This window comes from Heloderma suspectum, chromosome 6 (assembly GCF_057233095.1).
Source record: "Heloderma suspectum isolate Gila_16-S chromosome 6, 16-S_ref, whole genome shotgun sequence".
NCBI classification, from domain to species: Eukaryota; Metazoa; Chordata; class Lepidosauria; order Squamata; family Helodermatidae; genus Heloderma; species Heloderma suspectum.
In genome coordinates, this window is record NC_139463.1 from 8,927,697 (window position 1) to 9,216,054 (window position 288,358).

The 288,358-nt window shown below is 44.5% G+C and overlaps 1 protein-coding gene and 1 long non-coding RNA gene across 2 annotated transcripts; both read left to right on the top strand.

Annotated features, from left to right (window-relative positions):
• Positions 1–13,903: 13,903 nt before the first annotated feature.
• ARHGEF12 (Rho guanine nucleotide exchange factor 12) lies at positions 13,904–121,550 on the top strand (the record flags this gene model as incomplete). The annotated part of the gene is made up of 41 exons (XM_084803584.1): positions 13,904–14,589; positions 55,713–55,736; positions 56,705–56,793; positions 59,103–59,159; positions 65,375–65,473; positions 68,020–68,069; positions 68,851–68,908; positions 69,819–69,997; positions 70,541–70,618; positions 72,470–72,589; positions 73,786–73,920; positions 78,280–78,351; positions 81,802–81,894; positions 82,368–82,481; positions 82,826–82,924; positions 83,570–83,612; positions 83,817–83,922; positions 84,875–85,012; positions 85,926–85,958; positions 87,440–87,554; positions 88,417–88,519; positions 88,767–88,973; positions 89,259–89,391; positions 89,694–89,729; positions 90,261–90,415; positions 91,103–91,249; positions 92,629–92,714; positions 93,642–93,767; positions 94,672–94,786; positions 95,625–95,725; positions 95,940–96,017; positions 101,048–101,123; positions 101,466–101,633; positions 103,528–103,615; positions 108,528–108,617; positions 108,881–108,957; positions 109,308–109,538; positions 111,221–111,682; positions 118,401–118,711; positions 120,456–120,528; positions 121,112–121,550. Coding segments are annotated over 41 exons (5,262 nt in total), but the record flags the coding sequence as incomplete, so codon positions are not given.
• A 26,918-nt stretch (positions 121,551–148,468) lies between these two features.
• Positions 148,469–164,958, top strand: LOC146340447 (uncharacterized). The gene is made up of 3 exons (XR_014784040.1): positions 148,469–148,939; positions 160,641–160,827; positions 163,413–164,958. It is a non-coding gene; the product is annotated as an uncharacterized LOC146340447 (long non-coding RNA).
• Positions 164,959–288,358: the final 123,400 nt, after the last annotated feature.

The window sequence follows — 288,358 nt, forward strand, 5'->3', positions numbered from 1 at the left end:
ATGAAGCAGAAATAGACGTTTTTCTGGAATTCTCTTGCTTTCTTCATGATCCAGCAAATGTTGGAGATTTGATCTCTAGTTCCTCTGCCTCTTCGAAACCCAGCTTGTACTTCTGGTAGTTCTTGGTTCACATACTGCTGAAGCCTAGCTTGTAGGATTTGGAGCATCACCTTGCTGGCATGTGAAATGAGCGCAATTGTATGGTAGTTCGAACACTCTTTGGCGTTGCCCTTCTTTGGAATTGGAATGTAAACTGACCTTTTCCAGTCTTGTGGCCACTGTTGAGTGTTCCAAATTTGTTGGCATATTGAGTGCAGCACTTTAACAGCATCATCTTTGAGGATTTTAAATAGCTCAGCTGGAATACTGTCATCTCCGCTAGCTTTGTTGTTACTAATGCTTCCTAAGGCCCACTTGACTTCACTCTCGAGGATGTCCGGCTCAAGTTCAGTGACCGCACTATCATGGCTATCATGGCTATCAGGGACATTCAGATCTTTCCTGTATAGTTCTTCTGTGTATTCTTTGCACCTCTTCTTAATCTCATCTGCTTCTGTGAGGTCCCTGCCTTCTTTGTCCTTTATCATGCCCGTCTTTGCACAAAACGTTCCCTTGATATCTCCAATTTTCTTGAAGAGATCTCTAGTCTTTCCCATTCTATTGTTTTCCTCGATTTCTTTGCATTGTTCATTTAAGAAGGCCTTCTTGTCTCTCCTTGCTATTATCTGGAAATCTGCATTCCGTTGGGTATATCTTCCCCTTTCTCCCTTGCTTTTCACTTCCCTTCTTTCCTCAGCTACTTGTAAAGCCTCATCAGACAGCCACTTTGCTTTCTTGCCTTTCTTTTTCTTGGGGATGGATTTCGTTGCTGCCTCCTGAACAATGTTACGGACCTCCGTCCATAGTTCCTCAGGCACTCTGTCTATCAGGTCTAATCCCTGAAATCTATTCGTCACCTCCACTGTATATTCATAAGGGATATGATTTAGGTCATACCTGAATGGTTTAGTGGTTTTCCCTACATTCTTCAATTTAAGCCAAAATTTTGCAAGAAGGAGCTCATGATCTGAGCCACAGTCAGCTCCAGGTCTTGTTTTTACTGACTGGCTAAAAAGCTCGTCTAGCAAAAATCACTCAAGATGGAGGATGGGGAGGCGAATATCACCTCTGTTGCTCCTCCCGCCCTGCCAGCTTCAGCCCAGCAGGGCATAGGAAACTTAGAAGCCTCCGAGTTTGGGGGCTTCCAAGCGGCGAGGACGCAATCTATAGGATTGTGCCCTAAGTGTTAGAAGTGCGCCCTTCAACAAAATATTGCTGAGTGCAGTGCCTCTATTCAGGATGCCTGCCAGGCAGCAAGCTAAGCCCTTTTCCAAGATACCCTATTCCATCCCCCCTCCTCCCGCATCGTCCCCCCTCCCCCTATCAGCCAGCCAGCCAGCCAGCCAGCATTCCATGGTCACTCCATCCTCACTGGGTTATTTTAAGGCTTTCTCCCCCTATCTTAAGTTTTTCCCTGAAAGTTTCGGGTGTGTTGCACTTCTGCAAACGGTGCGCTTCCGCCAAGTCTGTCAGTACCTCCATCTTGTCCCTGAATGGTGTCATTTGGGCTACATAAGGATTCACACTCTGAGAACAAGTTGGCTCTTGTTATATAGGAAGTCTGTAAGATCTTGCAGATTGAATCCATGGGGCATTAGATGCCGCAGCTCCCTCTTTCTTCTAATGTCCCTGGATTTAAAGATTTCTCTGTTGCGGAGGTGGGGAACTTATGGCTCTCCAAAACTTTGGCCTACAACTCCTGTCATCCCTAACCATTGGCTATGCTGCCTAGAACTGCTGTGGGTGTTGTAGACCAAAACATTTGGAGGGCCACAAGTTGCCCACCCCGGCTCCACAGGAAATATTTCCATGTCAGAGAAGTTGTGGCCAAGAGAATTAAAATGATCTGAACCCGGTTGCTTAAGCTTCTTTCTGAAGACTACTGATGTATGGTTTCTATGGAATCATATATCAAGGCCTGTTCTTTTTTTTGTTTTTTTCCAATGTGCTTAACGTGGCGTCCAGGGTGCTTGTATTCAATAACATACATTATGCTGTTAGACTTGCTAATAATGCTCTGTTTAACAGATAGGCTCAATCGGTTGTTCTGCTTTTAAAAGTAACTATTTCTGCAGGTGATTGACATCCTATTTGGGTCTATTCAGAAGTAAGCCCTATTACGTTCAGAGAGCCACATCCAAGGAAGTGTGTTGCAGCCATAGTGAGTAGATTCACTTACCTGTGCCTAGCAGACTAGTATATTAGGGAGAAGGCTGAGTTAAAACACCTCTTTGACATGCTAGATTTCCAGGGGCAAGGAGTTTGCTCTAAATGGAGGAACTTTCAACTATTTGATCGTACTTTTGCCACCACTTGCAATCTGAAATTGTATATTTCAGCACCAGGGTTGTCACGTCCTCTTTCTAATCCTGTAGTTTGGCTCTTACCCATGAAAGGATCCAATTTTATAAACAGAAAGCAAAGGACACCCCCTCCCCCTTTAAAGGGATGGACAATGTTCAAAGGAGTTCATGCTTTCACTGTTCAAGAAGGACTAACCCACGGTGTCTTGATCAAGTACATTAAATATACTGTGGGACTAGTGTAAAAAATACCATGCTTTGAATTACTGTGTAGTACTGATTTAATGTTCCACCAGCGAGGGTATAGCAGCTTTGCATTATATATAAAAATATAAAAAAGATTTGATGTATGTCAGAATACCATTATGAGTCTGTATCTTATGTGTATCTTTTCTCTAACTCAGTGGCACACTTATGATAGAAGGTCTATGACTGCAGCATGCTGGCTGGGGATGCTGAGAGATGTAGTTGGAAGGCACCAGTTTGGGGAATGCTGGTCATGACTAATAGTCATTGATAGACCGCTTCCATCAATATGTCAGTTCCCCCTCTAAAGCTGCCTGAGCTGGTGGCCATCCCATCCCTTGTAGCAGCAAATTCCATAAATTAGTAATATGTTGCATGAAGAATTCTCTCGCCTGTTCTGAATCTACAGCCAATCAGGTTTGCTGGGTGACATGGGTTCTAATATTATGGGAGAGGGAGAAAAAGTTATCTCTCTCCACTTTCTCTGCACCATGTATCATTTCAAACACTCCTATCATTTCCATAGCCCAACTACAAAACGCCCCACCCCCCCAACTATAAAACCACAAACACTTCAGATTCACTCTGATCATTTTAGTTGCCCTTTTCGGCACCTTTCCCAGTTCTGCAATATCCCTTTTTTTAGATGGCATGTCCAGAATTGTAAACAGTAGTCGAAATCCACCACAGATTTATGTAAGGGTATCAATCAGTTATTCTGGGGCACAGCAATTGTACAATGCTTCATGTGGTTCAGATCTGTAGTGTGTGACTGCTGCACACACCAATGGTGTAATCCTATGCACGTCTATTCAGTCAGAAATAAGTCCTATTGGGTTCCATGGGACTTACACCCAGGTGTATCATCCCAATTTGGCAAGGGCAATCTCTGTTTTGCTCTCCTTAGGAACATGGGAAGCTGCCTTATCCGGAGTCAGGCCCTTGGTCCATCTAACCCAGTATTGTTGACACTGACTGGCAGCAGCTCTCCAGGGTTTCAGGCAGGGTTTTTTCCAGCCCTACCTGAAGAAACCAGAGATTGAACCTGGCACCTTCTGTTTGCAAAGCAGGGGCTCTACCACTAAGCTATAGCACATTCCTGTTGTTCTGGACCAAGTTTCTCCTACACAAATTGGATACACGCACACAGCCAATAATCGTGCCCTGTATACAGCACTCTGGGTTGTGTACTTGGCAGGATGCAGCATATGATTCCCTGTTAGTTTTTAACAAACCTTTTCACAATGATGGTTGCTGATGGTATTTACTTTTTAAAATCTTCTCTTTCAATTAACTTGCACACACATACCCGCACCCCAGTATTAAAGAGTGCTTTGCATGAAGCATTTTCATTATACACAGGCTGATGGACAGGCCTTTCTTTTCTTCTGGCAGTGACACAGACACCATTTAACAAACAGAACCATTTTAAGTTTGGGGAGTCTAGAGAAATACCAGCACTGTCAGCAAGTCTTTTTCTTGGATCCAAAGATGAGAGAACAAAGTCTCATGAAAGCTCTAAACATGCTTATGTAGTTTCTAGCCTCTACACTGCACAGTGAGCGGCGGGAGCATGGAACTGTAAAGACTGCTGCAATTTCCAAGGAACTCCTATATCAGAGGACAAAATATTATTGGGCAGATTACTTTAATTTCTTCAAATCTTGCCACATTGATCTTTTCAGACTTGACCAGAATGGATATTCTCTCCGTATGTGTGTGTGCTTGTGTATGTGAGGGAGAGGGAGTGCAAGGGCAGAAGAGAGTGCTTGACCTGGATTTGGGAAAGACAGGCGTTATCTTGTCTGTGAGTATTCCCACCTGCCTCCTTTTTGGAGTGAGTGAGATTCTTTGTGGAGTGGGGCATAGGTCATTGGAATGAGCACGTAGAGCAGCGGTGCAGAGCCTCAGCCTCACAGGTCAAATCCACCTCCACAGATGACCATGCCTACTTCCCCTAGCCCCTCCCTCTCCCCCTCCAACCATTTGGTGGTTCCCCAGCTTTTGTGTAGCCACCGTAATTTTGGGAGAAGACAATTGTAAAGATGAGTGCAAGGACTGTTTCCTCAGCATTTGGAATGTTTATGAATATTCCATGACATCACAGCCATTTAGCCAACTGGAAGCAGGCAGGTAGACAGAGTCTATTTGTATATGTATAAATTGTGCAGGCTGCCAGTTCAGCCCAGTCCTGTGAATTAAAGGGAAACCCATTCTTGGCAACAATGGCTTAACAATGATAGATTCTTACATGAGAGAATGGAAGAGGTGAGGGCTGCCAATAGATTTTCTGGCAAGATGAAATGAATGGGCTAGCCTTCCTTCCAAACAGTTCTTGCTTCAGCCTATCAAGATGCTTTTCTCCAGAGATCTAGCGAGATGCTGAAAAACTCAATAAAAAGTTTGCAGTCCTTTTATCCTAAGTAGTTACCAATCAATTTATCATTGGGAATTTGGATGCCTGCACTTTCAGCCCAACCATTCTTCTTCCCTATGTCAATAAATCGAGTGCTGTTCCACTTTAAGTGTATGGGAGTCATTTCCATGAGAACTGAAATAATAACGATACACACACACACACGTTCTCTTTGTATCCAAAACGATTGGCTGTTTTAAAGTCTAAACTATTTCCTGAGTTGATTATTTTGGCATACACTTTTATTTTTGAAAGCTTTCTTAATATTTTAATGACTAAAGAAAAAAAACCTAAATACTCCTCTCACACACACAGAGAAAATTACTTCCCACTACTTAAGTTTGTCTTCAGCCTAGGAAGAAAGTGACCCCCAGCTTCTAGGAATTTATAGATTCTGATTTACAGAGCCCCATATATATTTACAGTGAGGAGCTGGAAGGCTGAGTACAGAATGTTTTGTGGTTGCCAGAAAATCAGCCACCAACTATTAAATAATAACAATCTAGTCCTCGTGGTTACAAATTTTATTGTTTAAATTTTATTTTTTATTATGATGATTATTTATTTTTATTTTATTTTTTGGTTAGTGCTGGTGTGGACTAGTGGATAGACAGTTTATATCGTTAAGAACGTAAGAAGGGTTGTGCTGGATTAGACCAAAGTCCTATCTAGTCCAGCATTCTGTTCCCATAGCAGCCAGCCAGATGCCTCCAGTAAACCCCTAAGAAGGACATTAGAACAACAGAACTCTCCTACTCAAGGTCCCAGCAACCAGTGCTGAGAGCTATACTGCCTCTGATACTGGAGATTATACATAACTGTCCTGAATCTCCCAGCTGATTGGTGGGAGAGTCAGGACAGATAAAAGGAAGTCCTTCTTAACAAAGCACCTACTTAAACTATGGAATTCGCTACCACAAGATGTACTGGTGGCCACCAACTTGGGCAACTTTAAAAGGGGATCATTCATGCAGGGTAAGGCTATCCACGGCCATTAATCATGATGGCTATATGCTACCTTCATTATATCAGAGACAGTATGTCTATGAACACCAGTTGCTGGGGAATATGAGTGGTAGGGTGCTATTACACTCCTGTCCTCCTTGGAAGCTTCCCACGGGCAGCTGGTCGGCCACCGTGTGAACATAATGCTGGACTAGATGGGCCTTTGGTTTGATCCAGCAGGATTCTTCTTATGTTCATCATGACTTGTAACCATTGATAGCCTTCTCCTCCATGGATTTGTCTAATCCCCTTTTAAAGCCATCCAAGTTAATAGTCATCACCTCATCCTGTGGTAGCAAATTCCATAGTTTAACTAGGTGCTCTATGAAGCACTTTCTTTTATCTGTTCTGAATCTCCCACCATTCACTTCATGGGATGACCCCGGGTTCTATGAGAGAGCACTACTATGAGAGATAGGGAGAGGTTTTCCTCCCTATCCACTTCCTCCACACCATGCATAATTTTCTACCCCTCTTTCCTGTCCCCTTTTACTTGCCTTTTTTCTAAGCAAAAAAGCCCCGGACATCGTAACCTTTCCTCATAGTGGGCTTACTCCAGACCCTTGATCATTTCAGTTCCCTTTTTCTGCACCTTTTCCAGCTCTACAGTATACTTTTTGAGGCGTAGCAACCAGAACTCTACGCAGTATTGTTCACACCATAGATTTGTATGAAGGCATTCTGATATTGGCAGTATTATTTTTTTTATTCCTTTCCTAATTATTGTGGTTAGCTGCTTTGATGTCTTTTCTTTTGAAAATAAAGCAGAGTAGAACACACATTTGTTTGTTTAATAGCTAGATAACCTTAGAAAGTGGGATTCAAGTCCTGCCTTAATTGTCCTCTAGGGAAGTATGGATTTTGTTAAAACTGTTACGTCTATGTTTCATGGACTGTCAGGCATCTTTCATTCCATCATTGATGGAATTGGATTTTTTAGGGACGTAAGAGAATTTTGTTCCACTTGCACTAATGCACATTACTGCTAATTTGCACTCACACTAATGTGCATTAGTGCAAGTTAGCACTACTATGCATTAGCGCAAGTGTGAATTTGCGCAAATCCCCCCAAATGTACAAAACCAATCTGCAAGTACTTAGAATCTGTGGGACTCGAAAAAAAGCTGGTCTGTTGCAGAATCCTCAGGTCAGATTCATAGAAATCAGAACTCATTTGAATCTGTTATGGATTTCTCTGACATCACCACCAATAAGAACAGCAACAATATAGTTAATATATGTACATAGTGTTGTACATTCTGCCAGAAGGGAATTTCCTCCAAAAGCAAATAGCACCTTCAGAGGAGGGATTTTCTTCAGGACTCCAGCTGGAGAGGAAAGGGTTAAATCCCCCCCACCTCCATTCCTGCTGTGATCCCCATAATTATCAGTCTTCATCCCCCCCTCCCCTCCACCCAGCTGGAGCTATTTGCATTTTTAAAAAATCCCACGTCAGCTACACGCACATTTAACAACACATGTAATTTCGCTCTTAGCCTGTATACCAGCCTTCCTCAATCTGTTGCCCCCTAGCTGTGTTGGATTACACCTCCATTCATGGGAGCTGTAGTCCAATACATCTGGGGGTGGGGGGCACCAGGTTGCCGAAAGGTGCTCAATGCCACCCAAAGAGGAGGCATGCAGGGCTTCTATATATGGGGATCGATCCTAGTCTCATAATGGTTTAACACTGCAGACACTGAACATGGAAATTTTAGTACTGAAACCTTCTAATAGATGGCAGTGTGGTACAGTGGTTAGAGTGTTGGACTGCAACTCTGAGTTCTAGTTCCCACTCGGTCATGAAGCTCACTGGGTGACTTTCGGCCAGTCACTGACTCTCAGCTTCACCTACCTCACAGGGTTGGTGATAAGACAAAAGGGAGAGGAGGAGGACCATATGAGCAGCCTTGGGTGTTTTGCAAGAGGAAAAAAGGTGGGATATAAATGTAATAAATAAATAAAAAATATATATTGTAAAATGTACATGGATTGCAATCCTACACACAGTTACCTGAGAGTGAGCTCCACTGAACTCAGTGGGACCTATGTCTGAGTAGACATGAGTAGGACTGTGGTGTTATTTACTTCCAGTTCTTCTCAGAGGTGGGGAAATCTAATCCAAATGTTCTGCAAAACTATTTCTTTTTTTAAAAATATATTTTATTTATCTTTATAAATGAAATAATACCAAAATTACCAACAACCTGATCAATACTACAATTTCCCAACAATACAATATTCTGATGAGGACACCACAATAACAAAAAGAGAAGGAAAAAGGGAAAAAAAGGAAAAGGGAGGAGGAAAGGAAGTGAAGAAAAAACAAGATTCTTTCCCCTTCCCTCCCCCTCCGCCTCTCCCTCCCCTTTAAAGAATTAAGTTTAAACTCCAATACCCCCCAGCCTCCGATGCCATTCTGTCTTAAAAACTATATCTATAACCTTAGCAATCTTACAATTTAATAAACAACCTTACATTTCAATCACATCATCAATCTTATATCAAAGAAACAGGTCTACAGTTCATTCCCAGTAGCCTATATTAATATTAATAATAATTAGAAGAAATATAGTGTTATATAATAATAAAACTTAAAATAAACCTTCAACAATCAGTAATATATTTTATATATAAATGCATGTGCACAATTACCCTCAAACAATAAATTTAAATACAGCATAGCATATCTATTTTGAAATTAAAAATATAAAGAAAAGCAAGAAAAAAAGAAAGATGAAAGAGAATAAATGAATATATGTATAATTATTTAGCTTCTGACCTAGCCTGGATCACGTAGACTAATCACAAGCAGATAACAAAGCTTGTTTAAAAATTCCAGTTCATGGGGAACAGAATTCTCAAGCATTTTTATGTTCAGCCATGCCGCCGCCATTTCATGATTTAGAAACTTCTTCATCTGACCTTCAGACACAATACAAAGTGTAGCAGGATATTTTAAGTAATATTGTAAGTTCATTTGTTTTGCCATATTTTTTGCTTTGATAAATTGCCTTCTTTTATTCATCACCTCTTTGATGTAGTCTGGAAATAACATAACTTTATCTTGTTTCCAGGAAAGGCTTCCACCCTCTCTTGCCAAACACAGGATATAATTCTTTGTGGAGACTTTTGCAAATTGGCCGTGACCAGTCTGTTTAGCATTTGGCACATGAAATGCCTGCTCAATATCAAGTAAATAATCAGATGGGATAGGGAGTATCTCATGCAAAAGTTTATCCACACTATCTCAAGGGGGGTACTTTTCTCCAGATGTTGCCTTGCCCCCCCTTTTAATTCCAGGGGGGGTGTGTGAAAAGGTTTTTCAACCTTTTAAAAAGCTGTTTGAGAAAGTTCCCACAGGAGTGCCCATGGGATGCTATCAGAGCGACATTGGTTCCAACCGGAAGTCCAAAACTGTTTCTTTTTGCACTCCAGCCCAGGTGTAGCAAAATCAAATTGTAGCCTTATTGTTTTTTAAAAGATTAGTTATGGGTACTTGTAGATCAAGGGCTCCTAGTGGTACCAATGAGAATGCAATTCCATCTTTTTTTCCTTAACAGATTTGCTGCTGTAAGCAAAAAACACAAAAGAAGCAGTGGGAAAACATGGGAGGGTTGTGAGTGGAAGATGACGCCATCTGCAACACTCAGCCACACCCCAAATTCTGTGGCAGGGCAATGGCACTAAAAAAGTCTTGTCTAGAAGCACCCTAGCTGCCAGAAATGGCTACTGATTGGGATTTCCTAGTTGGACCAGGAACATCTTGGAATGGTTGGAAGTTGCCATGCTGGACTGAATATCAGAGATTGCTACTTGTCAGGGTATTGCTCCTGGACGCTATTTGACTCCCAGGTCCAAGAGTAGCAAAAAAAGAAAGAAGAAAATGTAGTATTTCTGACAGACTGACCATCTGAAATGGCTACTTCTCAGGAACTCCTATCTGGACCTGTGACAACACATATATTTGAGGCAGAGTGATTGTCAAGAATGGGTTTTCATCAAGATCCTTCACTTGGATAAGAATCTGTTTTCTTAGTCCAAAAGTACCCCACCCCTGCTCCTAAGTAGCATATTTGGATAGACTAGCCATCTGAAACTGTTTCCTGTCACCCTTCTGGATCACTTTCTTTAGGGTACAGAAGGAGATGTAGCAGGCAGACAGCCAAAAGCAGGGAGACTGCTGAAAATGGCTACTTTTCAGAATCTTTGACCACCACCTAATTTCCTAGCCCCAGAATAACAGAATTAGATGATTAGCATTGCTGTTGCTTTTCCTGAAAGACTTGCCGTCTGAAATTGTTACCTACCAGGATATCCTACTTGGATCATTTATGCTTTCTCAGGGAGGGGTCAGAATGTGATGCGCTGGACTGAGTATCAGAAATGGCTACTTGTCAGGACTCTGTCTTGGCTCATTGTTTGCCTATCTGGTCCAAGGGTCGTATTTTGGAACAGCCTGGCTGTGTCCATACACAGCAGTAAGCCAGGATTTAATAGACGCTGGTGCATGCAGCCTGTTTGCTCCTTCTTGTCTTCTCCTGCTAGCACAGGCGCCTGAACCAGCCTCCCCCAACCTGGTGCCCCCCAGATGTGTGGGAGTACAACTCCCTGGCTGGCATAGCTGGGAATGATGGGAGTTGCACTCCCACACAGTTGGAGGGCACCAGCCTGGGGAATGCTGAACGAAACAAATCAGAAATGGTTTGTTTAGCTTGTTGTCTGAATCTGGGAGGAGCCTGGCTTGTGGCTCCCAAACCATCCAGGATGCGTAAGGCATCCTGGTTTATGATCTTGGCTTGCAAAGGCCTTATTGTGCATGTGCACACATCTGGTCTGGAGATGAGATGTGAGAGAACAGGAGAAAGGCATATCTCCCAGCTTGCACTAACAAAATTGTACAAAGGGATCCCTCAGAAGGCAAAAATTGGGACAAAATGGGGATAGTGGTTTAAGAGGGACAAGGACCAGAAAATAGGGCCTGTCTTTCCCTGACAGCTGGAGTATGTATGATGATGGGGAGAGCAATCCTATGGGGATCGACAGTCGCCTCTGAATTTGGGGGTGACAGCCTATCCAGTGCAGGGTGGGAGGAGCGGTGAGGAACGGATGTGCTCCACGCTCCCGCAGCCCTGCTTTCGCGGCTAGACAGCCGATTTCGGCTGTCTAGCCATGGGACCGCGGAGCGTGGGGGTGGGGAGGTCAGACGACACATAGGAAATGTCATACTGGCACTTCCAACCTCCCCGCCCTGCCCCCAGGAACACCCCGGTTTCCCCACTCCATGCTGTTCTTCTGAGGACGGCTCTGAGAACCAACAAATCCTATGGCCATCTAGCCACTGACTAGCAGCCATAGGATTGTGCCCTAAGGGTACAATCCTATGTATGTTTAGACAGAAAAAAGTTGTACACCTCCTAGGATCCCACAGGCAGCATGGCTGGCTGGGGCATGCTGGGAATTGTAGGGCATTTTTCTGTCTAAACATGCACAGGATCCCTCCCTAAATGTATTACAAAGTGTGTTTCTTCTGGACTGAATGGCAGAGACTGCTATCTATCAGAATCTGTTAGATTTTTTGGCAAGCATGCCACAAGTCCAAAGTCACTCTAGTGCACACGCTGCAAGTACATCTGCAGCTTGTGCCTTGCTGTGGTTTTCCCCTCCAACGACCTAGTGAGGCAGGCAGCAGACATCACAGTGCCAGAGAGCAAGAGAGGAGGAATGGACGTCTGACTTTACCCTAGGGCCAGAGCAATCCTCCTGTGCAGATTTACCCAGAAGCAAGTTGCGCTGTGTTCAGTGGGAGTTTCTCCCAGGTAAGTGTGCATGGGATTGGAGCCCATGGCCCATTTGTAGCCCTGTTTCCTGTACCGGAGTGCCAAGCATCCATATGTACCACATGTGGCATCTGTGAATTAATGTGCCCCAAATTATCTAGTGGGTTCTACGGTCAGACCTTGTGGTAGTGGCTTGTTCCTTTTACTTTAAATTTTATTTTTTTAAACAATCTACCCTGCACCCCGCCTTTCCACCAACAGGCCTTCAATATGGCTTGTGTTTTATTTTTTGAAACAAAAATCAAAACAAATTAAAGCCAACCAGCCTAAAACCATAAAAAGATAAAATGACAGCAACAAACTGCAGTTAAAAATGGAAGAGACTGGTCTGTATGATTTGCTTGGGAAAAGCTCCGACTGAGTGCAACTGGGCTTACTCCCACCTAAGAGTTCTTAGAATTGTAGCCTAAACCTGGTGCCTAAAGGATAACAGCATTGACGAATATGTCAGGGAAGGGTGTTTGACAGTTGCAGTGCAACCACAAAGAAGGCCCTGAAACTGCCAAACCTGGGAGCTCCTGAAGCAAGGCTTCAGATGAGGCTCTCATCAGACAGGCACATTCGTAGGGGTGGGGTACAGATGGTAGATAGATCTCGCAATGGATGGATATAAATGGTGGGGTTCCCCAAGGGTCTGTACTGGACCAGTGCTTTTTATTTTTTATTTATGTATTTATTAATTAAATTTCTTAATTGCTCATCTGGCCAGTCACCCAGCCACTCTGGGTGATGTACAATGGTACAATTTTCTCTCTCTCTGAAAGCATTTGCAGAGAAATAACAAAGAGCATGCCTCTGAGCATATGCAGAGAGTGCTTTTCCTTTAAACAGTGGATACCCAGAAGGAAATTTCATTTGCTGGAATGGGAAAGGGGGAGGAGAGAGAGCTTCCAGTTAGCACCCTTGTCTCCCCTTGTGTATAATTACTGTCCATTTCTATCTCTAAAAGGTAAAGGTGTCCCTAACCAGTCGTGTCCGACTCTAGGGTGCAGTGCTCATCCCCGTTTCTAAGCCGAGGAGCCAGCGGTCCGAAGACGCTTCCGTGGTCATGTGGCCGGCATGACTGAACACCAAGGTGCACGGAACGCCGTTACCTTTCCCGCCGAGGCGGTACCTATTTATCTACTTGCAATTTCTTGCTTTCGAACTGCTAGGTTGGCAGGAGCTGGGACTGAAGGCGGGAGCTCACTCCATCACGCAGCACTCAGGTCTCCAACTGCTGACCTGCCGACCTTCCAGTCTGCAGTTCAGCGTCTTAACCACTACGCCACCGCAGCCCCTTTTCTATCTCCACCCCACACCCCCAAAATCCGAACAAATTTTGGAGGGCAGGAGAGCCATTAAAAGTAGTGGGAGAATGCGCTGCGGTCCTGTTTCTGCAGTTTTAATGTTTCCCTTATTTATTTAGGGCACAATCCCATGCATACTGGCTGGGGAACGCTGGGAGCTGTAGGACTTTTTCCCCCATCTAAACATGCATAGGAGCGCACCCCTCTTTACTTAGGCTGCAATCCTATGCATGTTTAGGCAGAGAAAACTCCTACAACTCCCAGCATTCCCCAGTCAGCATGGGTGCAATCCTACGCGTGTCTGGACAGAAGAAAAAAAAAAGAAAAAAGTCCTACAACTCCCTGAATGAATTCTGGGAGTTGCAGGGCTTTTTTTCTGCCCACACAGGCGCACGATTGCGCCCTTATTCCCTCATAACACGGCCTCAATAACATCCTTGCGCTTGCTTTCGGAGCCCTAACCCGGCGCCACCCCACCCCGACCAGAAACGCCCCCGCTGCCTCCGACGCCCCGTCCTAAAAGGCACTCCTTTCTCTCCTCCCTCCCATTTTCCCTACGGCGGAGGCGGCGCTGCAGACGGCGCTGCGCGTCTCGGCGGAGGGATCCCCCTCCGAGGAGGAGAGGGGGAATGGAGGGTGACGCGAATTCCTGAAGTAAAGAAAAAACACACACAGACACCCGGGGGGGGGGGGGGCGGATGAGGAGGGAGGAGAGGCTCCCCGGGAAAAAAAGTCCCGGAGCCGCCGGAAGTGGCCGAACTCAGCCGAGCCGAGCCGAGCCGAGCCCGGGCCTGCCCGAGGGGAGCCGGCGGGGACCGTTGGCCTGAGGAGAATCTCGCGGTCGAGGGCGCTCGTCGGCGGGCGGGGAGCGGCGGCGCGGCGGCGCGGCGGCAGCAGGAGAAGCGGCCCCGCGGCAGCGCGTCTTCTCCGCCTCACGTGCGGCGGCGGCGGCGGGAAGGAGCCTCGCGGGACGCTCGCCGCCTCGTCCTCGCTCGCGTGCCTGCTGGGCGGCGGCGGCGGCTCGCGGCGCTCCCCTCAGGCGGGCCGGCCGCGGGGGCCCCGGCGGGGGAGGCGGCGCGCTCCCGAGGCGCCGCCCCCGCTCCTGCTCCCGCGGGACGGACGGCCCCCGCCGGCCTCGGCGCTGCCGGGACTCCGTGCGTGCGTGCCGGGGAGGACGACGCCCGCCGGGGCCTAGAGCGAGCGAGAGAAAGAGGGAGAGGGGGGCGCATCCGGGGCTCGGGAGGGCCCCGCGCGGCTGCCAGCTCCTCTCCGTGTTGGCCCCGCGCCGCGAGAACGCGGCCGGGGGAGCGAGCGGCGCGGATCCTGCCCTGGCGGGGCGCTCCGGGGCGTGACGCCGCAGCGGGCCGCCTCGGCCCCGAACCGAGTTGGGGGTTTGTGTTCGTTTTTTCTTCTCCCGAGGGAAAAAGGTGGCGTGTGCTCTGCCCTGCTGTTCTGCTCCTGCCCTGAAAAAAGGCGGTCCTTGCTTCCCTAGAGCGAGTTGGGGAGACTCTTGCCCCCTCCCCCCGCAAAAGCCGGGGGAGCGAAGGCTTTTTGCTTCTCCGCCCCTCCTGAAGGCGCAAGGTGCGTTTTCCCCAGACTGAGAAGCTGCTCAGGAGGGGACCCCCCATCCCACCTTCTTGACAGAGAGAGAGAGAGAGAGTTCTGCTATAGTCTAATAAGGCTGTAGGAAATAGGCCTGCACCCCCTTAAAAAGTGGGGGTGGGTGGGAATCGAGCTCAGGGAGAAAGCAATGCCCCGCGTAAACCCGTCGAAGGTTTTCTGCCACCTTGAATGGGAGGTTGTTCTTACAGCCTAGCAAGTGGTGGGGCCTTGAAAGGCATCCCTCAAGGGTGGGGAGTTGACTCCAAAGAGTTTTGGAGTGGCCTGTCCTGTCATCCCATGGGGTAGTAAGGGTAGGAGGAGGCCAGCAGCCCTCTTCCCCCCCCAGGTCTCTTTTTCTGTGGATGAGAATTGTTACCCTCTTCTTGGTTTGGAGTATCTTAACGACTTGAGAAGACTTCTGGAGCTGTAATAACTGGACCAAGGTTTGGAAATAGCCTGAAGCAGATGTGTCTGTGTCTGACAGTTGCCATCTTGACCAAGCCGCCTCATAAACTGAGATGTGTGTATCTTCAGAATTGAGGCAGCAGCAGGATTGTCAAAGGATTGAATCATGAATCTGAAGACCTTTTTTCTTGGAGGATTTTGGCCAGAAAGGGCTCTTTGTGGGTTTTCCTGAGCGTGCTCTGATATGGATCTTTTAGACGTTCGTGAAGAACGGCATTGCTGACGTTTTTAACTGAATCTGTTTGCACCTCTTTTTGGAGTAAAGCTGGATCCTGAACTTCAGTGTGTGTGTATGGGAAATTGACAGTAACATACTTGAAATAACTAGTATGATGCAGATTGGCTAAAAAGTCGTCTCCTTGCCAAGGGCTCCAATGAGTGGCACACAGCCCACAATCACGGACAGGTCAGTATGAAGAGAGTTTCTGTGCATCCTCCGCCTCAGTTTGACTGCTTGGAATTTGGTTGGATTTAAGTTTTAATCTTGGGATAGTGTGAAAGGTGCAAAGGTTGACAGCTCTGAGTAAATGAGGTTGGAATGTACTTTTGGAATTGGCAAGCCCACGTTTGGTCTGCTGATGATCGAACCATCTGGGTTAGGTTTGGAAAATGCTTTAGCCTAATATGGTTTTCAAGGCCTGGTCCAGATGTGCATTCTGGCATTCTCTTAGGGTGATAGGAGTTCCTGTTGGAAGTATGTCTTAACTTTGGCAAAGGTTTGGGCTTTGTAGAAGACTTCTGCATCTTAGGGTGCAAACATTTGGGGGTAAAGATAATCTGGGATGAAGTTGGAAAGCACGTCTAATAAGACAGCCTATTTCCCAGATGGCACAGTGCTATTCTTCAATCTCAGAATGTCTCAGTTTCTGGCACTCATGGTATTTACAGTATTGTAATGGGTAGGCTTATATTTGGTTTTTAAGAACTGGGTGATGAAGTGACTTGTCTGTGTAGCAGAGGAGAGATCTGTTGTGGTTACATGCTCATATTGTTTTCTCTCCCCTTTTTTGGATCCCATTACACTGCTACCCCACCTTATTTCCTTCCAGCAACTGGTGACTTAGTGATACTAGCTGTCCCAGAACCTAGGAGATGTTCTCTTCTTTTGCAGGGGTGGGCAATCTGTGCCCCTGCAGATGTTGCTGGTCTGCAGCACCCATAGCCCTTGATGACTGGCCATGCTGGCTGGGGCTGATGGGAGTTGGAGACCAAAACATCTGCAGGACCAAAGATTGCGCACTCCTGATCTACAGGGTGGGGTTGTCCTAGTTGGTTGGGACTTGTAATATGTTGGGTTTAGATAACAGACGATGTAGTGTTTTTATTTTTAAAGTCTGCTTCTTTTCCATTTGGTGGTAAATTTAAAAAAAAAAGCTCAGGAGCCATAATACCTTCATATTTTGAAGATTGCATACATCACCATAAAGAGAATGATGGAAGAAAATTGCATTAGGCAGCTACCTTTTCTCTGGCAAATATCTGTTACTCTTTCTAATAGGAATAATGGTAGTTTGCATTTCATCACCCAAGAACTTAGGTGTGACAAGAAATAAAGCAAAGTTTGGTTAATGTATTTGGCCTTGTGATCACTGCAACAGTCCAGAAGACTTTATTTTGCAGATGAGTCATTGAGTCATCAGAAGCATATATCCCAGCTCTCTTGGTTGTTTGAGAGATAATTTTCTGGATTCCAGAGTTGGCTACAAAGCAGGTTAAATGGAGTACTTATTTACCCTTCTAAAATGCTGAGCTTGGTTTTTTAAAGCCTCAGCTTAAATGAGAGGTGGACATACTATCTTTTATTTATTATAATTGGATTTTAAATATTGAGAGTTCTGAATGCATTTGCCAGTCTCTCAGAAAAATAGTATGAAATAATGTTTTGTTTTCTTCTTCTACAGAGCATGTGACTCAAGCTCTGATTTAGTTTTCTACATAATCACTTTTTTGGGGTGGAGATTCTAACATTGAAGTGTATATGTTTGTTTCAGTAGCTCAGTGGAAGAACTGCTAGGCCATTTGTTTATTTCATGTTATAAAATTAGATTCAGATAGATTCAGATAGCTACCTAATTTTTTTTTTAAAGGCAACAGGATAGCAGTGATAGTAGAGTTGGCTGGTTGCTGAAACAGGGTATACTCTCAGCAGTCGTATTAACAACTAGTCTTCTTGATTATTTTTATTCTTCTAACGGAATGTTCTAAAATTTCTCATAATCATGGCGAAACCTTGCTTTCTGTCTATAGCCCAGGGGTGGTAAGAACAGTGAATAGTATGATGGGAAGTGTATCCTTTCCATGACACTGAGCTTGACCTCTGCTCTAGAGTAATGTTTTCTGTAATGGTGGTAGCGCAGGGGTAGGCATTTTGGCCCATGGGCACATTTGGCAATTTGATAAATTGTTGTGGGCACCACCACAAAATGGCTGCCAAGGGAGACAGCTAGTCACAAATTATTAGTTAACTATTTCAAATGACTGTGTACAAGGTGGAGGCCTGGTGGACATCAAGAAAGGAGTAGGGAGGAACATTGGTGCTTGTGGACACCATATTGCCTACCCTATACTAGGGTAATTGTTTCTATGCCCCCTCCTTCCTAAGCTTTGACTCTGTGAACATAGCACTATAAGTCAGCCTTCCCCAACCTGATGCCTTCCAGATGTGTTGGACTACAACTCCCATAATCTCCAGCCAGCATGGCCATTGGTGGCAGTTTATTTTTATTTCAGAAAATTTCTATACCACTTTTCATTTAAAAACAACAGCAACCCAAAATTGTTCACAAGATAAGAACATGATAAAATATTGTAAAACCAATAACTAAAACAATAAAACAATAAAATATCTCATTAAAATAATCAGAGGTATCTGGCAATGCAAATGGTCAGGGAAAAGGTGTCTTAAGTTGTTGGCAGAAACACTCCACACTAAGAACCCACTGGATCTCAATGCGGAGATCTTTAAATCAGTGGGGGAAATGTAATGCAACACATCTGGAGGGCATCAAGCTTCTATACCTGGTGGTGTTTTCCTAGCAGTTTCCTTTATCCAAGAACCAAGCAGATATATAATAACTTTATGAATGTCCTAGGCTTAATTTGTTTCGGTAGGAGGTGAGTAAAGGATTTTCTTCTTGGTTGGAAAAAACCCTTATGTTCTGTCCTTCCTATACGTCAGTTTCAAGCATGGTGCTTTGCAGTATTATTGATTTGCAAAGTATACAAGTCTGGCTGGCTTCAATATGTCACTGACTTTGATAGTTCTTCTAGCATGGACTGATTTCTTACCAGTGTTCTATGATGTTCTAAATAGTGATGTGCAGTATTCACTACGTGATAGAGGTGTACAAAATTATGCATGATGTGGAGAAAGTGAATAAGGAGAGAGCCCCCCCCCCTCAGAATACTAGAATGGAATGGGGTCATCCCATGAAGCAGATTGGTGGGAGATTCAAGACAGATAGAATGAAGTACCTCTTAACACACAGTGCAGAGTTAAACTATGGAATTTGCTATGACAAGATGTAGTGATTGCCACCAATTTGGATGACATTAAAATGGGATTAGACGAATTCATGGAGGATGAGGCTATCAATTGGCTACTAGTCATGATGGCTATATCTGTCTCCAGTATTGGAGACATTATGTCTCTGTTTTCTAGCTTCTGGGGAACATGAGTGGGATGGTGCTATTGCACTCATGTCGTACTTGTGGGTTTCCTGCAGGCAGTTTAGCCACTGTGTGAACAGAATGCTGGACAAGATGGACCCTGGTCTGATCCAGCATGGCTCTTTTTATTTTCTTAAATAGTGATGAACTTTAGGTCCCTCTGCAATTTCTTTGTGTAGTGCAAGTTTCTTCATTCTATATTGAAACAAGCTGGACATGACTTTGTCGTCTGCTTTATTTAAATACAGAGGTTTTCCTTAAAGGACAAGTTGCAAATTCAAGTGGCTACTCTTTGGCAAGAACTGAAATTCTTCTGCTTGTTGCTTTTCTGAATGACCTTATTTGTAGTAGTGATTTTGTATTAAAATAACCACCCTCCCTATAAACCAGTCTTTTCCAACCTAGAGCCCTCCAGATGTGTTGGATTACAACTTCCATAAACCCCAGCCAGCATGGTCAATCACCATGCTGGAGGGGGTAATGGGTGTTGTAGTCCAACACATCTGGAGGGCACTAGGTTTGGGAAGGCTTCTGTACTCTTAAGATCCTCCATTGACCTTGTTCAGTGGTCAGACTGGGGACAAGGGGCAGAGCTTTTTCAGAAGTAGTGTGTTCTTTTTGGAACTCTATCCCTAGAACTAGCTTTATCATTACCTTCTGGAAAGTGGTTAAGACCTCTTCTTTCAGCAACATCCTGGAGGATAAAGTACATGTTACTAAGTCAACCTGTGAATTACAATCCACACTTTTTTTTAATTCTATAGCTTCAGCTATTCTATTGTGATTAACTGTGTTCTTGTTGATGATTATACATGTTGAGGGGTTGTTTTTTTTGATATGTGACAGGATGTAAATTAAAAAAAAAACGGTTCTTAAGCTACCTGACAGTAGGGGGCTAAGTTAAAAATAGGGAGTCCCCTTTCATTCTGTAATTAAGACATTTGTAGTTAGGGTTTGAACTGCTCAGAGTGCTTTTCAGAATTGGATTGCATCAACTTCTAATTGAGGATGGATATAAGCAGAATATTATCTCTGTTTTGTTTATCTTTCTAGTATGTTCCTCTACTATCATTAATGTGAAGTGAGCTTAACTGCCCCTTTATGTCTTTAGGGAGGCTATTCTACAGTTTATATTTTTCATTGTCTTTTAGGAGACAATCCTATGCATGTTTAGATAGAAAAAAGTCCTACAACTACCAGCATTCGTCAGCCAGTATGGCTGGCTAGGGAATGCTGGGAGTTGTAGGACTTTTTTTCTGTCTAAACATGCATAGGATTGCATTCTTAATCATATTGCCCTTTGAGCCATACTAAATACATTTCCTCTACCCTATTTCTCAAGGGTATGAGATTTGTCTCTCTATTAGCTTCTCTGTAATCTGTACTTACTCATCTTACTCCTTTTTAACCTTTCCCCTTCTTTCTTAGCTTTGAAAAGTTGTCTTACACTGCAGTCCTTTGTGCACTTACCTTGAAGTAACTCCCATTAAATTCACTGGGGCTTACTTCTAAGTAGTCATGTCTAGAATTGCACTGTTAATGACTTCTGCGTACATACTTGACTTCTGCTGAGTTGACAGGATGACTTAACATCTAGATTTTCATGACCATGGTCTTGGCAACTAAATAACTGATAGAGAAAAGAGTACTTCTGAAAGCAGGAAAGCTGGCTTTGGATATCCCCTGTCTTGCCATTTGTGGCAGGCAACATTTGGAAGAGCTGAGCAAGGTAAAGGTTGAGCCAGGGAAGTCAGAAATATTTAAAATGATCATGGATCTGGTATATTGTGTTGCAGTAGCCTAGAAACATCTGAAAGTGCCCACTTCTTTATTGCGATCTAGGTAGTTGTACTTTTCATGCAATTTTGCTAGTCATTGTGCATATTTTTGTGGCTTTGTAAAAATACTTTAAAGAATAATGCAGAGAATCCTGGAGCAAGTTAGTGTGTACCTTTTTAGGAATTGATATATCCAGTTTCAGCATTTTCTGTCAAATTAATTTGTCGTATCAAATAAATTCTTATAGTGCCCCGAACTTGCTACCATGACCATGAAATAGGGGTACAGGAGGATTTATGCAATTACTTCCAAGGAACATCTTCATTTCTGCTTTCCCCCATCACTAGATGCTACATAGACTGAAGTTGTACTGCTATACACAGTCACCTGTGAGTAAATCCCATTGAACTCAATGAGGCTTACTTCTGAGTAGACATATATGAGATTGCATTGTAATTGGCTTAGATGCACTTCCTTGATCTTTTGAGTCTGTGCCCACATAGCAATTGTGACATCTCAGTTGGTGGAAAGTACAGATGCTGCTGAAAGGTGCAGTATAAATCAAATCAGTTCTAAATAAATAAATGCACCCATTTTATTTAAGATGCTTATATTCCATTTTTTAGGTGAACCTCACAAAGTGGTTTACTTAAAATATTACAACAATAAGTTTCAATAACAAATATATAACAAAACAGCAAAGACAAACTACAAGGAAAAAAACCCTTTTGAAAGATAAATCTGTCCTCCCTTAAGGGCAAGATGATGCTTACATAGCCATGTGTAGCAGTTGGGAGAGGCCACTTCAGCTGGAATACTGGGAACTACATAATGGGCAGCTTACTTGTCTGCTGTGTCTTCTCTTTCTCTTCCCCTCAAGGCAAGATGGTTAAGTAGCCCTGTGGTGGCAACTGGGGCCACCTTAGCTAGTGTGCAATGATAATTCAGGTTGTGCTAGTACCACCTGGTTCTTTTCTGAGAAGAAGGAACAAGCTATGTCTTCTTTTTTAAAAGCTTTCCCCAAACTGGTGCTCTCCAGATGGTTTGAATTACAACTCCCTGACCATTGCTCATGCTGGCTGGGGCTGGTGGGAATTGAAGTTCAAAACATCTGGAGGGCACCAGGTTGGAGAAGGTTGTTCTAGAACAGTATTACGTTGCTCCTTAAGCATCCCAGCCTAATGTGTGAAGCATTCCGCTGGGTGTTTAATCCACTGGCAGGGAGAGGTTTCAGGCCTGGCATTTCAAGTGGCAAGCTTGTATCCCTTCCCAGGCAAAGCTTCTGTTCTGCCATTGCATAAGACATTATCAAAAATGAGCCCCTCTTTAATGTGGGGCTTGCTTTCCTGCAACACAGCCTAGAAGTGAAGCAATCAGAACTCTATCTGTGATACGTACAAACTGCACCAGCTGGTACGAGCATATTCTTAGTCTGTGCTTGTAGTAAAACTAGACCTTTTGGTCATTGCTGTTGGTTAGAATTAGACAGTTATCTCCAGGCTTTCATTCTATTCCTAGCAGATACTGAAGCTTGATTTTCTGGTTTTGAAGAAAGCTGTGGGTGCTGAGGTAATTACTTGGGTGGAGGCAGGATACTGCCAGCCAAATGTGTGTAATCTTTTCGTTGCACTGAACTTATTATAACAAATTAGTAATGCTTACAGAGAGAACTGACTGGTTCAGGACAGTAATGGATACTAAGATTTTCTATTCTATCCAGAACATCATATTTGGATAGAGCCAAAGCCAGGAAGAAACTGATTAGGGAGCCCTCATATTTCAGATTGGCTAACAGTCTGAAGAGGGGGAGGTGAGAACTTGACTATAGCTGCCAAACACTGAAGGGACATTTTTTTCCCTACCATCCCCTGTATGTGAGAGCTGCTTTATGATTTTTCAGAGTTTTGTTAAAACCTGTGGTGTTCTGGGCAGGATTCTGTTTAAGTGTTCCTATTGCCCAGAATTCCTCCATAGTCTGTACCAGTTAACTAACAACTTTGTGTAAATAGAGAAAGAAGTTGAAGCTTGACTAGGGTTGTGTTGATGCTGACAGTTTACTCTGGTTTTGATGTCGAAAATAGAACCAGAAGAGTTTTCAGCAGTGGTCATTCCTGTGTTTAAAATTCAGTTTAACTACTTTGGGAAATACCTCAGTAGCTGTGGGAGCCCTGGCTGTCCAGCACCATTATTAGTGGTGCTGGCATCTTCCTAAAGCAGGGGCAGGCAGAGTTGAGGCTTACACGATCTACTTTGTTTTTTTACTAGAATGCTGAGATCCATTCAGTGGATTAGAATTAAAGAATTCTAAGCACAAGAATTTGAGTGCCAGAAATGAATGGAGCTCACAGTTGTTCCACACACAAATCCACTCCTGATTACCCAAGCTTTCTTCATTTCAGCAGTATAATTTGGTGGGGTGGGTGGAGGGAATAATTCTGTTGCTGCTATTGTTAAATTATTGGGAGTCAGAAATCCTTGCTGATCTGGAAATCACTCGGAGATCTACCAGTAGATCCAGATCTACTTTCTGCCCACTCCTGTCCTAAATTATTGGTTGTGGTATACCACAATGAAAGTTTGGGCACTTTTTCTTCCCCTATGGTTCTATTGTTGTTGTTGTTCAGTCGTTCAGTCATGTCCGACTCTTCGTGACCCCATGGACCATAGCACGCCAGGCCTTCCTGTCCTGCGCTCTCTCCCGGAGCGTGCTCAAGTTCATATTCATTGCATCCGTGATGCTATCTAGCCATCTCATCCTCTGCCGTCCCCTTCTCCTTTTGCCTTCAGTCTTTCCCAGCATCAGGGTCTTTTCCAGGGAGTTTTCTCTTCGCATTAGGTGGCCAAAATATTGGAGCTTCAGCTTCATTATCTGTCCTTCCAATGAGCACTCAGGGTTGATTTCCTTTAGGATGGACTGATTTGACCTCCTTGCAGTCCAGGGGACTCGTAAGAGTCTTCTCCAGCACCACAGTTCGAAAGCATCAATTCTTCGACGCTCAGCCTTCCTTATAGTCCAGCTCTCACAGCCATACATTACTACTGGGAAAACCATAGCTTTGATTAGACGGACCTTTGTCGGCAAGGTGATGTCTCTGCTTCTTACTATGCTGTCTAGGTTGGCCATAGCTTTCCTCCCCAGGAGCAAGCGTCTTTTAATTTCATGGCTACAGTCACCGTCTGCGGTGATCTGGGAGCCCAAGAAAGTAAAATCTGTCACTGCTTCCATTTCTTCCCCTTCTATATGCCAGGAAGTGATAGGGCCAGATGACATGATCTTAGTTTTTTTAATGTTGAGTTTCAAACCAGCTTTTGCACTCTCCACTTTCACCCTCAACAAGAGGCTCTTGAGATCCTCTTCGCTTTCTGCCATTAGGGTGGTATCGTCTGCATATCGGAGGTTGTTGATAATTCTCCCAGCAATCTTAATTCCGACCTGTGATTCATCCAACCCGGCATTTCTCATGATGTACTCTGCATATAAGTTAAATAAGCAGGGTGACAATATGCAGCCTTGTCGTACTCCTTTCCCAATTTTGAACCAATCGGTTGTTCCATGTCTGGTTCTTACTGTTGCTTCTTGACCCTCGTACAGGTTTCTCAGGAGACAGGTAAGGTGGTCTGGTACTCCCATCACTTTCAGAATTTGCCAGAGTTTGTTGTGATCCACACAATCAAAGGCTTTAGCATAGTCAATGAAGCAGAAATAGACATTTTTCTGGAATTCTCTTGCTTTCTCCATGATGCAGCGAATGTTGGCGATTTGATCTCTAGTTCCTCTGCCTCTTCTAAACCCAGCTTGTACTTCTGGTAGTTCTCGGTTCGCATACTGCTGAAGCCTAGCTTGTAGGATTTTGAGCATCACCTTGCTGGCATGTGAAATGAGCGCAATGGTGCGGTAGTTTGAACACTCTTTGGCATTGCCCTTCTTTGGAATTGGAATGTAAACTGACCTTTTCCAGTCTTGTGGCCACTGTTGAGTGTTCCAGATTTGTTGGCATACTGAATGCAGCACTTTAAGAGCATCATCTTTGAGGATTTTAAATAGCTCGGCTGGAATATTGTCATCTCCGCTAGCTTTGTTGTTACTAATGCTTCCTAAGGCCCACTTGACTTCACTCTCGAGGATGTCCGGCTCAAGTTCAGTGACCGCACTATCATGGCTATCAGGGACATTCAGATCTTTCCTGTATAGTTCTTCTGTATATTCTTGCCACCTCTTCTTAATCTCATCTGCTTCTGTTAGGTCCCTGCCTTCTTTGTCCTTTATCATGCCCGTCTTTGCACAAAACGTTCCCTTGATATCTCCAATTTTCTTGAAGAGATCTCTAGTCTTTCCCATTCTGTTGTTTTCCTCGATTTCTTTGCATTGTTCATTTAAGAAGGCCTTCTTGTCTCTCCTTGCTATTCTCTGGAACTCTGCATTCAGTTGGGTATATCTTCCCCTTTCTCCCTTGCTTTTCGCTTCCCTTCTTTCGTGAGCTACTTGTAAAGCCTCATCAGACAGCCACTTGGCTTTCTTGCATTTCTTTTTCTTTGGGATGGATTGAGTTGCTGCCTCCTGAACAATGTTACGGACCTCCGTCCATAGTTCCTCAGGCACTCTGTCTATCAGGTCTAATCCCTGAAATCTATTCCTCACCTCCACTGTATATTCATCAGGGATATGATTTAGGTCATACCTGAACGGTTTAGTGGTTTTCCCGACGTTCTTCAATTTAAGCCAAAATTTTGCAAGAAGCAGCTCATGATCTGAGCCACAGTCAGCTCCAGGTCTTGTTTTGAATGACTGTATGGAGCTTCTCCATCTTTGGCTGCAAAGGACATAATCAATCTGATTTCGATATTGACCATCTGGTGACGTCCATGTGTAGAGTCGCCTCTTGTGCTGTTGGAAAAGAGTGTTTGCTATGATCAGCGTGTTCTCTTGGCAAAACTCTATTAGCTTTTGTCCTGCTTCATTTTGTACACCAAGGCCATGCCTGCCTGTTATCCTGGTGATTTCTTGACTTCCTACTTTAGCATTCCAATCCCCTATGATGAAGAGGACATCTTTTTTTGGTGTTAGTTCTAGAAGGTGTTGTAGGTCTTCATAGAACCGATCAACCTCAGCTTCTTCAGCCTCAGTGGTTGGGGCATAGACTTGAATTACTGTGATGTTGAATGGTTTGCCTTGGATTCGTACTGAGATCATTCTATCATTTTTAAGATTGTACCCCAGTACTGCTTTTCCCACCCTTTTGTTGACTATGAGTGCTACTCCATTTCTTCTAAGGGATTCTTGCTCACAATAGTAGATATGATGGTCACCTGAATTAAATTCACCCATGCCTGTCCATTTTAGTTCGCTGATTCCCAAGATGTCGATGTTCAATCTTGCCATCTCATGTTTGACCACCTCCAGCTTACCTTGATTCATTGATCTGACATTCCAGGTTCCATGTCCATCTGACATTCCAGGTTCTATATCACCAGGATAATGCAGTTTATCCTATTCATTGCAAAGAGCATATTTTACCAGTACTACAAGGATTCCACTGGTTACCAGTTTCTGGTGTAACTTCAACGTGCTGGTTTTAACCTTGAAAAAGCCTTGTACATTCATTCATTCATTACATTTGTATACCATCCAATAGTCAAAGCTCTTTGGGTGGTTCACAACAATGAAAACCCTAAAATACAATATGATAAAACATAACACTCTTAGCATACACAGAATTAAAAAGTCTGAAACAGCTAAAAACAATTAATAATAAATACCAGGACTCGACAAAACAATGAACATTAAAAAAGCCCCATCATATGCCGTCAGTTGCCTAGGAATAGAGGAAAGTCTTAACCTGGTGCTGAAAAGATGACAATATTGGCGCCAGGTGGACCTCACTGTGGAGAGCATTCCACAGTCAAGGGGCCAATACCAGAAAAAACCCCACTCTTGTTGCCATCCTCCAAATCTCCATCAAAGGAGGCACTCAGAGGAGGGCCTCATATGTTGATCATAGCATACAAGTAGGGTCATACTGGGAGAGGCGCTCCATTGGGTATTGTGGTCCCGAGCCATGTAAGGCTTTATAGGTCAAAACCAGCACCTTGAATTGGGCTTGGAAATGTACAGAAAGCCAGTGCAAATGGTCCAGAATCTGTGTTACATGCTCAGACCTTCTGGTCCTCACTATCAATCTGGCTGCTGCGTTATGCACAAACTGCAGCTTATGAGCCAGAGGCAGCCCCGTGTAGAAGCCTGGCTATCCCTGGTCAGATAGGGACTTAGTTGGCCGACCAGCCAAAGTTGGTAGAAGGCATTCTATCTGAACTACAAAGTGACAGTGACTCCACGAGAACCCACAAGCTATGAACTTGCTCCTTCACAGGGAGGGCAGCTCATCCAGAACAGGATGAACTCCATCCGGTCAGAAGAACCACCCACTAACAGCATCTCAGTCTTGTCTGAATTGAATTTCAGTTTATTAGCCCTCATCCAGTCCATTGGTGCAGCCAGATACCAATTTAGCACATCCAGAGCCTCACCTGATGAAGATGAAAAGGAGAAATAGAACTGTGTGTCATCATTATACTGATGGCAATGCACTCCAAAACTCCAGAAGTCCCCACTCAATGGTTTCATGTAGATATTAAATAGCATATTATACAGCTTGCATCTGGGATACTTGAGGGATACAGTGGCTTCTGCCAATGTGGGTGTTAAAATGAGACTTTCCTCCAGGTGCCACTGCCATTAGTAGTGATACTGGTCACTACTGGAGATAGGATTTTTGGTCTTAATGGCCTTAAGATTATTAAACTCCCTCCCATTAGAAATGTGGGAACTGCCTGATGTATTTATTTATTTCATTTCATTTCTATACTGCCCAATAGCTGAAGGATGAAATAAAGATGAAATAAACAATATTTTTAAAATTTATTTTATTTATTAACAGAAAACCTCTTTGCTCTCACTAAAAAAAATTATTATTAATATTTTTAGTGAGAGCAGTGTGATTGAATATGCTTCGTTATTTTTAAAAATCTTGGTTTAACACTTTGTGATACAGTGATTTGAAGGTCTGATTTTAAGTCCACTTTATTTCAATACTTGATTATAATGGCTGTCATAGCTGAAAAAGACACCTCACAAAGATATGTAGATCGAAATGGGAGAAGTGCATCATTGGCTGCACTTACTGAATCATGATACTCATTTTTCAATCTCATCCACCGAATATTCAGAGGTTTTTGTTGAGATTCAGCTAGTAAACTTCTATCTTCCCTGATGTCAATCAGTTCTTGCAAAGTAATTGGAAGGTATTGTATTTTTATGTTTTTAACGAATGGGTTTAAAACCCACTGAAGCTCCTCATTTGGAAGATTTTTAAACAGGTTCGAAAAATCTATTTCCGAGTTTTTTAAGTGTGCAGATATGAGAGTTTTTATAGGTGACACACTTACGTAGTTTTCAGCAACAAAATCACATAATGATGGAAGCATTTCCAAACATCCATTTTCAAAATGCTCTCTCCACAGCACACGTTTCTTTTGAAAAGCAATTACTTTCTCACTCATTGTTAAAACGTTACCTTTACCTTGAAGGGACAGATTAAGTGTGTTTATTTTTTCAAAAATATCTGCTAGGTAGTATACTACTGACAGCCACTTATCATAGAAAAGGGTGGCAAATTTGGAACAAATTTGCTGTCCTTCGACAGGATGGTAGCTGCTCCAGTGCCACAGCCAAGCAAGCGACTACGCCTTCCTCTTCCATGCCTGGCAGAGACTGGCGCAGTTGCTCTCCATGGCCATGGCAGAGGCAGGATAGGACTGGAGCAGAGAGAGAAATGTCATGGAGCTTCCCCCTTGGCTCCCATACCGTCCTGCTGCCTCTGCTGCTGCCATCATTGACAATGGCAGCTTGTCAGGACAGCAGGAGGCTGCTCAATTATCAGGCAGCATGTGCACCCCAATGGATTGACTTGTGCACCCCCTGGGGTATGCGCACCCCACTTTGGAGACCAGTGCCTTATACTTTGGTCTGTAGTGGTAGACCTGGGAGCCCCAGGTTCAAATCCATCCATGAAGCTCACTTGGTCCAGTCACTCTCTCAGCTTAATCTTCCTCGCAGGGTTGTTGTGATGGAATCTTCCTCACAAGGTTGTTGGGATATGTCATCCTGAGTTTCTTGAAGGAATGATGGGATAAACATATCATAGATATTATATTATGAAGTGTTTTGAGGATTCTGATCAAAATGTGGGTTATACATTTCTAAAATGTTTATATAAAGCAGATGGTAACCGCATCTCAACTGGGAGATGATATGCATTCAACAGGGATCTGTTTTACACAGTTTATATTATTTTAAAAACCCTTATCAGTAGATCACTTTAAGTACTGAAGAGGTTGCTTTGAATTTTGCATTCTTTTAAAGAGTATTTTTGTGAGCTCTGATAGGAAGGAAAAATGGTATATAAATTAAAAGGACACATTCCCTCTTTTTGTTTTGTGAGGAGCAGCCTGTGTGCATGCAGAAAGATAAGCAATTGTATATTTGCTGTTCATGTTTTGAAATGAGATCTGATTAAGAAAGTGAAGGAGGGGAGGTGCAAAGTTAAAAACAAAGCTTCAAAACGTGAGAACCATTAAGATATAGCTTAATGTTATAAGGGAAGGAATGAAATGAAAAGGAAGGCACCATGTTTAAAATTCACAAACGGGAACAAGCAGTGTTTGCTTAGTGTATATTATGAACACAAAGGTATAACAAAAGAAGACAGGAAAAGGACGTTGACTGTCTGATCTTTAGACTAGGATTTTTTTGTTTTGCTTTTTGCATCCCCAGGGAACATCTGGCAGGATCCTGGCACCATGAAAATCACTCTCAGGAGTTTGTCTCATCACACTTGAGCTTTACTCTCAAGATACATAAACCTGCCCTTAAGTACTTGCTGCCATTTTCACAACTCCAGGCTATAATTCTTAACTTATGAGTTCAATTTTAGTGTTTCTTCTTATTCACTGTATAGCCTACCTTATCCCAACAGCTCTACAGAAAAATTGGACCATCTTGCCATCCCACTTCCTGGCCAGCAAAAACGTGCCTTGAATTTGTTTGAATTAGAAAGATATGCAGCTTCCTTTTCTTGGCAGACGGTTGCATACTCTCATCCTAGTGCTTGATTTGACTTTTGTCTTCTGTAACTTTGTGTTCTGACGAGCAACAAAAACTTCTGCAGTTGGCTTAAAACAGCAAATAAGCATAGGAGTGCTAGTTGTGGAAGCTATTCAATGTCCTGTCTCTACAGCCCACTCAAGGTCATATCTCTTTTCTGTGTAATCTAATTTCCTGGGTCGTCATGTTTGTCAGGTGCTCTTCAGTGTTCGGCTATTGGTGGCTGAAGTAGTGCTGTCAGCGTTAGAAACATATTGTCCTCTTTAGGATTGTAACAGGATGTGCTGACTTGAGAGATGCACTTTAAGCCTCTAAACTTGTTTGAACAGCTCAGCAAAATTATGGCTTCTCTGTTATGATCTCATTGGGGGATGTGGCATGAAGTGCAAGGTGTGAATTAACCAGAAGGCCTCTTGGTGTGGATAAAGAAGTGGCATGTACAAACTGCCAAAGGGAGAACTACCTAGTTGTCTGCTTGTACCCACATGAATGAGGAGTGGCTTTGCAAGGGCAGTGCACTTAAAATAGTTTAATTTGCTCCTTAGCAAAACATGTGCTATAAAGAAATCTGACTTATTTAAGCAATTTTCCTTGCAGCCATGTGCCCTGGTCTGGCCAAATAGTTCTTGTTTGTGTAGGAAGCTAATCTCCATCTTGCTCTGTTCAGAGTCCTGGTTTGTCATGTCACATGGTAGAGTATTTGGATGGCTTCCAATGTTGAAAAATTAAAGCTGATGGCAGTCTGTGAGCAGTTTAGGCATGTTTTTGTGGAATTTAGAATGAGCCAATATTCTAGAAGGTGCCTGGAGGAAGTGCTCTTGGAATCTAGAGGGATAGAGAAGGGTCATTTGACCTTGACAAGAGCACCAGATGTATTTCAGGAAGAGGGGGGAGTTGTGTTTAGAAGACTGTATGTGAATTGGGAGAAATTCCTTGATTGCAAGTTAATCCGTGTGCCAGCTGTCAAAAGTAAAGCAAGCAGTAGTTCTTAGGAATGTATATATTCCTTTATACTCTGGTTGTTGCCCCCAGGGTCAGTTTTATGCTCCCTGCCATTGAGAAATAGCATGCCAGAAAGAAGCAGTCAGCCCATCCTTCTCCATGGTATACTGACATGCAGGGTAACGACTCTGGCCCTCCATTCACTGTAACTATTATGCACATTTTATTGCATATTCAGGTCTGCATGAAGAGAATGGGTATAATCTGCTTGAGTATTTCTTCTTTGCTCTTGGTCCAGCTATGCTGTGGTTTGAAGGTGGGTTACTGAAGCTACCAAAAACTTGGAAAGGAGTTGTTAGATGTTAAAAATCCATCTGCTTACAAGCATTGGTGAACAAAATAGACAAGTTTACAGAGATTTTAAATAGTCAAGAAATAAGGGTGGCTTGAGTTGAAGGGTTGTCTGAGTATTCTAACAACAGAACAGAGGATTAAGAATAGGATAGTAGATTTAGGGTGCAATCCTATGCATGTTTAGACAGAAAAGGCCTACAACTCTCAGCATTCCCCAGCTGGCTGGGGAATGCTGGGAGTTGTAGGCCTTTTCTCTGTCTAAACATGCATAGGATTACACCCTTAGTGTAATATAGAAGAAATAGTATAGTATAGTATAGTATAGTATAGTATAGAAGAAACAGTGGGGTGGAAAAGAGACACATGGTCACCTTCATATTGGAAAGTGATGTGTAACATTTTGAGCCATTGGGTTAGTGGCATAAAACCAAAAATAATAGATTCATGCAATGAGGCATAAAGAAAAAGTGAAGGAAACTCATTTGCCTGAAGTCCTGGAAGTAAATATGAATTCCAGGATCAAGCACAATGGAAACATCTCAGATCTCATTGCAAGTAGCTATAAATCTCAAATTGATGACCTGCTCCTGCAGTCAGTTGAAAAAGTCAAGATGATAGGTTGTGGTTTGCTTGTGCAGTCTTTGTGGTTTCAAAAGCAGAAGTGGCTCTTGTGGGTGATGGTCCAATCACGGTCGGCACCACATGTGCTGTTGCTTCTGTTTCCAGTTCTATTGGCTTGTTGAGGAAGGCATTATCTGGGGCTGGCTTATATAGACTTGTAAAGATACATTTTTCAGCCCACCTTGAATTGATGCACTAAACTATCCAGAGCTTCATCACTGAAGTTGTTGAAACTTCTTCTAGAGGCAGACATGCACGCTCTACCACTAAACCAGAGTCCTGAATTGCCATTACAGTGATTTAGGGCACAATCCTATGGGGATGGCTGTAAGCCTCTAAACTTGGAGGCTTATGGTTATTCATTACAGAGTGGGAGGAGCTGCGGAGGCGATCTTTGCGTCTGTGCTCCTTTTGCTCTTCATGTCAGCCTGATGGGCTTTTTTGCCTGTTTAGCTGAGGCGGCAGGGAGGAGGAGGGAAGGAGGCTGAGGAGGCCAGAGGATTCCTGATAAGATGGCCTCCCCCAGGCCCCTCCCTGCCCATGGGAATGCCCCCTTTACCTTCATGCCGAGGTTGCCTTTGTGACCTCAGAGAGGCAGCAGGTGCAGTTTTCTCCACACCAGCTGGGAGGGGGTGGGGAGCTTGGACTCCTGGGTCTGAAGTTGGAACGCTGACTCTGACCTCGGATCCAGGAATCTGATTGCTCTCCCGAGTAGGAATATAGAAAGTTGTTTTGGGAACATGCACGGGAGGGTGCTGTTGTACTCATTTCCCACTTGCAGCTTTCCCATGGGCAGCTGGTTGGCCAATTTGTGAACAGAATGCTGGAGGAGATGAACCCTTGCTCTGATAGAGCATGGTGCTTGTGTTCCTATGTTCTCACATTGACATGGGGAAAATGTTTCACTGTTTCCTCATTTTAAAAGCAAAAAAGGGTAAGTTAATGATACCATGGGGATATAATCTATATATCTTTGCTATATGCTGTAGAGGTAAAAATACTCCCCAAAACTAATATGTTGAATGGAAATAGTGTTCAAAATAACCTATAGGTATGAACATTGATTTTAGAAACAGATTATAATAACCCTCTACCCCCCCCCTCCACACACACATATCCACACAGACATGAGGTGTAAGCCTTATCTGCAGCAAGGAAATTCTGTCTGAAGTGACTATTTTATGTTGGGTGGAGCTACTGCAGAAGCTACCACATCCCTTGCAAGTCCCCCCACCCCCCATCCCCAGCTCTTATTCTCAGGGATCAAATGGATCTTAATTGTATCAAGATTTCTTTTTAAGTTACTCCCAGGAAATTTTGCAGAGGAGTAACAGCTTGAGTCCAGCTTTGGAAATAAGTTCACAGAAGTTACTAGCCCATGACTATCTTTCTCTTCTTTACTAGCCTGCTGTCATTACCTATGTTAGCTGTATGTGACACATCCGCTGGAAAGAATAAAAAAAAATCTCTTCCAGGTTTTAGATGTAGATAATAAGTTCCAAGTACTTACCCTTTATCTTCTACTCTTGGTTTTTTCAGTTAAGGAAATATTTGTACTTGTTTTTCCTATAGAGTCTTTTACCTTACCTAAAATTTTGCATGCTCTTTGGAAAAATCAGGAAACTATATTTTCACGTTTGGGGGCGGGAAATTAGCAAATGACAGAGGAGCTCCCAGCTGTGATGACTTGGAGTTCAGCCATGGAGTGTGAAAAGCTTTTGGAGTTGTCTGAAATCTTTTCTTACAGGCTGACGTCCTTTAACATTTGTGTGTTTTTCCTGATGTTTGAGGGCAGGTGTTTAGCAAATGTGAAGAACTTATGTTCCTAAAAGGTCCTGTTGGGAGTGACCCTTCTGTCTTTCAGAAGTGTTCCTCTGCTATTGGTAAAGTAGCAGATAATTAAGCTTGGTTGAAAAATATCTGCAACAAGCTGTGAGTCACAGGCAGTTTGCTGTTCTCATCTGGAAGACAGCCAGTTGACAAGAATCCCATTTCTGTCATCAGTGGTTCCATAGCTGCTGGAAGCTCTTCATTGGGAGTGTTTATTTACTCCACTGACAAGAACATCAGGGTGCCTGAGAAGCACTTCTAAAAATTTTCCCTCTACCTATCACTTGTTTGCATTTCAAGGGAATGGTTCTTTCAGATCTACACAGTGTTTCCTGGGACGTTTAAACAGTGCTTAGTCTTCGGACCAGCTGCCAAGCAAATTGCACTGGAAGTCTGCAGAATTCACAACAATGCAAAAAAAAAAAAAAAGGTTTTGCCTTTCTCTTCTCCCAGAGTAGACCAGGCATCTTTTGTAAAATCCCTTCATCAGCATATTCATTTTAATATTGATGTTTTCCTCCAATATACTGAACGGTAGCTGTGGGCTTCTTATTTAAATTGGACTCTGATCAGCATAGTTTCGTCCAGCTGTTGCAAATACGTGAGGAGGATAAACAGAGCAAAGAACCTATCTGTTAATGAGGTAAAATACAGTTGACCCTGGGAAATGTGAATTGGGCGGTGAAGAGAGCTACCGTGGGTCTCTGGTAGAAGTTGTCAGAGCAGGACTACCCTTTTCAGGAATCTTTGTTGGTAGAGGTCTCTGCTTTCAGACTACTATAAAGAGCCTTTAAGAGGAATAATAATAATAATTAGCTATTCTCAATTAGCTATTCTCAGGGGCTGGTAGTGTGTCTGCATCTATCCATACACTAGATGGTGTGTATGTGGAAACGCATCTCCATGTTAGGGGGTATTCTTGTAATTGTTAGATTGTAGCAAAAAGTGGAGGTGGTGGCAATGTGCAGCTGATCTGTGGGTATGAGTTATCTCATACTTTTTAAAGAGAATTGTGCTACTGTAACATTCTCCTTACTGTTTTGCTTTCTGGCACATTGAATATATGCAGGATGCAAGACAGACCAAAACATCCCTTGTTTCACATTTCATGGATGGGGAGAAGGTTTCAAAAGTATATGTACAGTTATGTATGGTACAACTAAATTGTCATCTTAGTAATCTTACTTCCCTCGTTTTGAGGCAATTAATTTTGGTAAGAATATTTTAAAGTCCAAGTCTTTGCTCAAATTCAGGAGGCTGCCCCATCAGTTCTTATCTCCAAAATATTCAACCTGATCTAGATTCACTGAAGCTGAAAACTTCCTGATGTGAAGTTCAGTGGAAATCCATTAAAGATTAACAGTGTTCCCAAGTGTATGTGGTGTTGGTTGCATTCACATTTTAAAAGAGTTTTGGATTTTGCCTGTTAATACCTGTAGAAAATGGACCATGGACCATGTTTTGTCTTCAGAGCTGATATCAAAGCTGTTGTGATTCAAGAAGATCACTATGTGTACATTTTATTTATGTAAGTGTGGGTGTGTTATACGACATCACTATGTGTGATCTGTATATGTACAAGATGAAGGCAGTGCAGGTAATGGTGACAGTGAGGAGAGAATGGGGTTCCTGATTTATTCAGGCACCGTTGTGGTCCAGATCAGCAGCATACTCACCGATGATCTGGGCATCAGTAGAGATGGGTGACTTCCTCGACTCATGTTGGCTTGGCTTGGAAAATAAGCTAACCTAGTTCCAGCACAACTGGACATAGCTCTGCTTATTTTTCAAAGCTGGTTTGACCTTGGATGTTCCCACCCCCTTCCCTTTAAAGAAGATTTATTTTGCTAGAGCGGTGCTCTGGCAGTGGGAAAAGGAAAAGAATGAGATCTGATTTCTCCCTTCCTCCTTTTTCCATTGCACTGGTAGCGTGGCAGGAAGGCAGCATCAGTGCCCTTGTGAAATGCATTGCAATGCTAATAGCCTTTAGGAAAGGGCCACCAGCATTTGCCTTCCTATTGCGCTCTCACCACACTGGAGAAGGGAGGAGGAGGAGGCAGAGATCAGATCTCCCTAATCCCGCAGCTTGAGGGCTGCTGCTGCTCTAGCCAGATAAGTGTTCTTTTAAGTTATGTGTGTGAGTATGTGTAAAAGAGAGCTAGGTGGGGAAACTGAAAATTATTCTATGGCTCAGATTAAAGTCTGTGTCATAGGAAAAGTCAGAGGCTTCATAATGTTCACCTCTCTTTTTGATGTATTATGAGCCCCTGTAGCTTATCTGGACCCAAATCCAGCAGATTAACATTGATTATGTCCTAGAAAAGTTGTGTTCATAACTTAGCTTTTTCATAGTATTTAAAATACCAACCAGTGAAAACCAGATAATGTTGAAATTGGCCCATAATGAGTGTTAGTGGTGGGACTGGTAGTATTTGAGAATTATTCACTCACTGAGGTAAGATTGCAAGCTTCCTTACTTAAGTGTTCCATTATTGTTGCTTCTTCCTAGCTGTTTATCTAAAATCTTTATGGGTATTTGTGAATCTGGACTCTGGCTGCCACTGTTACCCAAAGTTATTTTTCTCAGCTCACTTTTTTATTGCAAAACAAATTAATAAACGTAGGTTGCAAATGTTCCTTTCAGATAGTACTGATTCAGAGCCTGTGTTTCTACTGCAGTAATCTGATTATTTGTTCTGTTTGAGAAATCTCTGAGGGGTGAAGAAACTTTCATTCACAAATAAAACTGATTGCTGACGTGGATCAACAGTGTGGTGTTCTTTTAAAAAATAATTTTGCAAATTTTATACCCATGGTCCCATCTTGTAAAGTAGAAGTTCAGATGTTGATCTGCAGTGTGTAGTTCACATTTCTTAGTTTATCACAATACTTAGCTGTTGTATTCAAAGGAACTCCAAAGATTAACTTGATTAATTATCAAATAGTAACCAGCTGACTTGTGTTTGCTCAGTAGCAAAGAATTGCTGAAGGTCCGATACCTAATAAATAATGGAAATGAGCACCTGCACAGTCTAATGGATATACAGTCAGACTCCTGGGTTTAAGAGTTCTAGTTGAAATCCTAGTTCTGCTATGGACGCGAATGTTGTAGGGTCATGACTTGCTTCAATCTGTTCCCTGTATATAAAATGGAATCAGTAGTAGCTTTCCTGACACGGAGCTGTTAACTTATTTCTCCCCCATGCTTTGACCACCTGCGTAGCATTGTTTTGAACAGTAGAGGCCTGTTAGTGTCACACATAACTTTGGGAAAGGAGATCAGCAGGACTACTTATTGATTGGCTTGGAGGTAGTCTGGAACTATCGGTGTAGAAAAAAGTCAATAGCTTTTATCAATGACAAAAGACAAGATTAATTTGGGGTGGGTGGGAATGAGAAATTCTATTGTGCTTCTCATACACTGGACTTAAAATCTGGGTGCTGGTCTTTATTTCTGCAACATTGAGGAGAATGAGTATCTGAAGCTGCTTTAGGGAATGGACCTTTGTGGTTTCAGAAGCTGGGAAAATGAAAAAAGGTACTATTGCTTTTGATTTTGTATCTGTCCTGCTTCCTGATATTGGGTGTGTTTAAATCTAGAATTAAATTTTCAGATGTATGCATTTTAAATCCACTTGGAAGTAATTGGTCCATACAGCAGTGCCCTGGAGTGTGCTGGTCTGTTACGGAAGACAGCATAGAATAGCTTGTGAGACTCGTTCTAAAATATATTTTGCCAGTCACAGTGCAGGAAAAGTTTTCCTGATTGATACAAAAGTATTAGTACTGAATGAATTTATACTTTTCAAGTAGTTTATTCTAGGAAGGTGCTACAGATGTTTTAAGTGCTACCATTTGTATTTACCTTGCTTTCTATTTTTCCAAATATTTCAATTGGTGGTTATTAAAAAGGAGAAATGGAGATCCTAGCATGTATTATTTATTTATTAATTAAATTTATATTCCGCCTTTTTTCCTCCTTAAGGAGCTCAAGGCAGTTTACATAATCCTCCTCCATTTTATCCTCACAACAACAACAACCCTGTGAGGTGGGTTGGGCTGAGAGTCTGTGACTAGCCCAAAGTCACCCAGTGAGCTTCCATGGCTGAGTAGGGATGAGACTAGTCCAGCACTCTAGCCACTACACCACACTGGCATGTAGCTGTTGGTTTAGGGTTCCTGGCTTGTGAAACTTGAAGTGAACTATGAAAATACTTCAAATTTCCTGGAGTGTTTCTTTGCAAATAGTCCAGGACTGGATTAAGTGAGGCACACGCAATGCTGATATGTTTTCAGTTTTCAGCTCAGCAGCCTGTCTTGTAAGAGGCTTGGTAGGAAGACTTGATACTTGGCTAGATGAAAAGTTGGCATTATTGGTACATTTTATTTATTTTGCTTATATCCTGTTTTTCCTTTGAGTTCAGGATAATTTATATAGGGCTTCCAGACAGGGTCCCTAAGTTACTGATCAGTCCCAAACCTGCTTAGCTCCAGGAAAGTTGCTGCATCCTGTTCCTTTCCTCAGTGCTGTTCAGCCTTGATCTTTTTTTTTTTAATTGTTGTATTTTTATACCCACTTATACCAACAGTCTTGTTGGTTGGCCAAAATGTTGTAGATTTTAAGTGGTGCTTACAGGTAGGGCTTTGAGTTGCCTCAAAGAATCCTCCTGTTTTTTTGAGCTGCCTTCCCCCCCTCCCCTTTATATTTGCAGCTTCTCTGTTATGCAATGTTTAAACACAGCTGTTAGTATCAACATAATGGCATGTATATTGCCAGATGGTTTAGTAAATTAAAAAGTAATCTCTAGCATTGTATAGCAGAGTGGATTGATTTTAAATCAAGGCAATTTAAATTGATGATTTAAATCAGAAAGGGGGAGAAAAGGCTTATTTAAATCAAGTTTTCCATTGATGCATCATTATATATTTTCTAAACCAGAGGTGGACAACTCTCAGCTCCAGACAGCCTGGCCAGAGGTCAGGGAAGACAGGAGTTGAACATTGAACCCATGAGTGTGGTAGTAAACAAAGAAAGTTTTACTATCAGGGCTTTGAAAAAGTATGTAGACTTCAGCATTATCAAGTAGCAGTTGAAGAAACTCATTTTCAGAGAAGGAGCTCAAAAATATTCCTGTAATGCGAGGAAGGGTTGGCAATAAATGTGGTTTTTTATCACAGTTAATTAATAAATTAATTATTTCAACAATTATTTAATTATTTAAATAAATTTAAATTATTAAGAAATTAATTATTATGAATTATAATTAATTATTTATTAATAATACTTAATTATTTTTGTATTATAGAGAAGATGCATCCCTATGCATACTTAATTGAGAATGCCCTGTATTTGAATTCAGTGTGACTTGCTTCTGAGTAAAGGATCAGGCTGCAAATGTAATCATTAACAGTAGAGAAATTCAAAGCAAGCTGCACACGTATTCGTATATTACCAGAACCTGCAACCAATGGTACCTCCATCTTTACTGGGAGATTGGAGTTTAATCCAGATGCCTTCCAGTGTCACCTTGTGGAAATGACCTGACAGGAAGGAGTGAATCTACTGTTAACACTGTGCCACGCAGCCCCATTTGATCCAGGTGATCCAGGAAAATACAGTGGTTAACAGCATTGATTCTCCCAGATCTCTTGATGGCATTCAACAGGGTTGCATTCTCTCTTTTATCTCCCAGTTGAGGTATAACAACCAAGGTAGTTTCGGTATCGTATCTGTCCAGAAGCCAAATTAGAATGATTCTAAGTAATTAGTTTCGTCCAAGAATACTAGCATAACTCAAGTTCATTTCTCTCATCAGTGTTGGAAAATCAATAATTTCTGATTATGGATTTTTCAGTTTTGGAGGTGTAGGTCTGGAAGGCTTGCATGAATTTTTTTAAAAGCTTCTGTTTCACAAGCTCATTTATTTTGTGTGTGTCTACCTTTAAACATCTAGAATTTTATTTCACAATTTATTTTTTTATTACATTTCTATACTGCCCCATAGCTGAAGCTCTCTGGGCAGTTTACAGAAGTTGGAGGAATCTGAGGTAATTGAAAAACAAGAGGAACTGGAGGAAGCATTGTACAAATGCTTTCCCACCAATGTAGCAGGAGCAATATGTTGGGCAGATGCCTAGCTTGGTCAAAATACCTCAAGATACTCTGCATTCTGCAGCATTTTAAATGGCATTTCCAATATCAAATCTAAGAGTTCTGTCTAAAAATATATTTATCTGAATTATTTCTAGGCTGCCTTTAAGGGTGGTACCTTTAGCTGCTAGCTTGGTAATCCAGACAGTTATAGTGGCAATGCTATCATCACTCATATTACTGTTTTTTAAATCTTGGCTGTGCAGGTTTTGCAGAGTATCATTGACTACAACAATATTATTTTAAAACACTACTTGGAAAAAAACAACATTTCACTCATTCTGAAAGTGACAGGTCCCCCCTCCAATTTTCTCTGGAAAAATGGAGAAATGTGGGAGGTGGAATCACCCCCCACCCTCCCGTTTTATTGATACTCTTAACACACAGGAAGTGGCTGACATGGACATCTGCTACATGTTTTTCCTTCTAGCTATGCTTTTCCACCTTAGTCTGTTGATGTTGAGTACTGAATGTTGATGTTTAAACTCTTACTCTTAAACTTTTATTCTGGAGTTACCACCGACCTCTTGTCTTGGCCTGATGTATCTCAGGCTGCTCATATAGTAGCAGAAAAGAAACCAGAGGCTGTTAGTATGACCCAGCACAGTACTTCGTCACTAACCTTCAGCTTCCATCAATGATGAGGCTTATGTTCCTTGGGGACTTCTCCATATCCGTTGTGTAGAGCTCTGGGAAGTTGCTCATTTCCCATGCCTGGCTCCTTATTTGGGGTAAAGGTCTGTGAATTCCACATAAATATTTATCACATCTTGTTCTAACCAGCAGGAGAGCTGCTTTTGTTGTCATTTCAAGAAGCTCTGATTTACTTGGTTTGTTCTTACAGGGGATCATGCCTTTAGTAAGTTAAGACAGGAAAGAGTTTCATTATCTGCAAAGGGAGTGTGAAGAAAAGCAAAGGCGAAACTGGAAATGAAAAGACTTCAGAACAGAGACAGCAGAGGGACAGGCAGGATACTGGGAATATATTGAATCTGTTGACAATCTTTATACACTATTTCCTGAGATTTGAGGTATTCCAGGAAAGCTGTCTTACTTTAAAGCAGCCTTCTCAAAGCTGGTGTCCTCAAGTGGTTCTGGACTTCAGCTCCCAGAATTCCTGACCATTCACTATGTTGGTGGCAGATGGTGGGAGTTGAAGTCCAAAACATCTGGAGGGCAGCAGATTGCAGAAGCCTGCTTCAAGGTAATTTATTTTGCATAGAGTTGCCATTTCCAAAGAGCTGAAGCCACTTACACATTTCTTTTGATCTGAGAATCTGTACATAATCTGTTTCAACAGTTTGACATTCTCTTGCTAAAATGCAAATATATATTGAATAAAAATAACTCCCCTCTGAGTCATAGAAATCAAGGTAATCTGTCTTTGTCATGCATACTTCCCCCACTGCCCAGAATCACCTCTTAATAGGCCCATATTCCCTTCTCCCTTACTTAGAGTGGTGAGAAAAAGTTTGTGCACCCCATAGGATTGTCACATATTTCAAACCTAAAATGTTATTAGTTCTTACTCTAACCCCATAATCCTACATAAAGAACATTAGATAACCTGATCAAGCAAATGAGCTGCTATTGGTGCCGCCACCACCATCATTGCACAAAATGGCAGCTTGTCAGGGCAGCAGGAGGGCTGCTCAATTATCAGGCGGCTCGCGCACTGCAGTGGTTTGCTTACGGACTGCTATGGTGCGTGCACCCCATTTTGGAGACCACTGCTATAGATGGCATGATACTTTATCCTGTAAAATTTAAAAAGAGTGTAAAGAAACATTGTGCCCTCTTTCTCATATCTGCTGTTGAACATGTCTGCATTCCACCAACTTCTCTTGTCCCTAACCCTGGTAATGTTGGTCACAGAAAGAAACATCACAGAAAGAAGTGATGTTCACTTGAGCAGTGTTCAGTGAAAACTATCCAAGCTGTGTCACTGACAGTAGATTATTTCAGGGGAAAGTCTCTAGAGTGTTCCTCACCCCCTTCTTGTATTTTTGTTTCTGCTGCATTCAGCTGTATGGATGCTTGTTAACAGAGCTCCAGCCATCATGTTGCCTGGGGCATGTTTAGAGCCTTGGGAAGATTTACATTAATCAAACACAAACAGACAGTGTAGCGTGAAGAAATTTCTCTCCCGCCAGCACTGCTCACAATCCTAATTAGGTTTATTGGGGCAGAAAAAGAAAACAGCCCCTCCACCACTGCCCTCCTTCCCCAGGGCTGAATCAGTTGTGTTGCCGGAAGAGCAGTGAGCTGTCTCCTCTCTCTACTGACCTCCACTATCCTCTCTTGTGGGAGGAAAGGGACAGGATTCCTGAATCTTGTTGCTAATGTGGGTTATAGTTGCTGGGTATAAGTCTGTGGACGTCTTGCAGGATCAGAGCTTCCATGGGGAAATGAAGTGTGCAAATAGAAGGATTCTGGACTAGTAAGCAAGCAGGACTAGATGAGAGGGGTTCATGAGAAGGCTCTGTGGTTGGAAAGCAGGAAAGCAGCCTGGTTGAACATGACATAGACCTGAAGCAGTGGCCAGATGTAGCATAGGCATTGAAGAGAAGGAATTGGGCAGTGAAGAGCAGTGCTGGAGTGGGAAGCAAGGTAAGAGATTCAGCCAAGCAGGGGAGCCATAAGCAGGCTGATTGGGAAGTCTTGTAAAACAGAATAAAGTTATTGATTGGTGAAGAATTGCACATCCTGGTGGATTAAGGCTATAATCCTATACCCACTTATCTGGGAGTAGTCCCCGTTGAACTCCATGAATACGTAGATACATATAGGATTGTGCTCTTAAATATGATAAGCAGCTGCTGGATTCAAGGATGCAGATTCAAGGTATTTCTCTTTCCTCCATTTCTATACTTAAAGGTGTGTTGGAAGCTAAGAGTTTGAGGGGAAAATATGTAATACCTGATTCCTTGTTGGTGTTACTACTTTTGCACAGTTATAAAGTCATACCTTGGTGACCTTAACAATATGTACCTTTATTACCTTGGGAGGTAGACGAATGGCAGATTTGAAGACATGATAACAATTACATAGCCAGTTATAAAACATGGATACCATTACCTCTAGGAAGAGAGAGATTAGAATATCAAAGCCTATCATGAGATGTGAACATGACAAAATAGACTGCTCTGACTCATTTCATGTTTTTGGTGTCAATGTATTCCATGCTCACCCCTCCCTGCTTTGTGAAAAGGCTTAATTCAGTTTTTAATTCAGTTGGTCTTCAAGACACTTGAATGCTCAGACTTAAACTCTCCTTACTAGTTCTGGTAGGAGTACTTTCCAGAGGGATTATACTGATGCTGTATTCTGCCTCTCCATTAGCAGCGCAGTGTTGACTTCACTGTGATAATGGCTGGGAGGGAGGTATGAAGAAACTCCACCTCTTTGCCTATTTCCCAAGTGATCCGACTAAATGTCTTTTCAGGAATATTAGAAGAACGGTTTTAAGGAGCCACCAAAGCCAGATGGGGGATTTGGCCTTGATTGGAAATACCCTTTGCTGGCTAATTTTGCCAACCCCTTTCAATCCAGGTAATCTCTGGAAGTCTTTTGTTTCCTTGTTCTAATGTATTATGTCGTTGGAGGGATAGAGAATAGCTTCTCTGGGTGCAGAATAATAAAAGATGAAATAATCTTCTTTGATGGCAAACAATGGACAAGGGGATGTTATATGCAGCTGTGTTGGAATTGTGCATTTGCTCTTTTGTGGTCTAGCTCCTACTTTCTGAAAGCATATTTTGAAAAATATGTGCTCAGCCTTGGTTTGAGAACAAAGGTTTTGACAGCCAGAAAAGATGTCTTACACAGAGGAGGCAGGCAGGCAGCAACACTGTCCTGCTTCATCCTGTGCTGGATGCAAACCTTAATCCTGCTTCAAAGAAGCAGCTTGGACAGCTTTTGTGATTTACCTGTAGGTGAGACTGGCTAATATTCCTTCAGTAGTTATTGTTCAGTTCTTTCTAGATCATCACTGTAATGACTCTGTATATACAGTCTCTCTCTCTCTCTCTCTCTCTCATATACACACAGCATTATAAGAAGAAGAAAATGTGCTTAGCAACAAGACAAATTAATATGATGGATGGAGGAGCTAGGCTGTTGTGGTTTTTTTTTTACTCTCTGTAGTTTATTTAAATTTTACACATGTTTTTAAAGCAGACCAATGGGGCCATTTGACTTCTGGCAAGATCATTGTGTTGTATTACTGTTGCCCTTTTAAAAGAATGGGATGAGGAGTTTGGCAGTTTGTATTGTGAGTAACATTGCTGGTTCAGAATATACACAACTAATTGGAAGACTGAGCTGTTGTATTATCAGCATTATTATGACACGTGTGGAGAAACTGCTGTGAAGCTTTGTGACAGGACTGTGTCTGTATCCATTTGCAATCATGTCTGTTAATATATGGATGTTGGATTAGATGTGATGGGCGGGGGATTCTGTGAAACAATTTCCTTGAGGGGAAATGGCTACAAATGAAGTAGTATTTTTCATAGGAAGACAGTGTTCAAGCTACTCCTGTTTTAGGGTGCAGCTGTGTAAAATGTATTGTGCTTGACTAGACAAGGCATTCAGATCCTTCACCTTTCTCTGAACTTGGTGAAAGCTGGCAACAGGATTAGACCTTTTAGTTTTCAGATCTGGTGTTGTCGATAGTAGTTGAGCAAAAATCTCTAGAAGCAAAAGCTTTGGATTGTCTGCATATCTGTATTCTGGCACCAGTGATCTCTGAATGAATATATATATTAAAATATATTTAATCCTTTGGTTGCTGATAAATCTCTTTAAGAAATTTAAAGAATTTCTTTAGGTTGTATGAAGATGAACCAGGACAGGTGGGGAAGGGTTGTAGCTCAGTGGTAGAGCACATGCTTTTAGGGTAGAAGGTCGGAGGTTCAGTTCCCATCTCTAGTTAGGGCTGGGTAAGACTGAAACTCTGGAGAGCTACTGCCAGCCAATGTAGAAAGTGCTGAGCTCAGTGGACCAATGGTCTGACTTGCTATAAGATAGATTCTTATGTTCCTAGATATCATACAAATGAAGCACTGTGTTCTTGTTCATGCTGTACTTCCAAGATCTTGCAATGTCATTACTGAAATAGGTGTGTCTATATTTCCTCCCTCGCCCCGTTTTAGGGCGCAAACCTATCTTGATAGTTGGCAGCATCCGAAGTCGGAGGCTGCCGAGTATCCAATGAGGAGCACCCAAAGAATGGAGGTGATCCTTGCCTCTGTGCTCCAGCCACCCTGCATTTTCCCTAGATGGGTGATTTTGCCCATCTGGGCGCAGCTTTGGGGAGAGGGAGGGAACGAGGCCGGGACATGCATTGTTGTTGTTTATTCAGTCAGTCGCTTCCGACTCCCCGTGACTTCATGGACCAGCCCACGCCAGAGCTTCCTGTCGGCCGTCGCCACCCCCAGCTCCCCCAAGTTCGAGTCCGTCACCTCCAGAATATCATCCATCCATCTTGCCCTTGGTCGGCCCCTCTTCCTTTTGCCTTCCACTTTCCCTAGCATCAGCATCTTCTACAGGGTATCCTGTCTTCTCATTATGTGGCCAAAGTACACATAGGAACACGCATAGGAAGCTGCATAAGGCAGCTTCTCCAGTCCCCTCTCCTCCCTGCCCCCAGGTCCGCCCTTTGTTCTGTATTTTATTATTGTTAGCTACCTTGAATGCCAGTTTGGGCAGACTCACGAGATATAGATTAAATTAATAAATGAGATTCTCAAACAATTTTTATATAGTTTGTTTAGCTCTCCACTATGATAATATGTGATAAAATACAATATATTGACAGCAAAACAGAAGAAGAGGGTGTATATTCCAATAAACCTAATTTACTCACATATAGTTTATCTCCCCGAGAGTTCGCCAGATTCTCATTTTTCTCCTTCAGGTGTTTTAATAGCTACAGCAAATTAGCTGTTCTGATTTAATGAAAAGGAGCTAAACTTTTAAATTACCCACCTTTGATAATACAGATAATAGACTAGTCAGAATTATTTTCCTAGGGATCATAGATGCTACAATAGAGCATGTAGTAGAAAATAACTTCCTTATACTTTTGAGCCACATATGCATACTCATTGGTTTTTCAGGTAGTTTGGAACACTGGCCAGCTAAATACTGGGTAGGCTGGTTTGCATGTAATAGTGACAGATCGTGAGTTAATTGACCCATGATTTGCTGAGTCACATGCCACATTCTCTTTAAATATGCATCCTATGACTGGCCCAGTCGTAGGTTGCGCCATGATGTGCGAACTGGACATTGGGTTGTTTGTGGATTAAAACACCCAAAGTTAACCTAACCTCATCACAGGTTAACTTGGGGTTGTTTTACCCATGAACAGCCCAAAGTGTCTGGGTTTGCACATCATGGAGCAACCTATGATCGGGCTGATCGGAGGTTGCATATTTAAAGACATAGTGGCACTCATGCAGCACACGACCTGGCAAATTGTGGGTTAATTAACCCATTATTTGCTGCCATTACGTGCGAACCAGGTCTTAGTTTGGTACCTCATTAATGTAAAGGTTCTGCCTGCAGAGTCTGACCGGAATGTTCTCCAACTTATGAGACTCTTCTATAAAATGATATTATGGGGAAAAGGCTGACAACTATACACATCCTTTGATTTTAGTAGAGTCTCATAATTTGTTCTCCACTAATCCTGGTCCTCATTTTAATTCACACACTTTAGGTCATGGGGGTCTAATCTGTACTGCCATATTAGGTTTGTACATTTTGCTGACCAGTTTACATCCAAAAATATGCTTGATCCATGAAGCATTCGGGGGGTGGGGTGGATCTAGTATCCTCCATATACGAGAGCATTATCCAATATGTGATTATTATTCCTAATATTATGGAAGCTTCATCTGCTCTTAAATGTGTAGCAGGAGACCTGGGGAATAGAGAAAATGGTGATTCCAGGAATTTATTCTGAGGAACCTCTGTTTCAGACACATTTGTAGAGTCCCAAGTTTCTAAACCATATTATATCTTAGATGTAAATGTAAGAGGTTTTACACCCAGAGGTTTTGAGTACCAGGGAAGTCAAATTCTTCCTTTCCCTCAGATAAAACCCAGAAAGGTCTTTGAGTTTCTTGTAGCTTTCAGATTCTGCTATGTTAATTAATGGCTGTAGGAAGAACCTTTTTCTCAGAAGACTACTCAGAAATACTTAAAGTTTTGAATTTCCCTTATTGTCAATCTATCTTTGACAAACATTTTTGTCAGGATTGTTTGAAAACTATTTTAATGTTTGGTTGTGTTATTCTTGACTCATGATCCGTCTTGTGTAGGTTGCCATAAAACTTAAATAAATAGCAAAGGCTGATCTAGGTAAGAGAGGATCCTATCAACCATGTCTTAAAAAACTGAGAACCTGGACTTTAACAGAAACATATTTTGTTCCCTGCAGCTCTTATATTAATATTTTTAAACATGAAGAAGAAAGATGGCAATATGATCTGGCCACTTTGGTACATGATCTGATAACCTTCCAGCTACTTTAGTACACACTACATGTGGCTGCCCAAAAGTGATACAGAAACTGCAATTGGTCTAGAATTCAGCCTCCAGGCTAATTAATTAAGGCCTCCAGGCTAATTAATTAAGGACCTTGGCCCTTCTAAGTAGGCTTTAAAGACCTAACATGCCTATTTGATTTTATTGAATGCTGTATGTAGGGATGTACGGATTGTATAACGTCTGTTCTGTCTGTGATTGCGGGTTGTCAGGCACCTTTCATTCTGTCATCCGCCTATTGACAGAATTGGATTGTTTTTGTTTCCGAATTTGTGCAGTTGCACATGCAAAAATGCACAAATTCTTCCCCAGAGTGCATTTTCAGGCTTTATCCTGGGGGGGTGGGATGTGCTTTTTGGGCTGTTTTTTTAAAAAATTTTGCTTATTTTAGATACTTGCCCTTCTCATTCCTATTCAGACCTCCTTGGCCAAATCTATATAGAGAATTTGGATTATAATGGAAAGTTTTCTGTTGAGATTTTTACTCCAAAGCATATCTCAGTTTATACAATGAAAATCAGTAGACCAGACTTACAAATGGTGCAAATAGACATTTTGGGAACTTCTGGGCCTACATGTCAGAACAAATCTTTGTTCAGTAGTGCTATGCTGCTTGCTTTTTTTTAAAACCCTGCTTTTTCTTTTACAATATCATATTGTTCTGCCCAAGTGTGTAGCTTATTTGAAAGAAAGCACACATACAGATTTGATGCCATAATTTCAAATTAGTTTATATGGCAGTAGTTGCTGGGCTTGTTTATGGCCTCATTTCTTTTGGATAGGTATGATTCCCTTTGGGATTCTACTGTCATATTATAGGTAGAAATACCTTGCCTGAATTGATGTCCACCAGTGGTATATTACATTTGAACACTTGTCCTCTCTGGAAACTGTATTGCATCTCAAACTTGAAATCAGTCTCTTTATTTCTACAGGTGTCACTTCAGGCCAAGACTCCTACAGAAATAGGGTTCAAGGTCTCATTTTAATGAGAAAATATGAATGCAAGGCAGTATGTGAACAGTGCTCCATTCCCATTAATTACATACCTGCCTAAAGTAAGATTCCCATTTTACTGTGGGAACATGCACATTCCATTTCATTATTTCTTTCTTGGCATTAAGGACTACCAATTATGAATGTTTTGTGGCATCTTTGGCCACTATAGTCATGTCAAGATCCAGTCTTATTTGTTTTTTGAATGTTACTATTTTGTATATCCTTTTACGAACTGAACAGAACCGTGTGTAGGTTTTGTATAGATGCCCTCACTTTCATAGCAACCTGTGGTTTACTGACCATTGGCTTAACTTTCTGATGAACTAGGAGAGGGTTAGGCTCTGAACCTATATGTTTTCATACTGGCTTAATATTTTGCCTTTTTAAAAAATATATTGCCATCTGACAATATCTTTAACAAGGGAGCCATTAACTTTCCCTCTATTGATTCTTGAAGCTGGAGGTTCCTTTTAATATGCTTGATTCCATTTGTGGTATATTCTTGTTTTCAAACAGACTCTAGGGGCATATGTAATTCAGGGTATTATCAATCAGCAGTTGATGATCACGTTCCATTTATGATTGTAAAGCTAGTAGAGTTGCACAAAAAGTATGCACAGCAAGTTGTAATCTATTACGTTTCAGCCTCTAATGGAGATGAAAGTGTACTGTCCTAAGGAATTTCAGTCCTAGGACAGTGAGAATGCTGACATGGAAAGAGATGCAGGGAAGACGGGAACAGTGGTTCCCTGGCCAAAAACAATTGGGTTGAAAGGATTATATTGGGTCATGCACTTCATTCTGCAGTGGTAATTTTCAGTATTTCACAGAACAGCTTGGACAGGCATTGGCAACAAAATGGATCATAATGGATTTGTCACAGTCAACAAGAGAAATTCACTGAAAACCTGGGGGATGGGGTGGAATGGACAAGGAGTCCTGACTCTCAGGTTTGTGATCATTTTCTCTACCCTAAACAACGCTTCCTCTAGCAGGGGTGGGGAACCTTTTTTGGACTGAGAGCTGGATTGCCACCTGGGAAACCTCCTGGAGGCCTCATGCCAGCAGTGGGCATGGCCACCCCATTCTTTCTTACATACACACCATGTGCGTGCGCTCTCTCTCTCACGCACACACACGCACGCACACAGGCATATACCCTATTCACCCACACCATATACCCTATTCACACACACCATATACCCCTATGTACCCTTCCCAGCCCCATTCCTCAACTGATCGATGCAGATCAACTGAGGAGGGAAGTAGTTCTCAGCCCCGTCTCTTCAGCTGATCCATGCAGAACATCTGGGCGGGGGGGGCATTTTCATCCTCACCATGGCACACCGAGTGTGGGAGATTTAAACTGCCCTGTCCACAGTGCCATGAGGGGGATAAAGACCAGGATCCATGTCAATCAGCTAAAGAGTGGAGGTGGTCCTGATCTTCATCCCCATCTTGACACTTTGGGTGGGGAGTTTTAAAACTTCTCATCTGTCACACTGCAGTGGGAATAATGTTTATGCTGGGGGAAGTGGCATGGGAGGTAGCATGGCCTGCCAGAGTGATATGGGCTGGATTGGGGAGCTTCACTAGCTACATTAGGTCCACAGGTTCTGCTCTAGAGAATCACCTGAGGCTTTCTAAGACATTTTCTGTTACATTCAATATCTAATGCGCCCAACCTCTGCTATCTGCTTTGAGGTGGTCATTGTTACAACGATCACTGGTAGAAATCAAGAGCATTGAGGGCATGCAAAAATACTAGCTTCATAACTAACATTGCCTGCTTAGTGGCACCTGCTTAGTGGCTATATATATACCTTACCAAGGGACAGTAATTTCATTTTCTTTTTAGTGCGTTTTTCTCCCCTTTGAATACCCAGTAGCTGTACTAGATCTCATAGAGTTGCACCAGTGCTGCTCCCCACTCGTGCTACTGAGCATATGTGAAAAGAGGTACTCAGACCTCAAAACAGAATCTTGCCGACACAAGAGAAGTAAGTGCAGAACATTGCATGAAACTCACATACAACATGGTGAGTTGTAGAATGGGGTGGGCAGAAGGTAGAATAGGATCTGCTAGTAGTTTCTGGGTGTTTTGAAATAGATCTGCAAAGATTTCTGACTCCAGTTTTTTAACAGTGGCAACAACAAAATGACACCACCCCCACCCCCAAAAATAATATTCTTGAACTGAAGAAAACTGTGTGTGCGTGTGTGTGTAATTTGGAATGCATTTTTTGTGTGAAAGTACTGTGAGCTCAGTTCAATTCTGGTACACAAAACAAAATTCTGGGTTCAGAATTCTTTAATTCAAACTTTCTATGTCTTTTACACTTGGCTTTGGGTGAACAATCTCAGGGTTGTAAAAAACAAAGTAGATCCCACAAACCTATAGTTTGCCCACCCTGTTGTAGAGGATGGAGATTACACCAAGTTTGAAGGATCCTGCTTCTTTCTCATTCCCTTCAGAAATCATTAGGGTTAGGGAAGAACACTCTTTTTGCTTTCAGTTTTCCCCTCCCTCCTTTCCATACAGATATGTTTCATATTTTCCTGAATTTTCTGTTCCTGTTTCTATAAAACTTCTGTTCCTGTTCTTGCTCAGCATTAACTGCAGCAACCCTAAAAAGCTTATTTGTTCAGGAAATTCTTGCTAGTTGCTAGGAATTGGAAACAGTTTTCCAGCCCTGTCATGGACAGCTACCCCCCCCCCCTTATCCTTGTCAATTGAGAAATTAGTAAGGATCCAACTTGGTTTGCCTTGAACATCTTCCATTGGCTGGCAGGCCTTTCATAGGCACACTGCTAGTTAAGAGACTTTAAATCAGTGGCATAAATAACCATGCATTAACCAGTGAAGCTTAGGAGTTGTACATATTTACTGGTTTCTTCTGGTCGCTTCCAGTACAAAGCAGCTTCATATCTTCATATCATCATATTCAGGTGCAGATTTTTTTAAAAAGGTCATTTATGGGGGATTTGCCTTTCCAGTTTATGTAGAGAACAATCTGTGGTGTTATTCAACATTGCTGTGTTACATGGGGTTCTCTCCTGACATCCTTCAGGATCACCCTCCATTGCTTATGGGCTGCTTCACAAGGATTTATTGTAGGCATGACAGTGATAAGTAGCATAGGAAGTTGCCTTAGACCAAGACAGACCATTGATCCATCTTGATCAGTATTCTCTGCATTGATTAGTAGTGGCTCTCCAGGTTTTCAGACAGGAATCTTTCCCAGCCCTACCTGGAGATACTGGGGATTCAACCTGGGACCTCCTGTATGAAAAGCAGATCACTGAGCTATGGACCATGGCTATTAAGGCGCACATCTCTATCATTTAAAAACAAAGATTCTATCCTTGTTTCTTACTGTCTGGCCTGGACATAATCCATTCTAGGTATTTTTATTGGATAGGCATACTTGAACTTCAACAAGTTTTTTCTATACGCTTTGTTTGAGCTTTTACTTGAAAGTAATAGAGAATAATAATCACATCCTCTTTGATTTTCTCCACATCATAAACACTGAGGCAATCTTGCATGACCGGTTGTTTTGTTGTAAACTATCATTTAATCTGGTCTCTGGACCCAGGTTTTTAGAACTTCTGCACTGTTTGTCAGTGGAATTTGCATTTAGTCTTGTTCTGATGGGAACATTTTATCTGAAGAACTTGGCTTGATTGCTTCAGGTTCAAGTTTTCAGATTTGAAACTTTAAAACAGTAATAGATTTTTAAAAATCCAACAATGTTATTTAATAATTTAGGACATTTCATATTAATTCATGCTTGATAGATAACAGACAACGGCTGTAGCTTGTGTAGCAAAAACTCTAGAAACCTTAAAAATGGGAAACCTTGGTACCATCATGATGACAAGGCAGCAATGCACAAGTTATAGGGATACTTAGCCAGAGTATTCAGATATAATTATAAACTAGTTCTTTTCCACAGGTCCAATGGGACTAAACTGGTTTATAGATTTACTTGTAGAATAAACGTACATTTATTTGTAGAATAAAACATACATTGTAGAATAAACATACATTTCCACTAGACAGCATTTTCGTGGAAATTGTTTTAGCTATTTTAAATTTTGTATGTTTAAATTATGTTGTAAGTCACCTTGAGTCTTCCCCCCCCCTTTTTTTTTTTTTTGGTTTTGTTTTGTTTTGGGAAAGGCATGTAAGAAATCTAAGAAAAAAGAATAATAATATTTGGTGCTGGAAATGTTTGGCTGTAAAACATCCTTTTCCCTAAGCAGGCAGAATTTCTGCAGCAACTAAAACCTCTCACAAGGTTCTGGCTCCAGCTACAGAGCAGCACAAAGGCCACATTGAGAGTAGCTGCTGGGGAAGCCCTCCTTCCTCACTGGCCCTGTAAATGCAGTTCTTTCTCTGTGAAAAGCCCTGACATCAGCTCTTGGAAAAATCTGAGGACTTGTGTCATGGAACAGTGCTGAGGAACTTGCTTGGGGTGGGGCTGAATGGCTGGCCTGTGGTTGAAACTTCAGTAGCAAGGCTTTTTACACTTCCACCCCCTCTATCTTCAGCCTTCCTCTAACCCGGCTGCCAAGACAGATATTAATCTATGTGCTTGAAGACTGTTTTTGAACAAGAGCAGCACTGTACATAGTTACTAGCAGTGTATTTATGATAAATATAAATGTAAATAAAAAGCATCTTTGCTGTTATTGAATACTGAGGAGCTTTGGAATCTTTTGAGAATGATTTGGAGTTTGGGGTGGGTTGATGTAGTCATGTGTAGACTTTGAACACAGCATCCAAAGCTGCACCATAGTGGCTATGGCTTTGGTTTTCCCTAAAGAGGCACATAGAGAATTGCTTGTATGATATGTCAGGCCGATCATGAGTAGACACAGCCACCACAGTTGCTTTCAGCCTCTACCAATATTACATGACTGGATTGGATTTGCAGTCAGAGTCACTGCATTTCCCTTCTGTACCTTTTCTTCTCACTTCTTGTCTGTTTGATTTCATCCTCTCATCTCAGATCAGCTGCAGAGAATATCAGTAACAATAATCTTCCGCTATGATTTCCAGATTTGGTGGCAATGCTGGTGTTCAACCCCACACCCTCTAATAATTCAAGGGCAAATTCATTGTACTAGTTAGTGGCTTGTATTTCATGTTCAAAGGGGCTTCCATGCAGGAGATTATCCACAACTTGGGATTCAGTTTTGCTTGATTTTTATATCAGTCTTGACTGTCTCTGCTACTTTAGTTCAGTGATATAGTTATGGCAAACAATGGCTATTCATGGTTTTCACTAAACATGGGGAAAATGTATTAACTGGTTGGGTGTCTGTCTGTTGCCATATTATTTAGTTGTTTATTTTCAAAACTAAGCAGCACTGGCTAATGAGCTCTTAGCAGCTCAAACTCAAATGAATAGTATGTATGCAGAAATTCTTAATATACTTACTAACTTAATACTCAGACATGCCTACTGTTGAATTTGATAATTCTTTGAAATCTGGAATAGGATGTTAAAACTTACTTAAGGTTCTGGTTTCCTTAAAGCATAAAGCTTGAATGTTATCGCTTTGAAGCTAGAGACTAGATCTATTTGTAGAACTGCTAGAAATTTAAAACAAATAATGGCATGCATGATTTTCTCATGAGTCACCTGTCAGCTGTGTCTGCTGTCCTGTTCTTCCACTTAAAATGATTTTGTTGCTTTGTGTACATGAAATTGCTGATTAACTCTAGTAAATGCACATCAGTTGGCCACTCTCCCTAGGCTGACATGTAACCATCAATTTATTAACAAAACAAAACACACAATTGTCATTATTTGAATAGTAGTGGAATCTCTTTAGAAGATATTCTTAGTTAAATACAGAATCATGCTGTAGTGAGAGCAAGATGGATGAAATTGTGCATGTTGTACTAGGTATAGTGTACAAGCAAGTACCCAAATTAAGGTTCAGGATACCTCATGTTTTTGTATGGATGGTATGTTGTTGTTTTTAAATAAAAGAATGTATTCAGCAAACTAGCAAGTGCTCCGAATGTTATCTTAAGTGGTATGAGAAGATGATCAGGATCTTAACAGAAGTTTAAGATCCCGATCTTAATGGATCATCAGGGCAAGGGAGATGATCAGGATATTAACTAAGGCAAGAGATGCATCCAGCTTGATTATATTCTTTTTGCCTTTCTGAGCGCTAAGTAACAGTTTGTTTCATCCCTCCAGCGTAACATATTCTTAGAATCTTATTTTCAGTGTATGGGCTCAATGTGTTGTAATACTGTATTGCAACCTAACAATGTATAGAAATGAGTGGTTTCCCTGTGAACATGACCTACTGCCTGCCCTGCTTCCATTACCCTTCTCCCCCCCCCCCGCCACTTGCCTTGTGGGGGTGGGGTGGAGGGAGGGAGAGAGACTGGGAAAGCTGGCTTGCAGCCCAGGAGCTTCCGGGAATCTATCCCAGAATCCCTTTGGAACATTTCTCCCCTAGACGCATGCGGCATTGTTTGGAAACTGGCATTCTCATGTAAGAAAGACAGGGGCTAAGGGGGGTAAGCTTGCAGTTTATGCTCCCAGAGCGGTATTTCTGAGTGTTTACCTCTGCAGGCTTCAGAACAAATTTGGTCTCATTTCTGGCAGATGCTCTACTGCAGCATCAAAGACTTACTATAAATGCTGGTGCTTGTTAAAGAAATCTTACCAGTTTTAAAACTGAGTTGCTTGACTGTGCAATAATGTTCTGCAGCTTGTAAATGACTTTAGGTAGATGTGTATAAAATGAAGTGAGTCGCTCAGCTGATTCTGTGTGCAACAAATGCTTAAACACCTTTCTGATTGCTGTTTTAAATAGCTAAAGTCATAGTATGTCTTTTATTAAACTCAAATATGCTAAACTTTGGGATATATTAAGTAGTCACTATAGTTTGTGGGTGGAGAAAAGCTCCAAAGGAGTGATTGAGCTATGCTGTTACTTTATCTTTCTGATTAAAGTCTCTGTATGTGTAATGCTAATACACTATAGGGGTGCTTATGATTGTACTGCAGTGAATACAGTATCTGGAGGAAGTTACTTGTTCTCAGATACAATAAGAAATGAAATGTTCCTACAACAGAAGCACTACCTGGAGCAAAGGTTTATGGATGATGTGCAAGAAATTGGAGACATGTGTGTACTCAGGACACACAAAACAGATAATGGGGTAAAAGTCTTCAGTGCTCTTTTAGTTATTTTGGGAGAACTCAAACACTTATTCGACACCTGCAAAAAAAGACAGTGCAAAAATGAATTATGAGTAACACATTGTGAATTTAAATGACATGTTACTTTTGAGTTAGCAATCAACAATTTATGTTACACTAATTTTTTTTATTTTTACTTTTCAGGTTTCCCCTAAAAAAACCTACAAGGTAAGTTCTTGCAGATTTCACTACCTATATATGATTATAACCAAAATAACATTGGTTCTGCCCCTCCCCCCCACACAGACAAATGGGATCTTGAATACAGCTAGCTGTTCTGGTCTGTACCTAGAATTCCAGTGACCAGGATGGCTTATCTGTGAGAGGAGGGAGCTGAACCATGTGTGCCTGGCCTTTGTATGGGCACATTGGTTCCTCACAGAAATAATCTGGAGACCCCAGCACGTGATAGTGTAAAGCTAGAGTTGAGACAAAGTGTCATCCAACAGAAAATTCAGAAGCAAAAGTGGGGGCTTGTAGGGTGTGAACCTCACCCCTTGAGAACCCCCCCCCACTAATATATCTTCTGTAGGTGTTTGCACCCATGACGATTATAGCCATATTGTTCTATGGTGGTGGAAGATAGAAAAGAGTAGTTCAGTTATGCAGACAGCACTTTCCCAGCCTCCTGTTGGTAGATGAGAAAACTTAGACAACTGGGCAACTCTTTTCTGTCTTCTGACACTGTAGAACAAATGGCTGAGATTGACATGGCTGTGAACAGTTCCAGAAGACAAAAATGTGAAGGTAAATGAAGGATGGCGGGGGAGAGGTTGTTCTCATTGCAATTGTTGATTTCTTGTGCTCTTCCAAAGCATCAACATAATGGGGGTTGCAACTTCAAAGCCTGCTAAAAAGGTTGCAAAGTTAATAAAATAGTTTCAGCAAATAGTTTATGCAAAGCCATAGTTGTTTTTTTTTTTTTTTAGAAACATGGATAATATTCACTGCAGATACAGAGAGCTCTTAGGCACACAGAATAGCAGTGAAAATTTACCCCTTTATTGGATATATCAGTGAGGACTTGTTCAGATTTCATAGTCCTGCAGAATTATTTGGTATTCATAATTTTTTAGGCCCTTATGTCTTGTTGGTATTGTGATTATTCAATCTATGGTTCTTTTTGTTTGGCTTAGGCATGGCAGCATTCTGAGCAGAGAGTCTCCAGCAGACAAGAAGCAGAAAGTTGAGCGTTGCATCAGTGCCCACGACTTTGACCCTACAGGTAGAATGCTTATAGCCGCCCACAGCAAACAGTGTATAGCATTTTTTTAATTTGCTAACCCTTTTCACTGATGTTACATTCAAAAGCTGTTTCTGGCTTTCTTTTTCATATTGATTGTATAATATTTTTACATACCTCTTTTTCACAAGTGGAGTTGCACAGTGTTCTTCACAGTTGTGCCCTTCTATTGTGTATATCTGGACTTGTGTAGTTAGTGTTTTTGTTCTTTGTTTTAAGCCTGCTTAGAAAGATAAGGTAGGCTTAAAACATTTACTGGATGTTTTTACTGAATTTGTATTTAATGAAATGGGTAGAGCACATATCTCCTGGTGGAAGGGGCGACTTGAAGCCATAGGTCCAAGTTTACATGTGCTGCATGTTTGAATCGCCCAGCATTCTGTTTTGATTTGATGATAATCTCCTGTGGCTGCATTTTTGATTGGAGCAGTGGCACTGTGGGATGGGCCTCCCCCAGCACTGATGTTCCACTCAGAGTTGGAGTCTCCTATGGCTGCTTTTTGGAAACATTGAGAGATCCGATCAGGTATCTTTTGTATCTAAAGGAAATAATTATCTAAAGGAAGTGTGGTCTTCTGTTATGCTGGCATACCTGACAACTGCAAGGTGCATGGGGATTATGCTGGCATGTGTGCATATTTCCACTATGCTAAGGAACAGATAAATGACTAGCAGTCAGCACAGGTGGCACAGTGCAAATGAGGAGCTGCTGAGGGATTTGTTGTGCAAAATCCTGCACAAAGTTGTATCAACCTTTCTCTTTTTTTCCTGTAATTTGTGCTGTAGCTATTTTTTGCTACAAGATTGTTCAAACACCACTGTTTGGGAAGCCCTTTGGGGTGGGCCTTCTCTTCCATTTCCTTCTTAGTATCTACTGCTGACAGTAGCAGGATACTTGGTTAGATTAAAGTGTTGTTTTTACCTAAGCATAGCCTTGTCTGTGGAGCATATGTTAAACCGTACATGGCTTTGTGAGCTGAAGAACGTCCTTTTCAGTCTTCTGAGTGAAATTGCACTCAAGCATTTTGTATTTTTTTAAACTTTAACTGGACACAGATCTTCACTTTCTTTCTTTTTCCCTATACTTGTAGACCATCTGTGTTGCATTCAGAGTCTAACGCTGTCTTGGAAATTAGTCTGCATGTGAAGGTTCTACCCACCCCAACCTACTAACCCAGTGACTGCTGTGTGCTCCTAACTGTGTGACTGGCTTGCGGGTGAGCCTCTTGGCCCCATGTAGTGTGTTGCTTTTTGTTTGTGCTGCTGTTTAGTCTATTATTCTCCAAGATCATGCAACAGGTGAGAGCTGACTATGAAGGCTGCAGAATGTGATATGCAGAGTTGCATAATTATGGAGGAGGGCCAAATTACTGTGATTGGACTAGATGGTTATACCACCCCTTTTGTTAATACTTGCTAGGTGAAACCCTTGGGGTAGCTTATTGGGCTTGAAGTTTAGAGACTCAGCCATGATCTGTGCTGTGTAATGTTTCATTTCCCCATCTATAAAATGGAAAGAATACTTGCCTCATAGTTTGGTTATGAGGGGTGAATGAAAAGTGTTTACCTGCCTTCACCCTTAGAAGTGGGATGGGCTGGTTACATAAAAGTGGACAGTAGTTCCTTACTGTGCCAAATAAATACATTTTTAAAGGTGCAGATCTATTAAGTGGGAGCAGTTAGAGCAATTAATAAGTAGTCATATTATCATTTGTGGAAGCCCAGCATGTTAATGTGTAACTACAGTATTCTGAGTGTTCAGGATCCTTTGACCTTTGTATCTTACATAATGATGGCAGTCTGTTCAGGACAGTCATGAAACATCATGTGATCTTTAGCTTCTCTGGGGATAATTGGGTAGCAGGGCTGGAAAACAAATCTTTCCCCAACAACTAGGTTCAAGACTTGCTGCCATTCCCCACTGTGGCTGGGAGCTCATTTCATAGAGCAGTGTCAGTCTACATGGTGCTTTACAGAGTAGGGTCTGCATGTTGATCATACATAGAACATCTTCTCCAGTTCACTATTTGGTGTAGAAAAGAGGGGACTTGATTATGGTATCTTTTTCTTCCTTACTAGAACCTTACAGTGTGGTGCTACCTGCATAGTTCAAACCTCTGGTATTCACATTCTGATTTCAAATGTTATCACCTCTGTATTTGCTCATACCTTGTTTGTGTTTTGCACGAATTAACCCAATTATACAAATCATTCTGTTTTTTATGAATTTTTTCCATGTTGGTCTCCATATTTCCTATATCTTTTTCTCCTTTTCTCCTGCTTTCGTGCAGATAGCTCCTCCAGGAAGACAAAGTATAGCTCAGAGGAGAGTAGATCGGAGACATATGGTAAGCTGAAGCAGCTGCTGCAGCCTTGTGCCTTTCTTCAGTGTGCTCTGTGAAGTTGTTCTGTGTGCCCAAGGCCTCTGCCCTTTACCTGCCACACATGGATTACTCTGCAGCAGGGGAAAGGACTGAGCTTTTAATGTGGCTTAAATGTGCAAGCTTGCTGATGGGTACTAACCAACGTGTAGCAAATATTGGAGGTCTTCTGTATTGTCTCCCATCCTCTAATAAGAAACCTTTCTTTGGGCTGGAATGTTTTGAGGAATCAGCAACAGCTAATACCTAGATCAGTGGATATGGATCCTACAGATTTTAGTACTGATGCAGATGTGTTGGAAGTGACACAGTAATTTCACTTTCTCACTCCTTGGCATCACTTGCTGAATTTTCCATAGGGATCTGTCCTTACTGTATGTAAGATGAAAAACTAATAGCATAGAACTGTGTAGCACAGTATTGGGTGGCTTTGTAGTTGTAAATATTAAACCAATGAATTTCATAAGGGCATGCTCTGTGCTTACATCTGGTAAGATAGCTTCCCGGAATTTCTGGCCTGCAGCTATTTGTTTTGTGAAACCTATGGTTGGTAAACCTAAAGTTGTAATGCTTTCCCTGGATTTTTTCCAAAACCATAAATCATTCTTTTTCAAGAAAGACAGAATGTGCTATAGGACAGATACCTATTTTGTTTTGGCTCCATAAGCTTCTTAAGCTTGTTAGGCTAGGTTTGCACAGAACTTTCTAATGATAGTCTAACCTTGGACCAATTATAGTCACTTGCTATACTGGGCGAGTTCGCACGTCATGCTAAGCCACCCTGAAAATAAGCTACCACGGGTTGGTCGTTCACTGAACAACCCGTGTTACTACCGACAGACTATCAGGTGTGCAGGCTTCTTTCCCCCTTCAGTCCTCCCGCCCACTCCCAGCATGTATCCCAGCTGCCTTTGCGGCACAACCCCTCTCAGAACCTCGTATTCCCAACAGCTCCCCCCCTCCCCCGATTGCTACATATCTATCAAATCTACAAGTTGCAGAGTGCAAAATCTCAGAGCCTTGTATTCCCTATGGAGGGAAAACCCCTGCCCCCTCTAATTGCTATCCCTTTTCTGAGCAATTTTAATGGTGGCAATACTTTTTCAGTTCTTCAAATTTGTGCAAATGGGATCAGCATTTTTATTATTTTTCAAACCTTAAAATTTGTGCCAGTGGGATTGGTATTTTTTTTCTTCAGTCATTTGCAAGTGCACATATTCGCACAACCACAGTTTACATTCTTGCGTTGTATCAGTATGACAGTAGCTAGTACATTACCTAAGCAGATTGATATGCCCTCTACGCATCTAGAAATGCCACTTGCCAAATTTCCCCTCATAACATGTTGAAATGCCAGCTGTCAAATTCCTCCTCAACTTCGGCACTTCCCTTGACAGCAAACTCTGAAAGCAGCAGTTGAACAAGATGGGAGCTTTTGCTGTGGGTGTAATTACTGCAGGAGTATGTGGAGCTTATTTCTGCTTTGCCAATTCAACAATCAATGAAGCATGTGAATAAAATAGGAAAATATGCCTTGCTGCAGCCTTGTGAATGTGCACAGTTGTGCAAGACTGAAGCGGGGGGGGGGGGAATCAAACTCATTTGTGTAATTTTTAAGGACTGAAAAAAATAATTTTAAAAAGGGCTGCCAACGTGAAAGGCACATTGTCAAGTGTCAACACAGTATCAGAGAAGGGGCAAACACTGACAACAGAGGAAGAGAGTAGACGGTGGCGACAGCACTAGAAAGATTGCAAGTAGTGGCTGGCAGGATTTTTTGCTGCTCTTGCCATATTAAACAACCCACTCTGAAGTTGTTCCCGAGGTTTGGATGTCAGGACAAGCCACACTAAACAACCCTACTACAAGCCATGGGTTCTCAGGGTGGCTTGTTTGTGAGAAATAACTCAAGACAGAAAAGCCGGGCTGGGTTTAGATGTCACGCAAAGCCACCCTGCAGCCACCGACGGTGACAACCCATTGTGGCTTAGCATGATGTGCAAACCAGGTCACTGAGTTACTTTTTTTTAAGCACCTGAATTCTTTTCAAAACTAGATCACCCTAGCTTTATTCTTGCACTTCCTACGTTTCAGTGCATTTTGGAAGAAATCTCATGCATTCCCTAGTAAAGCACAGGATGAAAGGGAAGAGGGTCTGACCTTGTTATGAATTCTGTACTGGCTTGAGAACTAATAGCTCTCTGTCACAGAATCATCCTCACTGTAGGGTGCAATGGACACTTAACTGGTACTGAATCTTCCAAATCTTGATAGAATGCTCTTATTACCTATTAAGAACAAGGCATGTGCAAGGTTTCCAGGGTTAGGAACATTTTCAAGATGAAAAGTTCCTAAAGAGAGTTAAGTAGCAACTAGAGTTATGGCTGCAGAAACCCCCTAAAGGGTAGCATACCTATCTCTCTGAGGAAATGAACGCTCTCTCTTTGGAACAGAGGAACTGATTTTATTGGACTGGAATCCCATTTAAGGAAAGGATCCCCCCCGCCCGGCAATTATTTGCATATCCTTCTGCTATATACAGAAAGAAGGTCACATATTTAGCATTTAAAAAAAAAATGCAGTGCTAGTTGTCTTGAATATTGCTCTAAGTGCTAGTGGTAGAAACTCTTCCCTAGTCTGCTGCTGGGAAATCCCAATGCCATAAAGTTTCCTGTGAAGTAACTAATCTGTCTTGATTACAGGAAAAGTGTTGTGTGCCTGTTGGAATTTATCTATAGTTTGTTTCCTCTGCCTGTACTGTGCCCTGGCTTTTCATGTATGTGTAATGAAACATGACTTCCTAACGCCAGCCTTTTTGCTTCCTCTCAGACTTCCTGCTGAAGCTCTGTCTACAGTTAGGATTGAGCTATGAGGGTTCCATTCCTCCTTCCTTTCCACTGGTCTTTTGCTTTGCTGGCTCTCTCGCCCCTCCCCCTTATCTGACTGGTGCTGAAATCTGCATGGAAAAGTTTGCAATATTTGCTTTGGATGGGACAAGCTATTTAAGAGCCTGCAAGTAGATAATGCTGTGCTTTATATTGCTGATGACTGCAGTCTTTTTGCTTGCTTTTGGACTTTAGGGAGGAAATACCTTGAAGTGGCAAAAGCGATTAGAGGTGTGGCAGTTGCCTTTTTGAGGAGAGTGCCGTTGAAATTCCTGTTTTGCATGAGAAACAAGTAGAAAGTCCTTGGTTGCTTATGAAAGCAGATGGAAAGTAGGCAGGGAATGCCGTTTTACGATCCTGGAAATTACAAGATCAGTTTTCCATTCTTTCTTCATAGATACTGCCTGCCTCCTTCTCAGGTGTATGTTTATCCAATAAAGATGAAACATTTTCTTTTATGTTGTGAAGGAAGAGCTCTAACACACAATGCAATCCCTTTATTTTGAGTCTGCATCTTTTGGAGACTATTACCATGGTCTATTTCTAAAGACCTTTTTCATTTCAGGTATTTAAATGGTTCTACGAAGGAATACTGAAATCAGGTTCCTTACAAAAATTGTAGTTAATTTGACAGGAAGGCTTAGTGACCTCAGGTTAGTGGCAAATAATTTTGGGATTGAGGCTGACTTCATTGAACCCCATCCTTCACCCCCATCACTTTCTTTATTAAGCTCCATGGCATTTTTGCTAATTTTTGCATCCTATTAGATTCTTTGAAGACAAAATATGAGGTTTCTAGTCCTATGATACATTTCTTTGCCTAACTTTAAAAATTCCAATTCTTTCCTTAGTCCAAGTGCAGGCTAAGAGGGGCAGTATATTTTGTGCTGGCCCTTTTCACCTGCTTTAGGCCTTCCTACATCCTTACTGTATGTAGTAAGTACAACAAGGGGGAAAAAGCACTATTGGAAACTCCCAGTTGGTTTGCTTCCATAACAATAATATGACTTGACAGCTTTAACAGCAGCACTGAATGCACAATGCCTATGAACTGGAGACTTGAATGATATCTTGTGTTTTTTTTTCACTTTATGTACATCTTCTGAAGTGCTCTGAAATGCTATCTGTGAATTTTGTACTAGGTGCCTTAAGCAAAGAAGTACTCTGTAGAAAAATATCTGATCAATGACAATTCTGGGAGAGGAATTAGAACAAGCATTCACAGGAAATCAAGCTGTCTAATCTCTTTTATGAGAATATTGCAAATTGAAATCAGGAAGGGTTTTGCTAGGAAGATTAGCTAAAGTCTTACCCATGAACCCCAACAGTCTGTCAGGGAAGTTTAAAATAAACTGGGTTTTTAAAAAATAGTGCTTGTCCCCTTCCTTTCGTTCTAGCCGTCAGCATTGTATTTTGTAGCAAGGCTTAGAGATGTTTACTCACGTGAAAGCATTGGACGTGAGGAAATGAGAGCAGGGTTGTTGTTATTTTTTGTCATAAATGAGGGATGCCACTCTCCTTCAGTTCTGTCTTGGGCAGCTTTTGATCTAATTTTAACCACCACAGTTAAAATTGGATCAGAACTCATGGGAGCACTTCACAAATGTGCAGCAAGGAATCTATATAGTTTGCTTCTTGGGGCAATGACAGTACTCTAATGTGTGAAGCAAGTCTTGTACATATTTCATCAAATTGCTGCATGACACTGGAAAAAAACCTATATTGCTTGAGTTCTACAGGGAATGTATGAGCTATTGCTAATGTGATATGTCCAGAACGCTGCAGCACTGATGAGATGTTGCTGCTGCATTGGGTTGAGCTTTGTTTTTGCTCACAGCATGAATTAATTAGAAGTTGTTTCACCTATCACAGGTGCTGTTCTATAAATAGCTGGCTGAATTGATAGAAATGCAGCCAGTGAAGTTTAAATGGATGCCTTTATTGTGCTTTATTGTTACATGATTCGTGCTTCAAGCTAGTTGGCCAATTATCTGAAACAACCCAGTTCTTTCATGTTAAAAGAAATGTTCCTCCCAGTAAATAGCTGGACCAATTGTGAGTCTTGGTTATATGGCAGCTTCTTAATGTACACCAACACTTAAAAGAAAAGCAACAAATATCAAAGGGATAATACACTTTGTGACAATGATATTTCAAAGAGACCAGGAAGGAAAAATAAAGTGTTTTATACAAAGCAAAGTCCTGACATTACTTGTTATTGGTAGGTGCAGTCCCCTTCTGAGTGAAGCCTGTGATATAACTCATTGATTTTGAAAGAGATGGATTGCATCCACTGTGACTAAAGTTTTACAGTAAACTACAGATATATGTCCAGAAAGATTAAATATGTGTGCCTACAGAATGCATGTGTGTAAAAGGTAGTATTTAATACAGCCTTGCGTTTAACATTTTGCCTGGTCTTAGGTGACTAGAAATTTCTTGAAGTTGAGTGAATGGACTGGTGGAGGAGAGATGGATCACTCTGGCTCACCTCTGCCAGCCATTTGGTAGAAGGCAGTTTTTAAACTAGCCTGCTGAGGGGCTAGTAGCTTGTATTTCCATGCTGGCCACAGAGGAGGGGAAGTCTATTCCCCTGCAACCGGCATGGAAACACAGTGTAGTTTAAAATATGCAGGTTAGTAGCTTTTGTGGTCTTATTTACAAGGTTAATTTGATAGATTGATGTACTGTAATACTTTGCCAAATTATTCCTGTTTGGAAAAGGTACCTTTTTGGTGTGTGGTTTGTTCAGCCAGTCAGAATATGTAGAGAATGTGATCACCTTCCATTCCTCAACCATTCTGCTAGCTTATTCCTGGTCATTTCCCTGATAGTGAGAAGCTGTCCTTGAAACATACAAACCTGAGGATGGTAGGTCTGTGCACAGAGTGGAGAGGGATGTTTTATGATAAATCTCTATGTTCTATATCAAAAACAGTAGTTCTGTAGTAAATGTAGGTGCTATGTAGACATCTGTGCAGAATGATTTAATACCTCTATTCTTTCAAGGTTCTGTTAGATTAAAATGTGGCTGATGTACCACAACAATCTGCCTCCCTTTGCTATATCTCTGTGTCATATGACCAGTGTTGTAAGCATGACCAACCTGCTATAGTAATTTCCTTTCTTCTGGCCTGTTCCCCTGTTGTTAGTTCTCTTCTCTCCCCATTTCCACCCTCTGCTTCAGTTTGCACAGAGATTCCATTCTGTAGGCTGTGATTATCTTTTACCAAGATGAGGTTCTGGTCTGCTACCTATACCTGTGTCCCTTTGCCTTTTCCCCCTTTTGCTGTGCAGGTCTTGTTCAACGTTGTGTTATTATCCAGCGGGATGAAAATGGATTTGGGTTGACAGTCAGTGGAGACAATCCAGTCTTTGTGCAGTCCGTCAAAGAAGGTAAATAGGCTTGTTCAGGGCCATTTCATGTGTCTCAGTTTTAGCAGGCACATGTTTAGCGGGCATATTTAGTGTGTATTGTAAAGTGTGAGGCATAAATATGTTTGTTTTATATGTATTGTAATCTAAAAATATGCTGCAGAGAGTTGCCATTAGTCTTCACTCTTAGAAGCATATTTCTGCAGCGTATGTCTGGTGAAATGAACACAATCATTTTATTGTATGTTATAGCTGTACAAGTGGGCCACACAATCTGATGTGTACTTCCTAAAGTTAAAATGTGTAAAATGACACTAAGGGCCAGTTCATATTACACTTTTTGTGCTCGAGGTACAGTATCCAAGTACAAATTAATATGTCGGATAGGAAGCGTGTAATATTGACTTTAAAATGGGAAGCATAAAAAAGCATGTGCTGTACATTTATCATGCAGTTTTGTATTTGGGCATCATATTCAAGTATATAAATCTCTTATGAAGTGGCCCCAACTATGCTAGCAAAGAAAGAAGATTGGATAGAGGGAGAATTGTGCAATTCCAAATATTGAATTGATAGAAGTGATTCATTATCTGTGCTATGGAGGAAGTTTGTTATTTTTATAATACTTTGCAGGTTTAGTTGCAATGTCAAATCACATTAATTTCCTAGAATCTTATAGTCTACACTGTAGACTCTGCAGAGTCTTGAAATGGTAGTTTGCAGAGATCTCACTTCTGCAAGGCAGAAGGAAGAATCTTGATGTATCTGCCTAGCAACCTCCCACATTACACATTTACAGTGCAATCCTATATGTAACTATTCAAAAGTAAGTCTCATTGTTTTAAGTGGAGCTTAATTTCAGGGAAGTGGTTACAGGATTGCAGCCTTAGTGTGCTAGCCCCAAACTAGAAACATGGTAAGTAGACACAAGCCACGTTTGGATGTCACGGTAACCCATGGTGGGTTATCTACTCACAGTAGAGTCCTCAGAGTATGACTGTGAGTCATAACTCACAGGAGCTTATTTTTTAAAAAGTCCACAAGGCCTTGCCACACAACCAGGCCAATAAGCTACTGTGAGTAGCTTATTAAGCTACTGCATGTAATTTGACTTGCCCCCACCTGTGTCCTGCTTCAGTCCTCCTCCCTGAGCAGCGGTGCTATTTCACCTCTAAAGTGCTGGATGTTTCCTGGATCTGAACAAAACTTCATACACCGCCTTCCCTGGTCAGGAGGCACCGAATCCACCATCAAAACCTGGCGTGATTGCTCACCAAGCATCAACAGAGTGCAGTTTGCTCACCAGAGTGCAGCAAAAAAGGGGGATGTGGTTATAAAACCTGGGGGGATTGCAGGATCAGGACTGAATTCCACACATAGCCTCTCCTAGACTGGAGGCACCCGATCCACTCTCAAAACCCTGCGCAATTACCTCAGGGGAGTGAAAATCCCAGGTGCAGCACAAAGGGGGAGATGCTTATAACACCATCGGGGTTTTCAAGATCGGCACCAAACCTTCTAGCCAGCCTCCCCTACTCAGGATTTTCACTGCTTGATGAGTGATTGCACTGGATTTTGATGGTGGATCAGGTGCCTCCTCACTGGGGGAGGCTGTGTATGAAGTTTTGTCTGGATCTCGCAACCCCCCAAGGTTTCTAGCCACTTTGGATTTCTGCTGCTGTCAGAGTGCTGGGTTTTGATGATGCATTTGGGTGCCTCCTGAGTAGGGGAGGCTGGCTATGAGGTTTGGTCCCAATCCTGCAAATCTCCAAGCCATTAAATCTGCCCATTTTTGGTGCACCTGGGATTTTCGCTGCTGTTAGTGTCAGCGTGCTGGGTTTTGATGATGTTCTGGGTGCCTCCTGAGAAAGGGAGGCTGGGTATGAGGTTTGGTCCCAATCCTGTTCATCTCCCCCCCCCCCCCCACTGGCTTGGTCACTTTAACATGCTCCTAAGTGCTAAGCCAGTGAAGAGCAGACCGGCAGTGGTTTTGACTGCTCTTCCCACTCAGCTTTGTAGCTGGCCAAAATAACCCATGGTGACTGCCAGATGACACAGTAACCCATGTTGGCTTAAATAACCCACTCTGCAGACCATGGGTTATCAGAGTTGGTTATTTTGGCCAAATAAGCCACCGTGGGTTAAAAAAAAAACCTCCCACCAGATGACACAATAACCCACAATGGGTTAATTAAGCCATCATGGCTTAATTAACCTATTGTGGGTTAGTGTGACATCCAAACCCAGTCAAAGAGTGTCCTTTTGTCTTTTTATGGAATCCAGCAATGTTGACTTTGTGGTCCATGCTGGTCTTGCAGTTTCTTGTCTGTGATGTAGATGGACTGGGAGAAGTGAGAGACTGGCATGGTCTGCAGTAGCTTGTGCATGTGAGTCCAGAGTCCACATGTGCTGTGTGGATACCTCACGACAATGGTATATTGCACACACTCTTTATAGAATGTGGCTCTTGCATAACCTGAAAAGAAAGGTGATTTTGCTTGGGCACCAGAGGAGAAAAATGCTGGAAACAATGTACTGAATTCTAAATGGCTGGTTCTTCCCTTTAGATGGAGCAGCCATGCGGGCTGGGGTTCAAACTGGTGACCGAATCATTAAGGTAGGAACACTTGGTGTTGGAAAAGTAAATCACTGTTGGAGAGAGACAGGAATGCTTCAGTGGTCCCCATCACTACATCAGTGTTTTGCCCAAACCTGCCTCACAGGAACATTTGAGGCACTATGTATTTTCCTATATTTAGAATTGGCAGTATGCAAGAGGTGTCTGTTGCCAGATGCTTGCTTTTTTTTTTTCATGGAAAGCACTCTAGTTTCATAACCTTGCTTTGTAAGCTGATGTAAATTACACAAGGTTTCAATTTTACATCCGCTAAAAGGCCTTTAAATATAGTGCGCGTGTGTGCGCAAGCAAGTGTGCATGTAGGAAGGCAGAGCTGTGGCATATCTGTACAGTCGAATTCATTTCGCTTTCTCAAATAGTCTTTAGAGCCACCACCATGCAATTTGGTTGTAAAATAACACATGACTGCAAAGGTTTTCACTGTAGTTATACTGAGTGTTTGATCCCTGTGAAGAAAATCTATTGCAGGTTTGGTTAGATCAGGGTAGACAACCTGATGCCCTCCAGATGTTTTGGACTACAACTCCTATAATTCTTGACCATTTGACATGCTGGTTGCAGCTGATGGGAATTGTAGTTCAAAACATCTGGAGGGCACCAAGTTGCCTACCCTGTAAATCTTTCAGAGCATTCTTGTCTAACATGATAATGGAACAGATTTCTTGTTAAAGGCATGGAGGAAGCGAAATCAGCTTAAGCTTCTTGGCATAGGAGACTTTTAAAGTCGAAAACCAAAATTGACAGAGTTATCTTTTCGTAGGTGAATGGGACTCTTGTAACACATTCAAACCATTTGGAGGTGGTGAAGCTGATAAAGTGTGAGTAAACTCTGTGAGAACTGTGTTTATTCTCCATAGAGTCCTTGAAATAAGTGTGGGATGACTGATGGAGGTCAAACTGTCCTGATGCAGCCAGGAGGCAGTTAGTCACTGGATTTTAGCCATGGTATTGATCTATTACCAGTCGGAAGTCCTTGGGGTGCATTTCTGGAATGTGACATGATTTTGAACACCCTCAGGATCTGGGGGAAAGTTAAGCCTGTTCTGACTGATGTGCAACTTCCACTGCTCATTTGTTAACAAAAGTAGGAGAAAAAGTTGCTTATCTGCCAGCCCTTCACACTTGATTCTTCCTGTTGTCTTCATTATTCAGTCCATGATAAGGCTCTGTTTAATGCCCTTACTACCTGTCCTGATGCGCTTACATTATAGCTGAAGATTTTTTGAAAAGGAACAGTTTGGCCCAGGACAACCTTGTGCGTACATTGCTCCTGTGGACATTGTTTAGCATTCCAGTGCAACAATTAGATATGAGTTGGGTGCCTGATACATTTGAAATAGTGCTGCCTTTGATGCCCAACCAGTGTGCAAAATGACAGGTATTTTTGTAGTTTGAAATCATCATTGAGGAGGTACAGGCACTTAGGTCTATTCCTGAGATATCATAAGCTTTTTGCCGATTCCTTCAAACGGAAAAGTACTGCTGCTGCCTCCTCCTCTTCTATTGCAAATATATGGAATGCAATATCCAAAATACTTGACAGGCATCACATTTCAGAAATCTTTTGCTGATAGTTAATAACAAAAGGGTGGTTGTTTTTTGCTTCCTTACCATGCTTTCTCTTAGTTAGTAACCCTGACAATTTTACATTGTGAGGAGCTGGTTTTCTGACCAATCCTGTCTATTCATATAACCAACAATGTGTGTGATTTTGTCCTTTTGCTGCAGCGGGTTCCTATGTAGCGCTTACTGTACAAGGGCGCCCACCTGGGTCGCCCCAGATTCCACTGGCTGATTCTGAGGTGGATCCAGCAGCATTTGGGCATATGTCCCCCATCATGACATCTCCTCATTCACCTGGAGCATCTGGAACCACAGAGAGAATTACCAGCCCTGTGCTGATGGGGGTAAGATTTAAAGGGCTTTGGGGAAAAATGGGTTAGATTGTATGATAGGAAAATGCTCTTTATCCTGGTTTATAGGTGATCAGGTCATACATCCTGAAATGTTTCACTCAGTGGTACTCTGTAATGGTACACAGTTCTCCTAGGTGAATCTCTACAGAACTCAGACATTATATTTATATGAAAGTATGAGGAGCCAGCTGGGCTGGGATGACACTGTGGGAGCACTGCAGTTGTGAGCTGATCTGCTGCTCCTTTGAATAGCATTGTATCCAGCCCATTGTATATCAGCCATAAATTTGATTTCCTGTTAAAATGCAGGGAGATAGCATCACATGGAAATGACAGTTCAATAAACAGATGACTTCTAATAAATAAAATTGTCAGTGTATGTGTTGTTGCAAATACAAAACTGTTTGGGTATGGATAACGTAGAATGCTTTTTAACACACTTTGACCGATTTAGAAGACACTGTAGAGAAATCTGTTGAAGAACAACCAAACTTTCCTTATTAAGTAAAAGTCGGCCATCCCTTTTCTTATCAGGAGGAAAATAATATTGTTCACAGCCAGAAAGTGGAGATTTTGAGGAAGATGCTGCAGAAAGAGCAGGAGCGGTTGCAGGTACTGAAGGGGAATTTTCTGGAAGAAGAAAATCGGAAAGGAGCTGCTACCTCCCAGAGTTGCCATTTACCCTGGCTTAACACTCCTGTGTCCCAGGCCTTGCTCATCACTAGGGCTTCTGTGTAACGTGGAGAGTTGGATATGTCAGATATCTCTGTACAAGGAAAACACTGCTAAGAATTGTCAGAGTGGCTATATATTGGAAAGCTCCACATTTGCATTAAATGTTTCTCAAGCTGCCATTTCCCTGTTATCTTAGAGGAACAGTCACTAAACATCTGGAAATGAATGACTGCAGTTTGCTTTTACTTACTTACTTACTTACTTACTTAAAATCTTACTTAAAAGCTTTCTTGGCTGCCCTTCAGGGCAGAAGCTCTCCAATAAAATACATAAAAACTGTTAAAATCTTAAAAGTGATAAAAACAATAAAAGCAACAACAAAGTTGACAGCAGTACCAGCAACAATAGCAGTCATATCATGAGAAGGCCAAGGTAAAATAATATGTTTTCAAGGCCTTCTTAAAAGTCTGCAGTGACAGAGCATGGTGGGCCTCTGATAGCAGCTTTTTCCAAAGATGTGGGGCCACTGCAGAGAAGGCCCTCTCACGTGTGATCACCCACCTGACTGCTCTCACGGGTGAGCAAATGAGAAGGGCCTCTCTTTCTGATCTTAAAGTGCGGGCAGGCTGATATGGGTGAAGGTTGTCCTTCAGGTAACTTGGTCCCAAACCATTTAAGGCTTTAAAGGTCAAAACCAGCACTGTGAATTAGGTTCGGAAACGCACTGGTAACCAGTGCAGCTGATGCAGTATAGGCATTATGTGATCGATTCGGCTCGCCCGCACCAATACTCAGGCAGCCGCATTCTGCACAAGCTTGAGTTTCTGAACTGTCTTCAAAGGCAGCCCCACGTATAGCACTTTACAGTAGTCCAGCCTGGATGTGACTACTGCGTGGATTACTGAGGCAGGGTTTGTCCTCTCCAGGTAGGGCTGCAGTTGGCGTACCAGCCTAAGCTGGTAAAAAGCACTCCTGGACATTGCAGCCACCTGGGCTTCCCCAGTTAGGTTAGAGTCTAGGAGGACTCCCAGACTGCGCACTTGGTCTTTCAGGGGTAGTGCAACCTCATCTAAGAACAGTTGTACACCTCCATCCTTTTGAGGATTAGTTTCAAGTTCATTTACTTTCAGATGTGGGAGGCGTATCACCTCCTTAGCCTAGCCACTGCATGAACTTGGCTCATTTTTGCATCAACGTTTATTCCCAATAAACACATTTTTTGTATATAACAGAACACTTTACCAATTTAATCCATTTATTTTCACAAGGCCCAGGGCATTCCAAAGACTTTCAGACCTTTTTGCCTGCCAAGTATATGCCCAGTGCTCTCCACTGCACTGGCTGCCAGTGTAATAGTGGTTTTAATGGTAATAAAGGAAAGGAAAGGTTCCTCCTGTGCAAGCACTTGGTCATTACTGACCCCTAGAGGGACGCTGCTTACGCTGGCGTTTTCATGGCAGACTGTAGCGGGGTGGTTTGCCATTGCCTTCCCCCGTCGTGACTACCTTTCCCCCAGCAAGCTGGGTACTCATTTTACCGACCTCGGAAGGATGGAAGGCTGAGTCGACCTGAGCTGGCTACTTGGGACCCAGCTTCCGCTGGGATCGAACTCAGGTCGTGGGGAGAGTTTCGGTTGCAATACTGCCACCTACCACTCTGTGCCACACGAGGCTCCTAATGGTAATATAAACACTGGCTTAATATATGGGGTTGTGTGAAGTTTAGTCCAGAAATGTAGCTAAGGGACCATCATTGTGATTGAGTCTCTAAATATTTAAATCCTCTCAGTCCTTGCAAGAAGATTACAGTCGTGCTCCTTCTCCCCGACTGCTCAAAGAGATCCAGGAAGCCAAGAAGCACATCCCTCAGCTGCAGGAACAGCTGTCCAAAGCAACAGGCTCCACGCAGGTAATGGGAATGTTTGCAGTCCTGATCAGAAATTAGCAAACAAGCACACAACTATAAATGGGTCAGATAATACTAGTATAATGTTGTAACAATATGAAAACACACAATGAACGTAGTGGGTATTAGTGATCTATTTAAAATAGGATTGTTGTTGGAACAATATAATTATACGTATGAAAACAATGTTAATACAATTGTACATATATTGTTTTTGTACATGTACATATTATGATAACTGACAACTAATGTGAATATAAAAATAATAATGTGTGTGTGTATGTGCATATGTGTGCATATATATATGACTATAGATCTTAATATCTTAATAATTTTACAGTTATTATTTATCTGAAGAAGCAACTCATATGCGAAACAGGATTAAACCGGATTCCTGTAAAGACTTTTTGGCTGGACTTTAAGATCCTTTGAACAAGCTATAATTAAAATGTGTATACCTGTAATACAGATGCTTCTGCTATCTTCCAATATATGTACAGTTGTATTCACATTGTTTTCATACGTATAATTATATTGTTCCAACAACAATCCTATTTTAAATAGATCACTAATACCCACTACGTTCATTGTGTGTTTTCATATTGTTACAACATTATACTAGTATTACCTGACCCATTTACAGTTGTGTGCTTGTTCGCTAATTTCTTACCGGATTTTTACAACTGTGGCCCTTTTTTTGTACTTACCATATTTTTGTGTGCAGTCCTGATCAGACTATTCTAGTTGGGAATGTTGTGTGGGAGCAAGCTGTTGCCAGCTGTGTCTGTGCCAGTTTGCACAAGCCCACACAGCCCTCCAAATGCAGTAAATTAAAGGATGCAGAAGTAACAGCTTGGTCTCATTTCTAATAGAGCCCACAGAAGCTGATGATTGATGGTGGGGGGGAGCATTATATAGAAAAATGAAAGCCTTGTAATGAGATATTGCTGAGTCACTTTTCATTAAGAGAGTCAGTTAAGGGGATACACATAGCTTATACGCAGATGCCTTGGCTCTGACCCTTTTGTGCAGGCTGTTTTGTATTCCTTAAATTAGAGAATGAGATAATTTTTGCAAATAGTTATCTCAGTAGGGACCTGTAGAATTGTATGTAGCATGATACAACTCAATATTGTTATTGTTAAAGCACTACAATATGGGATGCTTGCTGTTTCTTACCCAGCTTTGTCTGTTTTCAGGACGGAGTTTTGTCTTCTAAATCTGTGATGGAGTCTTTGCAGATAAATGAGGTAGAAGCTGAGAGGGGAGAAGGGCTGAACAAAGGAGACTACAGTTTTGGTGACAGCTCGCAGACAAATAGTGACACAGCTGAGGTGAGCACTTCACTTGAAGCAACACGTCAGTGGATCCGTGAGGTTTGTCTAGGCCAGTGTCCTGTCTCTGGAGAGTGAAGCTTCCTATCTGTAGTTCCTGACAAAATGAGGAGACATACAGATAAAGTAATCTCCCCCACTATCTTCACCTGGTTTGACACAATTGTGGAGGTTGTGGCATCCTCTGTCACTTGACACCTTCCTTAAATGCTGCTGCTTTTTACGTATTTTTATCCCATTTCTGTCCTACCTTTTATCCGAAGAGCTCCAGGTGGCCGCACGCTCAAAGCAAATCCTATGAAATGGGTTAGATTGATTTCACCAAGGCTAACCAGTGAGCTTCCTGGATAATCAGGAATTTGAACCCACCTGTCCCCAGTCTAACCAGCTCAGGGCTTGTCCCTGTCTTCCATGAGTTTTTCTACTCCAATTTCAGTCACTGAGGTTATTGCTGCTAGATGTATTCTTCCCATTGTTCTGCCCACCTTTAAATGCCTCTGGTGTTTGTCTGCATACTATGTTTAGCCAGGAGGTTTGAGGATTCAACACAGTGCTGTGAAGTAGTTTGATTCATGGATCTTCATTGGCAGTCTGGGAAAGGAGTGCCATGTTTTTCAAACCTGGGTTTTCTGGCACACACCCAATTGCTGGGCAGAGAAAAGCAATCCTGGCCTCTCCTAAAGAACTGAGGGGAATAACTGAACCTTTCAAAACATGTTAGAATCTATTTTGTGGCTAGAATGACTCAAACCTGTAGGGGCAATATGCCATGAAAGGGAGTGGGTAGGAACCTGGTTGCTGCCACTGACATCCCTTTCCAGCAGTAAAGAGCATTGTTTCTTAATTGAAATGTTTAGGTAGATACTAAGAGGGCCCTCTCAGTCTAGGATCTAGGACTCAGGGCAACGAATCCCTCATAGTCATTTGTGTGCCAGCCCTAGGGTAGCCTATCTCCTGGTGAAGCATGAAAACTAGGGCCCAAGGATGTTGTCCCTGTACTGGTGACTTGATCTTTTGTGCCACTTCCCTCTGCATCATATTTGTATTTCTAACCTTTTTTTATCTGTTGCACCATTGGGCAACTTGCTGTTTTTAAAATATTTTGGCATCAGTTTATAAATGTTACTACACAGATGTAAATTAGTAGCAGTCCATGCTTCCAGCTTTAAATTCCTAACAGAACTCGACCCTTGTTGTTCATGGCATATCACATCGAGTGAGGAAGGGTTATCTGGCTGGATCCAGGAGGTTGTAAATTCCGCCCTGAGAGAGAGAGTGATGCCGGCCTCTTTAAAAGAATCAGTAATCAGGCCACTCCTGAAAAAGCCTAACCTGGACCCGGAAGATGTTGACAACTATAGGCCAGTGGCTGATATTCCCTTCCTGGGCAAGGTATTTGAGTGAGTGGTTGCAGGACAACTCCAGGCACTCTTGAGTGAAACAGATTATCTAGACCCATTTCAGTCGGGCTTCAGGCCTGGTTTTGGAATGGAAACTGCCTTGGTTGCCCTGTGGGATGACCTTTGTCGGGAGAGGGACAAGAGGAGTACAACCCTGTTGATTCTTTGGACCTCTCAGTGGCTTTTGATACCATCAGGTAAGGTATCCATCTGGATAGGTTGTCTGGGTTGGTAGTTGAAGGCTCTGTGCTGTAGTGGTTCTGCTCATACTTGGATGGCCAATTCCAGAAGGTGGCGCTGGGAGATTATTGCTGTGTCCCTTGCAGCTATGCTGTGGGGTTCCATAGGACTCTGTTTTGTCCCCTATGCTGTTCAACATCTACATGAAACTGCTGGGGAAGGTTATCCGGAGGTGTGGGCTGAGGTGCCATCAATATGCAGATGACACTCAGGTCTACCTCTCTTTTTCATCAAATCCAGGTGAGACAGTGGCTGACTTGAATCAGTGCCTGGGCACAGTAATAGATTGGATGGGTGCTACTAAACTGAGACTCAGTCCAGACCAAGACAGAGGTACTGTTAGTAGGGGGTTGGTCTGCCCAGCTAGGTGATGTTCAACCTGTTCTGGAGGGGATTGCACTTCCCCTAAAGGTTCAGGTTCATAGTCTGGGGATGCTCTTGGATTCAGAACTGTCACTTGAGGCGCAGGTGGACTTGGTGGCATGGAGAACCTTTTATCAGCTTAGGCTGATATACCAACTATGCCCTTATCTGGACAGAGATAGCCTAGCTACAGTTATCCATGCTGTGATAACCACTCCTCTGGATTACTGCAATGCATTATACATGGGGCTGCCTTTGAAAACGGTCTGGAAACTTCAGCTGGTCCAAAACAGGTCAGTGAGATTTTTAATGGGGGCTGACCAACGAGATCACATTATGCCAGTACTTTTCCAGCTGCCAGTCCATGTCCAGTCCATGTTTTATGCTGAACAGGAAAATATTATTTCTGGTAGATTCTGATTGTAAGTCTTTACCCAGTGTGACAGGGCAAAATCCCAGTTATTCTGTGAGACTGATGCATGCCACTCATCTTTTTTCATTTTAAGGAAAAGTTAGGCTGCACATATACTATGTGCAGAATCAAACAGGGCACTCCCCCCCTCCCCCACTGATTCTGTTACAACCCAATAATTCTGGAAGGAGGCAGGTCAGCAGAGCTTGCATAAAGGAGCTTTACCGACCTGCCTCCTTCGAGAAATGAGTGTTTCCACTCGTTTCAGGGCTTCCCCTAGGAAGCCCCAAACCTCCCTTGCATAAATGGTAGGTCCCGCTTGCGCAATGGAAATGGCAGGACCCACCGCTTGCAGAAGGGAATCAGTGGCAAGGAAAGGAATTGCTGGAGGTTTATGTACCCCATTGGATTCTGCCCTATGTTCTGTTTGATTCTCTTTATCTAAAGGAACTGAACATTTTAGTAGGAAGCATTATTTATATTAGTCATGCAGTGTTCATAAGCAGGAAGCAATGAGGGAAAAGTCTGAAACTCGAGAACTTTGAACAGGGTTGTGGGGGCACATTCCCCTTTGAAATATTAATGTTGTTTAGTGGATTTTCGGTAGCATTCATATAGGAGCGTTTTCTGCAGCCTCAATTGAGGGCCAAAACTCAGCTTAAAAAATTACTTATGAGACCATTTGGAATTTTCCAGAAATGGAGGATTCTCTTTACTTTGAGAAAATAGTTGAACAAATAGTTACCAAAACTTTGAAGTGTGGGTGCACACCATTTCAGTGAATATAAGTTAGAAAGAAGATTGAGGATTTTCTAAAAAATAGAAAATAAAAAATTCCAGATGTTTAAAACATGCACACGCGCACACACAAAATTTTACTTCCTTCCTTTGGAGGAAAGGGGGGTTGTGTGGTTGGGTTCACACAACACGCTAACCTACATTCAGTGGTTGAGTATAGGTTGTTTTGAACTGTGGGTTGTTTGTTGAACTCAGGGTTAGCATGTTGTCTGAACCCAGGACATTTCTTGTAGGGCGGCTTGTTAACCGTGCAGTGTGGCTTGTTAACCACCCTGAATAACCCAAAAAGAAATCATGGGTTCCCAAGGTGGCTTGTTCGAGAAAAGTAAGCCACACTGCATGGTTAACAAGCCACCCTGCACAAAATGTCCTGGGTTCAGACAATACGCTAACTCACTGTTGAACAAACAACCCACGGTTCAGAACAACCCACATTCAACCACTGAGTGTGGGTTAGTGTGTTGTGTGAACCCAGCCTGTGTGTATGTGTGTCATGCACATACACAGAAAGAGACATAAGATTTCTTCTAGGCCTCTCATGGTTAAGATGGTGCAAATATTATATAAACATATGTGGTAAAAATAGTGGTTCATGGGAACACTTGGCTGCTTTTTTGCACCTTATTGTTTGATTCTAATATGCATTTTGGGCTCCAATCCTATACATACTGACCAGGGAGTAAGTCCTATTGAACTCAATGGGCTTACTTCTGAGTATACTTGCTTAGGATTGTCTTAAGTGAGTTCTCTGTGAAAACAAGTTGATAAAAGGAGGGACCAGCTAGAAGTCTTGAAGACCCTTTAAAAAAAATTAAGACTAGGATGATCTTGTTTCCCTTCCATATCTTAAGGCCAAGTAATTTTGAGGTAACAATATGGTAACATAGAAGGTACTCTTCCAATCTTAAATGTTTTCGTTTAGCTTTTTAAACAGGTTCTACTATCATACACAGGACAGGAAATGATTGCTTGATAACCCATATCTGTGCTGCTGGTACCTAGGATTTTTGGAACATTTTTTTTAGCCCAGATACACACTTTACAAGTTTGTGGTTGCTGGATTCACATGATTGTCTTTTTCTTGTTGGTTCCTGTGTTTTGACTTGGTAAGCACCGAGCAAAAATTCTTGTTTTTCTTCTTCTCAGAGTCCCCGGAGTGGCCTGAAGGAGCGGATCTATCTGGATGAGAGCCCAGAGAAGAGTGAGACTCAAGATACGGTGAGTATACCATAAAGATCTTCTACGCTCATCTTATTGTCAAAAGCCTCTTTTCTTTTCATATGTTGTTCTTTAGGTGCCAATTGGATTTTTAGCTTGTGGATGGCATTTTAATCTTTAATTAGCTGTATGTTAATAGAAATTAAGGCTATTTGGACACTGAGAAATTCAGGTTAAGAAATTCAGATCTAGTTTTTGTGTGTGTTTTGTTTGGACACTTCCAAATATTCCATTCAGGGCTTTTTATTTAGCAGAGCAACTTTCCCATTGCAGTCTATTGAAAATTGTCCCTCAGCACAAGCTCAAGGGTAGAGGCCAACAGGTTAGTGATAGAGCTCATACAGACATTCCTAGGTTCAATACCTAACTTTCCCAGTTAAAAGAGTTTTGGGCAGTAAGGCTGGAAAGACCTCTGTCACCCTAGGGAGCTACTCCCAGTCTGTTGATAGTACTGGACTAGATGGACAAATGGTATGGTTTAGCCATGTGTATGTGCACTGAGCAGTAGTTATGCGTATGTGTGCCTGTTCTGTGTACCTAGGTGGAGGTACTGTATAACTTAATGTGCAAGGATTGCAATATATGGGTCTGAGAGTTTTCCATTTTGCCCTGGAGTGCCCTTGAACTCGAGAGGCAAATTCTTCAGCTGTGCTTGGGCCAGTTCTGCCTTTACATTAAGGAGGAGAATTCATAATTTTCCTCTGAGGAAAGAACACTGGCACAAACAACTCATTGGAGACTTCAAAGTTTAGCTAAATATTAAGTTAATGGCATATTGCTGCATCAAGGAACTAGGGGTGTGCTTCAGATTAAGCCAAATCCCAAATCCAGAACTGAAACAGGCTGATTCAGACAGATTTGAGAGATATCTGAATTGAAACAGAACTCCTGCAAAGCAGACCAACTCTGAATGTGAACACTTTGGAAACACTGCTTTGGATTTGGAGGATACAGATACATACTGCGTGTCTCCAAAAACTGATGCATTTCTCCCCAAGCCCCATATAAGGAAAACACCAGGGAGGAGAGATAGGAGGAGGTGTATGTTTGTGACTGGCAGCTTAGCTTCTAATAACAGTGAACTGTTTTACCAGAGCTCTCCAATCCCATTGGGTGACAGCTTGGAAAATACTGCAAGTCCTCCTGCCTCTGTCACTCAGTGCTCCACATTCATCATCCACCCTGTGCTAGTGCACTTTCTGTGACTTTGGTGCCAGTTGAGCAGAAAACAAAGTCTTAAAACTGTTTTTCATTCATCATAGCTCCCTAGGCCCCGTACGCATCCTTCTGAAATCTTGCGGGTTTCTAGGGGCACGTCTATGACACATGCCATTCTCATACAAATTGCCACATGCAAAAAACCAATGGAAGGTGGTAAGGGGAAATGAATTATTCCCCCTCCCCTGCTTTTGAACGCTTCCCTTCCCCCCAAAATGCTGCATGTGTCCTATAGAAATTTGCATGTTTCTTAGCTGGGGCTACCTCTATGCTGTAGATCATTTTCATAATAATTGCCCACAAAAACATAAAGGGAAAAGCCCATCCTTTTTTGGAAAGCCCCAAACTGTAATGGTTGTGCTTGTACAAAACTCCCTGCACTTACTCATCTGAAACTTGACAGGCTTGATCCTCCCAGAAGGGGCAATTATCCCTGCAAATGTCATCCAGTTTTGCCAAGACGTATAAAAGTTATCAGCAGTTCCCATTAAAAAAAATCAAAATATAAAGGTGCATAGCACAAAACCTCTGCATCTGTTCGTTGGAAATTAGCAGGTGTAATTTCCTCTTAAGGGCTACTCTGCCTGCAAATTTAATCCAGTTCTAACAAGTAGGATATAGCTGTTCGTCAATTTCCTGTGATAGCCAGTGGGAGGCATGAAGATTTGAATTTTCTAGTCAAATTGGGAAGCCTCCAAATTGTGGTTCAGAATTTGGTCAGTACCTGAATCTTATGGTCAGTACACACCCTTACAAGGAATGTAACATACAGTACTATGTCTGTCTGTCTGTCTGTCTATCGCAACATATATAAAGCAGTCCGTCTAAAGGTTTCATTGAATAGGCCTTCTAGCTCAGTGATGTTCATTCTCTGAAATTCCATACAGGATCTAGTTTTTGGCTAGAATTTAGATACCTGAACACTTGCTTTTGCTAAAGAAAAGAACCAAGCTTGGCTTCCGCATAACTGTGGATTTAAAGTGTGCTGGGTGTGTATGTATGCCAGTGTTCAATGATTGGTACTTCTTTGTTGCACATACCAGTTCCTTCCTTATCCTCTTTCTTACTTATTAAGAAGATGTATATCCTTACAACCGCAGTACTCAAAGCAGCTCACAACATTTATAAGATACCATGGATTCACACATAAAACAAAACCAGTTGGCTCTACTCAGGGGCTCGCTCACATTTGATGTTGTTTCCCACAGGGCAGTTGGTCTGAGGCTGACCTGTAGGCAGGGCAGGCTGGGGTGGGGGAACAGGCAAGCTGGAACAAAAGCAGGTGCCTGGTATTGTCTTTGCCTGCCTTGCCTCCCTGTCACATTCTTCTCCCCATACATCCCACTGTAGTTCTTTACAGAAGTCGAGTACCAGCTTCCACAATGCACCAAATATTCTGTTTCAGGATAAAATTGTGCAAATTGAGCAGCTGAATAACAAAAGCTGTATATACTTCCCATAACTGACCTATATAATTCTGATGGCAGAATTTTAATGTTATTTGGTACAAAACTCTTGTTTTTAACTTGTTGCGGAATAATTCTGTGTAACATTGGATAAACCATGCAAGTTAAAGAACAAACGTACCAAATAATGCTGTCTAAAATTCTTGTTTTTATTCTGTTTTTATTCTTTTAAATACTTACTTTTTATTAATGGCCTTTGTTTTAAGTGCAGTCAACAAAAGAGTAAATGACATGGTCTAAGTCCAAGGTACTGTCGGGAGCGCCTTCTCCCCTACGTCCCAGTCTGCCACTAAGGTCCTCTGAGGGCTCTCTGCTGTGGCTGCCTAATGTGATATTGGCAGCCACATGCAAGAGGACCTTTTCCTTTGCTGCCCCTCAATTGTGGAATGACCTGCTGGTTGACATGCGCCTGCTGACCTTTTTGAAGGTTTTAAAGCAAGAATTAAAGACTGTTATTCCGGCAGGCCTTCCGTTTTTAGAACTCTTGTTCCATTTGCTGACTCTTGTATACTGTTTTTAAGCTGTGTTGTTTTATTGTTGGATTTTTTTTGTTAAGTTATTTTTAGTTCAAAGTTGTTTTTAGTTGTATGTTGTTTGTATATATTGTCCGTATGCTTTTATGTAAATTACTTTTAAACTTTGTAAATTGTATTTTAATGTTTTAACTTTTGTAAACCGCCCAGAGAGCTTTGGCTATGGGGCAGTATAGAAATGTAAGAAATAAATAAATAATTGCTTAAATTTTTTCTTCTCCCAACAATCCCAGGACTCCCAATCCAGTATTGGAAGTCCCTCCTCTCGTGTGGCACCTCCGATCATAGGAGCCGAAGATGATGACTTTGATGGTGAACAGGAGCAGGTAAAGTTTTACATGTTCTCTACTGACTATACTTGCTGACTATAATAGAGAAGTTGTATTGTGAGGGGCAGAGTTCCCCTTGGGAAAATTCTGTTTAAACTTGTTAGAGGATTCACTGTTAACTGTTAACTAGCAGTAATGGGTTTTTCTCCCTATAGGGTCTGTACTGAGAGCTATTTTTTTCTACACTAATTTGTAACCTAGCTGAAGTTATTGGCCTTACTGAATTTTGTAGCTTATTTCACTTCTAGTGATACAGCAGTATTTCAGCCCAGCTCTTCAAAGGCATTTTGGCTGTCTGGGGATTTGTAGTGGGGTGACATTTATGTGGAACTGAGTTACAAGTACAGACTGGCATGAAAAGCACAAGCAGCAAGCTTGTGTTGAGCTTTTCCTGAATGGACAGAATGGGAGATGGAAGAAGCACACATCTCAAAGTGCTGGTTCTGATAACATTTCTTCTGTCTGTACAGATCAACGGGCAGTGCAGCAGCTGTTTCCAGAATATAGAGCTGCTGAAATCCCGTCCAGCTCACTTGGCTGTCTTTCTGCATCATGTTGTGTCTCAGTTTGACCCAGCTTCATTGGTAAGGTGTCAGTTTACATGTAGCTCTGTGTTGTGTATCTAATGTATTCTAAGCCCTGTACTGCATAGAGCCAAGTGGAGGAAATGCATTAGTATCCTTTAAGTCTAGGAGGGAAACGCCTTTATTTTGTTTTGAGATTATAGATTCTGTCTAGAAACTTAGCCAAGTAAATTAATGCACAAAGCAAAAAGCAATTTAAGTTAGCACTCACCTCATCTCATGATCTTTCTCTTAACTACGTCTTTCTAAAGAAATTTTATCCCCTAGAACATCAGGAAGAAACATTCTTAGGTAGAATTACGTGTTCTCCTTTAACTTTCTTACTTGTGTTTATTTCCATGTAGCTTTGCTATCTTTTCGCGGACCTGTACAAACAAACAAACTCCAAAGAGACTCGTCGTGTCTTCACAGAATTCAATCAGTTCTTCTTGGATCGAGCTGCAGTGAGTTCCAAAGCATACATACCGTTTCTCTTCCTGTATAAATATAAGTAATTGCCACTAATTTGTCTTACCAGCCTTAGCTTGATAGTCTCAGAGAGCAAGTTTAGGGTATTAGAGTGTCGTAAATGCTCTGTAACCCAGTGGGTCTGATCCAGGATCTGCCTTCTTGCAAGAGGAACGGCTCCACTTCTGGAAGGTTCCTCCACCCGATTTTTGGGCAACCCCTTCCTCCCACACTACAGCTCACTCCAATCAGCAGGGTCTCCTCTTTGGTATTTTCAGGGGACTAGAGAGGCTTTTGTGGGAGGGGGTGGGGAAGTCCACTTCGGCCAGCACATTAATCCAATGTAAATCTGGGTCCAACCCCGTGTTTGCATTTGGGTAGAGTAGATCTAATGTCTCATATTTCCAAGTAATTAATTTTTAGATGTGATTCTGAAGCATAATGGCCTTGATCCAGAGAACTGAGTACAGCAAATAGTTGTATACTTGGTACTGTGCATGTGTGCGTACACATGTATGCGCCTTGCACTCACATACACCCTGACGTGATGTGCAGGTTGGAGGACATCGCTAAGAAGATGAAATAAATGCCTAGACTGAGTAGAGGCAAGAAAAAAAATACTCTGTGTTTTATTGTTGCAGAATCTGAAAGTCCCAATTCCAGATGAAATTTCTGTAGATATAGGTAAGATTATTTAAAATTTGGCATAGAGATACTGAAGGGGTTCGGGGTCCCCACTTAGACCCCTTGATATTGGAGAGTTTAATTTGGGAGACAGAAGTTACATTGGTGTTTGTGTGATCTGGACCTGCTATGGGCTGCTAAATCCTTCAGTCATTGGGTAGGGGGATATCTATGCTACAGACTGATTTCTCCCTTTACCTGCAGAAAAGAGAAGGCTAGATTTAATTCCAGAAGAACTGCAACGCCACTATATTCAAGCTATGCAAGATAAAATGTTTCCAGAAGTCCAGAGGCACCTTGAAGATTTTAGGTATACATTGTTTAGCTGTTCATCATGTGGCTTTCTGCTTACTTTAAATAGTAACTCTGGTGTGTTTTTTTTGTGGCGGTCTATTGTGGTGCCAACTTGGTACTTCTGTTGCATAGGCCATAGCAGTGGAACCTCTAGAGAGTTCTGGCATCGGTTGGATGGTTTGGCTTCTCATCTTTAACAGCAGCAGAAGCACAATCAGAAGGCATGTAGCCTCAGCCTTTTCTGTTCAGCTGTCTTCAGCTGCCCTGTCCAGCAGACATCCATATAGAGACCATCCTTACTGAGAAGAGAAAATGTTGTCCTTAGTTATTAATGAATTTTAACCAAGTTTTATTTTATTTATTTTTTAATTAAAATTTAAAATTTATTTTGAATGTTGTTCAGAATTCAAGGCTTCTTTTTGCTTAGATAAATTTATTATAAAGTTGGAATGTATACCCTTGTAGTCTTTTAAGAGTCCAATTACTCACTTCTATGCCTTTGAAAGAATGGTAGACATGACTATTTGATGATTGAGCCTTATAGCCTGGTATTTATTGCTGTACATATCTGTCAGGGAAATAGGCTGATGATGGCATGGACATTCAGTAATTATTACTAGTTTCTCTTTTACCCAGGAGTTCCTCTACTTTTTCTGAACATAGACTGTTTACAATGTATTGAATTCTATTTGCTGAACTCTTTAAGGCTCAAAAGGCTTGTGTGGTGGTGCTTGCAGTGATGTAATTATGCATTTTATCTCTGTGATGTGTGTGTTAGGTTTGCCTTCTGCAGCACTGTGTGATGGAAGCAGCTTGCCCAGGGCTACCCCTTGATAGTAGAATAGCTGGATATGTTGCCCTGTGGGCACATGTTGACTCCTCTCAGTGATGGGATGGATTGCTTCATCGCTTCTCCTCCCTCTCCACAATAGTCTTCTTCATGGTGCCTTTCCCTTCTGTCTGTTCAGACAGAAACGCAGCATGGGGCTGACCCTGGCAGAAGGAGAGTTGACAAGGCTGGATGCGGAACGTTTTCGTGACCGGACCACACTGGAGAAGGAGAGAGCATGCGCAGAACAGATCATTACCAAAATTGAAGAAGTGCTGTAAGTTTGTGCGCCATGGATATAGTTTTTCTTTTCTCTGCTGTAAGGAGGGAAGGTAACTTGATGATGAAGTGCATCACATTGTCACCAGATTTAGTAGGAATAAGCGTCTCTGGGCCACACACAGTCCAAAATTTCATTGAATTGCAGCCACCATTAGCCCATCTTAGTTTTAAGGATGAGGATGGGTTTCAACAATATTTAATCCCTTCTGAAGGCAGATTCCTGGAGAAGAAAGCTATCAATGGCTACTAGTCCTGATGGTTACGTGCTACCCTCTGTATTAGAGGCAGTATGCCTATGTGCCCCAGTTGCTGGGGAACTGGGGTGGAAGGGTGCTGTTGCATTCATGTCCTGCCTGTGGTTTCCTGGTTGATAGCTGCTGGGCCACCATGTGAACAGAATGCTGGACTAGATAGACCCTTGGTCTGATCCAGCATGGCTCTTCCTGTGTTCTTATTGCCACAAGTTACAGCCATGGGATGTTGGTGTGGCAGGAGGGAGCAAGCAGGGCAAGAGGTCTGGCAAATATGTGGTGGATAGACCTATTGGTAACCACTCGCCATATTAGCTGGGGATAGGACCTTAGGTTCAAAGCTTCTGATGACCAGGTACTGGCTCTTCCTTTGTCATGGCCTGCTCATCAGCTTCTTTGGGGCACCTTGTTGGTCAGTGTAAGGGACAGAATATAGGGGCTAGATGCACCTCAGACCTAATGTTTGTTATCTCTAGTTATAGCCAATATTCCAAGCATTTAAAAACAAAACAACACCTCAGAAAACTTTTTAAAATGCCAGTCCATAACAATTTGACCTGATGGGCAATCCAGCATTTGTCAGATATTAACTAAGGGGAATAAGAAAACATGTTGACATAACTGCTACTAATTCACTTCTGCCACTTTCCTTTGCAGGATGACATCTCAGCCCATAGAAGAGGAGAAGAGGTAATCAAACAGGTTTTTTGTAGTGCCCCTGTCACAGTCCTGCTAAATCTTGACGTGATATATGTAGGAATGTACGAAAGTCACTTACCTTTTCGAAGGGGACATTCGCGGTGGGGGGGAGGCACTCCGTCCCTTTCCCCTGAAATTCTGTCTGTCCGGCTCCACTCCACGGAGATTCTGCGGAGCCGCCGGCCGGGGCCACCTGCAGCCGGACATCAGGCCGCTGGGCAGCCTGCAGGGACACAAATGGCGGTGGCTGTAGCCGCCGCCATTTGCGTCCCTATATTTTGCTGTGATAGACTATGTAAATATTTACGTAGCCTATCATAGAAAAAAAACAAACAAAAAACAGCGAACGCAAATGGCAGCGGCTATGGCGGCCGCCATTTGCGTTCCCTTTTTTTTTTTTGCCGTTTTAGCAAAATAGATATTTTAAAATACGTAAATATTTACATAGGCTATTGCGGCAAAAAAAAAAAAGGGAACGCAAATGGCGGCCGCTGTAGCCGCTGCCATTTGCGTTGCCTTAGTTTTGCCGTGATAGGCTACGTAAATACTTACGTAGCCTATCACGGCTTCCGCAGGGACGCAAATGGCCACAGACGCGATGCGAATGGACGCGCAGACGTGGCCGCCATTCGCAAATCAGTGCGGATGACAGCAGGTAGGTGCTCCGTTCCGGGCCCATTTCGTGGGGTGGGAGGGCGGGAGGGCTTCGTTCTGCCACGGATTTCGGGGGGCCAAATGCACTGGCATTCGGCCTCACCGAGATCCGTGGCGGAATTCTCTGACATCCCTAGATGTCTGTGGGTGCTGAGCTGGTAGAGAGAGCCCTCTGCTGGCTGTGTGGGCAAATTTCATGTATCATTTCTACATATTAGTCTCACTTGTACCATCTAGTCCAGTACTGTTAACTCTGACTGAGATTGTCTCTGTAGAATGCTGGGCAGGGCATGCTTTCCCACACCTTTCTATATTATATCCCCTTTTTAAGAGAGATGCCAGGGATTGAATTTCCGACTTTCTGCATGCAAATTATGTTCTTTATCACTGAGCTATGATTCCTCCCCTTCTGTAAATTGGGAGGAGGAGGTGTTGTTGTTGTTATTTTTGCTAGAATTCAGTGAAGTTACAGTTTAAATAGAATTTAAACAGATTTTTATTTTAATTTTGAGTTCACATTATTGCATGAAATGTCTTTCCTTTTCCAGTTTCATCAGCATTTGATGATGATGAATGATGATGATGTGTTGGTTATCTCTATAGGAGGAGGAGTAGAAATACTAGAAATAAGGAAGGGCATAATCTTTGTTTAGAATACTAAGACCTTATCTCTTATGGTTCATAGCAATATAAATTGCTGCCCCAGTGCCAGAGAAGTACTTGAGTAAAGAGAGAAATAATCATTTGCCATTACTTCATTGAAGTAACTTGATGCGGCTTTAAATATATCTTATCTTTCTATTTGGCCTCACCTATAGTTCAACCATACAATATGTTGTTCTCACCTACATGAAACACCTTGGTGTGAGAGCCAGAGAGCCCCGGAGTCTAGATCAGAAGCGGGGACGAATTGGATTCCTGCCAAAGATAAAGGTAATGGTGGCACATCTTTGGTTACAACACCCTTCCAGGTGGTTTAAGATTGGCAAGCAGAAAAATTAACACAAGGTAAAAGTTGACCTTAACATAAGCATGATCTTAATTGAGGCTAAATGTCTCTGCCATCTCTTTGGATATATCTCAGTAGAAGCCACTTGCATTTCTCGATGGGCGGCATAGGACTTAGCTGAGAGTGTACAAACTATCTCTGGACTGTGCACGGGCCTTTCTGTATTTAATGGAAAACAAGTTGTGTGGCTGACTGGAATGATTGTAGGACAGCTCAGGGGGTGTAGCCCACAAATAGTAATGCCAGTTAGCTACATTGGTGAGGTGATTCCTGCAAGCCTAAGCATCTGTACTGCATGAGTTAGAAGTACTGAAAACAACACATCTTGTCCCCTAAAAGAAAACTGTAAAATCACTCCTTTAGAAGTCGCACCGTCCTCTTTCCTCAGGGACTACGTCAAAGCAATGGAAAGTAACAGCTTTTGGAGCCAGTTAAAGGCATCAGTATAGTGCTCTGTTGGAGGTCCTGTTGATTTCAATGTGGCTTGCTCAGGAGGATTTCAGTGGACTGTGCCCTCAGATTGATTAATGGAAAAGGGTGTCCCGTTTAGATTTTCTTCCTCAGGCACTGAATGTTGTGAGTTGGCCATGCCTCTACTTGTGTTGATCTCCTCTTTTCTTTCATACTTAAAATGTTAGTAAACAATTGAGAACTAACAGAAGGACACTGCAAGATTATTTGCCTAAGTCTGTGGTTGTGAACAATTAATGAAAGTTTCTTTTTAAAGGGGTGCATGTGGGAGGACTGCCTTAACACTTACTCTCCTTGGCTCCTTTTCAACTATAGCAAAGTATAAAGAAAGAGAAGGAAGGGGATGAAAAGAAGAGGAGAGTTTTCCCTAATATCCTGGGACCCCCAAGGAGGCCAAGCCGCCATGACAGCTATGCAAGTATGTCAGATAGAGAAATATATATTCCTCTTCCACCAGCCTGACCATGTTATCCCAAGGCTGAACGGTGTTAGACTGTAGTAGATTATTTTGGAAATCGTGCTTAAAATGAATTTTCTTGCTAACTGTAGTGGCATTCAAAGATAGGTGGGCGTTCTGCCCGGACTTTTCAGGTACTGGGAAAGGTTTGCTATTTGGGTGAGAACAATTTCAGCACACATCTGATGGCTCCATGTCTCTCCAGTAGGCAAAGCCATGGAATTACAAAAGCAGCGCCATCCGAAGCTCTTGCCCACGCCTTCCTCTGTCAGTCCAGAGCCACCAGAATCTGTCAAGATGCGCCAGAGCGGGTCCAGTGATGGCACGGATACAGCCTACCCATCTGCTAACCTCATGTCTCCTCTAGCTGCTGGAAACTTCCCTTCCCAAGAAGGGAGCAAGGACAGTGAACCAGGTGAAAAGATAGTGGTCATCAAAAACTACGCTGTAGGTACAATGTGCTTGCTATGCATTTCTCAGCTTCAAGACAAAACGTTAAACCACCACCAAAGTTTCTCGATGTGTGGGCCACATTCCCTTTGAAATCGTTGCAGGTCCCTGACCCCTGAAGGCCTAGTTACCTCTTGCTGAAGAGAAAGTGCTGAGGGGAAATGAGGTGGGAATGTTGTTTCTGATTTTCACAGTTTGAGACCTGCTGCTCTAACTACCAACACCACCACCCTTTTTTTTTTTTTTTTAGGGCCAAAGCAAGTTGGAGAAACTCTTTCTTTTGGTGACTCTGTGGATGGTACACCTCGTACATCTAACACCATCTTTGATTTCCCATCTCCTCCCCTGGACCATTTGCAGGAAGAGGAAGGAGAGTTTGACAGGCAAGTCTTAGTCTCAAAGTGGGCATCACCAACCTTTGTTGTGGGAAAATTTGTCCTGGGAGAACTTACCTTTTTGGAAACTTAGAAAGATAATGGTCTTCTAAATGCCTTGGCTGTCTTCTAGCTTTCTCTGTGTTATGAGGTGCTGTTAGAGTATAAAAACAATGCTGCTCCATTCATAGGAGACATGCATCTTAAATCATGGCCTAGAACATTTTGTACTGGACAGTAGCAATAAGATTTGTGACTGACTGGCTCACTCCATCAATCAGTATTTCATAACAATTTTATTTCCCTTCTAGATTAGCAGAATCAGGAACACCAAAACCTTTCCGCAGGTGAGTACAAGTATCAACGTGTTTAAAGTAGATTTTGGTAGGCTGAGTGCACTGAAATAACTCTGCTCATAGCTTAAATGTCTCTATGCCCTCTGGATAGGAAGGGCTACAAAGTCAAAGCCATTAATATAAACCTCTGTTGTGATACCCAAATACAGTGCAGAGCAGGTGCATCTTGGTCCCAATACCATCAATCCTACTTTAAAATTGGTGGATTTTTATACCTTGATGCTATCATTGAGGAGAGAGGTTTCCATCTCTTTCTGTTGACCTACCCTTTACCATAGATAAGTCACATCCCTCTTCACCCAAAATGTAAAAGGAGGACTACTAAGGACTTGCTGAAAATCACTGCTGAGCTTTGGTCAGTAACCTTATCTGTAGGCTATCTAACAAATTCCATTTCTAACTCTAAGACAGGCTCTGTGTATAATGTCTCTGGGGCATTTTACTGCTTGCTTGCTTGCTTTTCTTATTCTTTTCCATCCTGCAAAGTTTCTTCCTAAATTACTGAACCTTCCCTTCTCCTAGGATTGACAGCATGGGTGCTGGGGATAACCAGAGTGAAGATGAGCTCTTTGATTTTGACATGGAGACAGACCCACCCAACTGGCAGCAGCTTGTGAGCCGCGAGGTGCTGCTTGGCCTGAAGCCCTCTGAGATTAAACGCCAGGAAGTGATTAATGGTACATAAGTGGGGGGCATACCTCATTTGTGTTTGACAATGACCAAAGTTGCTTTATATTGGTTGGAAACGTGTCAGCCTTCAGGACTTCAGTATCAGTAGGAATTGTGTGTTTACGCAAACTTCAGGTTTTGAAATCCTTGTACACAGGTGTTGATGGAAACTTGGAGGCTGGCCTGGATCACCTGTCAGGTCAGGATCAAACTCGGGGGGGGGGGGCAGGGAGGCCTAAAGGGCAGCCTGAAGTCTTTCCATACTGATGAAAGGGAGCGTAAGTTTCCCAGAAAGTCGTGATCTGAACATTACTGTAGCGCTCTTAAGAATACTTGTTCATCCCAAGGCATGCAGATCTATAATCCATTTTGTCTAGAAGGAGTTAATACACTCCTTGGGATCAAGAACACTTTCTTTCTTTGCTTACTCAGTCACTTGTGGGGTGTGAGGTAGCAGTTTATAAATTATCATTGAAGACAGGCAGAGCATAAGTGGAGATTTTTCACAGTCATAAGCTGCTGACCCTACAAGCTGATTATCTATTCCCTGAAATTGTTTAAGTTTTTCTCACTGACTTCGTGACAAATTGTATCCTCCAGATTTTAAACTGTTTGCTTTCCTCCCATTCTGTGTGTAGTTTTTTTTTCTGTGTGAAGGCCATTACTCCCATTTTGTTTCTCATCCATATTTTCAGAGTTATTTTATACTGAGCGTGCTCATGTCCGTACACTGAAGGTTCTAGATCAGGTCTTCTATCAGCGTGTATCCCGTGAAGCAATCTTGCCACACACTGACTTGCGGAAAATATTTTCGAATCTGGAGGATATCCTTCAGCTCCATGGTGAGTAAGAGCGTCTGACTCCATTTTCATTCTGCTGAAAGAGCAATGGCAAAATGCACAGGCTTCTTGTGTGGCTGTGCAAAAGGGAGAGTATCCTTGAGACAACAGACACTTGTGTGTCACTCTTCAAGCAGAGTGAGCTAGCAGAACAATACTTGGATATGTGCTTACCACAAATTCTGTTCTCTGGTTTCACCTTACCACTTTGCTCATATACCGTAAGGAGCGCCTCCAGCAACACCAGACAGGCCGCTTAACAAGATCAGCCTCGGATGGCCTTCTCTCTGTCCCATCAGCCAGGACAGCTAGACTGGTGGGGACGAAGGAGAGGGCCTTTTCTGTGGTGGCCCCCACTCTGTGGAACTCCCTCCCTAGAGAACTCCGCCATGCCCCCTCTTTAATGAGCTTCCGCCGTGCATTAAAAATGTGGTTGTTCAGGCAGGCATTGGGCTAGGGTATTTTAGAAAACGTTTTTATTGTAGAATTTTATTGTTTTAAACTGTTTCATTATATGCTGTACATCGTCCAGAGTGGCTGGGTGACCAGCCAGATGGGCGATTAATAAATTTAATAATAAATAAATAAAATAAATACCATCTCTAGTTTCCTCCAGCTTGCATAAGTGTAGGCAGCAATAGGTGCAGCACTGATTTTTAATCCTACACAGAATTACCCCAAGATTGCTAAAGATTAAAACAATAAAGAGAATGAGGGGCTCGTCTGCATCTAAACTCTGAAAGGTAGGCGTTCAATGTATTTAGAATTTTGGTTCCCAAACTAAAATGATGCTTTCTTGGAGAATATCCTCTAAGGGGCAGTATCCACACATACCCTTTTCTTTCTTGGTCTGCAGTAAAACAAGTAAAAAATTAATTTCTTCTTTTGGAATAAAGTTCATCAGAAGCAGTTTTGTGAAATGCTGATTTCCTATAAACCACTTGTCATGTTTTATTCTGAAACTGATTCTTCAGAATGTGTAGAATGGTTTTGTGTGTGAGTGCATGTTTTTAGCAAGGAGGGCTGATGTCTGGTAAGAAGGGGCAGTGGAAAAGCATTAGTATGGGATTGTGACTGGGGGAAGAAATGCTATCTAGATATCCGGAACTTTTTGCAAGTTTCAGTCTAGTCCAAAAGCTCCATGGGGTCCCTGCTGCACACATGGCTCTCTGGCATGAGCAAGGACTTTCCATTGAAGAGGCAGCTCAGGGCAAACAATCAGGCTGAACTCTGGGCCAGCTGGCTCTTGTTGGTGTTAATATGGAAGCTCTTGCACCCTAGAGCTCTCAAGTACAGTAGGGTGTCACTGGATTGGGGTGATTGCCTCAGTAGTTCCAAACCTGCTGATAATTTTCTCCCTCTTCTTTTTCTTTGCTGCTTAGCTGGAATGAATGAGCAGATGAAAGCAGTGAGGAAAAGGAACGAGACATCCGTTATTGATCAAATTGGAGAGGACTTGTTAACTTGGGTAAACTGAATTTTGTTTGATTTTTATTTTTCCTCCTGAAAAGTAAAATGTTTAGAGAAACAAAAGATTGGCAGTGATTTGTCTCGTCTGGGAACCTATTATCTGAAATTCTTCATTTCTGAAAGAATGACATTGAACTGGGGGAGTGAGAATTGTGGAAGATGAAGGGAGCTCAGCATGGTGTACGTGTTTCACTTTCCTTACAGCATATTTATCTAGCTGAGTGCTTTTTTTATTCAATTAACAATAAATGTCATTTAGCTTAAAGGTGACCTGCAAAAGAAGGGAGGACTTGTTTTTCTCTCTAAAAGTTGTCAGTGAAGTTAAGAGAGAACAAAACTTGGATGTAATGGGAAATGAGCCATCTTGGAAATGTTCAGGCTGTGACTTCTCTGCTTAATTTTGTGGATTAATCCCCTTTTATTTCAAGAAGATGCAAGACCTTATTTGGATATTAAAACCAATTTCAGACTCCATTCCTCAAATAAGAATTTTATAATAGGAAGTGTTTTTAGGTGTGCATGCACTAGTAATGGCATTCAGCATGCTACACTTCCGTTAAGCCTTCCATGATTCCACTCAAAACTGAGTTGTTCCCATTTCTAGTAAGCATACATTTGCTTTGTACATTACCATTTATCAAGAATCTTGGGAGTTCTTCATGGGTTATTGAGAACTAAAGGCACAATCTGAACCCCTGCTTCTAAATTTTGATGTAGGAAGATGGAAAAAAGTAACAAGTGGCACTAAGGGCTAGAGGATGCTCTTCTTTTGACATACTGGTCAGCCCTATTTTGGATACATCTTTGCCCTGAGCAATCCCTTTGCTGTCAGAATAATAGTACATTCAAATGCTTATGTCAGCATATCGCCTTCCTTGTTTTGTGTTTATTTTTTACATTTGGTTCCCCTGGATTCTTGTCTCAGTTCAGCGGACCAGGGGAGGAGAAATTGAAACAAGCCACTGCCACCTTCTGTAGCAACCAGCCCTTTGCTCTGGAGGTGATCAAGTCTCGGCAAAAGAAGGACTCTCGCTTCCAGACATTTGTCCAGGTAAATCTTTCTGGGTATTAGATCTAGCTGATGCCTCATAGAGGACCAGTGGAGGTTGAAAGTGAGGATAAAGTAATGGATTATGTTTAATATATTTATTTGGCTGTGGATTATTTTTGCTGTCATCTTTGAGGGAAGAGTCTTAATCTTAAGAACTGTGGAAGATTGTCCAAGCTGTGATTTCGGGCCAAATGGGAGCCAGTCTGTATAGTAATGTGACCTAGCAGATGGTCACCCCCAATAGTGAGCACTGCAAGTTCAGGTGGAGGCTACTCAGCCTGTGCCGGTCCAGCTCATCTGCACGATCCGGCAGAGACCCTCCTCATGGACTGGAAGAGCCCATGCATCTAGCCTGCAGGAACTGAAGTTCTCAGTCCCCAAAATAGGGGATTCAAGAAGCTCATATGGCACTGTTCTTCAAGGAATGGTTCTCATAAATTAGAATAAGTACGATGCTCCATATTGAGTCAAGAGGGAAGAGTGATTTTCTCATGTTGGGTTTAAGCCCTACTTTACAGAGGAAGGGAAGGGGTTTTGCAAATTGGCTGGGATCTCTGGTAATTTGAAAGTGGTTAGCATTCTGAAATGTAGCACACACAAGAGACTAAGGTGTCTCTGCTTAAGTTGGTGACTGAGATTGATTGCTGATGATATGAAGTCTGTATGAAGTAATGAGGGAAGGAAGCTTCCGCCAGTTTTTGTGATGAGCCTTTCGTCTATGTAATTGCCCAGTACAGCAGGACTGTGTTGTCTGTCAGATAAATCTTGCCGTTCCTTGACTTGTATTTAATTGCCAGAAATGTGAACCACTCAGACATTTATATGATGAATAGATGGTATTCATTCAGGTAATTATGGTCTTAATAAAAATGACAAATGCAGTTATTATGCTGTTTAAATTTAGGATGCTGAGAGCAATCCACTCTGTCGTCGACTACAGCTGAAAGATATAATTCCCACTGAGATGCAGAGGCTGACCAAATATCCCCTTCTGCTGGATAATATTGCAAAGTACTCAGGTACCATGTAGCACTTTCTGTTAGTAGCTGGTTAGGGCTTTGGCAGTTGCAAAGAGTAATTTGGGCTTCAAAAAGAACCCTGTTTCCATGCCTCTGTTCAAGAATGCCAGTTCCTACCCCCATCTCATTGCTGCTTCATGTTGTTGAAATACCCCACATCTTCCTCCAAATGCGGGAGAGAAACCACTTTCTCATGGTCATTGAGATCTAATGCAAAAATTAATAACTTCTTTCAAAAGAATTATAAAGCTTCCCAGTGAGCTAACTGGGGGAAGAAGAACTGTAGGTATTTAGTTTTGCCATTGCTGTTACTGCATTTTTGCATTCATAATGGCTATATAACCATTCATGTATACAACAGAAGTGTGCTAAATTTGAGGGGAAAGTACAGCTTGAAAATTTGCTTTTTTAAAAAGCTTGATAAACTTGTGGTCACAGTTTGTTGCTTTGTGACTAGAAACATGCACTGTGTTTACTACTGATAATCTACAGTGTTGTTTCATATACAGCCTTCTGAGTTGTATCCAAAAAAAGGGTTGCCAGTGTTTTTCGGTTCCAAATTCCCTACTGGGGCCTCTTTTGAGCAAGGGAGGGAGGGCTGCTCTTATTTGAAGCCAAACAAGATAGCAAATAGAGGGGTGACTTCTTAGCATACTTCATGTCTTTAAATTGTGACAGTGGTCTGAGTCCCAGTAAATAGAGAAAAGTATATACACACGAGTATAAAGCTCTCTTTTTAGAGGTGCTAATTGAGTCAGGTGGAATATGACAACTTCCATGTCCAAGGTTCTGGGCCACTCTACAAAGACCACTGCCTTGATCACGTTTTTATTTTTAGAACAATCTGGAGAGAAGGAGAAAGTGAAGAAAGCAGCAGATCATTGTCGGCAGATCCTCAACTTTGTGAACCAAGCTGTCAAAGAAGCAGAGAACAAGCAGGTAAGAAGAAAAAGAGGTACCCGGGATTGCAGAAGCGAAAAGGAGACTGTTGGCAGCGGTGTGTAGCATCCATAGCAAAATGATTGAGAATGCTTGTGTGCAGCCTTCCCCCCAAAGGGATCCCAAATTGATCAAGTTCTTCAGTGCTGTTGCCTGGCTGCCGCCAATTAATTTTGGCCTGTGTAATTGGCTTGATTTTCACTTTCATGTGTAGCATTTGGAAGACTACCAGCGCCGGCTTGATTTGTCCTACTTGAAGCAATTGGAGGGTCCTATGCTGGATGAATTGAGGGTGAGTGTAAAAGCTGTGAGAAGAGCCCCACAGATTTGTAAGCTTTTGTTAAATATATTTTGTAGGTCCTCTTGCTGCTGGTCACAAACCATAATGTTTCCGCCTGGATTTTTTCCCCATTCAGTATCTATAATCTGTGGGGTATGTGGTGATGGTTGTGTTTTAAGTTGAATGCTCCTTGTTGTTGTTTATGGTTTTTATCTCATGTAGAATCTTTAAGATTGAACCCCTTGGCTGCTCCTCTCTTTGTAGGTTCTGCTACACTTCCATATCCTCAGAGGCAACTACAAATAGATGGCCAGTTAATTCTCTTCTATTTTAGATAAGAAATCTAAACAATAATTGGTGTTTGCCATGCATTACCTGCCTGCTGTAGAAACTCTCATGAATTGAGAGTAGAGGAGGGGAAATATTGAATCAGGTTTTGAGAAATACTGGTTGACTCTGAAAGTCTCATCCAAAAGTAGCTTATACCATAAAATATAGACATTCTTGTAGTTTCATGGTGCATATTATTAGCCTAAAGTAATAGCATGAAGTTTTATCTGATCACGTGGCATGAAGGGATGGATGGATTGATTTGTTACATTTCTATACTACCCAACAGCCGGGAATGAGCGGCAGAACACCTGAGAGAGCACACCCTCCTCTCTTTTCATTGTGAATTAGGGGAGGAGATTAGAATTTCCTGCTTCTAGTTTATAGCAAACCATAGCTTGCTGCTTTTGGACAAAACAGCAAACTGTGGTTAGCCACAAGTTAGAAGCAGGAGCTTCTAATCTCCTCCCCTCATGTCAAGGAAGGGGAGAAGGGAGCATGCCATTCCAAGGGTTGTCACTGCTTGTTTTTGTAACTACAAACCATGGTTTCTCATTATGTTTATGCAGCAGACTATAGGAAACCTTGCTCCCCTAGTCATTCTACTAGACAGTGCTAAGTAGACATAGGAATACTAAATGTTAACAATTTGACATTTGATTTCATTTCATTTATTATATTTCTATACCTCCTGTATTGGCCCCAGGAGCGTAGCCAAGTCATTTGTAGTGTTAGAGGGGCCTAGAGATCCATAATGCTATCATAAGTTCATTATTGGTGCAGTTCCCTTGCTAGTAAGCCTCTGAGCATGTGGAGATGAGTCAAAAGGCTGATAACAGCCTTCTCAGTGCATTCCTTACTATTGAGTAAGCCTTATCAAGCACTCTGCCTGGGAAGCGAAATTTGTTTACAGGTGGCTGTGCTTGAGAAGCACACACTTCTAGCCTGTGCTGGGAATGAACGTGAGGGGCGCTTGCTAGTGTCGTGCTGCCTTGTTGCTGACATGTATGGTATAAAACCCATTTGACCCAATGGCTCGTGGTTTCACAGAAGCAGTCTGATCCAACCATTGGGTGCTCCTGTGTGCTGTAAGTTACCCAATAAAGTCTCCTTGTAAGTAAACCTTTGAATCTGATTTATCACTACTTTGGCACCTCTAACCTAAGAGTTCAATGCCCATGGCTGGGGCAGTACACTGCCCCATAGCCATTCTGGGCGGTTCACAAAAATTAAAGTACATCAAAGTATTATAGTCTTTCTGCAGCTGACAAAGTGAAACCGAGCCCAGAAAACTTATGCCACATTACATTTGTATAGTCTTTTATGGTGCCACAAGATTCTGGGTTATTTGGGGTGGTGGGTACTTGTGAAATTTGTTGTTGTTGTTGTTGTGTAGTCGTTCAGTCATGTCCGACTCTTCGTGACCTCATGGACCATAGCACGCCAGGCCTTCCTGTCCTGCGCTCTCTCCCGGAGTGGGCTCAAGTTCATTTTCATTGCATCGGTGATGCTATCTACCCATCTCATCCTCTGCCATCCCCTTCTCCTTTTGCCTTCAGTCTTTCCCAGCATCAGGATCTTTTCCAGAGAGTTTTCTCTTCGCATTAGGTGGCCAAAATATTGGAGCTTCAGCTTCAGTATCTGTCCTTCCAATGAGCAGTCAGGGTTGATTTCCTTTAGGATGGACTGATTTGACCTCCTTGCAGTCCAGGGGACTCGTAAGAGTCTTCTCCAGCACCACAGTTCGAAAGCATCGATTCTTCGGCGCTCAGCCTTCCTTATAGTCCAGCTCTCACAGCCATACATTACTACTGGGAAAACCATAGCTTTGATTAGATGGACCTTTGTTGGCAAGGTGATGTCTCTGCTTCTTACTATGCTGTCTAGGTTTGCCATAGCTTTCCTCCCAAGGAGCAAGCGTCTTTTAATTTCATGGCTACAGTCACCGTCTGCGGTGATCTTGGAGCCCAAGAAAGTAAAATCTGTCACTGCTTCCATTTCTTCCCCTTCCATCTGCCAGGAAGTGATGGGGCCAGATGCCATGATCTTTGTTTTTTTAATGTTGAGTTTCAAACCAGCTTTGCACTCTCCTCTTTCACCCTCAGCAAGAGGCTCTTGAGATCCTCTTCGCTTTCTGCCATTAGGGTGGTATCGTCTGTATATCGGAGGTTGTTGATAATTCTCCCGGCAATCTTAATTCCGACCTGTGATTCATCCAACCCGACGTTTCTCATGATGTACTCTGCATATAAGTTAAATAAGCAGGGTGACAATATGCAGCCTTGTCGTACTCCTTTCCCAATTTTGAACCAATCGGTTGTTCCATGTCTGGTTCTTACTGTTGCTTCTTGACCCTCGTACAGGTTTCTCAGGAGACAGGTAAGGTGGTCTGGTACTCCCATCCCTTTCAGCATTTGCCACAGTTTGTTGTGATCCACACAATCAAAGGCTTTAGCGTAGTCAATGAAGCAGAAATAGATGTTTTTCTGGAATTCTGTTGCTTTCTCCATGATCCAGCGAACGTTGGCGATTTGATCTGTAGTTCCTCTGCCTCTTCGAAACCCAGCTTGTACTTCCGGTAGTTCTCAGTTCGCATACTGCTGAAGCCTAGCTTGTATGATTTGGAGCATAATCTTGCTGGCATGTGAAATGAGCGCAATTGTATGGTAGTTTGAACACTCTTTGGCGTTGCCCTTCTTTGGAATTGGAATGTAAACTGACCTTTTCCAGTCTTGTGGCCACTGTTAAGTGTTCCATATTTGTTGGCATATTGAGTGCAGCACTTTAACAGCATCATCTTTTAGGATTTTAAATAGCTCAGCTGGAATACTGTCATCTCCGCTAGCTTTGTTGTTAGTCATGCTTCCTAAGGCCCACTTGAATTCACTCTCGAGGATGTCCGGCTCAAGTTCAGTGACTGCACTATCATGGCCATCAGGGACATTCAGATCTTTCCTGTATAGTTCTTCTGTGTATTCTTTCCACCTCTTCTTAATCTCATCTGCTTCTGTTAGGTCCCTGCCTTCTTTGTCCTTTATCATGCCCATCTTTGCACAAAATGTTCCCTTGAGATCTCCAGTTTTCTTGAAGAGATCTCTAGTCTTTCCCATTCCGTTGTTTTCCTCGATTTCTTTACATTGTTCATTTAAGAAGGCCTTCTTGTCTCTCCTTGCTATTCTCTGGAACTCTGCATTCAGTTGGATATATCTTCCCCTTTCTCCCTTGCTTTTCGCTTCCCTTCTTTCTTCAGCTACTTGTAAAGCCTCATCAGACAGCCACTTGGCTTTCTTGCATTTCTTTTTCTCTGGGATGGATTTAGTTGCTGCCTCCTGAACAACGTTACGGACCTCCGTCCATAGTTCCTCAGTCACTCTGTCTTTCAGGTCTAATCCCTGAAATCTATTCCTCACCTCCACTGTATATTCATAAGGGATATGATTTAGGTCATACCTGAATGGTTTAGTGGTTTTCCCTACGTTCTTCAATTTCAGCCGAAATTTTGCAAGAAGGAGCTCATGATCTGAGCCACAGTCAGCTCCAGGTCTTGTTTTTACTGACTGTATAGAGCTTCTCCATCTTTGACTGCAAAGGACATAATCAATCTGATTTCGATACTGACCATCTGGTGATGTCCATGTGTAGAGTCGTCTCTTGTGCTGTTGGAAAAGAGTGTTTGCTATGATCAGCGTGTTCTCTTGGCAAAACTCTATTAGCCTTTGTCCTGCTTCATTTTGTACACCCAGGCCATGCCTGCCTGTTATCCCGGTTATTTCTTGATTTCCTACTTTAGCATTCCAATCCCCTATGATGAAGAGGACATCTTTTTTTGGTGTTAGTTCTAGAAGGTGTTGTAGGTCTTCATAGAACCCGTCAACCTCAGCTTCTTCGGCATCAGTGGTTGGGGCATAGACTTGAATTAGTGTGATGTTGAATGGTTTGCCTTGGATTCGTACTGAGATCATTCTATCGTTTTTGAGATTGTACCCCAGTACTGCTTTTCCCACCCTTTTGTTGACTATGAGTGCTACTCCATTTCTTCTAAGGGATTCTTGCCCACAGTAGTAGATATAATGGTCACCTGAATTAAATTCGCCCATGCCTGTCCATTTTAGTTCACTGATTCCCAAGATGTCGATGTTCAGTCTTGCCATCTCATGTTTGACCACCTCCAGCTTACCTTGATTCATTGATCTGACATTCCAGGTTCCTAAACAATATTGTTCTTTACAGCATCGGATTTTCTTTTCACCACCAGGCACATCCACAGCTGAGTGTCCTTTCAGCTTTGGCCCAGCCGCTTCACTCTTTCTGCAGCTACTTGGAAATACCCTCTGCTCTTCCCCAGTAGTATATTGGACACCTTCCGACCTGAGGGTCTCATCTTCCGGCGTCATATCTTTTAGCCTTGTGATACGTTCCATGGGATTTTCTTGGCAAGAATACTGGAGTGGGTTGCCATTTCCTTCTCCAGTGGACCACATTTTGTCAGAACTCTCCACCATGACCTGTCCGTCTTGGGTGGCCCTGCACGGCATAGCTTATGGCTTCACTGAAATACTTGTGAAATAGGTCCCTCTAATTAGGTGCCACTTTCTGTTTTCACAATATGAATGTTGACTACTGCATTTTGAAAGTTTTCTGCTGTAGATCCTTCCAGTTTGCATTAGTGAACCTCCTGTGAATATTACTCTTTCCTCTGTGTAATGTTACAGAATTTGGATTTAACCAAGAAGAAGATGATTCATGAAGGGCCTCTGACCTGGAAGGTGAATCGTGACAAGACAATTGGTAAGTCTGCCGACTTTCAGTGAGGTTTGTAGTAGGAGGGGTGGGGGAGTAGGAGGTACATCTCCATCATAAATTACCCTGCTGTTAAAGATAATGTATGTAAGTTTCTTGGAGCTGATTAAGCTATTTTCATGCATTTTGAAATGGTCTGGAGGATCATTAAGACTGCGCAAGGAGGACACAGCAGTGATTCTAAAGATTATTCAGTTCCATCTGTGATTCTGAGGTGAATTATTTGCATACCTTACTGAGAAAGCACACTGCTGATTACTGTCTCTGTGTGGGATGCAGTCTTCTATGTGCCACATAGAGTAAGTCTGGCTGCTTTATTGTCCACTGCAGATCTCTACACGCTGCTTTTGGAGGATATTCTGGTACTGTTACAGAAGCAGGATGATAGACTGGTGCTGAGATGTCACAGCAAGATCCTGGCCAATGCTGCCGACAGCAAGCATACATTCAGCCCTGTCATCAAACTGAACACTGTGTTGGTTCGCCAGGTGGCTACAGGTTAGTGCACCTGAGAGAGATGGGTGGTCACAGGACACATCTTATTTCCGAAAGACAGTTTTGTCTAATGAAGCCATTGCACAAGTGATGATGGGCTCACACTGGCCTGGAGTTCCAAATCTGATTCCAGTCAACTTGTACATCCTTGTAACTGGACCAAACTTGAAAAGAGCAGAGAAGCTGATTCAGTATGAGAACGATTTGCTCCTCTCTGTGTTCTCCACAGCTGGCTTTTTCAAGCAGTTGGGAAGAATCTAAAGTTAAGTAAGCTTGGCTTTGAAATATTGCTAAAGCATGCCTGCCTGGGCTTGGAATCAGCTCCTCAGGTTGCTGTTAGTTACATCTATTGTAATGTATCTATAATTTAGACAGCTCTTCCCCAAGGTACTACTTTGGTTTGTCTGTCCCCACAACAACTGTGTGAATAGGTAACTAGTGTTTCAGTTTTACATATGATAAATAGAGACCAAGAACGACTTGCCCATGGCCACACAATGAGTACATGGTAGAGCTCAGATTTGAATCTTAGACTTCCAGGTGGTCCAGGCATCTACACTTGTTAGAACTTTGAGATGGCCGCTAAAGACTCCTGGTTCCTACCTTTGACCTGTTTGTTGCATGCATTTAGGTCAGGGTTAGGGAATTTGTTCAATCCCTAGGATTGCATTTAGTGTTGGCTGTCTGCCCAGGGGCTGCACACATGCTTACACTCTCTGTCTCCCTCCCCCCCCCCCCACAAACACACACACACACAGAGTCTCTCTCTCTCCACGGGGGCAATGATAAAGCCTCCCCATCCCAATTATCTTAATTCAGATTGCTGGGGGAGGGAAAGGCTTTAACCTCCCCCTGATTTAGTATTGTTCATCAGTTGCATTAAGACTATTTCTGCTCTGTCCATACTAGGAGGAACAGTCTCTGCATAAATCATATGTCTTTCATTGGCAATAGTATTGTGTGGGATGCTTTTGCATCGGCGCTATTTCTGACAATACAGAAAACCAATACCATGCCTGTATTGATTTGGATAAAAAGAACATAGTTGGACTGCGCATGAGTAGGCACTGAATCTCTAACCACCGTGCATATCTGAACAGTGCAGACACTCCTTTAGTATTTTTTCACAAAGAGCTCAGTGGCCCAGTTTACCCTTCCCAATTCTGATCTGATAAGCCATGATGTATCTGACTGGAAATGAGCTGTGTGCCTGTGTGCTCTTTCCATGACCCCCCCCCCCCCCCACACACACACACCTTTTGCAAACCTTAATGCAATACATCTATCTGAACTGAGAAACTGGTTTGAGGGCTCAGTCCAATACAGGGTATGAGACTAGGATGCATTGCATTAAGAGGGGAGGGGAGCGCTGAGGGAGTGCATGGGCACACAACTAATTCGTGGTCTGATAAACCATGATCTTTGGGTCCAGGATTGTTTATATCTGAAGAGACCATTAATTAAATGGCTAGGACACTTGGCTATATTTCTGGGTGTTATGTACCCCTCCATTTCTTGTAGCTTTATTTAACTCTATACTGGACCGACTGGGTAGCTGAAGGCAGCAGGATGTGTGGCTGGCCCTATCATTTCCTTATTATTATCATAACTGGGCCTAGTAGATATGCAAAGTGCAGGTAAACGACTGGTTGTTGTAAGCCTGAATGAGCTCACTGACTGAGTTGAACAAGTTTATTAGGGAGCAGCAACATGTTCTTTCATTAAATTTTGAGCTCTGGAATTGAAGTCCCATTCTGTACTCTAGTAGTACTCCATGAGAGTTATAGCTCCTCTCCCCAGCCCTAGTTGAAATACGAAGTACAGTTTCCTAGAATTCTAGGCAAAACAAAATCAGAAAAGGTGCTTTCAGATTTAATTTGTTCTGTGTTTCTCCCAGATAACAAAGCATTCTTTGTCATCTCCATGTCAGAAAATGGAGCCCAGATTTATGAACTGGTGGCGCAGACCGTTTCTGAAAAGACTGTGTAAGTGGGCCTGGCGGCCTCTGCCAATGCGGTGTGTTTATCACTTGCTAAGGAGGGAGATCAATCGTGTGTTCCAGATTTGTGAAGCGGCTTCCCACTCAAAGTAGTGGGGTTGCTTGTAGAATTCCTTGAGGATTCTCTCCCCCTCCTTAATAATGCTTTAAATTCATCCTTTTTTTAAAAAATAGCATAATTCTAATCTAGTGTTTTAATCTTTTTATCCTTTTACTATTTTATCTTCTGTGTTCACTGCTCTGAAATCCGTTTTAGGTATGGAACGGTATATAAATATTATGAATGAATGAATGAATGAATGAATGAACGACTCCTTCTCTCCAGTTGGGAGAAGTGGTATGCAGTGGTATGCAGAGTTGGAGTCCACATAGTTTGCCCCATGTCTAGAGCTGGCTCTGCTTGTAACCTATTAGTTAAGTCAGCAGGGTGAGGGTGGGCAACTCCTCTCGGGTGGGAGGCTGCATAGCTTGTTCGGTGGGTACACACACATATCACATGTACGCACACACATGCACACATTCACAGACATTTTTCTCCCCGCTCCCTCTCAGAATCCTACTGAGAGGGAGCGGATTCCTGCAGATTGTTGCCAGGGGGAGACTTTTGCCTTGCCAGCGTCACATCAATACTGAATAGTATTGCTGTGATGGGGCTGAGGTTGGAGCCTCTCCTCCCAATCCCCCATCACAGCAATACTGCTGAAGTTCACTGCCCCCATCCCAGTGATACGAGTACAATGTGGCCACCTAAGGCCTTTCCTGCGTGTCTCCACAGGTGCTTCTGGATACTATTGAATTGCCACAGCAACCCAGGGAAAGAGGGTGCATGGCGATGACTCCTTGCGCTCCTTCTTTCACTGCAGCATCAGGCTCCCACCAGCTCTCCAAACAGCTGTTTGGCAGGCTGGTGGGAGCCCAGTGCTGTAGGGGAAGAGAGCACGTGGGGATGATTCCTCGCATCCCCCTCTTTCCCTGGGATGCCATTCCAATTTTGCAGCACGCTTGGGGGGCTGCAGGAAAGGCCCTGGGAATGCACATGTGGGCCTTTCAGTAGGGTCTCCAAAGCTTAGAAGGATGAGGAGCCTGTATTTGTAGCTGGCGGCATTTGCAACCTTTAGCAGTAGAGACGTGGCTAATGCCCAGATGTATATGGAATGTCTTCTGTCAATGAGACACAATATTGGACAATTGGTTTTCCTCCTCTTCTAAAATAAATGGACTGGTATAAAGGAGATCTTTTTCCTTGTGTTCTGCTATGACATTTGTCTTAAGCAACTCAGAAACCGTGCACAGGATAAAATTCCAGAGACCAGTTTTGCTGACACCACATACTTCATTTGTCATTTCTGCAGCGTCGTATGTCCAGCAGTAATTATGCAAGGTTAATGAGAAGAGCAGAGGATTGCTGGCTTCTCTGTGCAAAGGTGGAAGAGATATATATTGCTCATAGAAATTTTGAAATGTGGTACCTGAGTAACAGCTTGGTACAGCCATACCTAGCCTTCAGTGGAGAGAAAGAGATTCTCTTAAGAGACTTGTAGAGTTTAGGGAGTTTGTAATGGGCCAGGTCACCTCTTGCTGCTTATTTGAAGTAGCTCTCAAGTCTCTCATGGCAGTAAATTGCTTTTTTATCCTACTGCATAATGTGTAATTAAAGGTTTGTTTAGAAGGTCAGTGATTCTAGAGGTGGCTGACAGGCATTGTTACACTGGAAATTAAAAGAAAAATACTAACCTCCGACACAGATTCCAGGACATCTTATACATCTTCTTATTCATCTCTGGGAATTCCATCGTTCCTGTTTGCTTTCACTGAATTATATTTTCCCCCATTTTTATTGATGTTTTCATAAAACAACCCAGTATAAATTGTTCAGTCATTTAGTCATGTCCGACTCTTCGTGACCCCATGGACCATAGCACGCCAGGCCTTCCTGTCCTCCGCTCTCTCCCAGAGACATGAAGATCTTTCCTGTATACTTCTTCTTTGTATTCTTGCCACCTCTTCTTAATCTCATCTGCTTCTGTGAGGTCCCTGCCTTCTTTGTCCTTTATCATGCCCGTCTTTGCACAAAACGTTCCCTTGAGATCTCCAGTTTTCTTGAAGAGATCTCTAGTCTTTCCCATTCTGTTGTTTTCCTCGATTTCTTTACATTATTCATTTAAGAAGGCCTTCTTGTCTCTCCTTGCTATTCTCTGGAACTCTGCATTCAGTTGGATATATCTTCCCCTTTCTCCCTTGCTTTTCGCTTCCCTTCTTTCCTCAGCTACTTGTAAAGCCTCATCAGACAGCCACTTGGCTTTCTTGCATTTCTTTTTCTTTGGGATGGATTTCGTTGCTGCCTCCTGAACAACGTTACGGACCTCCGTCCATAGTTCCTCAGGCACTCTGTCTATCAGGTCTAATCCCTGAAATCTATTCCTCACCTCCACTGTATATTCATAAGGGATATGATTTAGGTCATACCTGAATGGTTTAGTGGTTTTCCCTACGTTCTTCAATTTAAGCCGAAATTTTGCAAGAAGCAGCTCATGATCTGAGCCACAGTCAGCTCCAGGTCTTGTTTTTACTGACTGTATAGAGCTTTTCCATCTTTGGCTGCAAAGGACATAATAAATCTGATTTCGATATTGACCATCTGGTGATGTCCATGTGTAGAGTCGCCTCTTGTGCTGTTGGACAGTATAAATTACAATGACAGTATTCCAAAATCAACTTTATAATGTGTTCAAAAATCTCATTCTGTTACATCTTCAAAGAAATCTTCCTAGCAGACCTCAAATGAAATTTAAGTATCTGAAACCACCAGCTTGTATGGAATGCTCTGTCATTATGTACCATAGAACTGGGCCCCACAACAGACTGAAATTTCATTGGGGGTGTTTTTTGGTTTACTGTCAGCTTCTGTATTTTAATACTTTCCCATATCCTCTATTTCATGAATTCTAAGCCCCACTCACCTGTTCAGACCTTCAGAGGTGATGACCCTGCTATTGTTAAGAGCCATCCTTTCTTGTTACTTAAATATTCTGTTTTTACAGAGACTATTCTTTTAGACAGTTGAATGTCAAAGCAAATCTGATGCTAGAGGGGGAAATAACATTATAGGATAAATGTGGCAACAGGTCATGGCTTCCTTTTCTGAATTCTCTCCCATGTTCACATTCACATAAGATGCAAAGAAGCTCAGACGGATTTTCTGTGGCACATGTCTTGGACTGAACTTTAAATTTCTCACCCTAATTGCAGCATTTCTATCCATCAGACTGCTAATCCTGAATAGCATGTTTAACAGTTGTCTTGCACACTAGACAGACTTGATGACTGTAGCAGGGAAGATTTCGATTTAGCAGGCATTCGGTATTGCACTTTTCTACATATGCTGCAAATGTTCCAGAAAGAGGCGAGGGGTATTAATTATAAATTTGAAAAGTTCACTGCAGAAAGAGAAATGTTCAAGTCTTTTTTCCCTGCAGGCAATATGCAATTAAAGTGACTTTCTCATAACAAAAGACCTCAGCAGTGTGACAACTTTTTTTCCCTTCAACTACTTGGCATCTCAAATGGGCTATTAAGTTTTGAAGTGCAGGCATTAGAGTGTATGTTTGGGAGAATTTCTGCAAATGTTCTCTGCATTTTCATTAAGACTGCCTGAAAATACTAGCAGAGAGTCACCTTTCTGACTACTACTACTTGTTTTCCTTGTAATATATCCATGTAGCTGATTTTCTCTTAGGGTAGGAATCCTGCAGTAAGACGTACATGCTCTTCTTCCTTCTCCTGGCCTATTTATTTTCCTGGTACCATTTTTACTGGGTGAACTATAGGGAAGAGCTTGCACTTTCTTCTGATGATCTGCACAACCTCCTCATATCCATTCATTGCAAAATAGATTTGACTCCTTGGCTTCTGCTAAGCTTCTCTCCCCTGCCCCCTTCTTCTTCCATTGATGCATTTATACATTTCTTGTTGAGGGCTTTGGTTTTGAGTTTCTGGGTGTCCACTTAGGGATGTGGCAGGATCAGCTAATTTTTATGTGAGTGTTGTCATTGTGCATGCCATAAACACCTAGTGAAGCCTGTAATCCCAGCTCCATCCCAGTGTCCTGTTACCAATTTCCCTTTCACAGTGCTCCACTTCTAGGATTTTTCACATCAGCTTCCCATGATGTCCTTCATACTTCCTGACCACTGTTCCTTCAGTCCACCTCCACTAGCTACCACCTTTGACAAAATAAGTCCAAATCCACCTATGCTGCAGCAATAAATGTCCCAGCAATAAATACAGTATTCCTTTCTTCATCTGCATCTGTGTATGTGAGCAAGAGACAGTGACTTTGCACAACCTTAATTGCTTTTCTGTCCTGCTGATATTTCACGGTCCCTTCTTGTTTCATATTTTGTTTTTTCTGTCTTCACATTGAGCTGTTTGTTGTAGTTCTTATTTTATTTAAAATTATTTTTTAAAATTACTTTAGTCTGCCTTTAAGGAAGGAACCCTATTATTATTATTATTATTATTATTATTATTATTATTATTATTATATCCAACTAACATAGCAGCCCTCAACCCTGAGAGAAGGAAGCATGTATGCTACACAAAAAACTTGCAGAGGTTTTATTTATTTATTCATTCATTTCATTTCTATACCGCCCAATAGCCGAAGAGGTTGATTTTGATCAATAAGGAGAAGACTGAAATGGCAAGGGGTGTAGGCAATACTTAAGCATTCTGTTCCCATGTCTAAAGCTCAAATTGCTGCCATAAAATAGGGGTGTGTAGAAAAAATACAGGAATTACATTTTTTAAAAAAACCTCTTTAATGAGAATATCACCAAACTGGATACACTTTTGGTAGGATGTGGGTCTTTATGTTTGGTCTTCTCATCTACCTACAGGTGGCAAGACCTGATCACACGAATGGCAGGAACAGTGAAAGTTGGACGAGGCAGACGTGTAATTCCATTCCCACAGTCAGGACCATGCGAGTAAGTTGTGCATGCAGATAGATAGATAGATAGATAGATAGATAGACAGACAGACAGACAGACAGAGACAGAGACAGAGACAGAGACAGAGACAGAGACAGAGACAGAGAGAGAGAGAGACGGATAGATTTGGTGCTGTGTTTCAACTGCATATACTATAACCAAGCAGGATCCTTTGAAAACGAATCCTTTAAAAAAGAAATAAGTTACAGATGATGATACAACTGCATGTTGTTGACTTGTTCTCCCTCATTGGCTTGCAGGGAGGACCATGAGGAGGAAGATCAGCAGAAGCTGAAGGAAGAACAAGCTACTCCTGACAGCAGCATGCAGAGCCCAGGTAAAAGTTACATGCAGTGTTTGTTACTAGGTTCCAGCCTCTGTTATGTTTGTCCTAGAATGGCTTCTGGGTCATCGAAGGTTTTCTTGTTTTAGAAGAGCATTTCAGAAAAACTGCAAGGGGTGGGTAGCATGTGGTACAAAATTCTGGAACCGTGTTCTGCTTATTTCTTCCAGGTGTGTGTCCTTTAATGCCAAAAGTATGTTAAAGGCTTTCTGTCTTCTATCTCCACCCCGATATTTAGAAGCACACGTGCATCTAGCATATCTAATAGTTATTTTTATATTTTATTATATTTTGATAAAATTTTGATCTTACATTGACTTTGGCATTGGCGGTTTCTCTATTAGATAAGGAAGTGGGACTGGAGTCTCCTCAGATGCGTAAGGCTCAATCTCCTTCAACAGCCATGTCTGAAAAGTTGGAAGAGGAGGAGGTCCTGGAGGCTGACAGGCAGTTTGGAGAAAAACCACCAGCAGATTTGCTGATAAAAGAATCCTCTGAGCACTATTGCCACACAAGCCCAGAGCTCTCATTCCAAATCTCCGAAGATCGGTGGGCATTGGATGCACTAAGGAATTGTAAGTAGTTGAGGATGTGTGGGGCACAAGGGGTCCAGGAGGGACTGGCTGATGAATTTGGAGGTACTTAACAGTCATCCATTGTCCCTTGTATCCATATGAGCATCATGTACCCTTCTTAATAGAACTGTACAAAAGAGGGCCAGGCATGACACACAGGCACTGACAGATCCCATGAAATCACAAGATTTCATGTTGTACAAGCCACTCAACTAACTTTCCACCACTTTAAAACGGATGCAGTACTGATCTCTGAGACATAGTTGTTTGTGTTTCTGTAAAATGCAGTTTAAGCTGGAATAGTTCTTCAATCCCATCCTTGAATTGTGATAACACGTGTTGGGAGGTCGCCCCTGCTGCCTTCTGAAATCCTCAGGTAGCCAGAATCAACACGCAGACAATAGGGCTCTTTTCCAAGGCTTTATTTCCATTCAACCTAATGACAGATGCTAATTGCGTGATCCTACGAGTGAGACTTAAGAGAGCTGCCTACTTGGGGGTTCTAACCTTAGGAATCAGTTGATCTTTGTTTGGAGGGGAAGGCGGGAAACCTCTGAACTTATGGGCTAGGAGGAGAGAGTCCACCCCTTTCCCGTGGGGCATCGGGGTGCTGCTGTTGCCATCACGCCAAGCAGGCTGAGCACCTCCTCTCAGTGCCCGCCATCTCCCACTTGATGCTGCGCCAGCGCCTAGCATCCAGAAACTGCTGTTGCGCCTCCCTCTCCCTGCTAGGGTTACTATCACTCTCAGGAACGTGTACCGGGAGGGGCTCTCCCCCCGGCTGCGCCTCTCAACAGCACGCGGGTTCCTCTCCCATGGTTTATCTCTTCCTCAGAATCAGAACTTCTTTGGGTCTCTCTGGGCCCCGATCCAACCCTGACAACACATTCCTTAGAATAGTTTTTTAATTGTCCCATACACAATTAGCCAGCGGAACCTACTGCCACAAGAAGAAAACTGATGTTGTTTAAAAATAGCATAGTTCTTTAAAAGAATTAAGTAATCTCCTCCTCTCTCTCTAGATGGCCAATCTGGCAGGATATACACATTCAAGGATAAAAAATGGGTTTATGAAGTCTTTCCTCCACCCAAACACAGTCTATACTGGAAAAAGGTGTTAAGTAGGTGAGGCTCAACCATCACGATCTGCTCCTCTAGGTAATAAAACAGGCCCAGAGTAAGAGAATAGGAAAAGCAAGGGACAGGATCGCCATACTTCAGGTGTCTCAGAATATCACCTTCACCTGTCTAGGCTGGAGAATAGTGAGATTTGAGGAGGAGCTAGTAGCGACCTCTTCCATACACTGCAATAGAAGAGCACGTGGCTGTATTCCAGTAACAATGCCAGACTTGGAATTAATGTCTCCTGTTTTGGCTTCAGCCTTCCCCAACCTGGTGTCCTCCAAGTGTCTTGAACTATAATTCTCATCCTCCCAGACCATTGGCCATTCTGGCTAGGGCTAATGGGAGTTGTCATCCAAAACATCTGGAGGACAGCAAGTTGAGGAAGGCTGGCTTATATCTTTCACCTTCTCTTTCAAGACTGAGAGTTGGCTGCTGAGTCCACTCCTTCTCAGAAGCATCAGGCTCTCTAACATCTCAACACTGATGTTCATAAGAGGCAGCCTGGGTAGCAGGAGGTAACCTGCCAAGATCTGTGACTATTTTATATTCCCTTTCAGTGGGCTTATTGAAGAAGTTGCTGATGCAGCAACTGGGCATGTCCGAACAGAAATCCCTTGAAGACTGGCAGCATTTTTCCAGACATAGGACAGTTTCCCAGGGGACCCAAGTGGGGACTGGTGTCCAACGAGGACTGCAACACTCAGACAGTGACAAGACGTCCCTGCCTGGGACTAGAAGGACACTCTCTGGCATGGGCACAAGTAATTTTGGACCTTATTGTGGTCACCGGACTTCAGGCGAATTTGTGCAGCTAGGGGACACCACGTCAAGTAGCAGTCAATTAACGGACCCCTTGAGCACAAACCCAGACACCCCAACTGCTGAGCTGGAAGGGGTAGGCACTGAGGATTTGGGAGAACACTTTTTTGATGCTCGTGAAGCCCACAGTGATGAGAACCAATCAGAAGGTGAAGTAGCAGAAAGGAAAGAGGTAGAAGAGGTGCAGTTGCGGATCTCAGGTGAGTAATACCCACAAATGCATAGGACTGCAATGAAATATTGCTACAACTGAGTAGAGCTCCAAAACATCCTGGTTCTAATGGCATATATAAGGCTTCTTTTGAGGCATAGCTTAGCCCCAGCACTCGCTCTTTATGCCATAATATAGACCTGAAGCATGTTCAGTGATAGTAAAGAGTATGTGCTGTTGTACTTCTGTGGCTCCCGGAGAACATTCCAAACCTTGGAGATACCACTTCTCCTGGACAGCAGGCAAGGTCCAGTCATGTAGATCTTCTCCAGAAGTTGGGGCTATCCCTGCCCCCCCCCCCCCCATGGTTCTGCCTAGAGGCAGCAAAACAGGACTTTTAGTGAGACTTTTTCCAATCTTAAAAATAAAAGGATTTTTTTTATCAAATCTTCCCCGTCATCTGACATCCTAGATAGGGACAAGGAATGAAACTTTTGTGTGGAGAGGACTTTTTTTTATGGGTGGTTCAGTCTGGTTGTATCTCCCCATCCTACCTCCACCCATATTCCAGTGTGGATGCACAATGCAGCTGGGACTTAGCTTTCTATCCTCAGTGCTCATTACCCACCCCACCAGGGCCAGGTCAGTTGCCACATCACAGATATGACATGTGCTTCTGAGAAACAACGTCTTGTCCCTCTACATCTTTCCAAAGGTGCATACTTGCCACCTGTATCCAGTGCTGTTGCACCTCTCCTACACACACGCGCGCGCGCACACACACACAGAGGGACAGGCAGGGATAAAGTGTGGCAGGAACTAGGCCACATCAGCTCCAACTAGGAGGATGAGAATAGAGGTGGAGGTCACTGGACCCACCAACTCTTTTTGGCACTGGCAAGTGCAGCAGGAAGAACAATTGGAGAGGGTGATTCTGGAACTACCGTTGGCTACCAGGTCTGAATAGAGATCAGGCCTAGCCTGAGTTTCTCCAGTGTGTCAGGAGTGCGATTTCACAGGAGGTTGAGGGGGTAATTACCTGGGCAGTAGGCAGCAGAACCATTACTGCTTTACATCTTGAGTCCCACAAGGGCAAGAAAGAGGCACCGTTGCTACTCAAGGAGCAGATCTAATAATAAAAGACATAAATGTGGATGCTTTTCCCAAACCAAACCGTCTTCATCTAGGGAATCTTCCTCTCTGGACGACTCCTGTTTTTACCAAAGTGGCCACAGCCACACTTTCAAGAGAGGATCAAAGGAGACTGTAGAAAAAGGAAGGGAGGAAGGGAAGGGGGGCAGAGGCAGTGCCTAATTTTGACCTTTGCTAGAGCAAAAAAGGGAATCTTGGGAGGGACCAGGAAAGATAAGATAAGAAAGGGACAACCTCAGGGAAGCATGCTGGGGTCCTCTCTAGCCAGGTCAAATGCTTCTGGGGGTTCTTCTTTTAAAAATATATTTTTATTTATTTTATTTTTATAAATGAAATAAACAATACCAAAATTACCAACAACCTAATCAATACTTCAAATTCCCAACAGTACAATATTCTGATGAGGACACCACAATAACAGAGAGAAGAAAAAAGAGGAAAAAAAGGGAGGAGGAAAGGAAGTGAAGAAAAAATAAAAATTCCCTTCCCTAGGCTTCCCCTCCCCCTCTCCCTCCCCCTTAAAGAATTGAGTTTAAACTCCAACACCCCCCGGCCTCCAATGCCATTCTATTTTAAAAACTATATCTATAACCTTAACAATCTTACAGTTTAATAAACAACCTTACATTTCTATATCATATCATCAATCTTATATCAAAGAAACAGGTCTACAGTTCATTCCCAAAAGCCTATATTATTAGTAGTAGTAATAATAATAATAAAATATATAGTATTATATAATAATAAAACTTAATATAAACCTTCAACCATCAGTAATATATTTTATACTAGATATATCATCTATTTTAAAATAAAAATATAAAGAAAAGCAAAAAAAAAAAAGATGAAAGAGAGTAAACCAATATAAATATAATCATTTATCTTCTGAATCAGCCTGGATCATGTAGACTAAACACAAACAATTAACAAAGCTTGTTTAAAGATTCCAGTTCATGGGGTTGTAACAGAATTCTCATGCGTTTTTACGTTAAGCCATGCCTCCGCCATTTCATGATTTAGAAACTTTTATCTGACCCTCAGACACAATACAAAGTGTAGCAGGATATTTTAAGTACTATGGTAAGTTCATTTGTTTTGCCATATTCTTTGCTTTAATAAATTGCCTTCTTTTATTCGCCACCTTTTTGATGTAGTCTGGAAATACCTTGTTTCCAGGAAAGGCTTCCAGCCTCCCTTGCCAAACTCAGGATATAATTCTTTGTGGAGACTTTTGCAAATTGAGCTATGATCGTGTAATCAATCCCTTTAACATTTGGCACATGAAATGCCTGCTCAATATCAAGTAAATAGTCAGATGGAATAGGGAGGATCTCATGCAAAAGTTTATCCACAAAAATAGGCAATTTTACATCATTAGGCAGATTTTTAATCCCAATAATACGTACATTGGATCTTTTCTTGAAGGCCTCCAGTTGAGAGATTCTATCAGAGATATTTTTAAAATAAATTTGTGTCTTAGTTTCATTTCCTGCCACTCGGTATTCAAGCTCATTAATTTTCGCATCCATTTTTTGCTGTGCCGTATTAATTAAATCTACAGCTCCTTGCAGGGTGGTGATGGAATTTTGGATTAAATCCAGCCTTTTGACTTGTTCCGTAAATTGCGAAGATAAGGTCTTTATCAGTGTAAATAATTCCCCTATATCTTCTGTTTTCGACACTTTTGACACAGAGGATGTGGGGGGAGTAGATGCCAGCTCCTTTCTTCTCAGCGCAGACATGTTTCTCTCAAACAGATCTTACAGGTCCTCAGATGTTCTCAAATATTGTTAACGTTTCTTAAATCATCCCTCAGAGGTTGTTGATATTTCTTAAAGCATATATTATTATGTAACACGTCAACCCTGTTTTCTCTTATAAAATAGGAGTCTCAGTACAGCTTTTTGCATTGGTAAAGCTCTGGGAAGATAATCCTGGAATCCAGCCCTCCCACTATCTCGTAGGGGTTACTTTTCTCCAAGATGTTGTCCAGGGCTACTGCCTTGCCCCCCCGCTTCAATTCCAGGGGGAGATGAAAAGGTTTCTCAACCTTTTAAAAAGCTATTTGAGAAAGCTCCCACAGAGACCTGTGGGAAGCTGCCAGAGCGACATCGGTCCCAGCCAGAAGTCCGCTTCTGTGGGTTCTGACACGGGAAGATGGGGTGTTATCAGAGAGGGACCTGGATGTATCCTCTGTTGCTCAGGATCCCCCTTTTTCCTTTTGATTCCCCCCCCCCCTTGGCAAGAGCTGCACACACACACACCACAGCTTACAGAAGATGAGCCTGTGGCTGAAGGTTCAGTTCCCCCTCCCCTTCCCCACTTTCCAAGGTTGCAAAGTCTGTCTTCCCTCAAGGGGCGCCAAAGCTACTAATGGTTCCTTTCCCTGGATTCTTTGACAGGATGCACAAAGCTAAATGGAGTAATCCAGCGAAGGGGAAATCCCCTTTCCACCTGGCAAGCAAGCCTTACTCTCTAATGAGATTGTAGACTTCTTGAAATCTCAGTGGTTGGTGCCTCAGTGGCAACCTTGAATTCTGTCACAGGATGGAGGGGGATGGGGCAAAGATCTATGTAATGAGAGAGTGGAGGCAGCCTTCTGCAGGGGATTCAAAGCATCAGCAACAGCTTTCTATGGTTCAGTCAACAATTCCATCTTTGCCAGAGCACGACACCTGTAGTCTGAAGAGCTAGCTGGAACAGAAAAGGCTACATAAGACAGGCTGAGAAGGATTGCAATGTCTGCAGCCTTGATGGCCAGTTCCCCCTTTGATGCAGTTCAGTTAGATCTAGACTATAACTGCCAGCACAGTTGCTAGCTGAAACATCTCATTGAGGAACTATGAAGTAGATTGAGATTCACAAGCCAGGTTGACTGGCTCAGCCTTCCCTGGCACAGAATTGTTTGGAGAGTCCCTAGAACCAATTCTTACTGAGAATAAAGATAAAAAGGAAAGCTTTACCTGCCACTAAGAAAGATGAGTGGATGTCTGAGCTGCTCAAACATTGCAGCCACGTCCACCAGGGCGATAGAAGTCTAAGTGGCACTGTTGCAAAGGATTTGCCCAATGCTCTGGTCAAGCATCCTCTGGGCTAAACTCTTCCATTGCTTACTTGAAGGGGCCAAAGAAGCAGTTGTCTTCCTGATGCCAGTCTTCCTCTGACTGCCATAGGCAGTTGTCTCCTCAACTTCATACCCATCTGGCTACATACAATGTCAGATGCGAGAGTTTGGGAGATGGCTAAAAACCCAGGAACAAATTCTTAGCATCACCAAAGTCAAGGGATACCTTGGAACATCTACTAGTAATGGAGGTGATTAAACACTTCCTTGAAATGCTAGCCATAGAACTAGTTTTCCAGGGTCAGAAGCACTCAAGCATCTGTATTTTGGTTTTGTTTTCTTAGTTCCCAGAGGGAGCAGGAACATAAGGGGGATGCTTGACTTGAAATGACAGCATAGTTCAATATTCCATCCTCAGCCAAGGCTTTTCCACCTGACAGTATAGAGTCTGAGATGCAACAGCTGAGTCAACTTGGTTACTCAGAGGAGGTTCTCTCCACAGTTTGGTCCTTGAGACCAGAGGCGAGCACAAGGTAGATAAGGATCTACTGACAGATCTCATGACTAGGGGTTTCTGACTCCCAATAGCTTAAAAATTGCAGTAAAAAAACCCACCCTTCTGCCATGACTGACGTTGCACTAATCACTTCTTTCTCAGCCTCAGAGTTACCTGTAAAATACGACTGTCATTTGGTGGCCTTTAACCAGGTTGTCACACAGGTCTGCTGTCCAGTTTTAGAGTTCAGTATTAGAATCCCTGGTCTGTCGTAACTCAGGTGTAGATTTTTATGGAGGCTCATGGTGTATGAGTGTGCTTGCAGCAGATAATTGGCTCCACACCCTGAGTCACCATTTTGAATCTGGTTCCATCCCTCTCAGCCATTATTTTGCACTTGTCTCTAGTTGGTGGATTTCTGGGTTCTAGTAAAGAAAGTAGATTCCACAAGCCTGAAGTCTGTATTCCCTTGCTGTAGACAGGACTCCACAAATAAGATTTATGGGACCACCAGAAGGCATATATTTCCAGGTGTAAAAGCCCAGGAAGGGTCCTGGGAGTACATACACGGGGCTCTACCTGCAGGCCCGAAATTATAAGGGCCTGAGCACTAGCACTCTCAGTCACCAAGTGGCAGCTCTAAAGAGCATCTTAGGATGTCGGGGGGAAGGGACCCATGGTAAGTCACCCACAGGTACAAAGAGGGGTGGTTTTTCCCAACCATCCTATAGTGGAACCTTAAATGGATATTTAAAGTACTCATGGGTGAACCGTCCAGAGAGCTTCGGCTATAGGACATTACATAAAAATAATAAATGAAATTAAATAAATGAAATGGGTGCTCTGTTGAATCCACTAGCCACATCTTCTCTTAGACTTCTCATTCAGCAATCTTTTTGGTTGCTGTTGCTTCAACCAGGTACATTTCTGATCCTCTGATCCACAGCTGTGTATTTTTCACCAAGATAAAATGGTTGTTTGTTTTGTTTCATGACAAATCATTGGAAACGAAGGTGTCTGTCTTCACTGTATCTTTCTAGGTTGGAGAATATATAGCTTTGGTTTATCAGTCACTTTGCTTTATCAGTCCTAATGCATCACTAAACACATGCGTTCGGGGGTGGGGTGGGGAGGCAGTCACCTCAGCAGCCTTCAGAGGCAGTGCGTCCATGGAAGAATTGTGTAAAGTGGCTACATGGCTGCTTCTACATACCATCACAAAGCACTATGAAATTGATTTGTTCTCATTTGTAGAACTTGCCTTCGGCAGGGTGGTTCTGCTAAAGGTTTATATTCACTAATCCTGGTCCATTTGGAGACCTGCTCTGACATAGTACTACTCTTATACATCCCAAAAGTCTGAAATGCCCTCTGGGAGCCAGAGGATAAAGGGAAACTTCCTTGCTGTGGATTCTTGTTCTCTGTGTCTCCTGGAAGGCATTGCACTCTCTGCTAAGTACTCAAGTAGACCATGATTTGTTTTCCTCAGGTTTATGCCATGCTGTATCTGTGGGGCAGGTAGGCAGGGATTTCTGGTTGAGTTCCTTTCTGACCTAGTTGTTGCCTGTTTGCGTCTCTGTTGGCAACAGTGTGTGTGTGTTTTTATGGTTGCTTCCACTGGAGTTGGCACCTGTTACACTTTAAGTTACATTTGTTAAGGTTTTGGGGGTTGCTTTTTGCTCCTCTAGTGTGGCCTGGGAGGACAGGTCAGCTTTGTCTCTTTGAGAAGAACTACATGATTGGGCCCTGCCTGCTGTCCCGGGGAGGTGCTATTCTGAAGCTCAGGGAGAAGCAGAACAGTAAGAAAACTTGCCTATCTCACCAGTGGGAAACTATAGGCAACTGGGATTAGGACGAAGAGCCTTTGGGCTTGAGCCCAAACATCATGCCATTAAGTACTGAATACATCTGAACATTTTGAGAAAGATTACATGGGTTTCACACTTGCATGGCACATACAGTCATGAGGGGGAGATGCCTACAGTCCTTGCACCTAAGCTGCTGCCTTAAGTGAGGTGCTCTTATATGGGTCCATTAGTGTTGTTCTCTTCACAGGAAATTATTTGATCCTTGACGAATATGGCACAGTACAGGAAAGCTCTACTGATGAGGAGGTAACTTCGCTGGTTCTACAATGCACTGCAGGCAATAGCGCAATGGACTCTGCCCACCAACAGCCAACCTTGCTACAGGATGCCCAGACAGACAGAGCAAGCTTGCCATTTGCAGAGGAATTAATGGCCTCCCACTGGGAAGCTGCTAAGGAACCCTGCTCAGATGTACTAAGGCCTCCCTTCTCTGTAGAGTCACGTACCCTGATAATGCATTACATCCAGAAGATAGAGACCAACCTTGAACACTTAAAGGTACAGTGTGTGCTTGTGGAAATTGTGTGGATTCCCTTTGGACCGTGTTTCTTTTTCTTTAACAGTTGTGTAGAGGGTGAGGAATTGGGAATTAAGAAGCTTGCTGGGAACAAGGTGTGCTGAGAATGCATGTGTGTGTGGCTGCCCCAGCTAAGAGCCATTTTTCTTTTTCCAAAAGAGCTGTCTTTAAAATAAATGTAGCTTAAAATTTTCATGGTAGGTTTTCAAACTGGTGGTGGGTTTTGTGCCATAAATTCCAAGACAAGGAGAAGCAGATGCTCTGTAGAATATGTAACTATGTGTGTGCCTCTACACATTGGATTGCTCAGGATTTAAAGGTTCACTCCAGAGGCAAAGAGAAGAAAAGTGAAAACCTTGGAGTAGCACTGGAGAAAGAGAAGCTTTCATTTTGTGGAGAATGTGAATGAATGCCAAGAATAATTCTAAGATCAAGTACTGCTGTATTATAATGGGTCACTAAAAAGCCTAGGTGCCTTTTTGTGTGTGTTTTTTGGAGTGGGGAATCTAAAAGCTGAAATCAGTCTGGGTTTACTGAAACTAGGGTGCCAAAAGTCCTTAAGGCCACCATTTAAGGCATGGACCTGTCTGGATCAAAGAGGCTTGAAGAGAGAAGGGTCAATGTTTTGTTTAGGGGAGAATCTAAATTTAAAATTGACAAGTCGGGGATTCAGCCACAGTGCGACCAAAGGTAAGTACAGGAGTCAAAGTAGGGGGAAAGATTTGAGGAGAACACAGTGCTTTGGGAGGACAGCAACAGGACTAGGGACATGGTATTGAAGATAGTCTAGTGGCCCTTGTAGCCAACTGGATCCCTCTTGTTGAAATTCTGTAACAGTCCTGAGAAACCAAAGAGCGTTGAGCAGCATGTGCCAACCAAATATGAGGCACATAGCAAGAGTTTTAAGGAGTTATTCTTTGCATCCCAGATGGTGGGCAGCTTTCATTGCCTCTTTTCATCATGGCACTAACCTTGCATCCCCACTGAATAAGCCTGATAAAGACTAAACATTACGAGATACAGTCCGGTGGTGAAAAAAAAATTACCCTTGGCTTCATCAGACTAGAGTTGGGCTTCCTGCTGTGTCACAGATCAATATAAGAAAGCCATTCATTCGTTGCACTTTCTAGACACAGAGCTCACAGACTGCTAAGGGTGCAGTTTGTGTGGATAAGATGTGACTGTTCGAGGAACTTGAGATGGGCCCTGACCCATAAAAATGCAACATGGGATTTAGCCCATAGTCATCCTGTGTCTCTTCTGGAAAACAGGCTTGATAACTTTTGGCCTGCAAGATGCTGGAAAGTTCAGGGTCTTGTGATCATGGTAATGGCTGTATGACAATTGCTTAAGAAAGACGCATGAAAGACTGACAGGCCAGTGCAAATGGGTGCTAAATGGGGAACAGGGGGAATATTCCTGTAGTGCAGAAGTGATGTTCCTCTGTTCTGAGGCTTTGCTCTTCTGACCTTGAAAGGCTGCTGTATCAGATGCTGCCAAACCTGCAAGATCGTTGCCATACCCAGAGAGACATATTGATTATTAATAGCTGAAAGGAACTGTAAATGTTTTCCCCTCAGCACTGCAGTTCCCAGTGATAGTTTGAGAATGGAGCACTGAGATTGTTTCAGAGCTTGGCCAGCCACAGTTCCAGTGAGTTTACGTTAACTGTTTCTCTGTAAATGGGCCACAGATCAAACAAGTGTGATGGGTTGTACCTTTCAGGAAGTGGAGGAGAACTACACTACTCTTCTTCAACAAAGGCTGGCTGGATCAGTCCCCACAGATGAGCACTCAGGTATGCCTTCCCCACTCCCCATGGCACCTTCTAAACAGTCATGTGATGTGTTAATAATCACTGGGCCTTGGCTCCATGTGAAGCTAGTTGTTAATCTTTCTAGCCAAAGTCTCCAGAGCTTTCATTACAGCTCCAGGTTTTTTGAAAGAAGCTGCTGGCTGCAAAACCACTGTAAATCGATGCTTAGGTTCGCTGACAGTGTGTTCCTTCCTTTGAGTGAATCGTGTGGCATAGGAGATGCTCCTCTTTGCTCAGCACTCGCCCTTTGATAATGCATGCAAGCATATCTGTCTAAATGGGGTGATGGTTCTAATGAGCCAACAGAAGATCAGCCAAGAACTGTTCCAAAGTTATGTTTCCATGTTTAGATTTTATAGATGAGTGCAGAAGCTGACACATGAGTTACTTTGGTTGTATACTTGCAATAGAAACAACTGTGGAAATCTTGGTGCAGCTTGGTAGGAGCACATCCCCTAATGCCATTCAACTATGTTACATCTCTGAACTCTCCTATGAGTAGGGTATGTGGGCCTTGGCTCTTTTTACAGTACTCTTCTCCGCATCTTTCTCATTTTGCCCTCAGATAAAAGTTAGTCATGCTTCCTGTAAGTGTCTGAAGACTGGATGGAAGCACCAGCCTTACATCAGCACCTGCTGGCTTCTGCCTGGACTTTTGTGGCACAAGGCCTCTTTCCGTGGACCATCCAAGTGCTAAAGGTGTTCCAGCAGTGTGGAGGGGTGGGCAGTTTCCTTTTCAGCTTCTGCACTAGCTCATCAGGGAGAGGTGGTGATTTTGTTTGCCTCCTCTTTCTACCTGAAATTCTTTTTGATTCCGAACAGAGGAAAAAGAGGAACAGAAAGAAGAAACCAAATGTATAAAGCTTTGGGTGTAGGATATAAAAATGTATTTAGACATAAAAAATCAATGTATTTATTTGACTTCATTCCGTGTACTGAAAGCACACTTTAATTTGTATTTTATTTTGCTAAAAAAAAAAAAAAAAAAAAGGATCGTGCCAGTGTGTGGGTCACCAGCGCTTCTCTGCTCCTGAGCCCTCATTCAGAACGGAAGGGCATGTCAGGGTGAGCACATCTTGGTTTTTCGCTGGATTGGATTCTGCCAGCAACTTGTTCACCTCTCAAAAGAGCTACCCATTGAACAGAATACATCCAGCAGTATGTGGACGGGCCTTCCTCTCGTGCAATGGCAACGCTCCATGCACTGTGTAGCCAAGGCACTTGAAAGTTGGCAAACTAGTTCCCCTTTGAGATCTCCTTCACTGACATATGGGTGTTAGATAAGGAGAGGAAAGAGGTGGGATTTTTCATTCTTCCCCCAACTCTGGTTTGAGCTTGAGCTTGACTTCCCTTTAAAAGAAGCAACTTTTCATGCACGTCTTGGGAGAGGTGGGGGAACCCTTTTCCGGCAATCATGTCAGAAGTATTTTAGAACCACAGTGTGTCTGCTGATTCACTCCTGGTGTGAACAGTAGGTGCCACTCAAGTTAGCCACAGCTACTTCTGAACATAGGGCCAGGAATCTTCAGTAGCTAGAGGAATGCCTTGCTGACCATTGTGTGGGTGTGTGAGGAGGGGAACAAGGTTTGGTTTGGGGTGATGTTGTTTTGCACTGTTTGTGCCAAAGTGCTCTGAAATCACGTTGGTAGCTCAGAAACATCCAAGGTAGAAAAAACAGAATAGCTGGGAGCAAGTTCTGTAGTATTTTCCTAACTGAATTCTGACACCCTGGTGTTTCAAAACTGAATCCTGTCTGAGCGTGGAAATTGAAACCTCACAGCACAGATATAAAAACACTGGATGCTCCAGACTGGCTACCAGAATTGGTACTAGGGCAAGTGTCACCTCCATGAGACCGACAGTTCAAGATGCAACTTCCCATTTTGGAACACTCATTGCAAGTGGCTGTTGGACACTGCTGATGCCTTTTTTTTTTTTTTTGCACCAAGCATCCAAATCTTGGGCTGCCTTTTTTGCTTTTTGTCTCGACCAGCCAGATCTAAAAGTGCCAAACCCTAAAAAAAATCCCCATTGTTTTGTTTGTTAACGTGCTGTATGCGCTGCGAAGTGTGGAGAACCTTTCTCTTTTTTCCTCTTCCAGCGTGAAGGTCATGCTGCTGTCTCCATTAACACGCAAACATTTTCCCTGTAGCCGTAATGGCCCAGAATAAAAATGGTTGTTTCTCAGTCATGCAAAACACAAACCTCTCTTTCCCCTTGCAGGAAGAAAGCAGTACTAGAATGGATAGGCTGAGCAGGGTTTTTTTTTTTTTTTTTTATCTCCTCCGCAACCTTTCAAATCCATGAACTGATGTATATTGAGATTGAGAGAGATTTTCCAGAAGCCAGATGTGTAGGCCTCCATCCTTCAGTGGCAGGAAGTTCCCCAAAGCCTTCCATACCTGCACAAATTCCTGTTATCAGTGCCAATTTGAGCACGGCGAGATTCTGCTAGTTCTCCTTTCTAAACATTTTCAAGTAATGAACCCCAAAATTTCAGCTGTTTTCTGCATGAAACTTCTTTTGCCATCTCTTGGCATTGGGAAAGACTGTGCCTGAGTTGGTAAGATAAACATGAGCTTTAGTGTCCTTTTCTTATTTTTGGTAGCATTTTTCTGGCCTCCTAACTGATGTCATGCTAGCTGAATTTTACTTTCCTTTACCATAACCATAGGTATGCATGTCTGGAGCTATCAGAAACCACACTCACATCTTGGATCTCCCTCTACCATGACTACCTTGTAAGTAGTCGGGAGGCTTGATTTCCTTTGCAGATCGTTGCTGCCAGTCTCTTTGCTGCTTTGGGGAGCAAGAGTCCCAAGACCCTCATCTGCTGTAGTACCTCCACTACAAATTTCACTATGGAACAGCAGAGGGCGCAAAGAGAGGTGTTGCTTCAGCATCCTTAAAAGATGTCTGGGGGTCAGGTTGCCGACATCCTTTGTGAGGATCAGCCTCAAAAAGCAGGGCAGCAGAATGCAGAATGTCAGAAGGCTTTTTGGTCCTCTAAAGTGGGCATAACCACCTTTTTTTTTCTTCTGGGAAGTGAAATGAGTGCTGTGCTCTTGTCCTGTTGGTGGATTTGTTTTGTTTTGTGTGTTTTTCAGGCTTGTCTATGCCATATATTATGCAATCTCCTGTTAAGGGCATTATTCTGCTATAAGAAAGAGTAGGTGGTGAGAAATAGGGATCGTCAGGTGCTCCCAACACCATAACCTGAAATCACTGGGGATGTCTTAACTCCCTAGTGCATCTACTGTACAACAGGCCCCAGACACAGATCCATTTTTGTGAAGAGGGTCAACACTAAAATGCACTTTGTGGGGTTCCCATTGGTTTTTTTTTTTTTTTTAAGGTACTAGAATAGCCATGAGGAATTCCAGCCAAAGAGACCTTTCCTGTCCTTCACTACTGGCTGTGAACATTCCCTTCTTTGGACTGGACAGTAGGATGGAGCAGTTTTTCCTCTCCCTCTCCCTTCATCTCTAGCTGAAAATATAAGTAATGAAAGACTTTATTGACAGGAGAATATCAGGATGTTTTTGCTACAGTATTACTTAGGAAATCTTAGTTTGTTCTTAATCTGGATTTGTGGAACCAGTTTATTGGGGGTGGGGTTCAAAAGGCAAGTCCTGAATCCCAGATGATAGCTTCCTTTGCAGCCCACTTGTTTGTCTTTTTAGCTTACACATGAGGCACAATGAGTTGGTGGAATACTGAGGGTGGTAGAGAAGACTCTTGGTAGGGTTTTTTTTTTTTGCCTCACGATTGTTTGGGACCACAAGCAAAGAAACATTAGACAAAGGTTGTGATTTTCTTCAAATGCAACTCCATTTTTAATGAGAACGTAAGGGCCAAAGCAACCTTTCTCTGTTTGCAGCTCTGTTGCTTTTATCTGCAAATGATTCATTCACTCTCACTTTAACTAAATCAGTTCTTAACAGCCTCATCTCAGGGCTTGCCAGACTGCAAGTGGAGGGTGAGTGAGGTTGATCATGTTTTGGAATGCTTTTTTTCCACCAAGGCTCTGCCCAGGCCTGCACCTTGCTGAGATAGCTTTGTGCTTGTGCAAATGCAATTTTGTGTTTTACACAGGGCCATTCAAAAATATGATCCCCACCCTGCCCTACCTTGTGGTTCACTTGTAATGGTACAGGCTATTCCACCATTTCAGGACTCTACCACTTCAACCTCACCATGCTTTACTGCATGTGTGGATCAGACCTTGCCTTTGAAACACAGTAGCAAGAGGAGTGGTGAGGAATAGTACTTAAGTTTTCTGATCATAGTTTTTGGCATAACAATCACGGGCCAATTGCCTGTTTTGATTATACCACCCACTGCTAATCTTCCCTTCCCAATTCGCCATTTGAACTAGCAGAGAATGAGGTTGGGGTGTGTGTGTTTCCACACAGGTCCCATGTTACTTGTGAAAGTTGGGTATACTGGATTGGTATGCCAAGCTCCTGGGAAAAAGCACTGGTTGCTCCCACGGCAGCCTTCCCTAATCTGGTGCCTTCCAGATGTGTGGTGTTACAACTCCCATAATCTGACAGTGATTTATTCTGGCTGGGATTATGAAAATTGTAGTCCAGCACATCTGGAAGGTGCCAAGTTGAGGAAGACTGTCCCAAGGAAAGAGGATCAACAACCAAAGTTTGAAAAGAACTAGCTCAGAGGTCCTCTACATCTTCCGCTGTGCCCTGCTTCCATAAGAGTAAGTGTTCCAACATCTTAGAAAGTTATTCCCCTTTTTGGTAGAAGTTGTCGGTGTTTTCTTGTTTTTTTTTCCCCATCTGGATTCTCAATACAGCTTGAAAGGCATATTTGATGGGTGAATTTGACTCCTCTCTGCCCCATTCCAAAAAGATCCTTTGCTCCCCTTTCTGCCTCCTCCCAATGTGCCAACTGATAAGCAAATGTTCGCCAAAAGGGATACTGCAGCCAGGACAATATTGACTCTTCTTTTTTAAAAATAAATTGTTTGAAACTCTCTAACTACTAGAAATGTATTTTATTTGCTCACCATACGATTTACTTCTTTTAACAGATTTTTTACTTTTAAGGAAAACAAAAACAGCTCCGTCTGGAAATATTCTTTGAAAAGCAAAAGGCAAAAAATGCCTTCATATTAATTATCTTGTATTTTTAACTGATCATGTTTGAATGTCTAAGAAAAAAAGAATTTATTGTTCTAATTATCCAGATGTATGTATGTTTGTAAAATAGCTCTTATTAATTAGTTGATAAGGTTGTATGTTTTTGGAACAAATTACTGGTCATTTAAAAAAAAAAACATTTTGTTCGGGGGTGGGGGGTTGGAATCTGGGAAATAGAAAATTAAAGCATTCAAATATCAGTAAATAAGCTTAACGGAACCAACTGTTTGTGGTGTTTTTTAAGTTGCCTGGAATTTGGCAGCACAAGCTGTTGTGTGGGGAGGACCTCGACAGGCAGATGAACCTGTCTGATCTTCAGATCCAACAGCTGACCTCAGATTAGATCTTTCCTCCCAGAGCTGATGCTGTACTTAATACATGGAGTCCATGTAGCTGGCATATGGAAGGCCTCAGGTTGAGTTCCCTTCATCTCCATTTAAAAGGATCTCGTATAGCTGGTCTGGAGAGTTGTCAGCCTGAATCCGTTGAGAGCTGTTGCCAGTCCCAATAACTGGGCTAGATGGATCAGTGGTTTGACTCGTGGCAGCTCTGGGCTGAAGAGGGCCCCTGTCTGGCCCCCGTGGCAAATTGGGCATGAGGTATAATCTCCTGTTCGTCAGGGTTCAATATATCCTGGGGTTCTGTAGGGTTCAGCTAACATTAGCAAAACGGAAAAAACACACACACACCGTCCTAACTTGTCTCTCTTCTCAGTCTCTTTTCTCTTCTTCTTCCCTCCTGCAAATCGGAAGACTCCTGCCAGTTTCTTGATGTTCAGTGTTGATCCTTGAAACTGGAAAGGTTCAGAGCAGACCTAAAACAATCCTGTATGATTTTATTCTGCTAATGAACATGCGTATTTTCTCCATCTGTTATAACCATTCTCAGAATTACTTCATTAACATATACCAGTAGATGCTCAACAGGATTTTAAACACCTATTTATTTTTCTGCCCAAAGGAATAAAACAAGAAACAGGTCGATGAAAAGCCATGTTTTATTCTGTCTGTCTCTGTATTTTTAAACATAAGCAAGGAGGCTTACAGCATCAAAAATGTAAAGCCATCCAACAAAAAACCATACTGTAGTTAAGAAATGAAAAGGGACACAAACAGGTTTGGCAGTGAGTGTCAGCTCAACTAGGAGTTCCAGCAACCCTTTGTTTGTGAGTTTGCTGGCATCATGCACATGGTTTCATACATCCATTTATCACTGCCAGACGTTACATTTTTAGGGAAGAGGCTTCTGGAGCCAAATACAGCAAATAAGACAACATATGATGCCTGGCACAGAAACCCGAGTGCAGATGCTGGTCATTAAAAATGTGGCACTTTACTCAATAGGATTTGAACTTATTCATAGCAGAGGAAGATGGGGGAAACAATTAAAATATGCAACAATAAGCAGAAATGAAAAATTCAAAGCTGATAAGCACTCCAGCCAGCTTTCTGTTATGCTGTTATTCACTGTAGGCATTTCCATTAGGGTTTTTACACCCTCATCTTGAAACAAGAAAAGAATAATCCCTGCCTGAAGTTAGGGTGTAGTTGGGTAAATAGTTGGAAACACATCTTTTTTCCGTGATATGTGACAGCTATGACTGATATGCACAAGCTGGATTCACCTATTTTATTGATGGTAAGTGTAATTGCCCGTCCCTGCATGGAGCCCTTTTTCCTTCTCCTCTTTGGCAGAGGGTGGTTTAAGTTCCTGCCCTGTTTATCTTTCCCCCACAGTTCTGAACATGGGACTTGGGCCAAGTTGTATGTTTCCATCCAGCTGATTCCTTGCCAATAACACCTGAATCTCTGGGACTGTCAAAGCATGCATAATCTTTCTATCTGTCCCCTCCTTGCAATGTTCATATAAAACTGTGCAATTTACTTTTGTTGTAATTGCTAATTTGAGTTCTGCTGTACTTTCCTAGTAATTTTTTTTCTATTACCTTGAACACTGCATGTTGTGTTTTTCTCCTGGCTACGTGGGTGATAAAGATATTTTACCCAGGACAAACTCATCCAAGTGCTGTCTTCCAGATTTCCCTGAAGCCAGTCCTCCTGACCCAAGACGGGCGGATGGCTTCAGACAAACCATTCATGTGGTGGTCATCTCATCACAGGGAGAACTTTCTTCTTTGATGAGCTTCCACCAGGCTTTAAAAACCTGGCTGTGCAGGTGGGCATTTGGGGTGGGGTGGGTTTTTTTAGAACAGTGTTGTCTTGTTACATGTTTTTTTGTTCAGTTGATTATGTAAATTTATTATTAGTATTGTATGCCACCTAGAGTGGCTGGGTAGCTGGCCAGATGGGAGGCTAATAAATCAAATAAATACTACCCTCCACTCTCCAGTGGTTCCAGAGTGGGTCAGTCTTTACATTGGGCAGTAAGTTTACAGAAAGGGCTTCTAGCAAGGGCAACGCCATGGGGGAGATCCTGCTTTGTATCTCGTTCATACGTGCCATGCAACTTTATGTGGGTTCCAGGGTTTCTACCTCCATGGTGGTTAATAGTATAAGATTGCATTAGTCTATCTTATCCATCCCAGGGTAATTTCCCATTGAAAGGTGCTACGGTTCATTCCTTGAGAGATTCTGCTATTTTCGCACCTTATAGGGCAGGGATAGGCAGTATGGCACCCACGGGCACCAATATACCCCCAGTCACCTTTCATGGTGCCTTCCAAGGTGCCTTACCGCTCCCACTTATTTTTTTTAAAAAAATGAACACATTTTCTTACCAGCAGCTGGATTGCTGTGAAATAGGTTTCTGTTGGTGCTGAAAGCTGTGGGTTCAAAGTTGTGTGTGTGTGTGTGTGTGTGTGTGTGTGCTGGGGCTCAGACTTCACCTCTGTCTTGTACTCAGTCTTTTGAGCAGGTTATTTGTCCTTTACCATGCCTCCCATGGCAGCCATTTTGTGGTAGTGCCCAGGACAGTTTCTCAACTTACCAAATGTGCCCAGGGTCCAAAAAGATTGCCTACCCTTGTTACAGATTTCTTTTGATTGTTAGTGTGTAGAGCAGCGATCTGAAGATCTGTTCATACATTATTCATTAGGCGCTATTGCATCAATAAAGTTGCTTTCTCATGCAGCCTTTCATCAATATGTCCTCCAGACGGTTGGAGTTTAGCACATGAGAGAATATAATTCTGTGCTGGGGATGAACTGCTTTTCTTCCTATATCCCAAAAGTAAAGACTGCCCCTATCCTGGAACTGCTGGAAAAAGGAACATTTGAACTTGCCCTGTTACTGTTTTTGGGGGTTATGGGGTGGAACAGTCTTCTTACCCATAATGAGAGAGAGAGAGAACAAACCTGACCATCAGAGGTAGAAGCATGAGACATTGTCCCCTGATTTGTTCTTTTTGTATCTCTGAAATTATTGTCATCCACTGTAGATGTTCTGAGTCCAGTGGGATCTGTTAATGTTTCGCTTTTCTTCAATGTGTGCCTCTCAGTGCATTGGTACTACTGAAGGTTTGTTTCTTTATGATGATTATTTATATCCAGCCATTCAGGATACAAATAATTCTCTGGCAGCTTACAAGTGACCACAAAAATCAGAAATAAAATCACAATACACATTTTTAAGTGATCAGGATCCTTCTCACAAGGCAGATGGTGATAGATGGCCCTGTTTTGGCGGCAGAGTATGTGTGCATCCAGCTGGAGCAGGCTCCATGGTGGTTTTTGCCTGTGTCAGGGTTCCCCTTACGGCCTGGACCTCCTGAGCAACTCCTTAAGGATCTCTTGCCTGCTTAAGAGTCCTGCCTTCCCTAGTTTACCTTCCCCTTTCCAATACGTTTAGGTTCAGGCTGAAGGTGTAGGGTGATTGATGCTCTAGCCATAGGGTTTAACCACCGTTTACTGGTAAATAACGCAAGCAAACTAGTATTTACACAGTAGAGCTGAATGATATAAAAGACATTAAGAGAAACTAAAACAGGCAAAACACAAGTTCCTTTACCCTAGTTGCATTTAGACTTCTCCAGGCTGCTTCTTCCTGCTCCCTCTTCAGGCTCTGGTCTCCCTGACTCTGCTCTCACTGCCTCTTGCTTGCTTTATATACCCTCCACCCTCAAAACTGAAAGTACTGTTTCAAAACTAAAGAAATGAGTCTTAACTGGGGAAATGAAACTACTACAACTCAGGGATACCCCCTCCCAACAAAAAACAGGCTTGACCTTTTTCCTTGCCTCTGTAAGCCTCGAACCTTCACAGCCTGCCAACCTCCCCTCTCTTTTCTGGGATCCTACCCACAGAGCAGTTGGTGCTAATGGGCCTGTGTGGGCTGAGGAAAGTCCAGACACAGCAGAATCTGATGTGGTATTTGTCTGCCTGCCATCCTCTCTTTGTAATTTTTATATATAGTTTTCACTTCTTGGGGCCAAGGGGCATACTTCCAGGCTCTGGGCATAGTCTGGCCACTGAGGAGAAGTCCCTCCCCTTGGTGTCATTCTTGCAAAAAGCCCTATCTGTCAACCAAGAGGAAATTCTTCCCCAAAGTAAAGACTACTCCACCGCCAAACCCCTGAGAAATCAATTCACTACATAGGCACATAGGAAGCTGCTTTATACTGAGTCACACCATGGGTCCATCTAGCCCAGTATTGTTGTCACTGACTGGCAACAATGGCTCTCCAGGATTTCAGGCAGGATTCTTGGCTAGCTATACCTGGAGATGCTAAGATCAATCCTGGGACTTTTGGCATGCAAAGCAGGTGCTTCATCACTGAGTGGCTGTGTTCATGTAACACCACAAGCCAGAGTACAGGTTGAGTGTGGGTTGTCATTGAACTGTGGGTTGTTGTGTTGTGTGAACCTAGCCATGCTAACAAACCATGGTTTGTTAACCACAAACAACCCATTAAGGAAAACCTGTGGTTTGTCGTTGGGTTGTTTATAGTTAATAAACCATGGTTTATTAGTGTGGAGTTCACACAACACAACAACCTATGTTTCGACAACAACCCACATTCAACCCATACTTAACTCCGTACTCTGGCTTGTTGCGTTTCATGAACCCAGTGCCCTTGCCTGTTTTGAGAATGAAATGGTTAAGTCATCATGCACTTCTAGGACACTTTATTTTTAACATCTCATTCCACTTTAAAAGAAAATAACTTTTAAAAAATGGTGAAGTCCTGTCCACAATTCTATAGAATGACAAACTACTTTTCTCAAATAGTAATGAAGGTTGCTCCGCAATGAAAGCTGGCTGGTGCTTGATAGTGGCTTTTGCCAGCTGCTCTGATGATTTTATTTTACTTTACTAAGTGGATGCATCATCGAAGAAACAGCCCCAGCTTTGAATGTCTCCCAGTTTTTAAAGGCTATTAAATATTTATACAAAGAAAAATGCTCAAATGGATGAAGAATTGGGGCAGGGGGAGGCAGGCATCCAAGCACTCATTTTGATGTTGGCAGACTGGAGGCATCAAAGATGAGTGGAAAAGAGAGGAGATTAGCAGAAGTCACTTGGGCAATGTAGTTGTGCAGATCTTTCGCCTTTGTCAAGCTTCTCCAGTCCTTGAGGGTAACTGGCCCAACCCTGCATCTGCTCCAGCATCCATATCCAGCAGCAGAAGAAAAAGCTTCTACCCAGAGGCAGAGACCGATTACTCTCTTCTTCAGTGAGTCCCTGTGAGTGCTCAAAGTGGAGCTGGAGGCACAATGTTGGTTAGGGCTAAACTACAGGCTACGTTCAATTCCCAGCATGTTGCTAAGGGGTGGGGAACCTCTTTCAGCCCGAGGGCTGAATCCAGTTTTGGAGAAGCTCTTTGGGGATGTGTTCTAGTGGTGGGCAGAGCCAAAGGCAAAAGGAGCGGGGCCAAAAATACAAAAAATACCAGCACATTGTAGCTGAATGCTGTTACTGCCTGTAATTAAGCCTTAGGAGAAGCATCTCAACCTTTTAGAATGGGGAAAAAACTGCACAAAAGCAGAGAAAACATCAGTTCCTTGGGTGAAGGGGGACATGCCCATCTGGAGAAACCCAGCAGGCTGGATTTGGCCTCCAGGCCTGAGATGCCCCACCCCTGGTCTTCCTAATCCTAACTACTTTTTTAAAAACTTTAGGATAAGCATGCAGGTTCTCATCCATGTCAGGACCACTGCAAATGGGGGGGGGTTAAACCTCCCCCCAGGCATTTTTCCCCAAATCCCCCCTACACACATGGGGAGGCTAAATTACCGGGGGGGGGGACTTCCGTTGGGGGGGGATCTATGGAGCAATGGGGTGGGTGGGAAGGTTTCACCCCCCCTAGTTTTGAGTGGTGGTCTCAATCCAGACAGGGCTCCTGTGCGATTACACTTAAATAAAATAAAAAGTGAGGATCAGTGACATACTGCACATTTAAGGCAGGCTCCAGGTTTGATGGGGTCTCCAGGATCTGTGGCACTGTGAGCAGTGAGGAAGTGTCAGGTGGGTTGGTCTGGGAGCCATGATTTAAATTTCCCATAGTGCCTTAGGAGTTCTGTAGTGCCTCCTGGGCCCAGGGCAAGCATGAGAGGTGGGGCTGCATGAAGATGCTACATGCAGTGGTAAATGTGGGAATGCAGGTGTTCACCACGACAGTCCCCATAGCCACGCCCTCAAGGAGAGTCCAAAAACTGCAGGCTGCTGCATTGGTCCCTATCCATAAACCAGTTCTAGGAGTTTCCGTCTGCTGGAAGCAGGTCTTCTGTAAAGCCAATGGGTCTTTATTGTCTACTCAAAACCAAGTCACCTCATAATACTTTGCGTTGCAACAGGGAACAATACCACATTAAAATTAATCTTCCCCAAAACTACTGTGAGGATTGCAGCTAAGCTCAGAGGGAACAGGGAATCCAGGGTGGGGTGGCGGATGATAGTAGCATCCCTGCTAGTAATAATAATAAAAAATACGTTGCTGCAGCATCCCTGTGAGCCCTGGCTCCCCTACGCCACTGGCTGAGTGCCGAGACTGAGCCTCGCCTCATTTTTCACTTTGCACTGAGCCACTGGCCTTGTGAGGTAGACTGAGTGGCTTTCACAAGGTCCACCTAGTGCAATTTAAGGCAGACCTGGGACCTGATTCCAGGTCTCTCTGATCCAAGGCAGGCATGCCATGCTGCGTCTTGCCTTTTAATTCAAATGAATTAATTTACTTAAATGATGCGTGGTCACCCAGAATATCATTAATCCATGGACAGCCCTAAATGTAAGCCTGCCATTGCTCTTGAGAGTACTTAAGAATGTCCATGTTATATCTGAATAAACCCCAGGCCTCTTTGGTTTAGTTCTCAGTAAGGTTGTAAACCCAGACCTAGGCTGAACGACTTCAAAGTACAAAAACCTAACCAAAAAAACCTGCACAAAGACAGTTTTCTTCCTGACAAGCTAGCTGTCCGTGTGCAGGGAGGTTGTTTTTTGTATGGAGCATTCCATTCCATGAGCTCCCACGTGCCATCTTAAGTGGTACAGCCCAGGCCAGGTGAACACTAGTCCATTATGTCACAGAACCTTGGATAGCTCCTTTAGAGTTCTGACTGGTTCTAACTGAAACCTGGAGTGGATTCACTGCCCCACTGACATTGGAGCCACCAGCCTCCACTGGAGCAGTGGCTGCAGGGCCAGTTAATGATCCCACCACCTCTATTTCTGAATTACCTTGAAATGCCTGGAGAGTTCCTTCTGCAGCCCCATGGAGCACCACAAACATTTCTCCTCTGTATTGCATGTGGCTATGTCAACGGCCTCTTGTACCGGTTCATAAAACAAAGCAGTAAACAGTTTGTTCCCCTCAGCCACCTCTTGTCAGCCTGAGAGCTCCTATTTGGTTCTTCTTCTCTCCAGCCTCAAGCAGCTGTGCCTTTACAGCTGCAAAGCATCCATCATGCTTTCCAAGATATAAAACACTCCTAAACCTCTCCAATGGTTTCCAACAGACTGGTTTGTTTCCAGATGTCTGGTGGAAGCTATTTGGCGTGAAGTGTCTCCTTATCCCCTACCCATCTGATCAATGGTTTAACTTTCTTGTTGATACTTCTTTAAGTACATCCCCATGTAGGAGGGCAGGGGTGGGCAACTCCGGGATGTCTGGGGCCTATTTTTGCCCCCTCTCCCAGAGCTGCCCCCACAGGCTGCACTCTGCAGAGCACGCAACAGTCTGAAAAAACCAATATTTGCAATAAGGGAGCATGAATTTCATGAGCAGAACGAATTACTGAATGGCGCAGAGTGGTAGGCAGCAGTATTGCAACTGAAACTCTCCCCACGACCTGAGTTCGATCTCAGCGGAAGCTGGGTCCTGGGTAGCTGGCTCAGGTCGACTCAGCCTTCCATCCTTCCGGGGTCAGTAAAATGAGTACCCAGCTTGCTGGGAGAAAGATAGTCACGACTGGGGAAGGCAATGGCAAACCGCCCCGCTACAGTCTGCCAGAAAGCACCGGTGAAAACGGCATCCCTCTAGGTGTTAATCATGGGAAGGGGGTGATGAGAAGTTTTAGAGGCAGTGGAGCTCTGCCTTCATCAGACCCCTCTGGGTTCTGAGATTTTATCAAGGGATTGTTCATTCACTTCCTTCCAATCCCATTTTCATGGGATAAGGGCTAGAAACATAAAGGTCTAGCAACTCAAGACACTGAAAGGTGATGCTGAATTCTGCATGCAGTTACATTCTGTGCTTGCTCGTGTGGAATGGCAGGATGCCTGCACACACTACAGGTATTAAGAGATGTCTCATGATGATCCACATGGGAGTTTAACTCCTCACCGCATTTCAAGATCATGTTCCTGTCTTGTTCTTTTTGTATGTGTGTTTTTCTATACACATGTGCGCACGCACACACACTTCAATATAATATGGTTCCATTTTTGTGTGCATTTCAAAGAGGCTTTAAAAAATGACAGGTTTTTTTTTTTTTTTTTTTAAAAATCTTATTACATAAACAAGGCAGACAGAAGTAAACATCTTTTGATGGGGTAATTACAAGGCTGCCAGCACCAGAATAAGGAAGATTTCTACAGATGTTGATACGGAAAGACATTTTACAGCCAAACCATCTCAAAGAAACAAGCATGTGTTATTTTTTTTCTGTAATGTGAAGCTATGTTAAGAGCCTAGAGTACAGGATGACGATTTCTTCTGTGACTTTAGCTGGTCCCTTAATAGTTCTGTATCAGTTTCACCACTATAGTGATGGTGAATGCTGATTGTCTTGTACACGCACACACACAGTGTGCACAAATGGTAAAACCGTTCCGCATCTGTACCACTTCAGACTGTAGGCATGGGAATCACATGACTGATTTTTTAAAAAGAAGTTATAATAACTTCCCTGCATGTAGAAAAATAGCATGTAAGGAAGAAACAGTTTAGTTCGGCTTTCTCTATACTATGCTAGTTTTGTATGTGCAAGGAGTTTTTATCTTTAAAAAAAATTATATGAATTAGCTTTATATCATTAAAAGTAACTCTCAGTTTGTTCAGAGTGCCTTTCCCTCATCATCGAACAACTGCCACCTTCCAGGCTTGCAATAACGCAGGGATATCAACAGTGTATTAACTGCATGAGCAGTACAGTGTAGTCCTAAGCATGTTCACTCAGAAGTAAGTTCCACTGAGTTCAATGGGGCTTACTTCCAGGGAAGAGAGCATAGAACTGCAGCCTCAGTCTATTGATTGGCCAATTAACCCTGCATATGGGTTAAAAGCAATAGTTCTAAAGCATACTTTGTCTTTTGGACGATGTACATGTGTGTTGTAGCAGCCCTCGCATTAAATTTTATGCACCACCTAAAGGTCTTTGGCTATTGGACAGTATAGAAATGTAATTAATGAGAGGCATCCCACCTTCCATGGCTTGGTGCCATCTACATGCTTTTTGTTTAAAAATTAGGACTTGCATTAAACACACTGAATCAAGTCATTAATGAATCATCCCATGAAAAGGTATATTACACCAAATTGCTGAAAGAAAATTCCAGTTAATATGGGGAAAAATTCTTGAATTATGTCCAGAGTGATATGTTGCACTGCAAAACCAGCACAGGCCCACAAAGACACATGCATGACACAAAACCCTTTTACTTTATTACTGTGTAATAAATCCAATTTCTGTTTTAGTTATATACACAAAATCTTTAAATACAGGGCAATATGAAGTGTGGAAGGGGAAACCTAAAGGGGGGGGGATGGGGACTAGTGGGGCAGGATGGAGGAAGGGTTTACTGTTTGTATTGAAAATGGGAGGACCTTATAAACTGTTAATAACAAAAATAAAGATCTGCATGATTAATCCAGCCCATCAGACAGTGCTTTGGAGTGGGAGGGGAAGAAGTTGGAGAGGCCTCAGGATAGCTCATATCCTGGCCTTTCCTGTCTCTTCCCCTCCCTACCCACAGAAACACCCCGTTTCCTGCCCTCTCCAAGGTTGCTTTTCCAACCTTGGAGGCCAGCCAACACATTCTCGCCACATGGGCTGTGAGGGATCCTGGGTGTACGTGGATCTCTGACTCCCCCTTCCAAAGTCAGAGCACACAGTGGAAATCCTCACCATCCTGTAGCCCCTTGGGCACTCTCTGGGGGGCCACAGGATTGCTCACTAAATTTTTTTTAAAAAATCTAATTGATTAATCAGTTAAGGGTGTAATGCTATGCCTGTTTAGACAGGAAAAAGTCCTACAACACCCAGCATTCCCCAGCCAGCCTGGCTGGGGAATGTTGGGAACTGTAGGACATTTTCCTGTCTAAACAGGCACAGTATTACATCCTAAATATTGCAACACTAAAAATACGGTGTTAAACTTCTATCCAGAGCAGCTGGCAGGGATCCCAAGCACAAATGAGTTTTCTGGCACCTCTCTTTTGAGAAATTAAATGTTCCTCACCTTATCAGCCTTTACAATTAACAAAAGAAGACAAAGAGCTTGTCACTTAACCCGGTCTTCTGTACTGTACCATCCAGTGGAGGCTGGTGGCTCTGATTTCAGTGGGGCTGAAAGAACAAGCCAGAACCTGGAGCTACCCAAGGTGCTGAACCCATTTGGGGGATAGGGTTCAGCACTCTGGATAGCTCCTTTAGAGTTCTGGCTGGTTCTGACTGAAACCCAGAATAGATTTACAGCCCCACAGAAATCAGAGCCACTACCCTCCACTGGTGCTATCCCATAATTGCTTATGTTTACCAAGGGTTCTAACCCTAACTTCTGTTGAACCTGGAAAATCATTTATTTTGCTTCCCCCACCACCACCCTCAAATTGGATGGAAACCACTCAACAGTTTTTCAAAAAAGCTCCTTCATGCATGCATTCCGTCTTCCTAATTCATTCAAACTGGCTAGCTCCACTCTGAGAAGGACACATAATTAGTTGCCAGGGGGTGGGAGGGAGAAATGAGAGAGGATGGTTTACAATACTCATTATGTACTTCACTTCACCACAATGTTCCTGCATATCTGTTCCTGCCTATAAAATCATGTCAATCGGATATGCTAGCAAGGAATTGCTATGAACATTACAGGCTGGGGGTGGGCAAATAGCAAAAAGCCAATCCTGTGGCTTGCATATGGTAGATAATATTTCAGTCACGGTGCTTCCAGATGGGAGGGGTCCTAGCGGTAACAGCCAGAAGACATTGTGCAGTGTTTTCTCTTTAATCGATCTTCTGTGCTGAGAAAAATGATGTAAGAAGTGACAGGAAAACATGGGAGGATTACAAATGGATGACAAAAATGGCGTCTGGACTCCCATAAAATGCCATGAATGAGACAGGGCAATTGCACATTAAAAGCCTTGTCTGGGAGCACCCTCATCAAATGTGTTATCCTGGCCCACTTTCCACAGTGTTTTTTCTCCATGAGGTGAAGCCTCATGGAAGTCAAAGGTACCAGATTTGTAAATAAATGTGCATGTTCCTAAACTGATGCCTTTTTGAGATGTGGAAGGAAGTGGAAAAGCTTACAAATGGAATGAATGCAAGCTATCAAATATTTCTGGAAGGAAAGACAGACTGTTCTTTTTCATCCCAGTAACACACCAGAATCAAAGTAGCATAAAAAAAATTAATGTATATGCCCTCAACCTAAAGGCATATGCATTTGATTAACCGACTGACAAGCCAATCCTATACATATTTTCTCATAAGCAAGTCCCAATCATGTTCAATGGGGTTTACTCTCAGGTAAGTGATTGCAACCTCAAGCTTATATCTCAAAGGCCACCATTTTCACTGTTCTTTTAATAGCTTGTCTGAATCTCAGAGTTATTCTTAGAAAGAAATTGCGCTCTCTCTCTTGCTCGCGCTCTCTCTCTCTCTCTCTCTCTCTCTCTGATCTTTCTTCTGCTGGTCCAGCACAAATTCCTTGCCCCATTATTATTAAAGTCTTCTGTATCCTTGCCTTTTCCTGCCTGATGTTATTCCCCATTGTACTGCTACCCCAAATATTTCCTCTTCCAAATGTTTCCTCTTTACCCAGCCAAAAGTGTCTAGCTCCTTTAAATGACTCTAGCCGTTGTCCCTTGCTACTCCTTAGGCCTGGAACATCCTCCCAGAATACACATGCTGCCACACCCCTCTCTTCCTTCAAATCCCACCACTTCCATGAAGACTTAAAGCAGGGATAGGGAATGCATGGTCCCCTAGATGTTGTTGGACTTCAACTCCCATCCCTCACTATTCCATACATTCCCCTTTCCTTACTTGAGGGGTTTACGCCTAGTCCTCACCAGTCCTGCTTTCCCAACGCTCAGGCCTGACTAGCAAACCAAGGTCAATAACCAGGGAGTTGCCAATAACCTTGGGAGTTCCACACAGATTCGAGAGCAGCTAGCAAGAGGACCAAGGTACTGAAGCACACAGGGTCCAGGCAGGAAGAATGGTCCATGACGCTTTCAGAACCCTGCCCAGGATCCAGCTGCAGCTTGTTAGTAGCTCTGCAAAGAATCTCCTCTTGAAGAGCCCCCTTACTCCTGAGATGTCCTCAGCTTTAGCAGGGCATTTCTCCTGGGCTAGAGGAGTCTGGCCTGCCTGTTCAGTCTACGTCGCTCGGGGGGCTCTCCTGACTCAAGAGAAGATCCTCTGCTCCTGCATGGTAGGCCCTGGGTGGGCATTACTGATGGCCTAGGCTCTTCCTGGCCTGGCCCTGGTGGGTCCTGAGCCTCAATAGCTGCTGGAGGCTGTGGGTCTTCCTCCTGAGGAGGACTCATCCAGAGGGGGACAGCACCCACAATGGAAGCAAAGCCTGCATTTGTGCTGATTGAACCACCGTTTTCCCTCGCACATTCACTTTCATGCCACTGCCACTGAGGGCAGAGATCTGTCTTTGTGTGTGTGGTTTATGCTACTCTGCATTGTACACATCATGGACATAGTGTGATTACTGTGTCAGACTAGGACAGACAACGCCCAGGTTCAAATCCCCACTCAGCCACGAATCTCACTGGAAGAGATTGGGCCAGACTACCTCACAGCTTCTTCTTGTGAGGCTAGAAGCAGCGGGGGGAGGGGGGGAGAACTATGTACAACAACCCGAGCTCCTTGGAGGAAGAATGGAATATAAATGCAATTAATAACAATAACAATAATATACACTGCAGCGGAGGCTGGGGGCTCCTATGTCAGTGGGGCAGTGAATCCACTCTGGGTTTCAGTCAGAACTCTAAAGAAGTTCAGAAGGTGCTGAACCCATTTTGGGGATAGGGTTCAGCACTTTGGATAGCTCTTTTAGAGCACTGGCTGGTTCTGATCGACACCCAGAGTGGATGCACTGCCCCACTGACATAGGAGCCCCCAGCCTCCGCTGATACAATGCAATAATCCTGTTTTGGTGGTAACCCTTCATGGGCGTAAGAGTTTCTTCCCACAGTGCTTTGCTACATCCCAGCTACTGTACGATAATGCACGCCACAATTTTGCAGGAACACAGATAAAAGCACAGAATGTTTGCAGAATTTAGTTTTCAACAAACCTTGGCTTTTCTTTTTCTCCACTTTTAAAGGCAGGCTTTTAAAAATTCTAGTCCTTAGGACTGAGAAGGAATGGCCGGAAAGTCTGTGGGCAATGTTAACTGGTATCTCAGAAGATGGACAAGTGGGGTGGATATAAGACTTCCAGCGACTTGGGAAAGTTAGGGTGGGAAACCTTTTTCATCCAGCAGGCCAAATTAAATTTTGGAGAAATTGAGGCTGGATTGGGACCTCAGGAGGGCTGAATTTGGCCCCTGAGGCCTGAGATTCCCCACTCCTGAACTAGGGGCTGGTGTTTCAGTGCCCTGTAGAGCTCTTTGCCATAAATATGCAAAATACGAGAGAGGGTTTTTGTTTTAATGCAAATGTTTCCCATATGGGCTGCAGAATGGTGTGGAATGCAGATTGCCTTGGCATTGGCGCAGAACTCAAACATGGTAAGAGTATTTGAAAGAAGCTTTTTTTACTTGCATGGAGCTGTTGTCCTAAGAAAAGGATGGGCTGAAGGGCAGAGGTGTGGAAGCTGCCCCCTTGCCTGCCTGTTTCATCTGGATCTTCTGAGAATTTGGCTCTGAAGCAGAGGTCACTCCCTGCCTCCCTACTTTTTCCTCTTTGTTTCTCTGGAGGCTGCTCCATCTTCCTGGCAGAAGACAGCTCATGTAGTAACTCATTTCTGTTAATGCAGGAGTCCATTTAATTGAAGGTTTAAAAGCTTTACTTTCCTTGCTGTTAAGAGAGAGAGCAAGAGAGAGAGAGAGAGAGAGAGAAATTACAATAGCCTGAGGCAATGTTCCAAGGCACCCTATATCTCACAAAGGTGTGTGGAAAACTGGACTTAATAGAAGAGGGGAAACTCATCTTTTACAACTGTCCACATCATCCCACATACAGTCAGGGCCAGAAATATTTGAACAAGGATAGCTGTTTTGGCAGTTGGTCTCTGTACACCACCACACTGAAGTTGAAAGAAAACACACCCAGATGGGAGCGAAGTCAGGACTTTCAGCTGTAGTTCAAGGAATTTCACAAAAGTGGGGCACTACCCATTCAGGAAGGACAGCCAGTGGCATACACACACACCCATCATTGGTGGCTCATAAGTAATGGAACAAACCAACATCATTTCAAACTTAAGGATCGTCTTTAATACTTGGATGAAAATCCTTTGCAGTCAATGACTGCCTGAAGTCTGGAACCCATGGACATGACCAAATGCCGAGTTTCCTCCCTCGAGATGCTTTGCCAGGCCTTCACTGCAGCTGCCTTCAGCTGCTGCTTGTTTGTGGGTCTTTCTGCCTTCAGTCTTGTCTTCAGTAAGTGAAAAGCATGCTCTATTGGGTGGAGATCAGGTGACTGACTTGGCCATTGCAGAACATCCCACTTCTTTGCCTTGAGACACTCTTGGGTAGCTTTTGCTGTATGTTTTGGATCATTATCCATCTGCAAGATGAAGCGGTGTCCTATCAGTTTGGCAGCATTCGGTTGAATCTGAGCAGAAAGTATAGCCCTATACACTTCAGAATTCATCCTGCTGCTTTTATCAGCAGTCAGGTCATCAATAAACACCAGTGACCCATGCCATAACACTGCCTCCACCATGTTTGACAGATGATGTGGTATGCGTTGGATCATGAGCTGTTCCTTTCCTTCTCCATACTTTTCTCTTCCCATCATTCTGGTACAAGTTAATCTTGGTTTCATCAGTCCAAAGAATCTTATTCCAGAACTGGGCAGGCCTTTTTAGGTGTTTGCTGGCAAAGGCTAATCTGGCCTGTCTGTTCTTCAGCATTACCAGAGGTTTGCGCCTTGTTGTGAAGCCTCTGTATTTACATTCATAAAGCCGTCTCTTGACTGTAGCTGTTGACACTGACATGTCTACTTCCACAAGAGCGTTCTTGACCTGGCTAGATGTTGTGAAAGAGTTCCTCTTCACCATGAGCAGAAGTCTGCAGTCATCCACTTTAGTTGTCTTCCGTGGTCTTCCAGGCCTTTTGCTGCTGCTGAGCTTGCCAGTTAATTCCTTCTTTTTCAGGATGTTGCAAACTGTTGTACTGGCCACCCCCACTGTTTTTGCTATCTCTCTGACCTGGGAGTAAGTCCCACTAAACTTAAGGGAGCTTATTCATGAACAGGCATATATAGGATTGTGCTATCAGAGGCTATGTCAGTCTTCCTCAACCTAGTGCCCTCCAGTTGTTTTGGAGTACAGCTCCCATCAGTCGTCCAAAACATCTGGACACCAGGTTGGGGAAGGCCCAGCTAAGTGTTCAGATTGCAGGGAACCTATATTACACACAGAGATTTGAGGCAAAGAAGAAAGCCCTGGGCTGCCTGGATATCTCAGGAAAACATGTACAATTGGCCTGAGCCTATCCATGCACCATGCTCATTGCCTAAGGTCCTTCTCCACGTACCTCCTTCAAAGGAGGCTCAGAAAAGGAGAGGGCCTTCTCAGTGGCAGCCCCCCAATTATGGAATGAACTCCCCAGCGAGGCCTGCCTGCGGCCAACATTGTTACCTTTTGGCACCAGGTTAAGAACTTCCACTGTTCCAAGGCATTTAGCAGTGTATGATAGGTTTTTAATCTGGTCATGGGAGATTGTTTGGATATGCGTGTGTGCGTATGTGTGCCTGCTCTGCTTATAAGTTTGTAGCTAAACTGTTTGTTTGTTTGTTTATTTATTTACAACATTTGTATGCCACTCCACACCTAGACAGATTGTGGAGTGGTGAACAATAAAATACAAAACAGGATAAAAGAATAAAATATCATGTTAAAATAATTCCTTTTTTTTTTTTTTAAAGAGCAGAACTCTGATAAAACCATGGCCAGTCAACCAAGGAAGGCTTACTGAAATAAAGTTGTTTTCAGGAAGTGCCAGAAACAGCACAATACTGGCACCTGCCTGACCTCCAATGACAGGGAGTTCCATAGGAAGGGGGCCAGCACACTAAAGGTTCTTCTCCTGGAGGACTCCAATTGGGCCATACGTCCATAGGGAGGCGGTGGGCTCTCCCACACTGGAGGCGTTCAAGACGAGGCTGGACAGCCATCTGTCAGGGATGCTCTGACTTGGATTCCTGCACTGAGCAGGGGGTTGGACTCGATGGCCTTGTAGGCCCCTTCCAACCCTACTGATCTATGATTCCATGTGGAACCACCAGGAGCATACCCTCTGATGACCTCAGTGACTGGGCAGGTTGGTAAGGGAGAAGGCGTTCTCTCGTGTACCCTGGTCCCAAGTTGTTTAGGGCATAATTATGCATAATACTGTATTATTAATTTTTTTAGTCTTTGTAAACTGCCCAGAGAGCTTTGCCTATTGGGCGGTATAGAAATGTAATAAATGAATGAAAAGTAAACTGAAAGGGAGAGAGTCAAGCAGCTGTGGTGAGGGTAGGGGTGGGAGTGGGAGTTGGATAAGCACCCCCTCTCTTTTGACTGGGATGTGAACAAAGAGGGACATGATATGTGAAGAAGGAATGTGATATAGACACTAACCATTATTCTGTGGACTCTATGATAGCCAAACGTATGTTAATTGGAAATACTGATGTTGTTCTTTATTAGATTACTTCTGGTTGTTTTCAGTTGCACTGGGATATTTACGGATTTGTATAGGAAGCTTTAATGGAAGGACAGGCTTGCTCATTTCATAAATTCGTTTTATGTCTTCAGCTCTCCCTAGCATATTCTTTTCTTTCCAATGAATTAGTGAACTCTCTATATGTATATTTTTATGGGCTGCTTCCTTTGTTTTTCTATCATTTTAGACTGCTTCAGCTGCTGCACTTTTATTACCTGAGTTATTTGATTATGCTTTCATTGTTATTTCTTTTGAATTTTGCAAACCACTCTGTATATTTTTATAGCAAAAAGTAATGACATATACTTATTTTAAATAAACACACAGTAAATATATATTTACTGAACCTGCTCCTGGGTGTTTAAGGATTATTTTTAATGAGTAGGAAAAAATACAAATATACAAAATTGAGAGAGAGACTTAGAAAAAAGAAAAGATCATCCAATATGAAAACCATAAGGGGAAGCACATTTGAACTATTCCAAGATACTGTGCATATAAGATAACATTGACAAATGTTCCATACATTCTCTCCCCACTGCTACCACCCAGTACATAATGTTAAAAACACCAAATAAATATTTCTCAGTAATTGCATTTTGACCTCTCGGTACACTTAAAATTATGGATGGCTTATATATCATGGCTGCAGAGGAGATTTCCCTCTAGTTGGTGGTAGCTTTGTTTTTTCTCCCCTTGTGGATGTGGGGTGGATTTCTCATCTGTGCTCCTGTGTTTTTAATAGCAGCCCAAGAGAAAGCCCTTTCACACATGCCTGACAAATGAACCTCTGTGTGCAACTGTGCCCTTTAGGGGCTTCTTCACACAGAGCTTTTATCCTACTATTGACATTGGTTACTCATAGAAGTTTGCCCGTCCATTAGATGACATTGTCAACCTCCAGGGTGTCTCTCGTGCTAAATGACCTTTATTTCATTTGTAAAAAGATCAGAGATAATGAGCTATCAAATTACAGTGCTTGAGTTCCGCTTGAGTTCCCTCGTGAAAAAAGGAAAACCGACAATAAGAAGAGCTAGACCAATGAAACATATGGAAGACTCGGGAAAGGTGGGGGGAAGGAAGAGCATGTAAAGGGAGTCTGTCTTGATCTTGCACTTAAAATGGAAACAGAAAGCCCCATTTTAAATGTGGGATTTTAGGCTGGTGTAGAGATGCTCTGGGTCTTAATGAATCCTTAGCTGGCAGCTGGGGCAAGAAGGCTCAAAGCGTGTTTGAAATTTCCCAAACTACATGGGGAACAGGCTCACACATATAGCTTCCCAGTCAGTTTTAGTCAGCAGGTGCAAGAGAGTGCTTGAATGGGTATGTGTGTGTTTGCAAATGCACACTTGCGCAAATCCCCCCAAAAGTTAAAAAATGGCCCACAAGCCTGTGCGACTCTGACAAAGCCACTCTGCTGTGGAATCCACAGGTCAGATTGATAGAAATCCAGACTCATTTGATTCCATTGTGGATTGCTCCAACATCACTAGTAAGAGCTTTTAAGCAAAAATAGCCTGATATTATAGGTATCTTGGCCTCACTGTCTTTGCCTTCAGCCTGGAACACCCACCCCATCCCCACAGCTTCTCTGAAATGGAATTTGCCCCTTGGGCTGAAAGAGGTTTGATGCCTCTGACATAAGGTGTAGTTGGGGGGAAAGCTCTCTGGCTGAGGCCCCTCGGCGTGTTGGATTGTGTGGCCTGCCCCCTCGCCCCTACCACCTCACCACTTCAGTTTCTCCCGTCTGAGAACAGGCAATTCTGATTGAGCGTGGCCAGTCATTTCTTCATTTTAAGCAGACTCTGAAGCTGTGCCTTTAGCAGGCGATGCCATTTATCTCCATGCTGTGAAAAGCTTCACCAGCTGATTTCTGCACAGCAAGTGACTGTTAAAGGTATAGCCACAGAGGTGGTTGCAGAGTAACTATTGGAGGCATACGAACAAACCTGGCTGCTTTATTTTGTTTTTTTCCTGGTCAGCTGGCAATCTTATTCAGACCGCTCCCCCGCCCCGTTCTCAGCATCTGCAGTAGCAGGCAGACCTGTAGGGTGGGCCCGCAGGAAGGGCACTGCTGGGTCTCTAGGGTTTCAGAGAGGCGTCTTTGACAGCCATAGGAACATGGGAAGCTGCCTTATCCGGAGTCAGGCCCTGGGTCCATCTAGCCCAGTATTGTCGACACTGACTGGCAGCGGCTCTCCAGGGTTTCAGGCAGGATTCTTTCCTTGCCCAGCCTGGAGAAGCCGGGGACTGAACCTGGGATTTCTGGATAGTATCCAGCTGTGTCATTCTGTTAGCGCAAATGACATTGCGCCAGCGGAAATTAGGTTCTGAACTATGCGCAAAAGAAGAATTTGCCTATGGTTATGTGTGTGCAAGCGTGGTTGTGCAAGCGGTTGTGCGCTATGCTTTTGCAAGCAGTTGTACAACCTGTTGTACATTACTCTTGTGCAACCCATTGCACATTCCAGTTGTGCAACCAATCGCACACTCCTTGCACAGCTGGTTACACAAGAGTAAAGGTCACCAGCTTGCACATTGGAAAGATTCAGTGGAGCTCTGCTAGTGCCATTTGAATTTGCAGGATGACACGGTTGGATGCTGCCCTCTGCATATGAAGCATGGGCTCTGCCACTTAGCAGAGCTTTCCTAACTGGGTAGATGAAGTGTGTGTCAGAAGGAGGGATAGGGGAAATTCCCTCTTGGAGCTCCATTCTCCACCGCAATTGGACTCATCTGCTCTCTCAGGGCGCAAACGTTCGTATGGTTAGACAGAAAAAAAATGGTTAGACAGAAAAAAGTCCTGCAGCTCCCAGCATGCCCCAGCCAGCTGGGGCATGCTGGGAGTTGCGGGTCTTTCCTCCTGTCTAAACATGCATAGGATTGCACCCTCAGTCAGCTTTCCTCAGCTTAGCTCCCTCTTTGTTGTTTATTCAGTCAGTCGCTTCCGACTCTTCGTGACTTCATGGACCAGCCCATGCCAGAGCTTTCTGTCAGCCATCGCCACCCCAGCTCCCCCAAGGTCGAGTCCGTCACCTCCAGAATATCATCCACCCATCTTGCCCTTGGTCGGCCCCTCTTCCTTTGGCCTTCCACTTTCCCTAGCATCAGCATCTTCTCCAGGGTATCCTGTCTTCTCATTATGTGGCCAGAGTACTTCAGTTTTGCCTTTCATATCATTCCCTCAAGTGAGCCTCGTGTGGCGCAGAGTGGTAGGCAGCAGTATTGCAACCGAAACTCTCCCCACGACCTGAGTTCGATCCCAGTGGAAGCTGGGTCCTGGGTAGCCGGCTCAGGTCGACTCAGCCCTCCATCCTTCTGAGGTCGGTAAAATGAGTACCCAGCTTGCTGGGGGAAAGGTAGTCACGACGGGGGAAGGCAATGGCAAACCACCCCGCTACAGTCTGCCATGAAAACACCAGCGAAAGCAGCGTCCCTCTAGGAGTCAGCAATGACTTGATGCTTGCACAGGAGGAACCTTTCCTGGCTCCCTCTAGATGTGTTGAAATACCATCCTCTGCCAGCCTGGCCAATGCTGCTGGGGAAGGATGGGAGTTGTAGTCTAGCACATGGGGGGGGCACCAGTGCAGCCCTAGTATGTCTCCCAACCCCTTCCATTCTATCCTATCCACTCAGCCGGCATCCTGTGGAATAATCGTGCTTGCTTCCCCGCTTTCGCTGACCACCAGGGGGCACCCGCAGCCCTCTTCACAAAGGCTCTGTGCTAGCCCCCCCCCCCCCCCTTGCCGGGCATAGGTGACTTTCTGGCGGGCAGCAGCCCAAAGGGGCAAGCACTGACAACGATGCCTGGGGGAACGATCCCGCGGTTAGCTGCACTCACTTTGGGCACAGGCCACCCTCGTCCCAGCCGTATCTGCAACAGCGGTGTGAGTGTGTGTGTGTGTGTGTGTGTGTGGGGGGGCAATGGCAAGAGATGAAACCCCCGACTGCGCAAAACCCGGCCGAAGAGCCGTGTCCCCTTTTGCATCCGGCCTCTTTCCTCCCTGGCCTGCCCGCCCGCAACCCCCGTTTCTTTAGGGCTGCCGCTTTGGGGGTGTGGCCCCCGTGCCCTTAAGAGCTGTGCAACACGCAGACATGCAGGAGGGAAGCCCCCCCACCATTCCATCACGTGGGGCAGAAGCTGCACCGCAGTGGCCTCGCTACGGGCTTGTCCTGCACCTGGTAAAGGGCGAGACCTCCGTTGAAGAACGGGGCAGCCCTTCCTGCCATAGCATTTCGTGGGAAAGGGCTGCCCAAGCCCCTTAGCGCTGACACCCCCCTGCTTCCCTTTTGATGCTCAGCATTGCACCCCAGAAACACCCCACCCTAGCTTTCGCGAACCTGGCAGCCTCTGGCCGTTTTGGGCTGCAGTTCCTATCATCCCCAACCAGCATGGCCAACAGCCCCCCAAACTGGCACCCTCTGGCCATCCTAGACTGCAATTCCCACCATCCCCAGGAAGCATGGAGGACAGCCCCCCAACCTGGCACCCCCCGGCCATCTTGGACTGCAACTCCCATCATTGGCCATGCTGTCAGTGGATGATGGGAGCTGCAGCTCAAGACAGACAGAGGGCGCCCGTTTGGGGGAGGCTGCCCTGCCCCCTCGTAGCTCCAGCACCCCATTGCTCCTCCTCCCTTTTCTTTCCCCACTTTCCCCTCTACAAGTTGCCACCTTTTCCACGGCGTTCGCTCCTCTGCTCTCACAGCAGCCGGAAACCCAGACATTTCGCGAGGGGAAGTGCTTCCGAGCCCTTGCTGAGCAGCGGACAGGCTGCTGCTCTGGAAAGCACAGACGCCGGGGGCAGCCACAAAGGAGCCCCTCCCATATTTGGTCCCCCTCAGTATTTCCTCTCTTCTGCTAGCATCGTTAGTGGCTTCCCCGTTACACCTTACTCGTCACTCGCCCCCCCATAGTCTCCTCCTAACCTACACAAGATGATGATGATATTCCCTACCATTTCTTTACCCACCCGAGCCCCCCAGCTATCACCCCACAACCCCTCTCTCAGCACTCCCGAGCTTGTCTCCTTCCTCCCGCCAGGCCCACCCCCCACAAAATCCCCCCCGTCTCTCTCTATTGCACCCCATAATATCTCCTCTCCCTCCCCGCTCTGCCCCAATCTGTAGTCTATGCCCAAGAAAGTATTAATTGTGGTTGAGGCTATGATTAAAAGTAGAAGAATCTTTTTAAAAACATGTCTGCAATGCTTTCATTCTGTGATTTCCCCCTTCCCGTCTCTTACAGGGCTCAGTTTGACATCATTTCGTTTGCCACCAAATTTATGATGTCATAATTTGAATGGACCGTTTCCTTTGGGGGCGGTGATTCTAAGAATTATAGTTTTATTGTTTATTTCATGGGCACCATATTTCTGTTACAAACACCCCCCCCCCCCGTTATCCTGCCCTCCCTCTCCCACACTGGAACAGCTCCCCGCACCTCGCGAATTTTCTTGCACCGTGCAGTTTCCCCGTTCTCCATCGGGGGGCACCCTTCTGCTCGCACGCGCCCTCTCTCTCTCCTTCTTTCTCTCTCCCCCCACCCCTCTCTCTCGGTCCACCCCGGTGCTGCCGGACGCGGTCTCGCCGGCGGATCGTTTTTGCGCCTCTCTCCCCGGATCGCCTTGCGAGCGACAGCCGCTGCCACGAGCCGCCTTCAGAGGAAGACCCGAGGAGACCAAGCGAGCCGGCATCCCAGCCCCGCGGAGCCACTCAGGTAGGAGAAGCCGCTGCTCTTGCTTGCTACGCCACCTCTCTCCCTCTCAGTCTCTTTCTCCCTCTCTCCCTCTTGTCTGTCTGTCTGTCTGTCTGTCTCCCCCCACGCACACTCCCGGCACCTCTAAGCCGCAGCCCAGCACCCCCTCCGTCCCCGAGCTCAGCCTTTCGCTTGGCCAAAGAGCCCCTGCAATCGCTTCGCTCCGGACCGGCCGCAAGGAGAACCGCCAATTGCTGCTGCTGCTGCTGCATTCTCAGCTTGCGCCTCCAGGGGGTAAATGGAGGGTGCTGCTTGGCCAGTTCTGTCCCCGATCCCAGGACTCCAACCGCCCTGGGTCCTGTCTGCCCTCCCCCGCAAGACAAGGCCTTCTGTACCCCTTAAAAGAAAGGGCACAAGCCCTCCGTCCCCCCCTCCCTCCCGGGTCCCCTCTTCGCGTGCGTGATGCTTGTCCAAACTGTTTGGAGGCTCTTTTCTGCAGGACTCCGTCTGGCAGCCTGCGGGGATCTGTTCGAGGGTGGCTGTGCAACCCAGACTCCACTGCTCTTTCCCCATCCCCCCATAAAGATGCCAGCTGGTCCTCAGTTTCCCCAAAGTGTTAGTTCTTTCCTGACCTATCTCAGGGCACCTTCCACAGCCCAAGGCCCCTGAACCCCAGATATCAGGGTCATTCTTCCCTTCCATGTCTCTGGTCGGTCTGTCTGTCTGTCTGACATCCCTTCTCCCCCAGTTCAAACTTCCAGGACCTCATTTCATCCTCCTGGTCCAGAATGCCTGTTTTACTACAGTGGCTCCCATTCTCTCACTCATTTGGGGAGGGGTCCCTCTCATATTCTCTTTTATCTTGATTTTGTTTTCGTTTGGGCACCCCGTTTCTGATTCTGATAAATACCCCCTCCGTGCCTCTGAAGCTCAGCATCTCAGGTAAGATAGGAGAGCTTTGGGGAGGAGGGTTGCTATAGGAAAGGGCAGAGAGAAACTGAGCATCATATTCATATAGCCACAAAATAGGTGTGTAGAAAGGCAGGTGCTCCAGGGAGATTGCATGGTTTTTGCTCTCTGTTTTGAACGGCAGCGAAAGACTAGGGTGGGTCTCTGGAGTACGTGAAATTACTAAGATCTGAAAGTGTTCTCTCTCTCTCTCTCTCTCTCTGTGTGTGTGTGTGTGTGTGTGTGTGTGTGTTTAAAAGCAAGATAATATACCTGTTTGGAGAAATAGGCACCATGGGTTATTGTTACTTTGGAGTGGGGGGAACTGTGCTAAAAGGGAACAAGTAGTCAAGGTGGGATAGAGAGTAAAATGGTGTAGGGGGGAGGGGGAAAGAAAGAGACAAGGGTACGACAATGGATTCCTGCGGGAGGGTTCGTTGTGAGGGGCAGGCGTTTGGGGGTGATCGCTGGTGGAAGAGGATGGAGTGATGGCCCTGGGGAAGTGGAGGGGAGGGGGCTTGGGGGGAGGGAGGGATGTCTCGGCGGAAAATGATGGAGTTATGCTGGCTGGTGGGTGGAGAAGAGAATGACAGCTAGAGAGATAGATGAACAGCTGAGGGAGGGAGGGAGGGATTGCTTGGTAAGTTATGTTCAATTTCTCAAACCTCCCTTAAATGATTTCTAAGTATTTCATTGTTGGAGGTGGTGCTGGGGAGTTGATCATCTCCACCCGGCTACTAGAAGCTGCTTTGCCATCTTCTGCATTCATGAGGAGGCCTTCTGAAAATGTCACCTCGTCCTGGTTCAGGAATGACTGCATGTAGAGACGGGGCATCTTTCTCATGGAAAAACAATGTTGTTAGGTGCCATTGGAACCTGCTCCTAATCCAAGCGATGCTGAATTTCTCTGCTGTGGTGCCTGTTCATTTTCTGCTTTTTGCAAAGAATGTGGTGTCACCCCATCAGTTTCTCCTTGCAGAGGATTTCTCTGTGATTTGTTGAGCTGCTGTGTTTGGCTCTGTCATGCTGATGGACCACAGGAGCTGGAAATAAATGGGGGTCCCGTGCCAGTTTTGACTGGGGTCAAAACTCAAGGAAGAGTTGTGGCTACCAGGACATTTGAAATACTGGGGTTACTACTTTGAAGTGCCAGTTTTTCGCGAAGTTGTCTTGCAATACTAGGGTGCAGGGGTAGGGGGCGCCTAGCCCAGACACAAACCTGGGCAGGGGTTTTGCAATGTGGGCATCCAAGCTCAAGAAAACACACGGACAGTTGTTTTAATACTGTCAAATGATGTAATGTTTCATTTCCTGTTTGGAATACTTAGGTGTGCTTTCAGGTTGGTGGATGAAAGTCCAGATGTCACATTGCTGGGAGACTTAGTAAGGGCAGCAGGTTAGACCGAGTTATGCAAATTCTCCCTGACTTGCATCCTAATACAGCAAAGCACATCCAGATACTAAATGTTGCTGGTTGGGGAGGAAAAAAAAATCAGAGGCATATGACTCTCCCATTATGTAACTAAAGGGACTGACCCAGAGAAGCTAATCCCCCCGCCATCTCTCTCTGTGTGTGAGTGAGACTGAGACCCTGTCTTGGGCACAGAAATGACTACTTTCTGCACTGTTGTCTGAAAGAGGTATTATCTTTTAGACACTTGCAGGTGGCCCTGGGGGAATGTCTGCCTAGATAGTAAAGAGAATTAAATTGGGGGTACATTTGGCCTCAATGGTGTTTGATCTCCAGGACTCCCCCTGTTCTGCAAATATGTTATAAGAACCTGCTGATATAATCTGAGTGCAAACACTTGCCCTGTTGGGTCAGACCAAAGCTTCCTTTTCCAAAAGTGGCCAACAAGATGCCTCCAGGAATAACTTCACAAGCAGGGCTCAAAAGCAACATGCTCCCCCCCCCCATTGCTGCTCCTTGGCAATGGGTACTCAGTGGTATACTGCCCTTGACAACAGAGGTTCCATTTAGCTGACATGACCAATAGCCATAGGAAGATCTAACCTCCCTGAAGTGTTTGTAGTGTTCAAGGACCACACATCCTCACAACATTCCTGTAAGGTGGGCCGCTATGAGAATTCCCCCTATTCTGGATGGTGGTGGCCGGTGGCAGATTGAGGGCACACAGCAAGAGAGGGGAACTTGTGTGGCCCTCCAGATGTTGTTGGACTACAACTCCCATTGCCCCAGCTGGAATGGACAGTGGCTGGGTGTGATGGGAGTTGTAATCCAGCAACATCTGGAAGGGGCATCATTTCCCCAGCCCTGGCAGAGAGGTTTCCCTCAGGTTTCCCAGTGAGCTGAGATTTGAACTGGGGGCTTTTGAGTTTGCGCCTAACCCGCTCAGTTGCAGCAGCTCTCGCGCAAGGGAAACGTGTGCTCCTGCAAGTGACGGCAGGCGTCCTCTCTGTCACGCTCTTTGCAGTAAGTGCCTTGCATTCCTCCTCATTAATCAGGTTGATTATCTCCCCCAACGGGCAGCAGCGTTCGTCCTTCAAGGGCGTGACCCTTGGGAGAGCTAATCTCACACGCACACATCACACTGCTGGGGCTTTGTTTAATTTTCACCATTTTCTTCATTTCCTGTGGAGAAGCCAGCTCTGATGCCAGGAGAGGCCCGGAGTTGCCTCCCAGCTGTTGGCAGGAGATGGCGTGCGATTGCCTGTCTCCTCTTGCAGCCGCGACCTGGCGGTGGGAAACTGGCGGCTGACAGCATCCTTCCACGGCAAAACCTTGGGGAGCGATGCGTGGGATTAAACGCTGCATGCAGCGCCCAGCCAAAGCGATGCTCAGAGAGGCTCAAGAACACCTCTCGCTTCAGCATGCACGCAGTAGTGCAAGCAGCCTGTGCAGGGCAGCCTCCCTCAGCCAGAGGCTCTCCAGATGTGTTGGCCAGGCTGGCTGAGGGTTGTGGGAGTTGTCATCCAGCACATCTGGAGGGCACCAGGTCGGGGGAGGCTGGTGTAGGAGATGAGCGGGGTGAGGAGGAACTGAGGTTGTGCTGACCCACCAAGGAGCTAAGGTCACAAGGAGAGCTATAGCAGCATTGTAGCATCATAGTCACAACCAGCCCTGAGCGAAGCATCTTCTGTTCCAATCTTGGCACCAGCACAAAGTCCCTGGGCATGTAGACCCAGGACTAAGCATCTTGGACTTGGCTTCCACCCCTGCTCCACTAGTAATAATACTACCAACCTTGGTGGCTTGTTGTGAATATATGTGTGTGTGTGCATGTGCGTGTGTGTGTGTGTGTGAGAGAGAGAATGAGAATATACCACCCTGGCCAAATATCTATATTTACTTCTTGCATTTTAAAAATTTGATTCATCCCCAACCTTTCTACGAGGAAATGGCACTCAAGGCAGCTACGGTGTTGTTGTTGTTGTTGTCGTCGTCATCTAATTCTTCTTCTTTTTCTTTTCCTTCTTCAACAACAACAACATTTCCATACTGCCCCATAGCCAAAGCTTTCTGGGCAGTTTACAAAGACTGAAAACATTAAAAACACAATATACAAAATTGTGTATACCTTGTAGGGCTGTGCAGGGACCCCCCCGATCTGACTTGGAAGCTGCTTCGTGGCTTCGGGGTTGGGCCCTATTTGGCTCGGGCTGATTCGGGGGGGGGGGGCGACCCGACTCGGCCCAGAACCTGAAGTGGGATTCAGATGCCGAACCCCACTTCGGGTCCCCCCTGATGCCCCGGTGCACCCCCCAGCTCCTTACCTTGCTGCTGCCTCCTCGGTCGCTGCCTCCTCCTCCTCCATCACAGCCTCCTCCTCTTCCTCCTCCTCCTCCTCTGCTGCCACCTCTGCTGCTGCCTTCTCCGACTCACCATGGCCTTCTCCTCACCCCTGTCTTTGCCGCCTTTGCCACCTTCGCTGCGGCCTTTTCCTCACCGCCGCTGTCTCCACCACCACTGCTGTCATTGCCACCTCCAGATCTCGAGGCCTGGACACGCACCAACTCTTCTTGCAGGGAGTTGCCATTTTAAAAATGGCCACCTCCTGGAAGTTCCTAGAAGTTGCCATTTTTAAAATGGCGACTCCCTGCAATGACGGTCGGTGCACGAACAGGCTTCAGGACTTGTTGGCAGCGATGGTGGCAGCGATGATGGCAGCGGTGGCGGAGAAGGCGGAGGAGGAGAAGGCATGGGGGCAGTGGAGGCGGCAGTGATGGAGGGGATGGCAGAGGTGGCGGCGGAGGAGGTCAGCAGCTCAGGAAGGCCCTGGAGGTGCCAGCGCGGCTGGGCCAGGGGTGCCGAAGCTCCGAAGCACACCAAGCACTTTGGAGAGCCCCCGACCTGCTCTGGGTCACGTTGTGCCCCCTCCGCTTTGCCTCGGAAGGGGCTCAAAGTGACCTGGAGCACCCCACTTCGACTCGGGGTTTGGGCCTTGGGCCAAAGCAGTGCACAGCCCTAATTCCTTGTTCCATGTTGCTCCAGAGGGCAGGACCAATGGGTGGGAATGCAGGAAAGGAGATTTCAGCCAAACATTGGGCAAAAGGTCTTAATGGTAAGAGGTGTTTGGAAATGGAACAGGCTATCTCTGGAGGTGATGGGCTCTCATTCACTGGATGTACTTAGGCAGAGCCCAGGTGGTCATTTGTCAGGGATGTGGTAGTTGCGTCCTGCACTGCAGTTCCTCTATTGAGCAGAGGGATGGATTAGAGGACCTCTAAGGTCCTTTCCAACTCTCTAATTCAATGATTTTGTGATTTGTTACCAGATCAAAATTCCGCCCCACTCTAGATGAGATAATCTGAAATAAATATGTCTGTCTCTGCTCCTGTTTTCTCGATTACTCATCCCTCGCATTTCAGAGTCGTTCCCAAAATGAATGAATATGGATTGAATGGTAAGAGTTGTGTCATCTCTAGGACTAAAATTAATCCCAATGTCACCTGGACCAAATAGATCCCTAACAGATCAGCCCAGGATTTCTCCATGGGTCGCCTTATCCTGTGGATGGGATATTGCCTGGGTGGGTCTTCAGGGGCAAGGAAAATGTTGGGGAGATTAGACTTCCATGCTTCCCTATTATATAATAAACTTGGCTAACAGCATACAGATTTGTTCTTTGAAAAGTGGAATAAATTAGGTGAAGTGAAGCATATTTGCATATATTTAATTAGTTCAATTTCTTCTGCTTCCATGAGTCTAAGACTTTTGTGCAACTAGTAATTTTTTTGGCAAGGGAATGGAGTGAAGGAAAGGGCTTCTTGGAGGCTTCCTAAGTTATTGGTGTGTGTGTGTGTGTGTGAATGAATGAACCTGGAGCATTTGCAAATCTGTGTAAAAATGAACGTTGTGACTTTCCTCCCTATGCTACCACTTCAGAACAAACACACCATTGAGTCCGCTCTTTGAATAGCAAGGGGTGAGGGTGCATTCTCACAAGAGTAAAAAATGTTGGGCGGTCCTGCTTCCATGGTTGATGGACAGATGGAAAGTCTGACTTTGGATTCCTGAGCGGGAGATCAGAGACGATGCCTGAAGCTCTCTTGGTGGCCTTTGGCAAGTCACATACCTTGTGCCTCCATGAACTTGCCAGGGCCTGCCAGGGCTGGCAACACTCAGCACAGTATCCTTTCTCCTTATTTTCAAAATCATTTTATGGCCGGGGGCAGCTGGCTGGAGAGGTGTATGGTTACAGATGTTCATTTCTTATTTTTACTTTAAAATGTATTATCTTCCCCCACCCCACAACAAAACGGTGCTTATTCAGTTGTAACTGTGTTTAGCATCAGGGCAGCGGAAACAAATTCCATTTTATTTCTGTAGTCATGATGGTGTTATGATTTAAGAGAGTTTAAAATGTGAAATACTCTGCACATGCACAGAGTATTTCTTTACTTTCTTTTTAAACAGGTTTGGCAAACAGGTTTATGTTTTGTTTGGGGTTGTTCTTGTTGTTTTATCTCTGATGCACCAGGAACATAAAAGCAGTAACCATCCCATAACCTGCTGACCTTCAGACACCTCCACCCATGCTGCCCCTTGGGACTAATATGAACTTGCAGGCAAGGTGACTTTACTATATAGTCACCATTTCCCCCTCGCCATTACATCCATCCCCACCTGCCTTTAATAATATCTTGCCTGATCAAGAGATCTGGGGAACTTGAAAACTTGAAAACTTGCATAATTTTAGGCTGATCTTCTGGTTGGCTTATAAAGGCACTGTGGCAACATAGGTTTTGTAAAAGCAGTTGTAAAGCATGGAATGGTGATGGTGGTAGGGGGAGAACAACACATGGTCTCAGAAAACGATTAAGTCCAGGGTCTAAAATTGCCTAGCTGCACCACTGGGGACAAGTACCAATTCAACAGGTGCAGCCTTTCCTGGCATAGAGTTGGAGATAGAAAGGGCACCACCTGTTGGATGTGTGCCTGTCATGCAGCTGTTACAGGCACAGAAGCCCTTCTGAAAAAAAATGTGGCCACTGGCTGTATATAATAGATTTCAACCATTCCACATGAATTATCCATACTGGGAAAAAAACCCCAGTTTTGACTGTTTTCCTACCACCCCACTTCTAGTGCTGTGTTTCTCTCCGCTTCCTGTTTTCAAGGGATCAGAGATGAGTTTGAAAGAAGACTGAAATCCCCTCCTAAAATAATAAGCCACAGGCTGGAAAATCAGACTGACGTGATTCATGGCTCCTCTCGCGGAGGGAGAAGCAGAAGAGACGGGTTTGGATGAGCAAAGGGGATTTATGCACTGAATCCTCCTGTCCTGTGGTGCCTGTTGGTGGCCTGAATGGGATTTTGTGGCTCTACCCCACAGCCACATGCTGACCGGTCATGACATGGAAAGGCTCCTGTGTGCGGGCTGCCTTACCGGGACCAAAGAAAGTGAGGTGGTAGGAAGCGAACGCAGCCATTGAATCCCTCTAAAGCAGCCTCCCTCAAGCTCCCATCATCCCCAGCCAGTGTGGCCATCAGCTGTGCTGGATGGGGTGATGGGATTTGTAGTCCAGCACATCTAGAGGGCACCAGAAGAAGCAGAGGTGCTGGCGTTGAAGCAGCTAATTCCAGGCATATGAAAGCAGGTTGCTGAGTTTTGTTGGGCAAAGGGACTTTCTGTTGTTCTTTGACCCCCTCCTACGTCCCTTGAACTGTGCAGAGCCATCCATCTTTTAGGGCAGGGATGGCCAACAGGCTGCCCTCGTGTACCCAGCCATGTCCTGGTGTGAAGGTTGCTGCCTTGAGTATGACACAGCAGATTCTGGCGTTTCCGGAGAAGCATCGCTGACATTCAAGCGAAATCTGTCTCAGGGATCAATGATGGATGGAGTGAAGTTTCTGTGACTGATTCCATCTCTGCTTCCATGGAGGAATCTTTGGAAGAGCATTTTCCAGTGACAGCTTCCTGGAACATTTGTGGGATGAGAGCCCCAGTTAGGAGCCCTGGGCTTTTTTCCTTCCCAAAGAAGCTTCCTTCATCCCATGTCTGGGTCTTGGGCTGGATCCAAGTCCCCGTGCCCTAATGCAGGGGTGAGCTGACATCAGTCTGATGGGGTCTACCTTTTTTAAATCTCCCACTAGAATTCTTGTGATCTCACAATCTCCTTAAAGCAAAAGTACAAAGCAAGTGTGCATATTTAGGGATGGCCCAAAGCTCACTGGTGGAGCACAAGCCTGTATGCAGAAGGTTTAATCTCCTTCTCTGCAGCATTGTCAGCTAAATGGGTGAGGGCGGTAGGTGATGTGAAAGATGATCTCTGCCTGAAACCCTGGCTAGCTACTGCAAGTCAGAGTAGATCAGGATTCTCAACCTGGTGCCTTCCAGATGACTTGGACTACAATGCCCAGCATGCCCCAGCCAGCCATGGTGGCTGGGGCACGGTGGGAGATGTAGTCTAAGACATCTGGAGGGTACCAGGTTGAGAAAGCCTGGAGTAAATCATATCAGGCTAGATGGACAAATAGCGACCTGGTATAAGGTGGCTTCTGATGTACCTCTGTTCAGGATTTCTTATGGATAAGGTATAACTGTTTCATGTTAGGTTCTCCCGTAGCAGCCTTCCCACACTCTCAGGTTATCAACAGAGGTCACCTGCTCACTGCCAAGGGCAGTTACACTGGTGAGTACAAAGGAGAGGGTTTTCTTAGTGGTGGCCCCGCACCTCTGGAATCCACTTCTATCCAGGGTTCATCAGGCCCCTTCTGTGCAGGTCTTCAGGAAAGCTCTGAAGATCCACCTGCTTTCACTGGCCTTCCCTTCTGTCTGGGCCATTGTTGTTGTTTTTACTGGTAAGTATTTTTATTGATATTAATTGACAATGATCCTTTATGGATTTTCTTGAAATATGTTTTAGGGATTTTCTTGAAACATGTTTTATGGATTTTAAAAAAATTAATCCACTTTGTGTGGTTTTTATCTTGTATGCCACCTTAAGAGGATTCCACCCTTAAGGGGACCCTAGAATTAATTTTAGATTGATCAATCAATCAAGTGATTCTGAGGTTTCATTCATTTCCTTTCATTTATTATATTTCTATACTGCCCCATAGCTGAAGCTCTTTGGGCCGTTCACAAAAAACAGGTTGTCCCTTTTGCATTCAAAGTTCCTTTCCAGCAGGGCCAAACAGCACATGGTATCCTTGGGCAGGTGCCAATGCACCAGTGTTGAGGCAGGGCCCACTGCTGTCTGCTGTGCCCCCTTACTCCCCCACCCCAGCCTGGCATTCCTGACATGGCCCCACTGGAGGAGTCCTTCTCAGAGGAGGAGCTAGAGCCCCCAGGGACTCACAGCACCCCAGAGATCAGGTACTGCCACCGGACCAGATGGAGGGGACTCTGCCTCTGAGGCAGAGGCTGAGCACCCCCCTGGCCCGCAGGAGCATTGTCGCCTCAAGCAACAGGCTGATAGGGTCCCTGTGAGAAGGAGTGCTTGCTTGCAGAGAAGGTCTCCTCAGGAGAAAGTGACTTTTCAGGAGTAGGGCTCTGAACAGGGAGCTCTGATTACTGCAGCTGAGCTCTGGGTGGGGCTCAGCAAGCTTTGGAGCTAAAAGCCTTCTCTGCAGACCTAGCTGGTGTTGGAACAACATCGTTCTTCAGTGCCTGTGCCCTGTACTTTGCTTTCTGGACATTGCCTTGCGACTGGCCTTCCATGCGACTGACCCTTGGACTCTGGTTTGAGTCTGCTTCTGGGCTGTGCACGGACATTTACTGCTTTGACCTTTGCTTGTGTCTGGGCCACTCCTGCCTTTGCCTGATCCCATAATGGAGTGGAACTTTTGTGCACGACTGCTTTGTTGCCTTGCCTTTCAGACTGTCACATAATTTGCTCCAACTCAGAACCTGCTACAGCCAATGCAAGACAGTTCCAAGAAGTGCCAGGCAGCTGGATCTACTCACCCTTTTGTTTTCCCACAATGCCCCTGACTCTGTGGCATTGTGGGAAGTTTTAAAGGGAGGTGAAACCCAGCTGCCCAGCACTGCTTTGAGTGTGGTTTCTGCACTCAAAGTAAGCCCAGCAGGACCTGGGCGGGGCGGGGGGGGGCGGGGCGGGGGGGGCACCACCAATGGGCACTTTGCTCGGAGCCCCCTCAAGCATGGAGCTGGCCTTGTTGGCTGAATCAGCTGAAAGTCCACCCAGTTCCTCTTGGAAAGAATCCCAGTAGCCAGTTGATGCTGGATGGTCCACCAGAAACTGGCCAGTGACTCAGTGCTGGGCTGTGCTCTTGTCATCTGGCTGCTGCTGTCTTAGAGATAGGGTGAGCTCTAAAATATAGAGATGGAGGCTCTCAGGATCCCACATTTCATTCATTCATTTGCTGCATTTTTCTCCTGCTTTTCAAACAATTATCATGTCCCAAAGTGGCTCACGTCCATAAGAGAGAGGGAGAGAGGCCCTGCCATCAGGCTCACAAACTAAAATGACAAGGCATGCAAAGTGAAGGGGGGGGGGGCGTGGAGGGGAAAGGAAGAGGAGGCAGTTCAGTTTTTCAAGGCCGGAACGAAGTGTGAAGCTAGAAGTGGCCCTTTAAATGCACATAGGGTCAGGCCGATCTTCCCTTGCTGCTGTTCTTGCTTGGATGAGGCTCTTTTTCCTTAGGATGATGGACGGGGCCAGGGTCTTCATTCCCCTTAATTCTGCAGTCCCAACAGGACAACTGTCAGTTGGAGCTGAGTGTTCTTTCTGGCAAGGAGGGAGAACTGACCCCCCTGCGACTGCTCCTTTTCTGGCTGATGGATGGGCCAGGTCAGTCTCCCCCTTGGCTTGATGTCATTCCTGGGTAGCAGCAGGGCAAGCCTCCCAGGGGCCCTCAGTCCCCTACCTTATGCCAGAAGGCTGAGTGCGCTTCCCTTCTGCCCTCCGGGCCCAGGGCTACTCAGTTTTGGACCTGTCAGACTACTGGGAAGAAAACAAGTATTTTTGCTTGTGGTTCCGGAAGTGACCTCATGGGACATGTATTCTTTTTCTGCCGAGGAAGCTTAAAGAGTGAGGGAAGAGCTTGATAGCATTGGAACAGAGCGAGTTGAAAATGATGGAAGCAGGCAAGGATTGGAGAGGAGTAAATACATGTTTGGAATTAGCTGGTGCTAAGGGCTTAAGCAAAGAAGAAAATTTAATATGAGAAGAAATCAATAGTGGAGGATGGACAGTTTAAAATGTAGGGGAAGCCGCCACCAGGCGAATAGTTAATAAGGGAGTTTAAATAACAGGGCCAGTGACTGAGCGCGGTGCTTAAGAAAAGTTGCTGTGGGTTCGATTCTGGCATGAACTGAGCACCTTTGGCCCTGCACATCGACAGGGGAGCAAGACGAGGAGGCTCGAGTGCTGACAGGATGGGGAACGATGATCAAAATTGCCAGAAGGTTCGCCTCAGAGCTGAAGCACATGATCAGCAGCCTCATGTGATGTGTCTGGTGTTGGAGTGGACCATTTCAGATGACAAGGCGGGGAGAAAATCCAATACTTGAATCCCCACCATCACCTGGGTAAGAAAACACGCCTTGTACGTACAATATTTGCATAGCAAGGAGAAGCTGTTCCAGCTTGTTTTGTGTCTGCAGGTTTCCTGTGGGGGCATTCAAATGGCCTCTGCCGTCAGCCTGAAGTGGTAGAGTCCAGCAAGTGGCTGTTGATCATAGGAGCATAGGGCACCACCCTACTCTAAGTCAGACCCTTGGTCCAACTAGCCCAGTATTCTTGACACTGACTGGAAGTGGCTTTCTGGGATTTCAGGCAGGATTCCCCCCCCCCCCCAGCCTTACCTGGAGAGCCCAAGGATTGAATCTAGGAACTTTTGGATGCAGAACTTGTGGTCTGCCACTGAGCTACTTGCCCATGGGGCTACGATGAGCAAGTAGGCAGTGGCATCTACTGCTTCTCCTCCTCACCACCACCTTGTCTGGCCCAGAGCGAGAGGTATAGAGGAGGAGCAACGCCAGGGGGCTCTTGTCAGTGGGCCCCCGCTGGGGTGTGGGCCCTTGGCAGATGCTCAAGCATGCCTACCCCTGACACCACCTCTGGATAAAACCAAAGTCCCATAAATTCCTTGAATCCCTTTTTAAAAGGCCATTCATACTAAAGGCTGATGTGACATCATGTGGCAATGGATTACTGCACCTTGTGTGTGAAGAAGTATTTCCTTCAGTGTGTTATGGGTCTCGTTTAATTTGACAGACTTGCAAAAACCCCAAGTCCCACTTCATTGCATTCCTAGTGGAACAAGTGACTTGATCAGCTGAGCCAACATAGGGAAAGGAAGGAACTGGGGTTCAATATGAACACTGTGTTGCTTTAAGACATGCCAAACCAGCTATGCTTGACAATGGAATATTTGGCATATGGACCCTTGGCCTTGGCCCAGTAAAGCTATTCTTCATGGCCCAGCTTCCATACTCTTCCAAATAATGGTGGTTCTTCCAAACAGTGCTGGCTACAAAAGTAAGACTTGCAGATTCCCTTGTGAGGTTGTTCTGGTGCAGCAGAAGAGACTATGGAGTCCAATTTATTTGGTTATAAATCCTGGCTAATGAAAATATTATCCTAATTGTGGGAGTTCAGCACAGAGCTTCGGACCATGCATAAGGAAGCTGGCGTCTTACAAGAGATTAGGGGAGTTACAAAATCTACTGCTTATAATGAGCTCTTTTAACTACCCTGATTTTAACTTGCTGTATGGTATGTTGGCCATGGATTGGAGGAGCAATTTACGATGTTAATAAGAGCTGCTTTTTAGCAGGGCTTGCTTTGGTGCCTGTTGAGCAGGTGGTAACTCTACATTTCATTGTCTGGGAGGAGAAAGGAAGGGGGGAAGGGTGCATGCAGAGTAGATGTGTTGGGCTAGAATGACTGGGCTAGAATGGTTACAAGAACTGCCTCAAAACAGGCTTCTCCTGCTTGAACCTGTCAGCCAAAGCCAAGTTGTGGCAGTACCAGAGTGTAGGGATAACAGAAGCCTTCGTGAGGCTCCAAGTAGCTTTCATGATGTTCCCTGGAGCTTTTGTGATGCTTGTGGGAGCATCCCAGAAGCATCCCCCATGGCATGGATGGTGCCAACTTGGGTGCCCCTCCTACGCTCATGTTGGTAGCTTCCATTCCAACCTTAAACCTTGAATTGCAGCATGATGAACATCCTGAAAGTAGGAAGCTCCCTAATACAGAGTTAGACCATTGGCCAACTAGCTCAGCACCACCTCCACTTAGCAGTGCTCCAGGGCTTCAGACAAGGGTCTTTCCCAACCCTGGGTTGACATGCTGGGGATTGAACCTGGGCCTTCTGCACACAAAGCAGGTGCTCTGCCACTGAGCTACAGCCCTTCCTGCGGTTGGTTGGTTGTTCCACAGGAGCCCATGCCAGGGGTAGATAGCTTTAGGCTCTGGGTCCTAACCTGGCCCTCTGGGATTCCCCAGAGAGCCATGCCCCCTTCCCCTTTCTTCAAACCACCAATAGTTTGGTGATTTCCCAGTGTTTATGCAGTTTTTTTCCCACTTTAAAAAGTTGAAGTGCTTCTCCTAAAGCTTAGTTGCTAGCAGTGAGAGCTTTAAGCTACAACAGGCTAGTATTTTTCATATTTTTGGCCACATCCCTTTTGCCTCTGGCCCCACCCACTAGTGGAATGCAGCCCTGAGAGCTTCTCCGAAACTGAATTCAGCCCTCAGGGAGAACAAGTTTCCTCAACGCTGCCATATGCCACTGTGATGGTCAGGCCAATGTGTCGAGGGAAGGTCTTGGTGAAGCCATTGTGACCCACAGTCATAAGAACATAGGAAGGTGCCTTATGCTGAGTCAGATCATTGGCCCATCTAGCCCAGTATCGTCGACACTGACTGGCAGCGGCTCTCAAGGGTTTCAGGCAGGATTCGTCCCTCACCCTACCTGGAGAAGCCTGAGATCGAGCCTCGGACCTTCTGCATGCAAAGCGGGGGCTCTGTCACTCTGAGCTACGGCCCCTGTACACACTGTGTCCAGGGTCAAAGGAGCTCATCCAAGGTGCCTCCAGCCTGTGCGAAAGCACCTTGAGAGATGCGATTCCCGTGGCCAGGCAACTAAATCAATCTATAATCTTCTTTACAGGCAACTGATTAACCAATGCACCACTCGGTGCAGGGGGCTGTGCTGATGTGGAGATCCATTTTTTTCTTATTTCAAGAATGGAGATGAATGGTGTATTGTCTGGGATGTCATCTTAAAATGCATTGCCTACGTTGGGAGATGTCTGTGGATGGTTTACAACCATCTGGTTGCGCTGAACACTCTTCAGTGGGAGATGGTTCCAATTAAAATCTGGTTAAAAATCTGCATTTTGGGAGCCGAATGAATGAATGGATCGATGGTGCCAGTAAGTTGGTTAATGTTTTCTGCCTTATTAGTCATATTGCCTCAATGGAAAGGTTAATTAGGTGCAGAAAAAGGAATACTCGGTGAGTGGCTTTGAATAACACTCAAATAATTCTGGTCACCTCTCTGAACTCCCGAATCTGTGTAGAAAGCAGGTTTGGGCATTTGGATCACACTCCAGATAATCCTGCTGTCTCCTCTGCCATTCCCACCCTGATGCTTCTTGGGCCTTACTGTGTTGTCGCCACCACTGTAGGGTCCTTAGAAGGTAAATCTCAGAGTGGGGTGAGGCTGCATCTCTCCACAAGTGCTGCTACCCCCACGCATGCAAATGTTCGTGCATGAATGCCTAGGATCCCTGTAATGTACAGCCTACCATTCCAACGCATGGCTGCTTCTGAGGTGTATTTTGATCTTTGATAACAGGTCACAGGCCAGGTTTGTTTTCCTAGTATATCCTTAAGCTGAAAAGCAAACTCTTTCCTAGTTTTAAAACCAGTGGAAGATGGGCGAGTGCAGAGTAAATAGATACAGCACACAGGAGGCACAGAAGAGTCTTTAGCAAAGTGTAATGGGATGTGTGTGTGTTGGGCGATGATCCGTACCAGGGTTATTGTTGTGAGGATAAAATGGAGAGGAGGAGGATTATGTATGCCACCTTGAGTTCCTTGGAGGAAAAAAGGCGGGATATAAATGTAATAAACAAACAAACAAATAAATAAATTAGAGTAGGACTCATTGAAATGAATGGGACTTAAGTTAGTCATGAATCTAAATCCCATTCGTTCTGATGAGTCTACTTCTGCTTATGTCTAACAATGGATACCACCCTATAACTAAACGCAGAGTTTTTGGCTCCAACATTAAGCTAGCTTTGTTTCTGTTTTGCTGAGCATCTAGCCTGATGAAGGGTTGAAGAGAACTTGAAAGTTTCTCACCATTTTGTGACACCTGGTTGGTCCTACTAAAGCAATTGCCTGATCGGGAATTTTGGAATTTCTCTTATGACCAACAAAGCCTCCTTTGCTTTTTCTGAAAAATATGTAGATCTGGAGTAGGTGACCTAGACTGCAACTCCCATCAGCCCAAGACAGCATGTGTTGCCCTCCAGATGTTTTGGACTACACCAGATTGTCTAGCCCTGAAGTAGATAGTGGTTGGTTTTTAAAGATGTATTTGGTATATATGTGCATGTGTGATTTTCGGGGAGAGGGAGAAGAAAACTCACATTGACACTGAAGCTTGTTCACCGAGCAGAAGATGTAGTAAACATTTTCCCTGATGAAAATGTATTTTTTCTTCTTTTCCTTCTGTTCCTAAACTCAGTGGTGAAGAGAAAAAGAGGTGATGTACCAGATGGATTTAAGCACACTGAGAGGTTTGGTGGCACAAAAACGCACGGAGCTTTAAGTGTTATGAATGTGCAAAGTAATGCACGTTGGCAAATTTAGTTTTGAGTCTCCTCAGCCAACTGCTGGTAGAATGCAAAGCCCAAAGGGAAGGAACATTCTGAGCATTGTCACTGGGAGAGGGTTTGGTGGAGGAGATTCCTGGGCTCTGCATGGCATTGGTCCGAAAATGGGAATCAGGGAAGATGTCTGCTGAACAGCGATGTAGTGAACCCTGATTGTTTTTCCAACTCTTTTGGTAACTTGTGTTGCCCTTCTAAAGCCAGCGGCATAGTACAGCCAGTCCCCCAGGGACACAGTCTCAGCACTGTCCTTATTAGCAGGAATACTGAGGCCATCTGCCAGCCCTTCAGACTTCTCTGTTCCCTCTGAGTTTAGCTGCAAGTCTCACGGTATTGTTCCTTGTTGTAATGTAAAATATTTTATGGTGGCTTCGTCTGGAAGGAGCAATTAAGATCCATTAGCTTAACAAAAGACCTGCTCCTTGTGGAAGTGAAAACTGCTAGAACTGCTTTGTTGCTATGGATCAACACAGCTGCCCACACTGGGGCTCTCTTTGGAGGCGTGGCTGCGGGGACTGTCATGATGGCCTGTGCTTCAAAACTGACCACTCCATCACTCCTGCTAAAATGCAAGGGAGCACTGCTTTGTAATGTCAGGGGTGAGCCAGTGTCACGAGCAGCCTCTGCTGAAGTGTTAAGACTGTTTAGGGATGGTTGGACCCTGGTGAGTTCTGAAATTATCCAGGGAAAGCCAGATGAATTTCCTGGATGTCCGGATGAGGCTGCTACCAGGTCCTTTCCTCTTGGTGGTATACAGCAACTACTTACAAAATGCCTGAAGCAACTAGGCACTGTACAATGGGGAAAAAAACCCAATGCCCTGCACAAGAACTGTACAGTTATCTGCACGTGGATCCTGTTGCAGTCTATGACCCCCCCCCTTTCAGTCAGTTCTTGGAGACCGCAGGGGCATTCTGCTTACTATCTATCCATCCATGCACTCAAATTACTTACTAGTCACCTTTCAAGGCCAGGCCCTCACCAAGTGATGTATGCATGTCAGGGTTCCCCTTATGACCTGGACCCCCTGAGCAACTCCTTAAGGATCTCTTGCTTAAGAGTCCCACCTTCCTTCTTTTAAACTTCCCCTTCCCAGTAACGTGAGGCTTAGGCTGTAGATGTGGGGTGAATGATACTCCAGACACCTGAGTGTTAACCACAACACTTTAGTGGTAAATTAAAGCAAGCACATTACAATAAAAGGTGTTTACAGAATAGAGCTGAGTGATACAAAAGACCCTAAAAGAACATAAAATTGCAAAACGCAAGTTCATTTACCCTGGCTGTATTTAGACTTTTCCAGGCTGCTTCTTCCTGCTCCCTCTTCAGGCTTTTGTCTCCTCAACACTCTCTTACTGGCTCTCTCACTCTCTTTATATACCCTCCCCCCTCAAAACCGAAAGTACTGTTTCAAACCTGAAGAAATGAAACTTAACTTGGGAAATGAAACTGAAACTTAACCAGGAAAATAAAACTCCTCCTCCCAGGGGTACCCCCTCCCAACAACAACATCAACAAAAAACAGCTCTCTAAGCCTGACCCTTTTTCTTTGCCTCGGTAGGCCTCAAACCTTCACAATGTGCAAAAAATAAATAGAAATAGCAGGACATGAGGCAGTATATGTAAGCATAAAGTGGACACAGCTAAATAGAAAGAAAAACTGTTTTACATCACATCATTCACTTAAGAAAATGCAGTACTAAAAAGATAAGTTCTTAAGGCCCATTTGAAGGACAGAACTGAAGGTACCAAGCAAATGTTAACTAGATGAGAGTTCCACAACTTCAGGTCTGCCACCGAGAAGGCTCTGCTTACGGCCTGAATGCTCCAGCATGGCCTCGGGGCCTGGGTGCTGCTCCATGGGCATGATGCATCTGGGTGAGCTGGGAACTGTAGGCACTTGTTTTCCCATGGCTCCCAGTTATGACATCATATGGGCCCCAAGAACCTACTGCAGCTTTTGGTACCAGCTCACTCCAGTGGGGCCACATTTTGGACTGGCTAGAAATGCTGCTGCATATGGCAGATTTGCAAGAGCCAGCCCAGCATTTTGGGTTTTGCAGCATTTGTTGGCGGATTTACTTGTGTCACGCTCAGGTGATGAGCTGGAAAGGCCCAGTGTGTTGTGTCAAGTGGTGGGGGTGAGCAAAAGTGAAGATTAGCAAAGATCTGAGCATTCTTTTTGGAAGGTCCAGTGAAGTGACCTTCCTCTGCCCATGCTTCCTGGTCCTGTTTAAAGGAGGGAGCTACAACTCAAGAATCAGGTAGTGAACGTTTAGCGGGGTGGTGATGGTAGTGATTTTAGCTGTTCACAGGATGGCAGGGCAGGAGATGGCTGAAAGGGGAACTTGTGAGAACCTCTGTGCAGGGATGCCACCTACAGGAGCCCAAAGAAGAACATACAGAGCAACTGCACTTTTATCTCTGAAAGACTCGCCTATATGGCCATCATTTTATGTATCTTGCAACTGACCAATTAAGGTGTCGTTTCTTGAATGTATGGAACCATTACAGTTCCAGGTAATTTAAAATGGGAAATCAATGCGGTGTGGAGAGGGTTGAACCCTCCCTGCCTGCCTGCCTCCCTCCCTGCCTCAGAACCATGGCCTTTTCCCCCAGCTATGTTTAACTTGTGTATGTCTCTGTGTGTGGGGAATGCAGAATATCTGATCCAAGGATCTCCCACCATTTTGTCTTGGTTGGCCTTCTAATGATGATTGGTTCCCAAGGTCAGGAGTTACAAAAAGGCTTGTTGGAGAGCATGCACAGTCTTCCGGGTTTTACACAAATCAGTCAAGGTTGCCTGCTCTTACATCAACCTAAGTTGCTCCAACAAGCAAAGCATCTTTTGGCAATGATTTTTTGATGAAGTTCTGAGTTACTCCCAAACTGGGACAGTGGAAAACAGCAACTTCTACGACTGCTGCGCAGGGGTAAAGAGAGAGGCAACAGCTACAGCAGCCTTCCCCCAATCTTGCCTCCTCCAGCTCTGTCAGACTATAACCCCCATTGTCCCCAGCCAGCATGGTCAACACACCTGGTGGGCACCAGAATAGGGAAAGCTGTGTTGTTATGAATGGGAGAGCGAGATCAGAGAGCTGGAACATTACCTTTTTCTTTTTTTAACTGCTCAATTGAAAATACTCCTACCGTGTCCCAGCCAAGTGACGGTGGAGAGTCATAATATTTATTCTGACCATCCCCTTGCATGGAAGGAGCTGCATAATGTAGTTCTCAGCTTGCTTCTCAGGCATGAGCCAGCCAGTGCTGTGGGCAAAGTGGGGGGGAGTGGGGGGAGAGGAGAGGGCAATTTGCATCTCTACTGGGATCTCTCTTCTCTTCAAAGTCTCCTTTACATCTTTACCGGGGTTGGGAGGAGGCAGGACAATCAGCCAGATACATATTTTTCCTTCCCTCCACCCTATTGTGTATTTGGTTAGCTCAGCATCAAACATGGCTGCAGGGTAATAAAGGGAATGGATACGTTACCTTGGTTTTCGTTTCATATTTATGCCTCTGAACTCACAGGGAAAATGTAGCACATGGACAAAGGCTAGAACAGAAGTGTGTGTGTGTATACAGAGGGGAAAGGTTCTAACTTGAATATTTGCTTGCAAATTATTCTAGCTTTTGTTCTCCTAATTTAAATTTTTTTTGAAGTCCCACTTATGGATGCTGATTGATTTAGGGGTTTTAGAATAAAACAATAAAATCACTGGGGTGTTCAGTTTTGAACTTAGCTAATTAATAGTTAATGTTTGTTAAAACGTTTTGAACATGATTAAAAGAATAACAATCAACAAGGTTTAGTTTTTGAAAATGAATTTTAAAGAGCAGCCTTTCAAACTTCTTTGCTCTTGAAATTTACCCCAGTGCTGAGTTAGGTTAGGAAAAACACCCAGCTGATTGAGAATTAACAGAAGTCTGATCTGCACACCCTCAAGACTTTCCCAGATGTGATTGGATGTTGTTTGGATGGGAGACCCAGCTGGCAGAATTTTGCAGGTGCAGGACAAGGTGGCACAAGACGTTATCTAACGCTTGGCTTCTCAGTTGGGAGAGGGACCCTAAGGGCATCTCTACACCAGCCTCAAATCCTGCACTTAAAAAGGGGCTTTCTGGTTCTGTTTTAAATGCAGGATCACAACGACTCCCTTTTTCACCTGCTTCCTTTTCCCTGACCCCCTTCTTCTCCCCATATCTTGAGTTTTCCATGATCTTTCATTGATCTCACTCCTCTTCTTGCCGCTTTTCCTCTTTTCATGGAGGGAACTCAAGCAGAACACAACAGGGGTCATTTGATAGCTCATTATATGCAATCTGTTTAAAAATGGAACAAAGGGGTGATGCCTTGGATTATCACTGTGTCATGTAAAGAGCCCGCAATCTTCCGTGAAGGAGCAATTTCAATCGCAGGATAAACACTCAGTGTGAAGGAGCCCAAAATAATGCCAAACTTCTCTGATCAGTGCCAGTCAAAGAGTAATGCTTTGCAGGATTGGGGTTCTATAAGTACCTGCAAATGCAGGGCCTGTCCAATTGGTCACAGTGGAAGGAAATCAAGTGAAATCTTGGAAGTTTATATTGATCCAAGCAGCAGGATTTGTATAGCATTTTTGAAGGTGGTGGGGTCTGTGCTTCTAAGCCAGCAGATCACTCCCAAACAGACATCCAAAACAAAGGATATGGTGAACTGAGGACATTGTGGGACAACTCCCCTTATTCCAAGGATTAAATCTAGGAAGCAAATTGGGGTTGTGTGAAGGGTATGTTGGTAAGTGGAAAGTAGTCAAGGCAGGCAGAATGTACTCAGGTGAACAAGCCCAAGTTTGAACATCAGCTTCAGAGAACCTGCTTTTGGCATGTCGTTAATGAAAATTAGATCGACAGATACCAGGGCCAAACATTGCCTTTTTGGTGGTGTCCCCACATTTCTGGATTTCCTTTCCCAGTGAGCTCTGCCCAGCCCCTTCTCTTCCCGTTTTTAGGAGAGACTTAAACACATTTTTATGTTCTGCAGATCTTTTCATGCTTTGTGTCTATATTTTATTCCAGTGTGTTTTAACCATCTGCCATTGTTTTCTTGGGATTTTGCTCTGATTATTATGATATATTTTATGAGCCATCTTGGAAAACTGGGTATTTTTTTAAGATGGGGGTTAATCATTAAAATAAATAGGATGGGTTGGATCCAGATTAGTTATGATTAGAGGAGACCCACTGAATTCAATGGAACTTTAGTTAGTCATGACAAGGGATGGAAGGATCTATCAATTTCATTTTCACTGTGACTGTAGGATTTTTGAGCTCAAGCTCATTCTATCTTGTTTCCATGTAAGTTTGCAATTGTTTTTTAAAAAGAAATCCATATGAAAATTCATACATTTTTTCTGCATATTTTTCCTGATGTATGTTTTTGGTGCATTTTTAAATGTACACATTTTTCCCCCCGAGTACTTTGTATTGCTGTAATGCAATTTGTGCATATTTTCTGAAATATGCACATTTTGTGCATATTTTTCTCTAATATGCACATTTTTTCCTAATGACCTGCATTTCTTGTTCACCACTCCAGAATCTGTCTAGATGTAGTAAATTAATTAATTAAATAAATAAATAAATAATTGCCAAGCTCGGGAAAGTGCATATTTTGGAATGCAACTCTGTCTCAGCTTGCGTATTGGTTCAAGAGGTGCAAATTTGCTAAATTTGCATTAAAAAGTGTGATATAATGATTTTTTCTGCCATCCCTAGTCAGGACTAACATGTGTCATTGATTTCAATAGGTCTGCCTTAAGCAAAACTAAGTCTGAGTCCAGCTCAATAAAATAAAGAGAAAGACAATGAGGAAAAGAAGTCATAGGATCAGGGCACAAACTGCATCTTCCACAAAGTAGTTCTGATTAGGAGTAAATATACCTTCTACGGTGAGATGGGTGGTGCACTGGACGCAGGAGACCAGTTGTGGAATACTCAGCTGGTATCTGCCCTTTTATCTTTTAGGCACTGAATAAAGAAAATATTGATTTCCCAATCTTTTCATTAGTAGGTTTCATTGCTTTACTCCTGTGTGTGTTTGTTTAACTAAATATTTACTCTGATGGTTTTAACCGCTGCTTGAGGTTAAAAACCGTGTGTTAGTATTATTTAATTTACCAAATAACCAGATATTAACTGGTTGTTTTAACCTCTGCTTGATGTGTTTTAACCTTGCTGTTAGCTGCTGGGAACATTTACTGTCTGAAAAGGCAGGATGATGGTATAATATCCACTTACTTTCATATTAGACAGACTCTTTTCTAGCAATTGTTGCAAAGGATGTGCAACAGGGGTGAGTTTGTTGCTGAGGGGGTTCTGTCTCTTGAACCTCATATATATATTTTAATACTTTTTATTCTATTTTTATCTTTATCAATAAAATAAACAGTACCAACAACCTAATCAGTAACTACAATTTCCCAACAATACACTATTCTAGAAAGACACAGCAATAACAAAAGAGAAAAAGAGAAAGAAAGAAAACAGAAAACAGGAGAAGGAGAAGAAAGAAGAAAGCATGAAAAGAAAAAAAATATATAAAAAGTTATTTAAAAGGATTAAATTTAAACTCCATTACACAGAAACGTCAAATCCCATTCTACTTAAAAATTATAACTATAACATTGGCAATATTACAATTCAATACAGCATAAATAATCAACCTTACATTTCAATATCATATCATCAGTCTTATAGCAAGGAAGCAGACCTACAATTAATTTCCAGTAACCATATATTGCCCTTCAGCTAACATATAATAGTAAAGCTTGGCAATTTAACCAGCCAAAAATCTTACTAACCAATCTTATAATAATGATAATAATAGTAATAAAAAAGGAAGGAGATTAAAAAGGATTAATAATAATACTAATACTAATAATAATAATAACAAATCACTAACACATTTTATAATGTTATATAATAATAAAGCTTAAAATCAACCTTACAACAATCACTAATGTATTTTGTACTAGATATATAAATGATTGAACCTCATATTTCATAATCTACATTTTAGAAATGAGGGCTAACAGATTCTGACATTAACCCCATGAGAGTTCTTTCTTTGAGTAAGGAAACAGCTTAATGAAACTTGAACCTTTCCAGATATTTCTTTCTTCAAAGTGTATATTTTTATATACGCCGTGCAACAACTGTAGACCGTCTGCAGGTTGCTAGCACCTGTCCCCCCCCCCAGCCATTGGCTGAACACCTGTGAGGTCGTGGAATGTTCATGAACATTTTAGTCCAGGAATAGGCAGCCCATTGCCCTCTAGAAGGTTTGGAATACAGCTCCCATAACCCCTGACCAGTGGCTATGGTGGCAGATGGGAGTTGTAGTCGAAGACTTCTGGAGGGTTCCAGGCATAAATCAAAGGGAAGGTCAGAGGTGCAGTGTGGACACCGAAAGCTGCTGCTGCTGCGAGGACAATCAAATATCATTTTGAAAGAATTGTCACAAAATACAATTGCCAAGGGCAATGCTGTGGAAGATTCACAACTTTCGGAGGATACTGAAACTATAGGCTGGCCACTAATTGGAATCTGGCACAGTTCAGCGGTGAGGTCATGGAATGCTCATGAACATTCTAGGCAGGTAGGGCAGGACATTATAGACATGCATGGTGCGGGGGACAGATGGACAGAATAGCTTTCCACTCCCAAAGTCTGTGTTTCTGCCTTGTATATGGGAGTTTCCCCCTTTCATTCAAGAGCCAGAAGTGTGGGTTTGTGGGCCACCCTTGTTTTTTCTTCTTGGTCAGTGCTGAATGTCCTGGTCCTGTTTTATTTGAAATGCAGCTTTGCATGGGTTGGAATAGCCCTTAGTAATATGCCCACAGGCACCCTCTAGTCCCCTAGGGGAGGGATCTAGCCCCTCCATTCCCCTGAGGGGGGCTGCACCATAGCAGGGGGGAGAAGGCAGCCATATACAGTATCTCCATCCCACAACTCCCCCCCCCCGCTTCAAACTGTATCAACTGTAAATAGGGATGTACGAAAATTCCGCCACGGATCTCGGGGAGGCCGAATGCCAGCGCATTCGGCCCCTCGATATTGGTGGCGGAATGGCCCGCCCCCGCCCCCCCCCCGGGACGAGACTTACCTTGGGTGGATCTTTCTGGCAGTGGCGGCTCCAGCAGCGGCTCCAGTGGCAGTGCGGCGGCGGCGGCCGGTCTTCCGACTGGCTGCCACCGCCGCCATTTCCAGTTTTAAAAAAAACAAAAACATGATAGGCTACGTAAAGATTTACATAGCCTATCACAGCTAGGTTAAAAAACAAACAAACCGTGATAGGCTACGTAAATGTTTACGTAGCCTATCACAGCTGACTTTAAAAACAACAACAACGCGGGTACGCAAGTGGCGTCAAGATTTACGTAGACTAAGACGGCAAAAATAAGGGGAACGCAAATAGCGTAGCAAATAGCGTAACATTTACGTAGCCTATCACGGCTGACTGCAGGGACGCAAACGGCGGCGGCTACGGCCGCTGCCATTTGCGTCCCTGCTAGCCGGCGGCCGGATGTCCGGCTGCTGGTGGAGCCGTCTGGCGGCTCCGCAGAATCCCTGCAGAGCACAGCCGGCTGGCCAGGATTCCGGGGGGGGGGGGGGAGGAACAGAGCGCCTCCCCTCCTGTCCAGGATTCCGGGGGGAGGGATGGAGCGCCTCCCCCCCCACCATCAGCATAATCCGCGAAAGGTAAGTGCCTTTCGTACATCCCTAACTGTAAAGCTATGTGCTGGTTAGGGAAGACTGCCACCTAGTGACTGAAGAGACTACTGCAGGCTTCAAATACACAGACAAATGACACTAATGTGTTTTAAAAACCAAAAAACTGCAAGGTGCACACCCCTTGGGGCCCCTTAGTATGCCTGCCAAATTTCAGGTTTCTAGGGATGACAGTCTTGGCCCTATGGTGTTGACAGACAGGTACATATCTTCTTTTTAAACATTATGTGGTGTTTAAAGAGAGCCCTTGTGGTGTAGTGGCTAGAGAGTTGGACTGAGAGCCGGGAGAGCTGGCTTCTAGTCCCCGCTCGGCCATGGAAGCTCACTGGGTCACTTTGGGTCAGTCACAGACTCTTAGCCCAACCTACCTTACAGGGTTGTTGTTGTGAGGATAAAATGGAGAGGAGGAGGAGGATTATGAAGAACATGATCAGGGGACTGGAAACAGAGTCCTATGAGGAGAGACGGAAAGAACTGGGCATGTTTAGCCTTGAGAAGAGAAGACCGAGGGGAGATAGGACAGCGCTCTTCAAGGACTTGGAAGGCTGTCACAGAGAGGAAGGCCAGGGTCTCTTCTTGGTCATCCCGGAGTGCAGAACACGGAATAATGGGCTCAAGTTACAGGAAGCCAGATTCTGGCTGAACTTCAGGAAAAACTTCCTGACTGTTAGAGCAATACGACAATGGAACCAATTACATGGGGAGGCGGTGGGCTCTCCCACACTGGAGGCATTCAAGACAAGGCTGGACAGCCATCTGTCAGGGGTGCTCTGACTTGGATTCCTGCATTGAGCAGGGGGTTGGACTAGATGGCCTTGTAGGCCCCTTCCAACCCCACTATTCTATGATCCTATGAATGCCACATTGGGTTCCTTGGAGGAAAAAAGGAGGGATATAAATGCAATAAATGTATGTATGTATGTTTGTCTATTCTGTGAGACTGTTGAAAGACAATGATCTTAAAACTCCCCTGGGATGAGGGGAGCAGAGACCCTCACACAGGAAAGGCCTTTAGTTGCAGTTGTCCAGCTGGATGTAATCAATATTGCCTGCTCCCACCTCCCTTGTTGTAACAGCAGTAGATCCAAACAGGTAGCCTGGAAACAGCCTGGATACAGTCACTGTATCTTTGTTGCTTTGAACACACAGCTTTTTATGAAGGAATGCTTGCTTGCTAGAATGCAGCTCTAGCATCTCCTTTTCATTCTTTCTAGTGAATTTGCCAGCGGGGATGGAAAAGGCCTTTCAAAAGCCTAAATGAAGTGTAACCATTATTTGCCAAAAGACAGTGTTCCTAGTCCATATGCATTTCCTCCCCATTCTCTTCAAAGAACCCTGGACTTGTCAATTTCATGCCATATGACTGCAGGCCTGGGCCTTTCACACTGGGCGTCCACAGGGTGACATTTCCCTGCTCTCGGAAAAAAAAGTCTCTCTCTTTATTATAATAATCCCAGGAGTTGCAAGAAATTCAGAGGAGCTCCGTCGGTAAAACTGATGTTAAAAAACGGGTCTGAAACATGCAGTTCTGAATTCCTGCAGAGTTTATGTAAATCAAGAATTTATTTGTTCCTCCGTCATAATCTAGCCACCACAGAAATGCTGCAATAGAAGCCCATACCAAAGTAGCTGGTTTTTATGCAACATATCCTTTAAAAAGACTCTGGGTGAGGGAGGGAGTTGTTCTAGTGTGTTAGATAATTAATCTACATTTCTGAATATTTCCTAAAGACATATTTGCAAGCAAACTCACCGAGCTGGTGCTTAGCCAGTCAATAATCCTAGGATTTAATTGTCCCTGAGAATGTATTCCATAATGTATGTTGTAATTCACCCTCAAACCTGCATATTTTCTGTTTTTAAATTGACAGTGCTTACACAGTTCCTATGATGGATTATGCCTGACAATAGGAGGAGAATTCAGAGGTTGGAATAACCACCAATAACCGCCAATAATAAGGTTGGAAATAGGTGGATAATCGAAGAGTAAAGTCTTGGGTATCAAATTGCAGTGGTATTTTTGCAGTTTTAGTCCATGGCCCAATGACTGGGTAGAGTGTGAGAAATTATAAGAATGAGAGGGTATGTGATGGAATGTAAGAATTGCCTTGCTGAATCAGAGCAAGGGCCTATCTAGACCGGTATCCTGTTTCCAAGGATGGACAGCCAGAGGCCTCTGACAAGCAGGACATGAAGGTGGTGGGCCAGAATCTGGTACAGACCCAAGTGGCAATTTTTAGAGACGGTTCTAGCTTAGCCTTCCCTCTGGCATGTTCATTTTGAATCTAAGAAATTCCCTATTGGGTCAGATGGGAAGAACTATAGCTCAGTGGTAGAGCACATGCTTTGCATGTAGAAGGCCCCAGGTTCAATCCATGACATCTCCAATTAGAAGGATCAGGTATAGCAGGGGATGGGAAAAGCCTTTTTCTGCTGGGGTCCTGCTGCTACTCAGAGTAGATCATACTGCCAGGGTTCAGCCTTGCCCAGACCTGGAAGCTCCTTGGAGGATGAACAAGGGAAGCAGGATCACCCAGAAGGGGCCAACGCTGCCAGCAATGCTGAGAATCTTTTGGAGCCAGACCTCCCTGCCCTGGGACCAGAGGTTTTCGCCACACCTGGATTTCTGGCCAGGTCTAGGCCATCAGCCCCAAGGCCACAGCAGCAGAGAGGTGCTGAGCCAGGCAGAAGCTTCTGGCCTGCCAGTGAAATGCCTGGCTAACAGCATATTTGATGACTCAGAAGGAGGGGAAACATGTGTAAGCACTAGGAATGTATGGATTTCTTAAACCCATTCTGCCTGTGTTTTGCAGATTGTCATGTGCCTTTCATTCCATCATAGGCTCATTGATGGAATCAATTTTTTTTAAGGGATGTTCCCTTTTTTAAAGGGAACCAGAATTTTGTTCCTGTTTGCAGACGTGCGCTTGTGCTATTGCGTATTTGTGCAAATCCCTCCCAAATGTTTAAAGTCCACAGAATCAATGTGACTCAGAAAAAGCTGGTCCAATGCAGAATCCGCGGTTGGATTCATAGAATCTCTACTCATCTGAATCCTTTGCAAATTTCTCCAACATCCCTAGGAAGCACTTTCCTGGACCAGGACCTGGCTGAGGGCAAGGAAGAGGTGCACCTTCCAGGTTTTTTTTTGTTTTTAAGTGTGAGATCATCCATGAGATCAACCACTGATGAATAGAGATGTGAAGGCCTTGGGGCGGGGGGGGGGACCAGGAAAAATGGTGGCGGTGGGGGGACACACACACAACAAAAATTAGGGGAAAGCATGGGGTTTTTTTTCTGTCTTTTCCAGGGATAGTTGGAAGGGAAAAAAGTACCTTCTTTCCCCATTTCTGGAGGCCTCTGTCTCCTGATCTTTCTGCTAAGCCTTCACCTCCCTACTTCTGAAGCAACAGCTCTTTTAGAACCCCAAGCCTTCCTGGACCAGGGAAACAATATTGGACTAGATAGACAAATAGTCTGCCTGTGTATTAGCCCTTGCATTTGGGAAGGCCTGCATGTAAGTGCAGAATGCAGCAGCTTGGCTGTTGTCGGGAGCTGCTTCTTTTCAGCGTACAACGTTTTTGCTAAGGGAACTGCACTGGCTGCCAGTGGGCCAGGTTTAAGGTATTAGTACTAGTGTACAAAACCCTAAACAACTTGGGGCCAGGGTACCTGAGAGAGCACCTCCTTCTTTACCAGCCTGCCTGGTCACTGAGGTCATCAGAGGGCTTGTTCCTGGTGGTTCCACATGGACCCATGGCCCAGTTGGAGTCCACTAGGAAAAGAGCCTTCAGTGTGGTGGCCCCGTTTCTGTGGAATTCCCTGCCTTTGGAGGTCAGGCAGGCACCAATGTTGTGTTCCTTCCAGTGCGTCTTGAAGACATTGTTATCTCAAGAGGCCTTCCTTGTGTAACCGGCCATGGTTTATTAAATTTGACTTTTTTGGAATTTGTCTTTTTTAAAAAATGTTTTAACTGTTTTAACCTGGTGTTTTATTCTTTTACCTTTGTTGTTCACCACTCCGAAATCTTCTGATGTGGAGCGGTATATAAATATTGCAAATAAATAAATAAATAAATAAATAAATAAATAAATAAATAAATAAATGTGACCCCACCCCCCCAGTTCAATCCCTGGCATCTCCAGGTAAGGATGGGAAGGAAAACCCCCCGGCCTGAAATCCTGCGGCTACACGGTCAGTCAGTGTAGACAGTACTGAGCTACATGGACCAGTGGACCACGTAGCTTCTCTATGTTCATTTCTGTTGGGGATGAATCTTAAAATATCAGTATTAAGCATCAACTTGCCAAATACAAGCCTCGTACAACTACCCTCCGCCTCGTCTCTCTATCCACAATTGGAAATTGCTGAGAAAAAAATATATCTACATATATATTGAATTGGGAAGAAATAAATCCCTCTGTCTTTTGCAAGCAAATTCAGGAGGAGACGATCTTGCTTGTGAATTTTGTTTCTCTCAAAATTTATTCCAGCTCTAAAGGAGACTGGGAGGTGAGCCCAGGGATCTTGGCCTCTGGGAGGGGCCGTGCCCGTGTTAGTTTCATCTTGAGGCTGGCGCTAACTGCTGTTTGCCAGCCATTCCTTCTGGACTTCTTATAAATGAACAGGCTTTGCACTGATAGCGGGAGACTCCGACGCTTCCTCTCTCCCTTCCCTTCTGAAGGAAACTGCTTGCGGAAGAGCTGCCTGAACTCTGCAGGAGGAGCAGAAAGGGATGAGAAGAAGACACTATGGCAAGAGAAGCATGGGGGAATCTTTGAACAAAAGGACAGTGCCGTTATAACTGAGGAGAAAAGGCTTTGTGCTTCAGATCTGTTTCAAGGCAATTCCCTACGTTCCTATGGCCAAGGTCATAGGAACAGAGGAAGCTTCCTTAGTCAGGTCAATGGTCCATTTAACTCAGTACTGTCGACACTGACCGGCAACGGCTCTCCAAGGTTTCTGGCAGGACTTTTTTCCAGCCCTGCCTGGAGATGCTGGGGATTGAATCTGGGTCCTTCTGCAGGCAAAGCGGGGGCTCCGCCCGAGCCACAGCCACTTGCATGCCCATCTAGTCTAGCCTCCTGCTTCCTGCTATGGCCAGCTAGAGCCCTCTGAGTGCCCAGAAGCTGCCTTGACCACCATTTTGGGCAGAAAGGTGGGATAAAATAGTTTAATAAATAATAAAGAGGAATGTGTCAGCTCTCCCTCGTTGTGTAGGGAGGGGCTGTGACTGACAGGCAGAGCCCTCGCTTTGCATGCAAAAGGCCCCAGGTTTGATCCCCAGCATCTCCAGGTAGGGCTGGAAAAGCTCTTGCCTGAAACCCTGGGGAGCTGGGGAGCTGACAATGCTGGGCTGGATGGACCAAGGGTCTGACTTGGTACAAGGCAGCTTCCAATGACACTCAGTGCTATGCTGCCTCTGAACTTGGAGGTGAACTCATTCTCTGGGCAGAATCCAGTTGGGGAGCTTCTTTCCCTGCCGATTCTCTTCTGCTTTGCCAATTCTGTTGTGCAAGCAACCCCCTCTGCTTGTGCAATGGTGATTTAGCACTTCTGGGACAACCCAAACCAAGCAGAAATATTCATTTCTGAAAGACCTGCCTCCTTGGAGAAAATAGAGTTTCCACTCTGTGGTTAGAGGCCTACAGAGGCTAGGTGGCCTGCGCTTTTGTGTTGGGAGGGGTTAACCCTGAGAGGAGTAGTTTCATTTTCCTGAGTTAAGTTTCATGTCTCCAGGTTTGAAACAGTACTTGCAGTGTTGGGGAAGGAGGGGATATAAAGGGAGAGAGAGCCAGAGAGAGGCAGACCAGAGAGTCAGAAAGACCAGAGCTGAAGAGAGAGCAGGAAGAAGCAGCCTGGAGAAGTCTAAGTGCAGCTACAGTAGAGGAACTTGCATTTTTGCAACCTTTATTTTCTCTTAATGCCTTTTGTATCACCCAGCTCTATTCTGTAAATACCTTTCATTGTAATTTGTTTGCTTTAATTTACCAGTAAACTGTTGTGATTAACACCCAGGTGTCTGAATTGCTAATCACCCCACATCTACAGCCAAAACCCCACATTATGGAGAAGGGAAAGTTTAAAAGAAGGAAGGTTGGACTCTTAAGGAAGCAAGAGATCCTTAAGGAGTTGCTCAGGGGGTCCAGGCCATAAGGGGAACCCCAACAGACTCATTTTAGAGCTTCCCCAAGGAAGTGCTAAATCTCCCTTGCATAAGCAGTGGGTCCCACTTGTGCAATGGAATTGGTGCGACCCACTGCTTGCAGGGGGGAATTGGCAGGGGCATAAGTGCCCTATTTGATTTTGTCCTCTGAGTCCCAATCCTGATGTAGCCAAACAGAACCCTCTGTGTACAAGAGGGAGGTACCAGCAGGATTGTGGAAACCCTGAGGTTTGCAGAAGTATAAAGACACTTTGGATGGGAGACTCTAAGGGGGAGTGACACCCCCAAAACAGCCCAATGAGAACTAAGCATGCTCAGCCATTGAATGGAGACTCTTTGGAGTGGTGACTACAGAAAACATGGGGCAATGGAATGGAATATCCTGGAAAAGGGCTGGCCAGCCCTTTGAACAGGAGCACTCCACACTTGTGGCTAATAGCCATTGATAGACCAGTCCGCCATGAATTTGTTGAGTCTTGTAAAGATCCTAATGGCAGTGGCTTTGCCGGTCAACTTCATTGGATGACCCACATGTTTGGGTGTGTCTGTGTGAGTTGACAGGGCAGAATTCAAACATCTGGACCTTTACAACAACCTTTGGGGTGGGGTGCCTCTTGTACTTTTGACAAGCTCTTCCTCTGCGCATTGCAGCTGGATCTGCAGCTAGCACTGCTGCGTGGCAGCCTCCCTGCTAGGTGTCTGGGACCTCTCGCCCTATAAGGACGTTGGCGGCTCCGTAATTGTTGGCCTTCCTTGGTCTCCCCCTCCTGCTCCCCTCTCGGTGGCTCCTGTTTCTTGGGTCGATACTCGACTTGCATTGTGTCAGTTAATGAAAGAGGACAAGATTACTGTTTGCAAAAGAGGAGGGAAGTATTTTGCTTCAGTTAATAAGATTGGAACTGTTAATTGGGCAGTGCATTGATTGCCTGCCATACATTTTAATTCCACCATTTGCCTTGAATGCAGAGGAGGACTTGCAGCTGATTCGAGTGCACCCATGGTACCGTCCTGTACATACTCAGTGCTTCCACAAGACGTAGTGATGGCCACCACTTTGGATGGCTTTAAAAGGGGGTTGGACAAATTCCTGGAGGAGAAGGCCATCCATGGCTACTAGTCATGATGGCCATATGCTACCTCCAGCATCAGAGGTAGTATGTTTATGTACACCAGTTGCTGGGGAACATGGGTGGGAGGGTGCTGTTGCACTCATGTCCTGCTTGTAGGTTTCTCATGGGCAGCTGGTTGGCCACTGTGTGAAGAGAATGCAGGACTAGATGGACCCTCAGTCAGATCCAGCACAGCTCTTCTTACATTCAAGTCCATGTGGAAATCTCCTTCCCGTCTGGGAGAAGTCTAGGTTAGAAGTGCCCCCAGTTCAGCCTTTCCCCTTGCATCCTTTTGTACTTTGGGGGAGCAGGATGCATAAAAGGGCAACATAGTTTGGAGTGGGAGAGGACTTGCATTATTGCCCCTGCTCCTTAAAGTTGTATGTCGTGAGGGATAAGGGGCTGTAATTGTGAAACCCAAGTGGGAGAGGGCACCGTTACCCCAACACTTCACTGTCTCTTATCCTGAATATTTGGGGGTAGGTGGGGATCGTGATCCCCTCGAGGGATTTCCCAATCATCCTAGAGCAGGGGTAGGCAGAAGTTAGATCTCCAGATGTTTTGGAGTTCAACTCCCAGAAGCCCCTACCAACCTGGCTAGTGGTCAAGAATGCTGGGAGTCGAAGTCCAAAACATCTCGACATCTACATTCTGCCCAACTGTCCTAGAGTCTGTTACCTTAGGAAGCCACCTGTACTGCCTTTTGGGATGGGCTGGCTCTGGCTAGAAGATTTTGATGTGTGCATGCATGCAAATACAGACTTCCTATATGCTTTCATGGATGGTACATTTTTCAGCCAAGCATGCATGCCTGGACATTTATATTGCTTCTTAAGTAGCAGTAAGGCAAGTACGCTGTTCTATCAAGCTTTAAGATTTTTTGATATTTTTCTCCCAGGGTGTGTGTTTTACTGCATTTATAATTAGCAGAATTTATTCCCTTTTATATGTGGTGCTTCCCACCACCACGCTGGTTCCCGATTAAAACAGCCCTTGTTATGTCCTTCTTTTCCCAAGTACCTTTTAAAGCTCGCTAATGCTTCAGAGGCTTTAAGTAGATCAAGACCAGGATTTCACCACAGGGGATGTTTGAACTTGATCCAGCGCCTCTTGTCTGCATGGATTTAGGTGGCTTGTTTTCCTGGAAATTGGCCCATTTTTAGAGGGTTTTCCCCCTCTGTCTCCCCCCCCCTTTTCTTCTCCTTGAAGGCAATTCCACACAGCTGTTTTTCCGGTACTGCTTAGATGGCCACGCAGTCGGTGGGGGTGTGGATGAAGCAATATGCTTGTGGGTGGTGGCCTCTTCCGTTGTCTTTCATTTGGGTAAGTTTATAAAATTATGCCTGGTGTGGAGAAAGTGGACAGAGAGACATTTTCCCCTCTCTCTAATTGGCAGAAGATTCAGGACAGGGGGAAAAAAGCTCCCTTTCCCACACAAAACATCGCTAACTTATGGAACTCACTGCCACAGGATGTACTCGTCTTCACTGGCTGAGATACCTTGAAAAAGGGCTTAAATGAATTTGAGGTAGAGGAGAGGTCAGTCAGCCACTGATGGCTAAATAGAAGATGGCCAACAAGTCACAGCTGCAAAGTCCTCCTAGCGCTCAGGCCACAAAAGACTCTTAATCCTGCAAGTATTTAAAAGGGTTCGAAGGTACCACATGACCTGCTCTGGTCTATAGCTACTGAGAGACTCCCTTGGGGGGCTGGTTGGCAGTTTCTTCCTTTGGCGTAGTGGTGGTGGAGGCACATAGCTGGAATCCCCTCTCTGATATTCTTCAGGCTTCATTTGGTATGTGGGGTGGGCCTAAACCCTGAGGGGCTGCCCCTGTAGTATGCTGGAGAACTTACTATTTTCTAAGTGTAATTCACGTTCCTGGTTTTATCCCACAAAATGCATGTACTCTAAAAGTGAATCCTACACATGTCTACTCGGCAGTAAGCCCCACTGGGTTCAACGGGACTTACTCACAGGTAACCATGTATTGGATTGCAGCCTTAATCCCTTTGTTTCCTTCTTTAGGGCCTTCCATTCCATGTACAAAGTGCATGGATAGAGTCAGGGCTGGCCTAAGACATTTTGCTGCCTCAGGCGAAGGACAACATGGCATTTACATCTTCACGTTCTATGTATAAAAGTCTGTGAGACTGATACTTCAGCGCTACTTCAACACTGAAAATGGGACAGTTTCCTCTACTGCACCAGAGGACAGCTCACTAGTTTAGGGGGCTTAGAGTAGGGATGTCGGAGAAATCTGCAATGGAACCAAATGAGTTCAGATCTTTATGAATCCAACCCATGGATTCCGCAGAGGACTAGCTGTCTCTCCTCCTCACCCCGAGATGGGTTCTGCGGACTTGTGGACTGTTTTTCTGACTATCCCAAACGTTCATCATAGAAAAATATGCAAAAAATAACAAACAAAAAAAGGCCAAAATGTGCATTTTCCCCATAACCTAAAGCATGAAAATGCACATCCTGGGAGAAATTTGTGTATTTTCACATGCACAAATTTGTGCAAGTACAAATTTGCACAAATTCAGCAACAATAAAAAAACAATTCCGTCCATGAGCAGATGACAGAACGAAAGGCATTTGACAATCCATGAAACACAGACGGAACAGATTTTACACAATCCGTACATCACTGACTCAGAGCAGTATGCGTGGCAGAGACAGGTCTGTCCTCCTGCACCTTGCCACCACTGAAACAGACCCTTGGCATCTGCTGCCTGAACTGGCTGTCTCAGTCTGCCTAATGGTAGGGCCAGCCCTGTATAGAGATAGTATAGTATAGTATAGTATAGTATAGTATAGTATAGTATAGTATAGTATAGTATAGAATGGTGGGGCTGCAGTGGCTTAGTGGTTAAGATGCTGAACTGCAGACCGGAACAGCAGTTCGAGACCCGAGTGCTGCATGACGGAGTGAGCTCCCGTCTTCAGTCCCAGCTTCTGCCAACCTAGCAGTTCGAAAGCAAGAAATTGCAAGTAGATAAATAGGTACCGCTTCGGCGGGAAAGGTAGCAGCGTTCCATGCACCTCAGTGTTCAGACACGCCGGCCACATGGCCACGGAAGTGTCTTCGGACAGCGCTGGCTCTTCGGCTTAGAAACGGGGATGAGCGCCGCACGCTAGAGTCGGACACGACTGGCTGGGGACACCTTTACCTTTGTATAGTATAGTATAGTATAGTATAGTATAGTGCAGTGTTGCGTAGTAGCCATTCTATTACCTTGTTTGAACCTTTCTTCCACCCAAGAGTGCTACAAACCTGACCCCACATTTTTGGGGCATAGGAGAAGGCAGGGATTTCCCCCCCCCCCCAATAGCTAATCAGTAAGTCTCTCTCTCTCTCTCTCTTTCTCTGCACATGTGAATTTTTAAACAACATTTCTGGCCCCTTCCCACTCCAAGCTGATGTGGACTGCTTTGTTTAAAAGCCATATAAATAAAAACTACATTGTATTCATATTATGTGTCCCTTTGTGATTTGACTTTCAAGTTTCTTGACAATAATTCGGGTGATTTTATGAACACATTGCAGGAGCAGCAGTGACCTGAGCAACAGTTAGACCATCCAATTATTTCTTTCTTTCTGAGCTTCGATTTGCAGGCAAGATAGAGACTTTACAGCAAGTTCTGAGAACAATAAACATCTCACTCAGCTCAGGCCCCATTCCTTGATCTGACTATTGTTTCTGCAGTCTCTGTTTCCCAAGTGTGTTCATAAAACAACTCTAAATGTGGAATAACACTTTTATTTTTATATATAAAAAATTTGGGATGGGAATGGAGGGATGGAGGTTGGTTCACACGTAAGCATTTTGCTAGATGAATACGAGACCAAGTGATGGATTGCATGTGTGAAAGGGGCAATCACAGATGTAACCACACAGTGAGACCACGTTCACATGATCATGGTGGGGAAAATGAGCCACAGTGGCTTATTTCCCCCACCTCATGTGCTGGCACCCTTGATTGCCCTTCCCCACGGGAGTTGCTGTCCCCCCCCCACACACACACACACTGCACCTATGAATCTATGTTATGATGCATCTTCATTCCTGGGGGGCAATTTAGTTGATGGGGAGAAATGCTGCTTGCCAGGACGCAGCTGGTGACAGGATCTCTTCTGCCTTTGTTACCATTTGTGGCAGCATCAAACCAACATTTTAAAAGAGGGGGGAGAAGAAACCACGACTGCCATTACTAATGTGTAAGCCCTGAACATGAAGTAGAATGTTCCCTCCCTGAAAATTGCAAGGTGTTTTCATCCCACTCCTTAGCCAACTGTAATATTTGAGCTGAATGTTTCTCCTTGGGTAATTTTCGGCTCAGCTCTAGTTTAGATTAAACACACCTACTGGCGATATTACACCCTCTGTCCCTGCAAACCAACTTGTGCACATTCTGCGTAATGCCTGCACAGTGGAAAGGAACTGGACATTTCTAGGTTCCATATATGCAATCGGATTCCTGAATGCTCAGATATTATCCTATGTGCATGCACTCTTTCTGCAGGGTCCCTTTTTAGAATTAAACCTGAATCAAAACCTGAGCCTGCAGCTACGATCCCGCTTCTCTCCTTTCCCTGATGTTTCATAGAATCATAGAATCATAGAATCATAGAATAGTAGGGTTGGAAGGGGCCTACAAGGCCATCGAGTCCAACCCCCTGCTCAATGCAGGAATCCAAGTCAGAGCAACCCTGACAGATGGCTGTCCAGCCTCGTCTTGAATGCCTCCAGTGTGGGAGAGCCCACCACCTCCCTAGGGAATTGGTCCTATTGCTCTAACAGTCAGGAAGTTTCTCCTGATGTTCAGCCGGAATCTGGCTTCCTGTAACTTGAGCCCATTATTCCGTGTCCTGCACTCTGAGATGATCGAGAAGAGATCCCGGCCTTCCTCTCTGTGACAACCTTTCAAGGACTTGAAGAGCGCTATCCTATCTCCCCTCAGTCTTCTCTTCTCAAGGCTAAACATGCCCAGTTCTTTCAGTCTCTCTTCATAGGGCTTTGTTTCCAGTCCCCTGATCATCTTTGTTGCCCTCCTCTGAACCCTCTCCAGTTTGTTTGCATCCTTCTTAAAATGTGGTGCCCAGAACTGGACACAGTACTCCAGATGAGGCCTAACCAGTGCTGAGTAGAGGGGAACTAGTATTTCCTGGGATTTGGAAGCTATGCTTCTATGAATGCAGCCCAAAAGAGCATTTGCCTTTTTTGCAGCCACATCACATTGTTGGCTCATCTTCAGCTTGTGATCGACAACAATTCCAAGATCCTTCTCGCTTGTTGTGTGGTTGAGCCACGTATCCCCCATCTTGTAACTGTGCATTTGGTTTCTTTTTCCTAGGTGCAGAACCTGGCATTTCTCCCTATTAAATGTCCTACTGTTGTTTTCTGCCCAGCGCTCCAGTCTATCCAGATCACTTTGAATTTTGTTTCTGTCTTCCAAGGTATTAGCTATCCTGCCCAATTTTGTGTCATCTGCAGATTTGATCAGCATTCCCTGCACCTCCTCCTCCAAGTCATCAATAAAAATGTTGAAGAGCACTGGGCCCAGGACTGAGCCCTGCAGTACCCCACTCGTTACCCTCTCCCCAGTTTGAGAAGGTCCCATTGATAAGCACTCTTTGAGTCCGATTCTGTAGCCAACTGTGGATCCACCAGATCGTTGTTTCATCTAGCCCACTTTGAGCTAGTTTGCTCATCAGGATATCATGGGACACTTTGTCGAAAGCTTTGCTGAAGCTGAGGTATATTATGACTACAGCATTCCCACAGTCCACAAGGGAGGTTACTTGATCAAAAAATGAGATCAGATTTGTCTGGCAGGATTTGTTCTTGTCAAATCTATGTTGGTTTCGAGTCATCACTGCATTGTTTTCAGGGTGCTTACAGATGGATTGCTTTATCATCTGCTCCAGAATTTTCCCAGGGATTGAGGTCGGACTGACTGGTCTGTAGCTCCCAGGTTCCTCCTTTTTACCCTTTTTGAAGATAGGGACAACGTTAGCCCTCCTCCAGTCATCTGGCACTTCCCCCGTCCTCCATGATTGCTCAAAGAGAATAGACAGCGGTTCTGAGAGTTCTTCTTCCAGTTCCTTTATTACTCTAGGGTGCAGTTCATCTGGCCCTGGAGATTTAAACTCATTCAAAGTAATTAGGTTTCCTTGACCATATGCCTATCGATCTCAAGCTGCAATCTTGCTCCTGTACTTCACCTTTGCCAGGGGGGTCATAGGCTCTCTTTTGGGAGAAGACTGAGCCAAAGTAGGTATTGAGCACCTCTGCCTTTTCTTTGTCCTCTGTTAATAAGGATTTGCCATCCTTATTTAATAGCTGAACTACCATTTCTTTCCTCTGCCTTTTACTATGCACATAGCTGAAGAAAACCTTTTTGTTGCTTTTAGCATCCCTCGCTAACCTCAGCTCGTTCTCAGCTTTAGCCTTCCTGACGCCATCCCTGCCATTCTGTGCTACCTGCCTGTACTCTTCCTTTGTTGCTTGGCCTTCCTTCCAGTTCCTATACGTGTCCTTTTTTTTGTTTTCAGGTCATCTCTAAGCTTTTTGTGAAGCCACATTGGCTCCTTCTGTTGTCTTCCACCTTTTCTTCTTGTTGGAATTGTTTGTAATTGTGCCTTGAGAATTTCCTTTTTTAAAAGCCCCCACCCATCTTGGACTCCTTTTCTCATTAGAGTCACTTGCCATGGGACCTTACTGATCATTGTTCTGAGTTTATTAAAATCAGCTTTCGTAAAATCCAGGGTTTTTATGAAATCCAGGGTTTGTTCATTTAAATGTTTGAAAGGGGTTCCAGTGTCCAGCAGAGTCAGTCAAGTGTAGAGAGATCTACATGCATGTGTGAATATGGGCTATCGGAGGAAGAACTTTCTCATGGCTCCACACATGATGCTTTTCCAAAGGGTTTGCTTCACACAGCCAGCAGCCATTCGAGAGCAGAGAAATCAGTTGGCAAACGTGTGAACTGCCCCACAGATAACAAATATTTGGTGTGTTTAAACTCTCTTTGCTTTTTCAGCTTGTCTGATTTTGGAGAATGGCTTCTAAATAGTACAAATGATGGAACAATTTATTTGGGATGATGACTTACGAGAATATTGCTCAGACGCCTGGAGCATGACATTTTCAATCACATCCTTGCTTTGCGGGAAAGGAAAAAGAAATGATTTTCCTATCTTGACATGTTTATCCTTAGGAGGCTGAGGCAATTATCTGACTGTATAAAGAATCACTTTGTAGCATGGAGACTTGCAGGGGGTATTAACACATCTCCGGGACCATGCTGTTTGGCTTGTGCTTACAAATGTTGCAGGGCCGGAAAGAGGCTTGTAGCGGGATGAAAACTTCCCATCCCCTGGGCTGTATGTTTACACCTGGATGTATATTGCCCTGCTTTATGGGGCTTCCTACCAGTCGGTTTACCAGTCCTTAAGCCTGTCCCATGCAACTCTTCCTCCCATAGGGCCTGCATGAAGTTCTAATCCCAGCCAAATTGGCATCCTTTCTCAATGAACCTTGACTGTGACTGTTAGTGAACATTCCATACCTATGCTCCAACTCTCCTTATTTACAAGGAACTTTTCTCTGCTTTCTCATCCCTATTCCTGGTAAATCACTGTCCCTGTATTTGCCTTGGTGGGCAGGGGGAATGCCTCGTGAAAATCTTGCTAGCATGAAATCAAAGAACGTTCATTGTTCAGGGTTCCGCTCAGCCCCCTCTCAAGGGTCTCTAGGAATTAAATCTCTGACGGAAGTGCATGTGGGTTATCTGGTCTGTAGAGCACATCTCAGTGAAATGAATGCACATGGAGGCTAAGGCACCATGGAGTGCACACAGCCCAGCCCGTGCAGCTGCTAAAGTCTCTTTTGAATGGTGGATTGTGTGGAGAGCACCCATGGGTGGGGGAGCCTCTCCTCTTCACAGAGTTGCTCTCCAGAGAGCAACAAGAGGGACAATATTGAAGCACCACGCTTCAGGAATGCCTGAACAGGGCTCCTTTGTAGGACCAATATCTTTTCCTAATGTTCTCTTTAACCACAAAAAAGCCAAACATCCTCCCAGTTTTGAAATCCAAGTTAGTTAATTTTACAGGGCAAATGAATTCAGCAGAGTAAAGCGGCCTTCCCCATCTTGGTGTTGGACCTCAACTCCTGTCACCCCCACAGGCTGGGGATGATGGGGGTTATATTCCGACACATCTGGAGGGCACCAGTGAAGAGTCTGAAGACTTCAGCAACGTATCAAGGTGAATGAGGTGGGGAAGATCCTTCCAGTCATATGGGGTAAGAGAATAGGGCCAAATTTACACATAGCAGTTTTAGCATTATCATTCTGCAGTGGTAACTATTGTGCTCACTGATGCCATGTGCTCCAATAGTTATCTTTGCAGTATGATAACAGTAAAGCTGCTATGTGTAGATTCGGCCTAGGTGTGCTACAAGTGTGGCCCTATCTGTGGAACGTTGAAGGATGCACACTAGAATCTGCCCTGTTCCTCCCAGACCAAAGAATCCTTGCTCTCACCTAGCCTTTATTCATCTGTTCTTGCTCACTTCAGATCTCTTTGGTGGGTTAGCAGTCCAGTTCCTTAAGCCTATACTTAAAAATCATAAGACTTAGGGAGCAATCCTATGGCTGCTAATCAGCAGCTAGATGGCCATAGGATATCTGGTTTTCCGGGAACTGACCTTGGAACCTGTCCTCCGAGGTCAGTTCCCAGAGAACCGACCTTCCTCCCTTCCCTGTGCTCTATGCTTGCAAGAGGAGTGTGGAGCGGCCAGAAGGGAGTGTACCGGGGGGGGGGGGGGCTTTCCCAGGGAGGGGAAGGGCAGAAGTGCCTGTACAACACATCCTAAGTGTTGTCCGGCAGCCTCCTCCCCCGCTCCACCCCCCTGTGGCTAGACGAAGGCTGTCTAGCCGAACATGCAGGGCAGGAGAAGCGTGGAGGGAATGATCCCCTCTGAGCTTCTCCTGCCCTGCATTGGATAGGCAGTCGCCTCTGAGTTCAGAGGCGGCCGCCTATCTGCATAGGATTGCGCCCTTAGGAACATATCTGCACTACACACTGCACTATAACATATCTGCACTACGAGACCAGATTAACTGGCATAACTCCCCCCCCCCCGCCCCAAAGAATTATGGCAATTGCAGCTTGGTGAGTGTGCTAAGTGGAGTTAGAGAACTATAGGTCCCCCCCCCCAAAAAAAAAACCCCACTATGACTTCCCATGGTGAGAGGATACTTATTAAACCAGTGTAATTCTCTGGGGATGCCCTAACTGGAGCAATCCTATGGCCACTAGTCAGCAGCTAGATGGCCATAGGATAGGTCGGTTCCCTGAGAACCAACCTCCACCCCCTCCCATGCTGCCTCATACTCTGCACTTGGAAGAGCAACATGGAGCAGAAAAAACAGGGTTCCTGGGGGCGTGTCGGAAGTCGGAAATGCCAGTGCAACACGTCCTACATGTCGTCCGACCGCCGCTTCCTGTGTTCCGGTAAATGCAGGGCTGCTGAAGCTCGGAGGGGACGATCCCCTTCGTGCTTCTCTTGCCCTGCATTGGATAGGCAGTCACCTCCGAGTTCGGAGGTGGTCGCCTATCCACATAGGATTGCTTCCTAAGACACTGATAGTTTGCTTGCATTATACATCTGATATAGAAACTTGCCCTGTTCATACACTGTCACAGATAGAGATCCAGTCACTGGTATTCATTTTATATAGGTACATTTAGCATTCATTCTCTGTCTTTCTCTTTCTCTTTCATATCCTAAATTAGGACTTTGCTTTCATTGGTACTCATTTTTTATTTCTCCATTATTGTCCCATTATAAAAATCTAACAGTGCATTAGTTATTAATCTTGCTACACCTTTCAAGGCTGCCAGGAAAAACAAATAGAAAGATTTCTGCTAGAAGCCTTGCTGCTGCTGCTTCCTTCCTTCCTTCCTTCCTTCATTTTATTAATTGCCCATCTGGCTGGTCACCCAGCCACTCTGGGCGATATACAATAATAAAATCAGTTTAAAACAATAAAATTCTACATTAAAAATATCATATTTCTAAAAATACCCTAACCCACCCCAAATCCCTTCCTGAACAACCACATTTTTAATGCGCGGCGGAAGCTCATTAAAGAGGGTGCATGGCGGAGTTCTCTAGGGAGGGAGTTCCACAGAGTGGGGGCCACCACAGAGAAGGCCCTCTCCCTCATGCTCACCAGTCTAGCTGTCCTGGCTGATGGGACAGAGAGAAGGCCATCCGAGGCTGATCTTGTTAAGCGGCCTGTCTGGTGTTGCTGGAGGAGCTCCTTAAGATAGGCTGGGCCAGAACCATATAGGGTTTTAAAGGTCAAAACCAACACCTTGAATTTGGCCCAGAAAACAACTGGTAACCAGTGCAGCTCCTTCAGCACTGGAGTGATGCCATCTCGCCAGCAGCTGCCTTTAATCAGGCAAGCCACCGCGTTCTGTACCAGCTGCAGTTTCCGAACTGTCTTCAAGGGTAACCCCACGTAGAGCGCATTACAGTAGTCTAAATGAGAGGAGACCAGGGCATGTACTACCGATGGGAGCAGATGGTCGGGAAGGAAGGGGCTCAGCTGCCATATCACATGGAGTTGGTACAGCGCTGTCCAGTTCACAGCTGACACCTGAGCCTCCATGGACAGCTGGGAGTCCAAAATGACACCCAGGCTGCAGACCTGGTCTTTCAAGGGTAGCCGTACCCCATTCAACACCAGGTCAACATCCCCCAGCCTCCTCTTGTCTCCCACCAAAAGTCTCTCGGTCTTGTCAGGGTTCAGCTTCAGCTTATTCCTTCCCATCCAGCCACTCACCATCTCCAGACATTTGGACAGGGATTCTGGTGAAGATTTGAATGAGAGGTAGAGTTGTGTGTCATCCGCATATTGATGACACCGCACCCCAAACCTCCTGATGATAGCCCCCAGCGGCTTCACATAGATGTTAAATAGCATCGGGGAGAGGATGGAACCCTGTGGCACCCCACAAATGAGCGACCACGGGTCCGAAACCTCCTCTCCCAGTGCTACCCTCTGGTACCTGCCAGAGAGAAAGGACCAGAACCACCGCAATATGGTGTCTCCAATGCCCAACCCCTCCAGGCGGTCCAGGAGGATACAGTGGTCAATGGTATCAAAAGCTGCTGAGAGGTCAAGGAGAACAAGGAAGGAGCATTCACCCCTATCCAGAGCCCTCCTCATATCATCTACCAAGGCGATCAAGGCTGTTTCTGTCCCATGCCCAAGCCTGAAGCCCGACTGAAATGGGTCTAGATAATCAGTTTCTTCCAAGTGTGCCTTCAACTGCACCGCCACCACCCGCTCAATCACCTTGCCCAAAAATGGCAGATTCGAGACTGGGAGAAAGTTGTTCAGAACTTGGGGATCCAAGGAGGGCTTCTTTAAGAGCGGTCTTATCACTGCCTCCTTGAGGGCTGATGGCATCACTCCCTCCTCAAGGGAGGCATTCACCACTGCCCTGATCCCCTCACCCAGTCCCCTCACTCATTCACCATAATGAGCCAAGATGTGCAAGGATCAAGTAAGCAGGTGGTCGGCCTTACAGATGAAAGCACCTTGTCCACTTCATCAGAAGGAAGAAGCTGGAACCGATCCCACAAAACCGGTTTGCCACAGGCCGCCTCTTGCTCACTAACTGTATCCACAGTGCACAGAGTAACACTCCTAATCTTCAAAAAAGCACTTTGAAGAGCATATCACTAACAACATCAAGGCCAACAATAAAGGATTCTTTAAATATATCAGAAGCAGAAAACCAGCTAGGGAGGCAGTTGGACCATTAGAGGACAATGGAGTTAAAGGAGTAATGAAAGAGGACAAGGAGATTGCAGAGAAGCTTATTTTCATCCGTCTTCACTGCAGAAGATACCTGTGCAGCGTGCCTGAACTGATGTTTTCAGGAAGGGAGTCCAAGGAACTCAGGCAAATAGTGGTGACAAAAGATGAAGTTGATAAATTGAAAGCAAATAAACCAGCAGGCCCAGATGGTATCCATCTTAGAGTTCTCAAAGAACTCAAATATGAAATTGCTGATCTTCTAACCAAAATATGCATCATGTCCCTAAGATCAGCCTCTATACCAGAGGACTGGAAGATGGCCAATTTTCAAAAAGGGATCTGGGGGGATCCAGGAAATTACAGGCTGGTTAGCTTAACATCTGTTCCAGGTAAATTGGTTGAAGGCATTATTAGCGATAAAATAAGTAAGCATATAGAAGGACAAGCCCTGCTGAAAAAGAATCAACATGGCTTCCGCAAAGGTAAGTCCTGGCTCACTAACCTTTTAGAGTTCTTTGAGAGTGTTAGTAAACATGCAGAGAGGGGTGATTTGGTAGACATTGTTTACTTGGACTTCCAAAAGGCTTTTGACAAAGTCCCTCACCAAAGACTCCTCAGGAAGCTTAGCAGTCATGCAGTAAAAGGACAGGTCCTCTTATGGATCAGTAACTGGTTAAAGAACAGAAAGCAGAGAGTAGGAATAAATGGTAAATTCTCCCAATGGAGAGATGTAAAGAGTGGGGTCCCACAGGGGTCTGTACATTAGGGGTCTGCTACATTAGGACCAATGCTTTTCAACCTGTTCATAAATTATCTGGAATTAGGAGCGAGCAGTGAAGTGGTCAAGTTTGCCAATGACACCAAATTATTTAGGGTGGTTAAAACAAAAAGGGGTTGTGAAGAGCTCCAAGAGGATCTCTCCAAACTGGGAGAATGGGCATCTAAATAGCTAATGAAGTTCAATGTAAGCAAGTGTAAAGTGATGCACGTTGGGGCAAAAAAATCCCAACTTCAAGTATAGCCTGATGGGATCTGAGCTAGCAGTGACTGACGAGGAAAGAGATCTTGGGGTTGTGGTGGACAGCTCAAAGAAAATGTCAACCCAGTGTGTGGCCACTGTAAAAAAGGCAGACTCCATGTTAGGCATAATTAGAAAAGGAAGTGAGAATAAAACTGCCAATATCATACTGCCCCTGTACAAATCTATGATGCGACCACACTTGGAATACTGTGTACATTTCTGGTCACCACATCTAAAAAAAGATATTGTAGAGCTGGAAAAAGTGCTGAAAGAGGCAACTAAAATGATCAAGGGGCTGGAGCATCTCCCCTATGAGGGAAGGTTCCGACAGCTGGGATTGTTTAGCTTGGAAAAAAGGAGGGTAAGGGGAGACATGATAGATAGAGGTGTACAGATCTAGATAGTCGGCTTCTTCCAAGTGTGCCTTCAACTGCATCGCCACCACCTGCTCAATCACTTTGCCCGAAAATGGCAAATTCGAGACTGGGCAAAAGTTGTTCAGAACTTGGGGATCCAAGGAGGGTTTCTTTAAGAGCGGTCTTATCACTGCCTCCTTGAGGGCTGATGGCATCACTCCCTCCTCAAGGGAGGCATTCACCACCACCCTGATCCCCTCACCCAGTCTCTCTCTGCAGCCCATAATGAGCCAAGATGGGCAAGGATCAAGTAAGCAGGTGGTCGGCCTTACAGATGAAAGCACCTTGTCCACTTCATCAGGAGGAAGAAGCTGGAACTGATCCCACAAAACCGGTTTGCCACAGGCCACCTCTTGCTCACTAACTGTATCCACAGCGCATGGAGTAACACTCCTCCTCCTCTTCCTCCTCAATAAGAATATTATTTTTGATTTCTAAATTCATCTAGTGCCTGGAGGACTCTTGGCACAGTTGTGTAAGAAAACACATAATTATGGCAGAAGAAAACAGCAACCCCAAACAGATAAAAGGTTTAGATTAAAACTTCAAAATGTTTTAAATTGCAAGCTAATGGGGCAAGCTCAAACTGATATGTCATGCACCATTTACTGAAGGCTGGTGCCCAAAATCATAAGAGTGCCCATGGCAGGAAAGTTTCACAGAGATGTCTCTTCACCAAGGATGCTCTGAAATAAACATGGAGTGATAAACATGCATATTTGAGTGTGTTATATGATAGCAGCATGCTGCTTATGATAGCTGAGTATGGAAATGGACAGACTTCAGGCTTGCAGAATCTACTGGGGGGGGGGGTTAGTGGGCCCCCAAGGTCCATCAGCCAGATGCAAAATGATGACTACGGGGGTAGAGCCAATTGCTTCCACTGTATGGATCATTCACTGCAATAAGCTGCATACACAAGTACAAACCTACATCTGAGTTACAACAGATTAGGGATTGTAACACAGAACACTAAAAACAGGTAGCCCAGCTGTGCAAAGACCTGGTTAACAGCAACCGATTAGTGCTTCCCTTTTAGAGACATGGAACACCTGAGAGTGATAAGTGATGAGCACAAGACCAGCTGTGACAGAATTTTTTTAAACTCCAGCTTAACTTGGTATTGTTTTAGCTAGTGGGAGTCAGAACAAGCCACTGCTGATCTACTGTAAATTGCCCAAAGATCTATCAGATTTCCTGATTTCCTTTCCGCCCATCCTGATCTAAGTAATCTGATGGCAGCTCTTGTGAGAACATCGATTTGCATCCCAGCTTGGTTGTGTGGATAAACCTGATAACAAAGCAACTCACCCACCCTGAGTGCTGAGACAAGGCAGGCGCTGAATCTAAATGGATAACAATCCAATTTCGTTAGTATGGGCAGAAACTGCAGAGACCTGGAATGATATTTCTTCTCAAGCTGATGTGCCTGGAGAGTGGCACTTAAATTATTCCGTCTACATATCCAGAATAAATGGGGCATCTTTAAAAGGATCTACGTTATCCAGACAAAGTCTCTTGCCCTTCTAGTCCCAGTCAACATTCTTGTTGCTTGACTCAGCTTTGTGGATTATTAAAGGCCTGCTCCTAAGTGATGTTTATCCCATAATCGGGGCTTTAATTTGAGCCCGGGCTCTGTCCCAAAACTTGTTCTTGGTGCTTAGGCTCAGTACTGGAATATATGCGGTGGAAAAGATCACGGAAAGAGTGCCTTTAAGCATGTGCAGAAAGAATGGTTTCTCCTTTCTACCTCAGTATCCATGGCCTGTCCACTCAAGCCTGGGGAAGGACGGTAGCTACCTTGGGGACTCATAAATTCAAGGCATTATAGAGTGGTTATGTGTCCTCCTTTACAGTCCTCCATTTGAAGGGTTGTCCGGTCCAAGTCTGGATTAAAGATAAAGAACCATAAGCATATAAAATCCTAAACAACTTGGGATCAGAATATTTGAGAGAGTGCCTTCTCCCTTATCAACCTGCCTGGTCACTGAGGTCATCAGATGGCATGCTTTTGGTGGTTCCACATGGCCCAATGGCCCTATTGGAGTCCACCTGGAGAAGAGCCTTCAGTGTGGTGGCCCCTTTTGTATGGAACTCCCTGCCTCTGGAGATCAGGCAGGTGCCAACATTGTGCTATTTTTGGCGCCTCCTGAAAACTAGGGGTGTATGTATGACTTACCCTGTTCCTCTGGGGCCGTCTGCTGGAGGGGGAGGCAATCCGTCTCTCCCCCCCGGAATCCTCCCTGGCCAGCTCCGCTCTGCGGGGAGCCTGCAGAGCTGCCAGCCAGGGCTGCCTGCAGCCGGACTTCTTTCCACTGCTGGGCTGCGGCCACAAATGGCGGCCGCCGTAGCGGCCACCATTTGCATCCCTGCGGTAGCCGTGATAGGCTACATATATATTTACGTAGCCTATCACGGCAAAAGGCAAGAACACAAATGGCGGCCACTACACCATTTGTGTCCCTGCCTTTTGCTGTGATAGGCTATGTAAATATATATGTAGCCTATCACGCCTACCACAGGGACGCAAATGGCGGCCGCTACGCCATTTGCGTCCCTGCGGTAGCCATGATAGGCTACATAAATATTTATGTAGCCTATCACGGCTAAAGTCGAATGGAAATGGCAGCTGCAAACTGGGGCAGCCATTCGCGGGGCAGCGGACAGCCGACACAGGTAGGCTCCGTCCCAGGGGGATTCCGCGGGGTGGCAGGGGGGGATCGCTCCACATGGACTCCGGAGGGGGGGCAGATTCTAAAGAATCCGGCCTCACTGGAGTCCATGGCGGAATTTTCTAACATCCCTACTGAAAACAGATTTCTTTCAGGAAACTTTCCTTGATTGACTGTTTTTACTGGTATTCTGTTTCCAAAAATAACTATTTTTAATATGTGGTTGTATTTTTTTAATCTTTTTATCTTTTATTGTTCACCATTCCAAAATCTGTTTAGATGTGGAGTGGTATATAAAAGTTGTAAGTAATTAAGTAAGTAAGTAAATAAATATGAACTGTTGCCTATCAACAGATAGCACTTGGACAGCAGACTGAACAGGTCACCTGGTCACAGTCTTCTGTACTATGTGAGATGTACTGTATATCTATTTACATCAGAACAATTGTTTCTAAATTTGCACCTAAACCCATAAATTTGCATATGCAAAATGTATGCAAATTGGCAACATTGGTTCTCCTCTTGGGGGGGGGGATTCATAAGTGGCCATCCCTAGCACTGACAAATGGTATATTCCAACTGAGAAGAGAAGGAGTAAGGGCTGCAAAGAATATTGAGCTCATGGGCCTCTCAGAGTCTTAGAAAGGTCTTGTGCTCACAGCACATTTGGAATTGTGGTTGGAGCCCCAGATTAGAGTCAGAGGGGATCGGATTCAAATCCCCAAGAAGCCATGAAGTTCAGCGGTCACTCGGCAAGGCTAGTCACTGACTCTCAACATAAACTTCTTCACGGGGTTGTTGTGAGGATAAATGGGGTCTGGGGAGAACCTCCCTGAGCTCTTTGGAGGAAGGGCAGGATATAAATGTACAGAATTAATAATAATTGAGCAAACAGAGTTTCTGGGTCAAAGGGTGCTTTTCCACAGCAAGCCGGTGTCCTGGGAACACAACACCCCCCATCTCTTTGAACAGGCAGTAATTCTATAGCCATTTTCATATCTTTGAAGTCTGTGTACACTCAGCACATGAATCAGGGACCAGGGTTGCACCCGGCATTCATCTGTTCTCCCCCGAATCCAACCTCCATGTGTGGCTCAAGTCCACGTGCACAGGGCTTATGCATGTATATTTTACACATACACAAGCTCTTTCCTTGCATTTTGGGAACTTGCAAGTTGCAGGGTGTCTGAGGGCACATCGAGAGCCTATGCATATACACACATGGGCTCTGTGCACACCATGGTGGATGCAAGGGATGGGGGAGGAGGAACCACAGGCGCAACCCTGGTTCTCCCCCCCCGCCACATCCCACACTGCACATTGAGTGCGCACAGATTTCTTTCTTTTTTTAAATTTTTTTTATTCTATTTTTATCTTTATAAATGAAAGAAACAGCACCAACAACCTAATCAATATCTACAGTTTCCCAACAATACAGTATTCTTAGGACACAGCAATAATGAAAAAGAGGGAAAAAATGAAAACAGAAAACAGAAGGAGAAGGAAGAAGAAAACAAGAAAGAAAATAAAAAAATATATTAAAAAGTTACTTAAAAGGATTAAATTTAAACTCCATTACACAGAAATGTCAAATCCCATTTTACTTAAAATTATACCTATAACACTGGCAATATTACAATTCAGTACAGCATAGATAATCAACCTTACATTTCAATATCATATCATCAGTCTTAAAGCAAGGAAGCAGGCCTACAATTCATTTCCAATAACCATACATTGCCCTTCAGTTAACATATAATAGTAGAGCTTAGCAATTTAACCAGCCTGAAATAGTACTAACCAGTCTCATAATAATGGTAGTAATAATAATAAAAAGGAAGGAAATTAGAAAGGATAAATCATAATAACAAGTCACTAATACATTTTATATTATTGTATAATAATAAAGCTTAAAATCAGCCTTACAACAATCACTAATATATTTCATACTAGATATATAAATGAGTGTGCGCATTTCTATACACCTTCAAACAGTAAATTTAAGTACAGTATATCATATCCATTTAAAGAGAAAGGATTTAAAAGAAAAGGAAAAGAAAAAAACGAGAGAGAAAAGACGAATATATATGAGCAATTATCTCTGGCCTAGCCTGGGTCTTACAGACTAAACATAGCCAGTTGACAAAACATGTTTATAAATTCCAGTTCATGGGGCTGGAACAGAAGTCTCATGTGTTTTTCCAATTAGCCATGCCTCCGCCGTTTCATGATTTAGAAACTTCTTCATCTGATCTTCAGAAACAATGCAAAATGTAGCAGGATATTTTAAATGATATTGTAAGTTCATTTGTTTTGCTTGATTTTTCGTCTCGGTAAATTGCTGTCAGGGTGGAAACTGAGCCCAGAGAGCCCCAGAGCAGTTCTGATTCTGAGGAGGAACAGCAATCTGTGGGAGAGGGGCCAGCTCATCCCTCACAGGCTCAGCACCTGGCAGAGATTCCTCCTGCCAGCATTCCTGGGATAGATAGTGACCCTGGCAGTGAGGGAGTGTGGGAGGGGGGCTTCTTAGATGCTTGACACAGACGCAAAGAGCGACAAGCGATGGAGGGCGCAGAAAGGAGGCGTAGCGCCCGTTTAGCACACAAGCAATGGCCGCCTCCCATGGACCCAAGGGAAAGAGGGAGGATCTCTCCCTAGCCCATAAGTTCTGGGTCTTCAAGTGGCTCTCTTTCAAATGGGGATCAACTGACTACTTGAAGCTTAGGCCACTGTGCTGTTCCTTGCTTTAGCCACTGGTGATTAGCATCTGAAACAGTCATTAAGTTGTAAAAGGATTAAAGCTTTGAAAAGAAATCCTTTCGTCTGTGTCTTGAGTTGGCTATTGGAATCTACTGGGAGAGGCCACCAAGGTGCTCCTGACAATTGCCTCCTTTTATCAGCAATTTCTTTGGTGTAATCTGGAAATAACATGACTTTATCTCGTTTTGATCCCCAGACAAGATTTCCGCCCCCTCTTGCCAGACGCAGGATATAATTTTTTGTGGCAATTCTTGCAACATGGACTATAATCATTTAACCAGTCCCTTTGGCATTTGGCACATGGAATGCCCGCTCAATATCAAGTAAATAATCAGATGAGACAGGGAGTATCTCATGCAGAAGCTTATCTACAAAAGTAGACAAATTTACATCAGTAGGTAGATCTTTAATACCAACAATATGTACATTTGCCCTGCATATAAGAGCCTCAAGTTGGGAGATTCTGGCAAAGAAATTGTTGCAAACTTGTGATGCAGTCTCGTTCACTGCCACCCTATCTTGCAGCTCATGAACCTTCGCCTCCATTTTTTGCCAAGAAATGTTAATTAAGTCCATAGCTCCTTGCAGGGCGGTGATGGAATTTTGAATTGTATCCAGCCTCTTAGCCTGTTCAGCAAATTGCAAGGACAAAGTTTTTATCAAAGCAAGTAACTCCTTTGTATTTTCACTTCTCGGAGCCTTTGCCACGGGAGGTATGGCGGGGGGGAAAGTGGAGATCCTGCTCCTTTTTCCCTCCTTGATGTAGCCATCCTTCTCTTCAAACAGATGTTGCGGGTCCTCAAATATTGTTGGTTTTTCTTAATCCATAAACTACATTGGAGCACGTCAGCCCTGAATTCTCCTAATTAGATAGGAGTTTCAAAACAACTTTGAGCAATGATTAAGCTCTGGCAGGCTAGCCCCAGAGCCCAGCCCCCCTGCTACTTCGCAAAGGGTGCTATTCTTCCAAGACTTCATCCAGATGCTGCTCTTGCCTCTCCTTTTCAATCCAGGGGAAGATGAAAAGGTTTTTCAACCTTTTAAAAGCTGTTTGAGATAGCGTCCTGCAGAGGCTCCGCGGAATGCTGCCAAGGGTGACATTGGCTCCGACTGGAAGTCGAGTGCACACAGATTTCAAACACCTGAAAATGGCTTATTTATTTATTTCATTTCTATACCGCCCAATAGCAGAAGCTCTCAGGCCAGTTCACAGAAAGTAAAACCAAAAAGCACAGCATAAAACAATGTAAAATATAAAAGCATTTAAACCACTTATGAACGGGTTTGACCCAAGTGGTTCTTCTCTCAAGCAAAATTTCCCTAAGGGGTGGGGATGGAGCAGAGTAAAGTTGAGGTGAGGAAAAGGTGGGCCGCTGCTTGAAGAAAAGATGCTGCAGACAAGGTTGCTGGGTTCCGACTTAAAGCAGCAACAACAAAACAAGCCTGACAGGAATGGAGATTGGACCGAATCTGCCAGGTGAGGGCAGAGCTGAACTGCTGGCGAGGCATTCCCACCTTGATCCCTCACCTGCTTCCTTCTATCCCTCTGTATCTTTATCTCCTGTAGAGCTTTGTCATCCATGCCCGAGAAGCTCAGCAGATCAACAGCCTCCTGTTTTAAGGGCATCTGCTGCCTGGGATCTCTCTCCATGCCCTTCTTCCCCTTTGCTCTCACCAACTGAATGAACATGGCTTGCTGGGTGCCTTCTAACTTTGGAATTCAATGTGGGGGCCACATTGGAGACCTCTGCTCTGTCCACTTTCTCCACACCATGCCAAATTTGCTCTGCCAGGTCTCTTCCTGCTGCTCTGTTAGTCCTCTTTTATTCTAAGCGAAAAAGGTCCCAAAGTTGTAAGGGGGGCGCCCCTTTCTGCACCCTTCCCTCCTCTACGATATCCTGTTTGAGAGCGGTATGCACTGGTATAGTGGAGCCCAGGCTCACAGGGTCGTGACACTGGCACTTTTCGATTAACTGGGGCACTGATGTTATCTGCCACTGCCCCTGTCCAATTTCTCTGTTCCCATTGAGTTTAGCTGCAGTCCTTACAGTAGCTGAGGGGAAATTACTTTTCCCAGGAAAAATACCTTGTTCCCTATTGCAAGGCAAAGTACTTCAGGGTGTCTTGAATTTGAATGGGCAATGAAGACCCATTCACTTTACTAAAGACCTGCTATTGGTGGAGATGAAAACTGCTAGAGCTGGTTTGTCGATCCACGCAGCTGCCTCCATTTTTGGACTTCCCTTGGGGGCGTGGCTATGGAGACTCTTATGATGAGTGCCTGCACTTCAACATTTACCACTCCACCCTGGGGGTGTACAGTGGTTAGAGTGTCACACTAGGACTGGGGAGACCCGGGTTCAAATCCCCACTAGGCCCTGGTGCTCACTGGGTGATCCTGGGTCACTCACTAACTCTCACCTAACCTACCTCACTGGGCTTTTGTGATGATAAAATGGGGGAAGTGGAGGACCATGTAAACTACCGTGAGCTCCTCAGAGAAAAGGTGGGCTATAAATGAAATAAATGAATAATCTGCACACAATATTGTAAATGTGATTTCATCACAGACTGATTTGGAAAAAAAAAAGGCATTCCGTGTCTTTGTTAGAAGATCAGCAATTTCATATTTGAGTTCTTCGAGAACCCTCAGGTATACACCATCCAGATCTGATGACCTGATGATTTTTAAATTGCCAGTTAATGGAGCATCAGCTATTGTCATTTCTGTTTGACTTTCTTCTTCAGTTACACCTCCTCCCACCACCCAGATGCATTCTTCCCGAAACTGAAGTTTGACACAAAGACTTCATTCAGCTTCTCTGCAGTCGCCCTGTCTTCCTGTAGCAATCTCTTTCCATCAAACAATCCAACCTCTTCCCTTGCTGGCTTCCTGCTTGCAATGCATTTAAAGATACGTTTTAAAAATGGTTTTGCCTTTTAATGTTTTTAGCAATACAGTCTTCAAATTGCTTCTGTTTCGACTTACATTTGATTTGCCAAATTCATGCTCCTTTAAAAAACGATGTTCCTTATTTGGGTGAGGCTCCCACTCTTAAAGGAAGCCACTTTGCTGTCTGCGTATCAAACAAGAACATCAGAAGAGGCCTGCTGGATCAGACCAAGGGTCCATCTAGTCCAGCAATCAGTTCACACAGTGGCCAATCAGTTGCCCATAGAAACCCACAAGCAGGACACAAGCGCAACAGCACACTCCCACCCATGTTCCCCAGCAAGACATAGGCTCACTGCCTCTGATATTGGAAGTAGCACACAGCTATCAGCACTAGCAGCCACTGATAGCCTTCTCCAGGAATTTGTCCAACCCCCTTTTAAAGCCATCCAAAGTGGTGGCTTGTGGTAGCAAGTTCCATAGTTTGATTAACTATGCGCTGTGTGAAGAAGCCCTTCCTTTTATCTGTCCTGAAGCTCCCACCCATCAGCTTCATGGGAGGACCCTACTGGGTTCTGGTATTATGAGAGAGGGGGGAAAATGCCTCCTTATCCGCTTTCTCCACACCAGGCATCTTGTTGTACACCTCTATCATGTCATGTGCTTCTCTATCACATCAAGCTGTCTTTGCTCACTAACCATGGCGGCATCCTCTTAGACTTGTATCCGACCGATAGTAGCAAACATTTTATCAGAGCTTCTTTCAAATAACCCCACCGTACAAGAGAGCAGGATTCCTTGCACAACTAATTGGACCTGCTGTTTGGCACTTGAAATTAAACCATAAGGTTAAATTTAGATCCCCCCCCCTCCTGTATAAACCAGACCGCAGCTAATCCCCCTCCCTTTCCCTGATTATTTTCCAGTCTTGTGCTGCATACCTTCAAACACGTCTTGTATACATTTTGTGTTTGCGTGTTTATTTTTGCCCTCTTGTCACCCCAGCAGCAAAAAGAGTCTGCAATAATAATCGCTAATGATGCAAGTCTAAGCTTGCAGAGAACTCCAGTGAGAAGGGCCTGGTGCACAGAGGAACGGAGGCTCCAGGTTGGGCTGAATTTGTGATCCAATCCCACCCATGGTGCATTTGAATGCTCTGTCAAGTGCTCCTGCACCCCATGGGAGCAGGTGATAAACTTCGCCTGGATGGGTCCTGATTGTCGCTCAGTATCCGTAATCGGCTCACCCCATGCAGCCTTTGGCACAGCTGTTACAAGTTGTCTTATTTGTGTAGCTGGTTTTTTCCCCTCCTTCTCTCAAACTTCCTTTTAATTAAAGGGCTGTGTCAAGCTAAGGTCCTCCAACTGAGCTAGGGTGTGAAGTGTTTGCAGGCAGGAGGGTGGCAAAGCGTAGCCTGGATGCAGGGTTGGCAATCAGGAAAGTAGCATCTGTGCAAAACCCTGCACAGGAGAAGGTGTCTGCTTTTTTGATTGCTCTTTCTCCCAAGGAGGAGCTGCCAACTGTCATTGTGAGTGTTTGGATCTCTGACCCCCACTGGACCCTTTTAATGGATGGAATGATGAGCAGAAAAAGCTCAAGAAAGCTCCTATTTGTATGGGTTTTATTCTGTGCATCTTTTTTGTGTGGATGCTTATTTTGCTAATGACTTTATAGGTATCTAAGCAGCTGTATCAAGATCTAATTGCAGCTCTTAGAGTAGGTGAGCACCATATTGCAGCTTTTGCTGGAGACGGTGACAAAACTCCTGTTGACTTAATGGGATCATTAGATTAAGAGCCTCTTAAATGGTGCGTGCTTCACCTCTGATTGAAAGCTGACAACCTCAACCCAGGCTGGATCTACACTTACCGCCTTTTCTCGCTTCCAATGAGGTTTCACCGCCCACCTTTCACACTATGCAGTAGCTGCCTCAAATTGGAACCAGAATTTCCCACTTCCGTGCTCCTGCTTTCAATATCCTAATATCCTGGCATTTCCCCTTAATGTGCTTCACAACTTTGAATCTTCGAAGATCATGCCTGAATTAGAAAAAAAAACATCACAGAGAAGCCCCGATTCTGCGAGGATAACGCCTTAATTTAAATAACAGCCGAAGCGGCAGATAGAAGGGGGTTAAACTTAATCTCATTTGAAGTGATAGAACAACCCCCCCGCTCAATGCAGGAAGCCTGATTCCCAGGCGATCGCCCATCCAACTACTGACTGGGGCTGACCCTGCTTAGCATCCGAGATCAGACAAGCGCATGCAGGAAAACAACAGGAAAACAGCACAGCGCTCGAGTGTGAACTGAGCTCGCACATTCGATGAAGCACTGCAATAGGGAAAATGGGTGGGTGTGAATAATCACGTTTTAATGCGAGAGTGTTTAACCTGATGGGACACCAAATTCATTGTGATGGCGGGTGCAATGTAGATTGGCCCTCAATGTGGCTTTTAATTCCTAAAAAGAGGCGACGGAATGTTTCCTGTCTGAAAGCCACACTCAGGACCCCTGCCATCCTCCAGCCAGCCCCATCCCAGATGTACGGACGTGGGCTGTGGTTAGCACAGTAGAGACAGAATGGCACTCTGCACATGCTAAGAGAAATGCTGGGGAGGGACCATCACTCGGTGTCAGAACATCTGCTTTACATAGGGAAAGTCCCGGGTTTATGGCACAATCCTATGCATGTTTAGACAGAAAAAAGAAGTTCTATAACTATGCTGACTGGGGAATGCCGGGAGTTGTATGACTTTCTTCTGTTTAAACATGCGTAGGATTGTGCCTTTAATTGCTGATATCTCCAATCAGAAGGATGAGGAGTCACTGATCAGAAAGACCCTTTTCTCCCTGAGACCTGCTGTCTGTCATAATAGTGACAATATTGGGCTAGATGGACGCTGAGAGCCAGTGTGTGTAGTGGTTAGAGTGTTGGACTGGGAGATCCGGGTTCTAGTCCCCACTCAGCCATGAAGCTCACTGGGTGACTTTGGGCCAGTCACAGACTCTCAGCCCAACCTACCTCACAGGGTCGTTGTGAGGATAAAATGGAGAGAAGGAGGGCCATGTAAGCCCTTTGGGTTCTTTGCAAGAGGAAAAAGGGTGGGATATAAATGCAATAATAATAAATAGTCTGAGCTGATATATGGCAGCTTCCTATGTTCGTTATGTTTTGACTACATTCCGCTTTATAGCTTTCCATGGTCCAGGGATGATCTCCTGTCTCCAAAATAGGTTCTGAAGGCGAAACCCAAATTCTTGTCCATTGATGTTTCTTCACTGATGCTGTGCATTTGCAGCACAAAACATGGTTGGGTTTTGCAGGGCCACAGGACTAAGAGCTTGCTGCCACAAGCTTGCCCCTTAGCTGTCTCCCCTTTCCTTTGCTTAACTTCTGTTTCCTTTGCCTGAATCTGTCTGTGTTCCTGCGCAGTTCAAATGGGCCTTGAATGTGCCTGTGTTCTGGTTGTGTTGTCCTGTCTCCTGCAATCTAAGTCACAGGGGAGCTCACCTGAAGAACAGGAGAGCTTTTTGCTGGCTCTCCTCGAGGACACAAGTGGGGCTGCCTGTAGTGAAGCCCACATTTCTGCCTGTCTCTGCTGGGCTGATATTGGCTCTCTGGACTAGCAGAGGCAAAGATGCACCAAGATTTGCAGGCCCTGTGTTGCACACAGTGAGTGGGACTCTCATCCGTCAGATGCGACCAGTGGCTTTCTAAAAAGAGTTGGCCATCTTGTAAGGCTGGGAAGGTTTTGGGTAGGAGAGGGTTAATGGAGCCAGAAGTACCACTGGAGACTCCCTTTCTAGCCCCTCCAAAGTTGCCGCATACGTTTTTGTTGGGGAGATCGGCTGATTGTGCTCAATAGCTGCATCTCCCTTCAGTCTTTTGAATAGCCAGGTCTACAGATACCTGAAAGGGACTTACCTTTCTTCCCCTACACCTAGCTAAGGATGATGCAATCTCAGTCTCTGGGTGAAAAGAGACAACAGGCTGCAGTTTCTGAGTGGAGTGCAGAGGAAGAAACAGAGCACTGAGGTCTGGAACAGCATAATGGAGTACTGGCATCCTCTCTCTGGAGATCTGACTCGAGGCTCTGGATTTTGACTGTCAGTTGGAGTGTTTAAGCCAGAAGCATTGAACCGCAGGACTGTGAACCAAATATGGTCCACCAGGGTCCCAATCCGGCAATTCAGGGTTCCCTGGATGGCCATGTACCTATTTTCCCAACCACCAATTGTTTGGTGGACTCCCAAGTTTTGCATGGCTCCCCCCACCCCATTCTAAAGGTTGAAATGCCTCTCCTAAGGTTTAGTTACTCTCAGTGAGAAGTTGAAGTGAAAATATGCAAGATCTTTCGATATTTTGGCTCCACTGATACGAACATAAGAAGAGCCATGCTGGATCAGACCAAGGGTCCATCTAGTCCAGCATTCTGTTCACACAGTGGCCAACCAGCTCTTGACCAGGAACCCACAAGCAAGACACACGTGCAAGAGCATCCTCCTGCCCATGTTCCCCAGCAACTGGTGCACATTGGCAGACTGCCTCTGATACTGGAGGTAGCATAGAGGCATCAGGACTAGTAGCCATTGATAGTCTTTTCCACCAGGAATTTGTCCAACCCCCTTTTAAAACCATCCAAATTGGTGGCCATCCCTATATCTTGTAGTGAGTTCCATAGTTTAAGTCTGTGCTGTGTGAAGAAGTGCTTCCTTTTATCTGTCCTGAATCTCCCACAAATCAACTTCATGGGATGACCCCACTGGGTTCTAGTATTATGGGTGAGGGAGAAAAAAGTCTCCCTAACCACATTCTCCACACCCTTTTGCCTTTGCCTCTCCCCACCACTAGAATGCAGCCCTCCAAAACTGATTTTGTCCCTTGGCTTGAAAGCAGTTCAACACCCCTGGTTTAGGCTGATCTTCCACATGTATATTTGCAAATGAACTAGAATATTACAAAATATTATACACTTCTAGCAGCTTCCTTCCAAAGGAAACTCAGGTCGGGTAAGGGCACCCCCCCCCCCACCAGTAACTTTTCAATGATCAGGGTAGTGGGGTGAACCTAACAGCCACTACAGACTATAAATGCATAAAACTGCCTTATAGCAAATGAGACCATTTGTCTGTTTAGCACAGTACCCTTTCCAGGGCTTCAGGAAGAGGTCTTTCTTAGCCCTACTTGGACATGCTGGGAACGGAGCCGGGGACCTCCTGCATGCAAAGAGAATCCTCTACCCTTGAGCTATGGGCTCCTCTTGGGCCCCTCTGCCACTCACATAGAATCATAGAATAGTAGGGTTGGAAGGGGCCTACAAGGCCATCGAGTCCAACCCCCTGCTCAATGCAGGAGTCCAAGTCAGCATCTCTGACAGATGGCTGTCCAGCCTTGTCTTGAATGCCTCCAGTGTGGGAGAGCCCCCCACCTCCCTAGGTAGTCGGTTCCATTGTAATATTGCTCTGACAGTCAGGAATTTTTCCCTGATGTTCAGCTGGAATCTGGCTTCCTGTAACTTGAGCCTATTATTCCATGTCCTGCACCCTGGGATGATCGAGAAGAGATCCTGGCTTTCCTCTCTGTGACAGCCTTCCAAGTACTTGAAGAGCACTATCTTATCTCCCCTCAGTCTTCTCTTCTCAAGGCTAAACATGCCCAGTCCTTTCCATCTCTCCTCATAGGGCTTTGTTTCCAGTCCCCTGATCATCTTCGTTGCCCTCCTCTGAACCTTTTCCAGTTTGTCTGTATCCTTCTTACAGTGTGGTGCCCAGAACATCTCAGACCACAGCTTGTCATTTTGGACAGTGAGCCCCATTCAGCCTTTCTACATAAGATGGCTATTGTTCCAGGTATGGTGGCTATTTTTCTAGGTACCTCTGCCTTCTGCCCAAGAAAGCTGCTCCATTCTCAGCCCTAGAGATACTGATTTCACCTGGGCTTTCTTCTCTTGCTACCAAATGCCATCCTCAGCTCATCATATGAGAACAGCTTCAAAACTGTTTCCCTTGCAGGAGTGGGGGTGACTTGTGGCTGTCCAGCTGTTGTTGGACTTCCATCAGCACTAGCCAGGAGAATTGTAGCCCATCAACATCTGGAGGGCTACAGGTTCCCCTTCCCCTGACCTACTGTTTCAAATCTTGCAAATCCTTGCTTTGTTTTTTTAGGAGCCTAGGATCTGTGTCCTCCCCAGTGGTTCCTTTGAGGAATGGGGTTGACAGAGAAGCAAAGCTTTTCCTGTGTTTAAAAGGCAAAACGAAACCCATCTATTGCTCCGATGATTTTTGAGCGGATGCTTCTTTAATTAAAAGACAATGTCCCTGTGCGCCATGCTGGAAATTCAGGTGTCCCCGGCAAGTTAGTTGATGTGCTGGATCTCGGTTGAATGTGCTGAAATATTTTTGTATGATTCGTTTTCCATGCTTTGCTCTGTGGGTGGAACCAGAGCTGGCCTTGTTAGAGCAGCCAGGGGGCTTTCATTATTGGGGAAATGCACTCAAGTGGAAGAGAATAATCAAGTTGGCTCAGGATGGGGAGTGTGCGTGCGTGCATGCGCTTCCAATGGTGAATGCGTGTATTAAATGCAACAGGTAGAGGAGGGTGAAGATAGTTTGTGCAGTTCTGTCTACACACTGTTGTTGCTGAAGTGCAAGGCTCTCAAACATTTTGTTATTGTTGCCATGGTAGTTAGTAACAACATGCAAATCCCACTGTTCAGCACTCCCAGAATGCAATTGAAACCCCAGTTCCACCAAGCCCTAAGCGGCTTGGGAACTCGATATTTGAGGAAGCACCTCTCCCTATATATGCCTGCCCAAGGACTGAGATCTGTTGCCCTCCTCTGCATCCCACCAGTTTGAGACATACACTATGGTGGGAGGGGGCCTTCTCTGCTGTGGCACCCTGGTTGTGGCATGCCCTCCCCTTGGAGGCCCGAGTGGCGCGGACATTGGTTTCATTTTGGCGCCAAGTAAAAACATGGCTTTTTACCAAAGCCGTTGAGGGCTAAATGAATTCCCTAAAGTAGCACACTGTTTTCACTGTTTTATTGTTTTAGATTTTAATTGGTGTTAGCTTGTTTAATGGTTTAATATGTTTTTAGTGGTGTAAATTATCATTTTATACTGTTTAAATTGATTTTATCTGTATGCTGCCCTGAGATCTTAATGATATAGGGCAGGATACAAATGTTTTAAATGAATGAATGAATGAATGAATGAATGAATAACTTGACTGGCATCCATGGGAGAGCTCCTTGAGCAATACGAATTGTGTGTGTGGAGGCTGGATTTGAACCCTGATCATCCTGCTTGCTCTCAGACAGGCCCTCAGCCAGATACATGTTCTGAGTATGTGTAGGCTGTTTGGGATGTCATGTGCCCCCATGAGTTGCCACATGAATCTGTCCAATGATTAAAATGATCTGCCTCAGAAGCATCTGCTTGGGCATGGTGGGGGAAAGGATGTTGGAGAGGGACCTTTGGCCTGATCTGGCAGGATTTGCAATTATGTGGGAGGAAAGCATCAGGGAGAATGTTGGATCTCTTAAATGATCGCCTGCTCTTGCTTACCTAGGTTGGCCATGTGTCTTCTTTTACAGAGGACACTCCTCCATTTTGAAGGACTGTCCAGTCTAGGTCTCTTAGCGATGTATGAGAATTCGTTTCAGTTTGGTTTTGATCAGGATTTTACCCAGTTCTCACCTTTCAAACCAAACATGGATTTGGATGCAATCTGCGGTTGAAGTGCGTACAGTTCCAAGCTTGCAAGATGATAGATGGAACTCCCCCCACCCCCACCCCCAAATGCTCTTGACGGCATGCACACACTTAAAAAATGTGCACAGCTATGCTTTAATCATGGGAGAAGAATGTGTACATTTGAAAAACGTGCATAATTGATGCATATATTTGGGGAAAAAATCATGGAAATATGCACGGATTTTCATGCAAAACCCCCCAAAGCTCGCAATCTGGGATGGACTTGAGTCAGAATGAGCTTTGAGATAGAATTTGGAGAACTTTGGTAAGCTGGAGTTTTGCTGATTTGCACATCCCTAAAGTCTGGTTTAAAGATAAAGAACCAGAAGAAGGGAGAGCTGAATTTACCCATCAACACTTAGCTCCTGGACAGCTCCTGGACAGCTCCTGGACAGCTGTATGCACAAGACATACAGATCACACTTGTGTCTCACCGAGAATGGTTAGATCAGGAGTGGGGAACTGTTCTGGCCTTTGGGCCCAGAATGCCTCTCAGAAGACCCCCCCCCCAGAGGCTGGGTGATGTAAGGGCATGCCATTCCCTCTTGAAGCCCCATCCGTTCCTCCAGACCCCCCCCCCCACGTCATCTGACTTCTTTCTCTCTGCATGGAGAAAGGGACTGTGGGCTTTCCTACACAACGCATTTATCATGCACTCATCATTCCCTACTCACAGTTGTTTATGAATTCTTTACACAGCATTGTGACCCTACAGTTTCACTTCTGTGTTGAACCAGCACTTTCGGCAACTTTTTTTAGAGCAGGGAAAATACAGCATTTAATTGTGAAAGTGAAAGAAAGCATAATTTCCTCTTGTGTATTTGTGCCATTCCACTATACCACAGTGAAATGCTCTTTGTGTAGTGCTCAGATCTCAATTCTGTGTCAAAACTGAAAGCAGACACAGCGCATTAACAGCCAATTAAGAGTAAGAAGCAGAGACATCACCTTGCCGACAAAGGTCTGTCTAATCAAAGCTATGGTTTTCCCAGTAGTAACGGATGGCTGTGAGAGCTGGACTATAAGGAAGGCTGAGCGCCGAAGAATTGATGCCTTCGAACTGTGGTGCTGGAGAAGACTCTTACGAGTCCCCTGGACTGCAAGGAGGTCAAATCAGTCCATCCTAAGGGAAATCAACTGTGAGTGCTCATTGGAAGGACAGATACTGAAGCTGAAGCTCAAATATTTTGGCCACCTAATGCGAAGAGAAACTCCCTGGAAAAGACCCTGATGCTAGGAAAGACTGAAGGCAAAAGGAGAAGGGGACGGCAGAGGATGAGATGGCTAGATAGCATCACCGATGCAATGAATATGGACTTGAGCACGCTCCGGGAGAGAGCGGAGGACAGGAAGGCCTGGCGTGCTATGGTCCATGGGGTCACGAAGAGTCGGACACGACTGAACGGCTGAACAGCAACAACAACAACAAGAGCCCCATGTAGAAAAGCTCTCTCTTTCCCTGCTCAGTGCTACAGTTCTAGATAGACCCTGATTCTTGGCGATGAGGGTGACAGCTCAGTGTTCGTGATTTCTAGGAACCAGTGCTTGAATGGGGTTGCCAGATCCTTTCTCCATAGTTTGAGCAATGCTAGCGACTACTAGCACCAGCCTAAGTAGGACTGCCTCTCATCTTTAAGAACTTCAGATGCAGGGTTAAGAGAGAAGGAGTAGTCTGAGCTTTTGTGAGGGGCACTCTCCCTCCCCCTCCCACAGAATTGGGTTTATAAAATGCACGAAGGGAAACTGTCTCTCTCTTTGAGATTCTGCTGTTTTTATTTTGGATGTGAACTAACAAGGAACATATTGAAAGGAATGAAAGAACATGGAGCCATGGGGAGCAGTTAGTCAATGAATATGAAAGGACAAAAGCCTTTAATGGTGACAGAAGGAAGTTCTTTATGACAACTGCGAGCAAAGGGGAAAGCTGCAGATAGATTTGGCTCAGCATGGAGGGTCTGTGCAGATAACAAAATGCAATCCAGTGGGGGTTGAGGGGAGGGAATCTATTTTATGGGTGGTTTGTTTTTGCCTTCTACAGCTGTTTAGAGGCTCATGTCCCCTTCTTCTTTGTGGGGTGAGTCTGGCAAGCAAGAAGTGGGAAGTGATGGGTGGTTAAAATATATATGTAATTCTTATCACAAATCCACTGGGATGCACAGTATTTATGTGTAGCTGGTGTTGAGGAATGGGTAGCAAGAGGAGGGAGGGGAGAAACGATCCTGGCTGAAAAGAATATGCCTGCCGGTGTTAAGGCAAGCTGAGTGCCTGGCTTTGCCCCAGACAGTAAGATGGATTCACATATGCATGTGTGTCACTTGATTGTCTTGCACTCGGGGAATGGCAGCTGAAAGTATGTGACCAGTCTCCTTTGGGGAAAACATGTGCTTTGAGTTGATATGGAAGTTCTTTCGGTGGTGTAATATCTGTGACAGTCCATTTGCACATGCAAGTCAACACCGGACAAGCATGCATGCATGAATTGGTATGCTCCTGGTTTCCCAAATGAATTTGTTACACATACATTCTGTCCAAGAAGTTCCAAAGAGCACAGGCTGGTGTTTATTTGATCCTGTCAACAATCTTGGGAGGCTGGCTAAGCAAGAGAATCTTGGGGGAGTCACGGTCTACCTGGGGATTTGTGAAATACTTTGAAGTTTAGAAAGGGATAGCAAAACAGAGTTTGCATTGCAGGCACATTTGGGCAAGTCTGGACTATTGGCTTTTCCTTGCTTTTTTAAGGGTTGCTCCTTCCTGCAGAATATCAGAGAACAGAGAACATAATTGGCATGGCTGATTTCACAGGAGACATATTGCTGCTTCAGACTTTCTGTCTCTTATTGTTTGAATTTATGGATGACAGGCCAACCAATGGCTTTTGGTCACGAATGATAACTAGACTGATGGTGCTATGATTTAAGTGAGTTTAAAGTGCAAAAGTGCAGATGCTTAGAGTATTTCCTTTTTTAAAAAAAAATCAGGGTTGGCAAACATTTGTTGTTGTTTTGCTTTAACGTCTCAGTAATAGAGAAGCAGTGGTAAAGTACGGGACAGTGTTGCTGGGGGAGAAAGGACTTAATGACTGAACAACAACAACAATTCACAACTAAAGTAATTCTTAAAATTTTAATTTATTTATTTTTATGCTTTATTTTCAATGAAGATTTTGTTAATCTGGATTTTATTGTTAGATGCCTTGAGCATCATGATTTGGGGTGGGAAGTTGGGATAGAAATAAAAAAAAATCATACATGCATGCATACATAATATACATGGCTGTCTAGGAACATGGGAAGCTGCCATCCACTGAGTCAGGCCAACGGTCCGTCTGGCCCAGTAATGGCAACACTGTCTGGCAGCAGCTCTCCAGCCCCAGAAATGCTGATTTGGCCTGGGCTTACATCATTTTTTAAAAAAATTACAACATTTATATACTGCTCCACATCTAAACAGATTCTAGAGCAGTGAACAGTAAAAGATAAAATGATAAAAAAGATTAAAGAAATTAAACACCATATTAAAAATGTAATTTTATAAAGAGAGTACTGATAAAAACTGTGGCTGGTCAGTCAAGGAAGGAATAAAGCTGTTTCCAGGAGTTGCCGGAAGCGACACAGTGTTGGCGCCTGCTTGACCTCCAGAGGCAGGGAGTTCCACAGAAAGGGTGCCACCACACTGAAGGCTCTTCTCTGGGTGGACTCCAATTGGGCCATAGGTCCATGCAAAGCAAATCCTCTACCATTGAACTATGTGCCCTCCCTGTGCCCCTCTGCCATTGACATCTCAGACCACAGCTTGTCTTTTTGGACAGAAAGCCCCATTCAGCCTTTCTGCATAAGATGTATATTGTTCCAGGTATGGTGGTTCCAACATTTAACTCATATGACCTTTGCCTTCTCCTCAAGGAAGCTGCTCCAATGTCAGCCCCAGAGACATTGATTTGGCCTGGGCTTTCATCTTTGGATGGGTCTTCTCTTGCTAACTGAGAGCAGCTCTCCAGGGTTTCAGGTTGTTTGTTGAACTGTGGTTAGCATATTGTCTGAAGCCAGGACATTTTCTTCAGGGTGGCTTATTTTTCTCGAACAGGCCACCTTGAGAACCCATGGTTTGTTGCTGGGTTGTTCAGGGTGGCTAACAAGCCGCTCTGGATGGTTAACAAACCAGACAATATGATAACCCACAGTTCAACAAACAGCTCATGGTTCAACAACAACCCACTCAACCAGTGAGTGTGGGTTAGTGTGTTGTGTGAACAGACCCTCTCCTTCTTTTACAAAACATCAGTGCTCAGGAACCTGAGCTGTGGTGGCAAAGGATCTCCACATGGAAAGAATAACAGGGCAGTACCCTGCACAGCTTAGCTATCAGCCAGATCCTCTCACCGCCCCCTCTCTTTGGATCCAGGCAATGCCATTTGCATAATTTGTATGACTTCAGGGAGGGAGAGTCAGTCTATTGTTTAAAACAAATCCTTAAATCTAGATGGGTTGCATTGCAGTCATTTTCCTCTTTGTGTGCCACACCAGCTGTGCCAATTCTGCAATGCTCCCTGATCTGCTGTATAGACAGATGGGTGAGGGGAGGGATGGATGGATGCACATTGTGCATTGGTAATTTGTGCATTGCTGCATGGGCCAGGTTTCCAGTCTCAGGGGCTTACCTTTCTTCTTAGGGTTTCCGGAGGAAGGGGGTGTGATCCAAATCTGGGGAGGGGAGGTTTTGCTATTCGTTCCCAGCCCCCGCTCCTTTTCCATCGGGTTTTACCTTGAAGCACCAGTCTCAGCCATAATGTCAGACTGAAGTTCCACGTGCAGCCTGGCTTTCTGTTTTGACCAGAAGGGGCCTCAGAGCCCCTGCCTTGCATGCAGAAGGTCTCAGGTTCAATCCCCGGCATCTCCCAGGTAGGGCTGGAAAAGCCTTGCTGGTTGCGGAATGCTGGGAATTGTAGGTCTTTTCTCTGTCTAAACATGCATAGGATTGCGCCCCTAGTCAGCCTGGCAATCCAGTATGGATGCCAACTGATCCAGGGAACCAGACCTGGTCTGCTCATTTATATTTCACAGGATAAGCTTTTTGCAGCATGGAGATGAGCAATAGCCCCTACAGATCAAGCTGTTGAGAAAGGAATCATGCTGTTGAGAAAGGAACCAGAGCAGGTACCAGTAAAAACTATTGGCAGCCGTAGCAACCAAGATGTCCCTGGCCTCTCACGACAAGAGCATTCGATATTGAGAGGTATGCTGCCTTTACAAGTAACAGTTCCATTAGCTATCAGGGATCATAACCATACACGGAAAGCCAATTTTATTTACTCTGGGCAGCTCACAACAATTAAAACCATGAAATACAACATGATAAAATATAATGTAAAATTTACACATTTACAACTACAGTATAAAATAAAAAAAACAAAATAAAACCTAGCAGCAGTGCAAAAATTTAAAATACAATCATAGCTCTAAAAAGTCAGAAAGGGGAAGACTAAAATGCCTGGGAAAATAAAAAAGGTCTTTACCTGGTGCCAGCAAGACTGCTATGTAGGCATCAGGTGAGCCGCTTTGGAGAGTGCATTCCGCAACCAGGATGCCACATATGCAGGGAAAGGAGTCCAGATTGTACTTTAAGCTTCTTTTGCTTCAACAGGTGTGGGGTTGTTTGTCTCTCTCCCATTTGCATTGCCATTATTCCAAGAACAGTGCTTTTGGGGGGACTTATGCTAATGCTTCTTCCCTCCTCCCCCCCTCTTGGCGTGCCTCACATTTTCCATATATTAGTATTTTTTTTCCTTCAGAGCTCATATTGCTGTAGGGATGGATTGGTTGTTGCTAAGTCCTAGATATCTGGCAGCACAATCTTCTGCTTCTCTTTCTCTCTCTGGATCATTATTTAAGACCTAGGAACCTAAGGTATGGGGTGCCTGTCAGTGTCACCTGACTGTTAAAGGGACATAAACCCCCAAATCTTTGGAGTCACAGGAGCTGGGGGCACTCAGTAACTCCACGAGTTACTCTGGTGCTATCAAAATTACCTTGTCTTCTTAAGCAAAATTACTTGGGTTCCATTTTGCTGTCTTGGCTAGTGGCTGTGGATAGACCTGTCTTTCACAAGCCGGGGTGCAAACGTCCAGAGGCCCAGTTGCTATTGGCACCTTGAAAATTGGACCTGACACTCAGTCTCCAGGCTGATGGAGATAGAAGCTTCTTGTTCTCTTCATCTTTGCTATGGTGTCTTGAACAACCTGGCTGTCCCCTCTTCTTCTTCCTCTCTTGATTGACTGATGGCATTTATCTTGAGCAATGCACTCAAGAGTGTTTAGAATTTGAAATGGATGGCATGCCATCCAATAGCTCTGTTACAAAGTGGGGATGAGGAGTGAAGAAGAAAATAAGCATATTCAGCTACTGATGGTTGCATGAAGTTACATACATGTTGTAATGACCATGTCCAGCCCTGGTGAGGATGAACCCACTGGTGAAGTCCGGAGGAAGCAAGCTCAGCAGTGCTCTTTAGCAGGCAGCAAGAGCAAGGGATCAACAGGCAAGGACTATGTAGGAATGTAGCTGATCAGGAAGTTCAGCTTAGTAGGTCACAAACCCAAGTCATGGAACAAGACTGGTCAGAGATGGGTCTTTCAGGACCCTGGGCAGCTCCCTGGGGAGAGACACCTTATTCCAAGTGTGGGGGACTTGTGGTCCTCTAGATGTGTTGGCCTACAGCTCCCGTGATCCCTCACCACTGGCTATAGCGGCTTAGACTGATTGGTGTTGTAGGCCAAAACATCTGGACAGCCACATGTTGCTCACCCCTGCCTTATTCTGACAAGGGCTGGATGATGACTGGGGACCACCTATATCTATCGTTAAGTCACTTATTTAAACAAGTGTGCCTAAGCCAACCATGGGGCCCTGATCCAGATGGGCACACACACACACACACACACACACACAATTTTTCTGCTGAAACTTGCTCCCTACCTGGCTGCTTTCTGCTTGCAGAAGCATTATGTACTGCCAATAACACCTTCAGGGCCAAATAGCCATATAGGGGGCAGTTTTCAGAAGAAGGTCAGCATGGGGGCCTTAATCAGGATGGGGAGCACACTCCAGATCCAGCCCCCACTTCAGCTTTTTCTCCCAAATAAAAGTGTCCAGGTTAAGCACACTTGTTTAAACAGATGACTAATGTCATGGGTCTTTTGGCCTTCAGGCTCAGCGGTGGTTGGTGCTACTCACTCTCCTGGTTCCACTGGCCTCTCTCTTTCTGGTGCAGTGGAAAAACCTGGGTCATGACAGGTGAGGTGGGAGAGCTGTTGATGGAGGCAATTCCAGGAGGGGAGAAGAACCACATTGCAGCTGGTCACAGAGAGGCTGATGGAGAGGCTCTCACTGGCTCATGTCTCCCTTGGATGCAGCTAACTAAAATAGCTTCTCCTTCCTCAGTTTGAACCAGGGTAATGTTCCAAACCCTCTTCTAACACAAGGGCTCAGCCTTGAAAGATATGATGTAGTGGTGACAATAAGACCAACTGTGATCATGGGCCGAGGCCATTCTTTTCCAAAGGGGAGGGTTTTCTTTAGCCATCAAATCTGGTTATTCATGCAGAAATGTTCCAGATTTCTTTTTCCCCACAGTCTGCGAATAAGAGACATTTGGAAAATTAAATATTTCTGTCAAGTGCACAATAAATCTTTGCTGTTTAGGAAGGTGAGAAATTAAAATTGCAAAACAGTCAGCGAGGGAGCGAGCCAAAGTGTGCGGTTGGCTTGGCTGGGTCTCTCCAAGCTTTTATAGTGATGCTCAGAGAGGGAAATTGGATGCAAAGGCAGCTTCCCCCACAGTCGAGAAAAGCAGAGGATCCTTGCATGCTGTGGGCAGGGGTGTGTGTGGGGGTCTGTAATGGGACATAATGGGTGGCAGAGGGCCTTCTCCACGGACGTTCAAGCCAGCCTGCTTCCATTTATAGCACCATTTCTGTGGTGCATTGGAGCACTTCTGGTATTGGCTTCCCTGCACTTAACAGAATGCATAATCTGCTAAAAACCAGTGTATCAAGGATGTGGACTGAGGTGGAAGGGCACATTGCGATCTCATTAGCAAATGTACAGAAGAAGAAGAAGAAGAAGAAGAAGAAGAAGAAGAAGAAGAAGAAGAAGAAGGAGAAGAAGAAGAAGAAGAAGAGAAAAGGATGCTCATTGTTCAAGAGTGGTGTTGTGGCTAGAGTGTTGGACTGGGATCCAGGAGATCCAGGTTCTAGTCCCCACTCGGCCATGGAAGCTGGTGACTTTGGGCCAGTCACAGACTCTCAGCCCAACCTACCTCACAGGATTGTTGTTGTGAGGATAAAATGGAGAGGAGGAGGATTATGTACGCCGCCTTGGGTTTCTTAAAGAGGAAAAATGGTGGGATATAAATGCAATAAACAAACAAACAAATAAGATTTGTGGGAGAAAAGATGTTGAAGTGCATTCCTGGAGCAGTTCCTTACTTGATGACAAGAATGGTGGGATGAGGTGTAATAATGACTAAAGATAAAATTGAATCAGAAACTAGACTGCACAAGACCTCAAATGGCTTCTCCAGAGCTCTGGTAGAGCACATGCTTTGCATGAAAAAAGTCCCAGGTTCAGTTCCTGCCATCTCCAGGTACGGCTGGGAAAGATTCCTGTCCAAAGCCCCGGAGAGCTGCTGCCAGTCAGTGTTGACAATTCTAGTCTAGATAGCCAATGGGCTGGTTCTGAAGAGGGCAATTTCCTATGTTACTCTACATATTTAGGGAGGAACCATAGCTCAGTGGTACAGTCCCTGCTTTGGATGCAGAAGGCCCCAGGTTCCATCCCCAGCATCTCCAGGTAGGTCCAGGAAAAAATCCTGCCTGAAACCCAGAGAGCTGCTGTCAGTCAGTGTTGACAATTCCAGGCTAGATGGACCCATGGTCTGACTCAGTGTAAGACAGCTTCCTGTGTTGCTGAACTTCGTCTCTGAATGTCAGGGTACAGGATCATAAGATACCGCCTTATGCCAGAGCAGGTGCTCTACTGCTGAAATGAGGTCTCTGTCCTTGGATGTTCAGCCTTAGAATAGCAGTTACTTTGAGCCTGTGCAGATTGCATGGTATTGCCATGGCAGTGCTGGGGGAAAACGTTTTCCCCAGCACCGCCATGAGAAATGTTCTTTTTTTCAAAAAAAGAAAAAAAGCTTGCACCAGACTTCTGTGCAATGGGTTTGCATAACCCTATGAAATATGCGGTGGCTTGGTTGTACATTTTGAAGAGAGAGCGGCAGTCCATCCGTGCTTGCATGTACCTGGAATTTTGCCTCTTCATTCCACGTGAGCTTTGGTTCATTGGTGGAGAAGAACCCTGTGCATTCTTGGGACACCTTGTGCTTTGTTACCGCCTGCCGGTAACAAAGGCAGGTTGAACCCCCACTTTGCAAGTCCTGAACCAGAGGTGTGGCACCTTAGGCCCGTGGGCCACATCTGCCCTTCGACATTTGCCTGGGTGGCGATGCCCCCTTCCCTGTGGTGGCTGATTCTTTGCTGGTCTCCTGGCCTGGGTGTGCGTGTGTTTTTTCCCCCTACTAAAAGGCTGAAATGCCTCCCCTAAGTCTTAGTTATTGTCAGCAAGAGCTTTAAGCTAAAACATGCTGGTATTTTGCCCCCGATTTTTGCATTTGGACCCAGTCCCTTTGCCTTTGGCCCCTGTCCACAATGGGAATGCAGCCCCTGAGAGATTCTCTAGAATTGAATTTGGCCCTCTGTCTGAAAGCGGCCTGGCGGCCTTTTGGCTTGGCTTGAGCCCTGTCTCCAAATACAAGCAGGAAGGAACAGGAAAGAGCTGTTGCACATGGCAAAATGGCATGCAAGAGTACCCACCTTGCTCATCCCCGTGGGTAGCACAACTGCCACCCCTCTCTCCCTTGAAAGATTCCCCCGGAAGCGGATGGCCTGTCCCTCACAGCCACCCCCCCCACCAGGGTGACCCTCAAAGCACTGGTTGGCCTCGTTACTCTAGCAACAGCCTGTGATCAGACAGCACTAAGCCACTGAATCCAGCTCCTTGTTCCCAGGAAAATGCTCTCATTGAAGCCGAGACGGAGGGAGGCCTCCTGCCTTTCTTCCTCTAAGTGACACCAACATCCATTTGTACACTTATTAGTGGGAGTGCAGGAAGGGAGCGAGGAATGAGGCGAGCTGCAGATGAAAGCAAGTGACACGCCTCAGCATGCTAATCAGAAGGGCTAGCAATGCTGCTGCTGCTCTTCCTACCCTGGCCTGGGCTAGCCATGCCAATTGGCCGACATCTGGCTGGTAAACCTCTGGCCAGGTAACCAGCCCTGGACGCTGAAAAGCCAGTACATGCCGGATTCTGCCAAGCTCCACCATATTTCTCTTCAAGCTCAGCTTGCTGGGTACCACCATGGCTCAGCCCTTGGTCCATCAGGTTTTCCCTGGTCCTGCCCCTGTCCTTCCTCAGAGATGTATTTTTTTTTTTAATGAAAGGTGCCCATCTCTTTTCGACCACAAAGGTGCACCAGGGATATGTTGGCACAGATTAGCATTCCCCAACATGGGGCCCTCCAGCTGTTTGGGACTTCAGCTCCCATCAGCTCCTGCCAGCAGGGCCAATGGTTAGGGAAGATGGGAGCTGTAGTCCAAAACATCTGGAGAGCACCATGTCGGGGAAAGTTGGCACAGATGAAAGTGCAGGGATAGCTGCCAAACTGCTGATGGGGCCCAATTACAGGGAGCACGTGAACCCCCTTGTTACAGTCTGTTTCTGGGCACAATTCAAAGTGCTGATTATGACCTATAAAGTCCTATATGGCTTGGGACCAGGCTACCTGAAAGACCACCTTCTCCCATATGAGCCTGTCCTGAGTCTTAAGATTTTCAGGACAGGCCCTTCTTTCGAGACTGCCGCCTTCAGAGGTATCTTTGGTGGCAATGAGAAACATGGCCTTCTTGGTGGTTTCTCCCAGGCTGTGGAACTCCCTGTCAAGGGAGGCTAGGTTTGCTCCCTCTCTGCTGTCCTTCAGCTGGCAGGCAAAGACCACTTTATTCGAGAAGGCCTTTGGCATGTCAGTGGATCTATTGGGTTGAAAGTTGTTTTTATTTTGTTATTGCTGTGTTTTTGTGTTTTAATGTGTTTGGTTTTTCATTGTTTTAATTAGTTTTTATTTATAATTGTAAGCTGCCGTGAGTGCTGTTTTCTTGATAGAAAGGCGGGGTACAAATCAAATCTATCAATCAGCAGAAGCCCATCAGCCATATTATAACCCCCCCCATCAGGAAATAAGGCATTATGGATGAGACCAAACAAAACAAAACAAAGGGAAAGACGATCCTGACGGCCAGTTGTGAGAAGCACCCCCAAGATCCCTGCACAAGCCATGACAGGTGGCTAGCTAATCCCACACTGTGCAGGGATGGGTGAGTGGAATGCTGCGGGATGTCCAAAGAGGCCTTGGGAGTGGCAGAGCACCTTATATGGTGGCAGACGGGCACCTCCTCATTGGCCATTAATGTCTTGCTGGCAGCCCCCCTCTTGAAGGGCTTCACTCCAGCTGAGGGGGTAGGGCAAAGCTGCCCCCAGTTGAAGCTGGAGGAGCATGCCTTAGCCAATACGAAAGAGAGCCAGTGCGATGCAGTGGTTAAAGTGCTGGCCTGGGATTCGGGAGACCCGGATTCTAGTCCCCACTTGGCCATGAAATTCACCGGGTGGCTTTGGGCCAGTCACTGATTCTCAGTCTATCCCTAACCTACTTCACAGAGTTGTTGTGAGGATAAGATGGGGAGGAGGAGGAGATTGTATGTATGTATGTTTTTATTTATTTATTATTTCAGTTTAGAGTCTACTTGTACCTGAAGGTCTCAGGGCAATGCACATCATTCATTTACTGGAAAAGGAAACAAAAATGTGTATTGTATAGGCTCTTGTTGGTTAACCAATGGGTTTGGTTAACCAATTAACCCATCTCACAGCTGTATCGCTCTCTGACATCTGAATCAGGGGAGGCTGTGCAAGTCCTGGATCAGTGCCTAGGCTCAGTGATAGGCTGGATGAGGGCTAATAAACTGAAACTGAATCCTGGCAAGATGGAAACAGGAGTGGTTCCCGGGTCTGGGAGGTAGGCTCATTGCTTTTCTGGATGGGGTTGCGCTCCCTCTGAAAGATCAGCTTTGTAGTCTGGGGGCATTCCTAGACTCATCAGTGTTGCTGGAGGCCGAAGTGGCCACAGCGGCTCAGATTGCCTTTTACCAGCTTTGGATGGTTCACCAGCTATGGACTCTCCTGGACAGGGATCGCTTGGCCACAGTAGTCCCTAATCAAGACTGGGTTACTGCAATGCACTCTGTATGGGGGTGCTCTTGAGGCTGCTCCAGAAATTGGAGCTGGTGCAGAATGCAGCAGCTAGGCTTTGTCAGGAGCTGCCCCTTTTCAGCATGCAACTGGCTGCCCATTTGCTACTGGGCCAGGTTTAAGTACTTTTAGTACTAGTGCACAAAGCCCTAAACAACTTGGGACCAGGATACCTGAGGCAGCGCCTTCTCCCCTCGCAACCTGCCTGGTCACTGAGGTCATCGGAGGGCATGCTCCTGGTGGTTCCACATGCACCTATGGCCTGATCGGTGTCCACCCAGAGAAGAGCCTTCAGTGTGGTGGCCCCCTGTCTTTGGAACTCCCTGTGACTGGAGGTCAGGCAGGTGCCAACATTGTGTTGTTTCCAGCGCCTCCTGAAAACATTGTCATTTCAGGAATCCTTCCTTTAGTAACTGGCTGCGGTTTTTAGCAGAACTCGGTTTATCAGAACTCTGATTCCTTTTTAAAATAGTAATTATTCTAAGATGGTTTTATTCTTTTATTCTATCAGCTGTTTGCCACTCCACAATCTTTGGATGTGGAGCAGTATACAAATATTGTAAATAAATAAATAGTTATATAGGTAAAAGCAAGCAAGAAGCATGGATGCTTTGTATGTAGAGCCAGTGTGGTGTAGTGGCTAGAGTGCTGGACTGGGAGTTGGGAGATCCGGGTTCTAGTCCCCACTCGGCCATGGAAGCTCACTGGGTGACTTTGGGCCAGTCACAGACTCTCAGCCCAACCCACCTCACAGGGTTGTTGTTGTGAGGATAAAATGGAGGAAGGAGGAGGATCATGTACGCTGCCTTGAGTTCCTTGGAGGAAAAAAGGCGGGATATAAATGCAACAAATAAATAATTTTTTAAGGTGATGTATGTGCCCGTGGCAGCAAGGCTTCTCAAGAGTCCTTCCCTCCTGTAAATGGGGGTGGTGGCGGTGGGGGGGGGCAGAGGGGGTAATGCCTCTTTTTAGATAGTGCTCGACATCTGCAGTTTTTATAAATACTTAGTATTAATTTTAGTTTTGAATAAATGACTAAATCTGTCGCCCAATTGATCGGGACCCTTTATTTACTCTATTTGCAGAGCAATCCTATGGGGGTGGGAAGATACGTCAGCAGAGAAAGCACCAATCCCTAAGCTCTTCTGGTTCATGCCAGCCAGGGTGGTGTGTGTGTGTGTGCACTAGGGGTGTTTTCTAACTTCCTCCCTATTAACTGCAACTGGGGAGGGGGGAAATTACTCCTGGCAGTTCCAGGGCTGGCATAGTATTTCAGCGAGTTGCGGGGAGCTATCAGGTGAAGGGGAAGGCTTTGGGTCCTGAGGTTCCCAACTCTCCACAGATCTGCCCAGGGAATGCCCTGACTTTGCCGTTACCCCCACTGGGGCACGGGTGGAGCAGCAGGGCAGGGGTGACAAAGGCACAGGGATGTGGGTGAAGACGGACCTCTGAGGGGAGGTCTGCCTCTAAGGAGAGACTGAAAGTCTGAAAGAACTGGGCATGTTTAGCCTTGAGAAGAGAAGACTGAGGGGAGACAGGATAGCGCTCTTCAAGTATTTGAAAGGTTGTCACAGAGAGGAAGGTCAGGATCTCTTCTCGATCATCCCAGAGTGCAGGACATGGAATAATGGGCTCAAGTTACAGGAAGCCAGATTCTGGCTGAACATCAGGAGAAACTTCCTGACTGTTAAAGCAATAGGAACGATGGAACCAATGACCGAGGGAGGTGGTAGGCTCTTCCACACTGGAGGCATTCAAGATGAGGCTGGACAGTCATCTGTCCGGGATGCTCTGACTTGGATTCTTGCACTGAGCAGGGGGTTGGACTTGATGGTCTTATAGGCCCCTTCCAACCCTTCTGTTCTATGATTCTATGATATCTTCAATATCCTATGGCAACTAGAACACTTTGCCAGGTACCATATTATTATAGCCTTATTACTCTACCTGAGTAAACTTTGCAGGCCTGCTGGAAATGCAGCAATGAAAAGCTGAATTCGGGATGGGGTCAAAGCCAGTGGAGGAGATGTGCAGGATTGACTGAGGCTCTTATGTTTTCGCAAGAGAGGCAAAGAACCAGGTCCATAATGTGTTTCTTGGGAATGCCTTTCTGCACTGGGGCGTCAATATGAAACGTAATATCCATTCCTGATGATGCAGAGGAGGGTTTTTCCTTTTGTTTTTTCCTTGTTTGTTTTGTGTTCAGATTGGAGCTGCAGGCAGTGCTGCGGGTCAGAGGGCGCCTGGTGCCGATACACGGCTAACAGGCAACCAAGTTGTGGCAAGGCTGGGAGCCGCCACATAAGCCTTTCCAAGCACCCTCCAGAAGAGCTCCAAATGCCAGTGAAAGGAGATGAACGAGATGCAAATCCACCGTGCAAATGCAGCTTGCAACGACGGGCCTGCTGCAGCTCACGAGAGGCACGGAAACCGAGCCCTCCGATGTCTGCAGGAGATGCAACCCAGCCTCCCCCTTGTCCTGGTGGGATTAAAAACACACAAAATAAGTCTTCCGAAGCATCTTCCCTCCGTCTCTTTGTTTTGTCAGCTGGAGTTGGCAACAAAGGTCTGGCTGGCACTTGGGATGTGCTGCTGCAGCTACGGGATTGCGGGTAGCTGCCCAGAATGATAATTCTCCCTCTCTCTCTCTTTCTCTCTCTCTCCTTCTCAGTTCATTCTTTTTTCATAAAAAATGAAGCCAACAGGCTATTGCACAAAGTAATTAACTGGACAAATGGCGGCAGCAGAATCTGCAAATGTTGATGACAATGTAAAACAGTGTGTGTGTGTGTGTGTGTGTGCGTGTGCGTGTGCATGTGCGTGATTTTGCTTTTTCCATAAGAGCCGTCTTTAAAAGAAATGCAGCTTAAAATGTATATATAATCACTGATGTGGATGTTTGCCATTTGCTTGTTACAGTGACCTGCAAAGGTCCATGATGATCTATTCTAGGTCTTGTAAGCAGGGATGCTGGGGAAATTCAAGACAGACAAAAATGAGTTTGGATTTCTAAGGATCCGACGACCCACAGAATCCACTGTGCACCGGGCCTCCTCAGGCTGCGCGGAGTCTGTGGACTTCTGAATTTTTTTTTTTTTTTTTACTTTCCCAATATTTACGCAAATTTATTCATAGGAAAATATGCAAGATTCTGCTGAGACTGGAAAATAAGTGCAGGGAAAAGTTGAATGGAATGAGGGACAATACACTAAATGTTACGTACTATCATACATTACGTATATTGTTGCAAACCCTCTTGTGGCATTATTTGCATATTTTTCTGCATAACAACAACAACAAAAAATTGACTCCATCTCTGAAGAGATGCCAGAATGAATGACACCACACAATCTACGAAACACACTTGGATGGATTTCACAAAGCCCAGACATCCCTTCTTGTAAGTAAGGTGGCTAACCATCTGGTCTTTTACCTGTGCATCCGTGTATTCACCTTATGTTTAATAGGCATTTTGTTCAATAAACCAGATAGTTCATGTTGGGTAGGGGATTTTTTTTTTTTAATTGACCCCACACCCTCATCTCCCAAGCACCATCCTGTACAACACCCCACCACCCTACCCTCACTAGATTCCAGCCCTGCCTAATCAAATCCCAGTCTTCTCGACTCTGCTTTCTGATGAGTCTTTTTTTAAATCACAGATTGGCATCCCTACCTTCAAGCTTTAATTGGCTTCATTGATTAATCAGCGGGGGAGGGGGCACAGCAAACTTTAATCACTGAGGCTCAGTTGAGGATAAACTTGTTTTTGTGTTCTGTGGCTGTTTCGATCCTGGTTGATCACTGTGATAGGGAATGAAAAGAAAAAGACCATTAAGGGTGTCTTTTCCTTCTAATAATGAGTGGAAGCTCTTGTACGTTTAAATGGTAAGGTGACTTTTATTAGTGTAAGATAACTGTCTTGAGATGTGGGTAATATGGAAAAGGATTGAAATTTAGTCAATTCAAAAGCAGGGGATTAATCAGCTAACAATTCTTGAATCAGCTGTCAAGCCACAGCTAATTAACATAGGTTTTCTGTTGCTCCAGTGGGTAAGGCCCTGAACCAAGGCTCTGAAAATATAGGAACAGGGATTTTGACTAAACAATTAAGTGGAACTTTCTGATAGCCAGAGCTGTTCAATAGCAGAACAGGCTGCTGCAGAAGATGGTGCCGTCTCTTTTGTTAGAGGTTTTAAAGCAGAAGCTGGATGGCTGCCTATCAGAGATACAGCACTTGTGGATGTCCTGCATTAGCAAGGCATTGGGCTAGGCGAACTTTGAGGTTCCTTCCAACTCCTGTGATTTTAATTAAGAGGTTTTAATTGGTGGTGGTTTCAGTTTTGGGAAACTGCTTTGGAAACCTTTAAAGCTGAAAGGTGACTTACAGATAAATTTATTTATTTATTTATTTATTTATTTCTATACCGTCCAATAGTCGAAGCTCTCTGGGCGGTTCACAAAAATTAAAACCAAACAACACACAATAAAACAATTAAATATATATATATTTATTTATATAAAGTAAATAAATAATCCCCTGTTGGCCGGGATAATAAAATGGAACCTCCTGGTTAAGTGGCAGTGAACATGCCACTGATATTCAGTGGCTAAATATCATAAGCTAGAGACAAACAACAGGGGAGGGTTATGCTTTCATGCCCTGTTTGAGAGCTCCCCAGGGGTTTTGCTTTGAAATGTGGTAGGTTGCAACCAGGGGCAGTTTTATACGTTCTCTGTGAACTGTCAAAGTATTCACATAGGCTGTTGCTGTGCCAAACCCATTTCTGAGAGGCAATTGCATATGGAGAGGTGTGCAAATTCCTGAATTCTGATTGTGATTGTGCAATCCCATTTATTTAAATAGGGTTAGATGGCTGGTGTCCAAAATTTGGACAATCCGGGTACAGGGACCCCTGATCAATGGTCTTGATGCTACCAATCATGGAACAGTGTTGGCACTTGAGCATTAAACAGTTTCCTGACTATGCTGGAATCTAAGAGTTGTATCCAATGTTAGTGCCATTTAGAGTAGACCCATTGAAATGAATTGGACCTAAATTACATTAACATCAGATTACAATTACAACCCTAAATGATAGCCACAGCAGTATATGCTTCATGCTAATTCTGCACCAAAGTAAGTCAAACTCCATGTCAAGGAAGTCCAGATTCTGTTTCCTGACTAAAAGATGCTTGTTAAGCAAATGTTATTATGTTGGCTTGTTTTTCATATGATCACCTGCATTGCTGTGAGACAGAAAATGAATTACGCAGTGCACCCTTCTTCCACTGGAGAACTGAAAACGGGGCTTCTGGAATTTCACCCCACATTGCTCATAACTTTGCAACATTGTACCTGGATACATAAGGGCTAGAAGCGTGCTTTAAAAAACCGCAATGCTATGAAAGCTGAGATTCTCCATTGTGTGTCTTTTTGCAGTAGATGCCACAGTCTGCACGCTTTAGCAATTCTGGGTGCGCAGAATACCCTAATTATGGCAAGATTGTGTCAGGGAAGGCGATGAAGCAGCTGCAACAATTCTGATGCTTTTACCCCAAGAAAATGTCAGCCTCATTAAGCAACAGGATTTTCTTCTGGCTGCAATTAGCAGGTGGGAGGTCATGACAAGTTGGAACAACTGTGTGACAGAAGGAGGAGAAAAAGAGAGGGCCCACCCAACTCCCTCTTTGTATCGGTGTGGCATTTTAAAAATTATTGTTATTAAAAAAAGAGTGAAGGATGACAGGCAGCTGGCATGCTGCACCTTCTGAATGTGTAATAATCTTGTCTCCATCTGAATTGTCGCCATCCTCTCATTGGTAAACGGAACATAAAGTGCCTTAACAGATCAAATATTGTAAGGGGAGCAGTGAGGAATACCAGAGTGGAGCATGATGGAGGCATGGGGGGAGAACACTGCAGAACTCCAAATTGGCCAGCAGCAGACTAAAGCTGACTGTATATGTTGAGCAATGATTAGTACTTTGCACATGCTTTTTTCTTTTTTAAAAAACTGCATGCTCTGTCTCTCTCTCTCACGCACGCAGGCACACACAGTTGTTGTCTTTCTTAAACAGTTTTCGCATTGGATAACCTCCTGCCAGTGAGGGCTGCTGACTCTGATTTTGGTGGGTCTGAGGATCTGTTCTGGGTTTCAGTCAGAACCAGCCAGAACTCTTGAATCACTGAGGCTGATTGGTGCAGTTTGGGGTTGATCTAATCTAGGATGCTTCTAGACGAGGCTTTGATTGTGCAGCTGCACTGCCTCATTCACAGCATCTTACAGGGGGTGACATAGTCTCAGTTTGCAGCCCTCCCATGCTTTCCCACTACTCCTTCCATCTTTTCTTACTTACAAGAACAGCATCCCCTGCCCCCCCCCCCCGTCTAAGGAAGAAAAGATGGAATAGCTGCACAATGCCTTTTGATTGTTAGTGTCAGGAGTTCTCTAGCTGGAAGCATCTTTAATCACCTGGTCTGATGTGCCATTTCCTCTGGTTCTGATGGCATTGTGAATGTTCTGATTTCTATAATCTGCCTGCGTGGAGACCCAATAATTGAATTTCCCTTGCAAAAACCACAGAGCCACACGAAGGGAAGCAAAGTTAGAAATGCTTCTTAAGCTCCCTGTTTTCTGAAGCTATAAAAATAAACTTTTTGAGAAGTTCATCCCTGGTGCATTTAGCTAACATCTCATCCTTCTGTTTATGGAAAGAAATCCTCCAGCCATCACCAAGTGGGTTTATCTGCGTGAAGATCGGGCGGGCAGGCGGGCGGGTGGGAGCAACAAACTGGTGCAATGCTGTTTTCCTAAAGCACTGAGGAAGGTAGGCTTGCTTCCTGCTTCTGCCTAAAGGGCCCGGTGGTGGACCTGCTGGATTATTATGGCTTAGACCAAGATGTTTCAGTCAATAAGGTCAATGATCCATAAGGCAGAAAAAATAAACTTCCAAGCCTTAGCATAATAAACTGAAGCAGTTCATGGCAGCACAGATGTGGCTGAGTAAACAGCATGTACACTTAAAAGCTGTTCATAAGGCCAGTGAGCTGGAGGTCAATAAAGGGTAAATGGTGGAAAGTTCCCCAAGAAGCTTGAGAACAGAAGGTCCCACAAAGCTGTTCTCTTGGGTTAAATCTTCTTGTACTTGTATCCTGCCTGGATAGATGGATACTTGGATACTTCCATCCTGCTGAGGCAGCCACCCCCAATGCAGTGCCCTACAGATGTTTTGGATTACAACTCCCATCAGCCCCAGACAGCATGACCAATGGTCAGGGATGATGAGCATTGTAGTCCCTAGCACCAGGTTGGGTAAGGCTGCAAAGGTATACAATATCCACCACGTCATGGAGTGCTCCATGAGCAGCATGGTATAGTGGTTAGACTTTCAGACTAGGACCAAATAGACCCAGTTTCGGCAACAAAGCTCACTGGATGACTATGAGCCAGTCTCAGCCCAGCCTACCTCACAGGGCTGTCGTGAGGACTGAACAAGGAGGGGAAATCCATGCATGCCACTGTGAACTATTTGGAGGATGTGTGGGATAAAGATTCAGTAATGAAAATAATGATTGCCATTCTTGGTTCCTAGCGAACAAGGGGTAACCTTTACCAGTGTTGTTCTAAATGGGCCTTGGTCTGATCCAGCAATTAAATTCTTACGTCCTTAGAGAATCTATTCCCATTCTGCTCCCTGGCATCAATGGGTTATTGAACAGAGACCAGTTCTAGACCTTGCTTCTGTCTAGCAAGCAGTCTGCTAGTGAGTGTCAGTCCTCCGTGGTAAGTCTGGCACCGTTGGGTGTGGAGGATGGACTAGCTGTGTAGCAAGAGCATCTGAACGGATGGCTAATATATTCAAAGGGCATAATTGCAGCTCTAACTCAAGTTAATCTCCAGTTGAATTCAGTGGGAGTTCCTGCCTATTAGGATGAAGTGTGGCAGGCTTGAGCTCATAATGGAGAAAAACAAGCTGGGCCTCTTCTTATCAGGCAGAGGGAAATGCAAGTCATTTCAGAGCATCACAGTTAGGGATGTACGGATTGTATAAAATCCATTCCATCCGTGTTTCACTGATTGTCACGCTTCTTTCATTCCACCATCCATGCATTGACAGAATCAGATTTTTTAGTTCCCGAATTTGTGCAAATTTGCTTTTGCACAGATGCATATTTGCGCAAATTCACGCATGCAAAAATGCACAAATTCCCCCCAGATGCAAATTTTCATGCTTTAGCCTAAGGGGGAAATGTGCATGTTTGGCAGTTTTTTAATTAAAAAATGCCTATTTTTTCTAGGATGAAATTTGTGCAAAATTTGGGAAAGTTAGAAAAATGGTCCACAAGTCTGCTGGATCTGCCCAGCAGGGGGCAAGCTGGTCTGCAGCAGAATCCACACATCGGATTAATGAAAATCTGAACTCATTTGATCCCGTTACGGATTTCTCCAAAATCCCTAGTCACAATTCACCCAGTATAAGCACTTCTGAGGAGGGCCATAGATCAGTAGCAAGGCACATACTTTGCATGTCCCTTGTTAGTCCTTGACATCTAGAGGGTAGGGCTGGGAAAGACCCCTGCCTGAAACACTGGAGAGCCAGTCAGTGTTGACAGTGCTGGGCTAGAAGGACCAAGGGTCTGATTTAGTATCAGGAAGCTCCCTATTGAAGGCATGTACTTTGATTTAGGACAGCAATCATGGTGCAGCTGAAATTATTTGAACAGCAATTTAACTGCACAAGGGGTCCTACTGATCTCTCTGTGCAGAGGAAACACTTGGTTTGTGGGTAGCCACCAACATTGTTGGGTTGAGTGGCACAGACGCTTATAAAATGAATCAAAAAGGAAGTTTATTAAACTGAAATGGAAATCTCACACAGTAGAATAATGAAAGAAAATGAAATGAAAATCTTACAAACTTCTCCAGGCGTGGTCAGTTGTAGTAGCTGGAGGTGGTGACTTTTGCTTCCTGGATTTCCAGATATCGGAAGTAAACCCTCCCAGTCTTGACCCTATTTTTTTAATCAATAGCCCTCAACATGGATTAAATCCCCAGTTTGGTCATGTCGTGTGTTTGGATGTTTGATGAGTTCCTTCATTGTTGCAGCCTTATCTGAGCGGTGGCCACCTTCCACCTATCTAAACTCTTTGCCTAGTGTGGCCGCTTCTGATTTACCAAAAAAGAGGAAATGCATCACCCAAAAAGAGGACAAAGGAAGGCAGTGATTTGCATACTATTTGCAGATGCTAATTAATATCTATAGATGCACATTTAGAAATAACTATTAAAATTTAAATATTTATTTATTTATTGGATTGGATTTTGCCCCACCTTTCTACCAAGAGAATGGCACTCAAGGTGGCTTACAATCATAGATAAATAAAAATGGATTAAAATAATAAAACAAATGCATAAAGAACACAGTTAAAAACACAACAACAGAATAAGAACAGCACCCAACCCGATAGACCCCTTACATGCCAAAGACCTGTTTGAACAACAATGTGTTTGTCTGCTGGTAGAAGGGCAGCAAAGACGCAGCCAACCTTGCATCCCTCAGCAGAAGGTTCCTCAGCCTGGGAGCAGCCACTGAGAAGGCCCTGTCTCATGTCACCACCAAAGGTGATGGTCTTGAAAGAAGGGACTCTCGCAAAGATCTTTAGACCTGGGCAGGGCCATGTGGGAGAAGGTGGTCTTTCAGGAAGCCTGATCCCAAGCCGTAAATAGAAATACAATACATCACACCGTAATGTGGAAGAGTGTGACCAGGTGACCCGTGTGCCTGTCCGTTTAGTCTGCTGCCCAGGTGCTGTTGATGGGCAACTGTTCTCATGCTTCGTTATCTGTAAACCAGAAATGGACCAGGCAGCCCATCAAACAGAGGATGCTTTCAAATATAGGAGGGTCCTCTGGCAGAACTTAAATAGAGGACTGTCCTTTGTAAACGAGGATACCTGAGTGACCACCTGATGTTTGCCCGCTTTCCCAGATAATACCAGTTTCCATTGAAACCTCCTGAACTGTGCCTATGTTTTGCATATTCAGCCTGAACTCTGCTGGTATTTCCCCGATCTTGTACTGTGCTAGGTCCTTCTTTTGCAACCTTTCTGACCACCCTGCATATATGCGAATCTAGGGCCTACTGTCTCTATGTTGCTGCAGGCCTTCATTCTCTCCCACCTATGCCTGTGGCAACTCTGTGCCACCATCTCCCAGGCAATATACATGCATTTCTAGCATAGGCATGTGTACAAGTTTTACATACTCTTGAATCTTAAGTAGGCAACATGGTGCCCACAGGCACTAGGGCATCCTGGACATCTGTCTTGCCACCCGCCAAGGTGCCCTACCCCTCCCAGTTTTTTTTTAATTAACACATTTTCTTACTGGCAGCTGGGATCTCTTCAAACCAAGTAGTGCCTCCAGTTGCTGCTGCCATCTCCATTTCCCATGAATGTCTCTGGGCTGCATGATGGGGCTCACAGAGATTCATAGGAGAAGAAGATGAGAGAGAGAGAGAGAGAGAGAGAGAGATAAGAATATAGATGTGTGTATATGCATGCATGTGTGTGAGAGAGCAAGCGAGAGTGCAAGCATCTATGGGTGGTGATCCAATGTGAGAAGAAAAAGGGTGTGGGGGTGATGAATTAGCTGGCCAAGGAGTGGGAGAGAAAAAGAGTTTACCTGCTGTAAAATAGTTATCTGTTTGCGTGGAAAATGGTGGGTTCAAAAGTGTTGTTCAGAGTGTTGGGGTTCAGATCCCACCTCTGACATAGCCATTTGGGCAGGTTACTTATTCTTTGTGACTAGCTAGGTTTCCAATGGCAGCCATTTTGGGACAGGGCCTACAACCATTTCTCAAACTGCCTAGCCCCACCTTAGAACCTTAGAATCACAGAACAGTAGGGTTGGAAGGGGCCTACAAGACCATCAAGTCCAACCCCCTGCTCAATGCAGGAATCCAAGTCAGAGCATCCCTGACAGATGGCTGTTCAGCCTCATCTTGAATGCCTTCAGTGTGGGAGAGCCCACCACCTCCCCAGGTCATTGGTTCTATTGTGGTATTGCTCTGACAGATATTACTCTATGTTCTTATAAGATGGACATTCCAAAGAAAGCACAGGCAGCTGTGAGAACAAAAGGAAGCTAAATGCCCCTGGGTGGGAGAAAGGCTAGTGTTCACTGTCAAGAGAATAAGCATTGAGAGGACCAGAGAGTCTTGTATATAATGTGATGGTTTTTGTAAAAGTGTACCTGCAGGAACCCAGTCCCTTTAAGAGGAAATTACAGTGGTTATGTAGGGAAGAAGACAGGCTGTGCCTAGAAGGCCCAGAAGAAACACTGACAGATGCATGGGTTTAAACCTAACTTTAGTGGGGAGCACAATTAATACCACCCCTGACTTGACACTCTCTCTAGTTCTGTTTGGGATTTGGGGATCCAAGTTTAAGAATAAGCCTCTATCATCCATATGCTAGTCAGGAATGAGAAGACTGGAGATGTGGCATGAAAAGTAGATCCTTTGTGCTGTTAAGTGCACTGCAAAGCAGTAAAAATTTATATCTGTAATATATAAATAGAGTAATCAGCCAGGGTACAAGAATATGTTAGAGGAGCAGAATATCAACCGCATTAGTGGAGGCCAGAATATCAGCTCCATTTATAGGTGGCTGCAGGCTGAGCTTTTCCAAGTGGCAAAATCAACCATGCTGACAGGTTAGGTCAGCCTTTCCCAACCTGGTGCCCTCTACACAGTGCCCTCACAGTTGCTTTGGATGGCAACTCTCATCAATGCCAGCTAGTATGGCCACTGCTGGGGATGCTGGGATTTGTAGTCCAGCACATCTGGAGGACTCCAGGTTGGGGAAGGCTGGTGTAGATTATGGTGAGACCGGGTGACATTCTCCTTCCATCTCTGCCACTGACCCTAGTGCTACCCCCCCACACACTGTTTCCTGATACCAAGTCTGGAAAATATATTTCCAACGTATTTGAGTGCACATGACTCCTTAAAGTAGGGGTGGAGAACCTCAGGCCCGGGGGACAAATCTAGGGTTCCTCAGCTGGCCACACCCCTTTCCTTGGCCTTGCCTCCTTTCCTTGACCACTGATTGTTTGGTAGTTTCCCAGATTTTGCATTGTGGTCTTTCCCCCATTCTGAAAGGGACGACATGCCTCCCCTAAGGCTCAGTTACTGGGCAGTAAGAGCTTGAGGCTAAAATATGCTGCTCCTTTTTTGTATTTTTGGCCTTGTCCTTTTGCCTGTGGCCCCACCTCCACTAGAATGCGCCCCCTGAGAACTTCACTGAAGGGAGTTCAGCACCCCGTTTTAAAGGCTGGATAGCTAAAATATTTAGAATCCTAGGTGCTGGCATTGAACGTCTAGGAATCCAGGGACCATGGCAGTTCTTTTTTCAGTTCCTGTCTAATGTCCTTTGTGTTGCATGTTTACTTGGAACAGCCATACTGGCAGGACCAGCACAAGATATTTTGCTCTCTGAGGCACAGCAGCAAATGGCAGTGTCCAGCCCCCTCCCAGAAACGTCAAGGTTCAAACTACCCAGGGCCAACCAAATTAGTTTAGTGCCTGAGGCAGAAAAGCCTCCCTCTCCATGACAGTGAAAATACAACAATAATCAATGCAATAACTAATAATTTGCTGTCCTTCCATAACACCTCAAACCAGCTGCCTGAGGCAGCTGCCTCACTCTGCCTAATGGTAAGGCAGGCCCTGCATACTGATTCATCTGAAGTGTGAAGGTGCTGGGTGAGGCCCAGGCAATGGACTGGGTGCAGCAGCACAAAATATACACCAGGTTTCCAAACCTGGTGCTATCCAGATGTGTTGGACTACAACTACCATCATCCTCAATCAGCATGGCCACTGGCACCAGACTGGGGAAGGCTGATATAGACAGAGGGAGGCAGGGTTTACAGGACCATGGACAGCTCCCAAGGAATGCAGACGTTGCTCTGACCAGAAAATGCACTTTCTAATGTCCCCTGTAGGCTTCCTGCATTCTTTGGAAACAGGAGCAGAAGGAAGGTGGCATCTTAAATAGTTCAGCCAAACAACTACTTTTACCAAAAACAGCAGATTTGATGACTTGGGGGGGGGGGCTCTCTAAACCCTGCTAACAGGAACACCACCACTTCCAAACCAGCCACCATCACAAGATCCTTGAGGAAAGTTGTCAGGATTGCCATGGCTCAGTGAAGTCCCGACCTTAATTCTGCCACCGTCATAATGAATGTGGAGCCCAGCCTGGTGACCATCCTGCTAGTTTAACCTTCCGCCTCCCAGGGCAGGGGTCTCTCTTCATGCAGCCTGCAAGGTAGAGTTGCCCTTGCTCACTTTGAAGGAGCGGCCGGCTTTCATGCAGACCAGTGGGCGGTGATTTGATTATGTAGCTTAGAGCTCCTCTCGCCTTTAGTTGAAGCAGACATGAGTGGTTTACAAATGTCGTAAAGCATCGGTGACAGCAGCAAAATGCCAGTACCTTCCTGTTTATCTGCTAGCTTTGCCTTTTGCTCCACTCTGCTCTTACCTTATTTAATTTTACACTTTATCATGCTGTTTCTGGTGGTGTCTTGTCTGTGTTGGTTTTTTCCTACCCAAACCTTTCAGCAGGTGCCTGAGCATTTAGTCTTGAGAGATGCTGTGCTAGTGCCATTCCTTGTATTTTTTAAATCCAAATTTAAAGGAGCCTCCAGGACCCTTAAACGTGATGTGATGGTACTGTTCCTGAGAGGAAGGAGGATCTTGTGATTAAAGGACTGGGAAGATGTGAGTACAAATCTCCATTCAGCCCTGGAGCTCAGTAAAGACTGTAGACTCACAAAGTTCACAGGAGGGACCAGAGCTCGGGGGGAATCACCCGCTTTGCATTCAGAAAGTTCCAGATTCAAGCTCAGGCATCTCTAGTTTTTGTAAACATCTAGAAAGCTGTTGTAAATCTTTGTAAACTGGCCAGAGAGCTTCAGCTATGGGTTGGTATAGAAATGTTGTTGTTGTTGTTGCTGCTGCTGCTGCTGCTACTACTACTACTACTAATAATAATAGTTAAAAGGTTTCGGTAGCATTGCAGGCAATGGGAAAGACCTCTGCCTGCAATCCTTGAGAGATTCTGTCAGCCAAAGTAGCTGAAATCAGGCAAGCAGCTTTTTAAGACAGCTTTTGATGTTCTTATGGAATTGACTTCCAGGGAGTCTGGGAGAGAAGGAAGAAGTAGTAGAATGGCAGCAGCATTGGGGCATCTGTCCTGGATGCAGCCAGTTGCTGGATTCAGGGAGGGGAGAGGGTAGGGATGTTACAAAGATTTCATTTATGCTCACAAAATCTGCAGGAATGCCCTGTTTGAAGCCCCGAGCATGATTACAAGTACGTGTCTGCCGAAAATGTCTACTAATTGCTGGACGTGTGTCTGTGTTCAATTTGCACAACTTTCCCAGTTCTATTTTGTGCAATTTTCATTATTTGCACACATTTCCCCTGTAGACTGAAACCCCTGCTTTAGTCTATGGAGGAAACTGTGTAAATTAGAAAATTTGAGGAAATTTGTGCCGATTTCACATTGAATCATTGCTCGATTTGCACAGTTTTCATGTTAGTGCAGAGTGAGTGGTGATTGCAAATGTAAACAAGAAGTGGGCAAGAAATAAGTGGCAGGATGATGTTCAGAGAATCCTCATGATCTTGAACACTGCTTGTTTGCCCATTCCTAGGAGAGGAGGGGGGATAGGGAGTAGCATGCAATGCAAGGCAGCGAAAGAAAGAAAGAAAGAAAGAAAGAAAGAAAGAAAGAAAGAAAGAAAGAAAGCAAGCAAGCAAGCAAGCAAGCAAGCAAGAAAACATTACTGAAAAAAAAATATACAGAACTTTAATAAACATCAATTGTTGCTGTTTTTTGTGAAGACCTTCCATTAGGGCACTGAAAGAACAATTACCATAAAGCAATATATAAACTATATTAAAAATACATTTATAATTGTGAAGGTTTGAGGCCTACAGAGGCAAAGGGAAAAAGGTCAGGCTTAGAGGCCTGGAGGAGGTAACCCTGAGGTTACAGAGAGAGCCAGTAGGAGAGAGACAGCCAGAGCCTGAAGTGAGAGCAGAGTCAGAAGAGTGAGCAGGAAGAAGCAGCCTAGAAAAGTCTAAGGACAGCTAAAGGAACTTGAGTTATGCAACTTTTATTTTCTTTTAATGCCTTTTGTATCACTCAGATCTATTGTGTAAAAACCTTTAGTTGTGATTTTCTAGCTTTAAATTTACCAGTAAACTGTTGTGGTTAAACCTTGTGTCTGGTGTGTTAATCACCTCACGCCTACAGCCTAAACCCCATGTTACTTGGAAGGGGAAATTTAAAAGAAGGAAGGTAAGACACTTAAGGAGGCAAGAGGGGAACCTTGACAAGGGCACTGAAAGACCAACTATCATATAAAGCAATAAATATGCATTTATAATTAATCAAACCATGTTGTTGTTTTTTAACCCTTACACTTTAGGATCTGAGGTGGCCACTGTCTGACTCCTTCCATCCCTTGGGTCTCACAGCCTAATGGGTCCACTACTCTGGGTAAAAGCAGCCATGGCTACCCACATGGACAGGGTGTTACTTTCAGTATAGCCCTATTCATGGAATATGTGTGGGTTTAAAGTGTGGGTTTAGGTGAATATGTGTGGGTTTAAAGTAGGGAGTGGGCAGGTGCATGCACATAAGCCCCAGTGTCCCCATACGTGGTAGCTGCACTTTCGGCCTTCACACTAAATGTGCTAAGGCTGGAGGTGGAGCCAGCATGCACTAGGAGGATGTTGGGGGCAGGTCTTGGGTATGTGCCACCTCTCCCTATGTCAAGCCCTGAACGCATCAGTAGGGCTTAAGTCAACACCAGGCAAGCGACAGTAAGGGAGGGAGCTATGACGAGAGCATCCTTCTGCTGTACGGAACAGGGTCACAATTGCTCCATTTGCAATGGCTCTGGTCCAGATGCCTCTCCTTGATGCTGTCACTACTGTATCTGTCTCGCTTCTCTGATCCCTCACTTATAGGGGGATTGTTTGCTCAGGGCATCTGTGCTGAAATGTTTTCCACCTTCCATTTTCCCTTTGCCTCTTTCATCTCATGTGTGTGGCTGTGCATGTCAATGGCATCGTTGTTCAGAGTTGCAGGGTCCCGTGATTTTTATAAGTTAAATGCCATTTTAAGTGCTGGATTTGACCGGGAAAAGTGATGGATCTTCCCCATCCTCCATGCATTGGGTCTGCATTCAGAGCCTCATCTGCTAGTTGTGGTGGATTAAGCAAAATAGTACAATGAGAATACTAACACAAACCTTCCTTCTTAGGCTAAAAAAAAAGCAACTTAGGATGCAGTCCTGTGGAGATAGATGTGAGCTTCCGAATTTGGAGGCTGACACCTATCCAATGCAGGGCGGCCAGAGCAAGGAGTTGATCCTCGCCTCTGTGCTCTGGCCACCCTACATGTCCTGCTAGACATGCGCTTTCATGCATCTAGCTGGGGACCCTGGAGTGGGAGGGGGGAGGCCATGCAGTGCATAGGAAGCCTTGCAAAGCAGCTTCTGTGGTCTCCTCCCCTCCCTGCCCCCAGAACCGCCCCCTTTTCACCATGCTCCATTCCTGAGTGTGGAGAAGAAGATGGTGTGGAAAGAACCACACCAGCTACAAGGGGGCAGGGGAGGGGGCAGAAAGCATGGTTTTGGGGAACTGTGTTCAGTGCCCTGGCTCCAACCTCGTTCCCCAGAAACTGAAAAATCCTATGGCCTTCTAGGTAGTTTCTAGGGGCCATAGGATTGCTCCTTCTGGCTATCAGTGGCTACTAGTCACAATGGGTATTGCCTCCAGTTAGGGATGTTGGAGAAATCTGCAGATTCAAATGTGTTCGGATCCGATGTGCAGATTCCTCAGCCAAATGGCTTTCTTTTTCCAAGTGGCACAGACTCCGTGGACTTGCAGATTGGTTTTTGTTAACTTCAGGGAGGATTTGCGCACAATTGCACTTGCGATAATGTTCATTAGCACAAGTGTGTGTTACCAGTAATGCACATTAGTGCAAGTGTGCACTTGCACTAATGTGCACTTGTGCTAACGGGCACTTTTGCAAATGGAACAAAATTGTCGTACATCCATAAAAGAGATCCGTTCCATCATTGGCTCATTGATTCCGTCAGTGAGCTGATGATGGAATGCAAGATGTCTGACAGTTGGCAAAACACAGACGGAATGGATTTAACAAATGTCTCCCAGCAGTGGGAGGGTGTTACTGCACTGATGTCCTGTTTGTGGGCTTCCCATGGACATCTGGTTGGCCGCTGTGGTAATAGAACACTGCACTAGATAGGCCTTTGGTCTGTTCCAGCACAGCTCTCCTTATATTCTTCTAACCTGAACCTGTCTGTGTTCAGTGAGAAGTAAGTCCTATTCAATGCAATGGGGTTTACATTGTGGTATATATACAGGATTCCAGCCTTAGAGATTCAACTGATTAGTACTAGGTTCAATTAAAACAAAAGGGAAAATCTCCAGTTCTTTGCAGAAAACATAACTGAACTCAAACGTAAGTTCCCCTAGGGAACTCCACCATTTTTGTTGTTGTTCAGTCGTTCAGTCGTGTCCGACTCTTCATGACTCCATGGACCATAGCACGCCAGGCCTTCCTGTCCTGCACTCTCTCCCGGAGCATGCTCAAGTCCATATTCATTGCATCAGTGATGCTATCGAACTCTGCCATGCTCCCTCTTTAATGAGCTTCCGCCATGCATTAAAAACATGGTTGTTCAAGCAGGCATTTGGGGTGGGCTAGGGTAATTTTAGAAATGTGATGTTTTTAATGTTGAATTTTATTGTATAAACTGTTTTTATTGTTGTACATCACCCAGAGTGGCTGGGTGACTGGCCAGATGGGCGATTAATAAATTTAAATCAATCAATCAACTGGAGAACTCACTAACACAAAGTATGGTGATGGCCACTAACTTGGCTTCTTAAAAGTGTTGGACACATTCATGGAGGATCGGGCCTTCAGTGGCTATTCCTGTGGAACTCCCTGCCTTTGGAGATCAGGCCAGTGCCAACATTGTGTTGCTTCCGGTGCCTCCTGAAGACATTGTTATTTCGGGAAGCCTTCCTTGAGTGACCAGTTTATTAAAGTCAACCTGTACTAAAGCATGAGTTATTGCAAATTATTATCATGATTATTATTACATTTCTGCAAATAGCATAAGAAAAACAGCTATGAAATGTACACATTTATGCATTTCATAAATGCATAAATGTAATATTTATGCTTTTTATGCTTTTAATGCAAGTTTCTTTTAAAATGTTTTAATTGTTTTAACATGGTGTTTGATTCTTTTATTTTTGCTGTTCACCACTCCAAAATCTTTTGATGTGGAGCAGTATATAAATATTATAAAATAAATAAATAATTTTTTAGCTAAAACAAGTAAACAATGTCTCCACATTCAGAGGCAGTGTACCTCTGAATACCTGATGCTGGGAACAAAGAACAGTGGAAAGCTGTTGTCACATTGTAAGTTTCTCAGTGGCATCTGAGGGAAGAGGAATAAAAAAGATCAGGGGGGGGGGAGGGCATGCCCCCCCACTAGTTTTTGCAACAAAAATATGTGCTGGAGCACTAATTTGAATTGGTTCAGCTAACTAATGCTATCACCTTTTGTCTTGCAAAATCATGGCTCTTTGTACTTCTTCCATTGGCAAATGTTTGCATGAAACATCAGCCTCTCTCATGACAGGCTTTCATGTCTTTCAAGTTCTTTGGAGGAGAACCTGGGCAAAGCCTCTTTGACAAATGTAGCTAAATATGTGGGTGGATGGATTTTACCATCGTGGCCCCTATCATGGGGAATGTGCTGCCCAAGGAAATTGGCCTCCCCTGACTTTTCCTTCCCAGTAGGAAACAGTGTAAACTCTTATTCAGAAAGGGCCCCATAGGCATTCATGTCTGTTCTCAGCCCAGGATATATTCTCTTTGTGATGCAAGGGTCTTTAGCTGATTGACTTCTGATGTTGATTGTGTGCATTTCATTGCTGTTTTTATTATGCTATTTGCATAAATGTAATAATAATCATGGTATAATTTGCAATAACTCACGCTTTAGTACAGATTGTGGTACCTCGCAGTTACACCATGAGAAATATTTCTGTTCAGGATCATACCATTCTCTAGATTCCAGAGACAGCAGGACGGCAAGTGACAGGGGTAACTGACTCATAAACATAAAGAACATAAGAAGAGCCCTGCTGGATCAGACCAAGGGTCCATCTAGTCCAGCATTCTGTTCACATAGTGGCCAACCAGCTGTCAACCAGGAACCCACAAGCAGGACATGAGCTCAACAGCACACACCATGTTTCCCAGAAACTGGTGTACAGAGGCTCACTGCCTCTGGTACTGGAGGTAGCACATAGCCATCAAGACTAGTAGCCATCGATAGCCTTTTCCTCCAGGAATTTGTCCAACCCACTTTTAAAGCCATCCAAATTGGTGGCCATCACTACATCCTGTGGTAGCGAATTCCATAGTTTATCTATGCGCTGTGTGAAGAAGTCCTTCCTTTTATCTGTCCTGAATCTCTCACCAATCAGCTTCATGGGATGACCCTATTGGGTTCTAGTATTTTGAGAGAGGGCGAAAAAGGTCTCCTATCCACATTCTCCACCCCATGCATAATTTTGTAGACCTCTATCATGTCTTCCTTACCCTCAGCTGGCGCTTGGAAGGACCACTCCTCCAGATGCTGAGTTCCTTGCTCTGTGTGGAGCTCAGTGCTTCTCTCTGCACAGAGAAAGGAAAAATGGATGAGGCCTAGGTAGATGGTGTCAGAGGAGAAGGAGGGGTGTTGAGGGCAGGGCCCCTTCCCCTGACATCACCTGGCCCACCAGATTGGTCCAGAAGGAGCAATCTGACTCCCAGACCAAAAAAGGTTACCTGCCCCTGCTCTAGAGTCTAGAAACTGTCATGACCAAGCCTGTCCCCAAGGTGTTAGGAATTTACTTCTGAGGAAAAAGGGCAACCATCAACTTGCAGTCCCATAGGAATGGATCATCTTCCAGGAATCACATATGGATCCTAGAGCAGGTCTTGACCATGGTCCCAATTCTACAGCAGATGAGAAGACATGGAGGGCTCCCTTGGTAGACCACCATGGTCACCGTCTACCTTCCCAGAGTCTCACTGCTAACTTAGATCAGAGGTGGGTCTGGTGTCAAACTTCTCCAGGCCAGGAAAGGACAGCATCTAAGGGTTTTTAAGCCATCAGTTGGAAGCCATCAGTTGCTGGTTCAATGAATCTCACCAAATCAGCCCTTTAACAAGGCTCCAGTTCCCAAGTCCATTCTCTAGGGCTTCTTGCTTCTGATCCACTGGCTGTTCTGCTCCTGCCCAATCTAGTTCCTGTTGTAGGCAAGACTGAAGCAAAATGAAGGTGATCTGTGCACTCAGAACAGATCTCCTGATTGCCCAGGTCAGAGAGCAGGCCCAGACCAGAAGCCTTGATGGAGGTCAGGAAGTATCACGTGACCTGCTGCAGCCAATTAGCTCAAGGAGGCTTTCTTAGCTGGTGTAGCTCCTTGCAGGTCTCTCCTTTTAATTCTATCTAGATCAGGGGTGGGCAGCCTTTTTCCTGGTGAGGCAAGGGCTGCATTCCCTTGTGGGTAATCTGTTGAGGGGTCACATGCCAATGGTGAGTGAGGCCAAAGCCAATGGTGGGCAAGGCCAGAGCCAAAGGTGGGTGTGGGGGGGTCACCCCTTTTCTCTTTCTGCCACTTCATTTTCTTTCTCTTTCTGCCATCCCCTTTTCTCTTTCTCTACCTTCCATCCCACCCAACGGGCTGCCAGGGAAGGGACAGATCACCCTTCCCAGCAATCTGAACTGATCACACACAGAGGGCTTTTGAAATTAGGCAGAAGGCTGCAGTTTGTCCACCCGTGATCGAGATGGAGGTGCATAGGCTGAATTCTCCCCTTGACATCCTGCACATCACCAGTTCAAGATTTGCTGGGGACTCCACTGCTAACCGCTCCAGATGCAAGCCCTGAACCCCCTCTCCTTTGGCCCACTGCTCACATAGTGGCACAGGTGCATTGTATAACCCAGAAATTATGTGACACACCACAAAAGACCCCCCTCCCCATTCCCGGATGTCACATTCTTGCTTTTGCAAGTGCTGGAGGTACCAAGAAGAAGAAAAATCCTCCTCTTCATTGCACAGCCCTCATTTTTGCCACATGGCTTTGTGTGTCAGTAATGGAAATTCTGGTACAGATCCATTTTCTCATCCCATGCATAAGCAGGTCTCTTTATCAAGGCATTAGGCCTGCAGATGTTGCAAGAGGCCTTGATCAAAAGCTAGAGGTTATCTTCAGCCAGATGGAAATAGCCCCTGCCCCTGCGCAGCAGGTTTCGACTGGAGCAAGACCTCCTCTTGAATGTGCTTCCTTCTGCATCTTCCCAGAGAAGCAAAATGGCCATTTTCTTAACCCCCTCTTCTTTTTTTAGCCAGAATGTAAAGAAAACAAAGTATATGAATGGTGATAATTTCCTGGGCTCCCTTGGAAATGTGCATTTCAGCCTGATTGTTGAGTGCACTCCTTAATTGCGGCAATATATAAAAAAGAAAAGGAATAGCCCATCTTCTAAATGTGGGCAGCAGTTGCTGATTGTTATTTAATTAGTCAATTCCAGTAGTCCAGGGGTGAGTTCAGATATGCAATCACAGCACTTATTTCAGGGAGACTGCCAAATTAATTAGGAGGACAATAGGATTCCTCATTGTTGACATCTTCAGAGCTTGCAACAATTACTTTGAAACTGAAGGAGGAATATGGGTCAGCCACAATGGAGTTCTTCAACTCCTCCTCTTCCCATCTTCCATGCATCATGCTTCCCAGTTTCACCAACCCTGTAGAAACAGTAGGCTTTTTTCATATGAAAATGCCTGGCCCGATTAGATATAACATTAGAAGAATGCAATGGGGGAGAGAGAGACAGAGAATAGCAATATATTTTTGCACATTTCTGATTACATTTCCTTAGAATGGGAAAGAAAGCTATAACAGCAGTAATGATGGCAGCAAAGAATGATGGAGAGAGAGAAAATTTGCAGGCGGGCAGGGAGAACTCTGCTGTTGCCATGATCTTGGATACCTCTGATGGTGACCTTGAGGTAGAGGAACTTGCATCTCAGCTCCCAGCCTAAAGAAGGCATAGACCAAGGAGGAGGAAAAACCTAACAGACCACCCTGAGAAAGAGAACTTCACTTTTGCTCTGCATCTGAGGCCAGTAGCTCGGGCCATTCAAAGGAAGAGTCTTGCGTATCTTTCCCAGCATGCCATCTACCCTGAGCCCTTGCTGAGATGATGGAAAATACACCTAGAGGTGTCAAAGCCCAAGTACTTGTCACAGCTGAGGAGAGCAGATTTGGCCTTCTCCATTCTTAAGAGGCAAGTTAAGTGTTACAGATGCGCTCTTCAGGAGTTCTCCAAGGTCTTGTAGATGCTGAACAAGAAAAGTGTTTCTGGATCAGCCCAACTATCTGTCCACACTGGCCAACCAGATGCCTTCAGGATGCCTGCAAAGAAAACATGAAGGTGATGGCTCTTTCCTGCTGTTCCTCCCTGCATCTGGTGTTCTGTGGCTGTTGGGGCTGCCCCAAGGGCAGAAGTCTGAAGTGAGCTGGAGCCAGGAATCAGATGCCATGGGATGAAGCCTGCAGTCAGGACCAAAAGGACAAACCAGGAGGCAGGACTGAGGAGTAAGCCAGAACTCAGGGCCAAAGGATGCAGGAACTGGGGATGTACATTGGTTTGCCCACGCTGAATTGAGCCCTTTTGGACCATTTCTGTCACTACCCAAGGTGAAACAGGCTTCCCTCCAAAGTGACAAGAATTGAAACTGGACCCTGCATGAGGCTTTGTTCTGGATTTGGTCTTTGGAATGGCAGATAAAAATAGTGCCTTTTACCTTTCTCTAAACACTAATTGGGGGGGGGGAGGCAGAGGAATTGATTGACTGACAGGTCTACATTCTAATCCTAGGGCATCTTTTACCATGAGCTCTTAAATCACTTTGCTTTGGGGGAGGGCAAGGATGGGACCATGAGATGGGCATTTTTCCAATCCTGCCAGGCTTCAGTATGAAAAAAAGTCTTAAATTGGTTTTCAGTCATCACAGCTTCATAGCCCCTACACCCATTCTTCTGAAACATAGCAGATTTCTTGCCTTGGGACACCTCTATTTCTTGCCTCTATGATGTGTGCTGCTTTTGTACAAAAACAAATGGAGGAGGGGGGAGTGGAAGCATATCACTCAGCCCCCCTCCCAACAAATGTGAAGACCCCCCTTCCATATAAACTGCTACACCTATCCTTCTGAAACATTGCAGCTTTTTTTACTTAGGGCCACCTCTATGCTCTCTGTCATTTTCAGAAGAAAGGCCAACAAGGAACCTAGGGGGATGTCCTTTTTTGGATAACCTTAAAAAGTAAAGACTGCTTTTGCACAAACATTCCTGCAGGCATTCATCTGAAATGTGGGATACTTGATCCCATCAGAAAGGGTAACTATCCCTGCAAATGTCATCCAGTTCTGCCAAGAAATAAAAATGTTATCAGCAGTTCCCTTAAAAAAAAAACAATCAATATTTAAAGGTGTGTAGCACAAAAATTACTCCACCTATTTGGGGCAGGGGGGACACAACAGGCATAATCTAAACCTGCAAGTTTCATCTACTTCTGACAAACAGAAAAAAATTGCAGCCATTTTTTTTTTTTAAATCCCATGATAGTCAATGGGAGGCATGAAACCTCAGATTTCTGACTCAGGTTTGGTAGCCTCGAGCCAAAGTGGATGACCTCTGAATTGGTCTGAGCAGAACTGGGCTATTTTCCAAAGCACCAAGTCAGGATCCAGGTAGAATTTTGTGATTGGTTCTCACCTACAGGAACACACCAGAGGTCAGGAAGATCTTGTTGCTCAAGCAAGGCTCAAATGGAACAGGAAGTCCTCTTATACTCCTTCCTGTCCAGGAGGATCCAATGACCAGCCAGGATGGGTGGAGTCCATCTAAGGCCTGAGATACTAAGCTTCCTAGGCAAGATGCAGTTCAGTGGCTCACCACGTGGGGTAGTCTCACACAGATCCAAAGGGTCCTGGTTCGATTCCTGGCGATGGCATACCATTGCCTCTAAACCAGCAGATTCCACATGGCTATCATGGCTGATAATTACTGACAGACATAGATCTGGTTCGCACGTAACAGCAAGCCAATATGGCTGAATTTCCCCAAGGGCTGGCTGTTTTGCATTTCGAAACTTCAAGCTGTGGTGGCATACATCACAGCTTGTCATTATGTGTGAACCCAGTGAGTGTGGGTTGTTGGGATGGTTAACAAGCCACCCAGAACTCATGGCTTGTTTTAGGGTTCTAGGTGGCTTGTTAACAACCCCAGCAACCCACCCTCAATGGGTTTGCATGGAAGGATGAGCTCCCCCCACCCCGCTGCTGCAGCTTGAATTTTCAAAATAGTGGGCAGCGCCATGATGAGAAGCCCTGCAGGGAAATTCACCCACAGTGGCTTCTTGTGTTGTGTGAATCTGCTCATAGGCTCCATGTATTTGTCTACTCCAGCAGAGGCTGGTAGCTCCAATGTCAGTGGAGCAGTGAACCCGTTCTGGGTTTCAGTCAGAACTCTAAAGGAGCTATCCAAGGTGCTTCGTGGATGCACCACCCCACTGACATCAGAGCCACCAGCCTCCACTGGTTTAATCCCCTTTTAAAGCTATGTCAGCTTGTTCCATCATCACAGCTTCTGGCAGAGAATTCCATACATGCATTGTGCATTCTGCCTTGGATTTCCTGCCAGTTGCCATTTCCTGCACTGCTGCTCCTGTCAGCCTCCACACCTGATGAATCATCCTCTTTTGGACCAGCATCCACAGCTCTCACCATTCACATGCCTCGTCCTAGAGTCAGGGGTCCCAGGAGCAGAGTTGTTTAAGGTGCTACTAGATGTGTGAAATGATACATTCAAAAACAACCAAAGGTGTGTGGGGGTTTTATTTGTCTGTTTATAGATCTATTTTCACTTTTTTTTAAAAAAAAATTAATGGATCCAAAACCTAAAATTCAGGGATCACATGACCCCAGCAGCTTGGAAGAGCCATCTTGTGATTTATATTGGAACTTGGAAATCAGGATTTGTAGGTGCTGCTTCCTGATGCTACAAGACTACTGATCTGTTGTGGATCAATAACACAATGTTTGGATACAACATAATAGCATGGTAGCTTCCTCAAAAGTCTATTGATCTTGTGTAAATGAATAACCTTCATGTCAGAGGGGAAGTTGGGGTGACAGAATGCAAGGACGGTGACTGAGAAGCAGACAATCTGAGTTCTCTAGGAAAAAATGCTGGCTTTATTTTTATGCCTTTTTTTTTCTCCATTGAAAATGTATTCCCTTTTAACCGCCTTTGGAGGTGGTTTATTATGATGTAGCTTTTATAGAAGCTGACTGGGAATTTGCTGGGATAATGCAGCCCAGCAACAGCAAGGAATGCAAAACAGATCTGCTCAGTAGTCATTAGGGGGATATCAAAACCTAATGTGCTAGCTAATCTTTCCAACAATGTCTTCTCTTCTCCCCCACCCCCACCCCTCATTTCCAAATTGGTGACTCTGCACAAATCAAACTTCCTTCAGGTTTCTGGTTTGGGTTTTGTTTTGTATTTAAGGCATGATTCCAGGGTGGACTTTGTAGAGAGCTTGATCCCCCTATTGAAATGTGGCCAGCTTCTTAAGAAAGAGCTGCCACATGCAGACTCAGTCTGGTGTAGTACTGAGAGTCCTGGGCTTAAAATTCAGAGGCCCCCAGGTATGGCGGGCTGCTTAGCCATAAAGCTCATTGGCACATTGGCCTGGGACCACTCACTGGCTGTGTTCACACAACATGCTAACCCACACTCAGTGGTTGAGGGTGGGTTATTTGTTGAACTGGGGGTTAGCATGTTGTCTGAACCCAGGACACTTTCTGCAGGGTGGCTTGTTAACCATGCAGTGTGGCTTGTTAACCACCTTGAACAACCCAACATAGGAAGCTGCCTTATCCGGAGTCAGGCCCTTGGTCCATCTAGCCCAGTATTGTTGACACTGACTGGCAGAGGTTCTCAAGGGTTTCAGGCTGGATTCTTTCCTTGCCCTACCTGGAGAAGCCGGGGTCAAGCTTCGGACCTTTTGCATGCAAAGCATGTACTCTATCGCACCGAGCTATGGCTCAACAACAAGCCATGGGTTCCCAAGGTGGCTCTTTCGAGAAAAATAAGCCACACCACATGGTTAACAAGCCACCCTGTGGGAAATGTCCTGGCTTTGGACAACACACTAACCCTCAGTTCAAAAAAATAACCCACAATTCAATAACAATTCACACTCATCCACTGTGTCAGGGTGGAAACTGAGCCCAGAGAGCCCCAGAGCAGTTCTGATTCTGAGGAGGAACAGCAATCCGTGGGAGAGCAGCCAGCTCATCCCTCACAGGCTCAGCACCTGGCAGAGATTCCTCCTGCCAGCATTCCAGAGATAGTTAGTGACCCTGGTAATGAGGGAGTGCGGGAGGGGGGCTTCTTAGATGCTCGACGCAGACGCAAAGAGCGACGAGCGATGGAGGGTGCGGAAAGGAGGCGTAGTGTCCGTTTGGCGCGCAAGCAACGTCCGCCTCCCATGGACCCAAGGGAAAGAGGGAGGATCTCTCCCTAGCCCATAAGTTCTGGGTCTTCAAGTGGCTCTCTTTCAAACGGGGATCAACTGCCTGCCTGAAGCTTAGGCCATGCTGCTGTTCCTTGCTTTAGCCACTGGTGAGTAGCATCTGAAAGAGTCATTAAGTTGTAATGGGATTAAAGCTTTGAAAATAATTCCCTTTCATCTGTGTCTTGAGTTGGCTATTGGAATCTACTGAGAGAGGCCGCCAAGGCGCTCCTGATACACTGAGTGTGAGTTAGTGTGTTGTGCGAACCCAGCCACTGCCTCTTAACCTAGCCATCCCCCCTGTGGTGGAACCTTGCAATTCAGTGTTTTCAAACCCGAGGGCCACAGGCAAAATCTGGCCTGGCTGGGATCCAAATCTGGCTCTCCAGGGTTCCCCAGGTAGCCATGCGCCCTTTCCCCCTGACCATGGATCATTAGGTTCTTTCGCAACTTTTGTGCAGTTTCTCTCCCATTCTCCCATGCCTCTTACTGGCAGTAAGAGCTTTAAGCTACAATATGCTGGAATTTTCCATATTTTGGCCCCACTCCCTTTGCCTTCAGCTCTGCCCACCACTGCAGTGTGGCCCCTGAGAGCTTCTCCAAAATTGAATTTGGCCCTTGGGCTAAAATAGGTTGTGCACCCTTTGTGTAATTGCCCTGAGTTCTTTCGTGGAAGGATAGGATAGACATGTGACAAACGTTGTAGTAGTAGTAGTAGATCTACCAGCTGCAGCCTTTCCTAGACAGGGATATCCTAGCCACAGTAGTACATGTGCTGGTAACTTTCTGATTAGACTACTGCAATGCACTTTATGTGGGGCTGTCCTTGAAGATGACTCAGAAGTTGCAGCTAGTGCAAAATGCAGCAGCTAGGCTGCTGACCAGAACATCTCATAAAGATCATGTAACACCAGTTTTAAAGTAATTGCACTGGCTGCCACGCTTCTGGTTGGAATTCAAGGTTCTGGTGATGACATTTAAAGCCCTAAGCAGCTTGGGACCTCGATATTTGAGGAAGCGCCTCTCCCTATATATGATGGCCTGAGGACTGAGATCTGTTGGAGGAGCCCTCCTCTGCATCCCACCAGTGTGAGACATACACTACGGTGGGACATGGCAGGGTGTCAGGGTTGGATCGGAGCCCTTAGAGCCCCAAAGCAGTTCTGATTCTGAGGAAGATATGTAATCTGTGGGAGAGGAGCCTGCTCGCTCTTCAGAGCGCAGCTGGAGGGAGAGTCTCTCCCTGCTCACATTCCTGAGAGTGACAGTGACCCTGGCAGGGAGAGGGAGGCACAACTGGAGCTTCTGGACGTGAGGCGCCAGCGCAGGGACAAGCGAGAGGTTGCAGGAGGAGAGGAGGAGCTCGGCCCGCTTGGCGTGACGACAACAGCTGCGCCCCAATGTCCCACAGGAAAGGGGTGGACTCTCTCCTCCTAGCCCTTAAGTCCCACCCTTTCCCTCCAAACAGAGACCAACTGACTCCCTAAGGCTAGAACCCCCTGGTAGGCTGCTCCCTCTTAAATTTTCCTCTTAGGCTAAGGCAATTAGTATCTGTAAGTGTCATTAGGTTGAATGGAAATAAAGCCTTGGATAAGAGCCCTTTTGTCTGTGTGTTGATTCTGGGCTACTTGAGGATTTCAGAAGGCAGCAAGGGTGCTCCTGACAGCAGGGGCCTTCTCTACTATGGCACCCCGGTTGTGAAATGCCCTCGCCTTGGAGGCCCAATTGGTGCGTACATTGGTTTCATTTCGGCGCCAAATAAAAACATGGCTTTTTACCAAAGCCTTTGAGGGATAAGTGCATCCCCTAAAGTAGCACACTGTTTTAACTCTTTTACTGTTTTAAATTTTAATTGGTATTAGCTTGTTTAATGATTTAATATGTTTTTAGCGGTTTAAATTATTTATTGTGTTATACTGTTTAAATTGATTTTATCTGTATGCTGCCCTGAGATCTTAATGATATGGGGGGATACAAATGTTTTAAATAAAATAAATAAATAAGTAGGAGTAGGAGTAGCAATAATTTATGTATTTATTATTACATTTATATCCTGCCTTTCTTCTTCATGCAAGGAACCCAAGGGGGTGTACATAGGCCTCCTCCTTTCTATTTCATCCTCACAACAACCCTGTTAGGTAGGTTAGGATGAGAGTCAAGTGAATGGCCCAAAGTCACCCAGTGAGCTTCATGGCCGAGTGGGGACTAGAACCTGGATCTCCATCACTCTAACCACTAACCACACTGGCTCTCCTTTCAAATAATAATTTGAAAGGTGCACATATGGGAAGAATATAGTGGGTTCGCCAGGGAGGTTTGAAGGTAAGGGACCATCACTGAGGGGTACATACTTTGCGTGCAGAAGGTCTCAGGTTCAATCCCTGGCCTCTCCAGTGAAAGGGATCAAGTTAAAAGATCCTGTTAAAAGGCACTGGAGTGCTGCTGCCATTCAAAGTAAACAGTCCTAGGTGAGATGAACAAGTAGTCTGACCTGGTATAAGGCAGCTTCTGATGTTTCTGGGCCTGCTTTTGAAACAGATCATGGCAGGTGTAACATTCCCCAGTGATGACCCTGGGCCAAGGTATGCCTGCCTATCAGGGCTGGCTCCAGGTTTTTGAGGGCCCTTGGGCGAGATCTATGCACACTGCCCTGTGCTCCTCAGAGGGAGGCTGGGATTATCATTCATGCACCAGGCTTGCACAGACCCTTGTAGATGGTTCTGACCCACATTTTTCCTCTGAGAGAATTTCGCATCCCATTCAAGTGATGCCCATCACCAGTGGCAGGCGGTCTGCTAAACAGCAGCTCAAGAGGAATCCCAGAGTGGAAGTCTCCTCTTTTCTTTTCTTTTTTTTAGAGCAGACCATGACTGGCATGAAAGCAACCACTAAGGAGCAAGTAGGAAGCAGCCTTCCCCAACCTGGTGCTAGTGCCAGCTCCAAATTTTGGAGGGCCCTTGGGCAAGACACCTTGAATGGGCCACTTCCATCAGTGAGTCTACCTTCTCTCCACCACTGTCATAAGCTTCTCTTGCTCCCCATCCTCTTTCCCATCATTGCACCCGCTTGCTTGCTCGACAGCCAGAGAGACAGTGAGCATGTAGGCAATGGCATCTCCTGCTCCTCACCACCACCACCATTGTCTGGGCCAGAGCGAGAGGCAAGAGAACAAGCAAATTGCAAAGGTGAAGAGGAGGAGCAAGTCCAGGGGGTACTTGTGAGTGGGCCTCTGCTGGGATGTGGGCCCTTGGCAGGTACCCAATCAGGCCTACCTTTCATGCTGGCCCTGCTGCCTGTGGCACCTGTGACATGTTGGGGACCTTCAGGTATATGAGGTGAGACACAACGTACACCTAGCACGTACTATTTCTGGAGCCAGTCTGGAACCCTCTGAAAAAAGCACCAGGTCCTGGATCTAGACATCTTTAGAGGCCTTAGATTCAGAGGTCTTCTGAGATGAGGCAGAAGAAGCTGAGGCTCCAGCTAGAATCCAGATTTGGACTGGGACAGAAGGCTGCCCCATCCCTAAGAATCAAGTGGCTTAGATATTGTGAAATGGCTTTTGAAAAATTGGGAGCTGCACAGTGAAATGGCAGCTTCTGCTTTATTGTTATGCAGATCTTTCTGAGGGGCTGTTGGTAGTTTATGTCATAAGTGCACTCCTCTGTTTTAGGAGTGCTGTGACTCTTTTACCTGCAGCTAGTTTGGAGAAGGAAATGGCAACCCACTCCAGTATTCTTGCCAAGAAAACCCCATGGAACGTATCACAAGGCTAAAAGATATGATGCCGGAAGATGAGCCCCTCAGGTCGGAAGGTGTCCAATAGCATGCTCCGGGAGAGAGCGCAGGACAGGAAGGCCTGGCGTGCTATGGTCCATGGGGTCACGAAGAGTCGGACACGACTGAACGACTGAACAACAACAACAGAAGTAATTTAGAGGTCTTGTAAAAACAAGAGCAGCTGGGCATTTCTGGCAATTGTGTGTCGCTTCTGGGGTGCCAAAATTGTATCATCTTATCCAATCCATCCCGATGGCTTTTGAATAATACCTTCATCATCTGCTTGTCCTCCTAGAGCAGCAGCCCTGGTGATAATTTCCAGAGGGGCAGCCATGTCAGCCTCTTGCAGAGACTTGAAGCACCTTAAAGACTGTGACAAATGTGTTATGGTATAAGCCTTCATGGCCATGAGTCCACTTCATCAGAATCATGAAGCTTTATCCTAAATTGGCAGGCATATATGCCCATGCTTGTTGATGAGCAAGCCCTGACTTCCATCTGTTCAGGCTAGATACAGAACGTTGGACTAGAACAGGAGTGTTGAACTTCTGTTAGTCCAAGGGCTGAATACAGTTTTAAAGACACTCTTGGGGGCTGAGTTCCCATAGTCGGTGAGGCCAAAGGCAATGGGGGTGGGACAAAAATGCCTGTCATGTTCCTCTGTCTTCCCCCCTCACAATCAACACACTCTGGGGAAACAAGGTCTCAGGCTCACTACTTTATTGGTTAAGGACTAGCTTCTTTACAAATGGAGATTCTAGGAAACTCTCAGACTGCAATGAAACAGCTAATCCACACATCTACGAATACCAATAGAGGAGATGAAGTGTAAGTTAGAGAAGTTGCCAGCAGTCTGGGCATGAACATCCAAACTTGTTCCCCAGGGATGCCCCTCCCTTAGGGTGGCTCCTTCCTACATTGGCTTCTGCGAGTGGCCAACCTGGCAGAGCATCTGAGCCCTGCCCCAAACTTTTTCTGCTTCGCTCTGTGATGGACCCTAGCGTCTGTGATGGACCCTAGCATCTCTCAAGTCACACCGCTCTCCCTCCTCCTCCTCCAAAACTTGAGTTCTCATGGTGGAGGAAAGGGGGAGCCATCCAGGCTGAGCCATTGGTGTGTCAAGGTCTTTGAAAGAAAATCTCACCATATCTGAGCTCACTAGGGAGGGTGCCTCCCCCTGTCCTGGCTGTTTCCCATCTGAATCTGAATCTGAGCCGCCAGACATCTCCACACAGCCAGATTCATTCTGACAATACCAAGAATACCACCCTATTTTAGCATAAAGCTCTTACTGGTAGTAATGAAGCCTTAGGAGAGACATTTCAACCTTTTAGAATGGGGGGAAAATTGCACAAAAGATGGGAAGCCACCCAATGTAGGATCAGAGGTTTTGGGAAATGGGGTGTGTGTGTCAGGGGAAGGGGGGTGGCAATATGGGGAAACCTGGAGAACTGGATTTGGCCCCCTGGTGGGGCAGATGTGACATACAGGTTTGAGGTTCTGCATCCCTGGACTTTGGTCTGATCCAGCTGTTCAAGGTATGCACTGTGGGGAAGGCAGGAGTGGAGAAGCTATCCACTGTGCTGGAGGCCTGATCCTGGCATAGTTGAGGCTTCCACTCAACTTACCTTGAAGTCTCCATCCCCCTCCCTCCTTCACCCATAATGAAAGTAAATAGAAGGCTATCAGGGTAGATAGCTGAATATTTGCATTTGGAATCCTATTCCTAGATATAAAACTCTTGATATGGTTCTTTTGAATTGTAGACCGTCATCTCCACCTTTGCTTGCTGAAATATGAGCAGGACTTTAGATCTGATCTGTTAAGAACAATTTTGCGAGGCCTTAGAAGTTGTTGCAGGCTTTTAAGAAGGCCTTGAAAACATATTATTTCACCATGGTCTTCTCCTAATACGATTGCTGTTGTTGCTGTTTTTGCTGTTGTTGACAGTTTTATTATCGGCTTTTATCGCTGTTTTCTTGTGTTCATGTTTTTATCACTATTAATATTTTAAATGTTTTTATGTATTTTATTGCTGTGAGCTGCCTTGGGAGGCCTTCTGCCCTGAAAGGCGGCCAAGAATTTTTTTAAAAAATAAAATAAAAATACATAAAAAACTGCGGCATAGCAAAGTGGCGTCACCTTTGGGAGACTTCAGCATGGAGACAAGAGAGGCTGCTGGCTGGCCCTGTTGGCTGTGGAACAGAGTGGGACATGGGTGTCTTGAAGGTGAGGACTGCTCCACAGTGGAGGAGCTGAGCTGTTGAGGGTATGAGAGAGGAGCAAAGAAGCCCTGGGACATTGCTTTCTTAAATGTCGATGGAGTCTGTGTGCTTTAGAGTCTGTGGCTCACAGTCACTAGGCAGCTGATCAGTCACTAAGCAGACTTGAAGCAGGTCTCCCCCGCTTCTCTGCCCTGCCTGTCACTCTCTTGACAGATTGATAAGATGCAAATTTTCCCTGAACGGAATTGGATTTAAACTGCAGACTGATGAGCAGCAAGGGGAGAACTGATGGAACAGAGATGGGGCCTTCTATCCTTTTATTTATTATTCTTCAGCCCCGGACCACGGTAACCCTTCCCTTTCTCTCCCCCAGCCATGATTTACTGCAAAGAGAATAGATTTAGAAATCAGTTTCAGCACAGCATTTTGTAGTCATGGGCCAGCTCCTTATGTTAGCAGTTATCATTGTCGAACTGTTGGCTTTGGGCAATGCTCTGTGTCATAAAGAAGGTGAGTGGGGGAGAGATGAATCCCTACCCACTGAGGAAAAAAGAGGAAAAGAGGGGAAAGATGTCCAGGAGGTGGTGGGGAATTAAATAAAGGACAATTTAAAAGTAATGTGCATATATACAATATTTAATTGACGTGTTGTAATAATTTTATATCCTGCCTTTCTACAGAAACTGTGCTGACGTTGGATCACAGTTTTTTTTTTTTAAAGTCAAACAGTAAATTATTAAAATAGAATAAGAGAGCAATCCTATGGTCCCTGGGTGAGTGTCCCAGGGACCATAGGATTGCTCAGAAAAACCCTTCTGATATCAGAAACAATGCTCTGACCTCAGAAAGGGCAATTGGAGATCCGATCGCTCTTCCTCACCCCCTCGCAGCCGATGTGGAAAGAACTGAGTCAGCTCTGTCCTCTGAGGTTGAAAAAATGACCTCGGAGGAGATAGAAAGGGGATGTTCCAATGGGTGGGGCGGGGAGGAGACTGCAGAGGCCAGGATATGAGTTATCCTGAGCCTCTTTCAGCCTCCTTCCCTCTCCCTCCAAGAGCCCTTGCTAGATGGGCTGAAAAGCCTATGTAGTGAAAATAACCACAGATGGAGGATGGAAGTGTCAATCTGGCAGTGCATAGGAATCTCAGGAACCTCCGAGTTTGGAGGCTTCTGAGCAGTGAGGCCACAATCAATAGGACTGCGTTCTAATAGAATTTTAGAGAGGGAAGGTATCTTGGAGGTCATCTAGTCCAACCCTTTGCTCAGTGCAGGATAAGAAGAGCCATGCTGGATCAGACCCAGGGTCCATCTAGTCCAGCATTCTATTTACACAGTGGCCAACCAGCTGTCAATGGGAGACCCACAAGCAGGGCATGAGTGCAACAGCACCCTCCCACCCATGTTCCCCAGCAACTGGTGTACACAGGCATACTGCCCTCAATACTGGAGTAGCATATAGCCATCAGGACTAGTAGCCACTGATAGCCTTCTCCTTCAGGATCTACAATGTAGGATGCAACTGCAGCATGCCTAGCAGATGTCTGTCCAGTAGGGATGGCGGAGAATTTCTCCCCGAAACTTCGGGGGGCTGAGCGCCAACGTGTTCGGCCCCCCGAACAAGTTTAGGGGAGAAATCCTCCGCACCCCCCGCACCCCGCACCCCCCCCCCGGGACGGGACTTACCTTCGCTGAATGTCCCTCCCGGCGGCGGGTCCGGCCGGCGGTTCGGCGGGTGTTCGTGCGGGGCGGGAGCAGCAGCTGGTCTTTCGACCGGCTGCCGCCGCCGCCATTCCAATAAAAGAAAAAAAAAAAACGCCCCCGTGATAGGCTACGTGACGATTAACGTAGCCTATCACGGCTAGATTTGCAAAGTCCGCTGTGATAGGCTACGTAAATCGTCACGTAGCCTATCACGGGTGACTTTAAAAAAAAAAAAAGCACGTACGGATAATGGCGGCCCCCATACGCATAGCATTGCCCTTATTTTCGCCGTAGTCTACGTAAAGATTTACGTAGACTACAGCGACGAAATAAGGAACGCGAATGGCGGCTCCCTATGGGGGCCGCCATTAGCATACGCGCTTTTTTTTTTTTTTAAAGTCACCCGTGATAGGCTACGTGACGATTAATGTAGCCTATCACAGCTGACTTTGCAGATCTAGCCGTGATAGGCTACGTTAATCGTCACGTAGCCTATCACGGGGGAGTTTTTTTTTTTTTTTAACTTTCGAGTTTGCGGCCGGGCGAGGCGGGAAGCCTCCTCCCCGGCCTGAATTTCGGCCAGGTGAGGCGGGAAGCCTCCCCCCTGGCCTGAATTTCGGCCGGGGCGAGGCAGGAAGCCTCCCCCCCAGCCTGAACTTCGCGGGGGGAGCAGTGAAGCGCCTCCCCCCCACCGCGAACAAGCTTCGACGAAAGGTAAGTGACTTTTGTCCACCCCTACTGTCCAGCCTCTGCTTAAATACCTCCAATAAAGGAGAACCCCCCAGCCAGTCAAACGACTCTCGCTGTTAGGAATTTTCTCCAAAAGTTTTGCTGAAATCTGTTCCCAATCCCCGCCATTTCCACTGCATAGTTCTAGTTCTGCCCTCTAGAGGGGTGAGGACAAATCTGCTCCATCTTGTGCATGACAGCCCTTCAGATATTTGAAGATGGCTATCATGTTTCCCCTTAATCTCCTCTTCCCCAGGCTAAGAATATTCAGCCCTCATAGGACTTGGTTTCCAGACCCCTCACTATCTTGACTGCAGCAGTTAAAACGTTAACAAAAGAGGCAGTATTTTACAGTATATAAAGATAGATTCACTATTATTATTGGATGGAAGAGAAGAAGTTTTGAAAATAGAAAGATAAGTTCAATGGGAGCATGCTCTCTGACATCGCAAGGGATTTTGCCGTTTTCCTCCTGGAGGGCGTGGGGTAGCACCTTGGGGCAGCAAAATGCCTTGGCACAGATTGTTATACCGACCCCAGGTTCTTCTTTCTTATCTATTCTTCTTCCCTGTTTCTGTCCAATTTTCCTTGAGCGACTATTTCACAGCTCTGAAACCTCTGTTGGCCACTGATAAGTGAAATGAGAAACTTTCTCTATCTCCATCATCCCAGTGCTTTGATGGCCTGGCCCTGGGAGTGGATGAAGGACAGGTTCATTCTCCACATCGGACTGTTAACTTTAGGCTAGTCGGAGATGTGTTCCCTTCCCTATAAGTTCACCAAAACTGAAATAAATTGATTGGCTCGCAGTCCATTTCTAGGTGCAAGTCAAGGCGTTTGTTCTTACCTTTTTGAAGCCCTAAATCAGCTTTCCCCAATCTGAAGGTAGAGTGAACATAGAGAATTACAAATAGATTTCATAAGGGGTGGATGTTCTCTACCAATTCAGCTATATGGATGTTCATAAGGAGGTAATAGTCCATTTTTGTACCATGCCTAGCAATTTCAGTTGCTTTCAAAATAAATAGATAAATAAATAAATGTGTGTTGAAAGCAGCTTTCTCCAACATGGTGTCTTCCAGATGCTTTGGACTACAATCCCCAGCATTTATGACCATTGGCTCTGCTGCCTGGGGCTGATGGGAGTCAAAGTCCAAAAACTTTTGGAGGGCACCAAGTTAAGGCAGGCTGCCCTAAACTCGGCTTCCCAACCTTGGGTTCCCAGACGATGGTGGACCACAACTACCATTTAGTCCAACAACATCTGGGGACTCAACTTTGGGAAAGCCAACCATCTGTGACTGGCATATCTAAAGGGCCATATTCTCCAATACAAATCTGCTCAACAGTTAAGGTAAATGACCAAGGTCCTTCTCTCAGTAATTTCCTCACTGGGAAATTACTGGAGAGAGGGCCTTTTCTGTGGTGGCACCTGGAGGGATGTCCCTAGGGAAGTTCACCTGGCACTGGTTACTGTCATTCAGGCACTAGGCTAGATTGTCCTGATCCATAGTGATCTCCATTGCTAAGAATAGGTGATGGCCCAGATGAATTGGTGATGGGCTGGATGAGTATTGCCTGAGCTGGCTTCATGCTGGAGTTAGGTCAGGATCTTGGGCCAGTACCAGGATGCTGGGTCAGAATGGAGGAGCAAGAGTTCAGAACCATGGACAGCAATTCCACAGCAGACAGCTGGAAGAAAAGGTTGCCACTGCTAGAGTTTTATAGCAGGGGTGGGGAACATGTGTTTCCCCAGATCTTTTCACAGTACACCTCACATCAGCCCTAGGCAGCATAGCCAATGGTGAAGGATGATGGCATCTGGAGTCTAGCAACATCTGGAAGGCCACCTGTTCCCCACCCATGCTTTATAGTGTGGCCTGGAGCATCAAGAAGGAAGCTCTGCCTTCTGAGTGCTGCAACATATCCGTGTCCTAGGGTGCAGCCTTCAATCCTGTCTAGGTAGTGGGGTTTTGGATGGCAGGAACTTGGCCTAGGGAATCCATCCCTCAGAGTCCACAGGGAAAAGTTCATGGTAGTGGTGGTGGGGGAGGCTGTGTAGAATTTGGTGCCAGCAGACATACTCAGGGTGAGCTGGGGAGTAGTTCCATCTCCTTCTTGGAGCCACTGCTGCTCCAAGACTCAGGACTGGGACCATGACAGAGTCCTCCAATTTCCCCAAGTGTTTAAATAGTAGCATTTGCCTTTATATCCTTTGGACTGGTTTATCGGCTTCATTCTGTGCTCTGTTTTAGTCTGTTTTATTATTTGTTTTAAGTCTATTGTAAGGTGCCTTACAGGTTCTTTTTTTAAATAAATGGAAAATTGAGAGACACGGCCCTTAAATTGTTTGCCTGTTTGTTTGTTATTCCATCTTTCCTGCAAAGACCTGAGTAGTGTTTTTAGCCTCACAACAACCATATGAGGTAGCTTAACCACAAAGATAGAGATTTTCTGAGGTCATGTGCTTAGTTTCTGCAAAGCAGGCATTTAAAGCCCCCTTTCCTGTATCTATGTCTAGTCCTGGATATCTCCATTGCTGGCTTTTTTCTTCCTACATGAGTGGTTGAAGAAATATTGCTGAAAATGTGCAAGACCACTCGTGGGGATGAGTTATCCAACCAAAGATTGGGGTGAGGGTGCATGAAAGTCTGTAGCCCTGGATGGTCAAACTGGTGGTGTTTATTCTGCATTGCTAGAGGTTAGGTTGAAGATGAGTCCTTAACCAGGAAGTGCAGAAATAAAGGATCTTCTGGGGAGAGGGAGATAAAGAGGGAGAAGTGAAGAAAAGAGAGCAGCAGGGAGAGGAAAAGCAGTGACACCCCAGAGATCTGGCTAGGAGCCAGGAAGTATACTGCACAAAGGGACTGTGAAACTGACCATCAATTTATAGTCTCCAGGAGGGAAGACAGAGGTGGGGGCTTCTTTTCACTGCAGATTTAAAAGAAGATTACTTCCAATAAATTAGTCATTGAAATGATTCCTCTGTTTCCTCAAGTTCACACGGTTGATGGGCTGCTGAAACAGCAAGCTGGCTAAAACCTCTCTAGTGTCTAAGAGAGTGGTTTGTATTTGTCACTCATAGAAGAATAGCCTGGATTCTGGGGTGTATTCAATTCTACATTGCCAGATCTTCCCCTCCACCTTTTTTTTTGCACAGGAAAGTTAAGGTCCTAGTCCTTGTAAATTGTAGTAATTGTTAAGTTCCTGAGAATGGCCTGCTTTCTTTAAAACCAATTGTAAGTTTCTAGCTGTCACGCAGTCTGTCCTTGCATATGGCACCTCCTTTGAACCTACCTCTATGTAGGGATGTCTGGATTTTGTGAAATCCATCTGTGTGTGTGTTTTGTGGATTGTGTGGTGTCGTTCATTCTGGTGTCCATTCACAGACAGATTTGATTCCACCCCCTTCTGTGGAAAAATACATAAATAATTATGTAAGAGGGTTTGCAACAATTTTTGTAATTTATGTTAGTACATAACATTTAGCATATTGTCCCCCATTACATTCAACTTTTCCCCACCTATATTTTCCGGGATGGTGTATGTCTCAGCAGAAACTTGCATATTTTCCTGCAAATAAATTTGCTTAAATTTTGGGAAAGTAAAAAAATAAATCTGAAAGTCCACAGACCCCACGTGGCCTGAGGAGGACAGCCCCCCCAGTCCTTAGAAATCTGAACTCATTTTAGTCTGTCTTGAATTTCTCCAGCATCTCTGCCTGTACACTGCGATCAACATCTGAGGCCTTCCTCTTAGTGCCTCTTGTGAGGGAGGTTCAGAGGATTGGCAACAAGGTAGAGGGCATTTTCAGTGGTGGCCCCCCAACTGTGGAATTCTGTCCTCAGTGAGGTCTGTCTGGCACCAACGTTGTCATCTTTTCAGCACCAGGGTAAGACTTCCCTCTGCTTCCAGGCTTTTGGCAGCATATAATGGGGCTTTCAAGGTCAGTTGTCCATGGTATTTCCAGCATGCGTCGCTATATCGACATTAAAAATGATTCGATTTTTCTCAAAAAGAACAATCTGAGGAAAATCGAATCATTCAAAATGTGGATATACCAACACATGCTGAAAATACCATGGACTGACTGAGCAACACATGAGAATGTACTATACAGAGTAAACAAACAAACAAACAAACAAACAGAATTGGTAAAGACAATCAAAAGAAGAAAGTTACCATACCTTGGTCATATTATCCGAGGCAAAAATATGCCATACTCCAACTCATTATAAAAGGGAAAATGGAAGGAAAAAGATCAGTAGGAAGAAGAGAGACATCCTGGTTAAAGAATCTGAGGGAATGGTTCACCTGTTCTGAATACAACTATTCAGAACAGCAGTGTCATAAACAAAAATAGCTGTAATGATAGCTAACCTCCGACAGGAGATGGCACCTCAAAAAGAAGAAGGGGTGTTTTAGTTTTTCATCAGTTCCTGGTAGTTTTATTGTCAATTGTTTTTAACTTGTTTTAAATTTTTGAATTTTAACTTGTTTTTAACTTATTTTACATTTTTGAATGCTAAAGGTTTTATATTATGTTTTGTCATGCTGTGAACCACCCAGAGAGCTTGGCTATTGGGCGGTGCAGAAGTGTAATGTATGAATAAATGAATTTGGGGAAGATTTTCACCATTTAATTTGCTTGGCTTTGGCCCATTAAAGGGTTTGAGAATCCCTTTAATAGATGACAAGTTCACTTCCTTTCCTCCTGTTGCTCACATTCTTTTTGGCATTAGGGCTTCTTAACTGCGCTGGTACCCAGGCTGCCTGCTGTTTCCACATCTGTTTCAGAATCATTTGTTCAAGCGCCACTTCCTTCATTTGCAGCGTTGCTGCACAGAGTAACAGCATCAGCTGCATCCATGATGCATCTGAGAAAACACCCTTTACTGCTGTAGCTCCTCTTGAGACATAGGGAACTGCCTTATGCTGTCAGACTATTTGTCCATGTAGTCTAGATCAGCCTGACTATATCTTTCAGGATATTTTTGTAACAGAGTTGGAGACCAAAGTCTCAGGTTGGTTTGGCAATGTCCAGTAGTGGTCCTAAGCCATTTGGGGCTTCAAAGGTTAAAACCAATACCTTGAATTCTGCCTGGAAAGCAATTGGCAACCAGTGCAGGCCTTTCAAGAAAGGTATAATATGGTCCCAGTACCATGTACCTGTTAGCAGAATACTAGAATTCAAGGTCATCAAATGAGGCTGATTAACAGTAGATTCAGGTCAGACAAAAAAAAAGTCCCATTTCACATGGCACACAAATAACACCTGGAATTCAGATCTGGTCATCTGGAAACCTTCCTCCTCCTCCTCTTCCTCCTCCTCCCTCCATAGGCATTTTAGTCTTCCATTTTCTGTCATTTTAAATTTGTTACTGCATTTTAAATATTTGCACTGTTTCTAGGTTTTATTTTTGTTTTGTTTTATACTGTAGTTTTAAACTATTACACTTTTATATTGCATTTAATTATGTTTTATGCTTTTAATTGTTGTGAACTGCCCAGAGAGCTTTGGCTATTGGGCGGTATACAAATGAAATAAATACATAATTCAGGATGTATTCCACTGGATGTAGTAGAATACACCATGGATGTAGTGATGACCATTAATTTAGAGGGCTTCAGGAAGGCACTGGCATATTCATGGAGGACTGGCGTCAGCAATGAATCTGAGCATGTGGAGATGTCTGGCAGCTCAGATTCGGAATCAGGATGGGAACAGCCAGAACGGAGGGAGGCACCCTCCCTAGTGAGCCCAGATATGGCGAGACTTTCTTCCCAGGACCTTGACACACAGATGGCCCAGGCTGAATGGCTCCCCCGTTCCTCCACCACAAGAACTCAAGTTTCAGAGGGAGAGGAGGAGGAGGGCAAGGGGCACGACTTGGGGGGTGCTAGTGTCTGTTGCAGAGGGAAGCAGGAAAAGTTAGGGGAAGGGCTCAGACGCTCCAGCAGGTTGGCCACTCATGGAAGCCAATGTAGGAGTATGCCAACATAGGAGGGAGCCACACTAAGGGAGGGGCATCCCTGCAAAGCTAGACTGGCCATGAAGTTCATGCCCAGACTGCTGGCAATTTCTCTAATTTCCACTTCACCTCCTCTATTGATACTCATAGATGTGTGGATTAGCTGGTTCTATGCAGTCTGAGAGTTTCCTAGAATCTGCATTTGTAAAGAAGCTAGTAAAGCCAAAGAAGCGGCTTTACTAATAAAGTAGTGTTGGTCTGAAGTTTTGTTTCCTGGAGCATGTTGACTGCAAGGGAAGAGGACAAAGGAACATGACAGCTGACCTGTCAAAGGCTATTATTTACAAAAACTAAGTGTGGAACCTCCATCATCAGAAGCAGATTTCCTCCTGAGTACCAGATACCGGGGACAAACAATGGGAGATAACTGTCTCGATCACATTTTGCTTGTGATCTTCTATGGGGCATCTGGTGGGAGGCAGTGCTGAAGGCCTGTAGCTCAGTTTGGAGTACCTGTTTTGCATGCAGAAGGTCCCAGGTTCGATCCCCGGCATCTCCAGTTAGCAGATGCTGGGAGAGACCTGCTGACATTCAGAGTACACAAGCAGGAGACAACCCTTTTTCAGCTCAAGGGCCAAAATCAATTTCAGAGGAGCTTGCAGAGGCCACATTGCAGTGATGGGCATGGCTGAAGGCAAAGGGGATGTTCCAAAGCTGGGAAACCAGCAAACAAACAATGGTTGGGGGAAAGCGATGGGGCCAGGTCATGGCCTTACGAGGAACCCTGGAGGGCTGGTTTGAGAACCCAAGTGGGGCAGATTTGGCCCATGGGCCTAAGGTTCAACATCCCTGGAGCAGACAATACTGTCATGTTCCTCTGTCCTCTCCCTTCACAATCAGCACACCCCAGGAAACAAAGCTTCAGGCTAGCTCTACTTTGTTAGTTAACAACTAGCTTCTTTACAAATGCAGATTCTAGGAAACTCTCAGTTTCCTAGTCCAGACATCTATGAGTACCAATAGAGGAGACAAAGTATATATTAGGGAAGTTGCCAGCAGTCTGGGCATGAACTTCATGGCCAGACTTGCTTCGCAGGGATGCCTCTCCTTTAAGGTGGCTCCCTCTTTTGTTGGCTTCCACAGGTGGCCAACCTGGTGGAACATCTGAGCCCTGGCCCTAACTTTTCCCACTTCGCTCTGCAATGGACCCTAGCATCCCTCAAGTCACGCTCCTTTTCCTCCTCCTCCTCCTCAACTTGAATTCTCATGGTGGAGGAGTGGGGCAGTTGTTCAGGCTGGGCCATCTGTGTGCAAATGTCTTGAGAAGAAAGTCTCACCATATCTGGGCTCACTAGGGAGGGTGCCTCCTTGCTGTTCCCATTCTGATTCCGAATCTGAGCTGCCAGACATCTCCACATGCTCAGATTCATTCCTGACAAATATTGAGTTAGATGGACCAATGGTCTGACATGGTATAAGGGTTGTATGTTCTTTTGTTGGACTAGATGGACCTTTAGTCAGAACTGGAAAGGCAACTTATGTTCACTCAAGAAATGGAGGTCTTGGAACATGTATGACTTGGATGGGACACATTAGGGATGTCAAGGTGTAAGACCAGCAAGGAGAGACCTGGCCAGGCAGTTCATTCATTGTCCATATCAGACAAGTTATCTCTGTTGACAGGGATATAGACACCATGGTGGTTCTTTTTCACTCTGTCTGAAATTTGTAATAACAGGAGGAGTTGGAGAGGCATTTATATTGATTAAACAATTGCGGTCATTTATCTTTACAAAACCCCAAAACATCAAGGTGTCTCTTTGCTTGCTACGTACGCATTCTAGCATTTCATTCATTACAAGCAACAGCCCTTGTAATCAAGCTGGTGTTATGATGCCTTGATTTATCACACTGGATTTTGATGATGGGGAAAGAACTCAAGTGCATAGAAAATACACATGTAAATATACAAAATAACTGAGTGCTGGAGTGCAAATAGTGAGACAGCCAGGTGCTGGTGTAAGGCAGAGACAAAACAATCAGGTTCTGAAATGGGAACTGCTGCTGTGACATGCTGCCTGGGTAGCAGTCCCCTAGCAAACTCTGAGTGACTATTTACAACCCTCATTTTAAACACTATTGAAACGTTTAATATGAATTCTCTCCTTTCTGCAGTCCCTAAGCAAAATCAACAGCACATTCCATTTCTAAAGGTCCCCCCCCCCGACACACGCACATGCACACACTTTCTTTCTGTGGCTATAAGGACACCAGTTAGAGTTAAGTGGAAACACGGCTGCCCCTTCTGTAGCAGTATCCTTCTGAATTCCATGCAGACAAACAACGGAGAGTGCTTGCCTTTCTCCCTGGCTTGGAGGCTTCTTGGAGATGTCCAGCTGACCACTCTGGAAAACATAATGGAAACACATGGACCTTTTGGCTTGATCTTAGGCAGGGGTGCACAACCTTTCCAGCCACAAGGGCCACATCCAGTGTCACATGCACATGCCCCCCCCCACATATCTCACCTTCCTGCCCACTGAGGTCAAGGGATGGTTGGGATGTGCATGGAGGTAAAAACCTCTCTCATCCTCCAGCGATTGCCAGTGAGAGTGCTTTTCTCTGCCACTACTAGATGCAGGAAAACAGTGATTGCAGAAGCCAGACCACAGCATAGTCCTACCCCCTGCCCCCTGGAAGCTAGAGAATAGTGTTTTGCAGGGAAAAACTGGAAGGGGTCCTGCCAGCTTCGGGGGCCATGCAAGGAGTGGCCAAGGACTGGATGTTGTGCACTCTTGTGCTGGTGCTAGCATTAGCTGGGGAAGCTTGAGATTTCCCTTGCCAGCAGTAGTGCTAACAAGGGAAGCCCTTCCCTTATCTCCCATCTCCCTTCCCTACCACTAGTAAGGGGGAGCCCTGTCTGGGGGTGGGATGGGGAGTGTGCGTGAGAGAGGAGTGTGTGTGTGTGTATGAGAATGTGAATGAGGTATGTGGGCATGGGCATGTGGATGTGCATACACACACATGTGCAACCCCTGGCATTCTGGCAGACACTTGATGTGACTATTGTTGTTGTTCAGTTGTGAAGTTGTGTTTGACTCTTCGTGACCCCATGGACCATAGCACGCCAGGCCTTCTTGTCCTCTGCTCTCTCCCGGAGTGTGCTCAAGTCCATATTCATTGCATTGGTGATGCTATCTAGCCATCTCATCCTCTGCCGTCCCCTTCTCCTTTTGCCTTCAATCTTTCCCAGCATCAGGGTCTTTTCCAGGGAGTTTTCTCTTCGCATTAGGTGGCCAAACTATTTGAGCTTCAGCTTCAGTATCTGTCCTTCCAATTAGCAGTCAGGGTTGATTTCCTTTAGGATAGACTGATCTGACCTCCTTGCAGTCCAGGGGTCTCGTAAGAGTCTTCTCCAGCACCACAGTTCAAAAGCATCGATTCTTCGGCGCTCAGCCTTCCTTATAGTCCAGCTCTCACAGCCATATGTTACTACTGGGAAAACCATAGCTTTGATGATACGAACCTTTGTCTGCAAGGTGATGTCTCTGCTTCTTACTATGCTGTCTAGGTTTGCCATAGCTTTCCTCCCAAGGAGCAAGCGTCTTTTAATTTCATGGCTACAGTCACTGTCTGCGGTGATCTTGGAGCCCAAGAAAGTAAAATCTGTCACTGCTTCCATTTCTTCCCCTTCTATATGCCAGGAAGTGATGGGGCCAGATGCCATGATCTTAGTTTTTTTAATGCTGAGTTTCAAACCAGCTTTTGCACTCTCCACTTTCACCCTCAACAAGAGGCTCTTTAGATCCTCTTCGCTTTGTGCCATTAGGGTGGTATCGTCTGCGTATCTGAGGTTGTTGATAATTCTCCCGGCAATCTTAATTCCAACCTGTGATTCATCCAACCCGGTGTTTCTCATGATGTACTCTGCATATAAGTTAAATAAGCAGGGTGACAATATGCAGCCTTGTCATACTCCTTTCCCAATTTTGAACCACTCAGTTGTTCCATGTCCACTTCTTACTGCTGCTTCTTGTCCCTCGTACAAGTTTCTCAGGAGACAGGTAAGGTGGTCTGGTACTCCCATCCCTTTAAGAATTTGCCACAGTTTGTTGCGATCCACACAATCAAAGGCTTTAGTGTAGTCAATGAAGCAGAAATAGACGTTTTTCTGGAATTCTCTGGCTTTCTCCATGATCCAGCGAATGTTGGCGATTTGATCTCTAGTTCCTCTGCCTCTTCAAAACCCAGCTTGTACTTCCGGTAGTTCTCGGTTCACATACTGCTGAAGCCTAGCTTGTAGGATTTGGAGCATCACCTTGCTGGCATGTGAAATGAGCGCAATTGTGCGGTAGTTTGAACACTCTTTGACGTTGCCCTTCTTTGGAATTGGAATGTAAAATGACCTTTTCCAGTCTTGTGGCCACTGTTGAGTGTTCCAAATTTATTGGCATATTGAGTGCAGCACTTTAACAGCATCATCTTTTAGGATCTTAAATAGCTCAGCTGGAATACTGTCATCTTTGCTAGCTTTGTTGTTTGTAATGCTTCCTAAGGCCCACCTGACTTCACTCTCTAGGATGTCCGGCTCAAGTTCAGTGACTGCACTATCATGGCCATCAGGGACATTAAGATCTTTCCTGTATAGTCCTTCTGTGTATTCTTTCCACCTCTTCTTAATCTCATCTGCTTCTGTTAGGTCCCTGCCTTCTTTGTCCTTTACCATGCCTGTCTTTGCACAAAACGTTCCCTTGAGATCTCCAATTTTCTTGAAGAGATCTCTAGTCTTTCCCATTCTATTGTTTTCCTCGATTTCTTTGCATTGTTCATTTAAGAAGGCCTTCTTGTTTCTCCTTGCTATTCTCTGGAACTCTGCATTCAGTTGGGTATATCTTCCGCTTTCTCCCTTGCTTTTCGCTTCCCTTCTTTCCTCAGCTGCTTGTAAAGCCTCATCAGACTAGGCATGGTGGAGAATTCTGTCACGGATCTCAGTGAGGCCAAATGCCAGTGCATTTGGCCCCCCGAAATCTGTGGCAGAATGAAGCCCCCCACCCCGCGAAATGGGCCTGGAATAGAGCCTACCTTTGTCAGCCGTTCCGGTGCTCCTCGAATGGCGGCCGTGTCTGCAGCCACCATTCGCGTCTTTTGAATGGCCGTGATAGGCTATGTAAATATTTACGTAGCCTATCACAGCTAAAGCAGGAACATGAATGGCATAGGGGACACAATTTGCATCGCTGCTTTAGCCGTGATAGGCTACGTAAATATTTATGTAGCCTATCACGGGTTGGCATAGGGGCGCAAATGTCGTCCACTACACAGGATGCCATTTGCGTCCGCAGCAGCCTGGCAGTGACTGGAGGCCCTGCTGTGGGTTGGCCCAGCCGGCGGCTCCATGGCCTGGCCGCGGAGCAGAGCCAGCCAGGCAGGATTCCGGGGGGGAGGAATGGATCGCCTCCCCCCCATTGAGGATTCCGGGGGGAGGAACGGATCGCCTCCCCCTACCTGCAGAACCCAGGGGAGCCAGGTAAATGGGGTTTCGTACACCCCTACATCAGACAGCCACTTTGCTTTCTTGCATTTCTTTTTCTTTGGGATGGATTGAGTTGCTGCCTCCTGAACAATGTTATGGACCTCCGTCCATAGTTCCTCAGGCACTCTGTCTTTCAGGTCTAATCCCTTAAATCTATTCCTCACCTCCACTGTATATTCATCAGGGATATGATTTAGGTCATACCTGAATGGTTTAGTGGTTTTCCCTACGTTCTTCAATTTAAGCCAAAATTTTGCAACAAGAAGCTCATGATCTGAGCCGCAGTCAGCTCCAGGTCTTGTTTTTACTGACTGTATAGAGCTTCTCCATCTTTGGCTGCAAAGGACATAATCAATCTGATTTCGATATTGACCATCTGGTGATGTCCATGTGTAGAGTCACCTCTTGTGCTGTTGGAAAAGAGTGTTTGCTATGATCAGCATGTTCTCTTGGCAGAACTCTATTAGCCTTTGTCCTGCTTCATTTTGTACACCAAGGCCATGCTTGCCTGTTATCCCGGTGATTTCTTGACTTCCTACTTTAGCATTCCAATCTGCTATGATGAAGAGGACATCTTTTTTTGGTGTTAGTTCTAGAAGGTGTTGTAGGTCTTCATAGAATCGATCAACCTCAGCTTCTTCAGCCTCAGTGGTTGGGGCATAGACTTGAATTACTGTGATGTTAAATGGTTTGCCTTGGATTTGTACTGAGATCATTCTATCGTTTTTAAGATTGTACCCTAGTACTGCTTTTCCCACCCTTTTGTTGACTATGAGTGCTACTCCATTTCTTCTAAGGGATTCTTGCCCACAGTAGTAGATATGATGGTCACCTGAATTAAATTCGCCCATGTTTGTCCATTTTAGTTCGCTGACTCCCAAGATGTTGATGTTCAATCTTGCCATCTCCTGTTTGACCACCTCCAGCTTACCTTGATTCATTGATCTGACATTCCAGGTTCCTAAACAATATTGTTCTGTACAGCATCGGATTTTCTTTTCACCACCAGACACATCCACAGCTGAGTGTCCTTTTGGCTTTGGCCCAGCCGCTTCACTCTTTCTGGCGCTACTTGGAAATTCCCTTCGCTCTTCCCCAGTAGTATATTGGACACCTTCCGACCTGAGGGTCTCATCTTCCGGCGTCATCTTTTAGCCTTGTGATACGTTCCATGGGGTTTTCTTGGCAAGAATAGTGGAGTGGGTTGCCATTTCCTTCTCCAGTGGACCACATTTTGTCAGAACTCTCTGCCATGACCTGTCCATCTTGGGTGGCCCTGCACGGCATAGCTTATGGCTTCACTGAGTTACGCAAACCCCTTCGGCACAACAAGGCAGTGATCCATGAAGGGGTGATGCGACTGAGGGTTGCATAATTATCCAGCCAGTTCTTTCTTTGCAGAGGCTTTTAATCTCATAGTATTGCCAATGTGTTGTGAGTTTCCCTGGGTCGCACATGTGTCAGTCACGGTCAGCACATGCTCCGGGCTTGTGTCAATTTGTTGGTGGTTGGAGATGTGTGTCAGCACAGCCGGGCGCTCCTGAAATTCCAGAGATTGTTTGCAATGGGTGGTGGTTGCAAACAGTTCCAGCTGTCAGATGGGAGAGCTGACTTGAGAGGTCCTCACTGACAAGGTAAATGGTGCTGAGCAAAACTTCCAGTGTGCTCTAGATTTGGACTTCTGAAAGTGTTGGGGAGAGTGAGTTGGCAGGCAATGGCACAAACTGTTTCCTCTGTTTGTTTGGTTTTCTTATAAAACAAAACAAAACACCTAAGTGAGACAAGACCATCATACTTCCCTGGCATAATATTTTTGTTGTTTGCCATTCCAATACATGTCACTTTGCTTAGTAAAACAGGTTACAAAAAGACTGTTCCCTGCCCAAGGACTTACAATCCCAGTTTCAGCAGTGGTGACAAAGGAATGGAGAGGCATGGGGAAGAAGAAAGGATCCATCTGAGTGTATCTGTGGTTGACTCACATGGGTAGCAGTCAAACTAGAGTTGTAGAAGATTTTTCAGTCATAATTCCATTTGTAATCAATACCTTGTTTCATTATTCATTCATTCAAATCACATTTCTTTTGTTCATAGTTAGCTATATTCCCATTCATTTCATTCCCTTCTAACTTATACTGTTGCTACCAGTGGTGGTACTGTCTATGGGTATTTCTCTCTCTCTCTCTCTCTCTCTCTCTGTGTGTGTGTGTGTGTGTGTGTGTGTGTGTGGTGGCTGCCATTTCCCCCTCAGAATGCCTCAGAATGTCATACCTGGGGCATTCCTGGAAGATAAAATGGCAGGCAGCAGGAGGCAGCTGCCAAGAGGACCTCCGGTGTCACTGGAGGACATAAGCTCCCCACCCTGAACAGCTATGAATTGGGTAGCAAAACAATCTCACTCTTGTCCATTTGTTAGTCTTGGTGCTCACTGTGTAAAGAACAAAAATTGAGCCAAATGGGGACCATTCACACCTCTACTCCAAACTGTTTCACAGATAGTGAAGACTTTGCTGTCAAGGTTAGAAATGAGCCACTGGCAGATGCTCTGTCACAAGCCAAGTATTGTGCAGGTTAAATACATAAGCAGTTTCCAAAGGTGGCTGACAGGCATTAGAGAAGCTGCCATGGTGTTCTCCGGGCTTACTCTCAAAATCGGATTTTGGCAAAGGCCCACCATTTTTAGATCATACCCGGCTGTTGGACAGATGCATTCTAGAAGCCTGGAAACAGCACAAAGTCACTGAAAGAGTCTTCCTCCACTGGGTGCCCTCCAGATGTGTTCAACCAGAACTCCCAGCATCTCCCAGTCAGCCATGGTGGCTGGAGATACTGAGGGTTGTAGAGTGTATCCCACTGCAACACAAGACCCTGTTACCTACAAAATGCTTTTATCTCAAACATGTATACAGAAATAACATATATCTAAAAACAGATGGTAATGGCTTGCTTCACATGATCATGGAGGGAAAATAAGTCACAGTGGCTTATTCTACCCCCTGCCCCCATGCATGCATGCTGGGGTGGGGGGGATCTGTATCAGCAGCATGGCTTGCTGTGTCACCCAGAATCAATAGGCTGTTGTCACAAGCCACCCAGAATCCATGGGCTGTTGTAGGGTTCTGAGTGGCTTGTTTCCCATGGCAACAAGCCACCCTGGCCAGGTTCACATAACACAGGAAACCACACTGCCAAGGGTAATTATGCAAATATCCCTAGCATGCATGGGTGGGGGGAAATAAGCCACTGTGATTTGGTTCAGACAACATGATAACCCACACTCAAGGGTTGAGTAGAGGATGAATGTGAGTTGTTGAACTGTGGGTTGTTGTTGAAACATGGGTTATTGTGTTGTCTGAACCCAGCTGCACTAACAAACCATGGTTTGTTAACCACAAACAATCCATGAAGAGAACCTGTGGTTTCTTGTTGGGTTGTGAACTGTGGGTGGTTCATGGTTAACAAACCATGGTTTGTTAGCATGGCTGGGTTCAGACAACACGATAACCCACATTTCAACAACAACCTTTGAGTGTGAGTTATCGTGTTGCCTGAACCTAGCCTGTGGCTTATTTCCCCCTCCATGATCGTGTGAACCTGGTCGATATATCTGACAAAAACCCCAACTAAGGGTTCATAGTCCAACACAACTGGAGGACACCACCTTGGGGAAGGCTGCACTACACTGACAATGGTGTGCTCTGGGAATTTCTCAGCTTTTGGTTTGCCCACGTCATTCTGGGGAATTGCCAAAAAAGAGGAAATGCATGGCCCAAAAAGAGGACAAAGGAGGACAGCGATTTGCACCACATTTGCACATGCTAATCTGTAAGTATAGATGCAAATGGAGAAATAACTATTGGGATTTAAATAGAAAACCATTACATCTCACCTAGGTTGGAAGACCATGACCAGGTATGCTGTATGTCTGCCTGCTCAATCTGCTGTCCAGGTGTTAACTGTTGATGGGCAGCAGTTCTTATGGTCCATTATCTTTCAGCTGGACATGGACTGGACAGCTGTTCAGACAGAGGAAGCTTTCAAATAGAGGATGGTCTTCTAGCAGCCCTTCAAACAGATGACTGTCCTCTGTAAAAAAGGGCACCTGGCCACTCTATTTATTATTAGGTTTCTTTCCTCCCACCTCCTCTCCTCTTTTCTAATTTTAGATCTCTCTCTCTCTCTTTCTCTCTGGGGAGGATTTAGACATAACCTCTTTAGTGCACATTTTTGCTTTCTTTTTAAAAAACTGACATCCATGTAGGAAACAGAGAATGAAAGACCAGGACAGGGAGAAGTAAGCAGGCCCTCTTCATACTAGCTCCTGCTCCCCCCCCCTTGTGTTTTTGTGTTTTGTTTTGTGTTTTGTTTTGTTTTTAATTTCGGGTTTTTGAAGCCAGCTAAAAGACTTACCTCCTTGTGTTTGGGATTGGAAAGCCTTTTCATCTAAATGTTTTAAAATGACCCCAACAGCATCTTTTGCAAACAACAAAGCTGTCAAATACTTCAGACGAGATGAAAAGTGGACACCTGTCTTGCTTGTCTGATGGCTCAGCTTGGAGCCGGAGACTAGGAGACTCTGCTTTTGATCTGGCAGGTGGATCTTTTGGAGGGTTATTTTTGGAGGGTTATTTTTTAAAACAGGTGTGACAACATTGACTATATTAGGATAGGAAGTCTTCTGCCTTTGCATGGTTGCTTTCAAACCATCAAGGGAAATATATTGTTGATGGCTGGTTGGCTCAGAATCTCCTTCCTCCTCAAAAGCACTCCTGTCAAGCAATCTGCAAGCAATCTGCAATTGCTCTACAATCTGCAATCTGCAAGCACCCTGCAGTCTGCAGTCTGCAATGTGCAGTCTGCAATCTGCAAGCAATCTGTCAAGCAATCCTCATTCATTTTTTTGCAAATGTGTGTGTGGGGGGAAAGGGGGAACCTATCTTTTGAAATTATTTCTTCAAATTAGAGAGAGAGAGAGAGAGAGAGAGAGAGAGAGAGGTGGTAATATTAGCATTAAATCTGTCATGCTGAACCTCAGGCTCAGGATCCCCATCCAGCCCTCTGGGCTTCCCCCAAAGGCCCCACCCTTTCCTTTGGCCATACCCTTTAGCTCCACCCCTTTCCCTGACACTGTTCATTTGGTGGTTATGTGACTTTTGTGTCGTTTTTTCCCCATTCTAAAAGGTCAAAATGTCTCTAGTGAGGCTTAGTTTCTGGCAGGAAGAGCTTTAATCTAAAATATGCTGTTACTTTTAGTAATGTTGGCCACACCCCTTTTGCCTCCAGCTCCACTCACCAGTGGAATGTGGCCCTTGAGAGCTTCTCAAAATGGAATTTGGCCCTCCATCTGAAAGAGCCAGCACCCCTGCATCAAACAATGCCAGCTATTCTTTATATCCCCATGCAATAAGATTCGCATAACTCTCCTAAAAGAGCATACAGGTCGTCTTCTTCTTCTTCTTCTTCTTCTTCTTCTTCTTCTTCTTCTTCTTCTTCTTCTTCTTCTTCTTCTTCAGTACATTTATTTATTTATTTCAGTCTGGCCTTTAAAATTGTTTTCTTTCAGACTGTTTGTAATGAAGAGGGCAGGCTAGTAGTTGTATTGTTCTTAGTGGCTCTTTTTTTAAGTCTCATAGTAAAATGGCTGACTTGAAATAGTATGATGTTATTGCTCTTCTATTGATTATTGCTCTTGTTATTAATTAGTTTTAATGATTATTGTGTTAATATGATTTTTATTTTCATATGCTGCTTTCAGAAAAGAGCGTATTTTGAAAGGCAACTTATAAATCTCTTTTAAAAAGTAAATATTATTTATTTATTTTCATTCTTATAGCTCTGTTTCCAGTAACAACAACTTCAGGGGAGATAGGATAGCAGTCTTCAAGTACTTGAAAGGCTGTCACAGGGAGGAAGGCCAGGATCTCTTCTTGATCATCCCGGGGTGCAGGACACGGAATAATGGGCTCAAGTGACAGGAAGCCAGATTCCGGCTGAACATCAGGAGAAACGTCCTGACTGTTAGAGCAACACGACAGTGGAACTGATTACCTAGGGAGGTGGTGGACTTTCCCACACTGGAAGCATTCAAGGTGAGGTTGGACAGCCACCTGCCAGGGATGCTTTGACTAGGATACCTGCATTGAGCAGGGGGTTGGACTCGATGGTCTTATAGGCCCCTTCCAACCCAACTATTCCAAGATTCTATGATTCATATTGATTCCCTCAGTAGTCCTTAGAATAGGCCTGTATGGTAGGATTGCATTATTGTCCCGAATTGCAGAGCAGAGGCTGAGAGAACAGTGTCTCACCTAATGCGACTTCATGGGAGATGGTTAACATGGAAACCACCAGTCACCTGTTTCCGTTGCAATTGACTTTAGCTTTGTCAAAACTGGTCAGCCTTGCCATTTAGTGGAGGGGCAGTGAGGTTCAAATTGCCTTCTGGAAACTCTGGGGTTCTTTAGAACTTTCACTGAAGGTTGGCTTTTTCCACTAATTACTGATCCCCCCTAGAATATACAGCTACATGAGTGCTGGGTGAATTCTACGGTACATTTCCAGATTGCAGAAGGTGATAGTGGGGTATCAACAGCATGAAATCCAACATTTTATAGATGAAAGGAGGGACATTCTTGTAATAATTCTGTTCTCATAGAAAAGATCACTGCTTGAGTGCTCACCCACCCCGGTAAATGTATTGCTAAATGTTCTACCCCATCTTCCGCATATGGTATACATCTCCTTTGCAAAAGCTTGCTCATCTTCTCTGATGATGTCAGTCGATCAGTCCTTCCCTCCATCAAACAATCAAAGTATATTGTACAACCACAGACCCATCACCTCTAATGATGTAAAAGCCAAGATGGATGTCTTCTCTCTTGGTTAAAAGATAGATGTGAAAAACCACAATTGTCTTCTAATATGCTATCACTGTTCAAACTATTCCTTGGCAGTTTCAATGTGTGAGTAGGTGCGTGTGTGCGCACATCTGCGTGTCCTGCATAGTTCTTTAGTTTCCTTGTGCATGCATTTACATGTCAGGGGCAAGATACATATGCATGTATGTACACACACAGATTTAGGAATAGAGATGTTCCTGACACTCATACTTCTGAGCTCAGAAATATGAGTCTCAGGGGCTCAAATGCCCCCGAGACTTTTCAAATAAGAAGTGACATTACAATCTTCAACTTCTTCTCTGCCTCAGGTTTTAATAGAGAATCAGTGGAGAAAGGAAACTTGGAGGTTCACTGGATTGGGAGTGAATAGGGCCCCTCAATACATATTTGGATTGGCTCAAAAATGAACAGAGCGGTTTCCCATTTGGTGGGGTGGGCGCAGGGAAAATGGCTTGGTTTATTTCTGAGCCAATATGAGTCAAGCTGGAGGAAGTTGCCCATCATGACTTAGGAAGCTACCTCCGTGTAAGCCTCTCTCCCTACACTTTTAAATTTTATTTGCCAAAATCTTTTAATGTTATCTGTTTGAAAACCTACTAGGTGATGGTATTGCAAGTAGTGGGAGTGAAATTGAAGCTAGGTAGCAAAAGTCAATTTCTCTAGTGTCTATTTTATCTGCAAAGAGAGAGAGAGAGAGAGAGAGAAGAAAGGAAAATAAATAAAATAAAATTGCTACTCGGTTTTACTTGGCTGCCTTTGTAGATTAAAAGACAGATCACTTGCCTCCCTGGCTGCCCAACACACACACACACACACACCTGCTTTGAGCATACTGTGAAGGTATATTTTTTTTTCCATACCACTTCCTTTAATTCTTCCTTCACTTCCTTCTCTTTGATTGGTATATAACCTCTAGTTTGCTTCCACCACCTCATTTCAAATGTTTATTGAGATGGTGTGAAAGGAGAAATTACATAAACTGGTGCTCTCAGCTGCCCCTGAGAGAGGACCTCAACAAAACTGCTCCCTTTCATAATTAGAAAATCTGACTCCCTTCAAGGGAAGGATAACATTTCACATCTGTGTGCCTAATTGCTTCTTGATGAAATGAATAAAGACATTTGTACATTATATATATATTTGCAAAGTTGCTGAGGCAGTGAATATTGGATGAAATGCATTTTCTCTGGCCTCCCCAGCTCCACTCTTCACAAAAAAGATCAAAACTAAAAGTGGGTTGGAAACAACTGGAATACATGTGTGTGTGGCGGGGTGGGGTGGGGATACTTGTTTTTGCTTCCTGATCCTGGATCAGTCTTATAGCTAACATTGCAAGATCCTGGTTTAGAATTGGCACCTGTTGCTTGCTTTTAACTGCTCCAGGACAAGGAAGCATGTGATTTCTTCCCCTGACTTCTACAGTGGAACTGCATAATAACTGTTGTGCTCCAGAGCTGTCAATACAACAGCTGGTATCTATGGGTCATGAACTCGCAACCGTGGGCACAATAGCTGAAATTCACTTCAACCTCCTGTTTTGGAAAACCTTGGACTCTTTGATCACCATTTTGCTGAAAGGACCATTTTTTGCTGTTTATTTTGAAATGAGCAAGACGCTTACCAGATTTGATGGTCATGGGGTGTGATGGTACATAAATAACAAAACCCTCTCTCCAGTATCTCAGCTCCTTCTGCCTTCATCACCATATCAGGCTGAATGCACAGTTCCATTGGTCTGAGTGTGCTATTCCAGGCAGAGAGAGAGTCATGTCTGGTGGTGATGTGAATGAGGGCCTTTTCAGTAGCCAATCCCAGGCTTGAAACTCCCTGCCAAAGGAGGCTAGTTTTGCTCCCTCTTTGCTGTCCTTCCCCTGGCAGGCAAAGACCTTTTAATTAGTGCTGTGCCAAAAATTTTGATTCTTCAGTGTTCAGCATTTGCGCGGGGGGGGGGCAACGCTGGAGAAAGAGGCTGGGAGAGGTGAGAATTTAAGATAATTTTCTCCTTGGGGAGGGGGACAGTGTTTCTACATACTGTTTTAAGTGTAGGCAATTCTTGAGGGGGTCTTCTTTCTATTTTTAATTAAACACACACACACACACCACTCCCTGAACTTGCAGGAGCCCAGGACTCTTTTCCAGCCTGGCAGCTCTTTCTGAACCATGTGACCTCACACTCTCCAATAGGCATTCAGGCAGAACTCCCAGCTGGAGAAAAGTCCTGGGCTCCTGCAAGTGCAGGAGGTGTTTTTTTTAAAAAAAAAATAGAAAGAAGACCTCTCAAGAATTGCCTACACTTAAAAAAAAGGTATGTGGAAACCCTGTCCCCTCCCTAAGGAGAAAATTCTCTTAAATTCTTCCCCTCCCTGTGAAAGAGGCAGAAAAAACAATGCCTCTTTCGCAGGGAGAGAAAAGGTTTCTGAAAATAGGGGGCAGGATTCAGTACAGCACTACTTTTTAGTCAAGTAGGCCTCTGGAGTGTAGGCTGATCTGTTGGGTTGGACACTGCTTTTACTTTGTCAGTCTTGTGTTTTTAATTGCATTTTTAATGCATTTGCTTTATTATTGTTTTATTCACGTTTCTTAGTTTTATTTTAGTTCGTATGGTTGTAAGCTGCCTTGAATGCCAGTTTCTTTGTAGAAAGGCAGGGCACAAATACATACATACATACATACATACATACATACATACATACAGAAACACACACAAACATATATAGAAGGAATACAGGACAAAGTGCCCCAATAAGGTATAAGTACAGGAGAGGAGATGTGCATTGTACTGGCATACAGGAAGCTGTCTTATACCAGGTCAAGGGTCAGAAAGAATTGGAGAACATCCAAATGAACCTGATGGAAAAAAGTGACAAAGGGGCTGTTCACACTAACCCACCCTCAGTAGTTGAATGTGGATTGTTGTTGAACTGTGGGTTGTTTGTTGAACCATGGGGTGAGCATATTGACTGAACCCAGGACATTTTCTGCAGAGTGGCTTGTCAATCATGCAGTGTTACTTGTTAACCACCTTGAACAACCCAACAACAGACCATGGGTTCTCAAGATGGCTTGTTTGAGAAAAATAAGCCACACTGCACAGTTAAGAAGCTACCCTGCAGAAAATGTCCTGGGTTCAGACAACACACTAAGCCATGGTTCAACAAACAACCTATGGTTCAATGAACAACCCACACTCAACCACTGAGTGTAAGTTAGCATGCTGTGCGAACCCAACCAAAGTCTCAAGATGTAAAAAATACAGTTTTATTCCAGCCTACTTCAAGGAATTTAAAAAATATATATTTTTACATCTTTATGCCGGGTTGAGCCATTTGTCCATCTAGCTCCATTTGTCCATCTGTCTTGACCAGCAGTGACATTGTGTTACCAAGATCCAGGCACTTGCTCATTAGGAACTGAGCCAGGTCAACAGTTGCTTTCAGACATTTATAAAAACATGGGAATGCTCTTTGTCCACCTAGCCCAGTGTTGTCCCCTCTGACTGGCAGTGGCTCTCCAGGGTCTCAGGTAGAGGAGGACTTTCTCCGCCACCTGTTACATTATCCTTCTGTGGAAAGTAGGTGCTCTTCCACTGGACTCTGCCCCCTCCGCAAAGGCATGTGGAGAGATAAGTGGGGATGGATGTCAAAGAAGCAAAATAGCCGCCCCAAATCTACAATTTAAGCTCTTTGCAAATAACAGAAATAGTAAAGAACAGAAAGCCTGCTTGATTTGCTTGAGGTCACAGAAGAAATGCTGTGAAGGCCATAAAAGTGGACCTCAGTCTCCTGAATCACAATGCTGCTGCCTCTAACTGATTTTCCTGAAAGCAAAGATGGTCTCAAGAGTGAGCATGCTTATTGCCAGCAATCTAGTTCCCCTGTTTTAACTAAGTGCCTATAATAGGTTGGAACTCCACCAAAAGCAGTTAGAATAGATGTATTTGTTTTCTCACTCTGCTTTGACAAAGAGAGGTTGAATTTCCTGGAATTGCAGAGACGGTCGTTCTGCAATGCTTCTCCGATCAAATTTTCCAAGTTCATAACTTGATGATGCATGTGTGCGTGCATTACATGCTTGTGTGTTTCTTCCTCCCCCTACATAAAATTAATTTGCTTTCATCATCTGGGAAATGCGGATAGGAGGTTTTTCAAGTCTTTTGAAGGGAAGCTTTAAAGGGATCAATAGTTGTGATTGGGCTTCTAGGGCTGGATTTGACATCTATCTTGCCAGAAGATTGCCTCCTCACTCTTTTGAATCTGAAAGAATCACACTTCTTCACTTTCTGGATTATGTGTACAGGCAAGCTGCAGTTTGAGAATGGGGCCATGGCTCAGTGGCAGAGCCCCTGTTTTGCATGCAGAAGTTCCCAGGTTCAATCCCTGGCATCTCCAGGTAAGGCTGGAAAAGCTCCTCCCTGAAACCCTGGAGAGCTGCTGCCAGTCAGTGTTGACAATACTGGGCTAGATGGACCAATGGTCTGGCTCAGTATAAGGCAGCTTCCTATGTTCCTATGGGGATTCATTTTCATTTTCTCCTTGTTTTTTTTTTCCCTCTCTCTCTCTGTCTCTCCCCCACAAGGAAGAGATTTTCCTCACCCTGTGTTTTAGATCAGATTTATATATTGAACTGATTCAGCTGAGGTTGTGGTTACATTAAAGTCCTGTGCTTTAAAAATTTCCGCCACATCTTTCCCCACCATTCTCACTCAATTTGATAGAAAATAATGCTTTCAAAATGAAATTAAGTGGCAAAGAAAATTTAGGGGGTTGGGGTTGGATTTCTTGTGCTTACCTTACTGAGGAGGTGGCCAAGGAGTGTGTGCGAGTGTCCTGTATGACATTAGGCAATCATCTCTCCAGCAGCCTGGAGCCTCCTCAGCTTCCCACACTTCAATTAGAACCTGGGGGAAGATATCATAATTCCTCCCGCAGGGCTTTTTTTGGGTTGAGAAGTGCAGGCAGCCTGGGCTGGCAGGCAGAGCAACTGAGAGATGTGTAATAGAAAAACACACACAAACACATGATGCCTTGCATTGATTAAGTAAGCTCAAAAACACCACAAAAATAAATTATAAAACATCTTTAGAATGAGGCAGAATGATGGAAATCTCTTTCCTGGCAGAAGAAAATGTTCAGGAAATTGGAGGACAGATTTTGATGCAGCATGAGCTCCACCTATTCCCTGGATCTGGACACAACGCTGCCCCCATCACACCTGGATTGCTGTGGATGCAAAATAGGATGCAAAACAGTTGTCGCCATGGTAACACCCCCCCCAAAAAAAAACCCTTAAAAAAAAAGAAAGAATCTGTGCTACAACCCCTGGCAAAGGTGAGCCCTATCAGTGAGAAACTGTTGGAGAATTTCTCCTCCCCCTGGAGAAATTCGGTGAAATTGTCCCCCCAGTTTCTCCGCCCACAAATTGGTTGGAGAATTTCAAAAGGCAATTTGCACACAGCCCTATATAGAATAACCATCTCTGGATACCTGTGTTCTGATCATTACAATGGATGGGATTCACACTTAGTCATGCTTAGAGTAAACATCAGAACATGGTAGCTGCCTTATACTGGAACATCAGAAGCTGCCTTATACTGAACCAGACCATTGGTTCATCAAGCCCAGTATTGTCAACACTGACTAGCAGCAATGGCTCTCCAGGATTTTCAGCAGGAGTTTTTCCAGCTCCAGATGCTGCGTTTGCCCAGCTCCAGGGAAGAAAATGGAACTAGTGCTATGCCAAAATCTGCTCTCCAGTCTCCCGATTTTTTTTCTTTCCCCATGAAAGAAGATTCTGTTTTTCAGCCTCATTCTCTGGACACTTTAGAATTCCTTTAGAATTTCTTTTGGTTGTGTTTTTGTATGGCCTTAACACTGCATGGTGACTGAGGCTGCTATGTGGTGTGGGTTTTTTAAAAAAAAAATATTATTACATGTACCTCCATCGATCTGCAGCCCCTTGGCTTCCCATCCTTCCTAATCTGAAAAAGCCCCATGGTGGAGGAGTTACGTCATGATGTCTTCCCCTGGGCTTTAATTGAATAGTGGGAAGCACTATTTAATTTTTGTGAATCGCTCAGAGAGCTTAGGCTATTGGGTGGTATAGAAATGAAATGAATGAATAAATAAACAAGCAGGGGAGGCTGCAGACCATTGAGAGAGGACTGTACAATGAAAGACAGGATGTTCACACACAATCCTCTCAGCCGCCTCATAAATAAGGTAAATGCATGGCTCCCCCCGAACCCCATCCATGAGAATTTCCCTGCAATGTGTTTCTCCTTTGAATTTATTTACGAAATCAATTCCTTTTCTATCAAACTGAGAATGGTCGGGGAAAAAAAGTGGAAGAATTTTTCAGCACAGCACTGAACAAAACTATTAGATACAAAAATCCTAAAGGCAGCAGAACTATCATTATAGAGACCAGATGCTTGCTGGTATGAACGAGCTGTGTAGTATCTCTTTTTCCAAAAACCGACCCGGATGGGGGTGCACTGACCTACCTCTGACAAAGGCCTCGGAGCCATTTCTCAGAGCCCTCTGCTACCTTCAGCAGTTCTCCCAAGGGGATGTATTCAAACATCAGAGGCCAAGCCAGAGAAAAGAGTAGAATGCTTTCAGCCAAAAATGCACAACTTAAGCGGAAAGAAATGACTCATCAGTTTTGAACTCTGAGAATCAGCACTATTGGTGTCTTGGTTTTGTAAAAGGTATTAATGACAAGAACAGCCTCAGACAAGGCAGGCTTAGTTTGGTTTATTAATCAATAATAAAATAACATTAGAGACTAATCAGTATTGCAGTTCAGGAAGAAAGACACAAGAGGCAATTATAGACTTTCAGAGGAACCAAACAGATTAACACTTTTCGAAGAATGCAAAAACAAGCACAATATTTATAGATTGCCGAGACAAAGCTAATCTCTCTTAACCATAATCCTTTTAATGAGAAATTCCATTCACAATAGCTTTCCCATCCTCTGCATAGTTTTATTTTTCCTTTTAGTTGTTAAGAACGTTCAGAAGAGCCATGCCAGATCAGACCAAAGGCCTGCTGGAACAGACCAAAGGTCTCTCTGGTTCAGCACTCTGTTCCCACAGTGGCCAACCAGATGCCCAAATGGGAAGCTCACAAGCAGGGCATGAGTGCAATAGTCCACATGGCTTAGCAGGATCAGTGCAGGTGGGCAGTGATAGTAATTCAGTGCTGGTTCTCAAAGGTGGAATTTGCAGGAGTGTTTCTGAATGTACATTTGATCTAAAAATATTTTGTCAGAACATTGTTACTTTAACAGAACCTCTTAAAGGAACCTGTGGTCCTCCAGGTGATGTTGAACTACAACTCCCATCATCATTGACCATGGGCTATGCTGGCTAGGGCTGATGGGAATTGGAGTCCAAATACTCAGAAGGCCACAGGTTTCTCACCCCGGCTTTACAAACTACACTCTTGTTCCTTTAGGAGCTTTTCCTTTCCCCACAGCTTCCTTCTGAAAACCACCCATTCTCAAACAGCACTCACAACCTCACCCCACCATCCTCTTGCCTCACAAAGCCAGCTTTTCACTGTTTGATTGATTGTGCAGACCTTTTGTATCACTGGTCTCCAGCCTCATAACTTATTAAATGCGCCCATATATTGACTCGTATTTTTTATATATTCCATGCCTCATTTGCCGCCAGAGTCAAGGACAACTTCACATTTTCTCTCAGCACAGGTTCAAGATGTGGGTAATTTAAAAGAAAATTCTATTGTTTCATTCCCCCTTCTCTTTTTTAACCTGTCTTTCTGTGTTTACATTAAGTCTTTGCAACCATAGCAACCTACTTACACAGTGTGGCTTTCACTCTTGAGTTTGGAAGGAACTTAAGGGCATTTTTTCTCTCTCTGTCTCTCCCAACCACTGCTGGAAAAGAAAGTGTTTATGGTAGGGGAGAAAGAGATGTACCTGTCAGCTTCCCTCTCTTAGGAGGTGAGCGCTGTTGTTGCTTGGTTGTGAACAAGAGGGGAGACAGACCACCCAGCATCCAGAGCACCCTAAAATCCTTGCTTTTTCTCCAAATGTCTGTTTTGTTGAACAGTTCGCATGGTCTAATGAGAGGATTAGGTTGGGGATTTTCATTCAAGGTTCAGGGCAGATTCGCACAATGTCCTATTAATTAGTTTTAAAAGGCTCCACGTTTTTTCTCCAGCCGCGATCTGTGTGGCAGCTTGAGAGGAGGAGGCAGATTATTCCCCTGTTGAGAAAAAGAAAGGCATTTGCATCTTGTTGCTTTCTGAACTTTAATCAGAGGTCACAGAACAGGAGCTTTTCATTCCCCACCCCCGGCCTCCTTGAGAGGATGCTGGTATGACTCATGGTCCTGCTTGTGGGCTTCCCGTGGGTGGCTGGTTGCCCGCTGTGTGAGTGGAGTGCTGGACTAGATGGGCCCTGGGTCTGATCCAGCAGGGCTCTTCTGATGTTCTTATGCCTGAATGGGCAGCTGTTGGAATATCCAGCATCTCTTTGTCAGTAAAGAGTCCAAAGACCACAACTCAGAACAAGCCAGGAACTTGACTTGATGGGTACCTACTGAAGTTTCAGTAAAGTCAGAAATGGCAGAATACGTGGCAGGGTGGTTGCAGCCAGGCCCACAGTGAGAAATTTGGGGTTTCCAACTTCTCAGGCTTTTACTGGTAATTTTATTTCTATTTTGTTGCTTTATTGCTGCCTTTTACTTCTATGTTCAGCTTCTGTTTTCATGCTTGGAGTTAATTTTGATTGGTTAAGATTATTTGGGGGGAAGGGAAACATATTGCTTTATTAGCCACCTGGAAAGCTTTGGCTGAAAGGCTACCCAGAAATCTTTTACATGAAGGGAGCAGCTGAAGCACCTGATTGGGCAGGGAAGAGTGCAGGCAGGGAGACTCCTAGTTCTCATGATGTCTTAGGCTGTGCAAAAGACACCTTAGTGTTGTCAAGTGTCTTCCATTACAGAGGAGAGTCCTCTGTTTGAAGGGGTCCAAGTCCGGTTTAGTGATAATGGACCATAAGACACCTTAGTGTTGTCAAGTGTCTTCCATTACAGAGGAGAGTCCTCTGTTTGAAGGGGTCCAAGTCCGGTTTAGTGATAATGGACCATAAGACACCTTAGTGTTGTCAAGTGTCTTCCATTACAGAGGAGAGTCCTCTGTTTGAAGGGGTCCAAGTCCGGTTTAGTGATAATGGACCATAAGAACTGCTGCCCAGTTGACACCTGGGCAGCAGACTAAATGGGCAGGTAAACAGGTCCACACAATGGTGCAATGTACTATGCTTCTATGTGAATTCTAATAGTTATTTCCAAATGTGCATCTGTACATATCTATTAGTGAATACAAATGTTTTGCAAATCACTGTCCTTTTTTGTCCTCTTTTTCAGTGATGCAATTCCTCTTTTGGGGCAAATGTATAAGTGGCCACCCTATATAACATATGTAGGCAATGGTGGGGAGAGAAAGAGTTCACAGTTGTGGATGCCTGGCTAATGTGGTTTTCCCAGGTTGATTACACATCAGAATAAAGGATGGGGTTTTCCCAATGGCAAGAGAGGGAGGAAAATAGACTTGGCAGGAATAGGGATCTTATGGACCATGCAAATACAAGGGAATCCGTTGCTCATGAAACTGGTAATTGGAACAGTGGAGGCTGGTGGCTCCAGTGTCAGTGGGGTTATAGATCCACTCTGGGTTTCAGTCAGGACCAGTCAGAACTCTAAAGAAGCTTTCCAAAGTGCTGAACCCTATCCCCAAAGTGGGTTCAGCACTTGAGATAGCTCCTTTAGAGTTCTGGCTGAACCCCAGAGTGGATTCACAGCCCCACTGACATTGGAGCCACCAGCCTCCACTAAACTAGAAGCATCTACATAGTCAGGCCGAGATCTTGGAGACAGGGCAGAGTGGAACAGAAGTCTGAGGCCAGAGTCTTCAGCCATCAGGGTGGCCACTTATGAGTCACCAAAAAAGAAGAAGAAGAAAGGCATTGCCAAAAAAGAGGACAAAAGAGGACATGGGTTTGCAGCCAGATTTGCATGGGCTAATGTATATGTATAGATACAAATTTAGAAATAATGATTATAGTTTAAACAGAACATTACACCATAATGCAGAATGCGGAATGTTGCCAGGTGACCTGTGTGCCTGTTCAGTCTGCCGTGCAGGTGCTAGGTATGGAGGGGCAGCTTCAAGGCCCAGCTCTTCCACTCTTATTATGGTTTTTTTTTTTAAAAAAAAATATCTTTGAACTGGATTTGGACTGGGCAGCCCTTCAAACAAAGGGTGGTACTCTGTCAGCCCTTCAAATGGAGGACTGTCTTCTATAACAGAAGACACGTGGCCACCCTACACTCAGCCATCTCTTGGTGCAGACAGCAAGCTAACATGGATCCCAATTATGGATGTTCTTTATTTAGTTATTTTTAGAATTTCTATACTGCCCAATGGCCAAAGCTCTCTGAGTGTTTCACAAAAATACACATCACAATACAAGATAAAAACAAAACATAATATAAAATCTCTAACATACAGAATTTCAAACTATTTAAACAGCTAAAACATTTCTATTAAGATGCTGGACCTGAGCAAAACAACTGACATAAATGCCCCATCATATGCGATCAAATGTCTGGGAGTAGAGGACAGTCTTAACCTGGAGCAGAAAAGATGACAGTGTTGGCACCAGGCGGGTCTCGGTAGGGAAATCAGAATCTGGGGGCCACCACCGAGAAGGCCCTCTCACTTGTTGCAACCTTCCAATCCTCCTTTGGAGGAGGCATTCAGAGGAAGGCCTCTGACGTTGATCCTAGTGGGACCTCAACAAAATGTTGTACCATGCCCTCTCTCCTAAGAGGACTGTTCCTGTTCAGGGTTCCAGCCAATCATTCCCTTGAACCCCAGTGGTTCTTGTCCTTCCAATTGTCATTCAGCATTCTGTGACTGCTGAACATGCACAGGTACTCTTTGGGCTGTTTTGGGGGTGGGAGGGGCATTTGGCCCCTTAGGTTTCTTTTCTTTTTTTCCCTCTCCCCCCCTTTTTGGGGACTACTTCAAACCTCATGATTCACCTGGGCATGCTGATACCTCCTTCCTGTTTGTCGGTGGCCCTATTTTGCCTACACAGCCCATCAGCACTTACTGGCTGAAAGGCAAATTCCATGTTAAGCATAATTAGGAAAGGAATCAAAAATAAAACTGCTAAGATCATACTCCCCTTATATAAATCTACGGTGCAACCACACATGGAATACTGTGTCCAGTTCTAGTCACTGCACCTAGAGAAAGGATATTGTAGAGTTGGAAAAAGTGCAGAAAAGAGCAACCAAAATGATCAAGGGGCTGGAGCAACTCCCTATGAGCAGCTGTTTAGCTTAGAGAAAAGGCGAGCGAGGGGAGACATGACAGAGGTGTGTAGAATTATGCATGGTGTAGAGAAAGTGGGTAGGGAGACATGTTTCTCTCTCTCTCTTATAATACTAGAACCCATTAAGCTGATTGGTGGGAGATTCAGCACAGATAAAAGGAAGTACTTCTTCACATAGGTCATAGTCAAACTCTGGAATTCACTACCAACAAGATGTAATAATAGCCACCAATTTGGATGGCTTTAAAAGGGGATTAGACAAATTCACGGAGGAGAAGGCTATCCATGGCTTCTGGTCCTGATGGCTACATACAGCCTCCAGTGTCAGAGGGAGTATACATTACATGGAATGTTGCCAGGTGTTGCATATATGTTGCACATATGTCCTACCTGTGGGTTTCTCTTTGGCAGCTGGTTGGCCCCTGTGTTGCTTT